General features: G+C 40.5%; 1 protein-coding gene and 1 non-coding gene across 2 annotated transcripts; both read right to left on the bottom strand.

Annotated features, from left to right (window-relative positions):
• Positions 1-22,019: 22,019 nt before the first annotated feature.
• Positions 22,020-151,658, bottom strand: LGR5 (leucine rich repeat containing G protein-coupled receptor 5). Its single transcript, XM_061415510.1, has 18 exons — positions 151,359-151,658; positions 93,708-93,779; positions 79,032-79,103; positions 68,300-68,371; positions 52,332-52,547; positions 50,546-50,617; positions 47,404-47,472; positions 45,958-46,029; positions 42,889-42,960; positions 42,672-42,740; positions 42,459-42,530; positions 38,947-39,012; positions 37,730-37,801; positions 30,045-30,116; positions 28,996-29,121; positions 27,800-27,945; positions 26,020-26,103; positions 22,020-24,798 (listed from the first exon to the last, which is right to left on the bottom strand). Exons 1-18 carry the CDS (start codon positions 151,568-151,570, stop codon positions 23,711-23,713), a joined length of 2,724 nt encoding a protein of 907 aa, XP_061271494.1. The 5' UTR covers positions 151,571-151,658; the 3' UTR covers positions 22,020-23,710.
• LOC133248965 (U6 spliceosomal RNA) lies at positions 68,866-68,972 on the bottom strand. The gene has a single exon (XR_009736792.1). It is a non-coding gene; the product is annotated as a U6 spliceosomal RNA (small nuclear RNA).
• Positions 151,659-218,936: the final 67,278 nt, after the last annotated feature.

The following is a 218,936-nucleotide window of genomic DNA, read 5'->3' as shown; positions in this document are numbered from 1 at the left end:
TTACATTCCTTGTTCTTAAGCCCGTAGTATTTGGAAAGTTTTTCCAACTATAGTGTCAATGCCTTACTAAATGACTGCTATCTTATGTTGAATATCAATATGACTCCATGCAAAGGAGACTTTTTGCTTTGTTATCAGTCTATAGTGGATTGTTTGCACTTGATAAAAAATTGTTAATGACACACACACACTGCCGCAAATGTGGTCTTACAAGCGCAATCTTATTATTGAAGGCAGAGCAGCAGTCCCGTGAAATACTGGGGAAATTTATACATCTGTACATTTTTATAATGCTTAGTTAAAATAAAGCCATGTTTGAGGCTCTACTAATGTGCCAACCTGGCAGTGCAGATTTCCCTAGTAAGTTCTGTTTGGTGAGGTCAGGAACAGAATCCATTTGACCAGTACGTTTCATTAAACCAAAAAGAGGCTATATGGTTTTTATCTAAAACCAAAGAAACTTGAGTTTAGTATCTCTGAGGGGTGTTCCTCCAATGTATTCACTTAACTGTTTAAGCTTGGAAGTTTTTCCTGCCTGATTATTTGAAAAGCAGTTAGGTGCTTGGAAAAATACGGTTTTTTTCCCCCATAGTATAATATTTTTGGTATTAATTGAATATCTCAGTTTTGAACTTTGGTTCAAAACCTATCATTTGTTGCATTAACAATTCCATCAGCAATGACTTTTGCCTCCTTTTTTTTTTCCCTTAAAAAAGAATATTTTGCATTGGTGCATGCAACTGTAACATCCAGCCATGCAGACTGTCCATTGTACCAACTCCGGAGGTCCCAGTTCACATGTGCACAGTCATGCAGGCTGTGACTTAGCATGAGGTCTTAGCATATGTTAAGCAGCTGTTTAATTTTTAATCACTTGTCATATGGCCTCTTAAAATCATGAAGCTGTTTTATAGAAATTATGTTGCCTTAAAGATAATACCACGTTTTTTCTCTACCATTTTATAAACTCACTTTGCTGCTGCTGCTAAGTCGCTTCAGTCGTGTCCGACTCTGTGCAACCCCAGAGATGGCAGCCCACCAGGCTCCCCCGTCCCCGGGATTCTCCAGGCAAGAACACTGGAGTGGGTTGCCATTTCCTTCTCCAATGCATGAAAGTGAAAAGTGAAAGGGAAGTCGCTCAGTCGTGTCTGACTCCTAGCGACCCCACGGACTGCAGCCCACCAGCCTCCTCCATCCATGGGATTTTCCAGGCAAGAGTACTGGAGTGGGGTTGCCATTGCCTTCTCCAAACTCACTTTAACCTTCCCCAAAAAATAGTAAACATTGCTTACAGGTGTGGTGTATGTTCCTGTCATCCTTCCATATTCTTTTATTGTTTGATGAAGTATTTTCAACAAGTAATAATTAGAACATTAAACAAAACTTAGGGTTAAAGTTGATAGAGTTATTGTAGTAACATGAATATAATATTTAACATACTGTATGACTGAAGTCTTTTCTTGGGCAAAGAATATTATATAGGGTGAAGAGATTAGTCATTGAGAACTGCAGTTCCTTACACTCTCCCACTCCTGTCATGGGGGAAAAACACAAAAGGGATTTTTTTAGGCTATGGGGTTTTATCTCTGATAAAGGAAGTGGTGTGGTAGATTGCAATGTATTTTTATGTGTTTTTCTTCATTTTAGAGAACAGCCTAATATTTCTATTTACCTTTTAACGGAAAGTGGACCTTGTAACATTGTTGTCACTGGATTATCTAAGGCGGTTTGCTTTCAATTAAAGGGCATATAAACCTACATCATAAAGCAGGCAAGAATCCAGGTGCAACATCTAAGAGCTAAAGGCACTAAGCAGACAGCAGAAGGTGATTAAGACTGACAACAAATGTAGAGGGGCTTTATTGAAGGTTGTGGTTCAAATATTTATTTTTCAAGGTTGTTGAAAAAGCAGGAGCACGTGGCTATAATACAAAGCAGGGGCGGTACCCTCACTTGAGGCTGTCGTGCACTCACAGACGAGTTATAACTGCCTTAAGTCACTTGCTTTCATATCTCTGTTAACATTAGTGCAAGGGAAGAATGGGGAATACAACTTACGTGACCTTGCAGTTTGAGGATATTGCCTGCCCATATATCATTGCCCCTTAGTACAAATTAACAGTAATTATACAGAGCATTTTGGAACAAGAGCTTTTCAAGAGAAGGTAGGCTTCTAAGGGACATTTTTTATATTCTTTTTTGTCCTTCACAGTTTTAACAATTGGGTCTCTGTCTTTCTAAGCTATGGTACTTCTTAATGCAGGTGGTATTGCTGAGCTGAAAAGGGAGGACTTCTTAATATTTTAAAAAACTTTAGGACTATATTCCACATACCACCAAACAAAAGCCACTCGCTTTCTGAGGTATCCTTCAGATGTGTGCTCGCTGTTCAGGGGCCAGTGAACAGCCACCTGAGCGTGTGTGGCCCCATCCTGTGTTTCATCCCCATCTTCCACCAGCACTCACGTAGCCTTCCTCAGTAACAACTCACGTAGCCTTCCTCAGTAACACAGTGATGGGATGCTTCCTGAGTACTGCTTGCTGGAGGTACGTGCAATAATTGTGAAAAGAGTTTTTCATTTTTTTCTCTGACATATTTGAGGTAGATAATAGAAAGTGGTGTCTGTCTTTTGTAGGATGGTACAATGGCTATTGAATTTGTCTCCACTTTCCTTTAGTGATCTTCACAAGAGGGACCCAACAGCATGTTTTCAGAGGACCCACAGTAAAGAGTCAGGCATTTTTTCATTTCAGAATCAATTTGAGCACTCTGCTAGACACTTGCAATACAAGGAGAAATAAAGAGGTCCTTGAGTTTTAGCAGAAGAGTATATGCCAAGAAAGCATTTCCAAAAAGCCTCCAAATTTGGGGAAGGAGATTGGGAAAGTGTTCCCAGATGGAAGTGGATTATGGGCTGAGTCACAAAACAGGAGGAGGAAAAGTTGAGGCCAGTAATACTATTTTCAAAAAGTATGTACTACTATATACCTGAGTATTGTAAGACAGTTTGCAGTGTTTAGAAAGCTGTTTTTAAAAACTTCCTAAAAAACCTCTCTGGCTTTGTGCTGATTCATGCACAGCTGACAATTTGTTAGACACGATGCAGGTAAGACATGAAACTCCATAACAACCATGTCGATCTAGAAGAGAGACTTCTTGAGACATACTGTGCTTCTAAATCCCGATGAGCAAGACTGAGTGGGAGTCAGCCATATCAAGCTCAATTTAAACAGCCTTGACATAGAAAGTTAGATTGGGATTACAGCTGCCTCTGCTGGGTTTTTTTTTTCGTTTTTTCCCCTAACTTTGGGTAATACATGAAAAAAAAAAGCTACATTGGACATTTGTTAGTATTAAAACTTGTAGAGCCCTGTTTCATTCCTACTCAAGGCTATGAGATATATTTTGTGACTCTGTTACGAATCATTTGTATAGAAAAACTACCCGGAGATGGCCCAGCCTTCAGTGCTTTAAAGTGATTTTTCCAAATGACGTATTTTAACCCAATAACAGAAATAATTCTGTTGATAGGAACTCAGTAATGCCAGGAGAAAATTAATACAGTTGGGGAGCAAAAAATTTTGCATGATCTTAAAAGGAATAGGTGCTGCTTGGTTTTTTCAACAAGAAAGCAGAAGATCTGAAATACTTGAGGCCAATTCGACTGGCCTTAAGTGATATGACTACAGTGAGTGCTGGTGGGTCTCAGTGCTTTCCTCCAGTTTAAAGACACAACTGTGTGTAGGAAACACTGAATAGAATGTTAACATGAGTCAGTCGTGTCACATGTACCATGTAGAATAATGAGTATTTTGCTTCTATGTAAGGCTCTTGAGTAAATTTTGGAGCCCACCCAAAGATAGAAACAAATATGACTCTTAAAGGCCATCTTCAATAAAGTAAAAGCCTAACTCCAAACATGAAGGCTATTTGCACAGCTGTTCTAAAAGAGAATATACTGCATTTGCCCTTTACCGGGTAATTTGAAAGCTTCAAGATTGATTATCATTTCAGCCAAAATCAAAGGTGGGTTTACAATATAGTTTGATCTTCCAAGCAAATTAAATCTTGCAAATGTTCTTACCTAGTGATGTAAGCCTTATGAAATGGAATGATAGCCAACAGCCTAAGGGAGCTGAACCAATTAGGAAGGGTGATAGAAGAGTTGGTGAGCTGTCTGCGTTAATGGAGATAATCAGGACATCTACAGCCAAGGCCAAAACAAACACCCAACTTGGCACAACTTACAGTCCAAATTAGGAGACTGCTTGTGGATTTATTTGGCACTTCATGCTGATTGAAATGGAGCTACAGAAAGATAGTTTTAGGAAATAGAGAAGTGTGAACCAATGTAATGAAAAAAGCACGTATCTAAAAGATCTGGATATTAGATGTAGCTCCACCACAAAGTAGCTATGCAGTCATGACAGGCCATTTCACTGCTGCCTGTCTGTTCCTACATACACAACATATGGAAATACGTGTACTTAGCTCAGGGGTGTTGAGAGATCATACAGTAGAAATTATCTTAAAAATTTTCCAAAAATTTTTTTTTTTTCTTCTCTAATTTTATTTTTAAACTTTACATAATTGTATTAGTTTTGCCAAATACCAAAATGAATCCGCCACAGGTATACATGTGTTCCCCATCCCGAACCCTCCTCCCTCCTCCCTCCCCATACCATCCCTCTGGGCCGTCCCAGTGCACCAGCCCCAAGCATCCAGCATCATGCATCGAACCTTTCCAAAATTTTGAGAGCAAAGGGCCACTATAAGAGTTTGCTTCTTTTGGACATAATTTTATGAGTATGTAACAATGAGTTAATCGTTGACTTTAATTGAAAAGCACAAGAGATCACTGCTGTCTAAATTCAGTGGCTCATTATGGGCTTAAATAACAGATAAGAATCCATGAGAAATAAGTCAGGGGTAAACACGAAGATTCTAATTCTGAGGATTCTCAGCACATTTGTTCTTTGATGTAATGGAGGATAAAGACCACTTCTTAACTTAGTACTTGTTCACTTGATGTGTCTAGACCGAGCAATCATTGCTAGTTTTTAAGTGCAAAGAGTAGTCAGTAATCCAAACACTTTGCACACTTTTATTGGAATTGCTTATGAAGGGTGTGGCAATATTGACCAAATTATGCTTCCAGGCAGGAGTAGTAAAATGACCTAATCAGGCAAGAGAACTTGCATAAAGTTTGCATGATGCACAGCCTGAATACAGCCCTGCAGGAACATGCTTTTAAGAAAATTGCCTTGTTTTCTTTTTAACTATGATTTTACTTTTTACTGTAATAAGGCCAAATCTGGCAGGAGCTCAGGTCTCAGTGGTGGAAAGAGATAAAAATTACAGAGCACAGACAGGAGATAATTGGTAACATTTGCTTTTGGTGATTGATTAATGCAGTAGTGAGTAACAGTGTGATCTGGTGAGGGGCAGAGGAAGGAGAGTCTGAGTACAAATCGCCAAGAGTAAAACTCAGGACTTCCAGTGTGTTGTAAACGAGATGCCTGTGGTAGAACTGGCAGATGAAAATACTATTGGCTTAGATAACTAACAAGGACCTACTGTATAACTCAGAGAACTATACTTAATATTTTGTAGTAACTTTAAAAGAATCTGAAAAAGAATGTACATGTGTACATATTTAATTGAATCATTGCTATACACCTGAAACTAACACAACATCAACTTAAAAAATTACATAAGTTAAAAATTTATAAATTTTAAAAAGGAGAAGAAAGAAAATAGCAGTGGCTTAAACAAGATAGAAGTTTCTTAAGTAAAGACCCTGGTAGGTGGATTGAGGCTGACCAGTGTGGCACTGCATGTCTTGTTACTCTGTCCTCTGTGATCTCCTTTCCCAAGAGAGTTGCCACGTGTGGTTCTGCTGGTAATGTCATGTATCTGGTGGAAAGACTTGAATAGGGGCTGAAATTAAGCCAATGATCAGCTAGCTTATCAAGCATCCTAGTGCACTGGTTGAGTCGGTCTGGAGGAAGAAGGGCCTTTTTCTAATTCATACACAAGGACCCCCTGGACACCTGATTCTGTAGGGAGAAGGGGCCTTTTTCTGAATCGCACGCAGTTTGGTGGTCCTGTTGATTCAAGATGGCTTTTCCAGTCCCAGGTCTTCTGTTCACATTCCAATTAGCAGGAAAGAACAAGGAGAAACAAATTTCCTCTGTTTTTTAAAAAATTTGTTAATTGGAGGAAAGTTGCTTTACAGTGTTGTTAGTTTCTGCCATACAATGTAATTCAGATATAATGATACATTTCCTGCCTCCCTCTGGCGCCTCCCCTGCCCTGACCCCTCTAGGTCATCACAGAGCACCAGGCTGGGCTCCCGGTGTTACATGACAACTTCTCATAAGCTGTCTGCTCTTCACATGGTAGTGTGTTTATTCATCCCACTCTCTCCTTCCCCCCCAAACTGCCTCTCTCAAGAGTACTTTCTAGAAGCTAAATATAACCATATCTGCTTTTGTTACATTCTTCAGACATTAGGCCACTGTGAGGGAGGCTGGGGTATGTAGTCTTTATTTAGGTGGCTATGTGGACAGCAAAAATTCAAGGATGAAGGACAGAATACATATTGGGGCAGCTAAACATCTCTGCCACACCACCTTCAAATAGAGTTAACAGACTACGATAAGGTTTGTGGCTTTAACCTAGTTCTGATCTCTAAAACTCTTATGGTGAACCACTAAAAGCCCTTCCAGTTTTATAATCCTACTCTATAAATCTTTAGTTGAAAATAAGAAAACAGCACATTTCCCAGGTCTAGTGTATATCAGACACTGTTCTCACTACTTGAGGTTTATTAAGTATGAGATATTGTTAAAGTCCCCATTTTATAGATGATAAACTGAGTCATAAGAGGTTAAGTAACTACCGAGACACAAAGGTAGTAAATGACACGCAGGAAGCTGACTTCTGAGTGATGCCCTTAATCGGAAACCTAGAACCTTTAAAGTGACTTTAGTTGGTTCACCCAGAAGCAGTTCTGGGGCCTTTGAGGGAATATAGAGAAGGGGGCTCTCTCTTGCTGTTGTCACTGAACTAGTAGAATGTAAGCCTGAAACCACCTCACCATGGTGCTGTGAAAGCCCGCTGAGAGTGGGGCCAGAGGAAACGAGCTCAGATACATCCTGGTGCTCATGCGATCCACTGTCTGAAATCCTTGGATGTTTCAGGTGTTTAAATTTTTTTATAAAAAAACTACTTCCACGTGCCCCATAACCCCCCCCCTTTTTTTTTTTTTAATTGGAGCTTCTGAGATTCAGTAGAGTTGTCTTCTGACAGTGCAATAGGTTAACCACGTTCAATTAAATATTTGTGGATCTATGCCTGAAGAAGATAAATTGCAACATTGATTAAGACACCAAAGACTGAAAATGGAGTAGGTCCTCAGAGCTACCTACTAGACAGACTTAAGTAGTAACTTTATGTTGAACTTGAGAGGTATGGAAGAAAGGACAGAAAGAGAGTTGCATATGTAGATATGTGGGGGGGATGGGGCAGGAGGTGGCTGAAAAAGAAGACAAACTTCAGAGACAACAAAAGCAGTAATGCCTCTCTAATTTGACTTCAAGGTCTGGTTACATAACCTTGGGAAAGTTCACTCCTCCAAGTCAACATTTCTTTTGTAATAGGAGATTAAAACTAGCATTTATTTATCTTGCTTGGGGTTCTGAGGCTAGTATGGTCACATAGTTTAAGGGCTTAGACCAGTGCCTGGAACACTAAATACTCAATAGCATTAGCCTCCTACAGCAGACATGAGATTATAGAAGCAGTTTGAGGAAGGAAGCCACAGAAACGTGGGCTAGGGCAGCATTTCAGTACAAGAGAAGGCTGTGGTTGCTGTGGGGGTGGGGGGTAGGGAGGTTCTCATTACTTGATAAATGCCCAAGAGTAAATAAGACCTGCAGAACAAGAACAAGTTGGGACAAAGAGAGTGGAGTAATCAAGTAAGTTATGATATACATATATCTATCTAGTTTAAACCTATGTTTATTTTGCAAAATAAAATTCCAATGAAGGTTTGGAAACAAAATGGTGCTAATGGATGAGAATAGCACTTGCAAAGAGATGAAAACTATGGCTTTTTAAAAAGCTGGAAATTCCCTACTGTGGGGAATGTACTAAAGAGATTATGGTGATCTACGCCTTTCTCTTCAGTGTGGTTCTAGATCTACCACATCAGGAACATCTAGAAGCTTCTTAGATCCTCAGAATCTCAGGCCCAACTCCAGACCTACTGAACTGGAATCTGCATTTTAATCAGATCCTTGAATTATTTTATGCACATTAAAATTTGGGAAGCATTAGTCACCCTGCTTATTTAACTTCTATGCAGAGTACATCATGCGAAACGCTGGGCTAGAAGAAGCACAAGCTGGAATCAAGATTGCCAGGAGAAATATGAATAACCTCAGATATGCAGATGACACCACCCTTATGGCACAAAGTGAAGAGGAACTAAAAAGCCTCTTGATGAAAGTGAAAGAGGACAGTGAAAAAGTTGGCTTAAAGCTCAACATTCAGAAAACAAAGATCATGGCATCTGGTCCCATCACTTCATGGGAAATACATGGGGAAACAGTGGAAACAGTGTCAGACTTTATTCTTCTGGGCTCCAAAATCACTGCAGATGGTGACTGCAGCCATGAAATTAAAAGATGCTTACTCCTTGGAAGGAAAGTTATGACCAACCTAGATAGCATATTCAAAAGCAGAGACATTACTTTGCCAACAAAGGTTCATCTTGTCAAGGCTGAGCGCCGAAGAATTGATGCTTTTGAACTGTGGTGTTGGAGAAGACTCTTGAGAGTCCCTTGGATTGCAAGGAGATCCAACCAGTCCATCCTAAAGGAGATCAGTCCTGGGTGTTCATTGAAAGGACTGATGCTGAAGCTGAAACTCCAATACTTTGGCCACCTCATGCGAAGAGTTGACTCATTGGAAAAGACCCTGATGCTGGGAGGGTTTGGGGGCAGGAGGAGAAGGGGATGACAGAGGATGAGATGGCTGGATGGCATCACCAACTTGATAGACATGAGTTTGAGTGAACTCCGGGAGTTGGTGATGGACAGGGAGGCCTGGCATGCTGTGATTCATGGGGTCGCAAAGAGTTGGACACAACTAAGCGACTGAATGAACTGAACTGAGTCTTCAGGCTAGAGAAAAGTGCATGGATCTCATTGTTTGAAATACAAAAGAGTGCAAGAATGTGGTCCCAATGTCTATTTAAACATTGGGAATACAGTGCTACATGCCACATAATTTTCTTCAGGCTCTGTCTCATGATGAGGTTTATGCCTACCAGGTTTTGGAAATGTAGCACTAACCATTGATCTATATCCTCGTCAATGTCCTTTACACTAAAACTGATGCTAAGGATTCTGGCTCTCCAAGTTTTAAATCTTCAGGTGGTTGTGAAATTTAAGTGCTAACTCCTTGTTTATTCACAGGAGAGTTGGGTTAGTTATGTATCGTTGTATAACACATTACCCCAAAACTAAAGCCACAAGCTATCCTATCACAGTGTCTGTGGGTCAGGAATCCAGGAGTGGGTTAACTATTTTCAAAATGTCTTATGGGATTGTATCAAGCTAATTTTTAAAAAATACTTATTTTCATTTTTTGGCTACTTAGGATCTTAGTTGAGGCATGTGAGATCTTTCACTGTGGCATGTGAACTTCTCTCTAGCTGTGGCACTTATGAGCTGCAGAGCATATGGGCTCTGTATTTTGTGGCACATGGGCTTAGTTGCCTTCATAGCACATGGGATCTTAGCTCCCAGAGTAGGGATGGAACCCAAGTCCCCTGCATTGGAAAGTGGATTCTTAACCACTGGACTACCAGGGAAGTCCCAGTATCAAGCTATTGACTGGGGCTGCAGTCAGTCATCTGAAGCTTAATATGGACTGAAGGATCTACCTTCAAGCTTGCTCACATAGTTGTTTGCAGGCCTCGGTTTCTTACCATCGACTGCATGAGTGGCTTCATGGAGTGGCAGCTGGTTTTACCAGAGTGAATGAGAGGGGGAAAGAGACAGAGAGGGGGCACTAAAGATGGAAGTTGCAGTCTTTTATAACCTAACAATGGAAATGACATACCATCACTTCTGCCATATGTTGGTCACACAGACCAACCTTGATACAATATGACACAAGGGTATAAATATCAGCAGGTGGAGATCAGTGATAGAGCATCTTAGAGCCTGGCTACTCTGGTGTGTCTTGTAGAGCTGGGAGTGTCTTTGGTCTCTGTGGCAAGAAGGGAACTGAAACAGCCGATGACTTGCAGATCTCATGTGTGTGCGTGTGTAGTTGCCCAGGCCTGTCCAACTCTTTGTGACCCTGTGGACTGTGGCCCACCAGGATCTTCTGCCCATGGGATTCTCCAGGCAAGAAAACGAGTGGGTTGCCATGCCGTCCTCCAGGAGATTTTCCTGACCCAGGTCTCTTATGTCTCCTGCATTGGCCGGTGGGTTCTTTACCACTAGCACCCCCTGGAAAGCCCATTCAGTTGAATTGCCCTTACATTCCAAAAATTGGATGTAGAACACTCTCAGCCATTCTTTAATTCATAATTGCATCAAAAGTAGGGAAGGTCTTTAGACAGATTCAAGAAAAACAGAGAGAAGAACCAAATCAACAAAAATGAAAAAAGGAGAGGTTACAACAGACAATGCAGAAATACGAAGGATTATAAGAGACTATTATGAACAACTATGTGGCAATAAAATGGATAACCTGGAAGAAATGGACAGATTCTTAGAAAAGTTCGATCTTCCAAGACTGAACCAGGAAGAAATAGAAATTATGAACAACCCAATTACAAGCACTGAAATTGAAGCTGTGATAAAAAATCTCCCAAAAAACCAAAGCCCGGGACCAGATGGCTTCACAGGAGAAGGCTATCAAACATTTAGAGAAGAGCTAATGCCTATCCTAAAACTCTTCCAAAAAATTGCAGAGGAAGGAACACTTCCAAACTCATTCTACGAGGCCACCATCACCCTGACACCAAAACCAGACAAAGACAACACAAGAAAAGAAAACTGCAGGCCAATATCACTAATGAACATAGATGCAAAAATTCTCAACAAAATTTTAGGAAACAGAATTCAGCAACACATCAAAAAGCTCATATAACATGATCAAGTTGCGTTTATTCCAGGGATGCAAGGATTCTTCAATATATGGAAATCAATCAATGTGATACACCATATTAACAAATTGAAAGATAAAAACCATATGATCATCTCAATAGATGCAGAAAAAGCCTTTGACAAAATTCATCACCCATTTATGATTAAAAGTCTTGAAAAAACGGGCATAGAAGGAACCTACCTCAACATAGCAAAGGCCATATATGATAAACCTACAGCAAATATTATTCTCAATGGTGAAAAAATGAAAGCATTCCCCCTAAGATCAGGAATAAGACATCAGAAATAAGTCCACTTTGACTGCTATTATTCAACATAGTTTTAGAAGTCCTAGCTACAGCAATTAGAGAAGCAAAAGAAATAAAAGGAATCCAGATCAGAAAAGAAGTAAAGTTCTCACTGTTTGCAGATTATATGATACTGTACATAGAAAACCCTAATGATAGTATCAGAAAATTACTAGAGCTAATCAGTGAATTTAGCAAAGTTTCAGGATACAAAATCAATACACAAAAAATTGCTTGCATTTCTATATACCAACAATGAAAAATCAGAAATTAAGGAATCAATCACATTCACCATTGCAACAAAAATATCTAGGAATAAACTTAACCTTACCTAAGGAGACAAAAGAATTGTACACAGAAAATTATAAGACACTAATGAAAGAAATCAAAGATAAACAGATGGAGAGATATACCATGTTCCTGGATAGGAAGAATCAATATTGTGAAAATGACTACTACCAAATGCAATCTACAGATTCAATGTGATCCCTATCAAATTACCAATGGCATTTTTCACAGAACTAGAACAAAAAATTTCACAATTCACATGGAAACACAAAAGACCCTGAATAGCCAAAGCAGTCTTAAGAAGAATGGAGGGAGCTGGAGGAATTAACCTTCCTGACTTCAGGTTATACTACAAAGCTGCAGTCATTAAGACAGTATGGTACTGGCACAAAAACAGAAATATAGACCAATGGAACAATATAGAAAGCCCACGGTAACCTTATTTTTGACAAAGGAGGCAAGAACATACAATGGGGCAAAGACAGCCTCTTCAATAAATGGTGCTTGGAAAACTGGACAGCTATATTTAAAAGAATGAAATTAGAACACTTCCTAACACCATACACAAAGATAAACTCAAAATGGATTAAAGACCTAAATGTAAGACCAGAAACTATAAAACTCTTAGAGGAAAACATAGGCAGAACACTCGATGACAGAAATCAAAGCAAGATCCTCTGTGACCCACCTCCTAGAATAACAGAAATAAAAACAAAAGTAAACAAGTGGGACCTGATTAAACTTAAAAGCTTTTGTACAGCAAATGAACTATAAGCAAGGTGAAAAGACAACCCTCAGAATGGGAGAAAATAATAGCAAATGAAACAACTGTCAAAGGATGAATTTTCAAAATATACAAGCACCTCATACAACTCAACACCAGAAAAACAAACAACCCAGTGAGAAACTGGGAAAAAGACCTAAACAGACATTTCTCCAAAGAAGACATACAGATGGCTAACAAACACATGAAAAGATGCTCAACATCACTCATTATTAGAGAAATGCAAATCAAAACTACAATGAGATATCACCTCACACTGGTCAGAATGGCCATCATTAAAAAGTCAACAAATAATAAATGCTGAAGAGGGTATGGAGAAAAGGGAAAACTCTTGCACTGTTGATGGGAATGTAAATTGATACAGCCACTATGGAAGATGGTATAGAGATTCCTTAAAAAACTAGGAATGAAACCACCATATGACCCAGCAATCCCACTCCTAGGCATAAACCCTGAGGAAGCCAAAATTGAAAAAGACACATGTATCCCATTGTTCACTGTAGCACTATTTACAATAGCTAGAACATGAAAGCAACCTAGATGTCCCTGGACAGATGAATGGATAAAGAAGTTGTGGTACATATACACAATGGAGTATTACTCAGCCATAAAAAGGAACACATTTGAGTCAGTTCTGATGAGGTGGATGAACCTAGAACCTATTATATGGAGTGAAGTGAGTCAGAAAGAAAAATATTGTATTCTAACACATATATATGGGATCTAGACAAATGGTACCGAAGAACTTATTTACAGGGCAGGAATAGAGAAACAGACATAGAGAATAGACTTATGGCCATGGGGAGAGGGGAGGAGAGGGTGCGATGTATGGAAAGAGTAATATGGAAACTTACATTACCATATGTAAAATAGATAGCCAATGGGAATTTGCTGTATGGCTCAGGAAACTCAAACAGGGGCTCTGCATCAACCTAGAGGGGTGGGATGGGGTGGGAGACGGGAGGGAGGTTCCAAAGGGAGGGGATATATGTATACCTACAGCTGATTCATGTTGAGGTTTGACAGAAAACAGCAAAATTCTGTAAAGCAATTATCCTTCAATAGAAAAATAAAAAATTGAAAAAGTAGGGAAGGGTGTTTTACTTGAAAATAGTCAACTGACTCCTTTAAACAGGCCATGCTTGCCAGTCTGCTAACCTTCCTACATCAAAGGTTGGCCACAATGAATGATGAATACAGCCAAATGTTGGGGAAACTTTTGCAACTCCTCTTATAAACAGACCTTCAGATAGTGAAAAGAGCTTCTGTCACTTTGGTACCACTTCCCTTTGAAATGAGACGTCATCCTTCTGCTTCACGGGACCCCATGTGCTTCAGCTCTGTGCATTTTTATGCAACCTCTCGCTCTGAACCAGGCATATGATGAGCCCAACCCATTTTACATCCCATTGTCTATATAAACTATTAAAATTGAAAAAAAAAAGTGTATAGAAGTGTTACTGTTGTCCATCTACATGGAATTTTGACTGGGACAAATACCTCCAGTTCATACATAAAAAATATTAAGGGACTTCCCTTGTGGTCCAGTGGTTAAGAGTTGGAAATTTCACTACAGGGGGCATGGGTTCATCCAGGGATCTAAGATCCTACATGCCATGCAGTGTGGCTGAAAAAAAAATTTTTTTTAATTTCTTCCTCATTACAAACGTATTCAGAGGAAAACCTCTGAATATTCCAGAGATTGTAGCTGGCAAAATCAACTACACAATCTTTTTCTAATTACTGAAACAAAGCAGCATATCAAAAACCAATTTTTCCATTGGAAAATAAAGTTATGTTAATCGGAAACAATGATATTTAGTCTACTTTTGATCAAAGACTCCTCTATATCCCAGAGGGCCGAATCTGCTGTTGTTAAGACAAAAAACTTGGGTAGAAAGTATAAGCGTTTTTTTTTTTTTTTTTTTCTTTTACTTCTTGTAGACCAGTTTTTTGTCATTGTTTCCAATAAACCTGTTGGTGGTCAGCAAGTTTTGAACAAAATGTCAAGTAAGATGTTTTTTTCTACTTTGGAATGAAGATTTAAAATTTGAGGAGCTAGTCAGATAAGTATCAGTTATACATGAACTGCAAATCCTTCCAACAAAAATAAAACCTTTCCTGTAACTTGTATACCTCCATGCCCCTTTACTATTAATTTTTACATTTAATTGGAAAATTAAATTTGTTGGCAGTACATTGTGGGTATTTTATTAGCCCTATTTTATAGATGAGCACTCTGAAGAAGTAAGGAAATCTGCTCAAGGCCAGATGACTAGTAAGTGTTAGGGCTGGGATTTGAACACAGACCACCCGGTTTCAGAATCTCAGTGCTCAATCACTGTATTATATTCGTCTTCAAAGTAACCACTCAGTGCATGTTTATTGAATGATTGAATTAATCTAAATGTGTGCTACACAAATTCTTTGTAGATAAATGTAAACAAATGATGGAGATGTTCAGAGAGTTTAATAGATATTTCTCCTTGTCAATATGTTAGCCAACATTTTCACTCATTTTTCTTTAATTTGAAATAAATTTTCTCCTCCACAACTCCCCTTTTCTTTACACTCAGGATAGCTACTTTATCTATTGTTTCCTGGTGTCTTTTGCTCTAGGAGTGACAGCTCAATTCCCCCTTACGACCTAGGTCCCATGGACAGCAAAGTGCAGTCATTCTAAGCTTGAGCCTGCATTAGAGTCACCTGCAGGGCCAGTTAAAACACATTTCTGGCTACACCCCAGTTTCTGATTCAGTAGATCAGAAAGGAGGTCTGACTCAGTCGGTAAAGCAGCCGCCTGCAATGTAGGAACACCAGAGACGCGGGTTTGATCCCTGGGATGGGAAGATCCCCTGGAGAAGGAAATGGTAACCTACTCCAGTATACTTATCTGAAAATTCCCATGGACAGAAGAGCCTGGCAGGCTACAGTCCAAAGGGTCACAAAGAGTCAGACATGACTGAGTGACTGAGCACACACACAAGTTCCTGGGGACCACACTTTGAAAATTACAAAGAAATGTCCCTGAGACCCAGCTTCACTATTCATCAGGCAAGTGGTCAAACCTTTGTTTAATCACACCTTGTGCTACAGCTTCCTCATCTACAAAACAGATGATAACAGGATTGACCTCATAAACTTGTCTCCTAATTAAATCAAGTATTGTACAGAAAAGCACCTAACACTGCCAGGCATGATCAAGCCTCCAATAAAGGTTATTATTATGAGCTGGCTTTTCCAGACATGGAACCACTTAATGTATCTAACAGCAAAGTAATAGCTATTAGCAATACAAACATATTCATCAGTCTTCATACTTTCTTCTCAGCAGTGAGAGCTCCATTACTGTTGCTATTCTGGCTTCTCTGCCCACTCACTCACTTCTCCCACGGGAGTAAGAGTGATAGAGACTATTGATGAGTTTCAGAGAGACATCTGGTCTGCCTGAGTAACCCCTCTTCATCTCTCTTTTAAAATTTGGACCTAGGCTGTCCACAGAAACTAACAGTTCTACTACTCCACGGGGTAACTGTAGAAAGCCTGGCCTTCATGTGAAAAGCCTGTGGTCATCCAATGTAGCCCTTGTCTGGGAAAGAAAATATAGCTAACTTTGGAAAACTCATTTGCCGAGATATTTAAGCTACATTCTTCCCTATTGAGTTTGTTATTAGAGAATGTGACAGATTGATCCGTATCTACCTTATTTTTTTCTTGTCACTTCTTTACAACTCAGGCTGAGAGAAAGGATGCTATTTATTGGAACATTTGAAATTCAATATGAGGTAGAGTCTTCAGCTATGTAGTATTTTGACTTTGGCAGATTACTAAGGTGACAGAGGTTTGTATCCACAGATGAGTGTATGTTTTTACTCACTCTGCACTGGTCTTAACTGGGGCATTTGAAAGCTGAGAAAAGACTGGGTCTTTGGAGAATATGGCATCAGAGATCCTTTTGGAGATCAAATCTCTTTCCCCAAGTGAATCCAGAAAGATACATCTAGGAGCTGTTGATGCTTTAGGGGAGTAACTTTGTGAAGGCGGGACTAAAATTGCCCAAATACACAGCTGAGAGCCACCTCTAAAGGGACAGCAACCCTTCCAAGTGACTACAGCCCTACTGGTTAAGCCTAGCAGACTAAGTTAAAAGAATACAGCACAGTGAGGTTGCTGCTGCTGCTGCTAAGTTGCTTCAGTCATGTCCAACTCTGTGTGACCCCATAGATGGCAGCCCACTAGGCTCTGCTGTCCTTGGGATTCTCCAGGTAAGAACACTGGAGTGGGTTGCCATTTCCTTCTCCAATGCATGAAAGTGAAAAGTGAAAAGTGAAAGTGAAGTCGCTCAGTCGTCTCCAACTCTTAGCGACCCCATGAATTGCAGCCTACCAGGCTCCTCCATCCATGGGATTTTCCAGGCAAGAGTACTGGAGTGGGGTGCCATTGCCTTTTCCACACAGTGAGGTTGAGGGGTGTTATATTCCCTTCCTGATTCATTCTTCCATGTGGAAGGAGCTCTTGAGAGTAACAGTCCTGGCAGTGTTGCACTCTATCACTGACTTGTCCTGTAGGGAGGATAAGGTGACATAGTTTATTAGAATGTAGGAGAAGAACTCAGCCTTTTTCTTCCCTCTGTTAGTGCCCTTAAGACATTTACATCTAGTTCTGTTCTTTTGTGCTGTGTTTCACAAAAACATACTCCTATGTGTGTGGTGGTCCATGGTGGTTCAATGTTCTCTGTGACTCAGTGGATGAGGTTGCTTAATTCTCTGGTTAAATATTAGGAATCTTACTTGCCTGCAGATGAACGTTTTGTTGTCTTTTATCAGCTTTTCAGTAATAAGGGGGATGTTTGACTTCCAGCTGCCTTACTGTTCATCCTGGTTTTTCAACAAATTCAGAATGAAGGGTAGGAAAGGAGATTCTATTTATTGGGCTTTCCCAAACAATAGTTAAACACTTATTGAGCACTTATGAAGTATTAAGCACTTTGCACATTAAAACTCAATTACACACTAATAATTTCTCAAGGTAAGTTATGAGATGGATGCCATTAGTTTATTCATTTTATAGATAAGCAAATGTCTGTTTAGAGGAACTCAGTGACATGCCTGTGCTGCATTAAAAATACACCCACCCAGAATTAAGTAATATGCCAACCCAGCTGATAAATGCTGGTGCTGGCACTCAAGCATAGAACAGTGTGACCTAGAACCTGGCCATTCTCTTTGTCCAAATGCCCTATTTGAGAACAAAAAGGGAGTTAAAAATGTAGTCTCAGATTGTAGGTAAAGCAATTATATTGTGTGTGTGTGTGTGTGTGTGTGTATATATATATATATATATATATATATATATATATATATATCTCACTCAGCAGTGAAAACCTGAAAGCTTTTCTCTAAGATTAGGAACAAAGACATCTGCATTCACCACTGAAACATGGCAGTAGAAGCCCTAGCCTGAGCAATTAGACAACAGAAAGAAAGAGAAGACATCCAGACTGGAAGGGAAGAAGTCATTATTTGTGGAGGACATGGTTTCATACATAGAAAATTCTAAAGACTTCACCAAAAAAAATCAACCAACCAAACAAAAAAACCTGTTAGAACTAATAACTGATTTCAGTAAAGTTTCAGAGCACAAAATCAATATACAAAATCTGTTGCATTTCTATATACTTTACAATGAACTATCACAAAGAAAAACTAATAACAAGCTTGCTTACAGTGACATCAAAAATAATAAAATACCTAGAAATAAATTTAACCAGGGAGATGAAAGACCTGTATACAGAAAACTATGAGACACTGATGAAAGAAATTGAGAACACACAAATAATGGAAAGATATTCCATGCTTACAAATTGGGAAACTTAATATTGTTAAAATGTACATATTACCATACCATATCAGAGTTTCAATAGCATTTTTCACTAAAGTAGAACATAATCCTAAAATTTATAGAAAACCACAAAAGACCCCAAAATAACCAAAGCAATCTTGAGAAAGAAGAACAAAGCCGGAAGCATCACACTCCCTGGTTTCAAACTGTATTCATTGGCTACTGTAATCAAAACAGTGTGATACTAGCATAGAAATAGGCATAGATAAAATGAACAGAGAGCCCAGAAATAAAACCATGCATATATAGACAGCTAATTTATGATAAAGGAGCCAAGACTAAACAGTGGGGAAAGAGCCATCTCTTCAGTAAGTGGTGTTGGGACATCCACGTGCAAATGTTTGGCAGAAACCAACACAATACTGTAAAGCAATTATCCTTCAATTAAAAATAAATTTTGAAAAAAGAAACTAGACTATCTTACACTATTATACAAAAATTAACTCAAAGTGGATGACACACTTGAATATACAACCTGAAAGCATAAAATTGCTAGAGGAGAGCACAGGTGCTGAACTCCTTGACATCAATCCTGACGATGAGCTTTCGGGCCTGACTGCAAAAGCAAAGGCGAGAAAAGCAAAAGTAAGCAGTCGGGATGATAGCTGAGACGCTTCTGGACAGCAAAGGAAATTACCAACAAAATGAAAAGGCAACCTACCGAATGGGAGGAAATATTTGCAAATTACATATCCGCTCAGGTGTTAATATCCAAAATATACTACTAATCGCAAAACAACAACAACCACCACCACCACAACCAACAAACCCCAAGAAATCTGATTTTTAGAAATGGGCAGAGGATCTGAATAGACAGTTACAAAGAAGGCATACGGATGGTCAACAGGCACATAAAAAGATGCTCAACATCACCAATCATCTGGGAGATACAAATTAAAACCACAATAAGAAATGACCTCACAACTTAAAAAAATTATTTATTTATTTGGCTGTGCCAGTTCTTAGTTGTGGCACGTGGGAGCTTTCGTTGTGGAATGTAAGATGGAGTTCTCTGACCAGGGAGCAGACTGGGCCCTGCTTTGGGAGCTCAGAGTCTAAGCCACTGGACCACCGAGGAAGTCCCTCCCCTCATATCTTTACAATAAGCAAGAAATAAGTGTTGGTGAGGATGTGGATAAAAGGGAACCCTTAGGTGCTGATAATGTATCTACATAGTTAAACTGTAAAATAAGATTTCCAAACTCTGAAGAGCAAGAATGGGGCTTGTATCATCACAAGGAGCCCCCTTTGTTTATCTAGGACTTACTCTCTCTTGTTGGTCAGTGGGCCCCTGAGCTAAATGTGATGAAACAACAACAACAAAAAGAATTGTATTTTTTCAGATGTTAGAGATTTTCTGGTTCTAAGTAAACAAGGTGTAACTAATTTTATTACCTTTTACTACCTGGCCTTTTCTCCTTTGGCCAAAACAATAAGATGTTTCCTATTTCATGTAAGAATGATTTTCTCCAGTAACAGCTGTGAGAAAAAATTATGTGCAATAACAGCCACCTAATATATTTTATATTAAAATGTCATTCAAAACAGTTTGTAAGAAGTGATACAAGAATAGAGGAACTGAATAAGCTTTATTGACATAAGTGGTTGAACACTAAAGCAAAAGTAACTTCTAAGATTTTAGCTTAATTTTTTTTTTAATTGCACTGCACTGCATGTGGTCCCAGACCAGCTATTGAACCCTTATCCCCTGCAGTGGGAAGCGTACAGTCTTAAATGCTGGGTCCCCAGGGAAGTCCCAAGATCTTAGTTAAAATGTGCCTTTCCGAAGAGATTTCCCTTGAGTTCTGCATCTAGAGTTACTTGCCACTCTAGTCATGCTATTTAGCTTCATTCCTTTCATTCATATTCCATCATATATTTCCTTGTTTATATTTGCTTATTTTCTATCTCTCCTCCGCTGAAATACAAACTCTAGACCATGTTTTATTACCTCTGTGCCTAGAACACTGCACATAGTAAGCACACGATACTTGTTGACTGAATGAATCCGTTTTGAAAACATAAAAATGTTAACCATTTACTCTAGGTTAGCCCATCAATTTGTGTTCATTTGTTTTTATTGTTATTCAGTCTGTCAACAGTTTATTATATCTTTTCTCCTCACTGTAGTGTTAGTTGATCAGTCATGTCCAAAGTGGTTGACTTTTGCAGCCCCATGGACTGTAGCCTGTCAGACTCCTCTGTCCATGGAATTCTCCAGGCAAGAATACTGGAGTGAGTTGCCATTCCCTTCTCCAGGGGATCTTACTGACCAAGGGTCCAAACCCGCATCTCCTGTATTGTACGCAGCTTATTTACCATCTGAACCACCAGGGAAGTAGACTTATTTATTTGTGGATGTGATTCCAGTCATTCTGATTTACTGGATTATAGTGGAAAGCATTTTTCAGACACTTAACAGAGCAGTGTTTGGTGTGAGGTGTATTATAACTAGGTTATAATAGAGCTCATGGATTTTTGAAGAACTAAATCAGAGTAGGGTTTTTTCCCCCTTTTAAAAAACCACACCACTGACTTGTGTTTTCTGAAAGAGAAAGGGGTCGACTGCCAGGATGCTTCTAACCCTGGGCCCCCAACAACAAGTATGTTCAGAAGATAGACTGTGATTCATTGCTCTAGACTTTTGTATCTGCTGCCTGGACTAGGAGGAGTGAGATTATGTTATGGCCCTTGTGTCAGTTGGGCTTCCCTGGTGGCTCAGATGGTAAAGAATTTGCATGCAGTACAGGAGACCCTGGTTCCATCCTGGGGTTGGGAAGATCCCCTGGAGAAAGGAATGGCAACCGACCGCCGTCTTCTTGCCTGGAGAATTGCATGGACAGAGGAGCCCGGCAGGCTAAAGTCCAAAGAGTTGCAAAGAGTTGAACATGACTGAGCAACTAACACTACTACACCTCTTGTCTCAGTGGAAGAGAAATTAAGTGTAGACTGCAAGGTTAGGTTGAAGCATCCGTCACCCATGTCTGACAGACGGGTGGGAAACTCAGTGCCAGGTACGCTGGAGGGGCTCAGTTGATACGGGCTCATTTTCTTTTTTTAAACACTTTCACACATAATTTATTGATATGGACTCATCTTGGCAATACTGCTGAAGCTCCAGCTACTACCTGATGGGTTCATTTTGCAACTTGTACAAGCAGAGCAGGACTCATTGCAGCTGGGAGTGGCTGGTACTAGGTGCTTAGAAAAATAATTTCACTCCTTATATTTTGGGGGATGGGAACAAAAGGGGAAGAGTGTATTTCTTTGTGCCCTGAGAATCACATGTTTTCTTTTGGCCTTGACATGGTCATAAAATATGTTTCCTTTAAAGGAAGAATTTATAGAAAAGCCATGTTCATGTTGAATGATTTTAGGATTGATTTGTTTTTTATACATTTCTTTCTAATTGTGTTTTTGTTTTTGTTTTTACATTGCAAAAGAAGTAGATTCTGGCTATAAAGCCCAAACTATCACTGGGGACAATGAAATTCACCAAGCCATTTGTTGTGACAAAATAGTTTATCAGTCATAGTTAAAGCTATCCAGGAGTTTGTAAAGATATTTTGACTTGTTCTTGTGAAAGATTTACTTCTTAAACAAGTCCAAAATACTTAAGATACTCAGATAGCAAATGTACTCTTATACATCAAAAGTCAAAAACATTTAGGAGATCATGTATTTAGGAGTCCATGTATGGACTCACTAAAACACTTGAAAATATTTTGTCTTATAGTCACATTTTATTACAAATTTATTTTGTACCCAATAGAAAAGCAAGTTTGAAATCTATTTACAAGAACTATATACATTTACATATATTACATACAGTTAATGAATTTAAAGAAAAATGGGCAGAGAAACACAATATATATGAAAGAATATGCCACTGTACATGGTTTATTATCATGGCCTTTAGTGTTACTGAATCTTTATTGTAGTAATAAATACAATTCTATATTTACACATCTTATAAAACATCTCATAAATGTATTTTTTTCAATTCCAAGTTAAAACATCTGATCAAAATAAACATGCTTATATAAAAATAAATCTACCTAATAGTCTTTTGGTTTGGATTTATTGAAGCTAATGTAGTATAACAGAAGTTACAAATTAATCCTTTGACCTTTAGTATTTAATAATTTTGCCTCTTATAATACCTAACACATATTAAACATGGAATAAGCAGAGAAGTCATGTTCCTGACATCAAGTGGGTTGACTCAAAGACAACATAGCTAAAACCAAGCCAAATAAACAGGAGAATATGTTACCACGTTTCTGGTGAGCCAAAACTGGTTTCAGACACTTGCCAAAGCTACTAGAGATACATGTGAGAAGCTATGTCAGTGGATTTAATTTATGTTGTGTCTGCATTTGATTATTACCTTATGATACACATCAGTGTGAATCAAGTGATAAAACCTCCTGTGAAAAATGTGTACTCAACCAAGGTAAAAAAATCCCAGGTTGCTTTCCATCTTTTCTAAATATATCCATTGCCAGCAATGGACTTTTCTTCTCATCTCGGGGCACCAAGGAGTTAAAATGAATTAGAGAAATCAGACCTTGTCTGTACCTGATTGCTTTCATGGTAATTTAAGAATTTAAGTTCATTTTCCTTTCAAAATATTTGTAAGCAATTTTATTCCACTGAGGGTAGAATCATCTAGTGCTGATTCATAAAATCTAGCATCTCTAAAAATGATGTGAACATGAATGAATGAGTAGTACCTTATGTTATCCCTTCATGGCGGGATTGGTGACCTGGAAGGATCTTTTCTGGGAAAAGTGAAGCAGTACTAAAACATCTCCACACGGTCATTAAGATGAAATCCTATTGGTCACAACCATTACTTAGTAATGTAGGCTATTTAAAATTCTTTTTCTCCTGATATCTCCAGGCATATTTTAAGGGATTTTCTGGTTTAAAACCTCTTTTGTAAGCAAGTGAGTCGAAAAAGAATTCAATTGAAATCATGGAGAATTTTTTGGATATTTCAATCTGCTTTTTAAATATATACGTATTTTAGGCTTACCAGAAAAGTAGGACTATCTACCATAGCTGAACAAATTATATAAGCAGCATTTATACTGATTTTTCACTCTCTAGTATCAACAATTATCAGCTTTTTGACACAGAGATTTAAAAAAAAAAATTGAATTTCAACTCAGTTCTTTTTGGTTCCGCTCTGATGTACTCAACCTCATATTTTTGGGTTTTCAATTTTTGACAACTTTTTCTCTAATATTAATTAGAGACACGGGACAAATGCCACAGATGAAAGATGACAGCTTTCAGTCATCGGATAAGCTGGTGGTGACCCGGAACTGGAAGGCAGGTCGTAGGCTATGCTGGCACTGGTGAAGGTCACCAAGGCTTGGGTTGAGTCACAGGACTGTTTCTCCACATCGTCAGAGTTAATAGACATCAGGCTTGTGTGTTTCGATCTTGTCCAGAAGTGGGTTTGCTTTCCCAGGCTCCCCAGATCCTCCTTAAAATGTGGATTGAAGAGGATGTAGAGAAGGGGATTGAGGCAGGCAGGAAGGGGGACGATCACCAGGAGGATAAACTTAATGACTTCTGGGCTGATGAAGGTGAGGTTCAGTAAAGAGGAGAAGGACAAGAAAGCCACGGGACAGTGCAGGATGCAGTTGGTGAAGAGCAGCAGGGCCACGTGTTTCACCATGGAGCAGTCCCACATGCTCTCCAGGTCTCCCTTTTCCAAGTGACAGTAGAGCCTAGTGTAGGCGACGGTCATCACGAGGAAGCAAAGCGAATTCAGCAAGACGAGGGCCACCATGTAGCCGGTAGCACGCGGCTCCCCGAAGGGCAGCGGCAGGCAGAGCGGGGAGGCGCTGTACTCGCTGCCTCCCAGCAGGGGCACGGCGGCCACGGTCCCCGCCAGCAGCGCGCAGAGCGCGAGGGTCGCTCTCAGGCTGGGAAAGGGAGTTTGCGTTTCGAATTTTGCTGAGCATTTCACCGACCACCCACGCTCCAGGGCTGCCAGGGTGAGCAGGAAAACTGAAGATTCCGAAGCAAAAATGGACAAAAAGCCGACGACCTGGCAGCCGACCGCCTGCTCCCACCAGGCACCGTGTTGCGCAAAGCTGCCGAAAGTGAAGGCGTCCACGCCAGCCAGCACTGCACTGGACACCCCCATGAGCATGTTGACCGCGGCTATTAACCCGATTAACAGTTTTATGGAGGATATGTACACGGCGGCTCTGAACACTGTGGAGGTCACCAAGGCGTTACATGTCAGTGCCAAAACCGCTATGGTCCACACTCCAATTCGGATCAGCCAGCTACCGAACAGGTATTCACAAAGTTTGAAAGGGCCTAGAAGTCCAAAGAAGAGACAGATGGGTGTCAAATGAGGGTTCACGACTTTTGCCACACTCCCCTTTTGGTTTCTCTTATCGGGACACCAAGAGATACAAGCCAGTAACAGCCCTGGGAACACACTGTTCTCTTTTTCCACTTTATTAAGTGGGAAAAAAAAGTGAAAGTGTTAGTGGCTGAGTTGAGTCTGACCCCATGGACTGTAGCCGACCAGGCTCCTCTGTCGGGGGAATCCTTCAGGCAAGAATACTGGAGTGGGTAGCCATTCCCTTCCAGGGGATCTTCCTGACCCAGGGATTGAACCAGGGTCTCCTTCATTGCAAGCAGATTCTTTGCCTTCTGAGCCACCAGGGAATCCCCTTCATTAAACCATTATTTAATGTAAAGATGAGTATACCAGATGCCCAGGTTTTCAACCTATACCCAGAAGAATGGAGCCAGAGAGTTTTTACATTACTGGATTCTGGCTCCCCAAATATAGCAGTGTGGGGGCCAGGTAACAAACCAGATCTCCTGGACTTTTTATTATTAATATATTTTTCCAGAATGTTTCAAAAAGGTTCTGTAAACAGGGAAGCAGAATCCTAGGGAAACACTTTGTGATTTTAGAAGAGGAAGTGTGAGTCGTATGCATTTCATGAGAATGTCATCTTAGGTTTAGACTGACATTTGCTGTTTAGGAGCAAAGAACCATCAAACTGTTGAAAGTAAAATATCAACCCTCCTCTGCTGTCTTCCTCCTCCCCCCAACTGGATTATCCTATTTCAGAGAAAGGGACTAACAATGAAGTAATTAACATACATAGAAATTTTTACTTATCTCTAAAACTATTATTTGCTTTAACCAAATAGGTTCTCTTTAGAGAGAACCTAAGAAATCACTGTCAAAAATCAGTGATTACATGAAGCAAGACTGTTGCATACCAGTTCAGGCTAAAGAGCTAATATTATTTTAAAAATTACATATACCTCTAACTACATGATTGGTTCTTCAATTTCCATTAATCTGAATCAAAAGTCTCCTATAAAAATCCTGTTTATGACTGGAGACCAACTCCAGGAAATAAACATTTGTATTTTAAATGTCTGCATGAGGTGGGATATTGATGAGCTGCTAAGATGGCACAGATTTTGCCTGGAGGTGTAGCTGAATGTCACTGACGGCTTCAGAGTTAAGGGTGGGTACCGCTCCTGAGGATGTTGGGACACCTTTCTCACCTGGGGAAGGTGAGCACCGCACCGGATGAAGGGCTCTCAGGTCTTCCTCAAAGTCAAGCAGGAAATCTTCAAGATCACGCTCATCTGCAGGAATGAGAAATTCTGGAATGATTAGTTCTGTCTGTCTTTAGAGGGACCAACTCCCAGGGAGGAGAGGCCTGGATTGCCCTGGAGACATGAAATGTCACAGAGGAAACTGAAGGGCAAACATCCCACTTCTCCCTGGGCTTTCTCTCAAGTCTATGATGTAGTTGCTTTGGGATGTTCCACTCAAGCTACTGTTTGACAACTATCCCGGCAGAACTGGGGACGAGGGATGGTAACCAACCCTGGGTTCCTTGTCATAATGTTGGAGCTCTCTCATTCTGTTCTTGTTCCCTGCAGCTCACTACGGCCCTGAATCGCTCTGACCTAAATTAGAGAGAGAGCGTGGGTCTGCCTTCAGTGGAAGAACCACTTTATCCAATGTTCTAACACTCAGATGACTACAGTGCAGATGTTCTGAACTGTGTTCTCTGAATACAAGAGGGAGAATTAGTAAGTTTCCATCTTTCTGGGGTATTCTGCTAAACAGAGGACAAATCACGTAACTGCTCGGTGCTTGGGTTAGCTACCCGTGAAACAGGAGTTTTTTTAATCTAACATGCTTTCCCCGAGACACTGATTTAATTGGTCTGGTGTGGGGTTCGGGCATCAGTGTTTTTAAAAAACTTTTGTGTGATTCCAATAGACAGCCCAGGATTGGGAATCACAGTCTCTGAAAATAAACTCCATGAAGAACCTCCTCTCTCTTGTTCATTGTGTGCCTCTAGGACCTAGAACAGTGCCTGGCACATTTTAGACATTCTAATTGTTTTTTTTTTTTTGAGGGGGAGAAGGGGTTGGTGAATAAATATACTAGAAATTAGGGTGAACGAGGCAGGAAAAGCAAAAATGAAAGCAAGAACGAGAGCAAGACACACGCTATAGCGTGAAACAAAAAAGCCAAGGGCTGGAATACCTGCTCCTTAATCGGATACATGTGCAGGAAGCCAAGTCAACGAAATGTGCAGACAGAACAAAGCATACTTGCTTGGGAATCAACAAATCATTAACACCCAGAGGAAGAAAAGCCAGTCTGTTCAGACTCTGTGCAAACTTGCAAGGTTGGCAAGAAAAGGAAAGCACCCGCTTGTTACCACAGGTGTGGTTTGAGGTGCATTGTTGTCTAGTTAAGTCAGGTCTTACTTCAAGGAAAGCCAAGTGCTTTACAGACATTATCTCATTTCACTTTCCTGACAGATAGCCTTGTGGAGGGTAGGAGGTGAGAATGTTTTAGGATTAATTGGGTAAGAAGTTGGATTCCTAAGCTCTTCTGCTGAGATATGGAGGCACCTAAAATGTCTATATCCTCCGCTCTACTCGGGTTTAAGAATAAAAATATTTATCTTCTGGAGTAAAAAGCTCAGAAGCATGTTTGAAAAAGGTATCCACAGGGATGAGACCCTCTTAAAAGTTTATGAAAGTACTCATAATCAGTGTTAATATTTACCCCAGAGGATACTGTATGCTAAAAGGGATCTAACGATAAGCATGAAGAATTCACTTACAGAAAATATGACATTTCAGACTGAGTCCTAAAGGAGTTTTCTCTTTCTCTGAGACTCTTTAAAAAGTAGGATTGATTCTCAGCTTGCTGGGGTGATTATATGGAGGCTTGTCTGGAGTACAGATGATATGTTTGATGACTTTTTCAGGCGCCTTTCTGACACAGATTTGTCAGTGACACAGCTGATCTTACCTTGAACTTGAAATACGCCAGCATCTTTTTTATGAAGGTCTTCTGCAGTGCTGTTGTCGCCTTTACTCCACGGGTTAGAAATTTTATAGACGTTCTCACACACTCCAAATGCACAGCACTGATATGCATAGGGCATCTCTATAACCCTTGGAATGAACAAAACCAAACAAAAACACACACTGAAAGAAACAGATTGCTAAATATAGTGCTCTTCTTTCACTTAATACTTCTGCCTGTGGGTTTTAGCCTTAATAAATAGTCTAAATTATTAACTATGTGCATAAAGATGGTGGTTCCAGTGCTATTCATAATAACAATGGAGTTAGAAATTATTGTCATGAAATGTTGATAGTTACTGAGGTTCAATGGATATATTATTTTCTCTACTTTTGTGCTTGAAAATTTCCATAATAAAAACATGAAAAAAAAAAAAAGGATCACTGGGGAAATTGTAGCACTGTTAAGTAGTATTTATAGTATCATATAGTATTAAGTGACAAAAATGTGATATAAATTTGTATACGTACTGTGGTCTAACAATTAAAAATACATTGGAAACCAAATCTGGAAGGAAATAGCAAAATGTTTTTAGAGGTATTTATAGACTTTTTTCCTTTCTTTTATTTATAAACTCTGTTTTGGGGTTTTAAAATTATATGAAAAGTACTGTGGTTTAATATATACAGAGAATATACATGTATATTCTCTCTCTATATTATATATATTCCCTTGGTGGCTCAGTGGTAAACAATATAAAATTTTTCAAGGGACTTCTTTATTGATAATAAGTGTGACAGGTTTTAAAGAGCATTACTTCTTCAAACAAATATTAATTTAATAGATTTTATGAGAACATATACATAAGCAAAATGAATTTTAAAATGTCAACAGGAGTACAATTATGTTATAATGTTATTTAATTACATGTTCTAGTTTCTATCTCATGGATCAATGGTTTTCAAACTCTTTCTATGAACTCTATGTTCCAGGAGGCATCTTAGAGAAACAAAGGAAATGTGGTCAGGAAGACACATTCTCCTACTCCAGGGTTTGTCCTAACAATGCCCCAGGGGTGGGGGACATGAAGGCATGAAATGCAATTCAAAAGAGTCCCATAAATTTTGAAAACCACTATAACACGTCTATTATTTCACATGACCACAAATGTATCTTATTAGCTTTAATGACAAACTCACTTGAGTTCTGGAAAATTTTCAGATGATATCAAGCTCTGTAAAGCATGATTTCCTGTTAATTTTAAGTGAGTTAAACCATGTAACCCAGTTACAGGAATAGACGACAGGCGGTTGGACGAGAGGTCCCTGCAAAACATCAAACAACAATTGGCTTTTAGTCTGTGTTAGCATATAACGATTACATTAAAAAAGCAACCTCAAGATTATTAAACTGCTCCATAAAACCTCTAAGCAGGGTCCTTACTCTTAATGGTAAAAGGAACCATTTTGGTTTTAGCTCCTGACAACTTTTCTATCTGCAATCAGAATTGCAGAAAGAAAAATGTTTTAATCATATCCAAATTGTAATTTCTACATTCAGCTTGATTTTGGCAGATGCGACGTGCTGCGTGCTAAGTCCTGACCGACACTTTTGTGATGCTATGGACTGTAGCCTGCCAGGCTCCCCTGTCCATGGGATTCTCCAGGCAAGGATACTGGAGTGGTTGCCATGCCTCAATTTTGCCGGGGGGCGGGGTGGGGTGCGGTGGGGGGGACATCTAAAATCTAGTGGGAGGCGCTACATCTAATTTGAAAACATTGTTTGCGTTTTATTTTCTTCCTCCTCTCTTTAACTTCTGTCTGACCCAATTCCTTCTTTCTCTCTGAGACGGGAGTGGAGAAGAGGAAGAAGCAAGGGCTGGGAAGGGAGGATAAAAATGGACAGGAAGATTTTCTGTTAGTATGGCAAACTGTGAAATGAAAGCCCTTTAGAAATGAACTGATGTCTTATTCCATTCCACCTGATAGCTTGCAAAAATGGAAAATTTCACCTTAATAACCAGAACCAGCTGTCACCCAGATCTTCAATTATAAGGATCCACATGGCCTTGGAGGGGCAGGGAGCAGGATTGCTCCTTTCTAGTTTGATCCAACTCTAGTGTGGAGGACACTGAGGACTCAGCATTCTGTGCCCAGGCTTTTCCAGCAAAACCAACATTCATTTTTGATTAATCAGATACTGCCCAATTATCAAAAAACATGCCATAAACAAGTCATGAAATACTCACAGCTTTCTTAGAGATGGCAAGGTGGAAAATGCATTAGGGTCAATAATTGCAATTTTGTTCCAAGCTAAATTCCTATAAAAAAAAAAAAAAAGGCAAGTGAGAAGATTATATAAAAGAAGACCTTGTGAAGTTTTACCATATATATTCATTCTTCTAACAAAATTTAACTTCCATTCAGGACATGGACAATTAACTTTATCAAATCATCCTTCAGATGCATGTATGGATAGTATAAAATGATTAAAGAGAGAATTTGAAAGCAACCTTGTTTATTAAATCAATCCAGGAAAATCACTCAGATGGATATTTTAGTTTTTATTCTTTTCTTGATAAAAAGTTGACTTTAACATGGTTGTAAAATTTTATTAAGGCATTTCTAAGATGAGTAGGGGTTGGGGAGTTGGGAGAGACAGGAACTTCTGAAGCTCTTCTGATGGGCAAGTAAATTTTAAGTTATAAAATGTTCCCAGATACATAATGAAACCCAAAAAGAATTTGTGTATATTGTCCAGCATGTCAGACCTTAAGAGAAACACAGAGATACTTTCAAAAACATTCCCAGTAAAGAGAATGGACATTTAAATTCTTAACTGGGAAATGAAGAAAAAAGGGGCTAATATATGTTAGAAGCATAATTCTTTGATAACAAAGCCTATAATTTATTGAGAAATTCACTGCCCCTCTCCTCCACACCTATGTGTAACAACATGTAGGTAATTTACAAGAATAAGAACTTCCACATTTTTAAAAAAGAGCAAGGAACTTAAAATTTGTATTTTTAAAATTCATGACTCAAAAGGGGAGCTAAAGCGTAGGCATTTGAGGAAACTGAAAATGACCACTGTCAACTTTTCTCTAATGCAAGGTAATTTATTCATGGTGTCGGGCCCCTAAATTACCTAGGATAAATGGTATTCACAGAACATTTACATTCTTGTTTGAAAGTCCCGCCTAAGCTGGGGGAAACTGGAAAGCTTTTTTTTTTAATTGGAGGATAATTGGTTTACAATATTGCGTTAGCTTCTGCCATACATCAACATGAATCAGCCACAGGTAAGCATGTGTTCCCTTCCTCTTGAACCCTCCTCCCACCTCCCACCCTACCCCACACCTCTAGGGTGTCACAGAGCTCTGCTTTACACTCCCTACATCATACAGTAAATTCCCACTGGCTACCTATTTTACATATGCTAATGTATATGTTTCAATGTTACTCTTTCAAATTGTCCCCCATCTCCTTCCCTCACTGTGTCCATATGTCTGTTCTCTATGTCCGCATCTCCATTGCTGCCTTGCAGACAGGTACATCAGACCTGTCTTTTTAAATTCCATATATGTGAATCAATATACAATATTTGCTTTTCTTTCTGACTTACTTCATTCTGTATAATAGGCTCTAGGTTCATCCACCTCATTCAGTTCAGTCCAGTCATTCAGTTGTGTCTGACTCTTTGCAACCCCATGGACTGCAGCACACCAGGCCTCCCTGTCCATCACCAACTCTCGGAGCTTGCTCAAACTGATGCCCATCGAGTCGGTGATGCCATCCAACCATCTCATCTTCTGTTGTCCCCTTCTCCTCCCGGTTCAACCTTTCCCAGCATCAGGATCTTTTCCAGTGAGTCGGTTCTTCACATCAGGTGGCCAAAGTACCAGAGCTTCAGCTTCAGCATCAGTCCTTCCAATGAATATTCAGGACTGATTTCCTTTAGGATGGAAAGCTTGGGTCTCCTTGCAGTCCAAGGGACTCTCAAGAGTCTTCTCCAACACCACAGTTCAAAAGCATCAATTCCTCAGTGCTCAGCTTTCTTTATAATCCAATTCTCACATCCATACATGACTACTGGAAAAACTATAGCCTTGACTAGATGGACCTTTGTTGGCAAAGTAATGTCTCTGGTTTTTAATATGCTGTCTAGGTTGGTCATAGCTTTTCTTCCAAGGAGCAAACATCTTTTAATCTCATGGCTGCAGTCACCATCTGCAGTGATTTTGGAGCCCCCCAAAATAAAGTCTCTCACTGTTTTCCATTGTTTCCCCATCTATTTGGCATGAAGTGATGGGACCAGATGCCATGATCTTAGTTTTTGAACATTGAGTTTTAAGCCAACTTTTTCACTCTCCTCTTTCACTTTCATCAAGAGGCTTTTTAGTTCTTCCTCGCTTTCTACCATAAGGGTGGTGTCATCTGCATATCTGAGGTTATTGATATTTCTCCCGGCAATCTTGCTTCCAGCTTGTGCTTCTTCCAGCCAAGCGTTTCTCATGATGTACTCTGCATAGAAGTTAAATAAGCAGGGTGACAATATACAGCCTTGACGTACTCCTTTTCCTATTTGGAACCAGTCTGTTGTTCCATGTCCAGTTCTAACTGTTGCTTCTTGATCTGCATACAGATTTCTCAGGAGGCATGTCAGGTGGTATTCCCATCTCTTGAAGAATTTTCCACAGTTTGCTGTGATTCACAGTCAATGAAGCAGAAGTAGATGTTTTTTTCTGGAACTCTCTTGCTTTTTTGATGATCCAACAGATGTTGGCAATTTGATCTCTGGTTCCTCTGCCTTTTCTAAATCCAGCTTGAACATCCGAAAGTTCATGGTTTACACACTGAAATCGGGCTTGGAGAATTTTGAGCATTACTTTGCTAGTATGTGAGATGAGTGCAATTGTGCGGTAGTTTGAGCATCCTTTGGCATTGCCTTTCTTTGGGATTGGAATGAAAACTGCCCTTTTCCAGTCCTGTGGCCACTGCTGAGTTTTCCAAACGTGCTGGCATATTGAGTGCAGCACTTTTATACTCAGAGGACAGTAATTCCATTCCTAGTCATGAACCTGTGCACCCAACAGGTTGCACAGGTTGCACAGGAGGTTTCCTGTTGAGAATCCTCCCAACAGGCCCAGGGGAGCCAGTTCTCCTCTCTTGCCCTGATCTCTCAGGTTGCACCTTCAAGGCTCCCTGAGGTTCTCTGTTGGATTCCCAGTGGAAGTCCCTGGAGGACAGCAGTTGGGGTCTCCTTGTGGTCTGCTCCTCGATTTTGGAATCTTGGCACAGCTGTGCACTTTCTCAACCATGGCACCCCCTGTCTGTGCCTCAGGGCTTCCTGGGTTTTGGAAACACATTTCATTCCTCCCTGTCTCTTCAGCCCCCGTCTCCATCATGCTGCTGGTTTCTACACGCGCGTCCCTTGCTTGCCAATACCTGTGTAGGTGTCCCTCCATTTGGGCCATCAGGGTGTTTGATTCTGTGAGAACTGACTCTGATTCCTGTGAGAACTCTCACTTACATAACCCTAAAAGCATATGTGCTTGTTCTAGTAATGACGACAGCAACAGCAACACTGCTGCATATTTACTATGTGCCAGGTATGGTCACCAGCTTCTTTACACATAAAATCTCATAACCCTCAACACAACTTGATAAAGTAAGTATTATCATTAGCTCCGTTTTACTGGTGAGAAATAAAACACAGAGTATTAAGTGACTTGCTCCAAGTCACAGAGTACTCAGCAGCTGAGATTCAAATCTAAGTAAACTGGCTCCAGAGTCCCCAGTATTTGGCACAGAACTTGTTTGGAATCCTTAAACTATTGGGTTGGCCAAAATGTTTGTTCGGGTTTTTCTATCAGTTCAGTTCAGTCGCTCAGTCATGTCCGACTCTTTGTGACCCCATGAATTGCAGCACGCCAGGCCTCCCTGTCCATCACCAGCTACCGGAATTTACTCAAACTCATGTGCATCGAGTCGATGATGTCATCCAGCCATCTCATCCTTTGTCGTCCCCTTATCCTCCTGCTCCTAATCCCTCCCAGCATCAGGGTCTTTTCCAATGAGTCAACTCTTTGCATGAGGTGGCCAAAGTATTGGGGTTTCAGCTTTAGCATCAGTCCTTCCAATGAACATCCAGGACTGATCTCCTTTAGAAGGGACTCCTTTAGGTTGGATCTCCTTGCAGTCCAAGGGATTCTCAAGAGTCTTCTCCAACACCACAGTTCAAAAGCATCAATTCTTTAGCACTCAGCTTTCTTCACAGTCCAACTCTCACATCCATACATGACCACTGGAAAAACCTTGGCCTTGACTAGACAGACCTTTGTTGGCAAAGTAATGTCTCTGCTTTTGAATATGCTATCTAGGTTGGTCACAACTTTCCTTCCAAGGAGTAAGCATCTTTTAATTTCATGGCTGCAATCACTATCTGCAGTGATTTTGCAGCCCCCCAAAATAAAGTCTGACACTGTTTCCACTGTTTCCCCATCTATTTGCCACGAAGTGATGGGACCAGATGCCATGATCTTAGTTTTCTGAATAAATAATGAGAGAAACCACTGCACTAGACCATGGGGATAAGAAAATGAAAAAAATCCTTGTCATTTTTCAGGTCAGGCATGGTCTACCTGATGGCAGTGCGGAGCGTGGAGTCCTGTTGCAGAGAATGTGCAAAGCACATCAGAGAGGAGCGGGTTCAAAGACAGGGGAGCTTGTGCTTATGGGACAGACAAGGGCACGTTGAGGGTGGGGAGGAATGGAATGGGTGACAGGGCCAGGAGAAACAGTGGCCCATGTGTCAGGTCCTGGGAGCTGATGGGTGAGAGCTGAAGGTATTCCAGTGGTTGGGATCAGGTTCTGAAGGGTGGTGCTGGGAAGCTTGGTTTTGGTATTAAAGACAGTAGGGGAATAACAGAAGATTGTTGAGGCAGGGAAGTGACATGAGTCAATTTCTGCTTAAGAAATATTTTCTTTGGAAAATGAGATGAATGGGTAGAGACTGATGGTAGAGAGGCTGGTTAGGAGGGTGAGGACGGTGACCCAGGAGAGTGAATCCATGGGTCTTTGGTGAAGAATATTTAAGTTCTATGCTTTTAGCAAATTTCAATTATGCAATACAGTGTTATCAAATATCTCTTTGCTATTTAGTCACTAAGTCTTATCTGACTCTTTTTCGATGCCATGGACTGTAGCCCGCCAGGCTCCTCTGTCCATAGGATTTTCCAGGCAAGAATACAGGAGTGGGTTGCCATTTCCTTTTCCAATTATTAAAACTATCAACTAAAAAAAAAGTTCTTTTTTTAAAAAAACTAACTTTTGGAAACAGCCAGAACTCCAACCTGGTGAATAAGGTGGGTAATAAAAGTAGGTAATGCACTTTTTTGTTTGACATTTATTTTTAAAAGTAAAAGAAATTCATTAGATGATTTTAGACCAAAAGTAAGGAAAGGGCAACACAATTAAATTCAGAGCAAGATGGTTTTCAAATTAAATTCTGGGGAGAAAGTGATTCTTAAAGGTGAATTTAAAATGTTTTGAGGAATGGTATTATTTTATGGGGGTATGGTCGCTTCAGTTCAGTTCAGTTCAGTTGCTCAGTCATGTCTGACTCTTTGGGATCCCATGAACTGTAGCACGCCAGGCTTCCTTGTCCATCACCAACTCCCGGAGTTTACTCAAACTCATGTCCATAGAGTTGGTGAAGCCATCCAACCATTTCTCATCCTCTGTCTTCCCCTTCTCCTCCTGCCTTCAATCTTTCCCAGCATCAGGGTCTTTTCTAATGAGTCGGTTCTTCACATCAGGTGGCCAAAGTACTGGAGTTTCAGCTTCAGCATCAGTCCTTCCAATGAATATTCAGGACTGATTTCCTTTAGGATGGACTAATTGGATCTCCTTGCAGTCCAAGGGACTCTCAAGAGTCTTCTCCAACACCACAGTTTAAAAGCATCAATTCTTTGGCATTCAGCTTTATAGTCCAGCTCTCGAATTCATACATGACTACTGGAAAAACTAAGGTTTGTCTAGACAGACCTTTGTTGGCAAAGTAATGTTTCTGCTTTTTAATATGCTGTCTAGGTTGGTCATAGCTTTTCTTCCAAGGAGCAAACATCTTTTAATCTCATGGCTGCAGTCACCATCTGCAGTGATTTTGGAGCCCAAAAAATAAAGTCTCTCAGTGTTTTCCATTGTTTCCCCATCTATTTGGCATGAAGTGATGGGACCGGATGCATGATCTTAGATTTTGAACGTTGAGTTTTAAGCCAACTTTTTCACTCTCCTCTTTCACTTTCATCAAGAGGCTCTTTAGTTCTTCCTCGCTTTCTGCCATAGGGTGGTTGCAGATGACTCTGCATATCTGAGGTTATTGATATATCTTCTGGCAATCTTGATTTCAACTTGTGCTTCATCCAGCATTTCTCATGATGTACTCTGCATATAAATAAGCATGGTGACATTACACAGCCTTGATATAGTTCTTTCCCTATTTGGAACCAGTCTGTTGTTCCATGTCCAGTTCTAACTGTTGCTTCTTGACCTGCTTACAGACTTCTCAGGAGGCAGGTAAGGGGGTCTGGTAATCCCATCTCTTTAAGAATTTTCCACAGTTTATTGTGATCCACACAGTCAAGGGCTTTGGCATAGTCAATAAAGCAGAAATAGATGTTTTTCTGAAACTCTCTTGCTTTTTTGATGATCCAGCAGATGTTGGCAATTTGATCTCTAGTTCCTCTGCCTTTTCTAAATCCAGCTTGAACATCTGGAAGTTCACAGTTCATGTACTATTGAAGCCTGGCTTGCAAAATTTTGAGCATTACTTTGCTAGTGTGTGAGATGAGTGCAATTGTGCAGTAGTTTGAACATTCTTTGGCATTGCCTTTCTTTGGGATTGGATGAAAACTGACCTTTCCCCGTCTTTTGGCCACTGCTGAGTTTTCCAAATTTGCTGGCATATTGAGTGCAGCACCTTCACAGCATCATCTTTTAGGATTTGAAAATAGCTGAACTGGAATTCCATCACCTCCACTAGCTTTGTTTGTAGTGATGCTTCCTAAGGCCCACTTGACTTCGCATTCCAGGATGTCTGTCTCTAGGTAAGTGATCACCTAGATGGTCTCTTAAATGTTAAGAAAAACTTTAGGAAAGAAAAGGTTTATGTCCTGCAGTTAAAACATTACATACTGCCATCATTCATCAAAATGACATTGAAATCCAGTTTCAGGATGGAAAAATTTAAACTTTTTTTAACTGCCTCACACACATAAAAAAATCTATTACTAAGTTTTTTTTTTTTTTTTTAAACCTATAGTTAATATATGGTCTTTTCAATCATAGAATGGAATTTAATATTTACAAATCTTAGTCATCTGAGCAACAGAAGCATTTTCTAGGACAGTTGTGCTCAAACCCTTGTGTACTTGTTAAAATGTAGATTCCCAGGCCCCACTCCAGAGGGTCTAACTCTTGAGGCAGGTGAGAGCCTGGACTCTGAATTTTTTTACAGTCATCTCCAGGTGACTCTTATGCCTTCAGAGAGACTTGCACTGAAAAACTGTTCGACCAGGAAAGAAAAACAGGCAGGAAGAACTGTGTGGTTACCCTGTTTTTGCATGCCAAACGATCTCTGCCAGTTCCTGGATGAGAATAGAATCACATTTTGCAGGCTATTTTATAGCTTGGCCTCCTTCCTCTTTATCTAAGTCTCATGTCTGCTGACCGGCAAAGAGCTGACTGCAAATTTACTACTTTTGAACTTGTTCCTAGAAATGATCATAAGCAAAATATTTGCCTTCTTATGGCAGATACACGTACAAAGGCCCAACAGTATATGCATACATTGAAAAGGAACTCTTAGAGGAAGACCCAAAGAGAGAAATACTGCTCTATGATGGGGAAAGTTCTGGGAGGCGGTACTCACAGAGATCGGAGGCTGAACAACTGCTGGAAAGTGTCAGCTTGAATTTCATAGATTTCATTATGTCGCAGGTCTCTGAAATGACAGGTTCCAGAGATTGACTTCAGAGTCATCGGTTTCAAAGATAAGTCTTCAGAGAAATTTTACAAGTGATTACCTTCCCTCAATCAAGGAACACGCGAACTACGACTGCCAAGTGACACTGAAAAAAATTTCTTTTTGTTTTAAAAAGAACGGGACAATTTATACACTTAAATAAGTATTGCCTCTCTTTCAAACAAATACTTATTATTCCTTTGGGTGAGCATGCTCAGTTGCTTCAGTCGTGTCTGACTCTGTGAGACTCTAGACTGCAGCCCACCAGGCTCCTCTGTCCATGGAATTCTCCAGGCAAGAATACTGGAGTGGCTTGCCATGATCAAACCCGAGTGTCCTGTATTGCAGGTGGATTCTTTACTACTGAGCCTAGAGCTACATTCCCAATGCAGCATCATTCAAACAATTTGAGGATGCCTTTCCAGGTTCTGCCTTCTGAGCCTTTCTTATATTCTTTGAGGGTCTTCAGGAGGGTCAAATGTTTATCTTCCAAAGATGGCTTTTTCCCCTCCCTTAATTGCCCAAAGGCATTCAGAGAAAAATTAAGTGGCAAAGGGTAGATGGTTAATATTGTTCTGATCAAAACCAAAGCATGACTCAAAAAGGCTGATGTCTAATGCAGGAGGCAATTTTAAGAGAGGAATTCTAAAATATTTTATGCAGAAGTAGCATCCGTAGCACCTGAAATAAGACAAATATGGAATCTCCTCTGAAGGTGATTATCGTGAAGCAAACATACAAATAAACTCAAGTTTCTCAGTTTTCAAAATTAATGCCATACATATGAGTTTCACTTGTGTTCAGGAAAAAAAAGATATTAATGCCACTCATTGAAGGTATAAGTTTAGAAAAAATCCAGAGCTTAAACAAACCCAGTTCATTACTATACCAGGTTAGAGAGAAAAAACTATAATAAATGCTTTACTTATAGTGTAATGTATGGTAAAATAATATTATCTATGTTTCCCAACTTTACAGCCATCCTATGCAGTCATGTGTGTAAGAAGGACAAGCTTCACGTGTCTCCCCAGTGAACCACAGGGTAAGCAAACCAACGACCCCTGGAAATGTGAGTTTTGGCTCTTGGTTTTCACTTGGTGACTTAGAGACTCTTACAGACATACATTTTCTGAAGCTTTTGGCAGACTGAAAAACTGGGTAAATCTTCTAGCAGGTTGTAAGAAAGGTCTCTGAAAAACAGAAGGTACAAAAGGGAAAAATCTGTTACATATTAGTCGTCAGGAAATATGCTTTTCTCTCCCTTTCCCTTCACGATGATCCAGCTCCCAAAGGCAGACTGAACGTTTCCCCAGCCCTGACATGGAGCAGGTAGTCATAGGCATTATTGGATTAAGCAGGAGATTCAGATGTCAACTGAAATGTAACTGTTATACTTGTTTAATTGATTTAAATAATTTACTTAATGAATTTATTTATATTTTGTTAGTGATGATCTACAATGTTCTAGCTATTATCTTACAGAAACAAGTACAAATTAAGTTAAATAATTGTGCCTCTGTTTCTAAGAGCTGCTATATCTCTACAGTTAAGAGAATGACTGTTGGTTCTTTTCTAATCAACGGAAAAAAAAAAAAATCCCATCAACAATTCAAAACACAGCACTAACTTTGAAATCAATCATTACAAGGGGTGGGGGTGGGAAATCTAAGAAAGTCTTCAGCCAAAACTCAACAAATTACAGAATAACAAAAACATCTGGACATATTTATAGTATAATATAGCTAATCTAAAACAAGCCATGGTAATTTGCAGAAAGCTTAAAAAAAGAAAGCTAGTAGATAAAGTAACAGATAGATATTAAAAAAATCTTGTCTCATGTTTTAAAAGTTATCTGCTAATCAGCTAACTTATTTTCATGCCTGATTCTAAATCTTAAAACAAGATCACCACTTATGCAACTTAAAAAATCCATAGTGTTTTCTGAGAGTATTTTAAATTATTTTATTCTTGTAATTGATTACTTTATCTTATATTTATTGAATACATGGAATTTAAATAGAAGTACAGTTCAACTTACTATGGATGAATAATTCAGATAAAGCTGTGTGGAAACACAAATTTGTAGTTTACACTAGAAATTTAAAAGACCAAACCAGTGAAAAAAATACTCTGCATCTATACACAAATAATACTTGATTAACATGCCGTGTGTATTTTTGAAAAGTAGTGAATGTGATAAAGTGGACACATACAAAAGCTGATAATAATTTGGTTCGCTCACCTCCACAGACTGCAAGGGGGCCAAGCCTTCCTGTGTAACTCTCAGGAGAGGCGTATGAAACCTTCTTCTACATAAAGACACAGTGTCACCTCCTACCTACCTTCTACCTAATGATTTTCATGGCTAACATTGATCAAGCACTTCTTATATATAGACACCATGTCTACAGCTTGGCCTGAATTATTTTGTTTAATCCTAGTGGTCACCTTATGAGGGAAATATTGTGTTGATTCCCATACAAAGCAAAATGACTTGACTAAGATCACCAGCTACTCATTGGGAAAGCCATGCATAGCCAAGTTATTCCCATGGACGAGAAGTAACTTGGAGGCAAAATCACTCATGTACAGTGACACTGCCTCATTTAGCAGGTACTCAGTGGATGATCCAGCCACAGGAAAGGAGCACTCAGACCTGTACTTCCAGAACATAAAGCAGACTGGAGTAAAGGTCAAGACCTGTGGTTGTGCTCTCAACTTTAATTCTACTTGGTTGATGTGCTGAATGCAGCATTAATGTCTTTTTCAATTCTCTCCTTAAATGAAAAGATATGGGTTGTTATAAAGAACAAATTAATACTATAGATTGACATATTTTGAAAACAGTAAGATAGGGACTTCCTTGGTTGTTCAGTGGTTAAGACGCCACACTTCCAATAAAGGGGGCTTGTGTTCTATCCTTGGCCAGGAAATCCCACATGCCACATGGCCAAAAAAAGAAAAAATGAAAAGAGCAAACAAACAAAAAAACAAAAACCAAAATAACCCAAAAAACAAAAAAGAAAATAGCAAGATACTGCCATTCATACAACTGCATTCTTTCAGGCCTTTCAAGGTTTCCACTTAAGGAAAGAATAATGTTGTAAAGGAAGTGAGAAAGATGACGGTAAGTGCTAACACTTGGGCAAGCTGGGGAAGTGCTAACACATGGGCACGCTGACACTTATACCAGGTGCTGGTATAAGTGTTTGACTTGTAGTAACTTACTGAATCCTCATGATGATCCCCTGAAGGAAGTAGACTTTATAGATCTTTTATAGATTGGGAAATGGAGCCCTGGAAGGAATAAATAATTCGCTCAAGATACTGTGATTGCAGTGACAGAGAGGCCAGATTTGAACCAGAAAAACAGACCTCGGAGCCTTTGTTCTTAACCAGCTTGCCAGTCAGCCTCAGTGCAGGCAGCTCTAGACTCAGGCGCTTTACCATTCTGCGTGACCTTGTGGAGACAGATGCAATTTAAATACTGCCTCCCCACTTATCAGTTATAATGGGTGAAATCCTGGTCCTGGTACTCAGCCAGCTTCCTCAAAACTGAGCATGTGTCCAGCCTGTCTTAGGTATGGCGGGCAGAATTCCAAGATGGCTGCTGAGATTTCCACCTACTGGCGTCTAGACGCTTTCTCCCAGTTATTCAGTCCCTGAAGAAAGTTCCCATTCTTCCACTTAACATTGTAGAGCTGCGTGTTGTTTGCTACTGGACAAAGCTTGTACTAGAATCACAGCTGCCACAGAAGTCTCCTTTCTGGGAACAGAGCCCTGCAAGGGACCCAGGGTGCTTTCATGACATCCCCTCAATGCTGGAGGGGGTGATAACAGGGCATGGAAGGAGGAGGCTGAAAAGTGGAAGGTCAAAACCAGGCTCTCCCAATTCCTATAAACTACGTTTTGTAAAATGTGGAAAGGGCAGAGAACAGAAGTCCCAAGGCAACAGAAATAACATACGCAAGTTGTTTACCTGTTAGATGAAACATTAGAACATGGCACCCACAACTATACTGGAAGAATGTTTGGTTGCCTTTATCAAGGTTTGTGTGGGTCTGATAATTTTATTTTGGCATCCGTATTGGGTTTCTGACCCATGATTTTTTCTTTCTTGCTTTGCAGAGGATTTAGAGGGAGGTGGGAATGAAGTTATATTGGCTTGTTCATATCCATTTTCTGAAAGGAAACGTGTGCCAGTTGAAACGCTGATGGGAGACTGTTTGGGACTTGGAAACCAGGGGTCCACTGGCATTATTGTTGTTTATTTGCTAAGTTGTATCTGACACTTTGTGACCCCATGGACTGTAGCCCGCCAGACTCCTCTGTCCATGGGATTTCCCAGGCAAGAATACTGGAAAGGGTTGCCATTTCCTTCTCCAGGGGATCTTCCTGACACGGGGATCAAAGCTGCGTCTCCTGCATTGGCTTTTTTTTTAACCACTGAGCCACCTGGAACATTCCACTGCCGTTATTACTAGGGTCATATCCAAGAGCCACTTCCCTGGACCAAGGAGGCCTGACCTCCTGAAGACCCTCAAGGAAAGAACTTTCTCCTCTTTAAAGGATTACTGAAATAATGCCTGTCATTTCAGCCCTGTTTACATAATATTATTGCCTTACTGATACGCACAGCACTTGGAGATTAGGTAACTGATCACAGACAGTTTGAGGAAGAGATGAGATCTGTGCTCCAGTTAAAGTCCTGTTGAAACACAAACCAGACATCATTCTTGTATTCAGACATCATACAGGGACATATTTTGATTCATTGATGTTAAGACTAGTCAGGCTTGAAGGGCAGTGGAGATTCTGGGCAAAATCAAGAGGCTACTCAAGTACTTACAGACTCTCCAGGCTCGCAGTTCCAGTTAAATCAGGAAATTCAGTTATTTGTGAGGCGCCATTCAAAGTCCTAGAAGGAGGAGTACCTGAGTATTACTGGGAGAAAATTCTAGGAAGGGGTCATTTTTATGGCCATTTCAAAACACTTGAAACGTTCATTTGGTCTTCACAGCAACCTTGCAAAGAGAAAATAATCAGTAAGAGAAATAAACACTTACAGTGTTCTCAGTTCAGGTAAATGTTGAAAAGCAGATCTCCCAACAAGCTGGATGGGGTTGTCATAGAAATGTCTGAAAAAATCCAAACACCAATGTCTTATCATAGAACTTGAATGACAAATGAATATTCCTTCCAAATTTCAACAAATAAAATTACATTATTTATGTAATTTTGATTATTTGACTTTAGGTAAACTTCAAAACTATTTCACTCACATTATGAGGCTTTTGGTAAGAAATCCATACTATTGAAAATTTCTGACAAGGCAGATTTGAATGTTAGCTACTGTGGAGAAAAGCAAGTGAACTGGCTGTTTTTTAGTCACTAAGTCGTGTCTGACTCTTTTGCCACCCCATGGACCATAGCCCACCAGTCACCACTGTCATGGGATTCCCTAGGCAAGAATATGGAGTGGGTTGCCATTCCTTCCTCCAGGGGGATCTTCCTGACCCAGGGAATGAACCCCAGTCTCCTACATTACAGGTGAAATCCTTACCAAGAGCCGCTTGGGAAGCCTGAACTCACTGTGTAACACTTAAGACTCTTCCTCTACCTCCAATATCTAGAATATCCACCGAGTGGCAAAATATTATTCAAGGTGCTGGCAGTTATATCATTAGCTAAGGAAGATGAAATTCTCTATATTTACATGAGGGTCAATATCCTCTGGTCAAATCTTACAGCATACATAAAGGATTCTTCAATTATATTTGAGAAGAAATTTGCTACTCTGGGTTTTGTAACATTAGATTTTTAAAATTTAATTATTGCTCTAAAAGTTAACACATTATTAGAACTGAAAAAATATTTTGTTTTATGGGTGTTTTCAATGTAATGATATTTGAACTGCCTGGTAACGGAATTGAAGAGAACCTGGGGGGATGGTCAGGAGGGTTGGCTTGAGCCATGCAGAAAGCTGAGAATATCAGTGAAACAAGTAGGTGTCTAAGTTAAATAGACAACCCTGACTGTGTTTCATAGCAAGAGAATGACAACACGGATGCTGTGCTTCCAGGGGGATCACTCTGCTAGTGGTAGAGGCAGGGAGGTGAGTCTTAGACTGGTCAAAATCTAGAGGATTTAGAGGGGGGAAATGAAGTGGCAGAGGGGATAGAAAGAAGTTACGGATAGGATGGGGTCTGCAGAGGTAGAAATTAGCCTGGGTAGCCAATGCAACAAGAAAAACAAAGAAATTGAGTCAGGGTGGGGAGTGTGGGCGGGAGTGGCAGTAGCAAGAGCTAGAAATAGAGGCAGAAGCAAGGAGAAAGGTGTTTCCTGGAGAAAACATTCATGGCCACCATGTAGCGGATAGGAGTGCTAATCAATATTGGGGGCTGTTAGTCCTCTGCATGGGTCATTACCATATCAAAAGAGTGATTAAGAAAACCAGTCCTGTGGCTTCAAGAAACAAAAGGCGCAAAGAAAGGCAATACAATCTGCCAACTTCCAGTATGTAAATAGTCTCTAATGAGAACTAATGTTTGTTGGCAATAAACTTTAACCCCCTTAGTTTGCCAACAGACTGTCAGAACATTTCAGAAATGATGAATGGTATGTTTTTTTCTCAGTTGTCAGGGCTAATTGGGATTCCAGCTCATTTGGGACAAATGCTACCCGGTTCCAGAAAGCCTCTCCGTCAAGTTGGCACAGGACAACGGATTATCTGCCAAGAAGTGCCCTTAAAGTCCTGTTCAGAAGTTATCCTTACTCCCCCTCCTCCATATTTCAGACCTCTCCCTCATGACCTCAGGCCAATACTATGCCCCAAACCTGCCAGTTGTCTTTGAATTAAGAGCCAGACTAATACTTACATATTTTCACCTTCCTATATATACCTACACATGATTAATTTTCTGTTTGTGCTAAATATGAAACACAAAATTAATCATATTTTGAAGCGGTAACTCTATCTTATGCCATTATGGCATATAAATCCTCACATACACATTTCTAGAACATAGGCATCTTTCTAGAATTACACCCTAGTTTGTATAAAAGTAACTCAGTGTTTGGACTTAAACATGAATGCGTATAGAGACTTAGTATAAAACGGTAGTTCCCTCATCTCCCCCTCCTTCTTGCAGTAAGGGACCTCCATTGTATGTAATAATATATATATCTACTTATATTTTAACTTATTGAGGTATAATTGACACACGCATGTATTATTGTGCATGCTCAGTTGTGTTTTACTCTTTGTGACCCCATAGACATTGCCATTTCCTTTTCCAGGGGGTGTTCCCGACCCAGAGATCGAACCTGGTCTCCTGCATCTCCTGTATTGGCAGGTAGATTTTTTTTTTTTCCCCACTGAGCCACCTGAGAAGCCCTAACTGAAGCATAAAATTGTATATTTAAAATTTACACGGTGGCGATTGGTTGAATGTATATATTGTGAGGGCTTCCCAGTTGGCACAGTGGTAAAGAATCTGCCTGCCAGTGCAGGAGATGCAGGTTCAATCGCTGGATCAGGAAGACCCCCTGGAGTAGGAAATGGCAACCCACTCCAGTATTCTTGCCTGGAAAATTCCATGGGTAGAGGAGCCTGGTGGACTACAGTCCAAGGGTCCCAAAGAGTCAGACACAACTGAGTACGCATACACACATACACTGTGAATGAATTCCCCCCATGTAGTTATTTATCACATACTTAGCTTTTTTGGTGAGAACATTTAATATAATAATCTATTTTTCTACTATACTTGGGTTCAAATTCTGAATGATCAGGTCACTTTGACATTGACATTTAAAAAATCAGTTTTACTACTTAGACAATAGAGATAAGCAAAAAAGCATTTCATTAGATGATTGTGAAGTGAGACGAAACATTTGAAGATACCAAACATAAGGCAATGAACATTTTAGGTCCTAGAAGAAGAATCTTTAATATAACTTCAGCATTCAGCTAAAATCTAGCAAAACACCTCCACATATACTTCTCTGTATGAATTTTTACAGTGACTGAGACAAAACTTGGGCAAATAAGAACATTTATTGTATTATGCTTAAAAGTACAATGCATGCTATGTTGCTGGATAGAAAAATTGAAAAGAACTACAACCACTTACATTGTAATAAGAGAAGGGTTGCCTACAAAGGCCTTCTCCGGTATCGACTTGATATTGTTACTATGAAATCCTCTAGAAAGAGAGGAAAAGACAGTTTATAGAAAATAACCTATGGGGTAAAATCATTTCATAGTCCCTTCCCCAAACCTGTGGCAATAATCAGCATTTTTAGTAACCAGAGGATAAGGTTAAATTCCTCCATGCATTTTGAAACTTTCACGCCCTCACTCCCTAGGAGAAAAGGAAATCACAAGCTGTCATCTTGAATGAGGAATAAGGAATCTGAAAATAATAACCGAGCTTTATGGAAACTTATAACCTAGTATTATAAAAAGAAACCATCCATCCATTACTATCCAACAGAGCATCATGGTCTAACGACTTGAGACAGAGGAAACCATCTTTGGAGAAAGGATTATGATCACTCCTCCTGACCCCATTTGCAGCCAGGAGAAGAGAAAATTGACTTAAGCTGCAGTTAAGTGGAGATTTAGATAATCTCCTTATGAGGACAAAATTTCCTGAGCTGAAGAAAGGTGCCCCAGCTCAGTGAGTCTGTAATAACAAATTGATTCTCATCTATCAGTGTGATGTCATCTGACCGGCAGACGGACAGAGTCAGTGGTCTTGGTCTACATGGGTCTGTGGCTGAAGGAGGTGAGTGGCAGTTTTGGGGCTGCCTCAGCCTGACAGTGGTGACTTCTTGGGTAAGCGCCACATGGGCATCCTGCAGCAGAACCCCACAGAGGCTTTTCTTATAAACAAGCCCTGCTGTCTGCCTCCTTTAGCTGTGTGTCTTATTTCTGTCTGCCAAGAGAAGAGACTCTGTGTTTATTTTTCTTTCCAAGTGTGAGAACATCACAAAGGTTATTCATGTATTTAGGTATTAAGAAAAGTAATTAAATTATAAATAAAAAAGATGATATATGCAACCTAATAGCTGAAAGTTAGCTTTATCATAGTAAAATGGTGGGGTTCTTTAAAAATTAAATAATATTTATGAAGCATTAAAGGAATATGGAATAATGTATAGGAAGGCATCTAACATTATACTAAGCCTGTACACTGTATTCATCTAGTCCTAGACTCATGCAACCTAGAGAAGTTTGTTGCTGGATATGCTCAGCAAATTAGTGAATTCCAATATAGTTCTCTACATACCTATAGAGCATATATAAATGTTGGAAAAATATGACTTAGGAAAAGAGAATGGCTTAGAGAAATACATACTTTTTTCCTAATAAACACAGAGAAATCCATCATAAATTTTAAAAGATTATCTGCTATTTTTGGTGATAGAATCAAATTAAAATACATTTTAGATGTAGTTAACCATCATTTATATGACCTTTCAAATTCTTCTTAGTCATATTATATACAGTAGTCAAACACATTTTAAAATACATTCACAAAGAATAGTTCTCCCACTAAATGTGTCCTACTTACAGTTCTTTAAGGTTGGAGAGTGTCCTGACTGCAGTGGGGAATTCATCAAGATTATTATAATTTAAATCTCTGAAAATAAGTAAACAGCATGTTCAGGTTTTCATTTAAAAATTCATGTACGTGACATTTACAAGGAAAGTTAACACGATCTTCCAATGGATCCGTATCACTGATAGCAATTCTTTCTCTTTAAGGAGAGAGACTTTGTTGGCTTGCTGAGCACCATCATTCTACAAGTATCTGCACTGAAATGATCATTAGACTGATTCTGAGAGATTTCAAAGAGTCAAGGCTCAATGGCCCTGGGCATTAAAAAAAGGGAAGGAGTTTGGGATGGGCATGTACACACTCTATATTTAAAATGGATGACCAACAAGGACCTACTGTGGATAGCACGTGGAACTCTGCTGAAGGCCGTGTGGCAGCCTGGATGGGAGGGGAGAGCTTGGGGAAGGATGGATACATGTACATGTGTGGCTGAGTCCCTTCTCTGTTCACCCAACTATCACAACATTGTTTGTTAATTGGCTATACCCTAATACAAAATAAGCACTTTTTTTAAAGGACATGTACGGCATTGTGAATGTCCAAGTGTCTAGAGCGTGAGGCCAGGTGTTTATGGCTGGCTGATGCCGTTCTTCTCCTGAACCTGGCTCACCAAGCTGCCAACGAGTGTGTGCCCTGCTCGACCGCCTCTGCTTTCCTGGCCCCGCCTCCACCCTCTGACTTTGGCCCGTCGCTTTTCAGAGGCTCTCCTGAGAGGACCTCTAGGAAGGAGGCTTCATTCCTGACTCAGGTGCAGTTCCGGCCTTTCTCCCAGCCTGAAGTCCAGGGTGATGGCCTGCATCTGCAGGCGCTGATGTGATACAGGGTGCTCTGAAGAAGGACATCAGGTCTAGAATATCCACATGGTCACAAATAAGGATTCATTTTCCTGGTCTGTGAGGCAAAGCTCTATCGTCCTTCATGCATGGACAGGGAATGACCAGACCATCAATCTCAAGTCATTCGTCTCTCTGTTATGACACAAATGGCTTTTCAATTCCATTACTCACAAGTGCTTTATAGACTTACTCCACCTCTGATCTACATTTCCATATGAAAAAGTAATTGCCTCCTGATCTCTGGGAAAGGCAGATTTCCCAAATGACGCAGAAAAATCTTTTAGTCAGGCAATCAGATGTGGTTAGATCTTCCTCTGTGGGGAAGAATTGCTATTTAATTTTAAGAGAGAGATAATTTGACCGAGTTAAACATGAATCAAGATTCCTACTTGTCTGGCACAAACCATCCTTAAGCTATACAGCAGGCAGGAAACTTGTGTCTTTTGTGGACATAAATTTTCTTCCTGTTTGTAAGTCTCTCCAGATGCTCTGTTTTGATTAAATGAGGATTGGATCCTTATAAGTTACTCAGATTTCTAGTGACGGAAAGGAAGATGTTGGGAATAAATTGGTTATTTTACCTATCCTCTGGAGCCCTGGGCAAAGTGAGGGAAGAGGGGACATTGAGACTTATATGAATTTGCCCTGAATGTATGAATTGCCTGAATTTGCAATCCTGGGTCCTCATGTCAAACATGGGAAAAGAAAAAAAAAAAAGAAAGACTATTTATGGAAATAACCTATCAAAGCCCATCTTGTTTTCTGTTCCTATTGAGTTGAAAAGGACTGGAAGGTGCTTTCCATTGCTAAGATCCCCAGTCCAACCCTTGTGTAATTAAAGGAGAATTTCTAATTTTTCCAAGCAGCTGATGGGAACAGCTTGCCTGTGCCATTAAGCTGACTTCAAAGTCCTGCCTAGACACAGTGACCTTTGGCATCTCCACATGAGGATGGTTCCTCCCTTCTCAGAGGAAACGCAGTGACTTAGTAACCTGGAAGGACAGCTGTTAGGTCCCTCAGGAAATGAGTGAACGCAGGTCCGGTTAGACGCTGTGCTGACCAGGTACATATCGCTAAGTTCCATATGCAAATGAACAGCGGGCTCCAAGGCCACAGGAGAGGCGTTCTTTGGTCACAGCCTTCTGCTGTCCAGGTCAGAGCTGGTGTTGTAGATTCAGTGATTCTGTGCGGCTTATTTTGTGTGCACGCTAAGTCGCTTCAATCATGTCTGACTCTTTGTGACCCTACGGACTGTAGCCCACCAGTCTCCTCTGTCCATAGGATTTCCCAGGCAAGAATACTGGAGTGGGTTGCCATTTCCTTCTCCAGGGGATCTTCCTGACCCAGGGATCGAACTCTCGTCTCTTGCATTGGCAGGCAGTTTCTTTATCACTGAGCCACCTGAGAAGCCCCAAACATGGATTTTGGAGTCAAATTAGAGAAGGAAGCAAGCCTCAGTTTTGCTGCTAACTGACTACGTCATGTTGATAAATAACTGTACTGGACCCTAAAAATGGTTATCTCTCTCTCTCTCTCTCTCTTTCTTGCTCTCTTTTTTGGCTGTACCACTCAGAATGAAGAACTTCCCTGACCAGGGATTGAACCTGAGCCCCCCACAATGGAAGTGTGGAGTCTTAACCACTGGACCCTTAGGGAAATCTTGGAGCCTAAAAAGGGGTCATAGTACCTGTTCTCATAGGATGGTTGTAGGACTGATTTGAAACCATGTGTGCTGAATGCTCAGTACAATATTTGGTTAGAGACACACTCAATAAAGGGTAGCTGTTATTACGTTTTAGACTTTCGAGTTGCTCCTGCAGGAACCTCCACTGTTTGCCGATGAGATGCCTATTCCTCTCTGATTGGACAGTCTGGCACTTGCTCGTTTGCATCCTCTCATTCAGTGGGGAGGGCCTAACTCATGAATGGTGAGCCTGAGTGACAATACTCAACTGATCCCTGACAGAGAGTACACATTCCTGAGCAAACAGTCCCTGCTCAGTAGAGGACATCTCATTTAGCTTCTAACTATTCCAACTAATTTATCACCCTTGTTAGATTAAAATAAAATCTCAGTTTTATGGTTTGGCTCTGTAGAGTGTGTATAGGGGCATAAGATAAAGCCACTGTAAATATCTGTTTAAAGCTCAGGCAATTAACCAAACCAAATAGCAATTTTGACTTTAAGGCTATTTTGATTCCTTCCAAATAGTCATGAAAACACTGAGAAAAGGGCAACAAATAAAAGGTCAACTCACAAAGTCTCTAGGCTGTGGAGCCCATCAAAGCATTTCTTTCCCAGGGAGTGGATTCTATTGTTATGGAGATGTCTGCAGGAGAACATTACAGACAGTCAGGAAGGCGCATTGCACAGGGAAAGTGAGGCAAAACGTTTTGATTGCTGAAATCCAAAAACACTTACTCTAAAGAATGTACTAATTATATGTAAGAAATGCTTTGTTTAACATTTCTGTTTGTTTGCTTTGAAGGTTTTACGCCCCGTTCACTCTTACCAGAGATGACCCTATACCACAGAATTTAACAGTCACAGTTTTACCTTTTGGGTTTGAGATATCATGGAGTGAATAATAATTGTGGGATTAGCAACAAGGCTGGAAAAAGTAAATTCAGGTTGCTCAGTGTGGCTTTGGGATACAGAATGTTAAATAGAGATTCTGACCAACATCGACAAATGGAGGGTGGAGAGGAGGTGGTCCGAGGTGTATGCAGCAAATTTTCTACCAAAGCTGATTGCTTATCGTGGTTGCTTTGCCAGGGTGGGGCCACAGGTTAATAGGAAACAACAATTTCAGCCACAGAGAATGGGGATCAGATTTTTTGACTGCCCAAGGAGATTAGTTATCTTGTCATAGTATAAATGTGTTTGATTATCATCTTTGGCTCAATGATAAGTCGGTTACATCAGGGCCAGTGAGAACAGCTGTGTGCATAACTGAAAACTGGACCAAGTCCCAGAGGGATTTTTGGGAAATGGGCTTAAGGAGGTCGGGGGGGGGGGGAGAGAAGAGCTGAATTTCTGTAAATTCATTCCCTCTAGTGGAGGGAAACATTAAAGCACCAAAAGCATCATCTTTGTATATGAACTTCAGGATAGAAATTTGTTAATGTCACCCCACATGTCCGATCCTTTCAAAGGTTGCTTTCTAATAAATGTATGCTGGTATCATGTGAGTCTATGTGGCACTTATTGAGGATCTTTTACAGGCAACACATGACGGGAACCTCAAAAGATGGATGAGATGCTGGCCAGCCCTCAAAGGAGTACACACCACAGGGCAAGAGACAGGCCCATCATCAAGAAAAGTGGAATGACTGAGGCCCGCGGTGGGCTGGGGGCAGGAATGCAGCAAAGGCAGAGACAGCGCAGCAGCCACTTTCCTCCAAGCAAGCTCACCTTCGAGCCTTTCAAGCAGCTCCTGTTGTCCTCTGCAGCACTGACTACTGTATCATACACGTGGGGCATACTGCTGCCCTCTTGAACCGTTTATTTTTCCAACTATTACTTGAGATTATTTTAGTTTACTTAAAATAATGAAATCTAGATCTCAAAGGGAAAAAGCCTTACAAATGCATAACTTGTTGTTAAGGGTTTGTCCCTTGCTTCTGTTACCTTGGAAGGGGTTCAAGAGGTACTTATTAAATAATAAGAAGGGCGTATTTCAATTTGACCTGCATTACAAATTAGTATCAGAAATAAGGGATTTTTATTAACTTTGGTCATGGGACTAACTATACAGTGTGGTGATTACCCGTGTAATATACAATGGTTTCCCTGAGAGAGAGGTCATATTTTGTTATTTCTGAATGCCTAGCAGTGCTTAGCAGTTACCAGGCGCTCGATAAATGTTGTTTAATTCTTTTACACGATTAAATATTTAGAGTCATTTTGGGGGGTTTCCCTCCCTTAAAATGTCCCTCTTCAAAGTCTGAAGGGCTATCATTCTAAGGTCAAGGTCCCATAGAGAATTACAAGGTCTTAGTGAATTTAGAAACTGTTAGGGGGGAAAAATCAATAAAACTTACAGAACCACCAAGCTGGAGAGGTTTCCAAAGGCATAGTCTGGTATGTGGTGTATTTTGTTCAGGGCCAAGGTCATGGCCTGCAGCGCTGATAAGCTTCTGAAAGCCTGGACCGGGATCTCCGTCAGCGCATTGTCATCCAGCCACAGGTGCCTCAGGGAATGCAGGCCGCTGAAGCAGCTGGGGGGCACGGAGCTGATGCGGTTGGCATCCAGACGCCTGGGGAAGAAAGCGAGAAAGAGTGGAAAGCAGAGAGCAGAGCGCAGGCAGAAGACAGGCTCTGCAGGAGAATCTCGACACACTGATCAACCAGAGTGAGGCGGGGCTGGGGCCGCAGGAGCCGACACCTGGGGCGTCTGCCTCCTGGAAGCCTCCTCTCCGGGTGCGAGCAGGACTGCTGCTGTGAGATCCCACATGGCTGTGAGTCTTTTCCAGGCTTGGGAGGACCATGCTTTCCAGCAAGGAGGTGGCCTCCTCCGGGCTGTAGTGTTTCAGCTGATGATCCTTTAGCTTTCCTTTCTGACACCAGGAGAAAGACAGCCCCTCTGCTCCTTCCCACATCAACCAAGTCAGACAAATGTTGTTGCCTTCCCGGACTGTTTTGAACACACAAAACATACTTATTTTGGTTCATTGAGCTGTGGGAAAAGATTATTTCAGCGTTTGAAAAGGACTGAGTAATTTTTACAAGGCTAGGTCAGGGAGATTCCCTGGAGGAGGGCATGGCAACCCACTGCAGTATTCTTGCCTGGAGAATCCCACTGACAGAGGAATCTGGCGGGATGCAGTCCATGGGGTTGCAGAGTCGCATACGACTCAAGTGACTTAGCACGCATGCATGAGTAACTTTTACAAGGCTGTTAGAGATATGCTTCAGGGAGGGGGAGGCGCCCCTCGCCCCTTAGTACTCTGCTGCAAAGCCTAAAACAAGCCGGCTTTCTTGTTCATCCTAACCAATGGCACTGAGCAGATGTTTGCTTTCCTTGACATTTTAAATGAATAGTAAAATTAATAGCGTTCCCAGTTTTTGCTTGCTTTTTCTACACATCACTTTTTTTTTTAAATGGGGAAATACGTCTAAAAATAGGTCTAGTTAATAAGCTGCTGCAGCTTCAGAGCCAGTAGAGGGAGTGCAATACATTTATTTTACCCTGATCCAGCCTAGAAGTGGCTGTAACAGCAATGCCTTAACTTTTCTTATTGAAGTGACCAGACAGACACAGATTGAAGTTTTCTGTAAGGTGCATGAAACATAGGACCCTCGACATTCAGTTATGCATCCACCAGCCCTTTTTTTTTTTTTTTCAATCTGTTCTTAAGACTCACACATTTATTTGCATTTTCAAAGCTAGGATTTAAAAAAAGAAGAGTTGCATTTTAAGCAGTGCATGTATTAGGAAGGATTAGAACATCACGAGTGGATTTTGAAAAATGTTTTAGGAAGCATTTAAGACTAAACAGATGCAGGAAGCACTCGAGGATCACGAAATAATCCCCTGCAGACCAAATTTAAACAGCTTAGAAGCAGCATTCTCTGTGGTAGGGAGCGCCTCTCCACGAAAAGTGGCTTCCCCACTTTCCGTCACACATGTCATTCCACTCCTGCTCTGGCCCCTGCTTCTCCCGACTGAAGGGAGAAGGCATGCCCTCCAGGCCCCGAGCCAAGCTTTTAAATTTAATTTAATTTTTTAATTGGAGGAAAATTGCTTTCCAGTGTTGTGTTGGTTTCTGCCATACAGCAATGCAAATCAGCCATAATTATACCTATAGTACCTCCTTCCTGAGCCTCCCTCCCCGCCCCCCATCCCTCTAGGTCAAGTTTTGATGCTGAGATAAGGTCACTTGGAACAAACAAGTCCGATGCCACAGTCCATTCACAATCAAATTTCCAGAAGAATAGCTATCACTGTAGGCAGCAGACTTGCACTTCCAGATATCTCAAGGTTCTGTCTACAAACAGAACAGGAAACGTTCAGGCAAACCCAACATGGTCCCTTTCCCTCAATCCAGCAACAACATGCTCCGCCCATGTTTAAATAAGGTTCACTTTCATCAGGGCATGAGGAGGTGCTTGTTTTTGTTTGACTAGGAGTAAAGCACATATGTAAACTCTCCTTAATGACTGCACTGATTAAAGCATGAAGACGTTATTTAAATACTATGAGTTTCCGAGTTTTTGTTGACATATTGTCTGATGATTGCCAGTGGCTTATGCAGTGAAACTACAAGTGGCTTCTAAGTCCTGAAAAGGACTGACCTTCAAGTTTAGTGCAAAGGGGGAGCATGTACAGAAAAGGCTCTCTCTGCATTGAGTCACGGGCTTGTCTTTTTCGATATTTAAATTACTACCAAAGTTTCTGCAGGATCTCAAGTGATTCTGGCATCAGTTCCCAAAGTTAAGAAGCCCATTTCTCTGGATAGATGTCTTTTACGAATCATTTCTCCCGCCAGTAAAAAGGATGTAATCTGGTTTTCACACCATAATCTCAGAGCAATGTACTATCTGAAATGAAATGAGTAGGACCGGGCAATTGTTCACATTCCAAATTCTAACACACCCAGACCTGTTACTTGGCATCCTGAGTGTGGCACTAAATGTTTTTCTGTCTCAGCAGTTTCTTCATCTAAGAAGCTCCCCATAAATATACTTCTTCTCATTGTAGTGTTTTGAAGTCCATGTCCATCTGGCTGCAGTGGTCCAAATCTATTTCAGAGAGTGGTATATTATTCATGCTCAGAGATAGTGTCCGATTTAATCTTAACAGAAGATCTCAAGACAAATCTAAGTGTGGAATTCATTATTCAGCCACTTGTACAGGTGGGTCTTACAGAACAAGGTTAAGAGTGTGGACACAGCAGCTGGCAGGGCACAAGTTGTGCCTATTCAGCGAGTAAACAAAGAGCTCATATTATGTCAACCTGGTCTTTAGGGGCAGCTGGACATTGTTCATTCACATGCTTGAAAAATGCAATATTGAAGTGCTAGAGTTTAAGGAAAACACCGCCACGCGGTAGTGGTGTTTCATTTCTACATGAGAACACATGTAGAAATGTCAGGAGCAGCAAAAATGACTATGTATATAACTCCACTTTTTCAGGCTTTCTTTGCCATCATTTCTATTTCTTGCAAGTCACAAGGATGTGTGTGTGTGTGTGTGTGTTCAGTCATCTCAGAATCCGTGAAAAAGTGAAGAGACTTGGGATGAGAAATTTTGAGTCCAAGTCAAATAACAGCTATATGATCATGGCCAAGTCAACAGACCTCAGCTTTCACATCTATAAATTGGGGGTAACTGCTCTATCTAATGGATGGCTTTATGATTAAAGAAAATAATACAATAAGACTTTGTAAACTATAAAGCCCCTTAATGATTTTACATTATTATTGCTTGAAGGGGGTTAACAGTTGGTGTTTTTGTGCTTTGACATAGAAACCAGTCGGAAAAAAAGAAGAAACTCACATTTTCCCTTAGTCAAACACTGGTCACATAAGTGCCACCTGTCAGTAAATTTCAGTTCTGAGACATGCAGACTACTCTTTCATCCCTTGTAACAGAAACAATGAAGTGGTGTCTGCAAACAGACTTAATAGAAGTCACCCTTCCTTTCCGGCCTCCAGTATTATCATTACGTGTGTGTGTGTGTGTGTGTGTGTGTGTGTGTGTGTCAGTATCACAACGGGCAAATAGTTTTGTTCCTGTTACATTACTGAATAGTACGTCTTCACTCTGAAGGCAAAGGAGAAGTGATGACATATGGTAGATGGCACATTGTCAGAGAAAGTTTCTAGCAACGGTCTTGGCATTGAAATATCCTTTGATAATGTGGCAGAAGCAGCATAAAGCCTGCAAGCAGTTAGGTGTAGCAAAATAAAACACTTTAACATGGCCCCACATTCTTTCTGACAAACAAACCTCTTAATGATGATCTTGAAATGCAGTATGAGATGTATGGAGAGAGTAACATGGAAACTTACATCACCATGTGTAAAATAGATAGCCATTGGGAATTTGCTGTATGGCTCAGGAAACTCAAACAGGGGCTCTGTACCAACCTAGAGGGGTGGGTTGGGGCGTGAGATGGGGGGGAGGTTCAAAAGGGAGGGGAATATGTATACCTATGGCTGAGTCATGTTGAGGTTTGACAGAAAAGGGCAAAATTCTGTAAAGCAATTATCCTTCAATTAAAAAATAAATAAACAAAAAAGAAAAGTAACGACTATATGGGAAATGACACGCATTGTATGCACCATTTGTTCCTTATAACTTACAGAAAATGATAGATAAAATAACATTTCACTCTACTTCTTAAAGTCGCATGGAATTACCTACATAAGGAATGTATGGGAAACTGGAAAGTGCACTGAATTAGGAGAAATAAGACACAGATTTAACTCAAGATTGTCACTTATTAATTCTGAGATCAGGGAGCATCCTGATTAATTTCTCTGAGGGTCAATTTCCATATCTGTAAAGCAGTATCACAACAGGTCACAAAATTATTATGGGAATTAAGTGAGAAAAATGTATGTGGAAGGATTTTGTAAGTGGTAAATCACTTTACAGATGATAGGCTTTTTATGTGAGAAAAAGTTTTGCATTTAGGAAATGGCATCATTCCCCGCTTTCCCAAAGTTTCTTTTATTTTTTTTTCTGAAGGCCTTAATCATTTGTAACATCAAATATCTCTATAGTAGATTGCTTTTTTTTTTTTGTCATGTGAACCGACGGGATGACTGATTTTGCACTCTGTACATCCTTAAAGTGCATGTTTTGATTGGTGTTATAGGAAGGCTTCCCTCACAGAGAAAAGGAGATGCACAAATCTTTTGTGTTACTCAGCAAAGGTCCAAAAAAGGCCTCAAGGCCTAAAGTGGCTGGGAAAAAGGAGATATCATCTGATGCCAGAACACAATTTTTATTAAGTATGAGCTTTTGCAACGTCACTTAGAGGACCACAGCCGATGAGGAACGGATCTGTTCTGACTTTGGGTGTGTGTTGAAACAACTTCTTCTCTGGGGGAGGACTGGAGGGCGGGGGCTCCACAGATGCTTACAGGGGTTTTATTGGACTAACTGCTGGGCCTAGGGGGCTGTTTCTCAGGGCCCTGGGTCATGTCTTCTCATCACTGGCACCTGCTCAGGACCATCCACTTCAGCCTGATGGCTTCAATAACTTTGAATATCCAAGATAAGCATTTGGAGGCGGGATAACTTCAGTCCCAGGAAGTTTCTGGGTTACTTCCCTGTGAGAAATGTCTTGCCACCACCCGCACCCCCCTCAAGCATTCTTTAAGATCTGTGTAAAAATATTCCTCTGGGAATCGTGCTGCCTGCAGAAGACTAGATACACTAATAATGGGTGTGCTGTGGGAAGGTCACGCTGGTAGCTGAGTGCAGGAGGAGATGGGGGACAGGAAGTGACAAAGGTGGTTGTAGTCATGGGGTGAGAAAGGATGTGTGCTAGAAAGAAGTGTGGGGAGGTGGAGCAAGGCCTGGGATGAAGGACATTAATTAAATAAGTAACCTGACCAAACAGGGCGACTTGGTAGATATGACCAGAAAGGAAGACGAGGAAGCTATGGTGGCTCAGTGTTCTGGGCAGCTGGAACTGTGCAGGGGTGAACGTTAGCCAGTATTATATAAATGAAAGATAAAACAGATCTGCATTTCACTGTGAATACAGTTCTGTAATATCAGTGTATCCTATGTGAGGATGAACTGAAAGGTAATGGGCAAAAAAAAAAAAAAAAATCAATTTTTAATGTCAGGAAAAAGCAAAAAAAAAGTTATTTTCTTACCTTCTCTCTGAAGTTCTTCCCTATTGTTTCCATGCAAAAAAGCTTAATTTTGCAATTTTTCTCTTTTAAAAGGAACATTATGTTAATCCACTCCACACTCTTGAAAGGAATTTTTGCTTTATAGATGGCATTATGGTAGGGATTAGTGAATTGATGAGGTCACTCCAGCTACTGTTTCTCTAGGAAATAGACCTTTACATGTATCTTGTATATGCTACCTTGTCTGGTGTATAACACAAACTTATATGTTTGAGAATATCTTTGATAAGCCATTAACTACAAGGAAGAAAGCGTTAGTCAAAAGATAAGCCATTGATCTTGGCTAATTCTCATCTGAGATGACTGTAGTATTGTCAATGATTAACATGGATGACTCGAGGGGAAAAAGGGCAAAGTGTGAAGAATGTTGCGGCTGCAGGTTTAATACAGCTTATGGAGACTCTTCAATAAACGGACCTACGAAGCACAGCATTTGACATGGCTGTTTTATAGTTGGATGAGCATTTCTCTTCTTTTAAATAAATGATCAACTCTCTTGTACATTTTGTGAGGAGACCACTTTGAACAATTCCTGGGAGTCAAACTAGCACCATGATTTAGTTCATTTGTAACATTTTAAGAAATGAGAGCAGTTTCAATGATTATCTTATTTTTGCTACTAAATGAAAAGCATGTAGTTCTAAGCTTGTATAGGATACAATTTGACTAAATCCCTCAAGTTTTGTTATGGTGAAATTTTACTGCTTAGAAATTTTATTGCATTGGAACCAGTCGGTCATTGGAATTGAATTTGCCAGATCATTTTGATAATAATACTATCAAGATGGAATTTTATCCACATGAACTCTTATAGATTGTATTGATTTATATGAATTCTTCATAATCAAATGAGTCACTTTTTGTTATTTTTTTAATATTTATGAAGTGATGACAATGTAGAATTCAACTTTCTAGTGAAATTTACCATCTATAACCTAGGAAGATATAAGCATATGAATTCATATGAACACCATGATTGCTTACATGGGAATTTCTGCTTCTATCTTTCTATTTTCCATCTTATTTACTGATAAACTTAATGTAAACCAGGAAGAAAAATTTTTGCTTTAGACTTATGTCTGAAAAGGTAAAAAGGTTTTTTCCATCTCTGCAACTTGGGGAGAGAGAAGGTGTACAGGTTTATGGAGGTATAATAATTTAGAGACTAGTCAGCTGACTTGTCTCTGAAGTGAATGAGACAAGTGATCTCACACCGGATGAAATGTCTAACCGAATCAAACTTCTGTCTCTCTGGTATCATCGGGAAGTACAAGATTCCAATGAGAAACATATTTTAAAGTCAATTTACATGAAGCTGCTCAGTTTCTCAGAGGTTACCACTGCTGTGAATTTTTTAACAGGAAGATGACCCAGAACAAAAGTGCCATGAGTATTTTCTTTCATTTCATTCTTCTCCATAGAAAACAAAGACCTCCTTTTTGTCAGGGGCACCATTAGTCTCCCAGCTATCAACAGAGTCTGGAATCTGGGGGTCATCTCCCATTGCTTTCCAGACAATCATTCTCCAAGGTTTCTCCATTTATCTTCATCTCCAAGATTGTCCACTTCCACTGCCTAGTAAAGTGTCTTATCTCTTCACACCTGCATTATGCAACAGCCTCTAGCTGGTCCTTTTGCCTTTGATCTCTTATCTCTTTGATTAATCCTGAAGGCTGCTGCCAGATGAGTCTCCCTAAAACGGGGCTCTATGTCATGCCCTTTAGGAACCCACAGCTCTTCCACATTGCCATCCCTTTCAAATCCCAATTTCTTGTTCTGACATTCAGAGTGTATGACCTTATCTAGCCAAACTTTTCTCTTATTTCTGTGTCCCATTCAAGTCCCTTCCTCAGCTCCGTCCCTATTTATTTTTGGCTGTGCTGGCTCTTCATTGCTGTGCAGGCTTCTCTCTGGTTGAGGAGAGAGATGCCTTCTCCTGTTGTGGAGCACGGGCTCCAGGGAATGTGGGCTTCGGTCGTTTCAGCACGTGAACTCAGTGGTTGCAGTTCTGGGCTCAAGAGCACAGGCTCAGCAGTTGTGGAGCACAGGCTTAGTTGCTCTGTGGTAGGTGGGATCCTCCTGGTGCGTTGGCAGGTGGATTCTTCACCACTGAGCCACCAGGGAAGCCCTGCACCGTGCTTCTGAGCCTTGTCTTCAGGAACAACTTCTTACTCCTGCCTATCCAAATCTCCCCAACCCGAGACTTAATTTTATTACTCTTCTCTGAACCCTTCTCTTGAAGTGGGAAGTTCTTGCAGTGGGGTTAAAACAATGGGAAAGCTAAAGCTTGTAGAGCTAAAGCTTGTAGATCAACTTCTAAACCCTTCAAGGAAACAGTGGGATGTATAGCTCAGGAGGGCAGTAGGAAAACCAGAGTACAGAGATACAAGTTGAGAGCCAGGGAGACCAGTGAGTGCAGGCCACAGTAAAAGTGGGGGAATCAGCTGAGCCTGAGCAGCTGTTTAGAACATCACTTAGAGTTTGAGGTGTTGGCTCAGTTCAACAAATATTTCGTGGGTACTTCCTTTGTAGGTACAGTATGTGGTGCTGGAGATCTAGCAATAAACCAGGCAGACATGTTGCAATCTTTATGGAGCATATTTTCTAAAGAGTAGTCAATCAAATCACTACAATAAAGTATTAGGTAACAGGAAATGCATGGTAGAAGGACCTAACTTAAATTTCACTTTTCTTTGAGATCCAGATCTGGATTTCAAACTGCCTATGTGACATCTCTACTGAGTTGTTCCTCTTCAGATAAGACATCTGGTCTTAAAAATGTTCAAGACCAAACTCATCTCCTCAAATATAGTCCTCTACTAGGATTTCTTATCTCAGTGATAAGCTTCATTAAGCACGTGATTATAGAAATCAGAAAGTTAGGGAACATCTCCTACACATTTTTCTTCTTCATTCCTCATAGTCAATTCATTACCAAATACTGGTAATGTTACCTAAAATTTTCTCAAATCCATTTCCCTTTCTCCGTCTTTACTGCCCACATCCTGACAAACTTCCCCTTTCTCTCTTAGACTATTTCATTAACACAGATCCAATCATGCCCTTTCTGGCTCAAAATCTTCCAGTGGATTCTCACTGCTTTTATAATAAAGTCTAAAATCCACGGCATGTCCCAGTGTGCTTTCAAGGGGTCTGGACCCCTCCTGCCTCACCAGGCTCTTGCTGCACTTCTGCCTTGCGCTTTCAGCTTCAGCCATGCTACTCTTGTCTCTGATTCTCAATGGACCAGTTCCCCTCTCCCCACACCCTCACTGCAAAGTTTTGCACACGTTGTTCCCTTTGCTGGAAAGTTCTTCCCTCTTGCCTTTGTCTTTAGTCTTGTCTTTAGTATCAACTTTTCCCTTTGCAGTAAGGACAAGTTTCCCTTTCTCACCTATGGTTTCCTTCATCAGGAAAGTGGAGACAAGCTCCACCTCCCAGGAAATGAGGGAACGGACAACCAAATGCTCAGGAAAATGCTGAAAAAGCTCTGACTGGCCCTCACATGAATCAATGTTGTTCTCTTCCCGTCATCAATTTATGGATTTCTTTCCTGAACCTCCACGACCACATGCCTAGAGCAACTATGTGTTCCCATCAGGCTCCTTTCCCTCCTGTTAGCACATTTTGTCGTGTGCTCATTCTCTGCAGTGGATTCTCTTAGGAAGGCAGGACAGAACAGTGATAAAATAGGAAGACTTTCGAGGTAGAAAGGCCAGAGGTCTTACCCCAGACTCCCCTCTGGCCTGACTCCGTTAAAGGACAAATGACCTTCAGGAGGCTCAGTAACACCTCTGAGCTTTCTCCTCCCTCATCACTAAGGAAGGGGTGACCTCAGATCCCGTCTCATGAGGTTGATTTTAGGGTGAAGTGAGATGATGCAGGTAAGAATTTGAATAGATATGAACGGCTTTTGAGCATTTCTGATTCTATCCTTGTCTTGTTCCTAAACTTTACTGCTTCTTTGTGTGCCTTATCACATTTTCCAGCCCCCATTATTCCAGAAAAGGGGACGCTCCGCCCCATTCACAGTGTGCCTTCCCAGAGTCGGCATCCTTTTAGCTTCTCACTAGTCCAACGTACTTTTCAAAGCTACACTTTATGTGACACCACGAGATGAAAGAGCTGATTTTACTTCTCATTGCATAACATCTGTGTTCTCTTTTAGTTATTTACCTATCTCATATGATTGTCAAATCTGTGCCTTATAGAACTGTTAGATAACCTGTGATAGCAGTTATAGTATGTCACACCTCGGGTCTTGCTTAAAGTGCTCACATTTTGATTTTGGTTTTCATTTGATTCTGAGGCTCCAATTTGAGCTCTCTCTTTCTGTGGAAAAAAGGGCTTTGCCTTTGAAAATAATTTTATCCTAATGTTTGTTTTTCTTGACCTCGTGGCATGTGGGATCCTAGTTCCCCCAACCAGGGCTTGAACCTGCACCCTTGCCTTGAAAGCGTGCGGTCTTAATTACTGCACCACCAGGGCAGTCCCCTCTCCTGATGTTTAAATGGGAGGAGGGGGACAAGGCAAAACCCTTTCTCCTCAGAACAGTTCACTGGTGCTGGTTTGCATGTGGTGTGTGAAATGAACTCCAGATAGCTCAACAGACAAAAGTCTTAGTCTCTAGAACTTCCCAGTGCTCCTCCATCCCAAGATAGACCTAATGTATTGGCCTTGTTGTGAAAAACGAAACCAAGACCATGGTGGATTTTAATTATGTAAGCTTAAAATTTCTCTTTCTGGACACTATTTTAGTGGAAGGAATAATGTCACTAATACTAAAACCGTTGCTTTTTTTTTTAACCCTTTTGATCTTTTAATCTTATCCCCTTGGTTACCTCCCTTTGCTTTCTTTTCATCTTTTTATACCCCGCTGTCTTCTGTTACTTCCTTTATCCTCAGGCTGAAACCCAAGAGGCTCCTGGCTGTTGACAGGGGGGATCTGCTGCTGCTTCTAGGCTTGCCTTCCTTTCTGCTCAGCACTGTGAGCCCTGCCTCTTCTTCCTCACCTCCTCCTCTTCCTGCTGACTCTCTTTTTGCATTATTAGTAGCAAAACCCTACTCTGAAGAGTCAAGGGGAAGTTAGTGACGTTTCACAGGGTTCAAGGAGGAGGGTGTCTATAGCCCTTAAGGCACTGTCACAGTGAGATGCTCAGGCAGCTCATATTCCAGCAAGAGTTAGATGCTCTTCTCAGGTCTTAAAATAACGTCTGTACTCTAAAGATGATTATCAGCTAATTGGAGAGTAGAGACAATACTAAAGACATGTTTAATTCTCCTTTCATTTTCTATTTACCAGCTCATGATTTTTACAATTGTGCATTTTCCACAATTAGTTTCACTATTGCAGAGTTGGCATGAAAATCAACATATATTAAATAGTATAGTACTTAATACTATTTAATATTAGCTGGACAGACATGAATATGTCATTTTCTTTGATCACCCTGAACTTCCACTAATGACAGGAAGATGCTTGAATATCATTAATGACTGTCAGCCAATGAAGCAATGATTTTATTTTTTTTCAATGATCTATTTCTTAACAATATATGTGAGAATGTGGGAGGGTTAAGTTTTGAGATTCCATCAAATCACTGTAATCTGATCCTAGTCCTCCAGTAACTATAATGCCAAACGTTTCTTGGTGAAATCCAGTTCACTGTGAATTCTGATTACATTTCCTATTCCTTTCCAAAAAACAGAAAGGAAATTAAGTTATATTTGATTACACTACAAAAAAGTCCAACTGGTGTCTGGGCAGTCACTGCCATGTCAGAAACCTAGTGTACAAGGTACGTATTTTACAGAGGCAGGCTCCGGGCTGCTGGGCTCGGGTACACGGACTTGCCCTCTTACTCTTTAGTTGAACAGTTTGTAAGCATCAGGAGAGCTCAAAGAACACAAATGTACCTATGTGTTCTCATTGTGAACGAGGCAAACTATTTGTTGTTTACATGCAACCAGTGAAAATCACATCCCTTGAAACATGAGTACAATTTGTTTCTTCCTTGCAGTAGGTTACCAGTTTCCACGTATATCAAGTTTCTTAAGTTTGTTCCGTGAAGCCAAGTCTACATGGGAGGTGCTGATGCTGCTGTTCTAGGGGCACATTTGATAGCAGGATAATACGCATGTGGCCTCCTCACTTCACCTACCCCAGACTGTCAGTAGGACTAAATAGGGAGATACGAGCTATCTCAAATAAGCACAAACAAGTCAACTTTGTGAATAAAAGGCTCTTGACTTTCATTTCACATTAGTTCATGCGGGCATGCACGCTAAGTCGCTTCAGTAGTGTCTGACTCCTTGTGACCCAATGGACTGTAGCCCTCCAGGCTCCTCTGTCCATGGGGTTCTCCAGGCAAGAGTACTGGAGTGGGTTGCCATGCCCTCCTCCAGGAGAATCTTCGTGACCTGAAGACTGAAGTCTCTTATGTCTCCTGCACTGGCCAGCGGGTTTTTTACACTAGCACCACCGGGAAAGCCCCATGTTAGTTCCTGTGTGGTATGCGTGTAACTGTGTGTGTGCGAGTGCTAAGTCACTTCAGTCACGTCCGATTCTGTGCAAACCTATGGACTGCAGCTCTCCAGACTCCTCTGTCCATGAGATTCTCCAGGCAAGAGTACTGGAGTGGGTTGCCATACCCTTCTCCATGGGATCTTCCTGATCCAGGGACCGAACCCATGTTTCTTATGTCCCCCTGAATTGGCAGGTGGGTTCTTTACTGGAATGCAAAATATGGGCTTTGTTATTATTTCAGGTTTGAAAAGAGTTCAGGAGGATATTTGCAAATCATCTCAGGACACTCATTTTTCCCAATACTCACTTAAGAACCACTTAACTATATCATTAAACTGCTTAGAAATCACTGATGTTTGGGTCTCCTACAGAGGTTCTCATTATAATTGGTCTGGGATGAGGCCTAGGCTCTCAGACTCTCCAGATAATTCAACAATTCACTTCAGAAGTTTCAAAGCCAGGAATGCACAGGGGTGATGCATTCCCAGCCCCTGAGAAGTGCAGAGTGCTTCTTCGAGAGTGAATGAATAACAAGGAAAATAATAAAGTGGAGAAAAAGAGAGTGAATTCAAGAGAGAGAAAAAAGGAACTATTAGAGAAAGGGTGAGTAGGACTTCCCTGGTGGTCCGGTGGCTACGACTCCATGCTCCAGCGCAGAGGCGCTGCGTTCAATCTCTGGTCAGGGCACTAGAGCCCACATGCTGCAACAAAGAGTTCGACGGCCACAACGAAGATCTCACGGAGCCAAATAAATAAATAGTTTTTAAAACGTGTAAGTGCAGGTCTAAGCGTTGATGGCAGTCCAAGAAAAGCTAGACAGGTAGCTGAACAGAAGCCTTCCAGGTGTCATGGATGAGACAGGTGTCACCTCCTTTGTTGCTTGTATTGCTGTGAATGTAGCACGGAGGCTGAAGTATGCATGGGAGATGAATGGCCAATGGATAAGGAATGCATGTTTGTAATGACCATTTGATGCAAACCGTTTTTATTTTCTCCTGCTTGTAAGAAGCAGGAGAAATATTATTAAAATCCAACAAAATTCTGTAAAGCAATTATCCTTCAATTAAAAAATAAATAAATTTAAGAAACAACAACAACAAAAGAACATCTTGCATCTGGGATAAGAGTAAAACTTTAAAACAGCTCACAGTAGCCCAAATCTCCAAACTGGGTAAAGGATGCCTTTGGTTGGTTCAGTATTGTGTCTGTGTGGCTGGTGGTTAAAGTTTATAATGCTCTTCTGTCCAATCTTAATGCTTGTATCAAAGTATTACAAAAACTGTGAGACAAGTGTCATAGCGGCACACACTGCCAACACCCAACACCTCCATGGTCTGTTGTGTGCTGGGCAAAGGGACCCAGGACAAACAGCACATAACCAGCGATACAATCCAGGCGCACAGGGGACCCACCATCCATTTCCATGCCTCAGTTTGGATGTGGAGCATCCCACTAGAAAGTTAACCCTCGGCTTTCTCACAGGGAACACACACTTACAAGGTTTCAAACGCCATTGTTTTTGTGAACCGGACACCAAGTGCAAGAGACGCCTGTGACCGGTAAACGGCTAGATGGTAAGAAACCAAATCTGAACACCTTGATCAGAGAGGCACCGCGCAGTTCGAGTGAACAAAAGATTCATGGTTCTCACTTTCTCAAAGAGTTCACTTCGGTGTGTGTTCTGTTTGTGGTCTTCTTTCAGCTGATGGTGGCTTTTGGTTACAAACCCTTATCCTTCCATCTTCCGCCTGCCTCACAGCTGTTTAAAGTTCCTGTTGGCCTCTGCTATGATCTCGCTTTTCAATTCACCACTAGACCCTGTGCCCTGACACAGACAACCCAGCTCCAGTGCTCTGCTGCTCTGGCTGCTTCTTTCCTTCAGGAAGAGGCTTGTGCAACAAAAGAGGGGTGATGCCGTGATGCCACTACAGAGCTCCTGAAAACGCAGTCGACCCATCCCCAGCTACAAAGGGGCTCTTGTGGGCTTGTTTATCTCTAGGCTGGTGAAAACCTAGGAAGTCACTTTGTTCGACTGGAATCAAAAGCTTAAAATGGTCTCCAGTGCAGATTTACTTTCATTAAAAAAAAGAGATCAAAGGAACAGAGTGTCATCTCATGTTCCTGCTTCTCTTGAGTCACCTTGGTAAAAGGCATTAAGCAAACTATGTGTAATTATTAACCAATGGATTCTTTACCACGATGTTCAACTCAAGTCTGCAATATTTATTTGTCTTTTTTTTATATATTTATTTCCCTCATCCTTCTAGACCAGAAATCAGTATTCTGTTTGACAGATGAGGACCTTCAGTGTAAGCAAGATGAAAGCATATATTACACACGTGGATATTGGAAATCAGGCAATATGCTGTAAACACATACATTCTGATGAGATGGAGATTGACTGGTCAAGTCCTCCTGGGACAGTGTTGTCCAACAGTCACTGTAATCAACTGCTTATAACTCAGGCTCCAAAGCATCTAGCTGGTAAGAAAGTTCTATCTGTGAGGAATAACCAATTTTCATTCATTCAGAGGCTTTAAATCAGAGGAGGGTGGAAACTCCTGATGGAAAACTTGTGGATTCCCAGTAAGGACCGCCAGCACCACTGCGGTGGGGGTTAGAGTGCCTGTGTGTGGTGTGTGAATCTGGGGTGTGTGTGGTTTTCTGTGGGACTCTCTGAATTAGTCTGTCTCCCTGTGTAGGGTGGTGAGTACGCGCTGGTTTGTAGACCTGCCCAGTATGACCTTAAGACATACCATTAGATCATAGCTTCATGAATTGAGGTCCCCTGATGCACCTATAGAACTTGAAAAATTAAGGATGGAGATTCAAGAGTGAGGGGACAAAAGTACACCTGTGGTTAGATGTGTGACAGAAATCAAACCAATGTTGTAAAGCAATCAATCAATTAAAAATAAACTTTAAAAAAATTAAGCATTTATTTGACTCAGCAAAATTGCATTACAGGGCAGCTCTGATAATCTAAACACAGAATAAACTGATGATGCCAAGAGGTCTAGATTTTGACTCTCATTTTTCTAAATAAAAGGAGAAAGTATCATTCCTGATTTGAATTCAGAAACTAAAATATTGTAGAGAGGGGTGATACCAACATATGTGTGTGTGTTCAGTCACTCAGTCGTGTCTGACTCTGCCATCCTACGGACTGAGCCTGCCAGGCTCCTCTGTCCATGAGGTTTTCCAGGCAAGAATACTGGAGTGGGTTGACATTTCTTCCTGCAGGAGATCTTCCTGACCCAGGGATCAAACTTGCGTCTCTTGTGTCTCCTGCACTGCAGGTGGATTCTTTACCACTGAGCCACCTGGGAAGCCCTGATACCAACATATCCAAGAGGCTTTTCATTTCAGGTCTTCTGATTAAGTCTCTGCCCTGAAACCCCAAACTCCAACATGGGTGTTTTCCATATATATTGTTTAATGAGGGTGCAAAGAACAATTTCGTTGTTGCTCTAATGGAAACCCTCACTTGCAGCTTATTTAAGCACAGCCCCTAGCCAAGGAATTTACTAAAATGGTCAATTGGACATTTCAGTGCTCCTTCCCAAACTGACCCAGAGAACATGCTGGAATTTCAACTATACTTACAGGGACTGAAGGCTTCGCAGGTTCTGTAGCGCCTCTGTGGGCACCTGTCTTAGGTGATTGTTCTGCAGCATACTGCACATCAAAACAAATGGAGAAAAACATTAATGACAGTTAGCAATAATTAGGAGAAGGCAATGGCACCACACTCCAGCACTCTTGCCTGGAAAATCCCATGGGCGGAGGAGCCTGGTAGGCTGCAGTCCATGGGACTAGGAGTCGGACACGACTGAGCGACTTCACTTTCCCTTTTCACTTTCATGCATTGGAGAAGGAAATGGCAACCCACTCCAGTGTTCTTGCCTTGAGAATCCCAGGGACGGGGGAGCCTGTGGGCTGCCGTCTATGGGATTGCAAAGAGTCGGACACGACTGACATGACTTAGCAGCAGCAGCAGCAATAATTAACAATATCCGGCATAACAATGTCAGGTACTGTTCTAGGTGTCAGGGAAACAGCAAAGCATCAGACAAAACCTTGGCCTGTGGGGAGCTTAAAGTCCTATGTGGAGAGACAGATAATTAAAAATTAACAAACGAGTATACAACTTGAGGCAAGTGACAGGTACCACACACAGAGAAGAAAACATGGATTAGGGTATCATCCTTGTGCACCGGCCATGCTAATCTTCTCTGTATTGGGCCAATTTTAGTATATGTGCTGCCAAAGTGAGCACCATGGATTTGGCATAGATGGTAATAAGGGGGTGGGGGTTTAATTTGAAAGGTGGCAAGAGAAGATCTCTCTGAGGAGGTGATTTTTCAGGAGATACCAGAATGGTGTCAGGGAGCAAAACATTTGAACATCTGGGAAGTTACTGAGGAAGCGAGAAGAGCAAGTGCAAAGGCCCTGAGGCTGGAGCTTGCTTGACTTTAGGAGCAGCAAGGACCAGTGTGACAAGGAGGGATAAGTGAGCACGAGAGACAGAGGCCAAGCTAAGGCCATCTTGGGAAGGAGTCGCAGGGCTTATTTTAAGGTGGTGAGAAACTCTCCTTGAAGGGTTTACGTGAGTGGAAATGATGTGATCTTATTCATATTTCTAATGGATCACCATGGTGACAAATGGATTAGACAAGATAGAAGTAAGGATAATAGTGTGCTGTGCTGCTCAGTCATGTCTGACTGTTTGTGGCCTCATGGTCTGAAGCCTGCCAGGCTCCTCTGTCCATGGGGATTCTCCAGGCAGGAGTACTGGAGTGGGTTGCCATGCCCTCCTCCAGGGGATCTTCCCAACCCAGGGACTGAACTTAGGTCTCCCTCATTGCTGGCAGATTCTTTACCATCTGAGTCACCAGGGAAGGCTGAGAATACTGGAGTGGGTAGCCTATCCCTTCTCCAGGGGAACGTCCCAATCCAGGAATCAAACTGGTTCTCCTGCACTGCAGGCGGATTCTTTACCAGCTGAGCTATCAGGGAAGGATAACAGTAGGAGACTATTAAAGATATTCCTCCTTCTTACATGTCATATTTTGATATAAACGCTTTTGTGAACTATTGCAATAGTTCTTTTCAGAACATGGGGACTACAGAATGGAAACACCTGGCAACAAGGAAGTGAAATATATCATTGCTAGTGGGAAACAGTATGGAAAAATTTTCATTAGATGTCATACCCTGTTACCTGATTCAGAAATGTTTATAACACTAATTTTGCAGGCACTCTGACTCCAAAGACTGATATACTTTCCACTGCCTCTTGCAGCATTCTCTTGAGGAATAAATGTACACATTTTCAGGTTGTATGCCTTATACAGTATGATTAAGAGCCTGGGTTCTTGGATTTGACTACCTCTTCCCTGCCAGTAGCCCCATGGCCTCAGGGAAATCATTCAATCTCTCCACATCTCAGTGATCAGTAATAATACCCACCCCCCAGGGCTTATTGTGATGATCTAATAACTGAAAGTACATAGAACAATACCTGCTGCCTGGTAAACATTCAGTAAAGGTTGGCCCTTTTTGTGTGACTTGTTAAACCTCTTCTCCAAACTAACGATATAGTGAGGCTGTACTGGATATAATGTTTTAATTAATGAGAAAATTGACCAATAAAAAAACTTCTATGCCTGTGGTTCTCAAATTTAGGGGTCATCAGAATTCATTGAAGACTTGTTAGTACAGTTTGCTGGGCCCCACCCTAAAAGTTCCTAGTTCAGTAGCTTTGGGTGGGGGCCAGGGAATTTTCATTTCCAACAAACTCCCAGATGACATTGGTGCTGTGAGGCAAGGCACTGCACACAAAGAACCACCCTATACTCTGCTAAGTATTTCTAAGAATATGTTCACCTGAACTTGAGGCTGTCTTGAGCTTGGAGATGAGGTCTAGTTCTGAGTCTTGGCAAACAAACCATTTAACCTTCTTGATTCTTGGTGTTTGTTTGTTTGTTTGTTTTTTAATCTGTACAATGGGAATAGAATGATATCATCTGATTGATAAGGTGTTTGAAGGTTAAAATATGAAGGCATTTATTATACTTTCATATATGCTAGGGCTTCCCTGGTGGCTTGCATGATAAAGAATCTGCCTGTAATGCAGGAGACCCGGGTTCATTCCCTGGGTCAGGAAGACCCCCTGGAGAAGGGAATGGCAACCCACTCCAGTAACCTTACCTGGAAAATTCCATGGACAGAGGAACTTGGTGGGCTACAGTCCATGAGATCGCAGAGTCAGACACAACTGAGCAACTAACACTTGATTTTTCATATATGCAAATGTAAGCTCATATCGAATAAGAGGTGAAAAACATTTGCTGTGCTTAGTCACTCAGTCTTGTCAGACTCTTTGAGACCCCATGGACTGTAGCCTGCCAGACTCCTCTGTCCATGGGAATTCTCCAGGCAAGAATACCAGAGTGGGTTGTCATGCCCTCCTCCAGGGGATCTTCCCAACCCAGGGATTGAACTCAGGTCTCCTGCATTGCAGGCAGATTCTTTACCATCTGAGCTATTTGGAGATCATAAAATTTATGCTTTTCTCACTGGGACTGAGATTCAGTTTTCTAAGAAATATAATTCTGTCACTTATAATCCAGTAGTTTTAAACAAGTAATTTCATTATTTTAATCTTGCATTCAATTAACATTTCATAAATCAAAAGTCTCAAAATATATTAGTTCTTTAAGAACAAGGTCAAGATTTAGAGAGACCTCACACTTTCATTACTGGTTAGAGAATTGGGAAAATTGTAGCTCAAATGCTGTACTTTGCATAATTTACCTAAATATTAAAAGTTTACATTTCTATGTTATTTTATACCTTTCCAAGCAGTTTTAATATATGATATAATGTTAACTTGACAAAAATGTTTTCTAAATGCCTCATTAATTGTGTGCTAAATTTAAATGATAAGATATAGATAATAGAATTAAACGATGTCTAAGCTTTGTAGCTAAAATGTTACTGGCTCAAAGTATGTATTGAATTGTCCTCCTATGCTTTGCTAACCAAATACTGAAACTTTTATAATATTGTCTTTCTAAAATATTGGAAAATTGGAGTATTTAAATAGCTTTTCTTCACTGAATAGTTGCAAACTTTCTTGGTAGTTTTATATATTTGACTTCAGAAAATGGAACTTAAACTTTACTAATGATGACTTTTAAAGCTACCCTGAGTTGCTGCTGCTGCTGCTAAGTCGCTCAGTCGTGTCTGACTCTTAGCGACCCCATGGACTGCAGCCTACCAGGCTCCTCCATCCACGGGATTTTCCAGGCAAGAGTACTGGAGTGGGTTGCCATTTCCTTCTCCATACCCTGAGCTACCTCCCTGCAATTTAATTTTCTACCATATCTATCAGTAAAACACCAAAAATACAATAAAAAAAAATCACTTAAGTTCTGATCTCTCCCTAAATAAATAACTTTTAATTACTTTCAAATGACAAAACAAAAATAAATTATCTTCATTATAGACTTACAAGTCTCCAGTGAGCTAATTAGAAAATTCTGTTTTTGTTTAAGATATTCCAGTGGGAGACAAAACAAAGGGTTTATAGCACTATGGAGTGCAATTAAAACAGAGTGCATTCACAACACAGCTGCTGATTTCTTTTATAAATAATCCTTTATTCAGTGCAGTCAATATAAGCAGAATTTACCATGAACTGAGTAAGAGCTTAGGTACTTACAACTTCATTTTTATCATTCACATATGGGTAAGAAAAGAAAATGAAACACTTTCTCTAGAGACAAAGGATGACTTCATATTTTCTTAATTTCTTTCCCCTAGGAGTTTTAAAATATTCACAATTACATTATAGCGTCCCCAAACTACTTTAACAATAAATTATCTTTTTTTATTTTTTTTTTGCCAATAGCACTAAATAAGATCAGGTACAGGTACAGTGAAGTAGGAGAGATGAAATTATATGTTGAAAGGGTACTCTGTAATACTGGCTTGATCCTCAGGTATTCTCTCTGCCTACTTGCCCCATGATTAGACATCAAGTAGTTTCCAGGCTCTTTTTCTGGAATGAGAGAACTCTGGCTAATTGTGACACTCCTATGGCTAGTTCTATCCATTCCCTCCATGTGGCTTTGGTTCTGGTGCTGGTGGCAAAGGAGGACAAGCCATTGCTTGACTGAATGGCTTACACAAGAGAATGAACCTTTGTTGAGGGGAAGCTGGTTTAGAATTCCACGTGACTGGGAATTTTGCAATACCAAACCAATAATTAATTTTTATGAAGACCTATATTTACAGGAATCAGTTCAGTTCAGTTCAGTCGCTCAGTTGTGTCCGACTCTTTGCGACCCCATGAATCACAGCACGCCAGGCCTCCCTGTCCATCACCAACACCCGGAGTTCACTCAGACTCATGTCCATCGAGTCAGTGATGCCATCCAGCCATCTCATCCTCTGTCGTCCCCTTCTCCTCCTGCCACCAATCCCTCCCAGCATCAGAGTCTTTTCCAATGAGTCAACTCTTCGCATGAGGTGGCCAAAGTATTGGAGTTTCAGCTTTAGCATCATTCCTTCCAAAGAAATCCCAGGGCTGATCTCCTTCAGAATGGACTGGTTGGATCTCCTTGCAGTCCAAGGGACTCTCAAGAGTCTTCTCCAACACCACGGTTCAAAAGCATCAATTCTTCGGCACTCAGCCTTCTTCACAGTCCAACTCTCACATCCATACATGACCACAGGAAAAACCATAGCCTTGACTAGATGGACCTTTTTTGGCAAAGTAATGTCTTGGCTTTTGAATATGCTGTCTAGGTTGGTCATAACTTTCCTTCCAAGGAGTAAGCATCTTTTAATTTCATGGCTGCAGTCACCATCTGCAGTGATTTTGGAGCCCAAATAGTCATCTCAAATTTTAATGATCTTCCAAGGCTCACAATAACAAGATTTCTGATATAAAACAGCTCTCACCAAGAAGGATTGTTGGGGTCTTCATTTCCCATCTTCTAGGACTGAATTACTACTATCTTTCTCCTCCTTTTACCAGCTGCCCTTCTTTTTACCTTCCTTATATTGCTCAGGGCCCGAGATGAATATTACTTGTATATTACCTTCCTCACCATGCTACAGTATAATCAATTATTTCTTTCTTCCAGTGACTTTTGGGCTTTATAAAACATTTGAGTCAGTTTCCTTAATGGTAGCGCCAGGCCTGCCGTGCTCAGCATTTTACCTCTAGCACTGTGGTTTGCAACCTTATTGGGCCCAATTTTCCCTTTAAAACCAAGTATTTTGTAATGCTTCATCTGTTGTGTTAAGATAAAGTTCATAAAAATAGAGCTATCTACACACATCATTTTAAAGGAAAAGACTCAACATAATATACTGCTTTAACTGCATTATAAAGGAGAAATAAAAGTAATTTATAATAAGGGAATATATGTATCATTATATATGTGATGCTCAGATGTGACTATCTTCGAAGGTCTTTCTATGAAAGAGTCAGATGCTTGCCTCTGTTTTTAATGAAGATGGTTGGATATGAGAAAAATACATGATCAGAAGTTATTCTGTCCAAAAACAGGGAAATGAGAGTAGAGGTCTAAATGGATACTAGACTAAAATTTACAGTTAAGACACAACAGAATATGCTTGCTTTATATTTTATGGGAAAGAAGGAAATAACTTTTATTAAAATAAAGATAACATGCCAAGACATATTACACTCTCACAAATGAGCATGGAGATTCTCACAAATGAATGCTTCTTATTGACAAGAGTGATATCAAAATAATCCTCTCTCTTTTACAAGATAGGACTGAAATACCACAGAGAACACCCACCCTATCTCAAAGTTCCATCACATCTGAGGTGAGCATCTGCTTTTCAGTACTTCAAGAGGCCCTAGAGGCCAAATCCCACCACAGACAACAGGAAATTGAGGCCAAATAGGAAAAAAGAAACAGTCATGATACTGCCTTCATAGAAGCTGGGTGGTAGACCCTCCTGGATAGTGGAAGAGTAAGATTAAATATGCAACAGGCCACCCTAAAATAAACCATTATATAGTCATCAAGCATACATTTTGTATGCTTGTGCTCCCAACATTTTAAAAGGCCATAATGTGAAATACTTATAAAGCAAACTTTGTTAATGAAATTCAATGAGAACCCTGTGTTTCACATTTCTCTGCAAATTTAATGATATTTTTAAGAAGATGTTTTACAACTTCACGGTTATATATCTTTAATTTGTTTTGTGATTTCTGAGGTAATTCTATTGCACTAATATAATTTTCAAACACATATGTGGGTAGAAATCACAGGATGTACAAATTATTATACATTATTATATATTTATTATACATAAATATTATGATGTGTTAATTATTCAATGATTTTTGAGAGACTATATTTATTTCATTTAATTTTTCAAGTACAGATTATTACACTTATGCGGAACTTTTGGTAAAACCTCTCAGTATTATGACATATGACAGTTTTTTCTGTTGCTATTGTTTGTTTAATTTATTTCTGCCTCGAGGGCCTTTCTCTAGTTGTGGAGTGGGGGCTGCTCTCCAGTCACAGCATGTGGGCTCAGTAGGGCACAGACTCAGTAGTTCTGGCACACAGGCTTAGCTGCTCTGCGCACGTGGGATCCTCCCAGACCAGGGACTGAACCCGTGTCTCCTCCACCGGCAGGCAGATTCTTTACCACTGAGCCACCAGGAAGCCCATGGAAGTGTTACTGACTGATGTCTGGTGTGGAGGGACGGTCAGAAGTCAAAAGGAATGCAGAGGGATTCTTTATGCTGGGCTGAGCGGCACATCGTAGGACAACTGACTACAAGCGAGTCATCCGGAAAACTGAAGATGCCTCCCCAAATTTCCAAAACATTCTGTGGCAGGTGTGATGACCATGGTTGAGAACCATTGCTCTAACACTGAATATTGGGTTGGCCAAAATGTTTGTTTGGGTTTCTTCATTACATCGTATGGGAAAATCCAAATGAATTTTTTGGCTAATCCAATCCTTTCCAAATACTTAACAACTGAATTTGCTTGTTGTCTTTAAGTGAGTAAAATAAAGGGAAGAGTGAATACAATTCCTGGTATGGGTCTTGCTCCTTTTGAATCACCATCACATTGACAGTGACCCAGCTGTAGTGCAAAGTCTGAAGTGTCAGTCCTTTGCTTACATCTCTTTTTTGACTTCTCATCTTGCTCAGAACATAAAACTGTCCAGGCTTTTCTGACATGACATACAGGATCCCTGTGACCAGGACCCTTTCTCTTCTTCATTTCCTTCCCACTTTGTCCTGGATGCTCAAGCACCACTTGCTTAGGGCTGGCTGTCCTCGGTTCCTCCTGCCTCTGTGTCTCTGTGCATATTACCCCCTCCATCGGCCACCTAATGTGGTTGGCTAGTCCCTAGCTGTGCTTCAAGGTCTGGGTCCCCGGTCATCTCTTTGGAGAAACATCTCTTCGAGGAAGTAGCATCTGAACCATCAAACTAGATAGAGTCCTTTCCTCGCAGTTCCATAGAACCAGAGCGATCTGTTTGTCTGTCTTGGTCACACTATCTCCATCCCACAATCTACCACAAGATTGTAAGCTCTTTGAGGGCATGGCCATACTTACTGATCTTTGTATTTCCAGCAATAATTTGTTCAATGACACTTTGAGTGATATGTGTGTGAGCATGTACACACACACACACACACACACACTCTCTAGTTCAGTGTATCCAATATGTATTCTGTTAAGTGATTAAAATAATTGATTCCAATATAATTTAACAAGTCATCAAAATACTTAGTGGTACCTAGCTCAATATAGGAAAAACATCTTAGTTTTATCTAAACTTGATGTATCTAATGCATTTTGAATGGTTCCAAATATTTTGGTGGATTCATGGAAATATAGGCCCATTAGAATCAGTGTTACAGCCCTAAATTTTACCTTATGATGAATTAACATTAGGATTGGCTGTATGACAACTTAAAAATCTTCCTACACAATAGTAAAAATAATTCAAGGGTAGGAAGACCAAACCCAATCACCTAAGTAGATCAAGACTAAATAACAGTTCTACTTTTAAATTTAACTTTTAACAAGATATTAAATGTAAACAAAATTGCTTTTTAAAATAGCCTGTGTATCCCTCAGGTCAGTGAAATGCAGTTTCCATTAAGCAGAAATATATCAAATGCTTCTTTAGCATTCATAACATTTATATAAAAGAAAGGAAATAAAATCAGGTTATTTTCTCTGAAATAAAACTTTCTTGGTAGAGCTTTCAACTTGTGTTATCTATTTCCTCTAAAACGTTCCCTTTTTTCCTACACAGAATAAACTGAAAAATTAAACAATGGTTACTAGAAGAAGAAGGTACCAATAATAAAGATTTTTCTCATAGAAAATTAGGAAGTTGGACATTAGGCAGTAAGAAAGCCCATTTCTTACAAGTCTCAATGAATTAACATTTTTCAATTAAAAAGCTACTCATTTTTACTATGCATTTACTATACCTTACTACTACACACTAGATTTTTCTACATCTATTCACAAGTGGAACATAAACTTGATTTTTTAGCTGATCTTTATTCAGTGATTATAAGGAAACAAATTCTGCAACCGGTTTGAGGCTGTAATCTCATTATGTCAGCATCAGTTCAGTTCAGTTCAGTCGCTCAGTCGTGTCCGACTCTTTGCGACCCCATGAATCGCAGCACGCCAGGCCTCCCTGTCCATCACCAACTCCCGGAGTTCACCCAGACTCACGTCCATCGAGTCAGTGATGCCATCCAGCCATCTCATCCTCTGTCGTCCCCTTCTCCTCCTGCCCCCAATCCCTCCCAGCATCAGAGTCTTTTTCAATGAGTCAACTCTTCGCATGAGGTAGTCAAAGTATTGGAGTTTCAGCTTTAGCATCAGTCCTTCCAAAGAACACCCAGGACTGATCTTCAGAATGGACTGGTTGGATCTTGCAGTCCAAGGGACTCTCAAGAGTCTTCTCCAACACCACAGTTCAAAAGCATCATTTCTTCGGTGCTCAGCTTTCTTCACAGTCCAAATCTCACATCCATACATGACCACTGCAAAAACCATAGCCTTGACTAGACGAACCTTTGTTGGCAAAGTAATGTCTCTGCTTTTGAATATGCTATCTAGGTTGGTCATAACTTTCCTTCCAAGGAGTAAGCGTCTTTTAATTTCATGGCTGCAGTCACCATCTGCAGTGATTTTGGAGCCCCCCAAAATAATGTCTGACACTGTTTCCACAGTTTCCCCATCTATTTGCCGTGAAGTGATGGGACCAGATGCCATGATCTTATGTTGAGCTTTAATCCAACTTTTTCACTCTCTTTCACTTTCATTAAGAGGCTTTTTAGTTCCTCTTCACTTTCTGCCATAAGGCTGGTGTCATCTGCATATCTGAGGTTATTGATATTTCTCCCAGAAATCTTGATTCCAGCTTGTGCTTCTTCCAGCCCAGCATTTCTCATGATGTACTCTGCATATAAGTTAAATAAGTAGGGTGACAATATACAGCCTTGACGTACTCCTTTTCCTCTTTGGAACCTGTCTGTTGTTCCATGTCCAGTTCTAACTGTTGCTTCCTGACCTGCATACAGGTTTCTCAAGAGGCAGGTCAGGTGGTCTGGTATTCCCATCTCTTGAAGAATTGTCCACAGTTTATTGTGGTCCACACAGTCAAAGGCTTTGGCATAATCAATAAAGCAGAAATAGATGTTTTTCTGGAACTCTCTTGCTTTTTCCATGATCCAGCAGATGTTGGCAATTTGATCTCTGGTTCCTCTGCCTTTTCTAAAACAAGCTTGAACATCTGGAAGTTCATGGTTCATGAATTGCTGAAGCCCGGCTTGGAGAATTTTGAGCATTACTTTACTAGCATGTGAGATGAGTGCAATTGTGTGGTAGTTTGAGCATTCTTTGGCATTGCCTTTCTTTGGGATTGGAAGCATAATAGTAACTTATTCACTTGAATCAGAATGACTCAAGAAACTCTCCCCAACTTCATAGCACAAAAAAGAAAGGGAAATACTCTTTCACAAGTTGGAGTTGATAAGCTGGTTATTTAGGGGCAAATACATTTTTGATATTAAGGTAAGAAAAGGAGAGATGAGGTTTTTTTCACACATGAACCCAGCCAGATACATGGTTCTATGATATCAATGAAGACAGACTAGAATTTAGATAAATTATCCCATGGCTCTAAATGGTTTATTAGAGGAACTCGGTCTTTACAAATTAATTAGCATCCAGTTGACACTAAAGTCAGAACTATAACAAAGAATACTTGGTTTACTTACAGAACTTTAAGACTGTAAAGGCCAGCAAATGCTCCCTTAGGAATGTACGTCAGAGCGTTTCCAGCAAGACGTCTGTGGGTTTCAAGCAGAGAGGATAGAGAGTAAGTATAGTTCTCTTCTTATGGAATTCATTTAGCTGTTAAAAATGCAATACAATTATGTTTAGACCATAAATGCCAAAAGCAATCTAGAGAACCTTGTTTTGTCACGTTTTGCAAAAAATTTCTGTAAGTCTCTCATCAAAAAGCAGGCAAAAGAAGAAATATAATAAATTACCTATTTTACAGTAAATCACCTAATAGCTTATACTATGTATATGCTCTACTATACTGTGTATACTACTATACGATGTATAAGCTATACTGTGTATGAGCGATGTAGAAACCTCTCTATCCATTCGTCTGTCAGTGGACAGTCAGGTTGCTTCTGTGTCTTGGCTATTGTAAATACTGCTGCTGTGAACGTAGGGATGCAGGTATCTTTTTGAATTATGGTTTTCTTGGGGTATACGCCCAGAAGTGGAATTGCAGGATCATATGGTAGCTCTATTTTCAGTTTTTTAAGGAACTTCCATACTATTCAAACCAGAAACAGACTCACAGACATAGGAAACAAACATGGTTACCGAAAGGTAAAGGTAGGGGGAGGGATAAATTAGTACTACTACATATAAAACAAACAATCCACAAGAATCTACTGTATGCCACAGGGAACTCTATCACTGTTCTGTAATAACCTATATGGGAAAAGAATCTGAAGAAGAATAGATATATGTATATGCATAACTGAACCACTGTGCTGTAACCTGAAACTTACACAATGTTGTAGATCAACTATACCCCAAAATAAAATAAAAATTGAAAAAAAAATTCACCTTAAAAATTTTTTAATACAAAAGCTAGACAAGGGAGTAGAGAGGGAACCACGGGCAGTGGTTGTCAGGGAGATGGGCCATCATTACAGGTCAGACAGTCAATGGCTGGGCAGACCTCTCTGCTGAGAGGGCCTTTCAGTGGAGGGCTGAGCCATGCAGGGACCTATGTGAAGGGAACAGGTGTACAGAACACTGAGGAGGGAGTGTGCCTGGCGTGGTCTGGAACCTGCCAGAAGGCTGGAGTGACTGGAGCACAATGATCAAGGGAAGGGAGACAGCAGGTGAGGCTGGAGTGCAGTCCAGGGCCCCGCCATGCAGGGCTCTGGAAGCCACAGTAGGGACTCTGAGCAGGGAACAGACGTGATCAGCTTTGTGTTTTAAAAGGGTCCTTCTGATGGGACCCTCTCGAAGGGGGAATAGACTTTGGGGACAAAGGTAGAAACACAGGAGGCGACTAAAGCAGTTCACACAGGAGCGGCTGGTGTGATGCAGCCATGTGGGGGTGGTGTGGAGGTGGGGGTGGGTGGATATGGTGGAGAAAATTAGGAAAAATCTCACCTGACAAACCGTTAGTATCAAGGTGAAATGTAGGAGGCCAACATTTCATGTTTATATTCTATACAATGCACATGCATTTGATTAGTTATCCAAAGTTCTATACGTAATACTGAAGGACATGATTTGTGTAAGACAGCCTCCCCAGGTGGTGCTTGTGGTAAAGAACCCGCCAGTCAATGCAAGAGACTTGAGACTAGGGTTTGATTCCTGGGTCAGGAAGATCCCTAGGAGGAAGGGAATCCCACAAGGCAACCCACTCCAGTATTCTTGCCTGGAGAATCCCGTGGACTGAGGAGCCTGGCAAGCTACAGTCCATAGTATTGTAAAGAGCTGGATATGACTGAAGCTATTTAGCATGCATGCATGTGCTATTAAAGAGTGCTTATTGAATTAACTGACTCAGATTGGTTGATGCTCACAGGTGGCTTAACTGATCGGACTAAAATTAGCCAGGAATTGTGATTTCAGCCAAAATGTCCTTAACTATCCTGTCCACGGTCATGACTTGAATAGTACATTTTTTAAGATCTAGAACAGAGCCTGAAACTGGGGGCTTATCAACTCTTACTGCTGCTCTGTGATCAAGTTCTTAGCTTGATGGTTTCTGAGTCATTTGACTTTGGAAATGAAAAGGAGAAAATAAAATTGTTCTATTTATTTATTTCATTAGTTTAAATTATTGTTAGGATAAATGCCCTTCTGTTACATTTCCTGAAATATAGCTCACTTCACATGAATTGTTTTTCTTTTCTGGGCAGGGACTTTCAGAACCTCAGACCGTATTCTGAACTAATCTGTGGAACCATTGACCTCTGTTATCAGGGGAGTCTGTCTTAAAACAAATGAATTTATGATAGGCTATTAGCTATTTGCTATGCTGGTAGGAGACATATCTCATTGTCAAAAACCACAACTTAAGAAATCATTGAATTCTTCCTCTCATTTCTTTACCATGTGGGATGGTTTTAGCAATTTAAAAATGAAATACATAAAAACTATAGGAGATCTTTTTTATAAAATGAATACACAAATAGTGAGAACTGCACCCAATCTTTCCTGTGAAGATTTGAACTGACATATTTTTGGGCAACTATGTTCCAGTCATCGAGACCCGCATACCATTTGGTTGGAAGGTTTAATTTTTCCCTCTGTTTCTAAAATTATTTCATAGAAATGTCTCTTTCATCTCTGTTTCTATAATAGGATACAATTTAACAGGGAAAAACCTTTATATCATTTTATATGATACAAAAATGTTTTTGTCCTTAAAGATACTTTTCCATAAAGATTCACATTATCCTATCCCTGTTAGTTTTACTGACTTAACTGCCATAAAAAGGGGAAAAAATCAATACATTACAGTAGATACATTCCTTTTCAAATGTTTATTTAAAGCAGATGTATTGAAGCAGATGTTTGGGCGCTGTAACAACCAACTGAACTAGTTTTGAGAATGTATGTTTCTTTGACCCAAACAGTCATTTGAGTCTCTGAAGGAATCTAAGTTTGTTTCTGGTAGCTTCATTTTGTAAAATGGTGGGACGAGAGCAGTGCAGTCAGACGTGGGCTGTGATTTCTTCCCTCTGGACGCTGGTCTGGAAAAAAGAGGTGTGTGTACAAACTGGGGGGAGCACCGAGAGGGGAGGGGTGCCTGAGCCCACCCTCTGATTGGGACTCTCAGGACAGCGACTGTGCAGGGAACATGGTCCAACATCAGGCCCTCGGCTGGGTAGTATTTTCAGAGGTAAGTGAATATGACGATCCTTATGATTTGAAAGAAGACATTTCAGACTACTTAGCAATTTCATTTTGGCTTTTAGGAATTACTGCTTCATTTTCCAACTTTTACAAAGTACATGAGATCTAGAAGGCATACATTCTATACATGCTGAATTAATTTGTTTCAGAAATTTGGTGAGGGCTAACATCAGGCTTGATGGCAATAGTTCCCCGCCCACTCCCCTCCCCACTTCCCCATTCTTAAGATCTGCGTATTTCCAGTTTTCTGCTACTTTTTCCTTCTTTGTGATTTCCAATATAGTTTCAGTGGCTTTGTTCTTATTTCTGAATTTCTTTTCACTCTTCTGAGTTATAATTCACCTGAATAATTATAGTTCATCTTTCACTTACACATAAAATTTCTGAGGTGTCAAAATATTCCCACTTGAAAAAAAGTATCCTAAAACAAAGTTACTGACTTTGGGTTTCTGCATATAGGAGCCAAGAGTCTGGGTCACTTGAAGAGTTAGATACAAATAGGATGCAACCCAGTCCAATGTAATCTCATAATCTTGCCTCTGCTGGCAGAAATGCAGCATCACTGTAACTAAGTCCACCACGGTAAGTTTTCTTTTTAAGATGCCTGTGCTAGTTCGAAAGGCCCAGATACTTAGAATTTAACCCTCTGGCATTCATCTGCGGTAACATTTGCTGAAGCCTACTCAGAAAACTTGAAAACGAGGATTATGGCAATCTATCAACTGTTTTTCTTCCCATTGGAGAAAAAAGTATCATAATATGCCTCAAGAAATTGCCACTTAAAAAACCTTCTCTCCCCCAATACATTAAGCATATCTAATTGGTCAAATCCAGGCACAAATCATCCCTTCATTAACTACGTATTTATGAACTGTCCATTTTGTTTCCATTATTGTGTGTGTGCTCAGCTGTGTCTGACTCTTTGTGACCCTATGGACTGTAGCCCACCAGGCTCCTCTGCGCTTGGGATTTTCCAGGTAAGAATGCTGGAGTGGGTTTCCATTTTTTCCTGCAGGGGATCTTCCAGACCCAGGGATCGATCCTGTGTCTCCTGTGTCTTGTGCATGGCAGGCAGATTCTGTACCACTGCACCACCTGGGAAGCTCCAGTTTTCATTATTACATGAGACTAAAAAAATCAGATTTCAAGGTTTAAGGGCTGAGGCCACTGGCCTGATACATGAACTCTTCAGGTCAACAGGGATATCCATTTGTAGTTATACGGCCCTATAGTTTCTTCAGCCAGAGCATGGTGTGTGTTTAGTTGTGTCCAACTCTTTGCGACCCCATGGACTGTAGCCCACCAGGCTCCTCTGTCCATGGAATTCCCAAGGCAAAAATACTGGAGTGGATTGCCATTTCCTTCTCCTGGGCATCCTCCCAATCCAAGGACTGAAACTGCATCTTTTGGGTCTCCTGCATTGGCAGGCAGATACTTTACCACCAGCACCATCTGACAAGCCCCCAACCAGAGTATGTGTGTGTGTGCTCTGACTCTTTGTGACCCCATGGACTGTAGCCTGCCAGGTTCCTCCGTCCACTGAAGTTCAATTTTCAACTCTGTGCAGTATTCCTTAATTACCGCAGCCAACTTTCCTGTAGGTTATATTCTGTACAACACAGTCTATAAAGATTCATTTATGTAGTCTACCTGACTTGACTCTTAAGGTCAAGAATCTTATCGCCTGTGCAGAGCAGAGAGCTGAATCAATAATTTACTGATGGATTGATCATTTGATCTTGTTTCCAAAGACAGTTGGCTACAGTGCTAGAGTTGCTTCAGGTCTGGCATAACTATTGCAAGATGGCTGGCTAGCCATTACATTACCAGATCAGAAATAGCTAAAGAATGTTCCTTCTTCATCATGCATCAGATTTGGACTCAGCAGTGTATTTGAGCACTTTCATATGCCACATACAGTCCTTTAGGGCACACAAATAGTTCAGACCTTTTGTAAAACTATTTATGAATTCTAGGCACAATGTAAAGTGTGTTAATATACATCATGCTAATTATTAAAAATCACATTAAACAGGTGATAAGATTATTCCCCTTTTACAAGGCAACTGAGGCTATGAGAGGTTATTTGCTCATTCTTACATAGAAAACTTCACACAACTTGGCTCAACCATTGCACTGGCTCTGACATTTGAGGTTTTAAACATGACTTTGGTTAAAAGTAGGTTGGTCTGGAGCTTGGGTTGACCAGGAGCAACCAGTCTAAAACAAGAGAAGCACAAGGACACGAACGGGTGCATCACTTGAGGCGCTGGCCATAGAAAACTGATGTTCACTGTTTCTCATTCAAAGCTCTCCCGTTGCCCTCTGGTCCCCAGTCTGCACTCTTTCTGCTCTCACGACTATGACTGGTTGTTTCCCTCTCTTCTTGCAAACTCCTCTTTTAAATAGAAATATAGTTGATTTACAGTGTTGTGTTAATTTCAGGAGTCCAGCAAAGTGATTCAGTTATACATGTGTGTGTGTGTGTGTGTGTGTGTATATACATATATATATATATATATATATATATATATTTGTGGTGGTTTAGTCGCTAAGTCATGTCCAACTCTTGCAACCCCATGGACTATAGCCTGCCAGGCTCCTCTGTTGATGGGATTCTCCAGGCAAGAATATTGGAGTGGGTTGCCATTTCCTTCTCCCATATACATATATATATCAGTTCAGTTCAGTGGCTTAGTCGTGTCCAACTCTTTGTGACCCCATGAATTGCAGCACACCAGGTCCCTGTCCATCACCAACTCCCGGAGTTCACCCAAACTCATGTGCATTGAATCGGTGATGCCATCCAGCCATCTCATCCTCTGTCGTCCCCTTCTCCTCCTGCCCCCAATCCCTCCCAGCATCAGGGTCTTTTCCAGTGAGTCAACCCTTTGCATGAGGTGGCCAAAGTACTGGAGTTTCAGCTTCAGCATGAGTCCTTCCAATGAACACCCAGGACTGATCTCCTTTAGGATGGACTGGATGGATCTCCTTGCAGTCCAAGGGACTCTCAAGAGTCTTTTCCAACACCACAGTTCAAAAGCATCAATTCTTCAGTGCTCAGCTTTCTTCACAGTCCAAATCTCACATCCATACATGACCACTGCAAAAACCATAGCCTTGACTAGATGGACCTTTGTTGGCAAAGTAATATCTCTGCTTTTTAATATGCTCTCTAGGTTGGTCATAACTTTCCTTCCAAGGAGTAAGCGTCTTTTAATTTCATGGCTGCAATCACCATCTGCAGTGATTTTGGAGCCCCCCAAAATAAAGTCTGACAGTTTCCACTGTTTCTCATCTGTTTCCTATGAAGTAATGGGACCAGATGCCATGATCTTCATTTTCTGAATGTTGAGCTTTAAGCCAACTTTTTTACTCTCCTCTTTCACTTTCATCAGGAGGCTTTTTAGTTCCTCTTCACTTTCTGTCATAAGGGTGGTGTCATCTGCATATCTGAGGTTATTGATATTTCTCCCAGCAATCTTGATTCCAGCTGTGCTTCTTCCAGCCCAGCGTTTCTCATGATATACTCTGTGTATAAGTTAAATAAGCAGGGTGACAATATACAGCCTTGACATACTCCTTTTCCTATTTGGAACCAGTCTGTTGTTCATGTCCAGTTCTAACTGTTGCTTCCTGACCTGCATACAGGTTTCTCAAGAGGCAGGTCAGGTGGTCTGGTATTCCCATCCCTTTCAGAATTTTCCAGTTTATTGTGATCCACACAGTCAAAGGCTTTGGCATAGTCAATAAAGCAGAAATAGATGTTTTTCTGGAATTCATATATATATATATATATATATATATATATATATATGAAGGAGGTATAAGAGACCTGGGTTCGGTCCCTGGGTCTAGAAGATACCCTGGAGAAGGACATGGCAACCCACTCTAGTATTCTTGCCTATGGTCAGAGGAACCTGGCAGGCTATGGTCCATAGGGTCACAAAGAGTCAGACACGACTGAAGCAAGTTAGCATGCATGCATATGTGTATATAGGTAGTCTTTTCAGTTTTTTTCCCTTCTAGATTATTACAAAACATGGAATATAGTTCCCTGTGCTATACAGTAAGAGCTTGTTGTTTATCTATTTTTATATATGGTAGTATGCATCTGTTATAATCCCAGACTCCTAATTTTTATCCCTTTCTCCCCTTCTTCCCTTATGGTGACCATCAGTTTGCCTCCTATGTCTGTGAGTCTATTTCTGTTTTTCATATAAGTCCATTTGTATCACTTTTTTTAAGATTACACATATAAATGATGCAATATTATATTTGTCTTTCTCTGTGTTAATGCTCATCCTCCGAACATAGAAGCTCTTCAAGTTTCTGTCCTTGCACTTGTCTTTTTTCCTGCTGCATTACATGGGACTGCAGAGCTGGACACCAGTTAGTGACTGGACAACAATGACAACGGTGGCACTCAAAGTCTGCTGTTGCCTTAGGAGTCACCAGATATTCAGATCCCCAGGACCGAACTCAGGTTTAGTGAATCAGAGTTTCTGGAGGAAAATGACTCGGAAATCTGCATTTTAAGAAGCAGCCTGTGTTATTTTAATATGGGAGGAAACCCGCACTGGGAAACAAAGCCTCTGTCCTCTCTCTCAAGCTCCTCATCTGCCCAGCACCTTCCATGGTCACTTCTTTATAAACAACTCTCCACTCATCTTTGGAACAGACTCAGCATGCTCCAGACTCACACTCCAGCTTTGTTAGTGACATTTCCATGTGGATGCTCTGCTAGTACCTTGCACTTACATACCCAGACCAGGCAACCTCTCACCTCCAAAATATCAGTTTTTTCCCTTGAATTCCCCATTCCATTGACAGTGCCTCACCAGTCTCCTAGCACCTAATGTTATAACCTTGCTCAGAATTATTTCTCACCTTGAAACCTCATTTCAGTCCCTACATCCAGTCAGTGATGAGTGCCTGACTCTTCCTCTGTTGTAAAGCTTCAGCATATCCCAGTGGGTCTTAGCTCCCAAGACAGCTTTAAAAAACTGATGTCAGTGTCTCCACTGAGACCCATCAGTCTGTGGGACTATGCCCTGGTAATCAGTAGTTTTAAAAATGCTCTGGGTGTTTCTAAGGTCTATGCAAGGTGAGAAACTCTGAAATAGTCCTCACAGTTTTAGATTGATAAGATCACCTAGAGACTTTCATGGTTTACATCCTGGGAGACATGGTTCACTTGTTAATTACTGGGAGAGCCAGGAGGGCTGCTGCTGCTGCTGCTGAGTCGCTTCAGTCGTGTCCGACTCTGTGCGACCCCAGAGACGGCAGCCCACCAGGCTCCCCCGTCCCTGGGGTTCTCCAGGCAAGAACACTGGAGTGGGTTGCCATTTCCTTCTCCATAAAATACACTAGAAGGAATCAATAATAGCAGAATAACTGAGGCAGAAGATCAAATGAGTGAGCTGGAAGATAGAATGGTGGAAATAACTGCCAAGAAGTAGAATAAAAACAAAAGAATGAAAAGAATTGAGGACAGTCTCAGAGGCCTCTGGGACATTAGATGCACTAAGCCCTGGGATTTCTTTGGAAGGAACGATGCTAAAGCTGAAACTCCAGTACTTTGGCCACCTCATTCGAAGAGTTAACTCATTGGAAAAGACTCTGATGCTGGGAGGGATTGGGGGCAGGAGGAGAAGGGGAAGACAGAGGATGAGATGGCTGGTGGCATTACTGACTCGACGGACGTGATTCTGAGTGAACTCCGGGAGTTGGTGATGGACAGGGAGGCCTGGCGTGCTGCGATTCATGGGGTCGCAAAGAGTCGGACACGACTGAGCGACTGAACTGAACTGAATCTTCAAATTATAGGGGTCCCAGAAGAACAGAAAGAGAAAGAGCCTGAAAAAAATATATTTGAAGACATTATACGTGAAAACTTCCTTAATATGGGGAGGGAACAGTGTCCTAATTGCCATAACAATGGTCTACATACATACACACACATATATATTTACACATGGACAGATATCTAAATGTCTATACCCATCTACATGAATAGACACTTGGAAGAGAATAAAATAATGCTAGACAAAAAAAGAGATTCAAAGAAGCAGCACTTGCTTTTTCTTTCATTAGTTATATTTTAAATCTTAAAATTTTTTAATATAATTGTTAAAGATAAAGGTAAAAAGGCAGCATTTGTAATCAATTTCTATGAAGAGGACAGATGGAACACTCTGATAAGGCTAAGGGTCAGGAAGATTATTTATGGGCAAGGCGGTGTTTTCACTTTACTAACACAATTCAATAGGTGAATTAGAGAGTTCACCCAATTTCTCTCATCAACCATTCATTTGATCCTCAGACAAGTATCTCAAAAGGCAGGCAGGACAGCTCTCGCTATTTTCAGCAATGTGATGATAACAAGTAGAAATAACAAGCATAGATTGTGCTTTCAGGAAGTTTGGTGGTATTTCTCATTACTAATTTCATCTGAAATAATGGATATCTCCTATTTATATGGAGATTCTTCAAGGCCAACCATAATATGAGCAAACAGTTCCAGGGAACAATAGTAACTTGAAAACAAACATCCCTAGAGTATCTCAGGTTTCTTTCCTAAATTGAGTATTTGATTCCAATAGCATTCAAATCTGGGAAGATTTTAAATAGCACTTGGAAACAAAGGCCTTTAACTTAGACTGTTTAAAATGGTAACAATTCATTTTTCCTTTTGCTTTAATCAAGCTACCGATCTAAGTTTAAAGGAACGTGTACCTGTCAGCATTAGGCACAATCTGTTAGTTTCTAAAATCTGAACCACACTCTGATGGACCAAATGCAGGATCTATGATTTGTCCAAAGAGCAAACATTAACATTAAGTCTTTAGAAGAACTGAAGAAACAGAAGTGGGAGAGAGACATTGGAAAGAAATGCAAGTATTGCTCAGGATGTTCAAATTTGGCAAAAAACTATCTGTTTTGATTGCCTACATCCATTAAACCTCATAGTTAGAAAGTGTTTCCTTCACAAATCCTGAATCCCTGGGATTAATGCAAAAACAAGCTCATGAAATAGCAAAGAAGGAAGGGAGAATTTTCTTAAAAGTGTTTTCATTTCAGGAACATAACTCAAAATGTAATTTATAGTTTACCAAAGTTCCTTCACCATCATTTCATTTGGTCCTCAGAATCTCAAAATACAGGCAAAGGCTGCTCTCACTGTCCTCTCCTGAGGCCCAGGAGGTCAGGTGGGTTGTCAGTTAGTAAGGGGCAAAGTCAGGGCAGGAGTTCGGGGCTTGCTACTGCCTCTCAGTGCTGTCTTCTCCTCTCAACACAGCATAGGCTGGCCACACACAGATTTTTTTTTTTTAAGAAAAAGGCTCTTTCTCTTCCTTGTGCTATCATGTTGCAATATCAGGGCGTTTGGCCTTGAATGTCTAGTGAACCTTGCAGATTCATAAAACATAAATAATGATTAATAAACAAGACTTGAATGTACCAACACATGAGCCTGTGATACAGGTAGTAAGTATTCCAGAATGTCAGGAGGAAGAGAAGGAGACCACTAGTCGTGATGACTTTAATTCCTCTTAAATGTTTGCTCCACATAGTCACTTTCTCCAGAGTTACAATACTTTAAAAATATGTTGGTGATACCTCTGGGGTTTTATTGATTCTTAGAGGATTTTAAAATATGGCACCAGTGGTAGAGTAGAGATAAATCATGACTGTCTACACAGTTTATAACATAGTTAGAAGGATTATATCAGGGAGATAATAATTAGGTGGTTAGAGCTAAGGGCAAGGGTGGTAACTTGGCTATCAATAGTGATTTTTTAAAATAATTTGAGTTTTGTGGTAGGAATTTTATTCATATATTATTTATTTATTATATTATTGGGGCTTCCCTGATAGCTCAGATGGTAAAGAATCTACCTGCAATGCAGGAGACCTGGGTTTGATCCCTGGGTTGGAAAGATCCTGGAGAAGGAAATAGCAATCCACTCCAGTATTCTTGCCTGAAAATCCCATCGACAGTGGAGCCTGGTGGGTGACAGTCCATGGAGTCACAAAGAATCGGATACAACTGAGTGATAACACTTTCATTATATTATTAATGTAATATTCTCAATTATTACTTTAGAATATCAGTAGCAGTTTTTGAATGAATGGGTAAAGAATACAGCATAGAGATGAACTGAGTAAACAGAATGAAAGAATACTTTCAGAACAGTTTAACATTTCAACAGTTTGTCACAACAAAAGATACACACACACAACCACAATGACAGATACCTAAATGTCTATGTCTAGCTGTGTGGATGGTAATTTATTAGTTCAAGCAGAATACTATATAAAACATGCTGCTTAAATATATGTATGCATATGTAAAAACAATAACTAAGGTTTTGTTCCTGTTGAGTAATGTGAAATTGGTGAAATTCTGCTCCTGAAATACTTTTTTCAAAGCCAGTATTTGAGGATATTGAATGAATAACCTGAATATCCATTCTCTCCCTGCTGGAGAGATAGATCTTACTTGCTTTCTGTCTCATTCTTTCTTTTTCATTCCCTCATATATACCCAGACACAAACAGATGAACACACCTATCATTATGAAACTCAGTTTAACAACAGTTTAAAGTGTTCAGTTGTTTAAACCATTGTACTAAGTACTATCAGGGAAAAGAAACGCACAGATGAATCACACACAATTCCAAAGTCTCCTTCTGCTTTCCTAGTATGGCTTTGAAAGTGAGTTTGCATTTTAGTTCTGATACTTACATACTCCATTAGCTAGGGTAAGTTCCTGTTTTCTCTGTACTTTAAAAAAAATCTTGAAATGAGAACAATAATGATATCTACTTTCACAGGGTTGTTAAAAGGGCTCAGTGGGATGACATGTGTAAAACATTTTGATCAGTGCCTGTCACAGAGCAAGCTATTATTGTTGTCATTATGTTATTATATAAAAGATTTTACACTCCACAAGAGAATATAGACTTAACCACAGCTAAGCCTAATAGAAACAATCAGCACATAACAAAAGCATAATCAAAATGCTCTGCTCCACGGGTGTGTGTGTGTGTGTGTGCATGCGTGTGTGTGTGTAAACCCACAGTACCCTCAATTTAGCCTTGGGAAGAAAGGAATAAACCAAGCAGAGTTAATCATTTTTCCAGGTTCTGTAAATATTATCCCCTTTTGCTACTAAATCAATAATGATACCTTCAAAACATCATTTAACTGGAGCATGGAATTATATATGGGAAACTGATCTTGCTTTTAAATTCAGCAAGCTGGCCAGCTCAGCAAAGGGAATTTCAGAACAGGAGAAAATGGAATGAATAGTCTTTGAAGGAGCTCCTCTACTTCTGAAATTCTGTGATTCCATAATCAAGATACTTGATGGAGTTTCCAGAGATATAAAAAAAGACAATTCAGAAAAACAGCCCTTTCAAATTGTAGTTCCTTCTCCCTTTTAGCATACCCCCCCCCATTTTTTTCTCGTCTATCTTTTGAAGAACTGGTCTTAGATGAGAAATAACATTTACTACATTAAGAAAGGGGGCTTCCCTGGTGGCTCAGCAGTAAAGAATCTGCCTGCAATGCAGGAGATGTGGATTGGATCCCCAAATCAGGAAGCTCCCCTGGAGGAGGACACGGCAACACACTCTAGTATCTTGCCTGGAGAATCCCATGGACAGAGGAGCCTGGCGGGCTAAGTCCACAGGTTTGCAAAGAGTTGGATACAACAGAAGCAACTGAGTATGTAGCATGCGTGAAGAAAGAGGAGTTATTCTGAATGAGTTGGGTCATCAAGGGAAGAACTCTATTAAATCCTCGGGGAAGTGGATTATTTACTGATTTGGCTTGTGGTCTAAAGTTGAGGTGTGTGTTGAGGGAGAATGGAAGCCTTTTGCCATTGCCTACTATAAAGAAAGAGAAAAGCACTGGGAATACATATTTTAGAAATATGGGGATAAACAAGACTAAGTATTGCATGTAAATTATGGTGATGGAGAGCAGATGAAAAGAATGTAAATAAGAAAAAAATGCTGTTTGAAATTTACTAAAAAAATCTAAAAATATTGGCTAATGTCAACTAAATCTGTTACTTTTTTCTAAGGTGGTGAACAAGCAGCTCCTTTTACACGTTTTGCTTTCTCGTGAGTTCATTCATTCATCAAAAATGTATTGATTATTTGTTACATACCAGCAAACGAAGAGTAGGACAGATTTGGTCCCCGTCCTGATGAGGGTTAATTTTTTAGTAACAGAAATGGCCAGAGAGCAAATAGAAGAGGAAAAAGAAGAGCCTGGACAAGCCAAAGTGAAAATCCATTTTCTGAATAATAAAAACTTGCTGTATAATCTAATAATCTGAGAGTCCCCACCATACCCCTCGATAGCGCATTCAGCTGATTCCAGTAGTAAAACAATAGCATTTGTGAAAAAGGTAATGCCATCAAAAATAAATATAGATCCAGCTCTCAAGGGGAGAAATCTGAGAATACTATCCTCTTGGAAAAATAGGATCCATGTACTGTAATCTAGTTATGAGGGATGGTTCTTCAACCTCCCAAGGTGGATGGTGTGGTGCATCAACAATTTAAATTACTCCTCAAATTGGACCCTGACTAGGAATTATAAAGGAAGTATTTGCAAAAGAGGTCACTGCCTAAACAATTCCTTTAATCAACAGTCAGAGGATTTATTTAGCTGATGGTGCCAAACTTTCTTCATGAAGACTACAATGGAACATGCCCCCTAATTCCCGCCCCTCAAAAGGGCAAGAGGATCAAAAGAATTTCTAAATGCAGATTTTGGTTTACAGAGTTCTTTTTCATCTTCTGGAAAGTGATTACCAGACTTAATCAAGATTCCTCTGTGTATCATTAGCTAATTTTAACTCTCTCCTTCTTTTTTTACAAAAAAAAAAAGATTTTTTTTTTTTACAATGTGTTTGGGAAAGACCACTTTTAAGTCCTCTGTGTATTTCATGTTTTTCTGTTCAAGCCTTCAGGGAAGCTAAATTTAAAAGTAGAAGAATAGTAATTAAAAGTGATTAGAACAAGAAGTTTTGGTGCTATGAGTTGAGGACTCAATTCTCCCTGTCATAAGCTGAACCAAGAGGCAGTTTTTGGTTTTGATTATAGCTTCTCTTGCTATTTTAATAAACATGAACCAGTATTCAAACTTTTAATATCCTGCTGCTTAACTATTTCCAAAGAGCCATCCAGCTCTTTTAAACAGCCTTTGTTTTAAAATTTTAATTTGTTTGGCTCAGTCTCACCTTAGAAAGTTGTAGCCTTATGGTAAACTCTTTTATAAGTTGATTTCCAGAATCCTAAGTGATTCTCTCTTTTCCTCTCCCAACTAAGTGTTTCCTCATGGGCCAAAACCGTGGTGCTGACAGCTTTCTTGCTTTGTTTTATCTGGTTCCCAGAGTAAATATGAGAGACAAATGTGAGAACGTGTCCAGCACTGACTGGACGCGCCACGACTCGGGAGATACTTACAGCTCCTCCAGGAAGCGCAGGCTGTGGAGAGGACTCGGGGGCAGCTGACTGATGTTGTTCATACTGAGGTCCCTGAGGGAAAAAGAGGCAGCATGTGAGGAGCCGCGTTTGCCACCACAAGGAAATCCAGCTGTTCAATTCACACATTTTCAAGCAAGACAGCCAAAGGAACTCATTCTTCTGCTTGACAAATGAATTGCTCTTTTGCATCTTAAATATATTCCTTTCCTCCCACATCCCCTCAACATCATAGGCCCTCAAATCAGAGACCCTAGGAGGAGCTTATATGGAATTCAACACGATTTAGACCATTTGTGGGCATGGTTGTAACTCTTCACATTTAAAATGACCTGAGGAGCACAGAAGAGGGGACAGACATAACTCAACCCTAGACGTAACTCAATGTTGGGTACTGCTTTAAATTTTGTGACAAAGAAAAATGGCTTCGCCATGCAACGCTGAAAGTCCTGTTTCTCTGGGACTATAAGCACCTTTTAAAAACAAATGTTTTGATTCAAAGAAACTTAAAACAAAACAAGACAAAAAGCCTATTCCCTCCTTGGAACGTGTTCCTTTTGCAGGTTCTCGGATTGCATTAAATAAGTGAAATGAACCATAAAACAAGGGTGTAATGCGATCCTGCTCTGCAGCACACTTCCTGCTGGGTCTGCACAGTAGTTCCTGGCACAGGAAACAAGAAGCCACTTTGGGCGGAACTCAATCAATTTTTGTTTTAAGTGAAACTCCGTGTAATTAGATTTTATTCCATTTTTACTTTTCTATTTCTTTACTGTCTTTCACATAATCCTACAGCATCGCTGGCATATGCCATCTGCATCTCAGAGGCCAAAATATCAGCTGCTAGACAGAGTCTACTCAAGACAAGCTAAGACCACAGAACAGTCAGCTGAAGGTGGACTTAAACAATGATTTGCTCTAAGGAACAGATTTTGGACTCAGTGGGAGAAGGTGAGGGTGGGACAATTTGACAAGAGTCTCACTGAAACATATACATTACCATATATAAAATCGATAGCCAGTGGCAGTTTGATGTAGGATGCAGGGCACCCAAAGCTGGTGCTCTGTGACAGCCAGGGGTAGGGTGGGGAGCGAGGTGGGGGGCGTTCAGGATGGAGGGGACACATGTATACCTATGGCCGATTCACACTGATGGGTGGCAAAAACCATCGCAATATGGTAGAGTGATTATCCTCCAATTAAAAATAAATAAATTGAATTAAAAAAAAATGACTCATTCAAACCCGAAGACTCAGAACTAATGCCGTTATCGTCTCAGAGCAGGTATACAGACATAAAGTTTATCTTGAGATAAAATAAAGAGCTTCTTTTTATTATTTAAAAACTTGTTTAATTGACATATAACATTGTATTCATTTTAGTATACAACATCATGATATATGCATATATTGTGAAATGATTACAATAAGTTAGTGGACATTCATCACCACAGTTACACAAATTTTTTTCTTGTGGTGAGAATTTTTCAGATTTATTCTCTTAACGACTTTCAAATATACAAGTATATTTGTTATACAAGTTATTATAACTGCAGCCACTATGCTGTACATTATATCCCCAGGACTTATTTCTCTCATAAATGGAAATTTGTATCTTTTGAACACCTATGCCAATTTCACCCAGGAGCTTTTAAAAAAATCTGAATTATTTTTGTTATAGAAGAGACCACACCCATTGCACCTAACCAGCAGGTTTCAGTATTGATAGCTTGATGCCTTTATCAAATATTAACTTTTAATCAAGGATGCCAAGAATTGAAGAATTAATTCACTCTGTGCCTTTAAAAAATCATGAGCATGTATGGGGAATGTAAAATATTTTGCTAAATGTTTCAGAATATGGCAAAAATCCCAGAATTATTAATTTTAAAATGTTAATAACAATGCAGTAGCTGAGTGAGATGCTATATTCTCAAGCGAAACTGAACAATGCTAAAAATTTATGTTGCCCCTATATTCAGAATCTGAATATTTTTCCTGCCATTGTTTAGATAAGAGAGGCAAATAACTGCTTAGCAATTTTAGTTCCCAGCGCAGCTATTTCTCTGAAGTAGGAAGGTTGTTGAGTTCACTGAACAGGCATGTATTAGCCTAACCAATACAGTTTCTGAATTCCTTACAATGACTCTATAATCTCTGCAAAGACTTGCTAGTTCTCAGGGATATTCACTTACTTTTAACTGACATCCCACTTATTTCCTAAAAGGATTGGGTGATTTGCTTTCCGAGCATGTTTATTAGTAACTTAGATCCAACCAGTCTCCAGAAGCTGGTGTGGATGGCAGTGACCCTCCTCTCCTTTCGTTTTTCCTTGTGTGATGTGCAGATCGGTTAGGGACAAACGTCGAGCTTGTCTATGTGCAGAAAGCTCTAACTAGAACAAGGAAATTTACACATTAAGGAGATTCATAAGCACTCCATATCATTTTACTGTTTATTACCCTATTTCAGGCGCCTGAAAGTGAAGCTTGTATCAGTGTTCACTCTCAGGGTTCCTCCCGGAGCATTTTTTATGGCGGAGCGGCAAAGTGCAGGTGTAGTCAGAGTACAGTGTCTCGGGTTTGCATCCTGCCTTCCCTGTGCACGGTCTTGAGGAAATGAACCTCCCTGAGTAGGCTTCTTCGTATTTAAACCAGGGTGCCCCTACATTGCTTCCCAGCCGTTTCAGCGGTAAAGAATACCCCTGCCAACGCTGGAGACGCGGTTTCGATCCCTCAGTCGGGAAGATCCCCTGGAAGAGGAAATGGAAACCCATTCCAGTTTTCTTGCCTGGAAAATTCCACAGACAAGAGGAGCCCGGCGGGCTGCGGTCCATGAAGTTGTAAAAGAGACAGACACGAGTGAGTATGCACTCACGTCCCTACATTAATGGTTGCATACCCAAGGATAGCTGTTTCCAGTCAGGAGGGAGAGTGACTTAATTTGCTTCTTGGAAAGGCGAGTACCCCCCGCCTCCCCAACAGGAGCTAATCACTTCTCCCTGTTACCTGACATTGTGGTTCAGAAAAGGAGCTCGTAACAGTCAGCCCTCCATATCTGTGGGTTTCGTAGGGGCAAATTCAGAGGGCTGACGGTTTTCATTGGACCAAACCCTCTAAGAGACTTGAGCATCCTCAGATTTTGGTATCTGCAGGGGCTGCTAGGACCAATCCTCTGAGCATACTGAGCAACCACTGTATTGCTAAAACAACTCTTTACCATGTGCTTTCTAATACAGGTTGTTTTCTTTTAAAGAGCCGCTAACAATGCAGATAAACCTATAGTAGAAAAAATAATAATAACGATTCAGAGTAAAATGAAATAGGTCTTAAAATACACATTCAAAGAGGTAGGGTAAAAATGAACTTGTCAGCATTCACCTTTTCTGTGTGCACCTTTTGCCTTGATGTTCAAATGTAATACTGGTCTAACTGAGTGCTTCCCAAGCTATCCATGGTAAAACACCAACTTAAAAAAGTTCTAGTTTACTGTGGACTTATATCCTTAGAAAATATTATAAAATTAATTACCAGAGAAGTCAAATAAAAACACAAAGATAAACAATATAAGCCTCAATATTTTGTGACTTGACAGAGATTATTCCATTACTGTGAACATTTCTAAACTTTTACTCTCAAATCCTTATCTGCTGCGGATTGGTAAAAAAAAAAACCCGTTCTGGGTTAGGGTCTTAGACCTCTCGTTTTGGTGAGCAATGCTGTGCTTTCCTTCATGTCAAGAAGGGCAAGGCTTAAATGACTTTTAGCCTATTCAAGTTAGAGTAAAACATAATAGAATGAGGATGCTTGGCGGCTAGAGAGGGCTGGCGCTCACCAGGGTGTGGACACCTGTTTGTCAAGGAAGAAAGTGAAGATCACAGAGGTGACAGGTCTCCAAGTCACAGTGCAGAACTCAGTGGGGAAGCCCCTGGGTTGAAGATTAGATTGATACTTGCCCTAGGATTTTTGCTTTTCCTTTCTTCCTACAAACTTTCCACTCTATACAGAAATATCCTCTCTCTTACTCTTAAATTATTTTCAAACTCTTCCTTTTATTTTTCTATAGTATCTAGTTTTTCTGACTCACATGAAATACATACAACCATAGCAGAATGAAGAGTTCTTAAAAAAGTTTATATCTCTGCCCTTTATCTGTGTTTATATCTGTCTCCTTTTTAAACTATCATTAAAAAAGCCCCATTTTATAGCACATTTGGCCCAGTTTAGTTTCCTAAAATCAGCGAAGCAATGTAATGCATTTCTTTACCTTTTTTCATCTTTTGCCAAGATGTTGGAATGAATTTTGAAGAACTGATCACTAGGTAAAAAGATTTCATCAGCAATGGAGGATTCATTGCCACAAGACGGTCAAATACGTTAAACTATTCTGCCCTGTCTCTGACCCAGGTCTTATCTATGCTGTGTTAATGACCATATCTAGAAGTTTAGAACAGGATTTGCAGAGTTCCATGAAAGTAGCTGACTTGGAATCATCACAGGAGCTTTAAAAAATATGGATGCCTGGATCCCATCCCCGAGTTTCTGAGTCAGCTGGCCCAAGATGGGCATTGGAATTTTAAAAAGCTTCTCAGGTTATTTGAATATTCAGTCAAGGCTCTGAACATTGCTTAGGAGTAACTCTTTCTAAATTTCTAGATGGGTATTCTCAGTTCTACAACTTACTCAAAATTTAGTAGGCTTAATGAAGGTACTGTTTCCTCTGGGTAGAGAGTTCCACCTAAGCAGATAGTATCTTTCTCTTGAAAATGTGCTTGTTGCTTGCAACTTTATTATTTTTTCTTCATTTGACAAAATATTAATTGAGCATTGGGGCTTCCCAGGTAGCACAGTAGTAAAGAATTTACCCGCTGATGTAGGAGATGCAAGAGACTGATTTGATCCCTGGGTCAAGAAGACCCCCTGAAGTAGGAAATGGCAACCCATTCCAGTATTCTTGCCCTGAAAATTCCATGGACAGAGGAACCTGGTGGGCTACAGTCCATGGGGTTGCAAAGAGTTGGAGACGACTGAGTGACTAAGCATGCGCACACAACTGAGCATTCACTGTGGTCAGGTCTGGGAACACAGTGGAGAATAAATGTGAGCCTTTCCCCTTTTCTGCTGTCTCAACAACAAGTTTGTTGTTGTTCAGTAGCCAGGTTGTGTCCAACTCTCTGCGACCCCATGAACTGCAGCATGCCAGGCTTCCCTGTCCTTAACTCTCTCCCTGAGTTTGCTCAAACTCATTTCCACTGAGTCAGTAATGCCATCCAGCCATAGTATCTTCTGTCTTCCCCCTCACTTGCCCTCACCCAGCATCAGGATCTTTTCCAGTGAGTTGGCTCTTTGCATCAGGTGACCAAAGTATTGGAGCTTCAGCTTTAGTCCTTCCAATGAATATTCAGTGTGATTTCCTTTAGGATTGACCGGTTTGATCTCCTCACAGTCTAAGGGACTCTCAAGAGTCTTCGCCAACACCACAATTCAAAAGCATCAGTTCTTCAGCACTCAGTCTTCTTTATGGCCCAACTCTCACATCCGTACATGACTACTGGAAAAACCATAGCTTTGACTATATGGACCTTTTGGTAAAATGATGTCTCTGCTTTTTAATACGCTGTCTAGGTTTATCACATTTTTTCTTCCAAGGAGCAACTGCAGTCACCATCTGCAGTGATTTTGGAGCCCAAGAAAAGAAAATCTGTCACTGTTTCCACTTTTTCCCCATCTGTTTGCCATGAAGTGTTGGGACCAGATGCCATGATCTTGGTTTTCTGAATGTAGTGTTTTAAGCCAGTTTTTTCACTTTCCTCTTTCACCTTCATCAAGGGGCTCTTTAGTTTTTCTTCACTCTCTGCCATTAAAATGGTATCATCTGCATATCTGAGGTAAGATATTGAAGGTGCTCAATGTTAATTCTGCTACAAAGCTTGCTTCTGGATCTGGCCTCACTTCTTTCTCGGCTCTATCTTTGTTCAGGTCCCTGTTCTGGTGATAACTGTTCTGTTCTGTGTACTGTGTCTCCTTATTCTAGGTCATCTACACCAGGGCCAGAGAGGTCACCCTGAAAAGTCCATCCGATCATGTCACTCCATTCAGCCACTGCTAGCCAATGAGAAAGGCACCCCCTGGGATGATTTGGAGAAGTGTTTCCCCTCCAGGAGGGGAGGGTGGTAAATTAAAGAAAAGATCATTTTCCTCCTGCTGAAGCAGCCACAGAGCGGGCTGAGTGGCTTGGCAAAGAGAGCGGCTTGGAGTTTAGCCCACCTTGGACAGTCCCTGAGCTGGGCATGACCTGCACAACCATAGCCAGCTTAGACAGCCCTGTCGTAGAACTTGGACTGACTCCAGGCTTCTTAGAGTAGCCAGTGTCCCAACTTTCTTAGGCCTAAAGCACGTTTCTACCTTGATCTCATGCTACTTTATGTAACATGTGTTCCAGTTATACTAAGATTATCTCTGTTCCTCTTTGCCTCTGTCTTTACACATGTGATTCTCTTTCCTTCAAATGCATTATCCTATTTCCAAATAACTACTCTTGTCTTAACAGACGCCTGTGTTTCAGACATAACCTCTTCTCTTTCCAGCTTAGTTGTTCTCTATTTCAACCTCTAGTCCTTTGATACTTCCAAGATCAAAGCTTGTCTTAGCCTAAGATCACACTTCGATCTCCTGGATCACTATCTCACCATCACTCTCAACTGTCTTTTGTTTCACACTCCTGGCAAAGCCCCAGCTCTGGGAGAACACCGTAATTCACGCTCTCTGCTACTATCTCAGTGCAATGAGTGCTACTAGAAAAGGAAGACTCACAAACGTGCAGATTAGTTAATATAAATTCATGGTTTTTGTGGGCTCTCAACACTGCTGCACAGTCCTGCTATTTGCTATGGCTCAACTTACTCCCGTGGGGACTGCTGCCAACCTTCCCCGCTGGCCTCAAACCTCTTAATCAACAACCACTCCCATCATGGGCACTGTCCCTCTGACTTTGTGGAAATTACTGGCATTCTTTAGACCCAACATGAAACCGGCCAATTTTTTGTTCTCTTTTGCCCCCTGCTTATGATACCCACACCTTTCTCTTGCTCATGGATGCCACCCTCCACGCTCAGGATGCTATAGCACATTATTTCATGACTAGTTCCTTCTATTTCATGCATTTTCAGCTTCTTTCTCTTCCCTTCCAATGTATTAACATAGTCAAGTCTTTTCTATGACTGAAACTAACAAGGAAATCCAGATCTTTGGCTCTCCTGTCTTCCTCTACCTGCTACCCAATCTTGCTCATTCCTTTAGGGCTGTTTCTTGTCTCTAATTGTAGCCTCTGCCTCCTATTCCCTTTCTAGCTCACCACACTCAGGCTTCCACCCTTGCACTCCAGTGAAACTGTTACCACCATAGAAACAACGACCTCCATGTTGTTAAATCTAATGAGCACCTGACCGCCTGGACCTCTCCCCTGCACCAGACTCTCTTTCTGGAAGGTCTGTACTCTATAGCTTCCACGGCATCATTCTCTCAGGATTCTGTCCATGCTTTCCCAGCTTCCTGCTTCATAGACTGTTTGTGGCACTGTCTTCTATTTACCCTTCAGTGGCAGGGTCCCTGGAGCTCTACCCTGGGCCTAGTGCTCTGCAATTCCTACCCTTTCTTCTTGCTGACTGGTATTTACTCTCATCAGTCCTGAATATTCATTGGAAGGACTGATGCTGAAGCTGAAACTCCAATACTTTGGCCACCTGATGCAAAGAACTGACTCATTTGAAAAGACCCTGATGCTGGGAAAGATTGAGGGCAGGAGGAGAAGAGGATGACAGAGGATAAGATGGTTGGATGGCATCACCGACTCAATGGACATGGGTTTGAGTGGACTCCAGGAGTTGGTGATGGACGGGGAGGCCTGGCGTGCAGCAGTCCATGGGGTCGCAAAGAGTCAGACACCTTGAGCAACTGAACTGAACTGAACTTACTCTCATGAGTTTAAGTATTACTTAGATGCCCACAACCCTCCAAAGCTATATTCTTCCTCTTCATCTCTCTCCTTCAGAATCATATATCTAATTTCCTTCTGGATATTTCATTTAGCAATGGAATGCACCATGTCTAAAATGGAAATAACTATTTTCTATTCCAAACTCATTTTCCCCCTGTGGGGCCAGTTTCTAGTTAATACCACCACCATATTCCTGTCAAAAGTCCAAATATTAGACACTATTCAAGCCTTGCCATTTTCTTAATCCTCTCTGACGATTCCTTTTTCTCTTTTCCAGCTCTGCCCTCAGTATCTCAGACCCAGTCATCTGAAACTGTGTCCTAACTCCATGGGAGCCTGCTTCTAGAAGATTCCTATTTCTTATCCCTTGAGACCCACCCTTCAAATGATAACTAGAGTGAACTCTCCAAGAATGCAGAATTAGCCACCCTTCTTAAAACTTTTCAATTTCCCTCCCACCTTCCAAATGATATCCACTTTTGTGGCACACCTACCCTTTGTTACTTGGGCATATTGATTATAATTTATCCTTCAAGATCTACCTCAGCTCTGAGATTAGTGTAAGTGATCTGCTCTCTGTCGTCCTATATCACCCTCACACATTTAATGACATCATAGTGAAATGCTATGATTACGTGTTGATCTTCTGCAGTAGGCTGTATTCCTCATGATCAGCGGCCATTATTTTTATCACAGTACTTCCAATGTCTAGCCCAGGCTTTCCATGTAGAAAGCACGCAGTGACTGTTGAATTGAACCCTCTTCTATTGCATCTGTCCCATCTATTAAAATCAAGTGTCTCATCAAAGGACTACAGGTCTCCTAAGTGTGCACTATGTAATCCTTCTGGTATAAAACACTTTTGGAAACAAAACCTACTGTGTGATGTGCCCATCTTCCGCAATGACTTTTGCTCATAATTAGGGTTGTGGTTTCCCTTTTCAGTTGGTCCTCTCTGTTTTCTGTCCTAGGGATTCCTCAGAGACGCTCACCCACTGAAGGTCCCCTTCTACTCTCACACTCAAGCACCTTTATGCTGATGTCTCTTCCCCTCCTCTTTCTCTCCTTCTATCCTTCTGCCCGCCCCCTCCCCATATTTTTCCTCCTCCTTCCTCTTCCCCTCTTCTTCTTCCTTCAACATTTCCTTTTCTCCTGAAAAATATCTTTCTTGTCATTTCTATGGATGCATTGTGGGATGCATGACTACAGCAGGTACCTAGTCTGGCATCTTAAAATCCAGCCATACTGTCTCTATTTGAGACCTGATACATGAACCAGTGAACAGAGAAGTCATTCCCTGTAGTGCGACTATTAAACAAAGAAGAAAACTACAACACATGGTTCTTTAATCTCTGCCACACTTGAAGACAGATATTTTCTTCTTTAGCAGAACCACACAATTCCTATTTCTTCTAATGACAGTCATATTAAATTTGTTTTGGGAGATCCAATAACATTTACCTATTTGCCAGACACCTTTGTGAACTAAGGATCCAGGCTGGAACCATTTTGGCATTTTTAAATTGACCACTTTTTAAATAGGTTTCTAGAGATAAGCCCTCCTATGAACTTCAAAGAGAAAGGTGCAGGCTTGAGTAGCATTTTATGATGGCATGAATAATGTTATGTCCAGATACTTTTCCATATTATTGTGTTTAACTTTAGAACAATGTATCTTTTAAAAATACTTTTTACTGAATTATAACATATATAAGGAAAGGAATAAATCCTAGTTGTCCAGCCCACTGAATTTTCACAATGGGGACACACCCTTGTAAACCAGCTCAAATCAAGAACTAATACACTGCCACCACCTCAGAGGCTCACGTTTCCTTCCATCTCCTACTCCCCCCAAAAGTAACCAATCCGCTAACTTCTAACACTTTATATTAGTTTTCTTGATTTTTATGTTTCTACAAATGGAATCACAGAGTGCATAGTATTTTTTTTAAAGACTTTATGTTTTACAGCATTTTTAGGCTCACAGCAAAATTGAAAGTATAGAGATTCTCTATATCTCTCCCTTCTGCCGACAGATACATAGCCTCCCCCATCGTTGTCCCCCACCAAAGTGGTACATTTGTTACAACTGATGGACCTATGCTACGCCATAATCACCCGAAGTCTGCAGCTGACATTAGGGCTCATTCTCAGTGCTTTACAGTCTATGGGTTTGACACGCAGCCACCATTATAATATCTTGCAGAGTGTTTTCACTGCCCTAAAAATCCTGTGTGCTCTGTCTAGTCATACCCCCATCCCCCAACAACTACAGATCTTCTTACTGTCTTCATAAGGTTTGCATTTTCCAGAATGTCAGAGTTAGAATCATGGGTATGTAGCCTTTTCAGATTGGCTTCTTTTCACTAAGTATTACAGAACATAGCTTTTTGTGTTTTTTTTCCTAGCATCTTTTACTCACTTATGAAATTTATTCATGTGTTGCATGTAGCAATAGTAAATTCCTTCTCAGTGCAATATAGTGTCTCATTTTATGGTTATACTACAATTTATCTGCTGAACTACTGACAAACACTTGGTTTTTCCAGTGGTCATGTATGGATGTGAGAGTTGGACTGTGAAGAAAGCTGAGCACTGAAGAATTGATGCTTTTGAACTGTGGTGTTGGAGAAGACTCTTGAGAGTCCCTTGGACTGCAAGGGGATCCAACCAGTCCATCCTAAAGGAGACCAGTCCTGGGTATTCATTGGAAGGACTGATGCTGAGGCTGAAACTCCAGTACTTTGGCCACCTCATGCAAAGAGTTGACTCATTGGAAAAGACCCTGATGCTGGGAGGGACTGGGGGCAGGAGGATAAGGGGACGACAGAGGATGAGATGGCTGGATGGCATCACCGACTTGCTGCACATGAGTTTGGGTGAACTCCTGAAGTTGGTGAGGGACAAGGAGGCCTGGTGTGCTGTGATTCATGGGGTCGCAGAGAGTTGGACACGACTGAGTGACTGAACTGAACTGGGCTCTTTTCAGCTTGTGACTATTATGAATGCTGTTGCTATAAAAATTCTTAAATATGCCTTTAGTTGAACAGATATGCATATCTGTTCAGTATATATCTAGGAGTGGAATACCTGGGTCTTGGTGTATAGGTATGTTCAGCTTTAATAAATCCTGCCAAATTGTTTCCTAAATTGGCTATCTTGATTCATACTCCTCCAGTAGTGTATGAGAATTCCAGTTGTTTCATATCCAATTGTTTCCATTTGTTATTGCCAAATTGGTATCATTTTGCTTTAAATCTTAGTCATTTTGGCTAAATGTATATACGATGGTATTTCATTGTGGTTTTAATTGTCATTTCCTTCATGTTTAAGAGAGTTGAGTATCTTTTCCTGTGACTCCTAACCATCAAGATACTCTTTTTTCATGAGGTACCAGAAAAATATCTTTTTTGATGACATTCAAACTGAAATTAAAACTCACTTGTTGTAACAAGTAAGACTATGCATTGATGTGTAAGGAAAAAAGCAAATCATCTCTTTACTCCTCTTCTAATAGTATTATTCTTCTGAGGCCTCAAAGTCATTCTCTGAGATAGTTGATGGTGTAATACTTAGGAGCATCTATTTTGGAGCTGTTCTGCCTTAGTCCTGGCTTTGCTGTTTTTGAACTTAGTAACCCTGAGCAAGTTATCTCTGTGCCTCAGTTACCTAATCTGTGAAATGGACCTAATTAAAGTATCTGCTTTATGGAATTTCTGTGAGAAATCATTGAGCTAATATGTATAAAGTATTTAGAACAATATCTGACATGTTATAAGCACTATATATTTGCTATCATTATTATTATAACATGGAATCCCTTTTATGTTTTTACAAATGAAAACTCTTACCTGTCCAGAAGTATTAAGAGTTGAGAAATGTTAGCTTATTGGTATTTATACTTATTTTGAAAAAATTCTCTTTAAAGTTACTGTTTAGAGACAATAAGCTTATGTTCTACGGGTCCCTTTGCTTTATTAGCATGAATTCTTAATAGAAGGTTTGAAAAGATGGAGCCTCAGAGCTCTGTCGATAATAAGAGAAGAGATACAGTTTTTTGGGTGGATCACTTACCTAAAAACCTCATGAACTCAGAACATGCCTTCAAATAGAGAACTAAACAAACACAGAACAAAATAAAAACTAATGAACAAAGAAAAAATTACCAACAGCAAATCAAGTCATTTTAACAATCAGAAGCCCACAAAGCCAGTGAATGTTGATATACTTTTCTCAAAGGAAAAGGTACCAATCAGAAAGAAAATATTCTTTATTTCGACAATCTTGGTTTTTGTTTGTTGGTTTGGTTTGGTTTTGAAATCCATAGTAGAAAATTACCTGGGGGAAGAAGACTCTATAAGGCTGGCAGTGATATGGAAAAGCAGATTTAAGAGCTAAAATTACATCATCATCATCATCAATCACATTGATCTTTGTTCATTTAATGTAATAGTTCTAGATATCCCAAAAGCTTTCAACCAATTTGGAACCAAATTTTCCCCTTAAGCTAGTGAAGAGCTTTATATGTTCTAAAGGATGGTACAAAATCAACAGAAAAGTTTAAGAATCCAGGAATATACATAAGTTCTATCTCTTCTACTTCTCTCTATTCTCTGTGAACAATTCAGGCCTTGGACTTGCACCTGCACTACAGATGTTTGTTTCTAACAGGTTTATATTTGAACTTCTCCATGTGGTTAACTGGTCAGTCACCTGAAACTCAACGTATTGACTCCTTGTTTTCTCTTTTTCCCAAACTAGCTTTTCCCATTGTATTTTCTTATCTTTAGCTTTTCCAAGCTAACACTGGCAGTAAGTGGCAGAGCTGGGGTCTGAACCTGGTCCGCCTGACTTCAAAGCATGTGGGATCAGCCCTGTGCGGCTACACTGGGCACTGGAATCCAAGTTCTAGCTTCCGTTCTTGGCTGTCCCAGCTTCCGTCTCTGTGGTTCAGTCCTGACCCACTGGATTAGGTTTGTGTGCTGTGTAGGGGCTTCCCAGGTGGCAGAGGGGTAAAGAATCTGCCTGCCAATGCAAGACATGCAGGAGACTCGGGTTCAATCCTGAGTTAGGAAGGTCCCCTGGAGGAGGAAATGGCAACCCACTGCAGTATTTTTGCCTGGAAAATTCCATGGACAGAGTAGGCTGGCAGGTACAGTCCATGGGTTGCAGAGTCCCTCTAAATCCTTCAAACAGGCTATATTCCGGTCACACCAGATTGCCTTTTATTCTCCCAAAATGTCCTGAAGTTTTGCCCTCTAGATTGACACAAGATATATCTCCAGTAACTTTCTGTTCAAGGGAAGGGATTTGGAGGAAACTTGTCCTGTGATTTCCTATGCCCAGGCTTTGCAGGAGTCATGAAGACCAAAGAAAGTACAAGTCAAGTGCTGGGCACAAGGCTCTGTGCAGAGGAGGCTGCCATCACCCCCTCCTAGCCACGCCAGCCCGGCGGTATCCTCCCCATCTTTCATTCCCAAGTGCTCCTCCTCTTGCTGCTTCTACTCCCAGCCGCACTAGAGACGCTCCACAAGGTGGCAAAATGGAGCTTTTCAAACCAGAAATAGAGAATTCCCTGGGACAACCTCAAGTTTCCCAGTGCATTCCAGTTTGCTCGTAGGTTAAATCCAAACCCCTCAGCCTGGCTGAAAGGCCCCGGGTGGCCTGGACCCTGCCTCCCCATCCTGACTCACCTCATTTACCCACTTAGCTAATGCCCGTCACGGGGCGGCTCCTCCTAGACCCCGAGTACTCGCCCTACACAGGTCTTTTCCTTATATTCAGGGCCATGACACTCATCTGCACCTCACCCTCCCTTCCAAAGGCTGCTCCTCTTCATTTTGAAGCATCAGCTCAGATAAGCCTTCTTGACCTTCCAATCTAGAATAGGTCCTTTCCTGTCTCTGCTTGTTCTTTTCCCACCACCTCCTACTCCCCTCCCTCCAGAACCACTGGCGCCTCTGGCCACCTCCCACCACAATTCTTTTCACTGAAGAATAGTTGGTGGTCTTGCCTTCACTTATTTTCCTGTCCTCCTTTCTTGAATGCCATGGGGGCAGGGGGCTGCTAAATCTCCAGCTTTTTGCATTTGTTTTTCTGGGGGATGGTCTTGATCCCTGTCTCCTATACAATGTCATGAACCTCCATCCATAGTTCATCAGGCACTCTGTCTATCAGATCTAGTCCCTTAAATCTATTTCCCACTTCCACTGTGTAATCGAAAGGGATTTGATTTAGGTCATACCTAATGGTCTAATGGTTTTCCCTACTTTCTTCAATTGACTGAATTTGGCATACATTCTTCTTGTTTGCTATGGAATAGTATGTGAACCTGCATAGACACATCCCCTTCTCTCTAAATTGAAGGCTTTCTCCCATTAAATGGAACAATCTTTACTGTTCTTACCTCAGCTATACGGAGAATAAGGATGCAATGTTTATAAAATGTATTCTGAGCTCCTTTGAAGTGCCTACCATATACTTAATCAACTCCTGTCATTTTTGCAATCCTTTAAAGCATTTAAAACTCATGACAAAGTAGTAAAAACAGAAATGTAATTCTCCAAAAAGCCAGAATGCTGCAAGTTTGAACTGAATTAAATTACCCACGAGTTTGATTTAAACATTCCTTTGCTTTAAACCAAAATAATCCTATATACTGGTGTGCGTTTGAAAGATGAGAAACAAAAATTTCTCCATGTGACAGTGGCACTTTTCAGTTATGCTTTGGGAATAATTTCCTAGTCTTCATTTCAATCTGAGGCTGATACACCAACTCTAAAGAGAAACTATTCAATTTCAGATAAACTTTTTCCATTCAATTTAAGCAAGATTCCAGTAGAGGGAGCAAAGTCAACAATTAGAGAAGAAAGACTTAAAACTCAGACATTCATTCAACAGGGAAAAGACCAAGGACTGCATTAACCTGAGAAATACATAAGACCTAATTTTACCTACTAATAACTTGGCTTATCCATTTACTTTCTAAAGTATTGCTGTCGTAAAAGCAATTGTCTGCCTTTCCTTAACAACTGCTACAGAACATTCGTTGATATGCTTCCAAGCTTCTCAAGAGCCAATAAGTCACTGATGAACTTTAAAAAACGACCAAAGTTGTAATCATTCATTGTTATTGGTTAATAAGTTGCAAAGCTTGAGAAAATGTAAAAATAAGTGTAACAGAGTCTTTTAGATCAAGTCTGACTACATATACAATCAGAAATTCAAAATGTTAGTGTAAGCCCTATCAAATGTACAATTATGAACTGAAAAAATGGAAGAGAAAAGAATGGGGAAATCTTACAAAGGTAAAATCCATGCTTGGATCTTTACAGTACATCTTGTGAAGGGAGTTGAGTCAGATACGGAACACGGAACACAATGAGCGCATACTGGTGATGAAGCCGGAAGAGCAACGTAGGTAAGAAAGTGTAGCAACTGCGAGGGAGTGCGTTCACAAGCCTGACTGCAAGCGAGACGGAAGAAGAGTGCTGATGCTCATGGAGACTTACCATCAGCTGTCACGCTGCCAGTGTCAGTTGCCCTGGAGTTGGGGCATCCACAGCCTATGTGACTGTGCTTGGCAGGCTTACTTACAGGTCCCTGGCAGTTCATCGTCATGACAGGAGGCCGTTATTAAAAAGAAAAGTCCCCAGTACCACTTGTGGAATCAATGATCAGTAACACAAGAAGGATTTTATTAATCAATACAATAGTTGCTGCTGCTGCTAAGTCGTTTCAGTCGTGTCCGACTCTGTGTGACCCCATAATGGCAGCCCACCAGGCTCCTCTGTCCCTGAGATTCTCCAGGCAAGAACACTGGAGTGGGTTGCCATTTCCTTCTCCAATGCATGAAAGTGAAAAGTGAAAGTGAAGTCGCTCAGTCGTGCCTGACTCTTCGAGACCCCATGGACTGCAGCCTACCAGGCTCCTCTGTTCATGGGATTGTCCAGGCAAGAGTACTGGAGTGGGGTGCCATTGCCTTCTCCTGTATACATACACACACACACACACACACACACACACACACACACACACACGTATAAAACAACTACAAGCTTTATAAAGAAAAAAACAAATACAAACATAAAACCTAAGCCCTCAGGCCCCTATGGCCCTTTCTGTTCCTGAGTCCCACTTCTCAGAAGCAACCATTTGCACCTCAGAGTCTTGAGTCTCTCAAGAGTCACTCTCTTCAAAGTGCAGCTTTCCAGTCTTGTACCACAGTTACTCCTTGAGGCGGGGGTTTGAATGGTGATGTTGCAGTTGTCTGACTGTCTGAGCTAAGACGCTGAACAGCTTATTATTAAAAATTTCAGAGAATCACCCTATTTTCAATAACCCTTGACCATAAAAAGAACCTTCTTCCGGGGATTTGCCTGCTGGTCCAGTGGTTAAAAGCCCACCTGCCCATGCAGGGGACACAGGTTCACTCCCTGGCCCAGGAAGATGCCCCATGCTGTGGAGCGAATAAGGGCGAGCTGCACCTTCTGAGTGCACACGCTGTAACCACGGAAGCCGTGCGTCTGAGCCTGTGCTCTGCAACCGGAGAAGCACCACTTTGAAAAGCCCCTGCACGGCAAGCCGAGGGCAGCTCTGGCTCACAGCAACAAAGAGCCAGCGCAGCCAAAAAACCAAAACACAAAAACCTTTTCTAGGAGTTTACACAAGAATTGACTTGCTTCTTGACTTAGTCCATGCCATTTCTCTGCTAATTCACTTCACACATTTGTTAACACATCCTTCCCATTATGATTTTCTCTCCTGTTCTCTTTATTTTTGTAGGTTTATGCTTTTTAAATTACTTTTCTGCCACTTGAAATAAACATGGATTTAATCTGCTTTGTGTTTTTGATTTTTTTTTTTCCCTTAAGCTGAAGCCACATACCAATTATTCAAATATTACTTGTTTCAGGTATAATACTTCACTCTTCACAATCCATAACAGCCTGATTTTAAAAAGTCATGATATATTATTTTCATGACTTTTCTCCTAGTCATACAGAGGAACTTTGGTCCCCTACAGATTTTCTTCCCAAATCATTCTAGAAGTTCCAGCCTTGGCTGGGATGACTCATCTGCATGCCAGGAACTAGTTCTTTTGACCATAGTGTGGTATCTACTGTTTACCCCTTCTTCTGCCCCGGCTTGCCATGGTGATATGTGAAAATGCTATCAATGATCACTCAGCTGTGCCCCAGATGCTCAACCCAGGTATTTTCCACCTGAGACTAAGAAGTATCTAGGGCTCTATTGGTATCACTGGCCCGTGCCACCACCGTTGACAGTGCCACTGCTCTTGACCCAGACTTTTGCAGGTGGGCACAATTCCTTTTACGTTCATCCTTCAAGGGTCTTGGGTCCTCCCTGTAAATAAGCTCTTCCTCAGTTATGCTTGAATCCCAGAGTAGAGACAACTTGGGTGCAAGTTAAGTAACTTATCCAGAGCGATCTTACTTACAAGTCTGTATGCCTCCAAAAAACAAGTCTTTTATTTCTACATGTCCATAAAGCTGTCAACATATTTTCAGTTAGTTGGGAGGGCTTCTTGAGGAAGATGAGATTTCAGTAGCTTTTTTTTAGTGTCAAAAGAAAGATAGTAAGGTAAGGTAGGCATTCAGAGGGAGTGGCTGGAGTTCCAACAGGTGGGTTTGTGTATCTCCATCATGTAGGATCTGATCTGGGTGGCTGGACAGTGTCCTATTCTTCTCTCATTAATAAGTGAGCCCCATCTGACCATCTACTCAAAGAGAACAATGTTCCTACATAGAGCAATCTTATGTTTTAATTGTTGACATACTGGTGATTTTTCTATCCTATTAGCACTTCCAAGCTAACTCTCAAGGTCCCAAGGTAGGAGTAAAATGACCGAGGAGGATGTGAGATATTCAGAATAAAAGCTTTTTTTTTTTTAAGTAAAATTAAAATGTTAAAAGCTTCATAGGCCTATGAATCTAACATAAACCTCCCCATAAAATCTCTCCCAGACCTTGGCTGGTTGGGAATTAATCTCTTCTTTCACCAGACTCTCTAAGAACTTTCTTGTTACTTACATTAAATAGTTAACCATGTTTTTATTATCACAGTTCTCAGAGGCATCCAATGTTTAAACTGAGTCTTAGGGAGATGTGTTGGCTGAGATGAAGGGAGGGGTGAAGAACTTTCTAGGTGAGGACAGCATGCACAAAATCATCTGGGCATAAGAGAGCAGGCTGCTCTCCAGAAACTACAAATAGGCTGGCATAGTTGAGTGGAGTGCTTGCATTGCAGCATGACCCAACACAAGACCTATAAAGCTTCAAGGGCCAGGACCAGGCCAAGCTGGCCTCATATGTCATTTGAGAGGCTCAGAGTATCCTGGAGGCTCTGAGAGCCACTGCAGGATTTTAAGCAGAGAAATGACATCATCTTTGGATTTAGTAATTCTCTTGGGTGGTATTTCTTTTTCCTTTATTTAAAGACTTTAAAAGGGAGTGATGTTTTGTTTTTAGAGATCGTGTAGTATATTTTAGTTTATTTTCACTATTTCTTGATAGCACACATTATTGTGTTATTTTTGGTGCATATTCCATATTAATTTCAAGTTAGACACACTGACAAGCTTCATTAGAACAATTCTTCACACGTTCTTGCTTTTGTGGTCAAGAAATCTTCCTAGATGTATTTTTAAAAGCCTTACATGTCTCCTAGCTTTAGACAGTCTGTAAGACTCTTCCTGAACTTACGTGCAATTCCAATTAGTCATAGATTAAAACATTAATGTGGACAGATTAAAGCAGAAGCCCTCATGCTTTATTTTCTAATATCATTTGTCTTTGCTTTGAAAATCACACCAATGGAATCGTCTGCATCTGTACACCCCAAATGCAATTTAATCTCCCTTGGCCAACATTAAAGCTTTAAAGTAACTCTATGCGATGGTGTATTTTCCCCTTTTCCAAAGTCAAGCATTATATAATTCACTTTTTATCAGCCTCATTCTTTAGATGCTCAGTTGCCACATTGTTTCTAGTTTTAACATCATCTAAAAGGAAACCTGAAAGTTTGAAGTTAAGTAAATTGACTTTTCCACACATTGTCATGTGGAACTGAACATAGGCAAGGACATAATCTAGAGTGCGTTAACCTATGTTGCTTTGTAGTATTTTATTAATCCACTGTTTTAAAAGATCTTGGAAGTACACCACTCATTTACAATCCTTAAATGAAAAATGAGCAATTTCTCCCCAGTTTGGATCCATTTTAGAATATATATTCTATTTAGATATGGGTTTCCCACATAAATTGAATCTCATCCTTTAAATTGCCTAACTTTTTAAAATGTTGAAATTTCAGATATAAATCTTAAATTTAAAAAAATTCTGTACAGCATTCTTAAGAAGAATTAAATTTTTTCTTGATATTTATGGTTGCCATCGTAATGGCAGTCCTTGTGCTGGAATATCTTTTGACTATTGAGTGATGTCTGTAGGATTCCTTGTCTGTACACCAAATGATAGAAGGTAGATTTGCTTTATTTGTGGGATCTAATAGTTTTTTTAAAGTTTGTGTGTGTGGGTGGGGGTTGCATTTTAAAGTCTTTATTGAATTTGTTACAATATTGTTTCTGTTTTATGTTTTTGCTTTTTGGCCCTGAGGCCTGTGGGAATTTAGCTCACCAACTAGGGTTTGAACCTACATTGGAAGTTAAAGTCTTAAGCACTGGACTGCCAGGGAAGTCCCTGGGGGTCTAATTTGGGAGTCTACTTGCTGATGTTGATTGGACTATCAGTTGATAATCTTGCAGTTACCAATGAAAAGCAAAAGACATCTTGGTGTTCAGCTTTTATATAATTGTAATTTATATTTAACATGCATTCAGAAGCTAAATAATCAAGCTTATCAAGTTTATATGTTAAAAACAACAAATAGGATATGAAAGACAGTCAAACGCTCCTTTTTAAAAGAGGCTCTAGTGTATGGGATTTGTACAGTAATATTTGACACTCAAGAGTCACATTACATTTCTTAGCTCTGTTATAAGTGGCTGAAGTTGGGCCTTATTCATCAGGTTGGTATGACACTGACTCTTGGAGATGAACGCAAGTGCATCACTTCAGGGTCTGAAGTTACATGACTATTTTATAATTACTTTGTTTCACCCAATAACACCAGTAATTTGAAAAACTGAGTAATTATACTTTGAAAGTCAAGGGTGACTTCCATTATCATCCCTGATTTACTCTCCTTTTTTTTTTTTTTTTTTTAGTGGAAAAACTTTATTTATTTATTTATTTTTTATTTTATTTTATTTTATTTTTTTTTTTTATTCTTCCAATTTTATTTTATTTTTTAAACTTTACATAATTGTATTAGTTTTGCCAAATATCAAAATGAATCCGCCACAGGTATACATGTGTTCCCCATCCCGAACCCTCCTCCCTCCTCCCTCCCCATACCATCCCTCTGGGCCGTCCCAGTGCACCAGCCCCAAGCATCCAGCATCATGCATCGAACCTGGACTGGCAACTCGTTTCCTACATGATATTTTACATGTTTCATTGCCATTCTCCCACATCTTCCCACCCTCTCCCTCTCCCACAGAGTCCATAAGACTGCTCTATACATCAGTGTCTCTTTTGCTGTCTCGTACACCGGGTTATTGTTACCGTCTTTCTAAATTCCATATATATGCATTAGTATACTGTATTTATGTTTTTCCTTCTGGCTTACTTCACTCTGTATAATAGGCTCCAGTTTCATCCACCTCATTAGAACTGATTCAAATGTATTCTTTTTAATGGCTGAGTAATACTCCATTGTGTATATGTACCACAGCTTTCTTATCCATTCATCTGCTGATGGACATCTAGGTTGCTTCCACGTCTTGGCTATTATAAACAGTGCTGCGATGAACATTGGGGTACACGTGTCTCTTTCCCTTCTGGTTTCCTCAGTGTGTATGCCCAGCAGTGGGGTTGCTGGATCATAAGGCAGTTCTATTTCCAGTTTTTTAAGGAATCTCCACACTGTTCTCCATAGTGGCTGTACTAGTTTGCATTCCCACCAACAGTGTAAGAGGGTTCCCTTTTCTCCACACCCTCTCCAGCATTTATTATTTGTAGACTTTTGGATCGCAGCCATTCTGACTGGTGTGAAATGGTACCTCATAGTGGTTTTGATTTGCATTTCTCTGATAATGAGTGATGTTGAGCATCTTTTCATGTGTTTGTTAGCCATCTGTATGTCTTTTTTGGAGAAATGTCTATTTAGTTCTTTGGCCCATTTTTTGATTGGGTCGTTTATTTTTCTGGAGTTGAGCTGTAGGAGTTGCTTGTATATTTTTGAGATTAGTTGTTTGTCGGTTGCTTCATTTGCTATTATTTTCTCCCATTCTGAAGGCTGTCTTTTCACCTTGCTAATAGTTTCCTTTGATGTGCAGAAGCTTTTAAGGTTAATTAGGTCCCATTTGTTTATTTTTGCTTTTATTTCCAATATTCTGGGAGGTGGGTCATAGAGGATCCTGCTGTGATGTATGTCGGAGAGTGTTTTGCCTATGTTCTCCTCTAGGAGTTTTATAGTTTCTGGTACTCTCCTTTTTAAATCAAATCTTAAAAACAGTTTAAAATGAATTTTAAATGTTTCTTAAAATAAAAAACAGTGTAAATTAGAGGAAAACTTACTGACTTTTCAGTCTCTTTCTAAAAACTCAGCTTGTCACATTAATTCATTCAAAGTTCATTCATATATCAATCAACAAATTGATAATGAACATTTTAAAAAGTATTGAATAAATGTTAATTTATAAACACTTTAGTATAATTTCTCCCCAAGTCATAATTCATTCACTCATGCATTCATTTATTGACTCAACCAACATTTATTGAGAACCTTTTATATGCCAGGACCATGAAAAGTGTGGGAATGCATTAAGACATAGACACTGTTAAAATCTTTCTGCCTAGATTGTTAATCTCTTTGAAAGCAGAGATTTAGTGAGAAAACTAAAATGTGATTATGCTCATGTATGAATTATTTATAATATAGTATATTTCATCTGAAGTCTTGACCAATGGAGTCACTGAATACTCAACAAGAGAGGGAATTTGACCTGAAGTCATAAAGTTTGCGCCCAGATGTTCCAACTGAATTCTGCTATCCACTTAGGATTAGTTTTGCATCATCCTTTTTGATCATAGGATGTGCTTTATACAATCAATTCATGCTGCGGTATGCATATGCCATGTGTAACACATTTTTTGCTACTGACTACGATGATTGAAATCAGATGTTATAAGCACTGGTTTAGCCAGTATTCTTAATAGTGTCATAATGCCGGTGTTGAGAGACAAGCGTCTCGCCTGTGTGGTACAGACCCCCCAGGCTTACCTTTCTCAGGTTATATTTGTTTAGCAGCATTCTTGAGACAAAAGCTCTGCCTATTTCCATTTCAAAAGAATATTTCTTATTGTAAAATCTCAGACAAGACAGGAAGGCTTGTTGTGGCAGTTTGATGTGGGAGATGTGTTTAAATAAGGAAAGCATTGTGGAACCCGTCAAATCCATTCAGGCAGTTCTGTCTGTAGACAATTACCCTACTTGTGATGTATATATATGTGGGCACACTTGTACATGGGAGAGCTTGGTGACCTGGGGGTCAGATGCCTTCCACTCTGCTCCTTACAAGCAAGTTACCCTCGGCCATAAAAAAGAATGAAATAATGTCACTGCAGCAATATGGAAGGACCTAGAGATTGTCATACTGAGTGAAGTAAGTCAGACAGAAAGAGAAACATCATATGATATCACTTATATATGGAATCTTAAAAAAGGGTACCAAAGAAATTGTCTACAAAATGGAAATAGAGTTATAGCTGTAGGAACCGAAGACTGTAGCCCACCAGGCTCCTCTGTCCATGGGATTTTCCAGACAAGAGTACTGGAGTGGGTTGCCATTCCCTTCTCCAGGGGATCTTCCTGACCCAGGGATTCAACCCAGGTCTCCCGTGTTGCAGGCAGATGCTTTAACATCTGAGCCACCAGGGAAGTAATCCACAGTATAGGTGTTATCAAATGGCAACTTCCTAACCACTCAGAAAAAAATCTAAATAAAAATAATTCAGTGAAATGCCCGCAGCAAAGATGTTTTGTTGGTCTTCAACTATGAACTCTTGAAAGGCAGTAGTTACACCTGTTCTGGGCTCCTTCCCATGGCACAATGTCTAGCACACTGTTAGAACTCGATAGAATGAGATGATTTTTTATCCAGCACTGCACCTGGGAATACTGGCAGGCTGCCACCAGTGAGATGGCCGGTGTACTCGAGTGACGCCTGCGCCTTTATGTAGAAGCAGGAAGTCATGAATTACAGCACCTAGACAGACTGCTATGAGGATTCTCAGTTGAATAGAACCATTTTTTTGTTTGTATTTTTTAATGAAGACAAAATATACTGGTATAATCCTTTTGAATCAAGGGGACAGAATTGAAGGAGCAAAGAGGATTATGAATTTATGTTACTTCTGTATCATCAACTCTGAAGGGCTTAACATTCCTTCATTTCATTCTAGCAATGTTTTTCTTTTATTAAATGGAGTTTTTAAAATTGCAGGTGTTCTTACTAAGCTTGCAGTAATTCTTCTTGCTTGGTAAAATCTTAGGTGGTGTGGAATTGAGGGTATCATGCAGAGAAAAATCATTTTGTGTTGACACCTTTAAAAGGGAAGACAATGAAGAAATGGAAAATAAATGTAGATTAAACTTTTAAATCATTTGTTTGGTTTTGGGGATAAAAATGAAGTAATACAAAGGATGTTCTGTATCTATGATTCTTCATGATGATACTATTTTTGCATTTGGGTTACCTGCCAAAAAAAAAAAAAAGAAGTAGATTCTATATGTGATTAACAGTTTCCTCTGTCTGCCCTGGCCTTTTATGGGTTGTATCTAAGGAAGATCTGGGAAATTATAAGGAATTGAAAAGTTAAAAGGCTTTCTTGGTTATCTAAGGTCTGGTTGTCATTTTCAGATTTTCCAAATTCAAGCTGTAACTAAGGTTCTTTGGGGAGCTATTATTTAGTGAAGCTGGCAATATTTCCTCCTTGGAAATACAGAGAATACAACTAATTTTAACATTGCAGTGAATCTTGAGTGATAATGAGAGTTACCAAAATAGTTATTTGAGGCAGGGTCTGAGTACTTGGAGGATGAGGAAAGCAGAAAGTAAAATAATGTAGACCAGATTTTTTTTTAACAAAAACAGTCACCATGTATGATGTGCCAGACTGCCCCTCTGTTATCTTATTTCCTCCTGATATTAAACCAGGGGGCTTTGCTATTTCTATTCTATAAGTAAATGAATCAAAATAGTTCAAGAATTTTCTGAAGTCACAAGCCTAATAAATAGTGCAGACAGAAATTGAAAATAAGTCTGTCTGATCCCAAAGCCTATGCTTTCCCCAGGACTCCAAGAAGAATTTTCAGGTATGAATTTTGTCCTAATGATATCAGCTGTGATGACAATCTTCAGTTGCTTTCAGAAGGCTGGAGTTTTAGTTAACAAAAAAATTACTGTAAAAGGTGGTGAAGGGAACTATATGTGAGAGAGGATAGTTCAGGATTTCACTGGTGTGGCAGTGCCTTTGGAGTGAATTTGCCTGAAGAAGCGGTGGCACAATAAATACCAGGGGACTCAGAAGAGATACCGTACATTTCCCATTTGCCATCAGTTTCAACACCTGCATTAGGAATGGCTGGTTGTCATCTCAATTGATTATCATGATATTTCCTGGGGTAATCAAAGTGGTTTTGTTTGTTTGACAGTTAATGGTGCTGTTTCTTAAGTAGAGTATTATCTGCAAGTGATGTCAGTATAATAAATAACATCAAAAAACATTTGGAATGATGATAGAAATCAAAGCTGATATTTCCCACTGGACCTGAAAAAATAGAATAATTGACACCAGTTTGGCAGGTTATGTGAAAATGATGTGCACATAAATTTTAGTTGCCATACTTCTGAATACTTGTGCCTATAAACTATTCTGTTCACGTCATTTTCATGACCACACTGTAAGTTCTAGAGATGAACCTCAAGTGAAATCCCTAATTAGGTGTACTTTGCATGCTAAGTCGCTTCAGTTGTATCTGACTCTTTGCAACCCTATGGACTCTAGCCTGCCAGGCTCCTCTGTGCATGAGATTTCCCGGGCAAGAATACAGCAGTGGGTTGCCATCACTCCTCTAGGGGATCTTCCCAACCCAGGGATCGAACCTGAATCTCTTTCATCCTCTGCATGGGCAGAAAGGTTCTTTAACACTAGCACCGCCCGGGAAGCCCCAGGTGTACTCTAACCTCATAAAAATCCAATGAAGTATTTTGTTCAAACGTGTATAGCACCACTGCATCCAAAGATCTCACAGAGCCTTATCTGAATTCTTACTAATTCTCACTGTATTTCTTTAAAATTTAGATAAATACTTTTAAAAATATTATATAAACCAAGGAACATTATGTAATAGTAATGTGTGATAAGCAGATTATTTTTCACTAGGTGTTATTCATTTTTAAAAATGATAATCAAATATTGTTCATGCTTTAGCCTTCATTTATTTTGTTTCTGTGTTTGCTCTCCAGAAGCTGTGCTATAAATGATGACTGGTAACTGAGGCAGTACTCAGGACAGGTACACACAATTTGAGCAAGACCACCGGTGCACATGGAAAAAGAATTGTCTGTTTTAAATAGTAACAGTTGTAAAGTTGTCAATCTAAGGCTTCTATTTGAACTGATTGCACTAGATAAAAAATAACAAGCTGTGACAAATAGAAAGGCATGATTTCAGTATTCACTAAAGAATGTCTCTACTCAAAGCTTTGTGGCAAAAAGTGTCTTGTTTGGGGCACAATTGCAGAGTTGAAATAACAGCGCATGAATACCCTGGAGAAATGACTATGTACCCAAGGTGAATGCTGAAGCTGCCTGTCTTGAATGAGCCTTTTTAATCAAGGCATTATGTAGGCTCTGAAGAAGTTTTCAGTGCTCCTACCTAAAGATTAATGGGAAAAATCGAAACTGCGTAGGCCTAGTTGCAGAAACAACTTTAAAGATTTACTGACGGTTGACAAATGCCATTTAAGCCTTCAAAGTCAGCCATATGCTTTTGGAAAGGATTTAAAAAATCCTCCCATTATAGGAGGATCTCTTTGGTAGCCTCTGGTTTTTAGGTGTATGGATGTGTTGAGTTTTCTCTTTCCTGCCTTTTCCCCCCTACATCTTTGCTGAATTGCTACAACATGTGGCCCAAAAAAAGAAGACAGTAAGCCTTCTGCTAACATATTCCTGTGTCAGTAAGTACCTATTTGTTTCGTCAGTGAGAATTAGACAAACTCTTACCAGGCAATTGCGCACATACAGTATCTTTCTCGGTTACCTTTTTATTAATATAGGGCTGCGCAGAGCACCCTAGTAGTGAAAGTTTAATGCAACATTGTCCCTGTACACAATTAAAGGTTTTGAAAGATGTTTTGAGTTTTTTTTCGTATTTATGTTAATACATAGATTGTTTCAGACTTCTGAAATGTCACAGACACATACATGTTATCAATCAGACTTTCATGAATAGGCTTATCATTGTTTTTCCATATTCATTCTTCTATGCATCTTGCCATTGTATTCAGCCCGAAGAGTTAGACATTTCCAAAAAGATTATATTCAAAATGTTTCCCTAACAGGGTAAAACTCTGCATACAGTTTAAAAACACTGCCCAGTCGCAATGTGGATGGGAAGCGGCTCTGCGGTGCACTGGGTTGCCCTCCTTGTGCCCACCGCAGTGAGATCTGAGGGCGGCCGCACAGCCCTCCGATCTTGCTCACGGATCCCCAGCGATTCGGGTGAGCCGCTCTGTGGCCCTACCTGCCCCGGGCACCCAAGGGTTAGAGGCAGAATTCTCTGGCCTTTTCTGCCTATTTCCCTGGGTCGCTGACAGTGATCTGACAGAAAGCAACACTGACACAAAGAAATTGAAAGGGACAGGAGACGGGAGTGAGATCAAAGCAGAGAAACTGAGAAAACCCAGTGAAGTGGAAGCTGAAAGGCTAAACATATGAAGGCTCCCCTCAGTGGGCACACCCGCCTCCCAGCCCGGTAAGAATGCTGCCAGCTAACTGCCTCAGTAACAGTTAAAGGCCCAGGGCCCTGAAGAACACTACTGCACAATTGCACTCATCTCACACACTAGCAAAGTAATGCTCAAAATTCTCCAAGCCAGGCTTCAGCAATACGTGAACCATGAACTTCCAGATGTTCAAGCTGGTTTTAGAAAAGTCAGAGGAACCAGAGGTCAAATTGCCAACATCCGCTGGATCATCAAAACAACAAGAGAGTTCCAGAAAAATATCTATTTCTGCTTTATTGACTATGCCAAAGCCTTTGACTATGTGGATCACAATAAATTGTGGAAAATTCTGAAAGAGATGGGAATACCAGACCACCTGACCTGCCTCTTGAGAAACCTGTATGCAGGTCAGCAAGCAACAGTTAGAACTGGACATGGAACAACAGACTGGTTCCAAACAGGAAAAGGAGTACGTCAAGGCTGTATATTGGCACCCTGCTTATTTAACTTCTATGCAGAGTACATCATGAGAAACGCTGGGCTGGAGGAAGTACAAGCTGGAATCAAGATTGCCGGGAGAAATATCAATAACCTCAGATATGCAGATGATATCACCCTTATGGCAGAAAGTGAAGAGGAACTAAAGAGCCTCTTGATGAAAGTGAAAGAGGAGAGTGAAAAAGATGGCTTACAGCTCAACATCAGAAAACTAAGATCATGGCATCCGGTCCCATCACTTCATGGCAAATAGGGAAACAATGGAAACAGTGGCAGACTTTATGTTTTGGGGCTCCAAAATCACTGCAGATGGTGACTGAAGCCATGAAATTAAAAGACGCTTACTCCTTGAAAGAAAAGTTATGACCAACCTAGACAGCATATTGAAAAACAGAGACATTACTTTGTCAACAAAGATCCGTCTAGTCAAGGCTATGGTTTTTCCCGTGGTCATGTATGGATGTGAGAGTTGGACTGCAAAGAAAGCTGAGCACAGAAGAATTGATGCTTTTGAACTGTGCTGTTGGAGAAGACTCTTGAGAGTCCCTTGGACTGCAAGGAGATCCAACCAGTCCATCCTAAAGGAGATCAGTCCTGGGTGTTTATTGGAAGGACTGATGTTGAAGCTGAAACTCCAATCCTTTGGCCACTTGATGCAAAGAGCTGACTCATTTGAAAAGACCCCGATGCTGGGAAAGATTGAGGGCAGGAGGAGAAGGGGACGACAGAGGATGGGAAGGTTGGATGGCATTACCGACTCATAGACATGGGTTTGGGTGGACTCCAGGAGTTGGTGATGGACAGGGAGGCCTGGTGTGCTGTGGTTCACGGGGTCGCAGAGTTGGACATGACTGAGTGACTTCACTTTCACTTTATACTGTGGATTACAGAGACTGCTTGTTTTCTCACTTTCAATTAATCAGTTTATATTACCTGAAAAGGGGGTTCTGAGGTAAATTTCTAATCAAGGAACTGAGAAACATACTTTTGCTGAGTGTTAACTGGCAGAAGGCTTACCCAGTGGACCAGGAGAATACAAATGTAGGAAGAGAGGAAGTTTATGCAGCTGGTTGGGAGATGAAGCTAGGCTAGTCTGGTAGTATTTTGAGGCTCTTGTAACTGTCTGAGGAATCCTAGGAGACAGAGTTTTGTTTAAAAGACAGAGAAAAACCAAAGAGTATAAACATTATTTGGGACATTAGAAATGCATATATATAGGCTTCCCAGCTAACTCGGCTGGTAAACAATCCGCCTGCAATGCAGGAGACTGTGGTTTGATTCCTGGGTCAGGAAGTTCCCTTGGAGAAAGGATAGGTTGGTTACCCATTCCAGTATTCTTGGGCTTCCCTGGTGGGTCAGATGGTAAAAAATCTGCCTGCCAATGCAGGAGAGGCGGGTTAAATCCCTGGATCAGGAAGATCCCCCGGAGAAGGGAATGGCTATGCACTCCAGTATTCTTGCCTGGAGAATTCCATGGACAGAGGAGCCTGGCGATCTACAGACCATTGGGTTGCAGAGAGTCAGACGACTGAGTGACTAACATACAATACAAATGTAACTGTCTGAGGAATCCTAGGAGACAGAGTTTTGTTTAAAAGACAGAGAAAAGCCAAAGAGCATAAACATTATTTGGGACAGTAGAAATGTGTGTGTATATATATACACACACACACACACACACACATATATATATGGGCTTCCTGAGTAGCTCAGCTGGTTAAGAATTGGAGAACCTGCATATATATATATGGTGAAAGTCGCTCAGTCATGTCTGACTCTTTGCAACCCCATGGACTTAGTCCATGGAATTCTCCAGGCCAGAATACTGGAGTGGGTAGCCTTTCCCTTCTCCAGGGGATCTTCCCAACTCAGGGATTGAACCGGGGTCTCTTGCATTGCAGGTGGATTCTTTACCAACTGAGCTATGAGGGAAGCATATAAGTGATACATATATGTGATTGAGACAGGAAAGGAACTGGCTGAAAAGTTAAAGGAGTCTATGCAAGAGAAGAGAAAGAAAATAAAGAAGGAAGAGAAAGAGAATTAAAGCCTAAAATAATTTCCAAGATCTTATTGAGGACTAGCCATTCTCAGAGGAGCCCTGCCTCATTGTGGTAAGTCAACTCTAATTACTTTGCTAAGAAATATGGCAGCCTGACCTATTCCCTCCCTCTTCTAGACAAAATCCTTCTTGACCAGTTGTAGGGGATATTAAGGTGTGCAGCTCAGATGCCCCCCTTCCGGGCTGAGTTGCTCCTCCAGACAGCTAGAGCTCCCGCTGAGTCACCCTGCTGAGCAATTAAGAGACACTGACGTATAGAACAGTCTTGTGGACTCTGTGGGAGAGGGCGAGGGTGGGATGATTTGGGAGAATGGCATCGAAACATGTATAATATCATATATGAAATGAGTCGCCAGTCCAGGTTCGAGGCACTATACTGGATGCTTGGGGCTGGTGCACTGGGACGACTCAGAGGGATGGTACAGGGAGGGAGGTGGGAGGAGGGTTCAGGATGGGGAACACGTGCATACCTGAGGCGGATTCATGTTGATACATGGCAAAACCAATACCATATTGTAAAGTTAAAAAATTAAAAAAAAATTAAAAAAAAAAAAAAGTGATCCTCCTTGCCCAAGGTCACAGTCTAGGGGTGAGGAAGGGTTGGAAGGAAGAAACCTACATCTGATAACTGGTTGGTGTGAGGTGTGAAGGCACACTTCTGAAGCGCTTCCTACCCCAGTGTCAGAGCTCCTGGAGGCTTGGCTAAGGGCTTGCTTACAGCCTTATCCGAGTTCAACTTCTTCCTCTGCCCAGTCCTGTCTCCATCACTTCCCTCTTTCCCTACAGGGATGGTCCTGAGGGCACGCCCCAGGAAACTTTCTGTACTCACATCTCTAGCTCTGAGCCTGCTTGCCAGCAAGTCTTTTCTTTTCTGACCTACACTCCTGTTTGAACATAGAAACTCTATGCCAATTTTTAATGCTCAGAGAATTTCAAATTAAATATCACTACTAGAATAAATCAAAACAATTATGATATTGAATGTACTTAAACAATGGACATATCCTCACGCTGCCTGGCCTGTTGAAATTCACTTTAATGTGGACTTAGGGTGGCTTCTCGTTTGTCTACTTGAGGGCTATAATTGTAACTTATGGGCTATAATTCCGATTTTCCTTAATTTGGTTGTTCATTTTTTCATCTCTTTCATTCTATCTTCTGCATCAGTCTGGAGCCTTACTTCTCCTCTATTTATGTTAACCCCTCTGGATAGTCATCATCTTCCTAACGCATTTATTAAGTATACTGGATGGTACATATTTCTGAATATGTCAGATGCCCCTAGCTAGACTGTAAAGTTTGAATACTTCACTTGCAGTTGAGTTTATTCTGTATATTGCTTCTGGTTCTGTAATAACCACTCTGTGTGGGAATATATAGACTCATGCCTCCATTTCTCTCATCTTCTTTTCTTCCTCTCAGTCAACAAGTCCTATTGACACTCCCTGTGTGGCAGGCACTGTGTTAGGCTCACAGGATATTACATAGTTCCTGTCTTTCTAGAATCTGACATTGAGATATATTTGTCATGAAACCAGACATTTATCATAATGCAAATAATATTTAATTACAATTGTAACTGTGAAGCAAAACAAAATATAAAACCATGATATAGATAATCTTTTTTAATCTAATATTTAAACTCACTATATAATAATATATTCTGGCTGAGGCATCTATATCATTTTAGCCAAAGATTCACACTTCAAAGGGCCATCAAGTCTCTAATACAGTGCTTTGCTTTTACCTATGGCAACAAAGGCATCCGAACACTTTTGGCTTAAAAGCCAGACAAGGTCAAAAACTTTTATATGGTCACATTGTATTGGAGATTACACACACACACAGACGCGCACGCACGCACACATACATATGTATTGCTGCTGCTGCTGCTGCTAAGTTACTTCAGTCGTGTCCGACTCTGTGCGACCCCGTAGATGCAGCCCACCAGGCTCCCCCGTCCCTGGGATTCTCCAGGCAAGAACACTGGAGTGGGTTGCCATTTCCTTCTCCAATGCAGGAAGGTGAAAAGTGAAAGGGAAGTCGCTCAGTCGTGTCCGACTCTTGGCGACCCCATGGACTGCAGCCTACCAGGCTCCTCCGTCCATGGGATTTTCCAGGCAAGAGTACTGGAGTGGGGTGCCATCGCCTTCTCCGACATATGTATTACATACACAAAATATAATGCATATAGGTTAAAATGTATTGTAACAACCTACAGAGAAATAATAAGAAATGCAACACAGTAATCCTTTCAAGTTGAGTAATCAATTAACTTGTGTTAATGTTCCTTTCAGTACTCTGTGAAAGAGTTTTGAATTAGAGATTTGAAGAGAGAGACTTAAAAATCATCATTGTCATCATCATAATTGACATTTATTGATTGCTCTCCATAAGTTAGGTGCTATCCTGAGTACTTTGTTGACTCCATCTATTTTGTTTTCTTCTAGAGTGATTATTGTCATTGTATACAGATGTAGAAACTGAGGTTTTGAAAGATAGAGTAATTTGCTCAAAGTCACATATTTAAGTGACAAAGCTAAGATCCTAACCTTAGTTTTTTTCTATTTTTTTAGCTGAAGTATAGTTGATTTACAATGTTGTATGTATGTATGTGTAAGAATATATATATATATTCTTTTCAGATCCTTTTCCATTATAGGTTATTGTAAGATACTGAATATGGCTCCCTGTGGTATATAGTAGGTCCTTGTTATTTATCTATTTTATATATAGTAGTGTGTATCTGTTAATCCCAAACTACTAATTTATCCCTAACCTAAATGTTCTGGGGCTTCCCTGGTGGATCAGACAGTAAAGAATCTGCCTGCAATGAGGGAGACCTGGCTTCAATTCCTGGGTCAGGAAGATACCCTGGAGAAGGGAATGGCTACCCACTCTAGTATTCTTGCCTGGAAAATCCCATGGACAGAGGACCCTGGCTGGCTTCAGTCCATGGGGTCGACAAACACTTTCACTTAAATGTTTTTGACACTAAAATCTGGGTAAGGCTCTTGACTAAGGCTAAGAGAATATGAAGTCAGAACCATGCTAGGTTGTTGCCTCGTGCTCTGCAGCCATGCACGGCACAATCCTGGAGGTGTGTGGTCCAGAGGTCCTGATCCCATGAGGTCCTGTTCAAAAAAGATGCCCAGGTTCATTTTTCAGATCTACCAAACCACAGTCTTGGGGTGGCACCAGAAATGTGGACTTTAAAAAAAAAAACCCATGAATGATTCTGATTTTTGCCCCAGTTATGAACTATTGAACTAGAGTATAAATGCATTCAAATATTTATGGAATTTTATCTTCTCTATTGTTCAGTGGCTTAATTATGCTACTGCCGTAACTCTGTGACCAGATTTTTAATAAAATATTACCACAGTTGCTGTCTTTTTAACCACAGTTTTGCATCTTTGCTCATTTTATACTAAGTTGTAAATGCATTATCCTAGTCTATGACATTGAAGATTAAAAATTCAAGCCCCTTACAGCACACTGGCCTCCACATACAACCTCAGCTACAGTGGCTTAAGTTTGCCCTGAAGAGTGGTTGACAGATGAGAGGTTTAAAGTTGTCTGGGACATTTTGGTGAAGTGTTTTGAAGTCTTGGATACAGATGTTGGGTTTGAGGCACTGGACAATGTTAAGGCAATGGTGCGTAAGGAGTGGCATAGACAAAACTGGCCAGAGGAAGACAGAATTGGCCAAAGCGCAAAGGTGAGACAACGGGGCAGGGGAAAGTGTGAAGAGAAAACTGCTGTGGTCCAAGCAGGACTTAACACAAATGCAGTCATGTGCTGTGCTGTGCTTGGTCGCTTCAGTCATGTCCGACTCTTTGCAACCCCTGGACTGTGGCCCTCCAGGCTCCTCTGTCCATGGAATTCTCCAGGCAAGAATACTAGAGTGGGTTGCCATGCCCTCCTCCAGGGGATCTTCCCAACCCAGGAATTGAACCCAGGTCTCCTGCCTTGCAGATTCTTTACCATCTGAGCCACCAGGGAAGCCCATGAATACTGGAGTGGGTAGCCTATCCCTTCTCCAGACCCAGGAATTGAACTGAACTGGGTCTCCTGCCTTGCAGGCAGATTCTTTACCAGCTGAGCTATGAGGGAAGGCTGCATGCATTAAAAATGCATCATAAAAGAGAATGACTGGCATCCATCACGTGGGACGATTACTCCCGGCCATGGAATTGGAGGTGGTGCTTGAGAAGGGTCTGGAAGAAGGCTTTTCACAGTGGAGATGAAAAAAACAGCCAATCCAGCCAGAAAGACTGGTGAGAGCAGAGGTATGGAGGCAGGCAAACAAGGAGCAAGTAGCAAAAAACGGGGTCTGGTCCAACTTGCCTGAAGAACAAGAAACAACGGGAAAGTATGGAAAAATAAAGCCACACTTATTAAAGGTAAAATCAGAGAATTTAGAACTAGGAGGAGCTTTACATTAATCTTTACCTTAATAATTAATTAAGAATAATAGCTTTACATTAATATTTCAATTTGGTAATGAAGACACTGGAGATAAAAAGATATTAAATGAAGGCCAGAAGGAGGCCAGTCTGAGTCCAGGGGACCTTCTCCCTCTGCTTGGTCCTGAAGCGTTCCTGCAGGTTCCTGCTGTTGGAGCACACGTGGGCCTGACCGAGCTGCCTGTGGAGACGTCGTGTGCAAGGCAATGGAATCGGAGCTTTCCAGTCTCTGGATGTTGCTGGAGCTTTCTGAACAGGGAAGTTTAGGACGACAAATTTGGCAGTAGCTCATGTGTGAGATGAGAGGAAAGTAAGGAGAACAATTAGGAAGCTGTCTGTGTGTGGGCCAGACAGAGATAATAGGCTTTATTAGCCCCATTTTACAGATAAGGAAACTGAGCTTTGGACTGTGGCCAAGCCCAGGCCTGGCAGATTCCAAAACACATGTATTTGGAGGTTGGAACTGTGGAGAACTTACCCTGCTGAGGGATGGCTGACAGAGTCCACTCCAGCAGAGCAGATAGGAAGATTGAAGGCTGAGAAAAGACCAGCTGGATTTGGCAGGAGGAGGTCTGTGGTGGTGTCTCAGAGGGTGCTTTCAGTTGAATGGTGGGGGTGGCAGGCTGCTTTCAAAAGGAATGAAAGCGTGAGTGGGTGGTAATGAAATGGTGGCAGTGAATATAGCCTCCTCATTCAAGAATTCTGGCAGTGAGAGGAAGCAGAAAGAAGCGAGAACAGTTTGAGGAAATAGCAGAACAAAGGGAGGAACCCCTCATTCCACCCATAGAAAATATATATTATAAAACATGTGTAGGTGCCAGGTACTGTGCTAGGCAGCAGTGGGGAACATGATGATAAATAGACTGAATAGGGAGAAATAGAGGATACCCTCAGAATAACTACCTTTAAGGGGAAATCCTTTTATCAGGCAATGTGCCCGGTTACCAAATTTAATATAGTATGGAAGAAAACCAACCTTTTTAATTTCAAACTTCCAGAAGAAAATGACCTGATATTGTCTTTATCTCTGTGTTCTTCCAAAGCACCTTGCATGGCACACTCTCAATAAATGCCTGCTCGATAAAACAACCCATGCATGGGTCCCAGGAGACAAGAGGGAAATCCAAGATGGGGGTAGCTTTGGAAGACAGGCAGGACATGTCCCTTCTGAGACCTGAAGGAGGGGGAGGTGGAGCGGGGGGGACTCGTAGGTCACCAGAAGTCTGGAGGTCTAGATAAAGCTAAACTGTGGATTGCAGCTGCAGCGCTCATGGCCACAAAAGGTGTATGAGTTGTGACTATGGCCCACAAATGAGAACTGATAAGGAGCAGTTCCTGGGGGCAGATCTGTCATCATCCTGCTTTCAGCAGAGCCAACAGTGGACTCAGAAGTGGGTGGGGTTAAGTTTCAAGACACAGCAGAGTTGAGAGCATCATTGAGAAACCATTCATTCATTTATTCTTATTTTGGAGAGTGGGAAAAATTGTGGAGAAGGAAGAAAATCATCCCTCTTTAACAACTGGAAATGGAAGCGGAGTCTAAGGCAGATTGGCATGGAAGCCACTATGTGAGGGAGGAGGGAGATGTGGAGCCGGATGACTCCTGAGGAAAGAAGCTGATACGGAGAAAGCAGCCCCTCCCCCGCCTCCCCCCATCTGATTCCACTTCTACTTTTCCACAGGTTTGTGGACCTTCAATTCCTGTGCATTGAACATGGTTGGGCATTAATTTGCAAGTCAAGAATTCCGTGCTGTACATGAAGTTAACCCAGGCTGATATTGGCACTAAAATGGACATTGGATGGATTCTCTCTTATTTGTTGTTGTACGGTCACTCAGTCATGTCCAACTCTTTGTGACCCCAGGAATACAGCACACCAGGCTTCCCTGTTCTTCACTATTTCCTGGAGTTTGCTCAAACTCATGTCCATTGCATCAATGATGCCATCCAACCATCTCATCCTGTGTCATCCCCTTCTCCTCCTGCCCTCAATCTTTCTCAGCATCAGGGATTTTTTCAGTGAGTTGGCTCTTTGATCAGGTGGCCAAAGTATTACAGTGTCAGCTTCAGCATCAGTCCTTCCAATGAACTTTCAGGGTTGATGTCCTTTAGGACTAATTGGTTTGATCTCCTTGCTGTCCAAGGGACTCTCAACAGTCTTCTCCAACACCACAGTTGGAAAGCATCAATTCTTCAGTGCTCAACCTTTTTTACGGTCCAACTCTCACAATTATACACGACTACTGGAAAAACCATAGCTACGACTATATGGACCCTTGTCAGCAAAATAATGTCTCTGTTTTTTAATACCCTGCCTAGTTTTATCATAGCTGTCTAAGGAGCAAGCATCTTTTAACTTCATGGCTGCAGTCACCATCCGCGGTGATTTTGGGGCCCAAGAAAATAAAGTCTGTTACTGTTTCCATTGTTTCCCATCTATTTGCCATGAAATGATGGGACCAGATACCATGATCTTCATTTTCTGAATGTTGAGTTTTAAGCCAGCATTTTCACTCTCCTCTTTCATCTTCATCAAGAGGTTAAGTTCCTCTTCGCTTTCTGTCATTAGGGAGGTATCATCTGCATATCTGAGGTTATTGACATTTCTCCTGGCAGTCTTGACTCCAGCCTGTGCTTCATTTCTAGAACGTTAGTTCTAGAAGGTCTTCATTTCACGCACTCCACCAGAGCACTTTCATAATCTTAATAAGATACATTTAAATAAGCATTTCCCTAATGTCTGTCTCCTCTGTAAAGGCAGAGATTGTGTTCATCTTGGGCACTGTGATACTCATTTTAGCACAGAATAAGCAATTGATAAACGTTATTTTGTGAGTGAATGAATGAATATGGAGGAACATGTGTGTGTGCTAAATTGCTTAAGTCGAGTCTAGCTCTTTGGAACCCGATGGACCATAGCCTGCCAGGCTCCTCTGTCCACAGGATTCTCCAGGCAGGAACACTGGAGTGCATTGCTGTGCCCTCCTCCGGGGGATCTTCCTGACCTGGGGGCTGGTTCTTACCCTTAGCGCCACCTGAGAAGCCCCGTGGGGGGAACATGAGCCTGACACTATTAAGATCTCCTCCACACCGTAGATTGACTTCTTAGTCCTAACGATCACCCTCTTTTCTAGATCTTGTGATATTTAGCCACAAAGTAAAACAGACTTGTTTGCATTTTTAAACAATGCTATTATTAAGAACTCTTATGACAGTGATAGAGAGTTAAAAGGTTTGCTGGCTGTAGCTGTCCAAACTAACGGGAAGACATGAGAAAGTAAATCAAATGATTTTGAGTAATTTAGAATAGTGCTCTTGTTTTTCAGTTTCCTTTGGAATTGTTCTATAACAATCGTTTCCATATAACTTTGAAACTTGGTGAGCTCCAACCTCACCTAGAGATCCTTTGAAAAAAAGATCTAATTTTATAAGACACAATGAGCCTGACATGAAATGCATACTGTGGTATCTAAGAACCCTAGCAAAGGAGATTAGTAACCAAAAAAGCAATTAAGTTTACAGTAAGGTTACAGATACCGTATCTAGTACAACAGCTTGGAAAAGGAAGTAATGCAAAGGTCACATCAACAAGAGAAAAAGTAACACTAAGTAGCGGATTTTTTTAAAGAAACTAAATCCTATATTCCAAAATCTTTCCTTCTCATCTAATAACTACACGTGTTTGGGTGTTTAGAAAAAAACAGGAGAGGAGGACACGGCGTTACTGAAGCTGGTAACTGGTGCAAAAACCAGTGAACCAGCCTGTGAAATTTAAGCATCTGGGGAGTCAGGTTCCCGAGTAGCTTTTTCAGTTTGATCTCAGATCTCACTCTAGTATATCCAGGATTGTAGGATCCCAAGTAGGTTGTACCTGCATGCTTTAGAGGAGCAGAGCTTTACAGTTCAAATAAACACATCCAACTACTCCAACCACTTAAACAACTTAAATACAGAGCTTTTGGAAAAAATCAACAGTGTTTTCAGGACGAGGCAATAATCCTACCTTTTCACATGAAGGTAAAGGTCTCTGCACAAAAGGACAGGGCTATATGACAGATACCAATTATAAATCACCCTTTGTAATTCTGTTTAGTTACATAGCACTGTAGGCCCCAGGATTTACAACGGTTGTGCAGTCCATGAAACTATCTTTAGCCAGAGTTCCTCTTCTGTGTCAGTATTCTATTTTGAACTAACAATGCTCTCAGATGAACCGAAAAGATGTATTTAGCTCCCACCATTACAATTTCTGATCCTCTTTACTTTAGCTCTTTTGAAATAACATGAAAGCTTTGGCTTGCTAATTACTTTTATCCAGCCCATAGAAAAATTAGTTTATCTTCCTGATCAAAGCAAATTAGGCAGATCATGGCTGATTAGAATGCAACAGTAAAATCGCCATACTTTCTCTTCCATCCGTTTTCTCTCAGAAATAGGGCCTGTGTCAAATATGTAGGTATTTCCCACGGCCAGGCCGGGCTCTGTTACCAACAGGGACTGCAGCTTGGACAATGGTTCTTACACAGACACTAAAGTTCTTTAGTTCAGTCATTGTGTTTGAAAAGAACTAGTCACCCCTTAGCTAGCATTTGATGAAACATCTAGATTTACATATTTCCTTAATTGCATTTTTGAATGTGAGTGAGATTTATCTGACCAGAGTTAAATGCCTCCTTTATTCCCCTTCCTACTCAAGCCAAAATTCAACTCCACGCTCTTAAAGAAAAGTGAGGTGGGGGTGTGTGCATAGGGAATCTTACTCAATTTTGATCTGAATGAATTTTAGGGTTTCCATGAAGTAGGACGAAGGAGTTACATGACCAAAGACAGGAAAGGGAAACTTTTACCTTTCAAAGTGGAGATGTCAATTTCTAAAAGTTTGGCTCTTTCCAAAAACCTATTTTGATTTTTTATAATGAATGTGATTCCTTGTTGCCAAATTCCTCCAGTCAGTAGCTAAAATGCGCCAAAATTATCGTTTGTAATTTCTCACTAAAATTCCTATATGATCATAAAAACTTGAAAGTTGGATTTTATTTTATTTACTATAAATTAACAGTAAATCTTGTATTTAGCTCCATTTAAACCTCCCTCTGCAGCTGCCCATTTGAAAATTAAAATGGTTGCCTTCTTTCACTTCAGTGGACACAATACAAAACATCCATTGAGCTTTCTCTTTATTGCAGCTGCCGATGCCCAGCCGACTTTTAGCAAACCAACCAAGCGGAATCACGATGCAGCTGCAACACTTTATGGTATTTCTGCTGGTTCTCCTTTGAGACTGAAGGTGTTAATTAGGAATCAAAGAACACAACCCTGCCAGCTTTCTTTCACAAACCATACCCTGGTCACTGCAGTTTTCAGAAGAAAATAAATCTAATAAAGGGATAAAAATGTTGTTTGTCACACCAGTAAAGTGTACTTAAGACCCTTTGATCAAAAGCTTTTTATGTAGTCTTGTCAGATGGGCTGGAAATATTGTATTTTTCCCTTTTCTCTCTTTTCTTCATGCAGACCTCTCTGAATTTTGAATTTAAGACTGTCTGGAAGAAAAAAAAGGGATAAGTGTGGTTGTATGGAGGATTCTTTATAGGTGATAACTGGTCTCAGAGAGTAGAATCATTTTGCTTCTTAGAAAATTATTCAGAGTCAACAGTCCATCATGTTACAGCTTCTCACAACACTGGGCCTTCTATTAGTGTATTTATGATATTCTAATTATAGGTTCTCATGTTTGCACTTTACATATGCATCTGTCAATACCCTGTTTAGTGTAATGATTATTACTTATTAGGTGAATCTCAGTGTTTTAGAAGATCTTTTTTTACATCACAGAATTGAGTATTTCATAAGCATATAAACCATGTAGCTATACAAATACATATGCATGCAAACACATATAATGTTAGTTCATCAAAGTTTGTCATTTTGTATAGTTTTCCTATGCATCCTGAATATCATGCATTCACATGTAACAGCGTGAAGTCATTACCTTTAATCTTCAGTCAAAGTTAAAAGCTTAAAGTAAGTTTATGAAGTTAGCACTGCTGGGAATTAGTCAAGCCTGCTAGCTCTCTCAGCACGAGGTTTTGCTGCTAGATGCACAAATCATGCCAAAATCCATTAATCCTGCTTGAGAGAGGCAGAAAGAAGGTCTGCTTGTTGATTTAATGTTAATGAAATGAATAGGCTCCTGAGGCTACCTACAGAGGCCCTCTAAACTGCAAAACAAATAAAGTCATTTTAAGTAACGCTCACTGTGGGAGAGTAAACAATGTTCCCAGATTTGCTGCACAAAATGGGCTTGACTGTGGGTATGTAGAAACCTCCCATTTTCTTCAAGACTGGTACACCTGCCCTAGGACAATACCCTCACATGTCAAGCTGATGGACTCAGAATGATCGAACTAGGAGCAAGCTCTGAGCATGTGCGCATTTCTCTTGCTTTACAGATGTGAAAACTGAGTCAGGGAGCTTCTGCCTCTTATGGAGATTCAATGGCTCGTGAGTGGGCTAGCTAGACCTAGACCAGGGGTCCTCAAAATTGACTGCCTGTTGCATTTGCCTTGAGTGAGTAAAAGTGACTCAGTCATGTCCAAGTCTTGCGACCAACCTCATGGACTGTACTGTACATGGACTGAACTGTACAGGCTCCCCTGTCCATGGGATTCTCTAGTCAAGAATATTGGAGTGGGTTGCCACTTCCTTCACCAGGGGATCTTCCTGACCCAGGAATCAAACCCTTGTCTCCTGCATTGCAGGCGGATTCTTTATGGACTGAGCTATGAGGGAAGCCTAGATTTGCTGCACAAAATGGCTTTGACTGTGGGTGTGTAGAAACCTCCCATTTGCCTTGGGGAGTGAAAAATCACTCCGATGCCTAGCTTCTTCCCTCAGAGATTCTGATTTAGTTTAGCTTGGTGTGTGAGCTGGGCCTGGAGATAGTTCCCACGAGGTGTCATGTGAAGCTGAGCTGTTGACAAGCTTGAGAACCATGGATCTAGACTTCTAATCTAGAGCACTGCTCCTCTGCATGTTTCAGGGTTTTTTTTCCTTATTTTTAATTGAAGGATAATTACAATATCGTGTTGGTTTCTGCCGTACATCATGGATAAGCCATAGATATACATATGTCCCCTCCCTCTAAAGCCTCCCTCCCAGGTCCCAACCCACCCAACCCCTCTAGGTTGTCACGGAACCTGGTTTGGGTTCCCTGAGTCATATAGCACATTCCCACTGGCTCTCTATTTTGCACGCGTTAGTGCGTGTGTTTCTGCGCTGCTCTCTCCATGCATCCTACCCTCCCCCCCACCCCCTCGTTTTCCGTGCGTCTGTCCCCTGTCTGTGTCTTCACTGCTGCACTGCAATAGGCTCATGAGTACCATCTTTTGAGATTTCATCTGTACGCATGAATATGTGATATTTGTTTTCCGCTTTCTGACTTACTTCCCTCTGTATAATAGGCTTTAGGTTCATCTACCTCATTAACACTGACTCAAATGAGTTCCTTTTTTATGGCCGAGTAATATTCCTCTGTATATATGTACCATGGCCTCTTTATCTGTTCATGTGTTGATGGATATCTAGGTTGCTTCCATGTCCTAGCTATTTTAAATAGTGCTCCAATGAACATTGGGGTACATGTGTTTTTTCCAATTATGGTTGACTTTCTTTGGTTTTGCTGCATTGTGATGTTATGATTTCTCAGCTCCTAGCAGTGTGTCAGCTGCCTTCTAGATAGAGTAGATACATGTATTTTGAGATTTGGAGGTTGTTTTCAAAATGAGTGTCCATTGTATAAATGCAGAGATGTGCCCGTGTACGTGTGTGTGTATAGACCCTTGAAGGACTGAACGCTACCCTTTGGCTGAGTCAACCTCACAGCAGAGACAGTAGCCAGGGTCTCTGCAACACTGGGCAGCTCGTCCTCTGGTCTCACTCTCCTTGTGGTCCTGCAATTCACCTCACCTTTGAGTCTCTCTTGCGTGAGCATGTTCAGGAGTTCAGTGGTGTCCGACTCTTTGTGATCCCATGGACTGTAGCCCACCAGGCTGCTTTGTCCATGAGATTTTCCTGGCAATAATACTGGAGTGGGTTGCCATTTCCTTCTCCAGGGGATCCTCCTGACCCAGGGATCAAACCTGTGTCTCTTGTGGCTCCTGCATTAGCAGGCAGATTCTTTACCACTGAACCATTTGGGAACCTCACCACTGTAAAAACTCTTTTCTTATTTGCCACGGTTTCCTCTGGACTGTCATTTTCTTCTTATTCCCCCTCCACCTAAAGAACTTTGCTTTACCTAAGAGATAGACCCTTCTGACATTTCATTTGAAATTGTTCGACTTTTGCTGCCTTCTAATCCCCCTTGGTTTAGTGATTATTTAAACTGCTTAATGAAGCTGGGCTGACGGATCCCACTTCTTCAATCTGTGCTGCTGGATAACACATAAGGTCTGTCTGAAATTTCCTCTTGTATTGGATTTGGGGCTGCAAAATACATCAGTTTCTTACTTTAGTGATTCAGTAGACACTTGAGAATTCCAGAATCGTCTTTTCACATATTGTAAGAGAGAAAAGTATTCCTACAGGGGAGATTTCCCCTTTCAGACCTGCTCTCTTAATTTCACTGGTCAGGGGTAAAGCCTTGCTCTTTCTGCAGAGGGGTGCCGAGCATCTGGAGAGATGGAGACATGGGCTCATCCAGCAGAGTTAAAGACTCTCTGGTCCAGTAACCTCCCACCCATTGCCCATCTCCCCTCTCTGCTGGGGATCACTGGGCCTAATTCCAGAGGCCTCCTGCTTAAATACAAGCTTGGTGGTGCTCTGACCCCTTATTTAACCTGAGTCCCTCCCCCACTCCCAGATTCACGTCACTGGTATCCAAGAGTCCCCAGGAAATAATTTTAGTCTCATTGTCATCACTGACTGCAAAGATCCTTCCTGTAATTAATTGCACTGAACCAATTGCTTCTTCACCAAAGACAGCTACTGAAATTCCTCATGAAAGTTCAACTCTTTTGAAGATAATTTCAGGTAGACATAAGCATATTCCTTAAATCAGCTTTTATCTCCTTAGAGTAGAATTATTTTTTCAGTTGTTAATATTAAAAAAACACATCTGTTGTGTTGACAATTTGTTTTTTTCCCTGAGTGCGTCTTTGGCTCTGAGGAAAGGCTGGGCTCCCCTCTCCTCCAAGTCCCCTGCATCCATCATCTCTCCCCTTCTGCCACAGCAAGACCACTGCAGGGATGTGAGCTTCTGAATGTCCAAGAAGTTATCAAACTCAATTTTCCCCACATACTCAGGGAAAATTGTGAGGATGGGTGACAAGAAGGAAGAGGATAAAAGCAACTCAAACCCAGGACCACAAATTGTGGGCCATCCATGACATCGTGTTGGAGAAGTGCACCCCTCACACTGGGCCATGTGCTCACAGTCTGTGATGAAGCCTGCACTCAATGGCCCACCCGGAGGCTCGTGCAGGGTCTACAACACTCACACACCTGTGAAAATAGGAACACCATGCAATACACGGAAGCTTTTATCTATTTGATACAAAAAATCGGAGCTGAAAGTTAGTATCTTTTTACTTGGGGTCTTTCCTGGTGGTCCAGCGGCTCAGACTCAAAGCTCCCAGTGCGGGGGCGGGATTCAATCCACGGTCAGGGAACCAGATCTCACATGCTGCCAACTGAAGATCGCGAATACTGCACCTAAGACTTGGCATAGCCAAATACATACATACATACATACATGGAAATCTTTTTACCTGAACAGGTAGTGGGTGATGTCTTACTCATTTCAAGCTTCCCCTGCTCTTGTACCTAGTAAGCACCTTGTTCTTTTGTTTTTAACATTAAAAAATATTGTTTAACGAAAACTGCAGTTACACTTGTAACATTTTAGGCCCATGGACAGCTATTTTTTTGAGGTGGATAACAGTAAGAGGTGACACTGCATATTTGAAAAAGGTGGGTTTAGTGTTATACCAACTGTACCACCGTGACCAACAAAACCAACAGCACTTAATGTTTTATGCGTGGGCCACATGGGAGGTACGATGGAAAATTTTTTACATCTGTTAGTTTACCAGCTGTCACAACAATTCAGTGAGGTAAATGCCATTATTGTTGCCATTTTACAGATGAGAAAACTGAGATCCAGAGTAAGCTGCTCACGTTCTTCAAGACGAGGCTGTGAGCTTTGTCAAAAGATGTTCTAATTTCTAAAATAGGGATATTCATAACTTTTATGAGACTCATATGAAAACACAGGCAGTAAGAGTCTTAAAAAGCACTGCAAAAAACATTTTATTCATTCAGCTGTGCCAGGGCTTAGGTGCAGCACTTGGGACCTTCCATCCTCGCTGTGGCAGGTGGACTCTTTAGCTGTGACATGTGGGGTCCTGACCAGGGACCGAACCCAGGCTCCCTACACTGGGGGCCTGGAGTCCCAGCCACTGGGTCACCAGGGAAGTCTCCCCTAAAGAGCACGTTCTGATTTTTTTTTTTTTTTCTGTCTTGGGAATTTACAAACAAGGCAGTCTGCCAAGTTTAGAGGGAAGTATTTCTTGGTCACCACATTATAAGATTATACAGGAGATTCTATCAGCTCATCTCCCTGTTACACATTTGGCGGCACCTTATATCTTAGGCATGGATGACAGACAAGCCTTATGCAGTGTTTAAGGGAATAGGGCGGGTCCCCTAAAGAGAGAAAACTGGGCCGACTCTCCCTCAAGTGCGCCGCAGCTGCAGCCGCTTCTGAAGCTGACCAGGTACAGGCGTGCAGGGGCAAAAGGGTTTGGAGATGTAGGTTTTCATGTTATTCAGGTATGGTGTCGTCCTTAGACCTCAAGATGACTGCTAGCAAAAGACAGCTTGTCATTCACGGTTGCCAGGCTTCCCCCCGTGGCTCAGGGGCAAAGAATCCGCCTGCAGTGTAGGAGACACAGGAGATGTGTGTTTGATCCTTGGGTCGGGAAGATCCCCTGGAGGAGGACGTGGCAACCCACTCCAATTCTTGCCTGGGGAATCCCATGGACAGAGGAGCCTAGTGGGCTGCAGTCCATAGCATCTCAAAGAGTCAGACACGACTGAAGCAACTTAGCATGCACGTTGCTAAGAGCAGGCAGATGTATCGGGTCAGGACCACATGGGTGATAGAAGGAGAGGGAAGAAAGCAGGGGCTAGAGCCTTTATCGTGGTTCCCATGGGAAGAATGAGCAGGATAAGCAGACTTGAAATCGGCTAGTTTGCATAATATCATCAGGCTCAAGGTGTAGCTGTGGCCCCGAGTTATCTGGTACCTGGCCCAGGGGGGATTAGCGCAGGAAATATTGACCTAGAGGGTAAAATCCCTGCAAGAGCCTGATAAAGAAGGTGGTGGGGTGTGGGCTTGTGTTGCTTGGTTTGCACATGAAAGGCACACTTACAGGGGAGTTGCTGCTGCTATCTCCAGGGTTAGATAGCCCTTCTGTCCCTCCTGGGTATGCAAGGGCCCAAGATAACAAAGCATCATAAAATACAGAAAATGAAAACCATGGTTGGTACATAGAGATTCTGTGTTCTAATCCAGGGAGACTCCTTTCTTCTTTGCTCTAAGAGAATCAAGGGGTATATGGAGTCCAGTAGTGACAACAGATCGAGCACGGTAATCATGAGAGATGTGTGCTGGGACAGGGCTGGGCTCAGCATGATGTGGAAGCACCAGGGACTGGCAGGTCACAGAAAACTCTCTAGAGGAGGTGATGCTTAAACTGAATATGGGAAGACTCACAGAAGCTGTGAAGATGAAGAAGAAGAAAGGCATTCCAAGCAGAGACAGACACATCTGAGAAGCTGGAGGCCTGAAACAGGGAAACGACAGGATGTAGTTGGATATGGCTGGAGACCGGAGGACATGGGACTGAGGAGGGGAGGGCTGACAACAGAGTCTGTCGGTGGGGGATGAGGCGCGACACGGTGATTCTGTAGGTTAAACTAAGGAGTTAAAGTTTACTGTGAAAGCCACGGGAAACCACTAAAGGACTGGAAGGGGGACATGAACAGACTTGCCTCCTGGACAAACTCATGGGGTGGCAGGGAGTGCGTGTGTGTTGTGGGGCTCTATGCAAACCAACACAGGAGACTGCAACAGTTATCCACACAAAAAATCAGGAGAACCTGAATTTCAGGGCTAGAGGAGAAAGGGAACAGGCACAACAGATACGAAGGCAGCTGAATTTGGTCAAATTAAAATCCCAAGTGAAATTTAAATGACAATAAAGACGTGTTTACTGACCATGAACTGAAACTTGGGACATTGTTTATTCCTCAAATTAAACCTGATTGTTTCTCTCTGCCATACAGATTTTTAGGTGAGAGAGGACTTCATCTGTATCTGCAATGGAACAAAATCTTATTGGGTTAAGATTCAAGCACACACCTAGAAATGAACATGTATCATGCATAAACAACAGGATACTTGGCAACATCTAGAGAACTAATGGAGTATTTAGAATTCACCTGGGTATCTGGTGTTGGTGCAAAAACGTGAAAAAAAGAATCATTCAACTGAAGTTTCTGGGAGACTTGGGTTCCAATCCCATCTTCACCACCTATGTGATTTGGGGCATGTTGTTTACCTCTTATGAACATGAATTTCATCATCTGTGGAAATGAAGGTTTTGGATTAGGGCAACTCTAAGGTCCTATGGTTTTTCCAGTAGTCATGTATGGATGTGAGAGTTGGACTGTGAAGAAAGCTGAGCACCGAAGAATTGATGCTTTTGAACTGTGGTGTTGGAGAAGACTCTTTAGAGTCCCTTGGACTGCAAGGAGATCCAACCAGTCCATTCTAAAGGAGATCAGTCCTGGGTGTTCTTTGGAAGGAGTGATGCTAAAGCTGAAACTCCAGTACTTTGGCCACCTCATGCGAAGAGGTGACTCATTGGAAAAGACTCTGATGCTGGGAGGGATTGGGGGCAGGAGGAGAAGGGGACGACAGAGGATGAGACGGCTGGATGGCATCACCGACTCGATGAACGTGGATTTGAGTGAACTCTGGGAGTTGGTGATGGACAGGGAGGCCTGGCATGCTGCAATTCATGGGGTCGCAAAGAGTCAGACACAACTGAGCGAATGAACTGAACTAAACTGAAGGTCTTTTCTAAAGCCTATGGTTAGATATAGCTTTTGACTCTTCAAAAACCTCTGCAATCCATCCAAGTGATTTTAATTCTGTTTATTTGGGCAATTAGGGTAATACTCTAGCAATCATGATTAAATTTCAATTTTGCACTATGTAATGTGACCTTAGGTATACAGCTTAGTAATTCTGGTAATTTTGGATAAAAGATTAATCCTTTTAGTTCTTTACAGTAGAACTTACTCTAAATGTAGTTAGCTATTCGCTCAACCTCTGAATTAATTTTACCGTACTTAATATAAATCTCCACAAATCAGCCTTTCTTTTCCCTTTATACAATTAACTGTGTTCTGAGGAGTTCCTACTGCTAAGGCAAAGGGGGCTTCAAATTACTATGTAATAGTTATTTGGGACCATACTGTATCCATCTGACACTTCTCACTGTTACAAGACCCTGGGGCAGTGGACATTATGCTCAAGGCCAGCAGCTTCAGGGTGGAAGGTGGATCCTGTCAGTTAATCATGTTGCTAAAACTTGAGATCTTCAAATGAGATTGGCTTACACCCTGGGAGAATCTGGTTCAACTGGGATTTCCTTTGTTACTCGAGCTTGAAGACTCAATGAAAAAAAGATCTTGAACTTCCTCCTGGACTCCACTGCAGAGAGCCCCAGAGAACAACAGCTGCTGGGGTATGGGGGCTTCAGTGAGTTCAGGTCTCCCACCAAAGCGACAGTAATGTGGCTTCCTCAATTTAAAATCAAAGACCCCAATTTTGGTGTGCTTAGGGTTGATAACTTTAATCCCTGTGATTCTTCTTTCTAAACTTCCCTTCATCTTGTAGATTGCAGTCCTGGCAGGGGAGGGGACAGTGTCTGCATTAAGGGAGACGTGTCCGTCAGTCCTCCTCTGATACTGTCTGATACAGAGGGATGGAGAAGCATCAAGAGAAACCCAAGGGAAGGGTACCATCCGAGGCTGAATGTCTGTTTAGGGCTTGCCGTGTCTCTCTGTTCTGTCTGGGTAGTTTCTTCGAGTGGCCGATTTCCCCACTTATTTTTCCATCTCACTTGCTATTTTTTTTTGGTTTTACTCTATTGGGCAGTTAACACCGCTAATTATAGAGTACATCTATGGTGAAATGCAGGCAGGTCTAAGGGTCCCTTCAGGACAGGAAATAAGAAGAGAAAATAAAGAGGGAGATTTCTTCTTTCAGTCTTTACTAGAAGACTCCAAACTCATTCAACACTCACAGGGAAATAATGCTTATTGTGAAAACCTTAATTAATACACATTAAGGAATGTAGCTCCTTCCATGGAAATTTTTATTTGGTTTTTATAGCTAAATAATCTTTTATGTATGTAAAGAGTGAAAGGCTATTTTTATGCTGATAGATTTAAAGACCAGTGGATTATGTAACAGAGTTCCTTCAAGTAAGTGCCTCACAAGAAAATTTATAACCGAAATCCTTTAAGCGCCATGTGGTGTTTTGTGTGTCGAACCCAATAAACTCATTAAAATAACACTGGGTAAACCCAAACGTAACACAATGAAAGTTCTAACACAGCCCACATTAACCAGCCGACTTTAAAATAATATCTTTGTTATGTGCTAAGGTTAAAAATTCAGCAAATTCTTTATATTTTTTCCACTTGAGATCATGTGTGGTTTTGTACTTTCCTGAGAAGTACACTTTTGTGGCTTTTTTGATCAAAGGAAGGTTATTTTTGCAGAGACATCTTTTGTAGAGGTCCCTGTTCTACTTAATCAAGGTTTCAAAAAAAAAAAAAAAAGGAGCACAAGAATATTTACTAGTTTTTTTTTTTTTTAGTGAAACAAAAATTCTTAGATTCTCTTCTTAATGTGGACTTTGGAAAGGAAAGCATGCATGTAAGGTTAGTCATCATTTGGTGTGTATGTGTGAGAGAGAGAGACAGACAGAGAGAGGGCAGAAGAGGAGGTGGAGGAGAAAATAAAGGAATTTGGCTGCAAAATTGAGTAACAGTTTGAAACACTTGGCTTCCAGTAGTGAAAGATGAGCAACACTGGGGAAAAGGCTGGACTAACAAGGGACCACTTGAGGAAAGCTTAATCCCAGCTGGCAGGCTGATGAGCAAGGTCAGCTCGGTGCACGCGTTCTCAGCTGGAGCTGGGCTCCCAGTGCCAGGACAATTGTCTTCTGCATTTCAGCTTCTGAAGCGAACTGAAGGTGCCTTCACAGGCAGCTCCTCGTCTCTCCCCTGAAAAGGGCTGGCCCTCCACTGCCAGGCCATGTCAGTGTGTATCATTTCCACCCATTCCACCGAGCAAGTGGCACAAAGGAAACTGTTTCTTACTGGAGTGTTGCTGTGTGTGTGTGTGTGTGTGTGTGTAACATGCATGTGAGATGGCTTTCTTTCTCCTTGACCATTACAGTCTCTGTTAGAAGGTGAAGCCAAACTCCTGTAGTAAAGAAGGACAAAATGAACATGGAAAAATGTGCATATGTTAAAAATGAGACACTTGACAATTAGGGATTGCTGAATAAATTTTTACATATACATTCTTTTTCATATTCTTTTCCATTATGGTTTATTACAAGATACTGAATATAGCTCCCATTCTATTCAGTAGGATCTTGTGGCTTACCTATCTTATATATAGTAGTTTGTATCTGCTATAATTTTAAAATTATTATTGTTCATAGAAAACTGAAGTCAAGCATACTATTGTAAGAGTTTTTAGAGATTGCATCTCAAAGTAACCTAAATTTTCTAAACATCAGTTCTTAGTTGAGGAGATGTTCTTTATGCTGAATATGCTTTATAATTAATTGGTCAACTATTGGTTTTTCATGTCAACTTTGTAATATAATAAATGATTAACACATAGGTTTATAGCAGCAAATGAATGGAAGGACTGAAGAAACTAAATGGATAGTTCAGTTCTTCTTTGTTTGAAGGAAGGGACTTTTCTCTGTCTTATCCAGATTTTTAATTTACACAGAAGTCTGTCTCACTGGCTTAATTGTTAAACCATGCAGAGTTTACATAGTGATTGGTAAGTAGATAAAACCTTGAAATAATTCTCTATTCTGAACCAAATAAATGATGTGTCAATTCATCTTATCTTACCAGTTTTGAAGGTAAACACAAACTTAAATAAAATTGGCCTATTAAGAAAGTTCATGTCTCTTTTTAAAAAATTAATTTTGATTGGAGTACAGTTGCTTTGCAATATTGTGTTAGTTCCTACCGTACAGCAAAGTGAATCAGCTCTATGGATACACCTCTCTCACATCTCTCGGAATTGAGATATAGTTTCAAAGACGTTAGCTACTTTATTTGATGCACAGATCTGGTCATAGAAAAAAAAGAGTTTCATTTTCAACTTGGAAGTTATTAGTCAGTTGATCACTCTTTATAATACTTGGGCACCACCACCATTTATCTTTGACTTGGAGATCAGAGAAATAGGTTCTGTGGATATAGGAAAAGGTAGCTACTAAACTTAATATATTGGCCCTAAGCTATATAATATTATTCTCATCTTATCAAAAACCAAAGACTACATTTCCTAGGATTCCTTGAAGAAATATTTCTCATATGGGGGCTTCATAAGTTATGTTCCTAAGAAGAAAAATCTGCCGAAGCATTTCAGCACTAATTACAATTACTGTGAGGCATAACTACACATTAGAAGGCTGGTTTCCTTGTTTTCTGATAAAAGACAATTTCAAAGAGGCCCTAAAACATTTTGAGCCTTGGAAACAGTCTTGCAATAAGCTAACAGGCCACTCGAGACAGGTATGAGAATAGTATCCGTGTCAAAAGGTTGTTGAGGGGCATGGGATTGAGTAAAGTAGCCCCATAATGCTGGGCACTCAGAAAGAATAATATAAATGTCAGCTGTTATAATTATTGTTATTACAATAATAAAGTAATTTAGACATGTAAATTCTGGTCTGTCTGTTAAACAACTCATAGCATCATTTAAGATAAGTACAATTTAACTATATTTCCAATGGGGCTGAGCTGTAATTGTGGGATACCAGCAGATTTGTGTTTTTCTGTTACTTGCAGACAAGTAATTATCATCTTTCTCTGAGCCCTCTTAGCCATTAGGATTTCAGCAGCTGGTTCAGCCAATTCTATTCAATTCAACATTACAAGTATTTACTGAGCATCCCTTAATTGCCAGGTACTGGTCTGAGCACTTGGGAAATAAAGTGAAAAATTTCCTAGCCTGGAGGAGCTCATAGTCTAGGGAGGAAGATAAACCCTGAAGGAAAGAGAGCCCATCATTACCTCCTGAAGAATTAATCCATCCAATTTTAAGGAAGATGGTTTCATGGACAATGGATGGTTCTTTTGCATATGTTCAAAGTAAATTCCAGCTTCCCTGACCCATATTAAACATTGAGATTTAAATATTGAATAGATAAAACCTTGAAATAATTCTCCATTCTGAATCAAATAATGTGTCAGTTCATCTTATCAAATAAATGATGTGTCAATTCACCTTAAATATTGAGAACGAGGATATGAGGAAGGACTCCTGCTTCCAAAGCATCTTAAAAATATTTAGTTAACCCAGGGTGTGGTTAATGGATGCTAGATAGACTTACTATGGCTTAGACTTACTATAGACTTATGGCTTATGACTTACTATAGACTTACATATCATGATTGGATACAAATATTGAATCATTATGTTGTACACTTGACACTAATGTTATAGATCAATTATATCTCAATTAAAATTAAAGATTTTTTAATTAAAAGAATTAACCTTCTAATTCGAACACCCTGTTAACCATCTTTTACTATTACTACTAGATAACATTCCATTTTTTTGAAATCAAATGATTAACATTCTTCTACCTACTACTTTCAAATAAGACATTTCCACTGGACTCAGTGCAAAAAAAAAAAAAATTAACTTGAAGAAGTGGGAAAAAATGCCAGAGATTTCAAGAATGAACCTGCTTCCTACTATGTCATTTATGGAGAAACAAAATAATTTTGCATTATGAAGACATTTATGAAACATTCCACCGTATAGCCTACGCAGTGTCTCCTTTTCTCATAGCTAAGGAATTCCATGGGTGAAACTGAACATGTAGTTGGTATCTATGACGACTGAATAAAACTGTGGATTGAAGCTGATAGAATCTGGGAATCAAAGAGTTGTAGTAGGTTGGAATTCATGGGTAATTTAACAAATGAAATCCTAAGATACATAAAAAATAGCAATAGGACTAAATTACCAGCTTGTTATTTTTGATAAGTAATCTATCAGCAGTGACTCTAATGCCAGTCTGATTCATCTTTCTACTACAAAATGAGACTGTATAAAGTGAAACATTGCAACAGGAGTGAGGACGTTGAATCTCAGAGGAAGGAATTTGCCTTCTCATGAAGAATTCAATTTACCAGAAATACCCATTTGTGGGGGTGTTCACAAGGAAATGTTCCATTTAGCATTATTCTAAATTTATATAGATAAGTGAATAAAACCAAAAGAATTACTTGACAAAATTGCTCAATGCAGTGCTCACTACTGTTTTTCATTTCTAACTTACGGTATATGATTTGGTTTAATGGGAAACATACTTAAATTTATAGCTAAAACTACTTCCATGTATAAATTCAATAGAAGAAATATAAAAATGTTTTATTAAAGTAAGTAGATATTAGGTGCCAGTTGTAAAACTGTAAATATTCTGCAATGTCTTTAATTTTATGACCTAATTGTTTACTTGGATATTATGTCTATACCTTTGACAGTTACATGCTTTGGAAATTAAAAACTATCAAACAGTTCAAAACTTGACTTTGAGAAATTACAGACTAGTTTTGTGTTTCTAAGCTTTTTCAAGCACATCCAAGTAGGAACGGTTTCATTATTAAAATATGCTGCTCCTGCTCAGTTGCTTTAGTCGTGTCCGACTCTGTGGGACCCCATGGACTGCAGCCTACCAGGCTTCTCCGTCCATGGGATTCTCCAGGCAAGAACACTGGAGTGGGTTGCCATTTCCTTCTCCATATTAAAATATACATTAAAAAAAAAAAATATACATTTATTTAATTACAAAGGTTAGTTTTTGATTCCAGTTTTCTATTAATAACTCATTTGTGATGGCCACTTCTGTTGCTGATCAGAATTTCACCTTTACTTTGAAGAAAACATGTAAAGAGAGAAAAGATTGAAGATCCGATAGAAGATTATGCTAATTATATGTAAAAATTTATTATTGTTACACAAACTTTGTCATGTATGTGTTGAACACAGTAAAATATTTTTTGTAAATCTATACCATTAAGATTGCTTGAATTAGAAACACTATCTCAAAAAAAAAAAAAAATTCACTCAGACTAACTCAGTCAATTAGTTTCAATAATTATCCCCCATAACAAAAACACTACTAGGAAAACCCAGACATCCTTGAGAAAAAGAAAGAATATTAAAATGCAGAAAAGTAACTGATATCATTATATTTTAAATGAATTTTGCAAGTAGGTTTTAGAGCACACTATAGTTTGCAACTGACCTAAATTTTAAGACTGTTGTAACAATTAAGGCTTTTGCAACCATCTCTAAAGTACAAAAATTTCCTTCATTTAAAATAGTTTTCTTTGCTTGAAGGGAAGTAGAAACATATTAAACAATTTTCACGGAAGATTCTGAAAAGGTTCTTTAAATTTAAAGTGTATCTTAAATGCTTTCAATACATGTATGACACTAGGGCCGTCGCTAATTAGTTATAACCCAGGTTTTTGATTGGTTTTTATTAAACCTAGTTTTATCAATTGTGTAAAATTAAATTTTGTTAGAAAGTTACATATAGAAAAGTAACCAAATTGATAAAATTAAAAAAAAAATTCTTTCTTCTGATAACTTTGTTTCATGTGACATGTATTTGCCTGTGGCTGAAATGTTCATGTTTTTAAGCAATTGCAGGAAAAAACTGAGTTTTCATTTAAAAATAAAATGACTGTTCTAGATGAATAAAGAAAAGTATATTTACTATATTAGGAAGTTCATTAGGATTTAGTTTTCTATTTGGATACTACACTAACTGGATGAAAGATACATCAAAGCAGCACACAGAGCTTACTTCTAAGACCCTATTAGCACAAATGTCCAATTTGATGCATTAAAACAACTCATCTATAAGATTAGATGCTAGAACTACTTCATTTCTGACAGATCACTACTGGTAGGTTGAGATGTATTAAACACTGGAAACAGTTATTGTCTGTTTTTATGTCTCAATCTTGGTGTGTTCCTTATTTTCTGCTGGGTGAACATAATTAGTGGGAGAGAGAATAAGAGAGAGAGGTTAAGGTTGAAAATTACCAGTGCTTCTACCACGCATGTTCAGTGGTCCAATTACAGATCCACTGGAGAATGCAGTTCAGTAAGAAAAGAGAGTTAATATTAATGTTTGGACTGGCTTAACGTTTAGCTTTTCTAGGGAAGAAAGATTATAAAACTGTACAAAAATAACTCTAACCTCCTATAAAGAGGTTTAGGAAACTTTCCTTACCTACAGGTTGGACTAGCCAGTTATCAGATTGTGGCAAATCTATTTGCCAAATGTGTACAGCTGCAACTTGCTGTTTGAAGAAAATGGAATGCTTGTTCTCTTCTAGGGAGGGGAGGAAGATTAAGAGATAACATTTTGACTCAAAGAAATGGTGATAACTTAGTACAAACAATAAGAGATAGAAGTATGGCCTCTCATTCACATTAGTCTTTGCACACAGTAACTTTCTCATCAAAGCTTCATTACCACTGGGCCCCCCGTGGAGCCGGGCTATAACTTCATGTTCCTTTTCAAGAGCAAAAAGAAGTTATCTCCTAAAATAATATAACCAGTAAAATACAAGCTTATTTATTCAGATATGAATAAATAAAGATTTCTCTTTGGGTGTGAGTGCACAAGCAAAGGAGAAATGGTTACTTAATGCTAGGTGTAACCAAGAGAGGGCACCGTCTGCCCTTCATGTCAGCAGAGTTCCTGAGGTTGTCAAAACAAACCCCTCAAACCCCAAACCCCTCAAGCCACTAAGGCAGAGCATCCAGTGGCCTCTGGCATTGTCTTAGATAAGGAGACCAGATTCTAAAATTGCTCATTATGGACAACATCAGTCTGGTTATTTACTTCAGGGTTGATTTCTACATTTAGCCCTCACATTCCCTGAAAAGTTAACCATTAGATACAAGTATTTGGCATTCACTGTGACACTTTTCACAGACACGCTGGGTTTTAATATTATATAGAACACTGAGAAATTTCACTTTAGGCCAGATACAGGTTGTCATCAAACAGCACAAGAAAAAGCTGACAATTAACTTCCTAATGGTATCTTAACTCTGCGGGATTATCTATAATGATAGCAAGATAGGAAACAGTGGCAGTCAGATCTCCCCAGCACATGGAGGAAGCAGTTAAATGCATTTGAGGTATGTGGGAAATGACTGGAAGCAGTATTGCCTAACCCTAATGCCAGCTTTTAGTAACAGAAGCCCAACAAATGAGTGAGAGGGGAAAAAAAAGTCCTGATATTTATTTTCTCTACGCTTAAGGAGTTTTCTAACAACTGTATGATTTAAATAGTTAAGAGTTTGGGGGGATTGCACACCTCCCTTGTATTTAACCAATTTCTTCAGGGTGACGGGCAAGAGCAGTTCCAGGCTCTTGAATGCAACTGCCAACCACTAACAGAAATGCCCCACGCAGAAGAATACGTGATTCTTGAAACACTAAACTTAGCAGTTAAATCCAGACTGGAGCTAAGTAGTACAGACTACTTTGTAGTACCGAGAGCTGTTTAGGAGGAGGAAATGTGAGTTCTTAAGAGAAGGATCACTTAGGGGAGTGGATTTCCATTGCTTTGGAAATATCACTGCATCATGCAATGAGTGCCTCTGAAGGGAAACCTTGTGGGGAAATAGATTAATTCCATAATCTTTTCAGATAAGGAAAGCAGCCAAAATAGTTCTATGGTAGGTGAGGAGGGGAACTGCCATCCACTAATACTAAAATCTAGCAGGATAATCCCTCCCTTTCAACACAAAATCAAAGCAAGCAAAAAAGAATTTTTTTTTTCTTCCTCACTCTGTCTCTAGAAAAAGAATCACTATCTAGTGTAAAGCGTTGTGCAAGCCTCTTCATGTTTCTTCCCTCCAGAAAACAACTAAACAGAGGAAAGACCAAGTTCACAAACATTCCAGTTTGCTCCTGCCAAGGTACATCAGAGAAGCCGAAACTGGGATTGCCAGGGTTTGGGGTGGGTTCACCGGCGTGCCTGGGGTTAAAACCCAGACGTGTAACCTTGCGGTCACGAGTGCCTCTTTTCCCGAGTGGTCCCTTTTCCTTCGGGTCTCTCTGCCTGAAGGCAGCGAGCCTCAGATGGGGAGATGGACAGTTATCGCCTCGGTTCCCAAGAATCGGGGTCCCCTTGGGTCACCTCATCCACCCAGCCACCTGTTACCCTCCAGGCCTGGATTTTCCGGAGACAAAATTAAGAAACGAGCCGCTGCCTCGTCTCCGCAACTGGGGCTTTGGATCTGTGATGGGGGGCGCGGGGGAGGGGAGACGGGTGGTAGGATCCCCGAGGGATGACAGAGTGCTTCAAGTCTCCACTTGGGTGTGGGCGCCGCTGTTTACCCGCTCCGCCGCCTTAAACCCACTTCCCTTTCCTCCCCGGGAGGAGGAGATGGTTAAAGATTACAAAGTGGCCGCGGGCACTTCAAAGGGCGGCTCGGGCAGCCAAAGGTAAAGATAACGTTCTGGCAGCTCTAATCGGGGTTTGTGGTTGCCACATTTTAATCACTTCATTAATAAAAGGGGGGGCGGGTAGAAAGAACAGAACAGAACTGAAAAAGGTTACATCACACGACCGCGCAAGGGATGAAGAATAAGTTCCTTTGGAGCTGGACAACTTGGAGTTCTCCTTTGGGCAAACTTTTTCCAGCCCATCTCTTCGCGGACCGTGACGGGACAAGGAGGCGGAGGTTGGGGCAGGGACCAATTGGGTAGCTTGGGTTCCAGGTTCAGGGGCACAGATGTGCACATTGCAGACAAATGCCTGCACTCGGAGGAATTCGCGCGGCAACCTGCCTAGATCTGGACTGCAAAGCTGCAGCGCACCAGCGCTTTCCCCGGGGTTGCACTTGGAGCCACCGTTTCTCTGCGGGGCCCGGAAAGTGTCGGCGCGCTACCCCAAGACACGTGCGTTTCCCAGGGGCCCAAACACGCCTGACCAAGACGCCCTTGGCAACCTCGTTCGCCCCCTCCAGAGCACGCGGGAGCCGAAGAGCCCCCAAAACGGGTGGAGGGCCCACCTGCCTCCCTCCCTCTGCCGCTTTCTGAAGCACAGCCGGGGCGCACTTACAGGTAGGAGGTGAAGACACTGAGGTTGGAGGGCAGCTCCGAAAGCCCCAGGTCGGAGCAGTCCACCCTGAGCAGCATCCTGCCGTCCGGCTCGCACTGACAGTGCGCGGGGCACCCCCGCAGCAGCGTGCCGGGCCTGGGCGAGCCGCCCCCCGCCGCCAGCTGCAGCAGGACCGGCAAGGACAGAAGAACGCCGACCGAGGAGGTGTCCATGGTGCCCGGGCAGCGGGACCGCGACGGCGAGAGGGGAGAGTCGGCCGGGCTGCAGACCGTGGCGCGCCAGGAGCAGCTCGGCGGGCTTCTGCGGCTCCGCGGGCGCGGGCAGCGCGGGGCCGCCAAGGAGAAGCGCCGCGGGACCCGGCCGGGTCCCTGCCGCAGCGCGGGTCCGGGAGCAGCCCTGGCTGCAGCCGCTGCAGGAGCCGTGAGCGCTGCTGTAGCCAGCTGCCTGCTCGGTGCGGAGCAGCATCTCCGCTCGCACGCTCCTGTTTTAAAGCGCTCCAGCCCGAATCGCGCGCCCGGTGACGTCAGCGCAGCCGGGCCGCCCGGCGGCCCCCGCCCGGCCCCGCGGCCCTCCTCCGACCTCCTCCCTCCCTCCCCGGCTCCGCGGCGGGAGGCGGCTGGCGGCGCGAGGTGCAGCAGAGTCCTCAGCGCTCCGGCTCTGCCTCCCCGGCGCGGATCCCGGCGCTCCGCACCGCGTGAGGGGCCGGGGACCCCGCTCCGTCCCGCCCCCGGCCGCCTCCATTCTCTCTCGCGTCCGGGCCGCCCGGAGCCGAGAGCCAAAAGGGACCTGCTTTAGACGGGTATAGACGGACACGCAGGGGCCGAAGGATGCTGCACGCTTCCCCAGCGCCCACTTCCGAGAATGGAGGGGCTACATAGAGTACCTAAGGGGGGAAAAGAAAAAAAAAGAAATCCAATCCAGAAAAATAGTCACACTAACGGGGTAAGGAGGCAAGCGTCCTCAGGCAAAAAGATGGGTGACCTTTTTGATCCTTACCTCAAGCCGCCCGATCTGGCTCGCCTTTTGCCCTAAAATCGAAACGCTGGGCTAATCGCTAAATAAATACAGCTCGTGAGCAAGCACTCCAATGTTGTCTAACCCATGGGGTTAGATGTCCAAGTGACTTTTTTAAATAGTGATTTAGGATCCTCTGGAAGTCACCTTTAGTGAAGCAATGCGGGACAGATGTTTGCTTTTTTTCGGCTGCCTTTTCATCCTAGAAGTGTCCCAGGGTTTTCTAAATAAGTGCAGTCCCACCCAGATGTGAGACCCATTATCAGTGCAAATTGCGACCTCTCATATTCTTCAAAAGCGACCTGCAGTGACCCTGCAGGAGCAAGGAGGACAAGGACGAAGGGCTTTCCTGGGAGAAGGCCTGGGTGCAGAGCCCGTCGACGTCTGCAGACCCCAGTGAGTGGCTGAAAAAAGTTACGGCCCAAGCCTGCCACTTCAACTCACAAAAATGCACAGTTTTCCCTCTGGGCACAGTGCCTGCTGGTTTCATGAAGGGGGAGAACGCTTATGGCTTTTAAGGCCTCTCAGCCTTCTTCCACTTAGTCCATCCTGCTGAGTTTCCCATATAAACTTCTGAATTTTACAGCTGGAAAGATTTTTGTCGTTGTGTGTACTTACTCTCCTTTGTTTAAGAAGCAAGCCTGGCTGATGTCCTGTGGAACTTTAAAAAAATATATAGATTCCTGGACCTAAAGCAGTATTCTGAACATGCTCTTTTCGAGCATGAATCCCGTCATTAGCAAGTTCTTGAGTCCTTGGATTGGAAGGAAGGAGAGAGTGGCTAAGCTTTGTATATACCTCATCCTCTTCATTTTGCAAATAAAGATATTGCAGCCCAGAGATTTGGGAACATTTGACAGCGGCTGCTGAAAACTGTGAGTGAATTCTGGTTTCTGGATATCAATGCAGGGCCTGCTTCTTTCTTCGTCCTTCACTTGTCTCTTTGCACATCACGTCCATTACCATATCTCTGCTTATTTTTTTAAATTTTATGTTGGAGTATAGCTGATTAACAACGCTGTAATAGATCTTCTTTATCCAGTCCGCCTTTGCTAAGTCTTTTATTCTTGCTTCTCCTAGCCATTCCTTTCACATTTATAGAACACCTCCTGATTACTCATTTTCTTTCCCTTTAAAAAAACTTAGCCTCAGATTACTTATTTTGTAAGAAAGCAATTCAAGACTTACTCTTTCTGTAAGACCTTCTGTAACCATAGTCTATATTAGTCATCAAGCAACAAATCTTTGTAGAACAGCTACAGTTGTGATACAACAGTGGCCCAGTTACCTCTCTTCCATGGAGCTTGCAGTCTAAGGAAGATCACAGACTCTGCACAAAAATTCTAGGAATCTCATTGAAAGTGTATGTTCTAAATATCAGACAACTGAGCCCTAAAATTTTCTTGAATGCATATGTGTTTTGCTTTCCCAACTTTACTGTGATAGCTTTGGAGACAGGGACTAGGCCACTTGTCTTTATGTGGAGGACTCCTACAATGGACTCACTGTATCGATAGAATCGGTGGAAACTTAACCGATTTTTACTGACTGACGCAGGCATCCAAATATGATCGTGTCCACCATCTTACTAAGGGCGTTTGTCAATAGTTTCTATGATTACAGTGTTCCAAAAAGAGTATAGCACTTTGGTCATCAAATGAATCAGTTAGAACTAGATTTGAATCTAGATTCTAACAGTTTTGGTGTATGACTGGAAGCACAGAATGAGCCTGTATAAGTCTGTAAAGAAGGACTGTTATTCACCTACATAGTTCTAAACATGGAAATGTCTGAAACTTGGCCTAGAGCAGAGTAAATTTCCCACATGTGTTTGTGCCTTTCCTCTTCTGTTCAGGAATTGAAGCTTGTTAACAAATTTATGTAAAGCAGAGGGATTTCTGACTCAGTTACAAGGGGGAAAGACAGCTACGCTAGATGAAACCAGTGTAATGAACCTTTTTTTCTTTTTTTCCACATGCCCAACATTTCTCGTTTCTTTTTGGTTAATGCATGCACACTTTTCCTTTGGGAAACACTTCCCAAACCTTAGGTGACTCTGGTAGAACTGTCGATCATGTGTCCCAGTTTCCTGCCCCTGGGGTAAGTGTATGACCCCAGCAGAGCAGTCTGAATCCATCTGAGGGCTTGTCACGAATCCTGGGGTGAGAGGCTCTTTTCTGGCTTCATGAGTTCAGGACAAGGAAGCCTGGAGCTCAAGGGAGCCATCATCCTGCCTTGTGGAGAGAGCTCATCACAAAGTGAACATCAGCTTTAGCATGGAGAAAAGCAAAATCCTAAGGTCCTCTTTTAAATGTCTGGTTTTAAAGCTGTTACTACACCATCACCTCCCAATTGGATGAACCAATTTTGTTTTGTCTTGTTGGTTAAGGTAATGAGTAAGGATTTTTCTGTGATCACTTGCAATCAGAGATGCTTAGTAAAAACATAAAAGTCCAGGAAGCATGAATACTTGAGTGTGACCTGATGAAATTCAAGGTCTTGCAGACCTTAAAACATATGAGTTGAAAATAAGAATAGTTCTTCTAATAGTAATTTTGTTGTCTGAATGCACATGTTAATTACTTTACCTTAGCTAATAAAATGAAAATACAGCAAAGCAGATTCCTGTGTACTGCAAATAAAAAAGAAAGTTCAAGTAAGGCCTCTGAGTAGTAGTTTCTAGTAGTGGCCAGGAATACTGTAATGGGTTGCCATGCCCTTCTCCAGGGGATCTTCCCTACCCAGGGATCAAATTCAAACTTGTGTCTCTTACATCTCCTGCAGTGGCAGGTGGGTTCTTTACTACTAGCGCCACCTGGGAAGCCCCTGTACCCTTTCTCAAATCCCTTGGAAATTCTAAACATACAGAGACTTAAGCTGCATAGAATCTTAGACTTGTTATTGTTTTATTGAGAAAAAAATTCACATATTTTGGTAAAGAAAACAACTATAGTCTTTTTGGACTGTCACTGGAACCAGTTGGAGCAGAGAATGGTGTGTTTTTATGTGAACAGTAGGGACAAGTATATATTCAACTTTTCCCCCTTAATATATATATATATATATATTTCTAGTTTCTCTCACGCATACATACTGGTGATACATCAGAGGAAAAAAACTCCACCCCTTGCATGTAATAATGTTAGTAGGGTGAAGTAGGTCCATTTGGTGTTTTGTCTGGGTGAGCTGTTTGTATCCTTCATGATTTTGGAAGGTGTCTGGCTGTTCATGAGTCGGTGTGTCTGGGAATATCTCAAGCCAGGACTGTAATCCCTTTGTACTTCTTAGACTAAGTTCCTGAAGTCAGTTCTGGTAAAGTGCAGTCTGGTACGTGTTTCTGGGCTTGCTAAACGGATGATTTCCTAATTCTTTAATCTTTGATAAAAGCCCGCAACTAAAAACATTCGTGTACACCACATGAATTACTAATAAGCTTAGTTGAAGCATGCCAGGATAATTTAAGTTAACAGGTAAGTCAATATTTCTTTTACAAGTACAGTGAAATTGTGTTTACACAACTGGTGGGCTATTACGGACTTATTTAACTTGTTTGAAAGAGTATAGAGCCCATTATTTGTCCTGCTCATTTTACATTCATGACATAATCAGGCTTATGCTGAATTTCTTCACTTCCTTTTACCAACAAAGTCTAATTAATTGAGAAAGGAGGGGGATTTAAGAATAAAGATCTATTTTCTTTCAGAATTATTTATTTAGCAAGAAAGCATTCATTCTGCTTTAAAGCAGCCTATTATATAATATCATTCGGATCTGTCTTTGATATTATCCAACATAAAGGAAACCTTTAAATATATCCACATGTCCATAACATGCTAAAAGAAAGGACAGTGGTACATGATATTATAATTCTGTAGCTCATTCTGATTTCCTTTTTTTATTTCGATGTCACAGTGAGCATAGTCTGCTGGTGGGCCACCTACTTTCTGGGAACTTGTGTCCAAACTCATATGTAAACCAGGAGGAGGTTTTCTTTTCAAACTAAGAATAAGATTAATGAGGAAAAAAGTAATAAAACACCAATTAAATGATTTTCTTGTTTATTCCTATGCTTTTCAAATTCTGCCGAATATCCCCTTAGTATACAGACAGACTCTTCCTTATACCCATTGTGATGACTCTTTTTATGATTTCTTTAGAACTACACTTTTACAATTTTTAACCATCTGTCGTGTCCACATGCTCAGACAGAACCCGCACCTTGCTTCCAAATGATGAGAGCCTGGCAGGTTTCCATTGGCAGAGATGGCTCTCCCAAGGCCTCTTGCTAGAGTATATTCAGATCTCTGGTCTCTCAACTGCAATTCTGAAACCCAGTGAGCTCTGAAAAAGGAAAGGTTTTCCGAAACGAATTTGGTAGCACAGTGTGAATGGAATGGATGAATTTGTTTATATTTTTTTCCCCGTTTCATGTTATTATTTGCTCAGTTTGCTGCAGAAATGTTGATGTGGTTGATTGCAGGCTGCTTCCTCAGTTTTTATATAATACATGGGGCCATTGTTCTAAATATTTTAGACAATGTATGGGCTATTATTCTTAAGTTTAAAATCACCCCATATTCTGCATTTACCTTGAGATTTTTGGCAAAGGGATTATATACCTATAAATCATCAATAAACTTTGCAATAGTCATCTCATAAATGATTTTTAGAAGAAAGACAGAAAAAAGGAGCATTGGATGAGGCAAAGGTAGGAAGTTCCATTGCAAGTAAAACCCAAAGCCAAGTGGTCAGCTCCGGTGAGTGAGCACTTCTTGCTGGACACGTCCCGCTCTGCAGAGTACAGGGCACAGCTTCCTGTCTCTTCCTCTGGGTAGGCATGTATCTGTAGAGTAGCTGGTAGAGACCATTCTATATATTACGAGCTGTCTTTCTCTCAAACACTAGAGAATTAATAATGATTGGGAAACACATTTCGGGAAAGAAAAACCAGAGGTGTTGAACAGATAGTAATAGTAAAGGTAAGAAGGAACTGTTCAGCCCACTTAGAAGAACAAATTTATGGGTTTTATTTCATGGACATGGAGAATTTATAAAGGAAAGCAAACAAATTCAGAGCACGCTATTTCCCCAAATGCTTTATTATGGAGAAGGCAATGGCAACCCACTCCAGTACTCTTGCCTGGAAAATCCCATGGATGGAGGAGCCTGGTAGGCTGCAGTCCATGGGGTTGCTAAGAGTCGGCACGACTGAGTGACTTCACTTTCACTTTTCACTTTCATGCATTGGAGAAGGAAATGGCAACCCACTCCAGTATTCTTGCCTGGAGAATCCCAGGGATGGGGGAGCCTAGTGGGCTGCCGTCTATGGGGTCGCACAGAGTTGGACACAACTGAAGCGACTTAGCAGCAGCAGCAGCAATGCATTTTAACTGAGTACATGTAGTAGCATTTCACTGCAGTTACAGTCTCATAAAGCAGGGCAAAATATATTGCACAAACTTTGTGGCTCAAGTCAATGAGTCATAATAAAACATTGCCCAGATTGCTGCAATTAAAATTTACAGAAACTTTTTGTTGACTGTTGTTAGGTTTGTGGATTAATAAAAGAGTCTGTTTATTTTAATTTTTCTTTAACAAGGACTAAGATTTTGATTGTAAGTTTCATTGACTTTTCTCCTTTTGCATAGATTTTAGATTGTACTTGGCAGAAAAAAATCTCATTGCAGCTTTAAAAATATATTAATATACTAAATACATTTTCTAAGAGGTGATCCCTATCCTTTGCTTACCCTCCCGCACTCTCCTTTGTTCACATTCTTTCTGTTTTTTCCTACTCCCTTCTTCTCTGACTTCGCATCAGGATCTCTGGGAGCAGGTGGAATGCTGGGAAGGTCATTGGCTAGGTCACCAATGAGAAGGGCTGCATGACATGGCAGCACAGCATAGGTTTTGAGTCCTCACAGGCCAGGGTTCAGATCTCTGCTCTGTCATTTACAAGCTGTGGGATTTGGAACAACTTCACCTGTGAGGCCTAGTTTCTTCATCTGCAAGATGAGGACAGTTGTACCATGTCTTCAGAGCTTGCTAGCAAATGAGACCTGATGTATTACAGGGCCTTCCATACAGTGAACACTTAATATATGGTTATAATAAGGAGCTTTCCATTCTTTTCTTGAAGTTTTCCTTGAGAAGATTTGTTCAACTCTACGGAGCTAGGAGGATTGAAACAGGCAAATAGACTTTTCACTTTTTTCTTTTGCTAATGACATTTACTGAACATAAATTGAACATTTACTGTGGTTTCACAGGAAAGTAGAGAGTTTCATAAAATTTTGAGATTACCTTGAAAGTGAAAGTGAAGTCGCTCAGTAGTGTCCAACTCTTTGCGACCCCATAGACTGTAGCCTACCAGGCTCCTCTGTCCATGGGATTTTCCAGGCAATAGTACTGGAGTGGATTGCCATTTCCTTCTCCAGGGGATCTTCCCAACCCAGGGCTCGAACCCGGGTTTCCCGCATTGTAGACAGACGCTTTACCAGGGAAGTGAGATTACCTTGATTAGGGACATTTGCTAGTGAAATAGTCTGAGTTACATTTATTAGACCTCAGTTTCTAGTTTTAATAAATCCTCAATTTCCAGTTTTAATTATAGCTGTTTTTCAGTTAAGTAGTACCCAACTCTTTGCGACCCCATGAACTGTAGCAAACCAGGCTTCCCTGTCCTTCACTATCTCCCATGGTTTGCTCAAACTCATGTCCATTGAGTTGGTGGTGTTATCTAACCATCTCAACCTCTGCCATCCCCTTCTCCTCTTGCCTTCAATGTTTCCCAGCATCAGGGTCTTTCCCAATGAGTTGGCCCTTCTCATCAGGTGGCCAAGTATTGGAGCTTCAGCTTCAGCTTCAGTCCTTCCAATGAATATTCAGGGTTAATTTTCTTTAGTATTGACCTGTTTGATCTTCTTGTAGTCCAGGGAACTCTCAAGAGTCTTCTCCAGCACCCCAGTTCAAAGGCATCAATTCTTCAGCACTGGGCCTTCCTTATGGTGCAACTCTGACATCGGTACATGACTACTGGAAAATTATTAGTTTTAATTAGAATGTATTAATCTGCAGACATTTACTGCACATTCAATAGATGCCAAGCACTGGAAGCATGGGGATAAATGCATATGGTGCCTGCTTTCAAGTAATTCACCGCTGAGTTGAGAAGACAGACATGGAAAACAGATAAGTAAAATGCAGGATAATAACAGGGATAAAAAAATGCTGTTAGGGTAATAAGGGGGGAGGAACTAACTCTGCCTCACAGAAAGGCTTCATAGAAAAGGTGTTGTCTGAAGCAAGCTCTTGAAGGTTCAACAGGAGTTTTTCTTAGGGAAGAAGAGCGAAAGGCCATCCCTGGGAGTTTGATAAGGACAAAAGGTGATTCTTGGATGGTGATTAGCCTGGCTGTAGTTTAGGGTGAAGATGTGTAGGCTTGGGAAACTGGCAGAAAGAGACGCTGGAAAGATACACTAAGACAGAGAGATTGTGGAAAAGGTGTGATGTGCCATCTTATTAAGTTTGGGCTTGATCTTGGGTACAACAGGGGACTAGGGCGTCTTTAAGCAGGGGAATGATGCTGTCACACTTTATCTGGAAAGAGAGGAACTTTTAAGTCAGCACAGAGCACTGTGGGAGCAGGAGTCGGAAGCTACAACTGATTTGAGTATATGCAGATTTGAGCAAGAGGTGACAAACACCACAATTAGCATGGAGCACTGGACAGACAAAGTAGTAGCTGTTAGATTCCTGAGATATTTCAGGGGCAGAATCGGCAGAACCTGGTGTCTGTGGTACCTAGAGGAAATGGAATGCTTGTCATGTCTTTGCTTCCTTTAGCCTCGGAGACTAGGTAGAAGATAATTATTTACCAAAAACTATTTTTTACCGTTTTTGAGTCTTTATTTGCGACAAGTGCTGTGCTAAATTACTTAAATTCATCTCATAAAATTTATTCCTCTCAACAACTAATAAGGTAAATATAAGGATCCTCTTTTAAACAAGTAAGGAAAGTTCAGAGAGGTTCAGAGATATTAAATAACTTTCCAAAATCTCTTTGCAAGTAAGTGACATGGCCTATTGGACTCCAAAACTACCGTTTTAAGCCCTGGAAGAGGATCAGGTTTTGAAAAGAAAATAGTAAATTTAATTTTGGGGCATGTCAGGTTTGGAATTGAGAAAAATTTTCAGAAGGGTGTTGACTATAACATGAACTTTTGCAGATTCAAATCTTTCTTGATGTAGAGTCTTTGCTTTGAGCCAGGCATAAATTCATTCTTGATCACAGGCTTAATGCAGAGGCCTCTGTGTTTGTGTTGCTCTCTTTCACTGATAGATCAGATGCGAGGCTCAAAAAACCCCAGACTTAGGAGCTGTGATAATATCCTAATCAATTGTGATGGCAAATATTTTTGGCAAGTGATTTCAAAGGTTCTCTATTCTACTTGAACCTTTCCCAGTCACATTATGGCTGAAATTCAATGCATTTTGAAGACAGATTCCTTTTCCCCCTTCTGTGAATTACCTAGGTAATTTTTTTAAAATTTCCTTTTGTAAACTGTCATTTTTCTTGATCCTTTTTGTATCATCAGGCCATAATATATTATCCTAAAGCATTCTATGGGCTTCTCTGGTGGCTCAGTGGTAGAGAATCTGCCTGCAATGCAGGAGACACAGGAGACATGGGTTCAATCCCTGGGTAGGAGGATCCCTTGGAGGAGAGAATGGCAACCTACTCCAGTATTCTTGCTGGGAAAATCCTGTGGACAGAGGAGCTTGGTGGGCTAAAGTCCATAAGTTGCAAAGTCAGACACAACTGAAGCAACTGAGCAAGAACAAGACATTCTATAAATGTTTCTCTGCTGGGTCAGTTACAAGAGAAATACAAAATAGCTGTAGAAATATTGAAAACAAACAATTATAGAACAAAATTAAAACCTGTCACTTGAAGACAAGAGCTGTTAACATTTTACTATTTCATTTCAATGTTCTAACTGCATATATACTTTTTACCAAATTATGGTAGTTTTCCACTTATAATGGGAAAATATTATCCTCCATTAATACTATTTGTTCACACTAGCTTTTTTTTGTCTTCATGATAGTTAATTCTCTCCATTCCACAGGTGACGAAATTGATACTCAAATAACTTGAAAAACTTCCCTAAGTATGACCTTGTTTGATATACACTTTGTGACCTCTCCATTTGGCAAGGAGAATTCAAGATTTAGACAAAGAACCATAATAGAATGCAGTGTATGGGAACTTTGTTAGAAGTTCAGAGGTGTTAGGAGTTTGGAGGCAGGAGGGATATGTCCGGCTACTCAGAATCAGGGAAGGCTTTATGGAGCAGACTGCATCTGAGATGGGTCTTAGAGGAAGGGTAGTAATTTGACATTGGAGAAAGACATTCTAAAGCAGGGAACAGTATAAACAAAGGGATGGGGGCAGAAAATCTTAGCACCTATTTGGGAAATTGTGATTAATTCAATTTGTTTTACTTTTGGGCTTTAGAAATCTCTTTGTGGAAAGCTATAAAACTGAAAGTTAGAAGAAGACTGAAGTTCAGATGTTTTGTAGATGGATGGGTAGGAAAGGAATTATGCCTTATGAAGCTAACTTTGGCTTCAGAGCCTGGGGCCAATTGAAGGGAGAAGGTGGCAGAAAGACCACCAATTCAGTGTATACTTCAGTTCAGTTCAGTTCAGTTGCTCAGTTGTGTCCGACTCTTTGCGACCCCATGAATTGCAGGACGCCAGGCCTCCCTGTCCATCACCAACTCCCGGAGTTCACTCAGACTCACGTCCATCGAGTCAGTGATGCCATCCAGCCATCTCATCCTCTGTCATCCCCTTCTCCTCCTGCCCCCAATCCCTCCCAGCATCAGAGTCTTTTCCAATGAGTCAACTCTTTGCATGAGGTGGCCAAAGTACTGGAGTTTCAGCTTTAGCATCATTCCTTCCAAAGAAACCTTTGGATCTCCTTGCAGTCCAAGGGACTCTCAAGAGTCTTCTCCAACAACACAATTCAAAAGCATCAATTCTTCGGCGCTCAGCTTTCTTCATAGTCCAACTCTCACATCCATACATGACCACTGGAAAAACCATAGCCTTGACTAGACGGACCTTTGTTGGCAAAGTAATGTCTCTGCTTTTCAATATCCTATCTAGGTTGGTCATAACTTCTCTTCCAAGGAGTAAGCGTCTTTTAATTTCATGGCTGCAGTCACCATCTGCAGTGATTTTGGAGCCCCCAAAAATAAAGTCTGACACTGTTTCCACTGTTTTCCCAACTATTTCCCATGAAGTGACGGGACCAGATGCCATAGTGTGTACTTACTGGGCTCTATTACATGCTGGGTATTCCAGCTAGAAGAATACAACAGACCAAGTAACCGAGCTGATTGGTTGGGAGAAAGTGGTGCTATTAGAAAAATGAGCAGATTTGGGAAAGAAGAGTCCAGATTTGTGTTTTCTGAGTTTGGGTGGCCCAGGACTTAACTGGGTATTCAGATTGGTGCTTCAGAGAGGGGAGGGCTGGATGTCCTTATATTTGAGAATTCTAGTTGATGGGATGGTCATGGCTGATACTGAAATTGAGAGGCGATGGATATCAGTATGGTAATTGGTGAAACTGTGGAGGAAGTAACGGTAGATAAATATCTTAAATTTACTGACTATCCATCAGGCAATGTTCTAAGCATTTTACAAGCTTTATCTCATTTAATCCTCAGAACAAACACTGTGAGATAGATGCTGTTTGCTTATCCACTTTGTAGATATCCCATATTACTTGGAGATGTGGGTTAAGTGCCAGATGACTGCAGTAGAGCAAGTCACACAAATTTTTTGGTTTCCCAGTATATAAAAATTATGTTATACCATACTGTAGTCTATGAAGTGTGCAATAACATTATGTCTAAAAAGCTGATGTATATACCTTAATTAAAAAATACTTTATTGCTAAAAGATGGTAACCAGCATCTGAATCTTCAGTGATTCATAATCTTTTTGCTGGTGGAGGATCTTGTCTCAGTGTTGATGGCTTCTGACTGATCAGGATGGTCTTGCTGAAGGTTAGCATGGCTGTGGAAATTTCTTAAAATAAGACAACAGTGAAGTTTGAAGCATCAATTGTCTCCTCCTTTCATGAACAATTTCTCTGTAGCGTGTATTGTTGTTTGCTTATAGCATTTACCCACAAGTAAAGCTTCTTTCCAGTAGTCATGTATAGATGTGAGAGTTGGGCTGTGAAGAAAGTTGAGCGCTGAAGAATTAATGCTTTTGAACTGTGGTGTTGGAAAAGACTCTTGAGAGTCCCTTGGACTGCAAGGAGATCCAACCAATCCATTCTGAAGGAGATCAGTCCTGGGTGTTCTTTGGAAGGAATGATGCTAAAGCTGAAACTCCAGTACTTTGGCCACCTCATGTGAAGAGTTGACTCATTGGAAAAGACTCTGATGCTGGGAGGGATTGGGGGCAGGAGGAGAAGGGGACGACAGAGGATGAGATGGCTGGATGGCATCACTGACTCGATGGACGTGAGTCTGAGTGAACTCTGGGAGTTGGTGATGGACAGGGAGGCCTGGCGTGCTGCGATTCATGGGGTTGCAAAGAGTCGGACATGACTGAGCGACTGAACTGAACTGAACTGAACTGAAAGCTTCTTTCAAAAACCAGAATAAATCCTCTCAGATCCTGCTGTTGCTTTGCCAACTAGGTTTATGTAATATTCTAAATTCCATGTTGTTTAACAATCAAGTTCACCTTCTCAAATGGGCATGGTTGATACACCCAAAACAACCACAACAGTAACATCGAAGATCTCTAATTAAACATCACCATAACAAACATAACAATAGTGAAAAAGTTTGAAATATTGCAAGAATTACCAAAATGTGACACAGAAACATGACATGAGCAAATGCTGTAGGAAAACAGTGCTGATAGACTGGCTTGACATAGAGTTGCCACAGACCTTCATTTGTAAAAAAAAAAAAAAAAAGCAATATCTGCAAAGTGTAATAAAACGAGATATGCCTGTGTAGATGGGGAGGCTGGGTCTCAAGATCACAGAGCTGGCGAATGTTCAATCTGGGATTGACCTCTAACAAGCTGACCTTGAGCCTGTGTAATGGAGCTCTCCTTCACCCCTGGCCTGGGAAGATTCCACGTGTTGTGGAGCAACTAAGCACAGCAACTAGTGAAGCCTGCATGTCCCAGAGCCTGTCAGGCTCTGCAACAGGAGAAGCTGTCTCAGTGAGAAGCGCTCACACCACAACTGGAGAAAAGCCGTCTCAGCGAGACGCCCGCGCGCACTGCAACGGGAGAGAAGCCGCCATTTGCTGCAACTGGAGAGAAGCCGCCATTTGCTGCAACTGGAGAGAGCCTGCACACAGCAACGAAGACCCAGGGCATCCAAAAATAAATAAGTCTTCAAAAAAAAAAAAGAAAAAGAAAAAGGGCGTTGAAAGAAAGCCCAGAGAGGCTGATACCAGTAGGCACCTGTGTTGACATTACTGTGGGTATGAAGCAGATGTCAAGGAAACACTGAGGCTGCATCTCTGTGATCGGAAGCATTGTTTGGTTCAGTGGCTTAGCCAGAAAGACTATTCAGGAGAAATATGGTTATTGAGCAATTGCTACCTGGTTGGTTAATCATGGTCTATGTCTACATTTACATATTCTTAGTTTTTAACACTAAGGCAATGGGAATTTAACATAACCTCACTGTCTAATAATTTTGAATAGCTCAGGGAATAACTCATTTGCAGGAGAGAAAAGTCTGACTCATGCTTTTTGTTGAAAAGAAATATGTTTGCTAATTTAGAGTATAGACAAAAAAGAAAGCTACAACTGGAATTGGGTTTAACAAAATTGCATTGAATTAAGCACATGCCTGAAGGAAGGTTACAAACGACTTGTAATTATTGTTTCAGTGGTTTTATGGGTAAATTTGCAATTCCAAAACCACCTTCCTTAAGGCTCTCCTCTTAATCTAATTCAATAAGAATTTATTGACTATTATTACAGGTTTAAGCTGTGCCAGGCACCAAGAGTGCTATAAAAGGGATATTTACTTATTTATTGAATAAACATTTACTGAGAAGTTACTGGGTCTGGCACTGTATTTGGTGCTGAGGTTAGAATGGTGAGTAATGTGGAAACGATCCCTGACCTCCTGGAGCTTATGGTCTAGTGGAAATGACAGACATTGATTAAAAACAGACACACCACAGATAAAAATTTGTTTACAAACTGACCTGAGAGCCATGAATGATCTTTTCGGGAAACAGGATTTACCAATGAGAGAATAAGATAAAATGACAAGCAAAATTTAGCAACCTTGTCTAGAATGATTTTTATGCTATTAATTTATTTAGTAATCTCTCTTTTCATAGACAGATGAAGTAAACACTATTCCAAACACTAATAACACTATTATCCTTCTCATTTAGGAGGACAGTTTTACTTTCATTCACCTTTTTCCTTTAGGCATTTTTTATTTCTCTTTATTTTTCCTTTGCTTGTAAAGCTGTATAATTGTGGTGGCTTGTTGGCTGAAGGTTCATTCATGCTAGTGACAAACAAAAGCAGTGGAGGAGGGGATCATATTAGTAAGGGCTTCAGCACCTCAATTTCAGGGGTGCTTTGAATGTTGTAAAACTGTGTGTGTCATGGAGACAGGTGGCTATGCTAAGTAGCTGAACTTCCTCAGATACGTACTGACGAAGACTTCAGTTGAAGTCTCTTAGAAGCAAGATCAGTGTTTTCTACAATGTTAAAAAAATGTCTTGAGTGACTGCTTCATTGCCAAGTCCCCGTGGACAGTCAATTGTTGATCGACATTAATGTTGACTTCTAATGTTGGCTGGTGCTCTTTATTTGTCCACATAAGAAACGTCAGAAGGGATTGTGCTTTTTCATGAAACTCAAACCTGTGAGAATGTGCTTTTCATTTTATTTCCAAATGCTTTTCAACCTTCCCACTGAGCTCATGTTCATAGCCCAGAACAGAACATGTGGCAAAAATCTGGCAAATCTTTTTCAGAGGAAGAGGTGTCTTTGTTACAAAGAAAGAAAAAGTTATTATCATGGACTTTGGAAATGGAGAAAAACTATGAGAAGAGATCATTTTGAAAAGAAAAAAAAAAGAACCTAGCTTATTCTGACGTATAAATGGAAAATATAATATGATTTCTGAAATTAAGTTGTCTTTCCTTAGAAACTATCAAGATAGGCAACTTTTTTCACTAAAAGTCATTTAAAATGTAGAAGTTTTTGTTTATTTTATATAATGTGGGTAACACAAAGGAAATTTTAAAAAAGTTATAAAAAGTCTGTGGTGGAAAAGTATTAAAAAGAGTAGTTCTTTAAGTGGTAAATTTAGAATAGTAAAGAAAAACATTTAGTGTGTAATAATATTTAGTTACCATCTCTGACTGGTAGACCATCAGTCCTTTTGCCAATTGACTGGCTATTGCTACTTTTTATAAGATCAGGATTTCTTGACATTCTAGAGAGTAGTAAAAAATCAAAACCAGACACTAAAACCCCTATAGTGTGATTAACAAAAAAATTGCGAAGGAATTTCACATGTCCTGTGATTTCTTATTCTCTTGGCTATTTCACTTAGGTTCTAGATTCTAAGATGAAAAATGAATTGTTTTCATTTTATTAAAAACTCTTAGGAAAAAGGAGAACTGCTCTCTGACTTCTAATTTAAATTCTTGTGTACATTAACTATAATTCCCCAAAAGTGCTGTTAGGCAAAACACATATTATGTTGTTATGGCAAAGAGAAACAAGGATGGAAATTGTTAAAAGAAAAAGAGCAGCGTATTACCAAGATTTAAGTACTGGTATGATGTGTAAACTAAACTTAGTAAGATGCTGTAAAAGGAATGTGTTTGCCTGGTGAATTATGTTTATCTATGTGTGAATATACATGTATGTGTATATATATACATGTGTGCATATATAAATTTATACACAGAGTATACACAAGCAGAGGATGTTAAGGGGCCAACTATTATATGTGCTACATCATAGATTTAGTTTCATAAACAAGCTTTTAAAATTTAAAATTGATCAACTGAAATGCCAAAAGCCTTAAGACTTCAATTATATTTAGGAGGCTAATTTGCACATTCTATCCTTGGCCTTGGAAAGCCATCCCTTCATCATTTTCATATATTCAATGAATAGTTATTGAGTGCTTGCCATGGCAAGATGGTGTTCTTGGTTCTGGAGGCACAGAAAACAAACAAAATAGACACAGATTCTTGCAACTTACATCCCAGAGTGAGTTTACATTCTGGAGAAGCAGACAATGAGCAAACTGACATATAGAGAATCAATATATATAGACTGTGTGTGCATGCACACTCAGGTGTGTCTGACTCTTTGTGACCCCATGGACTGTAGCCCTCCAGGCTCCTCTGTCCATGGAATTTTCCAGACAAGAATACTGGAGTGGGTTGCCATTTTCTTCTCTAGGGGATTTTCCTGACCCAGGGGTCGAACCTGTTTCTCTTGAGTCTCCTGCATTGGCAGGTGGATTCTTTACCAGGTGAACCACCAGGGAAAAGCAAAAAGATCGATAGAATGTCAGGTGGTAATTTTCAAAAATAAGGCAGGAAGAAAGAAGTAGGGAGCATAAGGGAAGGGAAGGGAAGGTGAATCGCAGTTTTAAGTAGAATGGCCAGGGGAGGACTTCCTGAGAGGGGCCATCTGGAGAAGACCTGAAGGAGATAGGAGAGTAGGTCATGCAGGCATCGGTACTTTCTGGGAAGAAGGACCTTTCTAGGAAGAAGAAACAGCATACACAAGGCCTCTGAGTGGGCAGGGGCAGGCCCACCATGTCTGAGGGACAGAGAGAAGCCCAGCGTGGCTCAAGTGCCCTGAGGCAGAAGCAAGGCTGCTGTAATCTGAGTGATGGTTTGGGCCAGGAAGTGAGGACAAGTGGCTGGATTAGCGGCTGGATGCTGGACGTGTTCTGAAAACAGAGCCGCCAGGATCTGCTGATAGATTAGATATGGGGTTTGTGAATTCAAGGTTTTTGACCTGAGCCACTGGAAGGATTGAAGTTGCCATTAATTGAGGTGGGGAACACTGTGGGAAAGAAAAAAAGGTTGGAATTGGACATGTTCCTTTTGAGAGCATATTGCATGTCTAAATGAAACATTGAGTTTGTAGTTGAATATATATGTCTGGCATTCAGAGAAGAGTTCTAGACTGGACATTTAAAGCTGATACTTGTCAGACCATCGGAGGTCACAAGATGTTTTGAGATAGCTGTTTTGAGATGGAATGAGTGCAGATAGAACAGGGAAGAGATCCAAAGAGTGAGCTGACATACTCTGAAACAACCTTATAAAAGCTCTACTATAGAGGTTGGGGTACTGAAGCATTACCAGCAAAGGTTAGGAAAAAGAATGGCCAGCATGGGAGGAGGAAAATCAGGAGAAAACGGTGTTCCGGAGGTCACAGAAAGAAGATATTTCAAGTGGGAATGAGTGATCAACAGTGAATATGCTCCTAATAGATTTAAGATGAAGAGGGAGAATTTGTCTATTGGGTTTGGCATTGCTCAGAACATTTGTAAATCTTAGCAAGAGCAGTTCTGATGGAGTAAATAGGAACAGTCTACTTGGGCTGCATTCATTTATCCTATTTGAAACAGAAAAAGAAGTTATCTTATCTATGCAAGATTATCTGAGATAAAACACTCAAAACAAAAATACTCAAAAGACCTAAAACAGGCTTTCAGATCTGGAGACAAAAAATAACAACTGACATTTATTCACACCTACCTGTGCCGGGTACTGTGCCAAAGTGCTTTGGAGGAATGATTTCATCTGACTTTCACAATAAGTCTATGAATTAGATGCTATTATCTCCATTTCATGAGTGAGGAAATTCAAGTTTGCTAAGTTTAAGGGACTTTCCTAAAGTCATGTAACACGGAAGTGATAGAGCTCAGGTATTGGAAGTATTTTCATAATGCCCTTAAACTGACCAATGATTTCATTTCTAAGTTGTATCTATTGCTTTTGGAAATTAATAGCCTCATTCTTTACAAACTATTTTGTTCATTTTGTTTCTTCCATTTATTTCATGTCTTTACTTTTTCAATATCTAGCACTTCTGCAGTACTGAAAATTTATAACCAGTTGCTTTGATAATTGTTTGATTCTTTTCTTGATGCAGAGAATTACCCAAAACATTTCTGTTTATTGAATTTGATTGATATGGCCAATCAATGTTAAATGTTAAAATACTATTGAAAGCCTATATGGAAACGAATCTGTAAAAGAATGGATATATGTGTAACCGATTCACTCTACTGTACATATGAAGCACACAATGTTGTAAATCAACTATACGCCCATAAAAATTAAGAATAAAATAAACCCAGAAATGTTGTTGAAGAGAATGTAATTTTTAGAATAATGCCCATTTTTTCTACAAAAGTTTTATTTTGAGTAACTTGATTAAATTTTTGGAAGTATACTCTTTTGTAAAATTGAAGGATAGCTATATACAATATTATATAAGTTACAGTTATAGAGTATAGTAATTCACATTCTAAAGGTTATATTAAACTTATAGCTATTATCAAATATTTACTATATTCCCTGTGCTGTACAATATTTCCTTGTAGCTTATTCTATACCTAGTAGTTCATATATTCTTAAAGTAATGATATGGAAAGTAGCTGAGCATTGAATTTGCTAATTTCATGTTTATGACCTCTCTGCGAGATGGATATCATTATTATCTACATTTTATACTCGGGGAACCAGAGGTTTGGGGAAGTTGAGTAAATTGCTCAAAGAAACAACCTGTAAGTGGTGGAGTAAGGATTGACCCCACGTCCTCTGAAATTACATTCCATGCTCTTTCCACTACAATATGCACGTAACTTTAGTTAATTCCAAAGCTTGGCTTGAAATATTATATCTTTCCTCATCTGTGTAAAATTGATTACCCTCATTTGATGCACCATTGTAATTCTAACAGCTGGCGCAACAAGGGCTCGCAATTGTAGGAAGCACACATACACGTTTAAATTAGACGTGTTTTTTCTGGGAAACGTGAGTACATCGATTCTTTTCCTTCGTTAAGATTGGCTCTACATTTCAGAGAGGGAGAAGCAGCATTGCTGTTTGCTTGGGTGTGCTTTTTATAGTTGCTGATTCTCAGTAAAGGTGTGGCTATGATTGGTGTTGGCAGAGAACTAGGGTACAGAGATTATGCCATGGGTTCTGGAACTTGCCATAAAATGGGCCTGAGGGTCTGCCATTGTTTTTCTAGAATGCCTCTTACAACTTCCCACCAGCCCTGAATGTCACATTCCATTCACAACAAAATGGGTGGTTTCTTTCAACTAGCATGCATCACCTGCTTCTACTTTTGAGACTCTTTAATCAAGTTTCCACTCTATGACCAGAGTGGTCTAATACAAACACAACTCTGACCACCCACTTGTGTGCTTACAATTCTTCAATGGCTCCCATTATATTTAAAGTAAAATACAACCTCCTTCCTATAGCCCACAGCCTCTTACATGGCCTGGCCCCTGCCCTCCTCTCTAACCTCTTCTAGCACCATATTCCTTTTGCTCATTAGGCTCCAGTCCAGGCCTTCTTGCTGCTAAGTCACTTCAGTCGTGTCTGACTCTGTGCGACCCCATAGACGGCAGCCTACCAGGCTCCCCCGTCCCTGGGATTCTTCAGGCAAGAACACTGGAGTGGGTTGCCATTTCCTTCTCCAATGCATGAAAGTGAAAAGTGAAAGTGAAGTCGCTCAGTCGTATCGGACTCTTAGCGACCCCATGGACTGCAGCCTATCAGGCTCCTCCGTCCATAGGATTCTCCAGGCAAGAGTACTAGAGTACTCCAGTACTCCTCCAAGTCTTTTCTTGACTCAAGATGAACATGGTATTTCCTCTGTCTAGAACATTCTTTCATCATCAGTAGAAGTACTAGCTCCTCAGAGACCTCTGACCACCCAATCTAAATTAGACACTCCTGGTATCATCTTTCTAATTACCTTGTGCTTTTTCTTCAAAATACTTATTATAATTTTGGATTAAATATTACTTTTGTTGTTCAGTTGCTCAGTGGTGTCCAACTTCTTGTGGCTCCATCGACTGTAGCACGCCAGGCTTCCCTGTCCTTCACCATCTTCTGGAGCTTGCTCAGACTCCTGCTCATTGAGTCAGTGATGCCATCCAACCATCTCGTTCTATGTGATTCGCTTCTCCTTCTGCCCTCAATCTTTCCCAGCATCAGGGCCTTTTCAAATGAGTCAGCTCTTCACATCAGGTGGACAAAGTACTGGAGCTTCAGCTTTAGCATCAGTCCTTCCAATGAATATTCAGGGTTGATTTCCTTTAGTATTGCCTGGTTTGATCTCCTTGCAGTCCAAGGAACTCTTAAGAGTCTTATCCGGCACCACAGTTCAAAAGCACCAATTCTTTAGCACTCAGCCTTCTTTGTGGTCCAAGTCTCACTGATTACTGGAAAAACCATAGCTTTGACTATATAGACCTTTGTTGGCAAAATATTACTTATATGTTTGTTTAATATTACCTTTACCCCGACCTGAACATAAGCCATGAGGACAGTTTCTATACCTGCTTTTCTCCCACCACCGCCTGGCTAATAATAGATATTCAATAAAATTTATTGAATAAATAAATGCCCTCTCAAAAGCTGTTTTTGTAGCTTAGAATACAACAAAAATAGCTAGCATCTAATTTGCACTAAAACTCTAAGCCCTGTGATAATGTTAGAGATGACTAGATTCCAGGTCTGGAACAAAGAGAAGATGTGCATGTAGGTAATGTGTGATGATGAAGAGATTTTATGGATATGATGCTAACTCTTTGTTCTTCTGTTGGATTTCACTGACTGCCTCGAAAGCAAATTACAGGGAAAGAAAACAGATGTACTGGGTCAAGCATCACATTCTCTCCTATTATTATCTAGATATTCTTGTGTTATGAAGAAAACTATGTAATTGAACAGCTGAGATGTGTAAAAGGATCAACGTGGGATGGTTTTAAACAGGTGAATGTTCAACTTTTCATTCCTTTTGGTGGGGATAAATAGGGATCAAACTCCACTATCTTTTATTTTCTCTAAATTTGAAAATCTGTTCTCACAGTGATTTGTGAGTGTGAGCAGACTGGGTAAATCTATCGTTTGAGCTCCCCCTGCTGGTGGTGAGTGATGTTTTTAGCAGAAGACAGAGGGAGGAGTCCCTAGAAGCTCAGACAGTAAAGTGTCTGCCTGCAGTGCAGGGGACCCCAGTTCAGTCCCTGGGTCGAGAAGATCCCCTGGAGAAGGGATAGGCTACCCACTCCAGTATTCTTGCCTGGAAAATCCCATGGACAGAGGGGCCTGGCGGGCTACAGTCCACAGTGTACAAAGAGTCGGACACGACGAGCGACTAACACACAAGAGGAAAAGAGTGCAAGCAGTATTGCTGAAAGCTGGGGATGGAATACCTTTACCAGAGCTGCTACAGTCCCCGTGGTAAAGGTAGGAAGCACAAGTGTTGAGATTTATATGCCATAAAGTTCACTTGCTTAAAATGTACAGTTCAATAGTTTTTAGTGTATTCACAGAGCTTCACACCCATCACCATAGTCTAATTATAGAACATTTTCATCACCCTCCAAATAAAACTTCTGCCCATTAGCTATTATTCCTTACATCTCACTCAGCTCTTCCTTGCCTTTCGGAGAAGGCAATGGCATCCCACTCCAGTACTCTTGCCTGGAAAATCCCATGGATGGAGGAGCCTGGTGGGCTGCAGTCCATGGGGTCTTGAAGAGTCGGACACGACTGAGCAATTTCTCTTTCACTTTTCACTTTCATGTATTGGAGAAGGAAATGGCAACCCACTCCAGTGTTCTTGCCTGGAGAATCCCAGGGACGGGGGAGCCTGGTGGGCTGGCAATCACTACCTAATCTGTCTCTGTCAACAATTCTGGGCATTTTTATTATGGATGGGATCATACAATAGGTAGTCTTTGGTGACTGCCTTATTTCACTTAGCATAGTGTTTTTGAGGTTCACCCACATTGTGGCACATACCAATATTTCATTGCTTTTTACTGGAAAACAGTATTCCATTTTATAGACAGACCACACTTCATTTACCTATTCATTGATTGATGGACATTTGGATTGTTATTTCTACTTTTAGGCATATGAACAGTGCTGCTAGGAACATTAAATATTAGTGTACATGTCTTTATGAACATGGACTTTCAATTCTCTTGGCTATATACTTAAGAGTAGAATCCTTGGTCATATCTGTTTAACATTTTGAGGAATTGTCAAATTGTTTTCCAAAATGGGTGTACCATTTTACTTTCTCACATACATGTGCTTTTGGATAGATTTGAAAAGTTTAATAAATGCCCTTTATCAATTACACACTCTTCTATTGTACTTATGTATTTTCACATTGTACCCATTTCCTTTTTGTTGCTCCATCTATTTCTTCTTCTCCATTGGTGCTGTGAAGGGTCTCTAGATTTTTCCCCCTGTAAAGATGAGTGAGATAGTGTCCAAGTTCTTGCTCAGTTCAGAAATATTAGGTCAAGATGAAAAACCCAAGTACCATCTTGACTGCTAGGTTCCTCAATGAAATTATTGTAAAACTTCCAGAGAAGCATATCACTGTGGTTTAGAGTGTTGACTCTTGAGTCAGATCATCTGGGTTTAGATTTCTTTTGAAATATAACTTTATTTATTCATGGTTGTGCTGGTGCACGGCATTTCTCTAGTTTCAGCGCGTGAGGGCTCCTCTCGGGTTGCGGGACATGTGCTTCTCATTGCGGTGGCTCCTTTCTCAGCAGAGCGCAGCTCATGGGCCACACAGACTTCCGTAGTTGCGGCACGCGGGCTTGGTCTCCCTGCTGTGCGTGGTATCCTCTCAGATCAGGGATCGAATCTGGGCCCCCTGCATTGATGGGCGGGTTCTTTACCACTGAGTCACCAGGGAAGTCTCCAGGGTTTAGATTTTGGTCTTACCACTTTCTCATTGCATAACCTTGGGCAAAGATTTACTAATACTTTTCTAATTCTCACATATGAAATGGGGATACTAACAATAGAAATCTAATGGGATTGTTATGGAGACCAAGTGAGAAGAAAATCCTTCGCAGTACATACCTCAGGATCTCTCAGTAAATGCTGGCTGTCGCTGAGTCTGCATTAGTCCTTGCACCTGGCACTGGAACTACAAGTGGGTCTGTAGGTGTAGAGATTACTCCTGGAATGGACACTTCATTAAATAGGGGCTCCTTTAGAAAGCAGGAAGAGAATAGGATGAGCAATCAAGGTGGCTGTTACTGTATCAATATCTCCATCAGCAGAATCTTCAATCTATGTCTTTATCTTCAGAGGCAAAGTGCTCAACCATGGCAAATATTTTGTGGCATTGAAGGGCTGAAATATAGTATGAAATAAAAATTTGCACTCTTATTAATATAACTCCTCTAAAACTTGTTTTGGGGGGCCATCTACCATATTTAAAATTTTATAAAAGCAGTTAGTCCTGTCTACATAAAATACTAAAATGTGTATATACCCCAAATTTGCATAAATTTTCAAGGTAGCTGTGTCCTGAGGCACTGAAAGCCATAGCAGTCCATGTTAACTGTCAACACATTAGATATGAAAGATTATTTATGTAGCTTTTTTAAGGTATTTTGAGATTCTTTTTTACTTTAAAACGTTTTATTCCTGTTCTTCTCAGAAAACTTGGAAAGATGCATGCAAATCACCATGCTTGCACCATTAAAATGGTCAGTCGATTGTTTCCCCCTGTACTTTAAAAGAATTATATTCATGAAATTTAGAGAGAGATAGTATGAATCTCAAGTTCTTGGCACAATAGAGACGAAAATGATACTCAGAGAAAAATGCATGGTTTCCATGTATGTAAAAGTTTTTGAGCTTAACTGTGAGGATACGAGGCCTACGTTATGAGAGCCTTGAGCATTTTGTACATGAAAGTAAGAGAGGAGGATGAAGAAGATGATGCGTTTTCTCCATGCTGGGAGGGACAGGGAGGCAGCACTGAGTGGAACCCTGTGGTCCCTTGTGAGGTTTCCAGGAGCCTGCTGATGCTGCTGCTGCTGCTAAGTCGCTTCAGTCGTGTCCAACTCTGTGCGACCCCATAGATGGCAGTCCACCAGGCTCCCCCGTCCAGGAGCCTAGAGAGCTGTGAATAGCCCAAGATCATCTCCCAGATCTTGTTGCCCTATCAGATTCTCGGAAACTGTGAGGACAGAATGCCTAGTGCTTTGGGGTTCATTCCTTGACGGCTGAGGAGTTCCCATTTCATCTCTAGAACTTGCAGTATAGGGTTGAGATTAGACACGGAATGAGGTACTTTTTTCATCTTTACATAGATACTAATACAGGAAGATGGTACCTCAATATTTTTCCTGTGTTCCACCCTCTTCTTAAACTACCATTGTGTTACTTCCTCAGTTCTTTGCTTGCTTTCCTCCTGTCCAATTCCCCTGCTTGCACCATGTAAGACTTACCCTTGCTACACCCAGGAGCTCTCACTGGAGCCGATGTCTAATGTCTAGTCTTCAGTGATGTGGCCAAGGTTTTGCTCTTCACTCTTTTACCCATAAATCTGAGATAAAACTCTGAATTCTAAATCAAGAAGCTAAATCTCGAATATATGGGAGCTGATAGAAAAAGTTGTATGATCATTTATTAATTGGAATTTTTTATGGCTAAATATGTTACATTTACTCTCAGGAAATTGAAAGTTATAAACTGCAACTTCAATCTACTATGAATAAGATGATGACCAAAGGTTTTATTTTATTTTTCCTGAGGGCTCTTTGGACCTGTAATGCAAGAGACATTTCAAAGTTTGGATCACCCTCAAAAAGAAAATGCCAAGTATGTTAAACTGTGCACTTAGTTCTCAATGCAGAGGAATGAACCCGAGAGTCAATGAACTAATGCAATTTCTCAGAGATTTGCTGAGATTTGCTGGTCCCCCCCCGGGACCAGCCCTGGGGGCCAGGAGCGCGGCCGAGGGCTGGAGAAAGGAGGGGTGGCCCCGTGAACTCACGGGGCGCGAGGGCAGGGCATGTGCCTATAAAAAAAAGAAAAAAAAAAAAATAAAGAGCATTTGCAGTTAAGACACTGTGCTTGCTGTGTATTGGCCCATTCTTTCTCCAGGAAAGCTTTGTTTTTCTGTGAAACTGAAAATCCTGCCATTGATCTGTACTCACAAAACCCTCTTGATTTAAACAGGTCTCCCAGAGGTGGAACAACAGCAAAATGAAGAGACTCAATTTACTGAGCTTGGGTTACAGGAAACATATTTAACAGCAGACAGTTCCTGTTTTCATTGTTATCCATCTAAGTTCCTACAAAATCAGATTGTCTTTAAACAGATGCTGCTGCCATTGCGACAAGGTTCGGTTTCACATCCCTAAAGAAATAAAGAGTTTTGTAAAAATTCACTCTACCTTGGCCTCACATATAATGGGCCTGCTGCTGCTAAGTCGCCTCAGTCGTGTCCGACTCTGTGTGACCCCATAGATGGCAGCCCACCAGACTCCCCCGTCCCTGGGATTCTCCAGGCAAGACCACTGGAGTGGGTTGCCATTGCCTTCTCCAATAATGAGCTTAGGTCAAGCCAAAAGGATCAAGATGGACATCATACTAAAACAGCGATAGAATAATGACACCAAAGATGTGAAACACAGACTTTTAAAGACTTTTTAGTGTAGCCCTCAATAACCAAGGAATGATTGCTGGTGGAAGGAAGTGAAAAGAGATTTCATTTAGAGCAACCTCATTTTGTGTTTTTTTACAGGTTAGTTTTGAAGATTTCTAAGGAAAGAAAGGAGGGAAAGTAGTTTGAGAAAACTGTTACTTAACGATTGATTCCATTGTTCAGAAAGATTCTGAGTTTGACAGGATTTCTGGAGTTTTGCCTTGAAAGAGATGAACTTTGACCATGCAGTAATAATGCTAATACTAAAGCTAATAATAATGATGGTGTGCTAATATTTATTGAGAAAATACTTTGTGCCACAGGTCCAAGCATTTTCTCTCTCTACGGTCTCAGTTAATATAATAACAGTTCCTAATGTTCGGATTAACAGTCTATCCTGGATGAATGGACAGTATGATAGTTAAGGAAAGGGACAGTATTTGGGGCTTCCCTGGTGGCTCAGATGGTAAAGAATCTGCCTGCAATGCAGGAGACCTGGGTTTGATCCCTGGGTTGGGAAGATCCCCTGGAGAAGAGAATGGCAACCCACTCCAGTATTCTTGCCTGGAGAATTCCATGGCAGAGGAGCCTGGCGGGCTACAGCCCATGGGGTTGCAAAGAGTCACACATGACTGAGCAAGTAACAATTCACATCGGGTTTTAGTTCTCCCCTCATGAGCTAAGTGACCTCAAGTAAGTTATCTCTGAGTCTTGATTCTTTGTCTGTAAAATGGCACCATGAGGCCTGCCTCATTAGTTTTCAGAAGGAGTAAATAATGCAGGGCAACAGTGAAGACACAGACTGCCCTACAGTTTGAATACAGAGAGCTCCATGGGGTGTGGGCCAGCGCGCTGGGAGCAGCTGGTGGGAGGGTGTTCTGCTCTCCCAAGACTCAGGGATGCAGGACTCCTGGAGCAGCCACCCTCTAAGTGGAGCCCTGGGTTATGGACGGAAATGTCAGGAGGAGAGGGAGGGGTGTGCTAGGTTGGGGGATTAGCGTGTTCATGAGGAATTGCTTGTTGTTGAGCAGCCTTGACAGGGGAAGGTTGAGAGACTAGGCAGAGGAATAAGTTCACCCAAGTCCTGGAGGGTTTTGGATGGCATTCTAGGGAGTTTGAACTTTCTCCTGAGGTCAGAGGTAGCCAGTGAAGAGTTTTAAATAGGAGAGTGACATAATTAGATTTGTTTTTTGATGACGTTCATTCTCTTCTAGATTAAAGATACTCTCTGTGAACAGAGACCCTTTCTTGACCCCGTGTTTGAGCAAGTTCATGACTTTGACCTCTTTGGTTTGGAAATTGTCATCAAGTAAAGCTAACAGGTGTTTGACTCCTGCTGCTCTGATTTCTGTTATAACCTCTTGTTGCTTTGAACTGTTTCCTTACCTGAGATGAGTGGGGCGGTTCAGAGGGTGGAAAGCAGCATCTCTGCTCTCGGATGAGGCGTGGTCCATGGCGTGGGCCACCTGAATACATTTTTTTCTTGAGTTGCCTTATGGTTTCCTTGTGGTTTATGTACTCACTATATTATATACAGCTAAACTTTCATCTCAGGTTGACATTCAGCTTTCTTCCAGACTGCAGCCATTTCTAAGAGGTGGTTGGGCAGAGCACTTCATTTTCTCATGTTCATCTAAGTAAAACAATAGTAGAGAACATTTGTAGACATCCTGTCTCTTCTTACCCTCAACCTGGGTGCTTGTTATTTGAGTAAAACACATGATAAAATCCAATTGCATGAGTGGGTGTTTTTGGAGTGGGGAGGGTTATCTGTGCTTCTGCTTGCCGTGAATGAAAAATTGACCCCATTTTATGATTACAATCTTATATTCCTTGAAAAATCCAAGAAAGTCATCTTTTAAAATAAAATTAGGTAGTATTGTCTTTCTAGGTCATATTTTATTAAGTGATTGGCAATTACTATTTTTAAAAATATTTGTCAAAATATCAACTCCTGCATAGTTATAAGGTTGGATATAACAAAAATAAAAAGCCACATTAGACTGTTGGATTTCTGGTGAAGCAAGCATTTCAATATTGAAATCAAGAATACGCTTATTTTGAACTCCATATGTTCTAGACTTGTGGTAAAATTAGAAAGTTGTTGCTATATCCACAAATAATAATCTGTATACAAAGTATACAAAGGGCATACAGAGGGTAAGTAATTTTAATTTAATTTTAAGAGGAATTAAATATCAAAGGATTATGATAAAACTTTTATTGGAAAATTTTAGAATTTCTTAAGAAAGAAAAATATGTATAATGGAAATCAAATATATTTATTTTGAGTTGTTGGTGAAGTGACTTAGCACTCTTGGAGCATTTTGTGTTTTACTAAAGCTGTTAAATCCCATCTGGTCTTTGTAAAGTCTTTTACTATCTCCTGCTGGGACAGGCAGACTTTGGTTTGCATTACTGTGTAGTCCCAAAATATTTTTAAAAAGTATCTAGTGGATTTATACCAACTATAGCAGGATGATAGAAGACCACATTTCCATTATAATACCTTCAGAAATGGAGACAAATGTCATCAGGTCACAAAAGATCCATCAGTTTTACACTGTGTGACATTTGGAGAAGAATGTGAATGATTAGTGGTTTTCAAAAGTTGTTCGGAATTCAACATCTTGTGTAGATATTACTTGAAAAATGTTTATAGGTTCTGAGTCAGTGAGATACCGTTTATTTCTCCATGGAATTCACTCTAGAATGTGTGAAATATTGCCTTGAACCTTAGTTGTTCCAATATATTCCCTGGAAATATCAGGGAATTTTTTACTGTTTATTTATTTAGTGTCAATAAACAGGTTGTTCTGCCTCCTTGAGTGATTTTTATGGTTTTATGACACCCTGGTGCTGCTGCTAAGTCGCTTCAGTCATGTCTGACTCTGTGCAACCCCACAGACGGCAGCCCATGAGGCTCCCCCGTCCCTGGGATTCTCCAGGCAAGAACACTGGAGTGGGTTGCCATTTCCTTCTCCAATGCATGAAAGTGAAAAGTGAAAGTGAACTCGCTGAGTCTTGTCCAACTCTTAGCGACCCCATGGACTGCGGCCCACCAGGCTCCTCCGTCCATGGGATTTTCCAGGCAAAAGTGCTGGAATGGGGTGCCATTGCCTTCTCCACCCTACATTTATGGAAATCGACAATATTGTTGTATGGAGAAAAAATAATTTAATTCAGCAAGAATTTATTGAATACCTTCCCTGATAGCTCAGTTGATAAAGAATCCATCTGCAATGTAGGAGACCCTGGTTTGATCCCTGGGTTGGGAAGATCCCCTGGAGAAGGGAAAGGCCACCCACTCCAGTATTCTGGCCTGGAGAATACAATGGACTGTGTAGTCCGTGGGATTGCAAAGAGTCAGACAAGACTGAGTGACTTTCACTTTCACTTTCTGAATTCAAGGCAGTCTGATAAGCATAGGGAGAAATGTAAAAAACTTAGACATCATCACTGTCTTCAGACAATTTTTAGTCTAGATAAAAAAAGAAGCTAGGAGTCAGTAGAACCAGATAAAAAACAAGATAAGTTTCAAAAATGAAATATAATGAAGATGTTATAGTATTACTGAGAAAGGATTGAGTAAATTTGATTGTGTGATTTATAAAAAGCACCATGGTGAAAATAAAACAAGCCTTAAAAGCTAAGTATAGTTTTAATTTAAAGGAAGAGATAGGTAGAGATCAATATGGGTAAAGTAAGTAGCACATTTTCAATTTATTATATTCCAAGATAAAGTCATTTAGAAGTCATAATGCAGTGAAAAGAATTGGTGGATAGACATCTGAGTTTTAATCTTGGCTTTGGAATTAACAATGTAAACATAGGCAATGCTCAGCTAACCTGTACTGAGTACTTATTCTCAGGCCCTGCTTTACATCCTTTACATGCTGACAGTCAAGGTATCTAACAGTATGCATTTTAGGAAGAAATGGGAAGAAGTAGGTACAAAAATTAATGAAAAAGCTCCCAGAAGGTACTAACTAGTACTAGAATAAAATAAAATTGGATAATGTGATTAGATGATAATGGGCTGCTTTAGGTTATCATGAGACAAGACTCATCTGAGGAGGAGGTGACATCCAGTTGAGACCTGAATGACAATGAATTTTCCATCTGAAGGTCTATGTAATGGACTGTAGCTACCAGGTTCCTCTGTCCATGGGATTTTCCAGGCGAGAGTACTGGAGTGGGTTGCCATTTCCATCTCCAAAAGATAGTTCCAGAGCAATACTAAATATCATCTTTCTACTCCTCACTCTCTGGACTCAAGAAGAGAGAGCAGGAAGTAAATTGGAGGGAAGGCAGGATGATAGCCTGGTCCTAATGAAAGAACCAGTATTAGTAGGGCTAGGGAGTTAAACCCCAGGGCTGGACTGAGGACAGGGAAGCAGGTAGAGGACGCGTCATGGGTTGGTTAGTAAGTAAAGCACATTAAAATGGTCCCTCCATTTGTTTATATTTTTCTGTGTATCAAGGTCTGATCAATGAATTTCAGACATTATTGAGCTGGGGCTTCCCTGATAGATCAGTTGGTAAAGAATCTGCCTGCAAAGCAGGAGACCCTGGTTTGATTCCTGGGGTTGGGAAGATCCACTGGAGAAGGGATAGGCTACCCACTGCAGTATTCTTGGGCTTCCCTTGTGGCACAGTTGGTAAAGAATCTGCCTGCAATGCGGGAGACTTGGGTTTGATCTCGTGGTTGGGAAGATCCCCAGGAGAAGGGAAAGGCTACCCACTCCAGTATTCTGGCCTGGAGAATTCCGTGGATTGTATAGCTGTCCATGAGCTGACTGTCCTTTTGCTTTCATAGTAGTTCTTCCAATATCTTTTCTTTGTAACCTTGTGGCTAATCCACTACCTGCCTTTAAAAAGTTGTTAGTTGTTGTCACATCTGGAAGATGTGTTGCAGAAATAGTTGGTATCTCTACTCCCTCTTATTTGGACTGTGATTTGTGCTGACTTTTATGGATGGAGAATAAGAATGAGGTGAATTATATGATAAAAAGGGCACTGGACTGGGAGCCAGAAACATTGAGTTTTAGACAGTCCCAGCTCTGCCAGCTGTGTGACCTGGGATAAGACACAATCTCTTTGGGCCTTGATTTTCTCCTTTGTATAACTAGTGAGTTGGATGATTTATGTAACTGAACAGTCTGTAGAACGCTAAAATCTAGCCCATTGGAAGACTGTGGATTATAATTGAAACACTGCTTTATAACTGTTATCAGAAGGATAATGGCTGCAAATAATAGTGGCAAGCACATGCTGAAAGTGGCTTTAAGAAAAGAAAAAATAATATAAGAAAAACATTCAGAGGTAGAGTGGCTCAGATTTGATTAATAACATTTATTGCTTCCTAGGATTATTATGGGTTTCCCAGTGGTGCTAGCGGTAAAGAAGCCATCCGTCCATGTAGGAGACATAAGAGAGGCAGGTTTTATCTCCAGGGAAGATCCCCTGGAGGAGGGCATGGCAACCCACTCCAGTATTCTTACCTGATGAATTCCATGGTCAGAAGAGCCTGGTGGGCAGCTGTCCATAGGGTAACAAAGAGTCAGACACAACTGAAGTGACTTAGCACGGATGCAGGATTATTATTCCATGAGGTGATAAAGTTGTTATCCCTACTCTGTAGATGTGTCCACTGAGAAGCAAGAAGATGATTTCATTCGTGCATAATTGCAAAGTCAGCAAGTTTTACCTGCAAGGTTTACCCTCCCAGGCTGCCAGTCTCCAGACCATACTCTTGGTTGCTCTGTTGCCTCCTTTTGGTCACTAAATCAGGATGCTTTCAATTCCATTGTTTGATTTGTTTACTGATATCAAGATTGAGTGGAAAACCGTGTGGAAACTTGAAAACTAGTCACCAGGTGGACTACCAAGTATCAGCCTGTGGGCAGGGACTGCTGATCTGGTTGTGACTGAAGAAAGATCTCTGTTTGACATGCAGTGACAGCTTTTGGACGCTAGAGGACACTCTGCAGACTGTGTGCATCCTTAGGACAGCAACTGCCTAAGTTGCATCCTTAGGACAGCAACTGCCTAACTGAGGTTAAGTCTTCAGATAACTCCGTGTTTTGTGGACTCAGCAAAGAGGCTCCTTTTACATTTGGCCACTGCTGCAGTTCTGTGTCCTGAATCCTGTCTTCGTCTCAGGGCCGCCACCATGTCGGCGCTGTCTTCCAGATCTCAGTATAGCCTCCCTCTGCGTGTTAGGGCCTGCCCCTTTTCACCCAAGAGACCTATTCTGTAGGCGAGGCTCCAGATATTATATTTTCTAGTTAGGCTGAATGTACCCATCTCCCCACTGGCACATTTGTTTTCAGGTAACTGCCTGTGTTCTACATTTACTTAAATTGAATTATAGCTTTCACTCATTCCTCTGTTCTTGAGTAATTATAATTTAACTGTTAGAAAAAAAAATCCTAGCATTGGCTAGTGCTTGTTTTATTTATTTAATGAGTAAGTCTAGGCTTGTTCCTATTGATATTAATTAGTACAATTTCTAAAAAGTCTTTAAACAAAGTCTTCAACACATATGGATGCTAAAAATGCCACTAAATGATGAAGTTGACTAATATTCATAGTTAAAATTCAACCAGACAAATTATAAACAAGAAATATGAAGTTTTTTTTCCTAGATAATAGTCAATTCAGTTGATGGGTTCTTAAATATACTGGCCACAGTCATAGGGTAGAGAAAGGCAGAATGACAGTAGAAATCCTGCTGTGTCACTTCAGTGGGTGGGGCTTCCCCTGTGGCTTAGAGGTAAAGAATCTGCCTGCAGTGCAGGAGCTGTAGGAGACATGGGTTCAATCCCTGGGTCAGGAAGATCTCCTGAAGGAGGGCATGGCAACCCACTCCAGTATGCTTGCCTGGACAGAGGAGCCTGGCGGGCTACAGTCCACAGGGTCACAAAGAGTTGGACACTCCTGAAGCGTTTTGGCATACATGTACTTCAGTGGGTGCTGGTGTGAGGATCCCTGGAGGCAGGATGGAGAACAGCTATGCTTTTCTAAACTTGCAGCTGGGTCGCCCTGGAGGAAAGAAATTCTCAACTATTGATGCCAGTACTGACTCAGGTTTTTAAAATGAATCAGACCTTCCTTTTGTTAAAAATTGTTGCATAGCTTTATACCTAGGGTGCTTAAAGATATGGCATCTACAAAATTATTAACTGGAACTTTTATGAAGATAAAAGTATAGATTTTAAAATATATTTATAATTTCTAAAATCTGCAGGAACCTATTATGATAGAGCTCACAAATTTTTCTTCTAAATTCTGGCATTAAATGGGACCTTATTATACCTTAATGCTTTTTTAAAAGCAATATTTATTTATTTAGGCTGTGGCAGGTGGCATGTGGGGTCTTCCTTGTGTCTTTCGTTACAGCACGTGAACTTAGTCTCCCTGTGGCGTGTGGGATCTTAGTTCCCCGTCCAGAGATCGAACCCTGTCCCCTGCATTGCAAGGTAGAATCTTCACTGAACCACCAGGGAATTTCTCTACCTTAATTCTTAATTCCATTTGTTTTAAAAGAGTCTTGGGTCTTGTATTGGACTAGTTTACCACCCCTTATTGCGTGACTTTGGAAGTCAGCTTGTCTCTTCCCTCCATCAGACTCTTCCCTTAACTATTGTCGTCTCTAACAGACACTGGGTTTGGAGAAGCTTCCTGCTGCAGAGACCTCCCTATGTAGTTGTTCTGTAGCCAAGTGAACTTGCTGTTGATATCACAGCATATCTAGATACAACCGAGGGCAATGAATTGTCTCTCGAGGTGAGCGGCAGGTTCCAGCAGGAGATTCTCGTGCAGGACTCCTCCTTCTGTTTGATATGATCGTAAGCTTTAAAGAACTTTAAGACAGATAGTAAATCATTCTTTTTGAATTTTCTTTTGATTCTTCTGATTAGTTCAAAAGAAAGACTTAGTTTAGCATTAATTACACTTATAATACCTAACACTTTGAATCTCTCGTTTAAAAGGGGGAGAAGTTCTTATACTAAGTCTTTGCAGGCATTTATGTAGCATCTGGTCCCATCACTTCATGGGAAATAGGTGGGGAAACAGTGGAAACAGTGGTTGACTTTATTATTTTGGGCTCCAAAATCACTGTAGATGGTGACTGCAGCCATGAAATTAAAAGACGCTTACTCCTTGGAAGGAAAGTTATGACCAACCTAGAAAGCATATCGAAGAGCAGAGACATTACTTTGCCAACAAACGTCCATCTAGTCAAGGCTATAGTTTTCCAGTAGTCATGTATGGATGTGAGAGTTGGACTGTGAAGAAAGCTGAGCACCGAAGAATTGATGCTTTTGAACTGTGGTGTTGGAGAAGACTCTTGAGAGTCCCTTGGACTGCAAGGAGATCCAACCAGTCCATTCTGAAGGAGATCAGTCCTGGGTGTTCTTTGGAAGGAATGATGCTAAAGCTGAAACTCCAGTACTTTGGCCACCTCATATGAAGAGTTGACTGATTGGAAAAGACTCTGATGCTGGGAGGGATTGGGGGCAGGAGGAGAAGGGGATGACAGAGGATGAGATGGCTGGATGGCATCACCGACTTGATGGATGTGAGTTTGAGTGAACTCCGGGAGTTGGTGATGGCCAGGGAGGCCTGGCGTGCTGCAATTCATGGGGTCGCAAAGAGTCGGACACGACTGAGCGACTGAACTGAACTGAACTGATGTAGCATTAAAGACTTTTTTTCTTGTTCTTTTTTAAATCTTTAAAGGTAATTTTTTTAAAGGGTTGATTTTTAAATGAAAATATAAGTAAATAATAATGTAGAAATACAGAATGCATAGACATATTTTAAACATGTGAAAGTTATACCTGACTGATTAAAGCTTATGAAATATTGATGTAATTGGTAAGGGCACAGGCTTTGGACTTGAAGACTGTCTCTTCTATTTAGTCTATAAGGTATGTGGGCATGAAATTCTCTCTAAAACTCAGTCTCCTCAACTCTAGAATGGGTTGATAATTTTACCTATCTCATATGGTTAATTTGAGGATTAAATGACATTTAGTTTTAAGTTCTTAGCACATTATAAGCATTCAATGAATGTGAGCTTCTTCTACTTATACTACCAAGGCTTCCCTCGTGGCTCAGATGATGAAGAGTCTGTCTGCAATGCAGGAGACCCAGGTTCAATCCCTGGGTCAGGAAGATCCCCTGGAGAAGAGAATGGCTTCCCACTCCAGTATTCTTGCCTGGAGAATTCCGCGGAGAGAGGAGCCTAGTGGGCTGCAGTCCATGGGGTCATAAAGGATCAGAAATGACTGAGTGACGACATGAGGCACTACAGCCAAATAACTTGCTGAAGTTTCTGTGAGCACTTATACTACTCTTTCTATTATCACCATTACTTTTATCTGTATTTTTGACCAAATCATATATAAATATTGAGCAGAAATGAAAAATTACAAGTAACAGGGATTTAGGCTTATCATTGTAGCTTTATTTTTATGAGCACAATACGGCCCTCTACTTCTCTTTAGATAACTTAGTGACTAGAATGCATTGAATTATGATTGGTAAGTTTAATGAGATCTCTGAGGATAGGAAAGGTTAAGTATGGGGTAAGTGGTAGAACAAGAGAAATTTAAGAAGGAAATCACAAAATCAGGATAACTGTTAGGCTGACCTTGAGGAAATAAGTCTAACTCCTCCAGGAATTCAGACAACTGACTTGAATTACTTTTTTATTCTCCTTATGTTAAGTAGATTTTATTTCTCCTGTATTAAACTTAAGGACATTTCTTTAAGTATTTGTTCTATTTTATTATAATCTTCAAAAGTTTTCTGTATTAGTTAGGTACAAGTGATATGTAATAAAATGTGCTACACTTTTTAAAGTCAAATAATTATAGAAGTTAGTCCATGAAGCAGCATAGTAGAGTGACTTTTGACTCTGTTTATGCAAGTTGCTGCTTGTATCCATTCAAAAGTAAAAATAAATTTATTATACCAATCGGTAGTTTTATTTTCAATACTTACAGTAGAATTTACTGTAAAGTGCATTAATTAAGATGACATAAATAGCATGCTGAGACTCTCCGAAGGTAAAAGGACAGTCTTTTCAACAAAAATATGTTGGGAAAAATGGATATTCACATGGGAAATAATGAAGTTGAACCCTTACCTTACTCCATATATAAAATTAACTTGAAATGGGTCAGAGACCTAAATTTAAGAGCTAAAACTTTAATCACTTAGAAGAAAGCACAAGGCAAATGCTATTGGATTTGCATGACTTTGTGTTTGGCAATGATTTCTTGGATGTAACATCAAAGCTATTGGAGACAAAATAGAAAGTAATAAGTTGGACTTCATCAAAATTAAAAACTTTTGTGCATCCAAAGAAATTATCAACAGAGTGAAAAGGCAATCCATTGAATGGGAGAAATATTTGCAAAACATATATATGATAACAGGTTAATATCTCGAATTTGTGAAGATCTTTCTACACTTCGACAATAGAACAACTCAATTAAAAAGTGATCAAAAGACTTATATAGACATTTCTCCAAGAAAGATATACAAATGGCCAATAAATATATAAAAAGATGTTCAACTAATCAGTAGGGAAATGCAAATCAAAACTCCAATGGAAATGCTATTTCACATGCTATTTTAAATGTTATTTTACAAAGAAATGCTATTTTACACACATTAAGATGACTATTATTAAAACAAAACCCAACCATACAGAAATAATAAGTGTTGACAAGGCTGTGGAAAAATTAGAACTTTTGTGCATTAGGGGTGGGAATATAAAATGGTACAGTTGCTGAAGAAAACAGTATGCAGTGCCTTAAAAAATTAAACATTTCCGTATTATCTAGAATCCCACTTCTAGGTATACACACGAAACAAACGAAAGCAGGGACTGTAACAGACGTCCATACACCCATGTTCATAGCAGCATTATTCACAATAGCCAAAAAGTGGCAGCACCTAAGAGACCCCGGCGGGCAAACGGAGAAACAAAATATGACACATAAGATGGAACGTTATTTAGTCTTAAAAAGGAGGGAAATTCTGATATGTGTGCACCGTGGCTGAATCTTGAGGACATTATGCTAAGTGAAATAAGCGAGTTATAGAAGGACAGACTTTGTGTGACTCCACTCATGAGGCATCTAGAGTAGTTAAATCCATAGAGGTAAACAATAAAAGGATGATTGCCATGCTGGGGTGAACAAGAGGCCTTAGTGTTTAGTGGGAACAAAGTTTCAGCTGGTGGAGATAAAAAATTGTGAGCTTGGAGAGTGGTGACAGTCACACGACAATGTGGGTGTACTGATGCCATGGAACTGTGCACTTAAAAATGGCTAAGGTGGTAATTTTATGTTATATATATTTTATCACAATAAAAACATAAAAATCGCTGTAAGTGCACATTTAATACCTAGTCTTGAGCTGAGGGAAAATATATTTCCATAAGCAGTACAAGACTTGTCTTTTGCCCACAAGGAGCTCAGAAAGTTCCCATAAAAGTCCCATGTCATAAATGCTAAAGATAATATACTGACTTCATGTATGTCACAATCATTTGTTGAGTTCTAAATGCAGGGTGGTATTTGGTTCCGAGGGAACTTTAATCTTGTGGGAGAAGAGAGACAATGAGTAAGATAAGTACACTATAGTATGTTTTAGAGAATGATAAATGAAAGAAGAAAAGTAACGCTGGAAAAGAGAGTAGATAGTGCTGCTGGCTGGGGGGAGGGAAGGTCTAGTTCTAATTAAGATAGCAAGGAAAAGTTCTACTTAGCAGGTGACACTTGAGCAAAGACTTGAAGAGTGGAGAAAGAAAGACATGGAAAATCGGGGGGAAAGACATTTTAAACAAATGTGCTCCGATAGGCCTGGAGGGTAGAAGAGCCATGAGTGCGTGGTGAGTGTGTAGTGAGAAAGGGGAGAGAGGAGATAGAGTGTACTGTGAGTAGGGTGAGGGATAATCGCACGGGCTTTGGCCTTTTGTTCTGTATGAGAAGGAGAGCAGCTGCTGGACGGGAGGGTTTTAAGAAAGTCGTATGATCTGATTTCTGTTTTAATAGGGTCCCTCTGGCTGTCAGATTGAAAATAAACTCTAGGTGGGTATATTGGTTTTCTACTGGTGCTGTAAGCTGCTGCTGCTGCTAAGTTGCTTTAGTTATGTCCGACTCTGTGCGACCCCATAGATGGCAGCCCACCAGGCTCTGCCGTCCCTGGGATTTTCCAGGCAAGAGTACTGGAGTGGGTTGCCATTGCCTTCTCCGGTGCTGTAAGAAATGGGAACGAACTTACTAGCTTAAAACAACAGGAACTGATTGTCTTACAGTTCTGTAAGAAGTCCCATTGGGCTAAAATCAAGGTGTCAACAGGGCTAAAATACATTCCTTTTGGATTCCCAGGTTGCTCAGCTGGAAAAGAATCTGCCTGCAATGCAGCAGACCCCAGTTCCATTCTTGGGTCGGGAAGATTCCCTGGAGAAGGGATAGGCTACCCACTCCAATTCTTGGGCTTCCCTTATGGCCCAGCTGGTAAAGAATCTGCCTGCAATGTGGAAGACCTGGGTTCGATCCCTGGATTGGGAAGATCCCCTGGAGAAAGTGGCTACCCACTCCAGTATTCTGACCTGGAGAACTCCATGAACTGTATAGTCCTAACTTCATTAGCTTAAAGTCCCAGATCTCATAATCTAACCAGACATATGAGACACTCATCTGTAATCCATTCTGAGGCACAATTTCTCTCTATGTATGAAATTGTGAAACTCAAGAAACAGTGAGCTGGTGCCAAAATACTGTTGTGAGGCAGACATTGCAGAATGACAGACCTTGTCACTCAGAGGGTGAGAAAAGCTGAAAAAAGAATCACCAGCCCCAAGCAATTTTGAATCCAGGAGCATTGGTGACATTGTGTTTTAAGACCTCAGAACGATCCACGTGGTTTCCGGTTCTACCCTACAGGTTTGTGGCCCCACATTTGAAGTTGTCTTTATTTTTTGTGAAGGGTAGCATGTACTTGGAACTGAATAGTTTTATCAGTCTGTTTTTTGCTTGTGGAAAACTTCCTTTTTTTGTCCTCTTTTTGAACTGGTTCTGCTTGTCCAAATAGGTTCTGTTTGTATAAAATTCTTAAGAATCTTGTGGGTCTCTTCGTGTATGTCTTGGAATTTATTCCATGAGGCAAGAGGTTCTTCCACAGGTCTTTGCTAGATAATCCCATATTTATTTTCAGCTTTTGTGGAGCTGGCTGGGGAGGATCTGTGAACCACATATTTAAATTTTTCAAAAAATTTTCAACTTTTTAACCCTTCTAAGGCACTAGAAGGTATAATACATATTACACACATATGAATACTTACCTGAGGTATGATTAATATACAATAACATTTATAAATTTTTTAAATGGTCAATATATTTAAAAACTATTTAGTTTACTTTAATTGGAGGATAATTACTTCACAATATTGTGATGGTTATAAATAAAATTTATAAATTTTAAGTGAACAGTGTGGTCAATTTTAGCGTGTATATTCATCCTGTAACTACCACCTAGATCACACTATAGAACATTTCAATTTCTCTAACCTTTTTTTGTGCCTTTTCAGTCAATTCATTCAGCAACTTTCCAGAGGTAATGATTATTCTGATCTCTATCACCATAGATTATGTCGGCCAGTTCTTGAATTTCACATAAATGAGCTACACTGCATTCTTCTGTGTCTAACTTTTTGGGTTGGAGTAATAGTTTTGAAATTCATCCCTGTGCACTTGTGCTGTGTGTGTGCTTGTGTGTGCACACACATGTGCATGCACGCCCCTTTTCACTGCCAAGTGTTTCTCCATTGGCTGTATTTGGAAAGTGAAGCCAAGAAAAATCTCTAATGGATTAGACGTTGGGTGTGAGGGAACACGAGAATTAAAATGACCCCAAGGCTTCTGGCCTGAGCACCTAGAAGTTGCTATTCACAGAGATAAGGAAGGCTCTGAGGACAGTGGGTTGGGAGACAGGCAGTTTAGACTGTCAGGCACTGAGTCTAATGGAGGTGATGAGAAAACATTTGGTTGTATGAGTCTGGAGTTTAGAACTAGTAAATTTCAGCATCTCTGGCCTTTTGATGGTCTTTAAAGCCCTGAAAGTTGAAGTAATTGATGTATATAAAGATGAAAGAAAGTGGAATGCTGCAATGCTCCTGTTAAGTGTTAAGTGATCAGGAAGTTGAGAAGGAATCAGCAAAGTTGATGGCGAAGGAGGAATCTGTGACTAAGAGGAAAAATAGTAGTGTTGTTACACCGATGTTGGAGTCCTATGAGGCACTGTGACAATGTTCAATATTTATTTTGTATTTAATTTAACAAAAATAATTTTAATATTTATTAAAAAGTTTATGAACAACTGCACTAATACTGTTTTTCCAGCAATACAACTAAGGAACGGGTGGCTATCACAAAAGTGATTACCAAATTGTATTGCTAGTAATTTTAAAATGAGTAAGGATCTATTAATCAATATTCTTTTATGATGACTGCTTACCTTGGACTTCAGTTTGATTCTTGGGCTTTGTTAGTCCCTGAAACTGAACTTCTCTCATGAGAAAATTGGCTGTGGTAAGATTCTCAGGAAACAGATTATAGAACTAGAGACCCAAGAAAAATATCTTATACCCTTACAGCACCAAATACAGGTTTTAAAAAAGTCTTGCAGTTCCACACATGAACGAACAAGCTGTGCGTTTAGATATCCCTCAACTTTCTGAGGGAGTAAGCAGTTTTTCTGTAAATCTCACTACAAATTAAGATTTAGCTGGAATAAAATTAAATGATGCACCTGGATAAGCTAAGTCTAGGCTAATTTCCACCCCAATATCCACTGAGTCAGCCAAATGACATCCCAATTGTTCTGAGTTTCTCTCAAGCAGTGATTGCCAACTCTGTTCATATCCTGGCTGGCTTCAGTTTTCTAATGAGAATAAATGACTCCTGGAACTAGGCAGCTACCATGAAACTTCTTTCTGATGTGATTGTAAGCAAACTGCAAACATAGAACCTTATATTACTTATGATATGTTTATGGAAATTCTGATGCTAATGATGAGAATACCAGGTATGCCAGTCTGATGGATAAAACTGTAAGTGGGAACTTATACACCAAGTCATACTCTCCATCTTAAACGTTTTTCAGATTTCCCATAGCTGTTTAATACAATGGTGCTATGTGACCCTCATGCCTTCAGAGAGGAAATGATACAGAAAATGACTCAGCAGATTGACTGATGGCTTGTTAATGATGACAGTGTAGCCTGTTTTAATGGAAGAGCTGTCAGCTGCATTTCAGACATCTGATTGTGTGGTGTTGTGACCTTAGGTACAACTCCTTGTTGGTTTGGTTCGCAAGTGCTTGCTTCTTTAAACTGTTTTTTTGAGGTAGATGAAAGAGGGCATTAAATTCCCTTGAAGGGCTGTTCCTCCTGTTTTAAATATGTCTGAAAGTATCTTTTATTTATTAAGAATGAAGTCATTGCCAAATAAAGATCTGACCAGTGTCAGCATGAATTTTAGGTATGATTAACCAATAGATACCTTTTTGTACTTTATCTTTTCTCTTTAGCTTTCTCTCTCTCTCTCTCTCTCTGTGTGTGTGTGTGTGTGAGAGAGAGAGAGGGAAAGAGAGAGAGGAGAGCTATGTTTCTTGAGGAGTAGCTCTGAAGATATGGAAAGTTGCTTTCTTTTATGGAAATATTGAATATCAAATAAAGAACTAGCAAGGATATGTTTTTCTACTCCAAAGATGTAGGGACTTGAAATACATTAAAAAAAAATACCCCATAGAGAATGCTGATTAGATTATTTGGTTTTACACTGTAGGTCTTATATTTTCATAAAGTTTAAGTGTCTGACTCAGAGTAGTTGAGCAACAGATACTTATTGAATTTAACTGGGGAATTAAATCAGGCTGGCCCAGAAATCTCATCATCATTAATTAGCTTCTTTTGCTAGTTTATTTATTAATTAATTCACCTGTTCAATTTTTTTAATAGTTGACACCTGATATCAGCTAAATATATAGCATATTTTATAGTAAAACATAGTTCAGTGTGCTAAGTCTCATGAGAAAATATAAGGAAATATGATATGATCCTTGATTTCTAAAAGGCTTCCCTGGTAGCTCAGTTGGTAAAGAATCTGCCTGCAATGCAGGAGACACTGGTTCGATTCCTGGGTTGGGAAGATCCCCTGGAGAAGGGATAGGCTACCCAATCCAGTATTCTTGGGCTTCCCTTCTGCATCAGCTGGTGAAGAATCCGCCTGCAAATGTGGGAGACCTGGGTTCGATCCCTGGGTCTGGAAGATCCCCATGGATAAGGGAATGGGTACCTACTCCAGTATTCTGGCCTGGAGAATTCCAAGGGGGTCTCAAAGAGTTGGAAATGACTGAGTGACTTTCACTTACACTTTCAGTTTGATTTATAAGGGTTTATAATTTAAAGTGAGAGATAATATAATAATATGGCATATACCTATTTCTATTAATGTTCAGTCAGTCAGTTCAGCTACTCAGTCGTGTCTGACTCTTTGCAACTCCGTGAATCGCAGCACACCAGGCCTCCCTGTCCATCACCATCTCCCGGAGTTCACTCAAACTCACATCCATCGAGTCAGTGATGCCACCCAGCCATCTCATCCTCTGTCTTCCCCTTTTCCTCCTGCCCCCAATCCCTCCCAGCATCAGAGTCTTTTCCAATCAGTCAACTCTTCACATGAGGTGGCCAAAGTACTGGAGTTTCACCTTTAGCATCATTCCTTCCAAAGAACACCCAGGACTGATCTCCTTCAGAATGGACTGGTTGGATCTCCTTGCAATCCAAGGGACTCTCAAGAGTCTTCTCCAACACCACAGTTCAAAAGCATCAATTCTTCAGTGCTCAGGTTTCTTCACAGTCCAACTCTAACATCCATACATGACCACAGGAAAAACCATAGCCTTGACTAGACGGACCTTTGTTGGCAAAATATCTCTGCTTTTGAATATGCTATCTAGGTTGGTCATAACTTTCCTTCCAAGGAGTAAGCGTCTTTTAATTTCATGGCTGCAGTCACCATCTGCAGTGATTTTGGAGCCCCCCAAAATACAGTCTGACACTGTTTCCACTGTTTCCCCATCTATTTCTCATGAAGTGATGGGACCAGATGCCATGATCTTAGTTTTCTGAATGTTGAGCTTTAAGCCAACTTTTTCACTCTCCTCTTTCACTTTCATCAAGAGGCTTTTTAGTTCTTCACTTTGTGCCATAAGGGTGGTGTCATCTGCATATCTGAGGTTATTGATATTTCTCCCAGCAATCTTGATTCCAGCTTGTGCTTCTTCTAGCCCAGCATTTCTCATGATGTACTCTGCATATAAGTTAAATAAGCAGGGTGACAACATACAGCCTTGACGTACTCGTTTTCCTATTTTTACCCTGGTGGCTCAGAGGTTAAAGCATCTGCCTGCAATGCGTGAGACCAGGGTTCGATCCCTGGGTCAGGAAGATTCCCCTGGAGAAGGAAATGGCAACCCACTTCAGTATTTTTGCCTGGAGAATCCCATGGATGGAGGAACCTGGTGGGCTACAGTCCACGGGGTTGCAAAGAGTCAGACACGACTGAACGATTTCACTTTCACTTTAATGTTCAGTCCTTACTAAATCGAACTTTAAAACATGATTTGGTTGATTTTATTCCATCAGTAGAAAGGTACTTTTGACATTCTCTAGTCTGTCTAGTCAAAGCTATAGTTTTTCCAGTAGTCATGTATGGATGTGAGAGTTGGACCATAAAGAAAGCTGAGTGCTAAAGAATTGATACTTTTGAACTGTGATATTGGAGAAGTCTCTTGAGAGTCCCTTGGACTGTGAGGAGATCCAACCAGTCAATCCTAAAGGAATCAGTACTTAATATTCATTGGAAGGACTGATGCTAAAGCTGAAACACCAGTATTTTGGCCACCTGATGTGAAGAACTGATTCCTTTGAAAAGACCCTGATGCTGGGAAAGATTGAAGGTGGGAGGAGAAGGGGATGACAGAGGATGAGATGGTTTGATGGCATCACTGACTCAATGGACATGAGTTTGAACAGGCTCTGAGAGTTGGTGATGGACAGGGAAAAGCCTGGCATGCTGCAGCCCATGAGGTCGCAAGGAGTTGGACATGACTGAGCAATTGAAATGAACTAATTAACATTCTCTTTCCTCTCCTGGATTCTCTTACTTTTTTTACTTATGAGAAGATTATACATTGAAATTATGGTCCATTTTTTCCTCCTTATATAGTCTTTTATGTAAATTAGAACTTGGTTTTGTGAAGAGCTGAGTTTGAATCTTAGAGGATAAACAAAGATGATATTAAAAATTTTTCAATAATCTGGAACTCATGATCACCAACCAACCTTTTTTGAACCCTTATGCTAGACACGTATAACTTATTAACTGCTAGATCAATGGAGAAATCCATGGATCCTGTGGAGAAGGTGGAGAATTGGGGTGGGAGGTGATTTGTAGTACTTGGAGTGCTTAGGCAGTAAATCTATATGGAGTTGTCTCAACATTTAAATACCTGATAAGAATATGCCATTGTATGCCTACTGAATATTAGTCCTGTGTATGAATTTGACTTTTCTCATATGTAATATAAGTAAAAAATATACATTCATACAGATTCTGCCAGCATCATAGAGTTTTTATAAGATTCAAATAAAATGTATGTGAAATAATAATAGCATTAGGTCAAACATTATTGTAAATGCCGTCATCACAAAAACATACAATTTTCACAAAAATTTTATGAGATAAATTTATTAATCTCATTACAACAACCCTATGAGCAGGCTTTTATATAATATACATTTTACAGAAGGAGAAAGTGAATTTAGTGAGAGATTAAGTAACTTGCTTAAAATCACATACTTAGTTCCTGGGTACATATGGTATTCGAATACTGATCTTCCTCGAAAATGTGAATATTAAAACTTAATATATAATAGTATATTATACTGAACTAATAGTTCAGTATTTAATAGTTGCACTATTTAATACTATTAAGTAGTTCCACTAGTTACACACCTTATGTCCAGTGATACAGAACTTGTGTCTATAGTTCAAACTATATACTATTTCAACTATATACTTTTTGCAGATGACTGCTGACATTGTTTCTTTATCCCCTGATCACAATTTGGCAAAGGGAAATGAGAAAACCCAGGAGGTAAAAGCACAATTAAAATTATTTTAAGTTGGATAAAGTGTTCAAATTTTTAGTTTAGTTTGGAGCTTTCTGTTATATTGGCAAGAAATTCTATCTCCCAAAATAAAGTTTCTGATTTCTTTATTAATAAACACACCATTAGACATTGTATTGCCTAAGTGGCAGATCTGGTAAGAATGTTCAAACATCATACTTAACAGAGAAATCTTAGAAGCCTTCCCTTTAAGGTCAGTAACAAACAAGGATACCTGCTATGACCCTTTCTGTTCAACAAAGGACCGCATATCCTGGCCAATGAAGATGAGAAGTAAGAGAAATAAGGGATAAGACTATAAGTGAAGAAACTAAACTGTCAGTATTGTAGATGAATTGATTATTTACATAGAAAACCCAAGAGAATCAACAGACAAGCTATTAATGCTAAAAAGAGAGTTCGGCATTGTTGCTTGAGCACAAATCAATAAGTAAAAGCCAATAGAATCTGTTTACACCAACAGCCAGTTAGAAAATGTAGTAGGCTATAATATGATATTTACAACAGTCAAAAGGAAAGAAATAAAATGTCTAGGAATTGACTTAAAATGCAAGTTATTATGGATAATATTTTAAAACTTTAAAAGACACAAAAGTAGATCTGAGTAGGAAAAAACTTAGATAATGTATGTCAGTTGTACCTCAGTAAAACAAAGATGAAAACAAGAAACACATAAAAATTTAAAAAACCCATCAGCAGTGAATCGTTCAGTTGCTGTCGTGTCCGATTCTTTGTGACCCCATGGCCTATAGCCTACCCGGCTCCTCTGTCAATGGGATTTTCCAGGCAAGAACACTGGAGTGGGTTGCCATTTCCTCTTCCAGGGGATCTTCCTGACCTAGGGATGGAACCCTCGTCTCCTGCATCTCCTACATTGCAGGCAGTTTCTTTAGCGCTGAGCCACCGGGGAAGCCCCAGCAGTGATTTGGGTACATGCAAATCTACACATAGCTAAACCAATTCTTAGAAAGAAGAACAATGTGGGGAATATCTTGCCAGATGTTAATATACATTATTAAGCTTCATGGGATCTCAAAGAGTCAGACACAACTTAGCAACTGAACAACAGTAACAAGCTATAGTAACTCAGCGTGATACTGGTTCTGTGTGTGTGTGCTCAGCTGCTTCAGTCGTGTCCGACTCTTTGCGACCCCACGAACTGTAGCCTGCTAGGCTCTTCTGTCTGTGGGATGCTCCAGGCAAGAATACTTGAGCGGGTTGCTGTTTCCTGCTCCAGGTGCTAGTTCTAGAAATGCCAAATAGACAAAGAATAGGAGACAATCTAAGACAAATCTATGTGTGTATGGGGACTTGTTGAATTGTTGGTAGATCATTGAGGAACTGGTAGATTATTTAATAAACAGAATTTTGAAAACTGACAAAATATTTGGAGAAAAATAGCCCCAAACTCATTCTATGGATAGTACAAAAATAATCTCTCATTGGAATAAAGATCTAAAGGCAAAAGGCAAAACTATAAAACTATTATAAAGTGATGTTGGAGAATGTCTTCATGAAAACAGCAGGTAAGAATTCCTTAAATGAGGTGAAAAAAAAGCACAGACCATAAAAAATTGGTATCATAGATGACATGAAAATTAATAATTTCCTGTTTCATGTAAGACACTATCAGTAGAATAGAAGAGGTTTGGGATGAACAATCAATAACGGATTAAAACATAATATAAAGTGACAATTCACAGAAGGGGAAAGCTAAAGTATCTATAAAGCATATGAAAAGAAACTCAACTTGGATAACTGCACATTAAAACTTTACCCGTGAGAATGGCAATGATTAAAGAGTTGGATAGTGTCAACTACTGCCAAGGCTGTAGGAATCAATAACCCTTCATCACTGCTGGGTGAGGTATAGCCTGGTGCAGCCATTCTGAAGATTAGGGGACATAAGGAAGATTTAGGAACACTGCATGTGTACATACTCATTGCCATAACAATTCTGTGGCTGGATATATCCCTCAGAGGAAGTCTTGCACAGGGAAACAAGGAGACATGAATGAGAATAATCTTTTCAGTATGGTTTGTGATAGAATTTTCTAAACTTACTGAATACTGACTTCCTTTACTCTTAGAACATCTAATTGTATTGGAATTCTGTAGCAAATACAGGGAAATAGTGATTTTAGCGTATTTCTTAAATTTAAAATGATGCCCAGTTAGAATGGGGCTTCCCTGGTGACTCAGATCGTAAAGAATTTGCTTGCAATGCAGGGTTAAGTGCGTGGGTTTGGAAGATCCCCTGTAGAAGAAAATGGCAACGTTACTGAGCATAGGTATCTTTCTACATCACTATCAAACAAGATTGGTTTGTTTGGCATAAAATGATCTATTTATTTCAAAGTAGTATTATACTCAATAAAATAGCTCAAGACTTGTGTTGCAATTCAGTTCAGTCGCTCAGGTGTGTCTGACTCTTTGGGTCCCCATGGACTGCAGCACACCAGGCCTCCCTGTCCATCACCAACTCCCGGAGTTTACTCAGACTCATGTCCATTGAGTCGGTGATGCCATTCAACCATCTCATCCTCTGTCGTCCCCTTTTCCTCCCACTTTCAATCTTTCCCAGCATCAGGGTCTTTTCAAAAGAGTCAGTTCTTCGCATCAGGTGGCCAAAGTATTGGAGTTTCAGCTTCAGCATCAGTCCTTCCAATGAATATTCAGGACTGATCTCCTTTAGGATGGACTGGTTGGATCTCCTTGCAGTCCAAGGGACTCTCAAGAGCCTTGTCCAACACCACAGTTTAAAAGCTGAGCACCCGTGGCGGATTCATGTTGATGTTTGGCAAAACCAATACAATATTGTAAAGTAATTAGCCTCCAATTAAAACAAATAAATTTAAATTAAAAAAAAATAAAATAAAAGCTGAGCACCGAAGAATTGATACTTTTGAACTGTGGTGCTGCAATTAAACCGTACCAAATGTAATTCATCATAGTTTGAGAGTTTGCTAAACTCTTAAGTATGGTATTAATGACACAATTTGCCATCCCTCTCTCTGATTATATAAGGTGAAGACTGAAGAGATCATTTACTTTTGAGAGGTGTATTGATTATGGGGATGACCATACAGGAGACGTAAGAGATGCGGGTTTGATCATGGGTTAGGAAGATCCCCTGCAGAAAGGAATGGCAACCCACTCCAGTATTCTTACCTGGAGAATCCCAAGGACAGAGGAGCCTGGCGGGCTATTGTGCATAGTGTTACAAAGAGTTGGACATGACTGAAGCGACTTAGCACGCACTCAGGAAGTGCTTACTAATGAATGCTTTAGAAAGATGCTAGCTAGTTGAAAATTTCTTTAAATAGAGATGGAGTATTTGTGGAATCATGTTTAAATATGTCCTTTAACATCGTGTTAAACAGACTCTTAATTAATATACACAATACAAATTAAGATTATGAACCAAATGGATATTGCTAGTATCTCTGGAAAATGAAATTGTTAGTATTTATTTTTTTCTTTATACCTTTCTGTATCAAGTAAATCTTTTATAACTAATATTTACTGAGTTTTAATCAGAAGCACAATAAAACTCTTTTCCTTTTTAAGATAAACTGTTTATTAATTTATCTATTAATGTAAAGAATGAAGTAGTAACTATTTTCATCCTCCATGTAAGTTGAAGGATGCATTACACTTTTAATTCCTTCTCTCATCTCCTCCCACTTTTGAGTTTTTATCAAAAGAACGTGGTATTTTTAGATTCAGAATATTATTACTAATTTTTTTTTTAGCATCTTGTATCATATCTTTTGGAGAAGGCAATGGCACCCCACTCAAGTACTCTTGCCTGGAAAATCCCATGGATGGAGGAGCCTGGTAGGCTGCAGTCCATGATGTCGCTAAGAGTCGGACACGACTGAGCGACTTCACTTTGACTTTTCACTTTCATGCATTGGAGAAGGAAATGGCGACCCACTCCAGTGTTCTTGCCTGGAGAATCCCAGGGGCGGGGGAGCCTGGTGGGCTGACGTCTATGGGGTCGCACAGAGTCGGACACGACTGAAGTGACTTAGCTTAGCTTATCATATCTTTTAAAACTTTTAAAAACACATTTGAACATTTTATGAGAATATTAACAGCGATTAGGTCATGCATTGTGTTTCACTCCGTGTTTCGGGATCCATTGCTATGTGACAAACCACTTCAAAAGCTAGTGTCTTAAAAATCACCAATTTGTTATTATCTCATAGTTTTCTGGGTTGATGGGGCTCCTTTGGGTGGTTCTCACTGGGGTCTCTTATGTGTTTGCAGTTAGAGGCTGGAGGTTGAAGTCATTTGAAGGCTCAGTGGGGCTAGGTGTCTGAGGTGATTCATGCGCCTCCATGTAGCCCCTCTCTCTGGTGAAACTCCTAATCCTTCCTACAGGGAGCTCAGGGCTCCAAGAGGAAAGAAGTAGAAGCTGCCATATCAGTTAGGGGCTTTGTGTGGAACTAGCATAATGTCAAGTTTATAGTTTCTATTGGCCACAATAATTACAGGTCTAACCCAGATACATGATTGTGCAGAAACAGATTCTACCTCATCACCCGAGAGCCACAAGGCCACATTACTGGAGTTTGTGGGAAGGGAAGTAATGTTGCAACCATCTTTCAAAACATCATAGTTGTTCATTGAGTTATTTGTTTTGCTTTTTTCATCCTTAAAATAATTTGATTCAAGTCTCAGTTGGTTGGAATGCTTCTTACTGTATTTCACAGAAGTGATATACTTCCTGAATCTTTATCGAACTTTTTTGCCCTTAGATGTGAATGGTAATTTGAGTGAATTCAGAATCCATGGATCACAGTCTTTATCTTTAGAAGCATTGAAAGCTTGCAGTGTTGTAGAGATGTCTGTTTCTAAACATTTTTTTCTTTGTGCATTTTCTATTTTTTCCCTACCTCCCATGCCCTATCTGGTCTGGGAATGTATAGTTTCCTTTTTCTAAAAATCTCAAATTCATCAATTTTATTAGTAAATGTATAGGTTTATTTCTTTCTACATGAATTTGACCTGGTGTTTATTAATCCATCTGGACTATTGAAACAAACCTTCTCTTAGGCAAACTTGTTCCATAATTTCTAAGGATGTTTATTATATCTTTATATGTTCTATTTCACTTTCTGCCATAAGAGTGGTGTTATCTGCATATCTGAGGTTATTGATATTTCTCCGGGCAGTCTTGATTCCAGCTTGTGCTTCATCCAGCCCAGCATTTCTCATGATGTACTCTGCATAGAAGTTAAATAAGCAGGGTGACAATATACAGCCTTAACGTACTCCTTTTCCTATTTGGAACCAGTCTGTTGTTCCATGTCCAGTTCTAACTGTTGCTTCCTGACCTGCATACAGGTTTCTCAAGAGGCAGGTCAGGTGGTCTGGTATTCCCCTCTCTTTCAGAATTTTCCACAGTTTATTGTGATCCACACAGTCAAAGGCTTTGGCATAGTCAATAAAGCAGAAATAGATGTTTTTCTGGAACTCTCTTGCTGTTTCGATGATCCAGCGGATGTTGGCAATTTGATCTCTGGTTTTTCTGCCTTTTCTAAAACCAGCTTGAACATCTGGAAGTTCACGGTTCACGGAAAGTGAAGAGAAACTAAAAAGCCTCTTGATGAAAGTGAAAGAGGAGAGTGAAAAAGTTGGCTTAAAGCTCAACATTCAGAAAACAAAGATCATGGCATCTGGTCCCATTACTTCATGGGAAATAGATGGGGTAACAGTGGAAACAGTGTCAGACTTTATTTTTGGGGGCTCCAAAATCACTGCAGATGGTGATTGCAGCCATGAAATTAAAAGATGCTTACTCCTTGGAAGGAAAGTTATGACCAACCTAGATAGCATATTCAAAAGCAGAGATATTACTTTGCCAACAAAGGTCCATCTAGTCAAGGCTATGGTTTTTCCACTGATTATGTATGGATGCGAGAGTTGGACTGTGAAGAAAGCTGAGTGCTGAAGAATTGATGCTTTTGAACTGTGGTGTTGGAGAAGACTCTTGAGAGCCCCTTGGACTGCAAGGAGATCCAACCAGTCCATCCTAAAGGAGATCAGTCCCAGGTGTTCATTGGAAGGACTGATGCTGAAGCTGAAACTCCAATACTTTGGCCACCTCATGCGAAGAGTTGACTCATTGTAAAAGACCCTGATGCTGGGAGGGATTGGGGGCAGGAGGAGAAGGGGACGACAGAGGATGAGATGGCTGGATGGCATCACCGACTCAATGCACATGAATTGGGTGAACTCCGGTAGTCGGTGATGGCCAGGGAGGCCTGGCGTGCTGTGATTCATGGGGTTGCAAAGAGTCGGACATGACTGAGTGACTGAACTGAACTGAACTGATGTTCTCTTTCTACATAGAATTCCTATTACAAGCAAATTGTATCCTGTGGACTTGCTCTCTATATCTGTTGTTTTCGCATCTTAAAGAACAAAATTACAGATTCAATTTTCTATATTAACCTCCTATAAAATTTGATACCTTTGTGGTGATAATGATTTTGAATGAAACTATATTTACATACTTTAGATTATTCCTCTTTTATAGATATACTGTATTTTCAACTCTTGCTTGGAATACAGGTAAGTCATTTGTAATGCTGTCTCTCATTTATTTCAGAAGGTCTGTTTAAAGAAACATATTTATCTAGTGCTTCACATCCCCATCCCTCTTTAAAACTACTAAATAATGTGTTAAATTGAGTGATCTTTCTCTTTTTTGCAAATTCCCACACTGGAGATGCAGGGGTTGATGTTTCCCCATCATTTGAAGTTATGAATTTTGTAGATTATGTGGATTATCATTGAGATCTTTCAGATGCTAACAAAACAATGAAACACTTGTTTGTTGTCCTTGCTAATCCAGAGGCTGGTCGGCAGACTCAAGGAGGTGTGGCTCCTTCTCCCTTTCAGGTTCAAAATGAATGCCACTTCTTCTGAGAGGCCATTGTTGACCCTTTTATCAAAAATGATCTATCCCAATTTTTTTCTCTCTCTTAAGGTTTGGCAAACTACAGTTCACAGGTTAACTAGCACATTGCCTGTTTTTGTAAATAAAAGTTTATTGGAACACAGACATGCCTATACATGTGTATATTGCCTGTAGCTTCTTTTGTGCTGAGATAGCAGACTTGAGTCATTGCAATAGGGGCCACATAGCCTGCAAACCCTAAAATATTTACTATATAACCATCAGCAGAAAACATTCTCTTGACTGCTGCTCTAGCTCATCATCCTATTTGTTTCCTTTATGCTGTGTATGACACTTGTAATTGCTTTATGTATGTCTTTGGTTGTTTATTATCCAACCCTGCAAGGATAAAAGCTTGTGAGGCCAGTCTACCTTGGTCTACCTTGTCCATCTATCTCTGTATCTTCTATACTGGCACAGTGTTTGGAATGTGATAGAAACTAAATATTTGCTGAAAAGTAGATTTTTTAAATGTGGGAGCTTCTCTGATGGCTCAGACAGAAAAGAATCTGCCCACAATGCAGGTGACCTTGGTTCGATCCCTGGGTTGGGCAGATTTCCTGGAGAAAGGCCTGGCAACTCAGTCTAGTCTTCTTGCCTGGAGAATCCCCATGGACAGAGGAGTTCGTGGGATCGCAAAGAGTCAGACATGACTGAACAGCTAAGCATACTGTTCTACTCATTTCACTAGGAATTTGGGAGTAGGACTGGGGGAGTTAAGGATATCTTGGCTCAGTTAACATATTAAGTTGGAAGTAGGTAACGGGAATACTTAGAGTATGAAAAAAAGAAGATTTAGAAAGGAAAGTTTCTAAAGGTAGAAGAGCCTGAAAGCTATGAAGAAACCAGTAGAATTTCAATGGCAGGGAGTACAACATTTTGTATATACAAACGCTATACAAACACTATAGAGAGATAGAATTTTAAAGTCTTAAAAATTGCCCTCTGGATTACAAAAAGCCCATTATAACATAGTCAAAGGTTGCTTTCGGTGCAGTGGCTGGGAGCTGTGTTAATTTGCTAGGGCTGCCATAACAAAGTGCCCCAAACTCAATGGCTTAAAATAACAGAACTTTATTGTCTCACTGTAGAAAATAAATCAGAAGTCTAGACGTTACAGGTCTGAAATCAGAGTGTCAGCAGGGCCTTGTAGACTCCCAGGGAGGATCTTTCCTCCCTTCTTCTTAGCTGTAGGTGGTGGCCAGCAATCCTTGGTTGGCCAGCAATCCTCCCCGGCTTATTGATACACCCCTTCTTCTATCCCCACTTAGTGCTTTTTAGGTATTCTTCAGTGTTGCTATGTATCCATATGGCCTGTGTCTGACCCTTTGTGACCCCATGGACTATAGCTCACCAGGCTCTTCTGTCCACAGGGATTCTCCAGGCAAGAATATTGGAGCGGGTTGCTGTGCCCTCCTCCAGGGGATCTTCCCAACCCAGGGATCGAACCCAGGTCACCTGCATTACTGGCAGATTCCTTACTGCCTGAGGCACCAGGGGATTTAGGACCCACCCTAATCCAGAATGACTTCCTCTTAACTTCATTTCATCTGCAAAAACCCTATTTCCAAGTGAGGCCACATTTACAGGTACTAGGGGTTAGGATTTCAGCATATGTTTGGAGGGACACAGCAGGGGGCTGAGAAGTGAATGCTGCAAGTGGAGACAATGAGTAAAGTCTTCAAAAATCTTGGTAGAGAAAAGGAGGAAAATATAGCAGTAGAGAGAGACACAAGGTTTAGGAAGATGTTTGAAGGGTTAAAGGAAAGATTCACTAGAGGGAAAATTAAATTATAGGAGAGAGAAAATGTGAACATAATGAAGAATATGAAAAGACAGGAGAGGACTGTGGTTGACTCTGTTTCTTCTCCCTCAATATCCATTCTTCCACTCTCTGCTTCCCTTGATTTTTAGCTGTGTTCATGTAATTGTTCATATTAAGAATACGTTTCTTAGCTTCTTTGTAGCTATATGGGCCTTGTGGTTACGTTCTGGCCAGTTGGCCTGTGAGAGAGAAGTTGATGCTTTGTGTATTGGCTGGAATTCATGCACATTGGCTGGAGTTGAGTAGTTATCTTGGACCATGAGGTGGAAGCCATATTTTGAGAATGGACATATATGTCAAAAGGAACCATATTTCTGATGACTGTGTTAGGGGAAGCACACTGAGTGAAACCGCCCACCCTGGCAAGGCAGCATAGTAACCATTTGCATAAGTTGTTTTATGACAGGAGGTCCTGGTAAGGAACAGGAAACTAATAAGCCTCCACCAACCAAAAGAGTTCAGGAAAGGTCAAAAGGAGACACCACCTGTCCGACCACCTCCCAGAATCCTCCTCTCTGGCATCCATCTTGGCTGAACAACGCGTGCACCACCAGGAAGGACTCTGAGTCAGAATGATTGGCTAAGGACAACCCGGAAACTAATTCCATCACCATAAAACCCAAGACTGCAAGCCCTTGACAGAGCTCTTCTCCTGGGTTCCCTTGCCCTACTGCTCTCCACCCAGGTGCCCTTTTCCAATAAAATCTCTTGCTTGGTCAGTGCATGTGTCTCCTCGGAGAATTCATTTCTGAGTGTTAGACAAGAGCCCAGTTTCGGGCTCTGGAAGGGGTCCCCCTTCCTGCAACAATTGTAGAGCTATTAGATTAGTCCTGATTTGCTTATGTAAGGTCTTAGCTTTTGCAAAAGAGAAATGCATTTTGTATATTTCTTTCCCTTGTGGTTGAACTTAATTGTGACAGAACATAGATAGATGTAGGGTATGGTGTGAAGATTCGGCTCACTTCAGGCATAAGATAACCTAATTCACTGAAATAGGAGGGAAGAATGGAATAATGGTTGTGAGTAAAAATTCACTGGTAAGTAGATGGTAGGAAGTTTATGAGTTCCTATCTTAAGGTGTCTGTAAGTTAAATAAGTTGTTGAGAACAACAGAAGACAGATTTTAGTAGAGGAGGTCTGATGTTTGACATAGATAGTGGAGATTTAACAAAAAGCTGTGAGGCATGAGAGAGAGCTAATAAATAAGGGTTTGGGAGTGGTATTGAGATTAGAGACAACGTGATTATAATAGTCAAGTGAATTTCTCTTGTGTTCTGTGGGATGGGAGAAGGTTTGTAGTAAAGGATCAGTGACTAGAATTATGCTTTATGGGAATAAATATGGAACCAGGGAACTTTACAGCAACATTTAGCTATCGTCTATCCAACCTTTCCTATATGATAGGTGGGCTACATGAACATGTCAAAATGTAACAATTCAGACGTCACTCCAACTGTAAAAGGGACTAACTTGGAAGATTTGGCCCTTGAAAGTTCCTAAACACACTGGCAGTATGTATGGGAAGTGGGTAGATACCACTTCTGAGCATGTTGAGAAGTGAAGAAATGCCCTAACATATCACAGGTTATACCATTATTATTTAGGACAAAGGGAAATAATTGAATAGGGTAGGTAACTTACTGCTGCTCCATGCTTTATTCTATTCAGAGTTATTAGGACTTTTTGTGCAAGTAACACAATGTAGTGAGAAAGTACAATAAGTTCTACTTCAAAAATTTTTTGAATATAAAGAAATCTTTATCAGACTAATATTTTGTTTTGGTTTTATCACTGTGGTAAAAAAGTATTATCATTTAGAGACAAAAGGAAACATCTGAACAAATAGTAATAAAATGACAATTAAATTTGTGTTACAGATTTCATATTTGGCAGTTTTCAAGATACAGTTTGAATACATTTTATCTCATTTAATCTATAAACATCACTGCAAGGTAGGTTTTATCATGAATACTTAACTTACAAATAATGACATTGAGGTTCAGAGGTTAATGATTTTTCCAGGGTATGTAACTAGTAAATACTAGAATCTAGTTTTTCCTCCAAGGTCCAATGGGTGTGTTTCACCATGTTCATCCTCAGTGTAATGATTACTCACAATAAGTAATTAGTCTGGACAGCTCCACCATGAAGTAGGCAAGGTTTTCGTTTTCCATGAAGGTTCTCCAAGAGTCTGAGGGTTTTTCCAATTATTATTTAAAACTTCAATTTGTGGTTTGTGGTTGTTAGTTCAAGGCAACATATCCACCTAAAATGGAACCTCTCTTCTCTTGAATTTGCTCTATTTTCTAAAGCCTATAAATCTTAAGCTCTTGAAGATTGTACTTTGAGGGCCTGTTGAATGAATAAAATACATCACATTCATGTTGGCCTCTAGAGGTCACAAATGCAACAGAATCTCGTTTCCTTCTCTTTAGAAGGGTTTTTGACAGCCCACAAACCACAATGGTTTTGATGCATGTGTGTGGTCACTGTAATTCTTGTGATTCTAATGATTACATTACAAGAATAAATTTGCTTACAAATGTGTCCAGAACCGTACTTTTAAAACCAGCATTCTCTGAATATTAATAGCCTTGGAGAACAGGAAAAAGTGATAGAAAGAGATTTCTTTTGGAATCTGCAAACTCTTTTTAAAAATGCAGCAAGAGAGGATATATTCTTTTGAGAAGATCAGTTGGAATTCTTTGCTATCACTTTTGTGTACCAATGATGAATAAAAGCGCTTATTTTATAGATATGTGCAATAGAAATATTTGAAAAATACTTCATGGATTTGTGTATAAAAATAAATGGAAAAAAAAATAAATGGAAAAGTATGGTTAGTGTGTTATTTACATAAAGTAGTTAAAAGTTATAATTTAAATTGGTTAAAATATTATGAAAACATTTTATGAAGCCATAAATTTGGTGGTCAGTAGAGCTTTGAAGTTTTAAATATTTTAATTTTATAGTGCTTTCTGAATAAAAATCTCTACCACTTATTGATCATTTGTGACCCATAAGGCATCATACTAAACGCCCTTTAAACATATTATTTCATTTATTTTCACAACAACCCTATGTAGGCCTTTTGATAAATTTAAAAACTGATGCTTTTTATTTGCTTGTTTTTTTAAGGAAAGGTTTTCAACTCTTTCCCATTATATTTTAATTAAGAGAAAGTAAGCACAGGTATTTCAAATTTTAAGTGATTATTTTAAATGAAAATATCTGTCAATCAAGTACATAGATTCACATTGACAGAGAAATTTAAAAAAATTCCAGGTCAATTTGGGCAGTTAATAAGGCATATGATTATTATTGCTATATCACTACCCTAGTTTTTGCTTGCTTTATGCTCCTTAGAGATTACTTCATAACCACTCTTCAGTATTTTGCATGTTATGAATTGCAATAAAGAATAGTAAGCACTTAGTAGTAATACCAACCAGAAACCAATGTTGAAAATTATTCAATATGTTGTTTTTGCAGAAGAACCATTAAGACACAATGAAATGAACAGATATCAAAGGGAACTTGTCTTCTCCCTCTGAGCTTGCTCTTCACAGTGTGGAAGGACCGTGTCTGGGCTTTGAAGTTAAACTGAGCTGACTCCTTTATCTCAGGTAGGTTATTTACCCTCTGTGAAAGGTGATAGCTATTTACTCAGCGCAAAGCTGCCAGCACAGTAACTGTGCAGCCTTCCTCACCCTTCTTCTTACCTTTTTCGACAGGTAGTTGTTAACTCTTCAGCGCTTCGGGGTGGAAGGAAGGAAGGCAGCTGTGAGGTGGAGTCTTCCCTGCTCTCCCAGCACTACTTCCTTCCCCGTGGAGGAGGTCTGTTAACTCTCAGCAGTCACTCTTTTGTAATTAGATGATTGGAAAAGCAAAGGGATCTTGGTGACTGCTGGCCGGCACCTGGCTTAGTTGGCAAGGACAGTTTGGACGAACATACCGTGTGAAGAAGCAGTCTTGTATCTTATGCCCCAGGGGTCTCAGAACAAATCTTCAAATAATGAAAGACAATAAAAGAGAAAAACTATTTGTAAAGTGCACTAACAATACAGCAGAAGAGATGTGAGACCAGGTTCCAAAGCTAGATAGCCTAGGTTTTTGTCTTTGTTATTCATTTATTTGACGGTGCGGGGTCTTAGGTGTGGTATGCAGGGTCTGGGCCCCCTGCAATGGGAGCACAGAGTCTTAGCCACTGGACCACCAGGAAGTCCCAGATCACCTGGGTTTACATTCTACCGCTGCCCTTGCCAATTGTGGAACCCTTTGTAAATTGCTTAGCCTTTCTGTGCCTCAGTTTCTTCATCTTTAACATGGTGATTATTAGAGTCCTTTCCTCATGGGTTGTTGTCAAGGTTCAATGAGTTAATATATGTGAAGAATTAGAACAGTATCCCACACTGTTAAGTACTACATGAGTCTTTATTGCTGCTATGAGTGATTACAAAATAAACCAGTGCAAATGTGAGTGCCTAAGTTAAGAAAAGTTTAAATTACACTCATTAAAAAATGTGATTGATATAGGCTGCTTCCTTTCCCACCTTGAATTTTGATCCTGGTATTTATAGGTTTGAAAAACTGAAAACAGTGCACAGTGATCAGAGTGTAAAGTCCAGGAGACGGAATAGAGTGGAACCACCGCACTTAACCGTTTTCACACCAAACCTAAAATGAATCCAGGTTTGCCTTAAATTGGCACCTTTGTTTTGGTTTTAAAGAATCAGGTGGTCCCTCCCTAAAACACTATGTAGTTTTTTATATTTCAAGATATCAGATGAAGTGTCAATGTTTGAATGAAGACTAGGCCAGATGATTTTGTTATAAAAAATAGACTTGATTTGCAAAATGCAAGAGCCTCTGAAAAAGAGGACTAAATCTTGCCAAATCTAATACTATAAAGACACAATGATGTTATCTACCTTGTTTGGCTTTTCTTTTTCTTTTTTCTTCCCCTGCACACTAATTTAGGTGAGGGAAATGGCAAGCCCCTCCAGTATTCTTGCTTGGAGAATCCCATGGACAGAGGAGCCTGGTCCACAGGGTCGCAGACAGTTGGACATGACTGAAGCGACTAAGCATGCACGCATACTAATTTAAGAAAGCAACTTGAAAAATAGAGTAAGACTGCAATTTAGACTACATTTAATTTCTTGTGCATGGATAACTTCCCTTACATCCAGATAAATTTTTACTTGGATATACATAGCTATTTCAAACTCACATACTCTGTTAAAACTTATATTCTTTTTTTAAATGCTATCATCTGTAGAACTCCTCTAGTTCCATGAAGAGCACTGTCACTCAGCCAGTTTTCCATCTTGCTACCTTTGAGCTAGCATTTTGATCATAGCATCTTGTTAAATCTACATGTGAAACAATTTGAAGACTTTTTATTCTTTCCTAGGGCTAACCTCATCTCTTACCCATCTCTGTCCTACAGGTTTTGCTCTGCCATGTTGGGCAGTCTAGGTACTTTCATGGTTTGGGGCCTCAAATCTAAAAATTCACAACAGATTGTTTTAACATATTGTTTTTGTTACTTCATAGAATCTCAGTTTAATTACAGAATTCAGCTTCTCTCTCTAGCCATCCTGGATATCTTAGCTTGTCTTTGTCGCCTAAGTATTGTGTGTCCTAGAACATGATAGGTGTTCCATTAATGTTTGTAAAATGAATGAATAAGCTCCCCAAGGGTGTCATTTGCTCATGTGCTGAAATGATTTCACATAAGGTGGTGTCAACTATGAAGTAGTTCTGAGAGACAAAATGTTAAGCATAATTTATTTGAATTGATGGCTTGGAGGGATTCTAGTTTCAGAAGCATATACATTTTGATAGGGAATTAAAGATTTGAAGAGAAGTGTTAGTGAGGACCAAGTTTATTTAATACTAAGAATCACAGATGAGATCGTGCATGTGTGCTCAGTCACTTCAGTCGTGTCTGACTCTGCGACCCTATGGTCTGTAGTCCACCAGGTTCTTCTGTCCATGAGATTTTCCAGGCAAGAATACTGGTGTGGGTTGTCCTGCCCTCCTCCAGGGGATCTGCCTGGACCAGGGATTGAACCTGTGTCTCCTGCATTGCAGGCAGATGCTTTACCGCGGAGCCACCGGGAAAGCTCCCAATGAGATGTGCAAGCAGCTATTTTTTTAATGTGACAGGAAAAAAAAAAATCTAGCCTCCATGTGCAAGCAAAATCTATGGCGGAAATGGGCTGGTATCCACCTGGAATTTGTTCTCCACCTCCCCTGTTGTTGAGTCACTGCTGGGAAGCAGCTACCTGGCCAGCCATCCAGGTGTTGGTAGGGCTGTGTCCTTGTTCTTGCCAGTGGATAGTAGGGAAGGTGAGTCACTTCACTTCTGGATTAAGGAGGTTGAAAGTGGTGTGCCTTCTTTATTCTCTTTCCCCCATCCACTAGCTGTCATCTGAAGACAGTAAGACTTCAGCAAGTGACGGAGAGACAAGGTGGAAAGAGCCTGTCCTCCTGCACTGTTGTTGTAGTTCTTAAGCATTAATGTTTGTTATGTGGAGTCGGGGTGTTGGACAATGAGCCCTGATTCAACAAAAGACAACAAGGGAACTGAAGGAGAGAAACTTGTTACTCAGAGCTCCTGGAAGAACTGTCAATACGTGGTAAGCCTCAAGGACCTCGTGGAGAGGCCAAGAAAGGGTTCAGGCAGAGACAGCAGGATTGGGGGCATATGCTTTTATTAGGGTCTACAGGTAGAGTACTTTGCGATCACAGGGCTGGGACCAGGCTCTTCAGTCCAGACTGGCGAAGCGTGGGTGAGACTGCTTGTCACAAGGTGATTGGGGAGCATGTCAGGGACTGACATCTGCTTGTGACTCTATGGGCTGTTGTCTCAGGCATGGACTGGAGGGAGGGGCTGGTGTCAGTTTAAGGCTTCTGCACTGGCACCCCACTCCAGTACTCTTGCCTGGAAAGTTCCATGGACAGAGGAGCCTGGTAGGGTGCAGTCCATGGGGTCGCAAAGAGTTGGACACGACTGAGCGACTTCACTTTGACTTTTCACTTTCACGCATTGGAGAAGGAAATGGCAACCCACTCCAGTGTTCTTGCCTGGAGAATCCCAGGGACGGGGGAGCCTGGTGGGCTGCCATCTATGGGGTCGCACAGAGTCAGACATGACTAAAGCAACTTAGCAGCAGCAGCAGGCTACTGAGCCAGACAAAACGTATGCCAAGGCAGCAATATGGTGCAATCATCAAATGGACAGAAGCTAACTTCAAACCATGAATGTCCACAATGCACTCTTACATGAAAACAAGATAGACTTTTATGAGGTTAGGCCATCAGAATTGTAAGGTATGTTTGTTATAATGTTTCTGGCTTTTGTGTGTATTAAATGGGCTAGAATTTCTCTAATACACCAATTCCCACATGTTCATATCAGTTCAGTTCAGTTGCTCAAGGTACTCTTTGCGACCCAATGAACCACAGCATGCCAGGCCTCCCTGTCCGTTACGAACTCCCAGAGTCAACCCAAACCCATGTCCATTGAGTCAGTGATGCCATTTAACCATCTCATCCTCTGTTGTCCCCTTCTCCTCCTGTCCTCAATCTTTCCCAGCATCAGGGTCTTTTCAAATGAGGCAGCTCTTCCCATCAAGTGACCAAAGGATTGGAGTTTCAGCTTCAACATCAGTTCTTCCAAAGAACACCCAGGACTGATCTCTTTTAGGATGAACTGGTTGGATCTCCTTGCAGTCCAAGGGACTCTCAAGAGTCTCCTCCAACACCACAGTTCAAAAGCATCAATTCTTCGGTGCTCATCTTTCTTTATAGTCCAACTCTCACATCCATACATGACCACTGGAAAAACCATAGCCTTGACTAGATGGACCTTTGTTGACAAAGTAATGTCTCTACTTTTTAATATGCTGTTTGGGTTGGTCATAACTTTCCTTCCAAGGAGTAAGCATCTTTTAATTTCATGGCTGCAGTCACCATCTGTAGTGATTTTGGAACCCCCCAAAATAAAGTCAGCCACGGTTTCCACTGTTTTCCCATCTATTTGCCATGAAGTGATGGGACCGGATGCCATGATCTTAGTTGAGCTTTAAGCCAACTTTTTCACTTTCCTCTTTCACTTCCATCAAGAGGCTTTTGAGTTCCTCTTCACTTTCTGCCATAAGGGTGGTGTCATCTGCATATCTGAGGTTATTGATATTTCTCCTGGCAATCTTGATTCCAGCCTGTGCTTCATCCAGCCCAGCGTTTCTTGTGATGTACTCTGCATATAAGTTAAATAAGTAGGGTGACAATATACAGCCTTGACATACTCCTTTTCCTATTTGGAACCAGTCTGTTGTTCCATGTCCAGTTCTAACTGTTGCTTCCTGACCTGCATACAGATTTCTCAAGAGGCAGGTCAGGTGGTCTGGTATTCCCATCTCTTGAAGAATTTTCCAGTTTATTGTGATACATACAGTCAAAGACTTTGGCATAGTCAATAAAACAAAAATAAATGTTTTTCTGGAACTCTCTTGCTTTTTCCATGATCCAGCAAATGTTGGCAATTTGATATTTGGTTCCTCTGCTTTTTCTAAAACCAGCTTGAACATCTGGAAGTTCACGGTTCACATATTGCTGAAGCCTGGCTTGGAGAATTTTGAGCATTACTTTACTAGCATGTGAGATGAGTGCAATTGTGCTGTAGTTTGAGCATTCTTTGGCATTGTCTTTCTTTGGGATTGGAATGAAAACTGACTTTTTCCAGTCCTGTGGCCACTGCTGAATTTTCAAAATTTGCTGGCATATTGAGTGCAGTACTTTCACAGCATCATCTTTCAGGATTTGAAATAGCTCAACTGGAATTCCATCACCTCCACTAGCTTTGTTTGTACTTATGCTTCCTAAGACCCACTTGACTTCACATTCCAGGATGTCTGGCTTGTGATTATCTGGGTCATGAAGATCTGTTTTGTACAGTTCTTCTGTGTATTCTTGCCACCTCTTTTTAATATCTTCTGTTTCTGTTAGGTCCCTACCATTTCTGTCCTTTATTGAGCCCATCTTTGCATGAAATGTTCTCTTGGTATCTCTAATTTTCCTGAAGAGATCTCTAGTCTTTCTCAGTCTATTGTTTTCCTCTATTTCTTTACACTGATTGCCGAGGAAGGCTTTCTTATCTCCCCTTGCTATTCTTTGGAACTCTGCATTCAAATGGGTATATCTTTCCTTTTCTCCTTTGCTTTTCACTTCCCTTCTTTTCGCAGCTATTTGGAAGGCCTCTTCAGACAGCCATTTTGCTTTTTTGCATTTCTTTTCCATGGGGATGGTCTTGATTCCTATCTTCTGTACAATGTCACAAACCTCCGTCCATAGTTCATCAGGCACTCTGTCTATCAGATCTAGTCCCTTAAATCTATTTCTCACTTCCACTGTATAATCATAAGGGATTTGATTTAGGTCATACCTGAATGGTCTAGTGGTTTTCCTTACTTTCTTCAATTTAAGTCTGAATTTGGCAATAAGGACTTCATGATCTGAGCCAGAGTCAGCTCCCAGTCTTGTTTTTGCTGACTGTATAGAGCTTCTCCATCTTTGGCTGCAAAGAATATAATAGATCTGATTTCGGTGTTGACCATCTGGTGATGTCCATGTGTAGAGTCTTCTCTTGTGTTGTTGGAAGAGGGTGTTTACTATGACCAATGCATTCTCTTGGCAGAACTCTATTAGCCTTTGCTCTGCTTCATTCTGTACTCCAAGGCCAAATTTGCCTGTTACTCCAGGTGTTTATTGACTTCTTTCTTACTTTTGCATTCCAGTTCCTTATAATGAAAAGGATATCTTTTTTGGGTGTTAGTTCTAGAAGGTCTTGTAGGTCTTCATAGAACTGTTCAACTTCAGCTTCTTCAGCATTACTGCTCAGCCATAGACTTGTATTACCGTGATATTGAATGGTTTGCCTTGGAAACGAACAGAGATCATTCTGTCGTTTTTGAGATTGCATCCAAGTACTGCATTTTGGATTCTTTTGTTGACTATGATGGTTACTCCATTTCTTCTAAAGGATTCCTGCCCACAGTAGTAGATATAATGGTCACCTGAGTTAATTTCACCCATTCTAGTCCATCTTAGTTTGCTGATTCCTAGAATGTCGATGTTCACTCTTGCCATCTCCTATTGACCACTTCCAATTTGCCTCGATTCGTGAACCTAATATTCCAGGTTCCTATGCAATATTGCTCTTTACAGCATCAAACCTTGCTTCGAATGTGTTCATATATTGACTCTATAACAATATTCCCTGTCTCTTCATAGGTTGGCAATATGTCTCATAAATTTTTGTACCTTCCATAGCACTTAGCATAGAGCTGATCACATACTTTTCAATTCATATGTATATATGTTTATAAAATTGTGGACATTAGATAAGATGATTGAATATTGATTTGAGGGAAATTGTCTTCTATGAAGGGGCTTACGTGGTGGTAAGGAATCTGCCTGCAATGCAGGAGACGCGGGTTCGATCCTTGGATCGGGAAGATCCCCTGGAGTAGGGCCTGGCAACCCACTCCAGTATTCTTGCCTGGAGAATCCCGTGGACAGAGGAGCCTGGCGGGCTACAGACCATGGGGTAACAAAGAGTAAAACATGACTAAAGCGACTGGGCATGCATGCACATCTTCTATGAAATATCTCTTGCTATCTTCTTAGTACATAGAATGGTCATTTGAATTGGTAAAGTCTTCAAACCTAGTTGCTAGGATTTTTTTTTTTTTATATAACTTGGATTTTTTTTGAGGCCTTTTCAGCCCAAGTTTGACTTTACAAAGCACTTCCTGATGACGTTACCTCATATCCCCCAAGGTAGAAATAATTAATCCCTCTTTTAAACTTGTAAAGACATCTTTATACAACCCACAACCCTGTGTTGCTCTTAGTTGCTTGTGTATCTGTCTGTCTCTAATCTACTATAAGCTCTTTGAAATCAGGCACCATGTCATATGCATCTTTTTATTTCAATAGGCTAGAAATTCACTAATGATAAGACTTGCTTTGTGATGCTTACTGCCATATACTTACTAGTGAGAAAGGAATAGATGTTTCAGTTCTTAGCTTTCTGTGTTACTTTTTTCCCCTAAACTAACAAGACTGAAGAAAATTGTGATTTTTTTATCAAAAGCAAAAATATCTGAAATGAGATCAAGATAGCAAAATAAAAAATTTAAAATATATTGTCATGTCCATACACAAATCTTAAAATGTGAGGACATTTTAAGATAAGCTGAGTGTTGAAGAATTGATGCTTTTGAATTGTGGTGTTGGAGAGACTCTTGAGAGTCCCTTGGACTGCAAGGAGATCAAGTCAGTCAGTCCTAAAGGAAATCAGTCCTAAATATTCACTTGAAGGACTGATGCTAAAGCTGAAGCTCCAATACTCTTGCCACCTGATGAGAAGGACTGACTCATTGGAAAAGACCCTGATGCTGGGAAAGATTGAAGGCAGGAGGAGAAGGGGACAACAGAGGATGAGATGGTTGGATGGCATCACCAACTGGATGGACATGAGTTTGAGCAAGCTCTGGGAGTTAATGATGGACAGGGAGGCCTGGCATGCTGCAGTCCATGGGATCTCAAAGAAACAGATATGACTGAGCTACTGAAGTAACTGACTGACTATTTTTAGAGATGAACTCATAAATGAGAGAAGATGAGCAAGACAATCACATATTTAAAAACCTGGCACGACACTGTTTGTTAACTCTCAGCATTTTAGCTTATTATCTCTTTTAGTATTTTTTAGAGAGACAGAATGATAAAATAGAGCATGACTAGATTGTGAGTCTTGATTCTACAATGGGCTGGTTATATATTATGGGAAAAATTAGTCATTTAATCTTTCTGGGTATGAATCAACTTTTTATCTTTGAAATGGGATTGTTACCTCATACATTCTAATTTCATGGTCTCAAGATGCATTTTTGAGTGTAGTATGATTAAAAAAATATGATGATCAACTTTAAATGTTTTGTTTAGTATTTATTCTACTCAAATATATTATCTTCAAAAGTTTGCATCTTAAATATATGCAATCACTTTAATCTCGTGGCTTACTTTCCTTCTTGTTTTTCAATTGCTAACCATTTAAATAATGTAATTTTTAAATTATTTTGATTGATTAAAAGTACATTAAAATATAAATCATTTAGAGTTCTCTCATCCAAAGAAAGAAAACACTGTGCATATTTTGTTATACATCCTTTCAGTATTTTTATTGTACATATTTTAAAAATTGTAACTGTGTGATTGAAGGCAGGGGGAGAAGGGGATGACAGAGGATGATATAGTTGGATGGCGTCACCGATTTAATGGGCATGAGTGTGAGCAAGCTCCGGGAGTTGGTGATGGACAGGGAGGCCTGGTGTGCTGCAGTCCACGGGGTTGCAAAGAGTCGGACAAGACTGAGCAACTGAACTGATCTGAACTGACTGAACTGTGTTCTAGGTAAACATTTTATTTCTTTTTCTTCTTCCTTTTTTTGATTATAACATTATCTTTAAAGCATTTTCACTACTCACTGATTTGATTTTCTTTTTTTGGCATGGAAGATCCAGAATTTATTTAACCATTTTCCTGAATTTACTGTTTAGTTAATTAATTATTTTCACTTTTTTAAAAAGCCATTTTAAATAGGTTTCATTTACATCAGGTGTTTATAAAAGCTGGTCATGAAATATAGTAAAGTGTACAAAAAATAGAAAAGACTAAAATTTCTATATTCTTAAATTAATTTTCTATACATGAGAAGTAAGCCATCTGTTAACTTACATTTTGTTTTTAACTAAGAATTCCTTAATTACTACCAAAGGAAAATAAACTAGAAAAATCAAATAGCATGAGAGTAACTTTTATGGATTAGGAAATGTTTTGAGAAACCCTAAGTAAGTGATTGGTATGGTTTATGTTCTACCTTTTAAGAAATTATTAATCCAAGATGAAGTGAGTCAAACTTACTTTATAAATCACAATAAACCCATTTATATAATTTTCTCTCAATAGTATTTAGTCATTGTATTTAATCACTATTATCTTTATATTTCTTTATAATGATGGATAATGGATGGATAGAATCACTTGTAAAAAATTCCTTTGTGTTCATAATATTTTTTGCGAATGAGGATTTCATTATTTGTGTTAAATAAATACACATTTCCAAAAATTGTTCTGAAAAAAATAGCACATACTGATTAAAAAGTTATTACTACCATGTTATTTAAAGAGGCTGAACACTCCAGGGAACTAGGGGTGTGGTGTGATGGAAAGGCAGAGTTCCAGAACTTAGAAGAACTTTTTATCTTGGCTTTGTAACTATTAAGCTATTTGATTAGGAGTGAGCAGACCTCCTTGTGCTCCCACATTGGGCACATTAAAGGATTTGAAAGGCTAATTGCTCAATTCCCTTTCATCTCTGAAATTTTTGTAAATCTCTTATTCATCTTCTCTAAGATGAGAAAACAGTTTGTATCAGAAAAATTTGATTCTGGTCTCTGATACACTGATGGCAGAAATGGCTCCAATTCTCTCCCTCTCCCTGATTCGTACCCATTGCCATATGGTGTTGGGTTTCTTCCCATTTAGAGTTAGAATCTATTTCCCTGCTTCTAGAATCTGAGTTGGCCTTTGATTTGCTCTGGCTGGCAGAATGTGCTA

Source organism: Bos javanicus, chromosome 5, assembly GCF_032452875.1.
Source record: "Bos javanicus breed banteng chromosome 5, ARS-OSU_banteng_1.0, whole genome shotgun sequence".
NCBI classification, from domain to species: domain Eukaryota; kingdom Metazoa; phylum Chordata; class Mammalia; order Artiodactyla; family Bovidae; genus Bos; species Bos javanicus.
The sequence above is the reverse complement of the archived record's forward strand: the minus strand, read 5'-3'. Positions and strand labels throughout refer to the sequence as shown.

Bases quoted from the DNA above. Each gene is read 5' to 3' on its own strand.
- LGR5 (XM_061415510.1), bottom strand. From the start codon at position 151,570: ATGGACACCTCCTCGGTCGGCGTTCTTCTGTCCTTGCCGGTCCTGCTG. The intron at 46,030-47,403 runs GTAAGTAGGACA...CTCTCTTTCTAG, and splicing joins CTCTCCAACCTTAAAGAACT to AGGATTTCATAGTAACAATA. The intron at 42,961-45,957 runs GTAAGTGGTTGT...GGATTTTTTCAG, and splicing joins AACCCTTCTCTTATTACAAT to ACATTTCTATGACAACCCCA.